At 41.0% G+C, this 288,358-nt stretch overlaps 2 protein-coding genes and 1 non-coding gene across 7 annotated transcripts; all 3 read right to left on the bottom strand.

Moving 5' to 3' along the window:
• Nucleotides 1–53,916: 53,916 nt before the first annotated feature.
• On the bottom strand, nucleotides 53,917–66,670 carry CDCA7 (cell division cycle associated 7). 2 transcript variants are annotated; one of them, XM_059054549.2, is made up of 10 exons: nucleotides 66,540–66,670; nucleotides 63,705–63,830; nucleotides 63,050–63,286; nucleotides 59,960–60,196; nucleotides 59,575–59,652; nucleotides 58,330–58,566; nucleotides 57,790–57,927; nucleotides 56,969–57,118; nucleotides 56,419–56,555; nucleotides 53,917–55,474 (listed from the first exon to the last, which is right to left on the bottom strand). In XM_059054549.2, exons 1-10 carry the CDS (start codon nucleotides 66,558–66,560, stop codon nucleotides 55,444–55,446), a joined length of 1,392 nt encoding a protein of 463 aa, XP_058910532.1. In that variant the 5' UTR covers nucleotides 66,561–66,670; the 3' UTR covers nucleotides 53,917–55,443. The 2 variants fall into 2 exon arrangements, with proteins under 2 accessions (XP_058910532.1, XP_058910534.1); XM_059054551.2 differs by lacking the exon at nucleotides 63,050–63,286 and having other exon boundaries at nucleotides 53,920–55,474.
• Nucleotides 66,671–117,445: 50,775 nt separating this feature from the next.
• On the bottom strand, nucleotides 117,446–287,856 carry MAP3K20 (mitogen-activated protein kinase kinase kinase 20). 4 transcript variants are annotated; one of them, XM_059054547.2, is made up of 20 exons: nucleotides 287,683–287,823; nucleotides 274,728–274,920; nucleotides 206,480–206,567; nucleotides 201,283–201,384; nucleotides 197,240–197,305; nucleotides 192,905–192,933; nucleotides 192,651–192,788; nucleotides 186,690–186,776; nucleotides 181,345–181,419; nucleotides 174,456–174,562; nucleotides 165,308–165,443; nucleotides 153,513–153,557; nucleotides 151,666–151,696; nucleotides 151,430–151,569; nucleotides 147,370–147,432; nucleotides 146,306–146,398; nucleotides 129,177–129,293; nucleotides 126,146–126,220; nucleotides 122,229–122,379; nucleotides 117,446–119,197 (listed from the first exon to the last, which is right to left on the bottom strand). In XM_059054547.2, the coding sequence occupies exons 2-20, from the start codon at nucleotides 274,884–274,886 to the stop codon at nucleotides 118,497–118,499; spliced, it is 2,403 nt and encodes an 800-aa protein (XP_058910530.1). In that variant the 5' UTR covers nucleotides 274,887–274,920; nucleotides 287,683–287,823; the 3' UTR covers nucleotides 117,446–118,496. The 4 variants fall into 4 exon arrangements, with proteins under 4 accessions (XP_058910530.1, XP_058910529.1, XP_058910526.1 ...); XM_059054546.2 differs by lacking the exons at nucleotides 117,446–119,197; nucleotides 122,229–122,379; nucleotides 126,146–126,220; ... (4 more) ...; nucleotides 151,666–151,696; nucleotides 153,513–153,557 and adding an exon at nucleotides 156,126–161,755 and having other exon boundaries at nucleotides 287,683–287,856; XM_059054543.2 differs by lacking the exons at nucleotides 117,446–119,197; nucleotides 122,229–122,379; nucleotides 126,146–126,220; ... (4 more) ...; nucleotides 151,666–151,696; nucleotides 153,513–153,557 and adding an exon at nucleotides 156,126–161,755 and having other exon boundaries at nucleotides 287,486–287,823.
• Nucleotides 249,947–250,019, bottom strand: TRNAA-CGC (transfer RNA alanine (anticodon CGC)). The gene has a single exon. It is a non-coding gene; the product is annotated as a tRNA-Ala (tRNA).
• Nucleotides 287,857–288,358: the final 502 nt, after the last annotated feature.

Genomic DNA, 288,358 nt, shown 5'->3' with positions numbered 1-288,358 from the left:
AGAGGGAGTGTGACAATGAATGCCCAGGGAATGAGAGCCTCAGCCCCTTGCAGAAAGTTTGAGGAGGGAAACCAACACCACCAAATCAGGGAAAGCCAAATCTCTGCTCTACCTAACTTGCCATGGCAAGGTTGCGTATCTCTGTATGTAGATCAGGGTACTTTGCCACCACATAGTGTCCAGCTGGGAGCTCCCCAAGCTGGCCTCCGTAACCCCAAAAAAGGCACTGCTCTCTGCCCTGAGCGAACCAAAGAAACTCAGTCACCAAGTGTCCTGGGCAACCTTGAACCAACTCCTAGCCACCCTGTGGTGACTCCAAAGTAGTGCCAAGGGAGCATCAATTTCCCCAGACCTTCTCAAAACCTCTCCAAAATTCCAGAATTAATTTGGTGCCCAGAGAATCTCTGGACTTTGAAATCTTGATTTAAGACTGCCAGTCAGCGAAACCCACTGAATGATGGTGGTACCTATCCATCTGTCTATCCATTTATTCGTTCAATCAACAAAAATATACTAAGTAACCTAAGTGCCAACTCTGGGAATACAAAAAAGGAGGAGGACCCAATGTCTACCTCCACATAGGACAGATAGGTAAACCAGTAAGTACACTGCGGATTACCAGCACCGTGAGAGAAGAAGAGATGAGAATGAAGAAACAGAGAGCTACGTAGACACAAAGAAGGAAGAGAAGTCCTACCTGGGACAGTCAGAAAAAGCTCCAAAGAAGAAGTAATTCTCCAAAGATGGGTAGGCAGAAGATGTAGGGAAGCTCACCTGAACCCTTTGGGTTTTCCCAAGTATGAGAGTCATACTCCATTGATTCCCAGTGACTGAGACTCAGCCTGACCCAGCTAAGGAGAAAATGGGAATGTACTGGCTTGAGTACCTGAAGGGCAGGAGTGTGGCTGAGATGCCCAGAGTCATGGACTCAGCCCAGCCGGACTCTCTTACCTCTGCCTCCCTCTGTAAATCAGCTTCTTTCTCTCCACCCATTGCCTGGTTTTCTCCACAGAACAGACATGGCTGCTGCAGCGACGGACTCACATCTCCCAGCTTTTCCTCAAAAGAAAAAAAGTTCTCTGCTCCCAGGTTTAGTTACTGAAACCCCAGGAGAGTTTCTGATTGGTTTCTTGAGTCACCCACTGGGGACTCATCACTGTGGCCAGGGCCGTGGCTACTGTGATCACCCAGCTTGGTGAGGGGCCGACCTTTTGACCTATCACTATGCACAGGTAAGAGGGACTATATAAACATATGAATTCCCCATAGGATCCAGGTGGGGTAGAGAGAACAGCTTCCCCAAAGAATGAGGGTGCTATTCCCAGAAGGCAGGAGGAGTAAGTACCAGGAACACAAAAGAATAAATATCCACCCTCCAGGACTCCCCCAAACCAGTCCTAGTTTCCACGTGGGGACAGAATTTCTTGTTCCAGGGTTCACATGACAGCAGTGAGGCTGAAACCGCAAACCAGCTGCGTGAGCTGGCTTCTCACAGGATGTAGGTAGTGCAGGTTGAGGCTGGCTGGTTGAGGCAGAGCCAGATACGTCACCCCTGGAGCAGGGCAGAGAGCAAAACTGCCAGCCCCGAAGGCATGCTGGGCTTCTGCCAGGGAAAACATCTAGAATGCCCATATCTTCAAGGCCATCAGCTGTAGCTGACCCTGAAGTAGATGAGCTAAAAGTAGATGCTCATGGTCACAGAAGCAGTAAGACTCTTGTGGGACTGGGGATGGAGGTGGGGCTGTTGAGAGCAGGGAGTGTCAGAGGTGATGGGAACCGTGCTGGCAGCACGGTTTCTGGGGCAAATATTACCTCCCTAGCCCTTAGTACCCGGCAGAAGGGAGGCTCTCTGCACGCCCCTTTTTGGCACTACTCCTCAAAATCCCTCGTGTGCCCTGCCCCACTTCACAGTTTCTCTTGATCACTCATAACTATCCTTCCTACTATATATTGTCCTTATTTCCCTTGTTTACTCTCTGTGTCCTCCACTAGACTGTAACCTCCACGAGGACAGGGATTTTTGCCTATTTTGTTCACATCTGAATCCCCTAAGACAGTGCCTGCCATATAGCAGGCCCTCAATGGTATTTGTGAGATTGATTTTTGAAGGACTGAATTCCCAAGAAAGAGACACAGTCTCAAAAGGGAGATTGCCATCTGTTAGAGAGAGAACTTCTTCCCCCCTCCATATGTTTTCTTCCAAGTGTAGCAAGCCACCTAGCGTAGCATTCCTGGGCACTCCTCTCCAGTTCACTCGTCCCCTGGGAAGATGGAGTGATGTACTCATCGATGCATTTGGGACAAAGAACGAGACCTCCCGTCACCCTCAGGAGCAAGCTGCCCCCCCAGGAAGCACAATTTCTGCTCTGTTCCTACTTTCCGTGATTTCCAAGGAGCAGGCTTGTGGTCCAGCACCGCGACGGGTAGGAGCACAGACAATGCCCTCTAAATCCTGCAGCTATAGGTTCTATTTCCAATATCAGCTTTCTCAGTAGTAAAGGTGCTATTTTGACTCCACACTTGCCTACTCTTTTCTCTTCCTTCTCTACTGGTTCAAAATTATTTATTGATCCCTGTTGAGGTCTAGCATCACCTAATAATGGCATGATTGGTAAAAATGAACTTATTACAAAGCAGCATATGGCACCACCCAAATTATGCACTGTTGCATATCAGATTCTCTGGGAAACAGACCTTAAGACTCTGAGATTTGCATGCAAGAGGTTTTGGAGACTACCCTCAGAAGCAACCACCTAAGAAGAAGTGATGGACAGGGAGGGAAATTGAACTGCAATACAGTAGCAGCCTAAGACAATTACAGGGAGCTCTAGGGCAGACTTGGGCTGCTGGGCCCATGACCCTCTTCCTCTCCTTGACCAACCATGGGAGGTGCACAGCCTCCAGGCAGTGGGCATAACCATGGCCAGGAGTAATTCCCTAGGAAAAACTCAGCTGGGAGTCATCAGCAGCACATTCTGGGTCCTGGGAGGGGGGGGTCCTTTGTGAGCACCACAGAGTCCATCTCCACACCATCCACTTTGTTGTATGATGCTGAGTGTGACAACAATGGCACATTAGCTACAATATGGAGTGGGGAGGGAGGTTGGGAAGGGAAAGTTTTGAGTTTAAGCCTGTAAAGGGGAAAGTGAGAGACAGAAGACACCACCCAAGTGACATCACGTGCACACAATTTCAGGTGGGTCAAGGAGAATGCTTCTTTCTTCCACCGGCTCAGGAAGTGCAAAGCAAATCCCTTGAGTGGGGTTTCCAGATTCTACCCCCCTCCATCTCCGAAGATGAGTAAAGAAGGATTTGCTGGCTGGCAGGTTCTCCTCACCTCAGAGAGGGTCCAGTTGTCTTCACATATTACAACAACTATTATGGCTTAGTTTCTCCAATGAATGTCATAAAAGTAATACGGTTCTTTCTTTTTTTTTTTTTTTTTAAGTTTTTTATTCTCCTTTTCCCATGCTGCTACAGACTGAATTGTACCCCCTCAAAATTCATACATTGAAGTCCTAACGCCCAGTATCTTAGAAAGTGACTATATTTGAAGACTGGGACCGTTAAAGAGGTAATTAAGGTTAAATAAGGTAATAAGCACAGGACCCTCATCCAGTATAACTGGTGTCCTTATAGGAAGAGGAACACACACCAGGGATACGTGTGTACAAACAAAAGGTCACAGCAAGAAGGTGGCCATCTGCAAGCCAAGGAGAGAGGCCTCAGGAGAAACCAAACCTACTGACATCTTGGTCGTCAACTTCCAGCCTCCAGAACTGCGAGGAAATACATTCCTCTCTTTAAGCCACCTATTCTGTGGCATTTTGTTATGGCAGCTCTAGCAAACTAATACACATACCAATCTAAGGTTTTACTTTCCTGTTTAAACACCAGACTTAATGTGTTCAATATCTGCCTAATTGAATGTTTAGGGAGACAAATGCCATTTGAAAGAGCAGCACTTTGGAGACAGGCCCCACTACCACTCTTCTTGGTCCTATAATCTTCAGCAAGCCTTTTAACTCTTTGGAGCCTCAGTTGCCAGACCTGTCCAATGGGCTTAACACACAACTTTAACACACTGATCTATGTCACAGGAGCAAGAGCTGCACAAGATCAGCTGATTTTACTGATCACTTCTTCAAGTAGAGCTCTTCCTCGCCTTATGATGGGGTTACATCCCAGTAAACCCATCGTAAATTGAAAATATTTTAAGTTCAAAATGCATTTAATACACTTACCTACCGAGCATCAAGCCTAGTCTAGCCTACCTTCAACATGCTCAGAACATTTACATTAGCCTACAGTTGGGCAAATTCATCTAATACAAAGCCTATTTTAAAATAAAGTTTTGAGGGACTTCCCTGGTGGTCCAGTGGTTAAGACTGCACTCCCAATGCAGGGGCCCCGGTTTTGATCTCTGGTCAGGGAACTAGATCCCACATGCCGCAACTAAGAGTTCTTATGCCACAACTAAAGATCCCTCATGCGACAACGAAGATCCTGCATGCTGCAACTAAGACCTGGCACAGCCAAATAAATAAACATATTTGTAAAAAAATAAATAAATTGTTAAAAATCAAAGATAATGGGTACACAAAAAGAAATTGAAAAACATGAATACATAAAACATTAGAGGCAATACCAACAATATCTTAATTTGATAGTTGTGTGGAGATCATAGTTACAAAAAAATCATGACACTGATTTTATTGTGGCTCTTTTTTTCTTTCTTCTGATAGTGAAGACTATTGATGTATGTTAACCAGATTTACAACATTAAATTTAAAAAGACATTTGGATGATTTAGAGGGTTTTTTTTAAGAGGGTTTTCTTAGAAATCTATTTACAAATAATAACAAAGCTTTAAACCAAGGTAATCTATCAAGATGAACTATCTAGAGAGAGAAAGGAGAAGAAAAACAAAATTAATTGAACTTCTTATATTTTCTAGGCCCTATGTTCAGCACATTACATGTAGTATTTTATTTAGTCCTCACAACAATTCAGTTAGCTAGGTATTATTATCCTCATAAGATTAAGCCTATATTAGGGGCTAAATAATTTGTTCATGATCCCCCTTTTCAAAGGAGAAAGAACTAGAGTTCAAAATCAATGTCTTTCAGTTCATGGTCCACGGCTTCTTAGATTTTTTTTAATAAATGGCAATATGGTGATCATGGTCAAAATAAAGATTATGATTTTAACCTCAAGGAATCTGTGACCTCAAATAACCAAACATATATCACCTCAACTTTCTAAGATAGTGTTTCCCAGGCTATATGTAGAACAATAGTCTTTGTTAATTTTCTATGTTTTTAAAAAATTGTTCTATGGTCAACTATGTTTTGGTAAGTGCTGCATTTTACATCCCCTTCTTTTTTTTCTTTGCGGTACGTGGGCCTCTCACTGTTGTGGCCTCTCCCGTTGCGGAGCACAGGCTCCGGACGCGCAGGCTCAGCGGCCATGGCTCACGGGCCCAGCCGCTCCGCGGCATGTGGGATCTTCCCGGACCGGGGCACGAACCCATGTCCCCTGCATCGGCAGGCGGACCCTCAACCACTGCGCCACCAGGGAAGCCCTACATCCCCTTCTTGGAGACTCATGGTGCTCGTCACCATATTAAGGGCTCAGAGAAAGATCTCCTTTTTCATCAGGTAGCTCCAGTATTCCCAGAAACACACTTTGGGAAACCCTGTTCTAAGGCAGTATCTAACAAAGTCCAATTACAGGAATAAGACGGACAGCTCTATTGTTTAGAGGAGGGAAAGACAGATTGTGAGCTAACGGGTTTGGAACTGGGACTTTACCTAGGCCTAAGGGTCTAGACAAGAAGATGATCCAGGAAGTGAAAGACATTCTCCAAATAGCATGAGAAAAGACCTGTTGGTGGCACAGAAGGGCATCAGCTTGGCTGAAGTAAGGATTGTTTCTGGGGAACAGCAAGAGCAAGTGAAGTTAGGTAACCAGAGTTAGAGCATGGATGGCTTTGCAGGCAGGTCAGAGGACACTGGAATTTTCCCTGTAACAGGGTTACCAATGACACCCTATCAGTGCTTAAGGCTCTACAGTTTTCAAGGTGCCCTTTCCTGTCTTATCTCACACACATTATCACAACAAGAGACAGTCGGGGTAGGAGGGAACTGGAGGAGTGGGGCTTTGTATTCAGACTCCCTCCTTCCTATCTCCCCATGTGGAGAAAGGAGTTTATAAGGAGAGAGCCCTTTACCTTTGGTCACTACAAGAACATTCTGCAACTTCAAGAGTAAAGGATCAGTAAATTACACGTTACTTGATTATCTCATTTAATTATTATTTCATTAATTCACTCACTACAGCACTGTGAGGTGTTGGCACTTCACAGATGAGGAGACTGAGATTCAGCGAGTTAAATAAGGTGTTTAGACGCTCCGGAAGCCCAAACCAGGAATCACAATCATGACGAGAGCAGAGGCAAGGAGAGGAGTGACTTACAGGTCTGTGGAATTAAGGGAAGAAATCAGGGGTGAAGAAAAGACTGGAAAAAGCCAAGTAGAAAAGGAGCTAATTGAGTAAAAGGGGTTCTGAGAGGTGCGGGGAGGCTGTGCAAATGAGGGCATAGGTGTGGTGAATGGAGAGTTCCTTGTTTAAGACTGTGAGCAAAAATGAGGGATAATTCGAAGGAATTATCCTGAGATAGAGAGGAGAGTAAATGTGGGAATCTCTGGTTGGCCTCAATCTAACTGGCCAAGGCAGAGGTGAAATAGTCCACTGGGATAGAGGAGGCATCACCAAAAGAGGAACAGGAGATGCTTTGCCTATGAAGCTAAACAGCAGGATACCCTCACTAGCAATGCTCTCCAGTCCAGGATGGATGTAGTGATTAGTGGGTCTTGTTTTCCCAAACTTCCAGAAAAGTAAAAGAGATCTAGGAGTTGGTGAATGATTCTGGGATCTCATAACACCCACCCTAGGCCTGTCTGTATCACTGCATCATTTACACTCTGAACCAATATCCCTGGCTAGACTGATAACTTATCTGGCCTCCACTAGATTAACCTTTTTGGCATCAGGGACCAGTTTCGTGGAAGACAATTTTTCCATGGACGGGAGTTGGAGATGGTTTCAGGATGATTCAGGCACATTACATTTATTGTGCACTTTATTTCTATTACGATTACATTGTAATATATAATGAAATAATTATACAACTCACCATAATGCTGACAGGAGGTGGAGTTCAAGTGGTAATGTGAGCAATGGGGAGCGGCTGTAAATACAGATGAAGCCTCGCTCACTCACCCGACACTCACCTCCTGCTGTGTGGCCCAGTTCCTAACAGGCCACAGACCAGTGGATTGGGGACCCCTGCACTAGATGATAAACTCCTTGAGAAAGGGACCCTGTCTTAGTTGACATGGAAGCCACGATGATTTGTGCTAGGTCTGGAAGATAGGAAGCAAGCAATGAGCATCTAAGGATGGAGTAAAGTCGAAGAAGGAGAGACTGGCTGATCCTGGGGTCAAGACTGGATAAACTATCTGAGCTGCCCAAGAGGGGATTCATCACTGAATGAAAAGAGAAAGCTTGTGGTCCGAAGGGCACTGGAACCAGCTCACACTAGCTCCTAAGAGTAGATTTTGCATCTCTTCCCAACTGCATGTCAGTGAAATCACATTGGCAGCTTAAAATAGGCAGTGGTGTGAGTATTTACACCATGGTAATTGGCAAATGCTACATATCAGGGCTTCTTTTTTCTGAAGAGGTGGCTGTTAAAGAGATATTGGCACACCACTGTATAACATCCAGACTCATCACAGGTGGAACAGTAGAAGTGATGATTAGAGACTGCAAACAGTGAAGGGGGCCTCCACACAAGACAGCAGCCCCAGGTCCCCTCTGCAGAGGACACACATACCAGAAGAGTCACCCAGAACCAATTCTCATGCCTTTGTTTTTAAGGGCAGGGGTCAGAGGAGCTCCTGTCTTGCTATCTCATCTCTTCTGTCTATTATTATGACACTTGGAAAGTGTATGGATGAGGAGGAGGAGTTAAGTAAAGGCAAACAGTATAAAGATGAGTTGGTTTACTATCACCTTTAATTCTCTGGGGAATTGTTTTGGTTTTGGCCTTTAGGTTTTGCAAGGGGACAGAAATAAGAGAATGCTCTTGGGAATGTGCACATGCACAGACCAGAGGAAGGAGGTGATATAGACAAGACTTTAAAGAGACACATCGGATGCCCTCCTGGGCTTAAGTGCTGTAACCCTTTGGCAGGAATGGTTGAAAAGTGTCTACACCTCCTTACCCAATACAGACAATATTCCAAACTTTTTCTCACAACTCACCCAGCTCTATGTAACCCTATCTCAGTCATGCACACTAGCGTGGACTCAGAAATCAAAAGAAATTAGAGCAGAACCAAGAAAAGCTGAGTTGTGGATCATAGAAGGTTTAATGAAAGTTCACAGTCCTTCCCAGGGACCATCTTCAGTCTGATAATTGGGAGCTACTACATGAATGAGTATAAGCTTTACACTGGAACGGCCAAGGCCATTCTGTGAGAAGTTAAAGGATTTTTATGCTTATCAATTGATTGTCAGAGCGAATTCTTGTGCCAGCAGCACACATAGGAACTGAGACCCAGTGACACAGCAGCATGTTTGTGGGCAGGCCTGGCTGCTGGAATTTTTCACTACTGTTGTCCTAGGCACATATTTTATGTGCAGATAATTTTGAGTGAAAAATAAAAGCTCTCTTCAAACAAAAGAATGTTTACGTTCAAGAGTGATAAAAAAAGAAGTTATTAACTGGGAAGTGTACGTTATTAAAACAAGGCAATTTGGCGCATTAACCCAAGAAAAAGTTTGCATATCACAGGTAGTTCACTTATAATAACTCTTGAAACCAACATGGCTATTTCAACTTAAAATGGACAGTCTGAGATTTCTCCTTCACCAATTTAATTTAAATTTTAAAAATGCAATAAATATTTCCAAGGAAAGTATGAAATTGAAGCAAAAATTATACGAGTTAAATTTGACTGTTTAAAAAAAATCAGTGGATAGTTAATAATCTGTGATATTTAGAGTTGAAAATCTGACATTTCTTTATTACTCTTATTACTTTATTATTCTGTTATTTGATTCCTAAGCAATGTATGGTATGTACAAAATGTATTATAATGCCAGAATAGCACACCAAGTTTTAAGTTAATATAATCTAATCTACTCACTCACATTCTCTACCAGTGTTTAAATGTTCATTGAGTTCCTAAGGAAAATTAGGAATAAGTAGAATAGCAATTCTTATTTCTGGACTTTCAGAATGTTTCAAGTAAATAAACGTTAAATTTTGTCTGACAGATGAAAACTCTAGTTAAGTGATATTGACAAGGCTATTCAACAGTTTGGGTAAAAATATTTAGATGCAATGACGAATTAGTGGTCCTGATCTTTATATCCCTACTCAAAACACTAAACTTTTCTTAAGGGGTAGAGTTTGAAGATTAAATTCAAAATGGCACAAATTTGATTCCAATTCCCACCATGTAGTCTAAGAAAATAATTCTAAAAATAGAAGATGCTTCATGCTCATAGATGTTGATCCAGCATTATTTATAATCTAAAAGTTTTAAATGACTAAAACTTCCAGTGATATTTGGGGATGTAATCTTGAATATATCAGCGCTATGGGATGATTTGTGAGGGGTTCTTGCATAACAGAGTCACATAACTGGGAGGTACCAGGCCCCACTGTGAAGATCATGGGATCTGGGTCATTTCTCCAAGGATGCTTAAAAAGGACAAAGACAGTGTATCTTTTCTCTTTTTGAGATAGCAAAAGGTGATATTTTGATGTCTACAGCCACCTCTGATGGATTCCACTTGTTAGTTTTAAAAGTATAATCAAATAAGTCTACATAATTAAGAGAATGCCTGCAACTTTTGCCAAAATGTCAGTGTATTATAGAGCTGACTCTAGATAACCAGAGAAAAGGGAGTACAGAAAGAGGTAGTAAATTTCCCGTTCTCAAATTGTTTATGCTCCTGTTAGGTTAGCACACTAAATTTTTTTTAATGGTAAACATTGGGAAAAAATCATTTCAGGGTACTTTAAAATATAGTATAAATGAAACTCATTAACACTGAGAGGCTTTCGCGTAAAAGGGCTAATCAAAAGCAGGCGGTGTAATCCAGGCCCGCGCACCAGGGCCGGGAAGCAGTCAGGACTGCACAGAGCTCGCTGCTGCCCTGTTTCTGTAAAGTTTTAAGGGATGTGAACAAAGTACAGCCCTCGTCCAGCCAGTGGCATGTTTGCTCGCTTCATAATCTGCTTCCTACATAAGCTGTTACTGAATGGAAACCAAATGGACGCGCGGCAAGTCTGTGAACAGATGGCGCTTCTGTGTGATGAAGAAAAACTGAGAGCCGAGGGACAGCAAGTTTAAAAAGGTGGCTCTGTCCCCTTCCCCCACTGTCGCCTAGCTTCCTCTTCAGCCTCCTCGGGTAGCCCCGTCCATCTCGGCGGCTCCTCCCAAACGTTGTTAGGATAAAAGACGTTACAGGTTAGAGAGAGAGAAGATGATGCTTAATCCTAAATCCCCTTTGTATGTTTCGGTCGGGCTCTTGTCTCCTAAAGTAAAATAAAGAGGCAAAGCCAGCTGGAAAATGGCAGCAAGGCCATACACAAAGAGCACCCGGCATATGGTGCCCTTCCTTTCTCCCAGACTGGTTGGGTCTCCCTGGTCATGCTGGGGGCTTGTTCTTAAATATCATTTGGATGCTATTGTTTGTCTGAGGCCCAGAAAAATGTGACTTGTCTTGCTGAGCTGGAGGGAAGAAGAATCTAAAAAGGGTTTATGGAAATGCCTGGAAATTTTGCCAAAATGTCACTGTGCTAATTGTATGTTGAACTACATCTGAGGCAGCGCCATCTCTACGTATGGGTCTGAAAGTGTGTGTGTACTTTCTTGTTACCCTTTGGTTCTTCTTGCCTTGTTTTGGATTAGGATCCTATAGCATCACGGTAAAAGCGGTGCGGTATGTGTTATAATGAGAACGTTATGCTGGTGACAATAACCACACAAATGACATTTTCCAGGGTAGTTCCTATTTCAAACATTCTGTTTCTGTGCATCTATTTGGGACTCTCACTTGTCAGACCATATGTTGCGCAGGTTTTTTATTCCAAAAATAGATGGTCCCTTGTTTATTATGAAACAAGTATATAGTAGACATGAATAAACATTGTGGAAAGGAAGGGAGGGAGATGTGAATGAGTGAACGACTGAATGAAAGTGCTACACTAGGAGGTGTCAGGAGGCTTAACTAGTTGTGTTAGTGCCTGACCAAGAAAAGTAACCCTCTGTGTCTTTGGTTTCTTCATCCAGAAAATGTCTAGTCAAACCTAATGTATTTCTGAGACCCATCCAGACCCAAAAATCTATATTCTAATAACAAAAGGACTTCATCCAACATTCTTAACCTTTTTTTCTGAGTTCCTGGTCTGATGACTTAATTGTGGCTAATCAGATTTACCAGTCCTCTACACGAACATAGGCAATGACATTTAAGTTTCTTTATCTTATGGTAGGTGGCAAGTCCAAGACTGGAAGCCACTCAAAGAACAATCTATAATGGCAGGGGGATATATGCAGAAACTAGATGATTTAGTCTTACTGTGTTTCTTTAAGGGGAAAACAACTATTAGCTTTAAGGCAGAGGGGATGCCAAGGTGTAGAGGCAAAAATTAAAGGAAACTTAGAAAAAAACTTGAATAGATGATTTAAGAATAATATATTAAGTGAATCGAAAGACATAAAAGTGAAACATGAGCAATTTGGGGCTTGCATGGGACTTCATTCTATAATGAAGACAAGACATCTGAATTTATGGCCAAGGGAAGAATGCCTTGTAGTTAACTGCGTGCACTCAAAATGTGGTCCAAGTTATAAAAAGAAGAATTGAGGGGGTATTTTTGAAAATAATTTTTATTCTAATATTTAATTTTGCTAGAAAGAGTGTTGTAAATCAAATACAGTAGTTAAATAAAAGCTGGTAGATATGTAATGCATTCTTTCAGAGCCCAGGGTCTCTTAAGGGCCCTCCAAGCTGGGGCAGGATGAGAAGCCCCTGGCAAAAGAACCAGCCACTTCTCCCCTCAGCACACCCTTGCCCCCAGCAGGGTGAAGAAGAGCTCTCTGAGGACTAGGAGGAGGAGAAGGAAACCAGAGTGGGAGCAGGGGGGAGAAACCTGGGTCTGTGCACAGTCGGGGAACATCTCCCAGAAAGGCCTCCACAGTACTAGTATATATGCAGCAGAACACCAATATTGAGTACTGTATGCTATTTGCTACATTAGCAACATAATTAACTCTTTAGTTACTTTTTAATTGACTTACTTTTTTTTTTAAGCATTTACTCTTTTTTTTTTAATTTATTAATTTATTTATTTGGCTGCACCGGGTCTTATTTGCAGCACGTGGGATTTTTAGTTTTGGCATGTGGGATCTAGTTCCCTGACCAGGGATGCCCACTGGACCCACCGCCAGACAAATCCCGTAACTTACTCTGTTTTTATTTGACACTTTGTATTGACCAGTTGGAAAACAGATAAGTTTATTCAATGGGATTTTCTTTTTTTAGAACTGATAATTTTTTAAGAGAGAATGAGAAAGAAAGTAAAAGGAAAGAAAGGAGGAGGGAAGAAAGGAGGGAGGAAGAGAAGAAAATGTGCTGCAACCCTTCTGTCCCCCTGTGTTAAAAGCTTCATGTTTTCTAAGTCCAGGCTCAGAGTATGGTTTCTCGCAAAAATCCTGGCCTGTGGCCCTGGCCAGGAGAGTAAACTGCTGGTCACCAGAACATAATTCTGAACTTGTTCTTTAATATCTGTTGAAGTTCACAGGGCAGCATCGAGGGATAAAACAAAACAACCGAGTTTTTGTGTGGCACTGAAGCAAGGCAAGGAAATAGTCCTCTGCTACTCTCTACTCCCCAATTCCTGCCTCCCGGGACCCCCCTCCTTGCTTAGAAAAATTCAACAGAAAGAGAAAATCTTTTTTTTAAAACATAACCCTATGTTAGTCCGCATTAGACTTTGTACAATTTTACTAACTCTGCCATTGATCTAAGTGTCTATTCCATCTAAAATAATAATAATAATATCTATCACGTATTAAGCACTTAACATGTGCCAGGTAGTGTTCTAAGCACTCTACATGCAACTCCATAAGAAAGTTAGCAAATATTAGTCCCATTTTGCAGATGGAGAAATTGAGGCAAATGAGGTGAATGACTTGCCTGGGTCACAAGACCAGGATCAACCATAGGCATTCTGGCTGCAGCGTCTGTTTTCCTAATCAGGGAGGTTGAAAACTTTTTGCAGGAATTAAGCCTCCTATTTTCGCTTATCTTCTTCTTGGTAAACCATACAAAATGCTTCATCTCTTCAATGAAATCTGGAATCAGGTAAATATACAGAGTAGCTCAAAGACATTCAAGTCCAAGAAGGCTCTGGAAGCGCATATTTGTTCATTTTGAAGGACTTTCAGCAAAAAATTGCTAGTGTTTTAATCTCTACTCTCATATGTTTAAAATAAGAAGCTTTTATTAGAGCAGGTCATTCAAGTAAGATACACATTTTTTTAAAAAAGAAAAAAGAAGGAAGGAAGGAAGGCTCTCCTGAATGACCCAGAGCCATTGTCTTGGAAGAAAATGATAACTAGGACTACAGATATAAACAGTTTTTAAAATCTCAAGAGTTTGAATTTAGTTTGGATAGTTTTTTGGGTTTTTTTTTTGTCTGTGTTGGGTCTTCGTTTCGTGCAAGGGCTTTCTCTAGTTGCGGCAAGCGGGGGCCACTCTTCATCGCGGTGCGGGGGCCTCTCACTATCACGGCCTCTCTTATTGCGAGCCACAGGCTCCAGACGAGCAGGCTCAGTAGTTGTGGCTCACGGGCCTAGTTGCTCCGCGGCATGTGGGATCTTCCCAGACCAGGGCTCAAACCTGTGTCCCCTGCATTGGCAGGCAGATTCTCAACCACTGCACCACCAGGGAAGCCCTTGGTTTTTTTTTTTTTAATTTTATTTATTTTTTTATTTATTTCTGGCTGTGTTGGGTCTTTGTTGTTGCCCACAGGCTTCCTCTAGTTGTGGTGAGCAGGGGCTACTCTTCGTTGCGGTGCACAGGTTTCTCATTGTGGTGGCTTCTCTTGTTGCAGAGCACAGGCTCTAGGTGCACGAGCTTCAGTAGTTGTGGCACGCAGGCTCAGTAGTTGTGGCTCGGAGGCTCTAGAGCGCAGGCTCAGTAGTTGTGGCGCACGGGCTTAGTTGCTCCGCGGCATGTGGGATCTTCCCGGACCAGGGCTCGAACCCATGTCCCCGCACTGGCAGGCAGATTCTTAACCAATACACCACCAGAGAAGCCCTAGTTTGGACAGTTTTTACATCTACCTTAAATCAACAAGTATGGTCATTGTTAGCATTTTGGAGCATTTCCTCCAATAAGCATTAATATTTCTAATCACGACCATATTGCTTACATAATTTAACTTCCAGATTATGAGTGGGTTGTTTTTGTTTTGGGGGAGGGTTTTGGAGGATTGTTGTGCCTTATAAATAGCCCCCAGAGCCTTGGGGGAAAGTAATGGTATTAATGTGTCAAAAGAAAGTACCTATAATTCCAAAAAAGCAAAAAGTTCCATGAAGAAGTTAGTTTAACTACCATATGACCCAGCAATACCACTACTGGGCATATACACTGAGAAAACCATAATTCTAAAAGAGTCATGTACCAAAATGTTCATTGCAGCTCTATTTACAATAGCCAGGACATGGAAGCAACCTAAGTGTACACTGACAGATGAATAAAGAAGATGTGGCACATATATACAATGGAATATTACTCAGCCATAAAAAGAAATGAAATTGAGTTATTTGTCATGAGGTGAATAGACCTAGAGTCTGTCATACAGAGTGAAGTAAGTCAGAAGGAGAAAAACAAATACCGTATGCTAACACATATACATGGAATCTAAGGGAAAAAAATGTCATGAAGAACCTAGGAGTAAGACGGGAATAACCACACAGACCTACTAGAGCACGGACTTGAGGATATGGGGAGGGGGAAGGGTAAGCTGTGACGAAGTGAGAGAGTGGCATGGACATGTATACACTACCAAATGTAAAATAGATAGCTAGTGGGAAGCAGCCGCATAGCACAGGGAGATCAGCTTGGTGCTTTGTGACCACCTAGAGGGGTGGGATAGGGAGGGTGGGAGGGAGGGAGATGCAAGAGGGAAGAGATATAGGAACATATGTATATGTATAACCGATTCACTTTGTTATAAAGCAGAAACTAACACACCATTGTAAAGCAGTTATACTCCAATAAAGATGTTAAAAAAAACAAGAAGCCATGAATGAAGGAAAGGGGATGGAGTTAAGAGACTATCAGATAAGTAAAGCAAATTATTATGTCAAAAAAAAAGTGAGTTTTGACTCAAGAATAAGTCCACATTTAATATGGTTTACGTTTCACTGTTTCTCATCCACAGAATGAACATCTGTGGCACCAGAACAATTTGCCAGGCAAATAGCTAGATTCTAGTTATAAAACAAACAAAAATCCAACCAAGTAAGAATTCTGAGATCATGAAATTGAAGAAAAAAAATTAACCATTGGGAAAGTCTAAGTTTTAAACTTTTACCCCAATGTTTGAGCCTGTGGTCAAAGACACAGCTGAATTTGATCATTTCCTTCCTTGAGTTCCTTGAATGGGTTTGGTACAATACAACCACTAGCAGAATATATATAGCTCGACGAACTTATTTAAAACATCTCAAGGTGCTTGTCGAATTGGAATGGAAAAAAGAGGTCAGTACAGTCTGAAATCTCCCTGTGGAATGCCTAAGGCATGGGATGTTCATAGAATGGATTGATAATTGTGTTCAGGGGCATCCACTTCTTTTCTTGTCTGTCCCCCATTACAGATTGCATGATCTTTGTCACCTGGGACCCATGTGATTCAGGTAAATGTATGTGACATCATGAGGTTGTAAGTTGGTGAGTGGTATGATGTAACCCAGTGGTTTCTAACCCTAGCATCTTGGTAGAATTGCTGGGTGAGTTTCTTAAAAATATCGATGCCCTTGGGGGCTTCCCTGGTGGCGCAGTGGTTGGGAATCTGCCTGCCCATGCAGGGGACATGGGTTTGAGCCCTGGTGTGGGAAGATCTCACATGCCGTGGAGCAACTAGGCCCGTGAGCCACAACCACTGAGCCTGAGCGTCTGGAGCCTGTGCTCCGCAACGGGAGAGACCGCAACAGTGAGAGGCCCGCGCACCGCGATGAAGAGTGGCCCCCGCTCGCCGCAACTGGAGAAAGCCCTCGCACAGAAACGAGGACCTAACACAGCCAAAAATAAATTAATTAATTAATTCATTTAGATATATAGATATAGATGCCCTGGCCCCAGTCCAGACCAATTTCTTCAGAATTTCTGGGTGTGGAACAGGAGCACTGGTGTATTTTTAACTCCCAGAGGATAGGATTGTGGAACCCAGTTTGAGGCACACTGATACAGAGAATCCACACAGGCTCTGAAGCCAGCTAGTGCTGGGCACAGAGACTGGCCCTGCCCCTCATTAACTGTGCAAATTTGAATCTTGTTTTCCTGTCTGAAAAAGGGGATGATAAGACCTACTTTATAAAGCCACTGTAACTATTAGATGATAAAATATGTGGAATATGCTTGGTAAATAATAGATACTCATTAATGCCAGGTCTCTTCTTCAAATTTCGTCCTACTCTGAAACAAATCTAATTTTGCTAAATTATTTCAAGAAAGTAGCTCACATAGCCAATGTCTTTTCATTCTGTCCCAAGGAACTGGCTTTTTGAAGCTGTGCAGTCCCTGGCTCAGGAGCTTGTCTGGCGGGACTGTTCAAAAACAAGGCAAGTGTGAACACCATATCCATAGGCAGTAACACTGTCCCATGTCACACCATAGGAGGAACAGAAAGGTCTGCTGTTGACTATATCTCCGCAGATACAATGTGTAGGTTTTCCCCGCTTTAGGAAATGACTCCTTGAAGCAGCCCGGAGGCTCCCTGTTGGATGACTTGCTGAGTCGTAAAGGTTCTGGTGTCCATTTCCAATGATACCCTACAAAACGTGTGAAGCAATGGGAATCTGACACAAGGCATTTTCTTTAAACTAAGATACATAATGTGGTCTTAAGACCACAACAGACCTCCTCTTAATGACCTGGAGATACCCCATGAGCTCTGTAAGGAGGCACAGAGGGAGTGAACGTTTGCAAGTGCGTGCTGCAGCTTCATTCTCCTGGCAGCCCCACCCAAGGGTGTGTGAGCAGGAAAAAGTCACAAGCCCTTCTCCTTAGTGCTGCTCTTTTTCCATCTTCAAGTCTTCAGCAGACTTCTGCCCACTCGACATTCTAGAAAGGACCAGGAATTTTGTTGACTTCTGTGTTCACTTCAGAAAGAGGGGAAGAATTATTCTTATTTTTATTATCATATTTCATTGGCCTAAATTAAATGCTCTCCACTCTACCTTAGTGTTCATTATTTTGCCATGGAACAATGTATGTTTGGGGGTTCAAGTCTGGATTTTCACCAGTTAGAAAAAACTCAGAATGTATCCTTGAGGCAAAGACAAGAAACTTCAGCACAAACAGTGATGGCAACTGCATCAAAAGAAGGCCACTGGATTCTACTTCAAATAAGTCCGCATTTCTCATTACATCTGTGGTGCATTGCAGGACTGAAATCTGCAGCTTTTCAACATAATATGTGTCTAGATCAAACAGTATTAAATAATCATTAAAATCTGCTTTGTCCTTCTTGAAGAGCTGCTCATAGCCTCACATTGTGCTGTGTATTAATGAAACGTTGGATATTATATAAAATGTGAATTGCAACTGTCTTGTGTGGTAGACAGTTTACTAAAGTATTATCCAGAACACATGCTATCTGATTTACTAACTTATTATCCATTAAAAAAATCCCTGGGTAAATAAATGTGTAACTAAAAGAATTGTTACTCTGTATAATCAGATGAATAGATACAAACAGGGAAGATTGCTGTCATTATGTTGTATATTGTGCCAAACAGATGCACATGATTTTTTCAAACAGTGTGCTATATCAAACTGCTTCCTTCCATCTAGGCTTTGCTTTTATCAATAAGACATTTCATATTTCAAATCAATCGTTGTTTTCGGAGAAGGCCATTCCTCCTCCCCTCCTCCTTCTCCCACCCTCCTGCCTTTCCACCCTGCCCCAAACCTTCCAGACAATGGGCTTGGCATGGAAGAGAAATGACTGGAAACGTCGGGTCCATAATGTGTTGTTAGTGCTGGGTCTGCCTTCACCCCAAGGAGCATATCATGCCCCAGAGAACGTTGGAAACTCAACACAAATCACAGTGAGTGGAAACCTAGTCCTTGGAAGTTTGCCAGTTGCCCCAGATAACTGCTCTGACAGAAATGGGCTAAACTGCATCAACAACAGCTGTGTTTTGGATTCCTGGGTAGATGAGAAAGTTGGGGCTGCATGCATCTACCCATCCTGCAGCCATTCTCCCACTGGCGCACATACCTTAGGGGACTGGTAGGACTGCTAAGGCAGTGGTCATGGGCAGAGACGATAACTGGCCCTTTCCCTCTTTCTATCCCATCCAACCATTCCATCCATCCATCCCATCCACGCAAGAAACCTTCTTAGGTACCTAGCGCATCAGGCAGCATGCTAGGAATGCTGAAAGACCCCCAGAGACTTGCTAGTGTGGCACCAAGTAGGATATGGAATAATAAAAGAGATGCTCATGTATGAGATGCTTCTGGAGCACAGAGGAGGAACACCTGACCCAAACTGAGGCCCAACTCCTGCACTAAGAGTTGGAATCAGGGAAGGAGGTAAGCCGTGAACTGAAAGAGTTGAAGATGTCAGGATGAATTCCAGAGCTTGGATTTGGCAAAATGGGTAGAGAGTGTGGCATTTATTAGAATAAACAAGAAGGATATGGTACCTTCAGTGTCCTCAGCCCCTCCTATGGAAAACTACCCACCAAACACTTTTTATTGATCTTTTATTTTATTTATGTATTTTTTAAAACATCTTTATTGGAGTATAATTGCTTTACAATGGTGTGCTAGTTTCTGCTCTATAACAAAGTGAATCAGATATAGGTACACATATATACCCATATCTCCTCCCTCTTGCGTCTCCCTCCCTCCCACCCTCCCTATCCCACCCCTCTAGGTGGTCACAAAGCACCCAGCTGATCTCCCTGTGCTATGCGGCTGCTTCCCACTAGCTATCTATTTTACATTTGGTAGTGTATATATGTCCATGCCACTCTCTCACTTCGTCCCAGCTTACCTTTCCCACTCCCCGCAAACACTTTTTTTTAAAAGCACCTTTATTCAGATATAATTCACGTACCATACAGTTTACCCATTTAAAGTATGCACTTTAAATGATAACTAGATTTATCATGGTGATCATTCTGAAATGTATAGAAATATCAAACCACTATTTTGTATACCAGGAACTAACACAGTGTAATAGGTGAATTATAATTCAAAAACAAAGAAACAAACTCAGAGGGAAAAAAGGTCAGATTTGTGGTTACCAGAGGCAGGGGGTGAGGGGAGGGGGTATTGGATGAAGATGGTCAAAAGGTACAAACTTCCAGTTAGTATAAGATAAATAAGTACTAGGGATGTCATGTACAATGTGATAAATATAATGAACACTGCTGTATGTTGTGTACAAAAGTTGTTAAGAGTAAATCCTGCGTTCTCATCACAAGGAAAAAATTTTTCTGTTTCTTTAATATTATGTCTACATGAGATGATGGATGTTCACTTAAAAAAAAGACTCATAAGCAACTACCATAAAGATATTTTTTAAAACCTTTGAGCTAAAAAAGGTAATAAAAATAAAGTGTACACTTTAACAGCTCTTAGTGCATGCACAGAATTTTGCAACCATCACTACAATCAATTTTAAAACATTTTCATCACCCCAAAAGAAACACCACACCCCTTAACTATCATCTTTCAATTCCTTACCCACCCCCAGCCCTAGGCAACCACTCATCTATTTTCTGTCTCTATAGATTTTTCTATTTTAGACATTTCATAAAAGTGGAATCATACAGTATACGATCCTTTACAACTGGCTTTTTCACTTAGCATGAGAATTTGGGTTGTAGAAACACTCTTGAAGAAAGGCAGCCCAGGGGTCCTACCCTTGGCCACAGCTGACTGGACTGGATCCGACCCAAGTGTAGCAAATCCATATATACTGGTCAATAACCAGTGAGGTGGTCTGGCAAGAAAGGATGTGCTTAGCAATCAGATTCTCTCCAATCTGAACTGCAAAAGTACTGAGAGAGGGCTTTCCTGGTGGCGCAGTGGTTGGGAGTCCGACTGCCGATGCAGGAGACACGGGTTCGTGCCCCGGTCCGGGAAGATCCCACATGCCGCGGAGCGGCTGGGCCCGTGAGCCATGGCCGCTGAGCCTGCGCGTCCGGAGCCTGTGCTCCGCAACGGGAGAGGCCACAACAACGAGAGGCCCGCGTACCGCAAAAAAACAAAAAGTACTGAGAGAACGATTCAGTAAGATTCAGTGGCAACCATCAGGGGGAGCTGAAGATGGCAGGATGCACAGTGCTTCCCTGAGCTACAGCCGGGCTGTGAGGGGTCAAGGCAAGCCAAAGTTATGCAGGAGCAAACTCTATCGTCAAGGTGAGGAAGAGGAAAGTTAACAGAAGCGGCGATGAGGTAAAAAGAAAAAGATGCACAGCATGTAGGGTGGACCAGCCACTCAGTAACAAGTACAGAGTCTGGCAGACCCTGGAGGATAGCTGAGTAAGGTTAGCAAGGGGGACCAGACTAAAAGCACCCCAGCTCCTGCTGTGTATGTTCCCAGAGCTGCTCTGGGATTCTGCTTTTCCCGATCCACTGTGGTTTCTCTTTCCCTGAAGCCTGGTTTTGTTTTTGTTTTTTCAGCTTTAGCAGGTTCTCTCACGTGTGTATTTTTACAATAAAACCATCATTACCTGAGATGATACAAATAAGCTTAAAAAGAAAAGCAGCTAAGCAGGATGAGGGAATAATGAATTCAGTACAAGATGCATTAGGTATGAGGTGTGGGGCTCCAAGCTGAGTGGGTGTTGGGAATATAAGTGCGTAACAGGAAGGTGAACAGAGAAAGAGAAGCCAGAGAGATGGGTGAAGAACCAGAGATGGTGCTTGAGGATCAAAGCCACAACTCTGGCGTCATTATGCTCCAGTATAGATGCCAGCAACCTTTGCAATACGGTTGCTTGGGTCTTCATATATTTCCTCCACCTGCTTAGAAAAGCAAAATGATTTCCTCATTCTCAGCTTTGATTTCCATTTAACTCAATGAACCTTTATTGAGAATCAACTTATACAAAGCACTATACCATACAGACTATCTATCTGGCGGGGGTTAGAGGGTGGGGTGATTAGGTCCCTAGACTCAAGGGAAAGGAGAGAAAGACCTAGTGTTTATTGTGAGCTTACTGTGGGTCAGGCTGGCACCATGCTATTTATCTTATTTAAACCTCTCAACAACCAATACAGAAACTGTAAATAATCACTGGCTAAAAACAGACAAAATATGGCTTTCAATCCTAGCAGCATCAGTAAGTGACCGTGAACCCTTGCTCTAATCTCCACTGTAGAACAGGATGAGAATATAGGCCTCGGGAATTCCCTGGTGGTCCAGTGGTTGGGGCTCCATGCTCTTGCTGCTGAGGGACCAGGTTTGATCACCGGTCGGGATCCTGCAGGCTGCACGGCACAGCCAAAAAAAAAAGAAGATATGCCTCTCGGGCTGTCATGAGTATTAAATGAGTGCTCCATACTAAATGTCTGTGTCCCTCCTAAATTCGTATGTTAAATCCTAATCCCCAATACGATGGTAGTTGGAAGTGGGGCCTTTGGGAGGTGATGAGGTCATGAGGGTAGAGCCTCATGAATGCGATTAGTGCCCTTTAAAAGAGACCCCAGAGAGCTCTCTCCCCGCTTCTGCCATGTGAGGACACAGCGAGAAGGCAGCGGTCTATGAACCAGGAAACAGATACTCTCACCAGACACCGAAGCTGCTAGTGCCCTGATCTTGGACTTCCCAGCCTCCAGAACTGTGAGGAATGAATGTTTGTTGTTGATAAGCCAGCCGGGTATTAGCAGGGTGTTAGCAAGTCTCTGGCATTAGCAGCCCAAATAGACTAAGACAACGAGGTAAAATGTGTACAGTTCCTCGTACATGGTGAGTGCTCAATCACGGGAGCTGTTATTATCATTACTGTCCACTGGTGTGTGAGAGGCAGGCTGACTTTTAGCCCCAGATTTGCAGACTGCATACTTGTCCTCTACATCTTACTACAGGCTCTGAGGATAAGAGACGTATCCGCCAATAACCATAATACAAGGCAAAACACAGGGCAGGGGAGGGTCAGAAGAACCCGGTTCCAGCCCTGCCACCTCTTCCTCCCTCTTTGTGTCAGTCACCTGCCCTCAGCCTCTCCACCACTCCCCTCACTTCACCTGGATGTTCACAGCACAGCTGACTCTGTGCATGGAAGCATTCTGTGGACTCTATAAACTATTGTGCAAAGGTTACAAATTAGGGTAATTGGGAAAGACCAGTCAAGTTAGGCTTTGTGAAAGACTTCTGGATATTCCAGATCGATTTTTCATGCAAGTGCACACTTGGAAGGGACCCCGCTGTAAAGGCTCATCAGCCCCCACCCTACTTAGGCAATAACCCTGCAGCAGGGAACACCTAAATTGGGTTCCAGGGACCTCCCTGGTGGCGCAGTGGTTAAGAATCCACCTGCCAATGCAGGGGACACAGGTTCGAGCCCTGGTCCGGGAAGATCCCATATGCCGTGGAGTAACTAAGCCTGTGCACCATAACTACTGAGCCTGCGCTCTAGAGGCTGCAAGCCACAACTACTGAGCCCACGTGCCACAACTACTGAAGCCCACACGCCTAGAGCCCCTGCTCCACAACAAGAGAAGCCACCGCAATGAGAAGCCCGCACAACACAATGAAGAGTAGCCCCCGCTTGCCTCGACTAGAGGAAGCCCGCGTGCAGCAACGAAGACCCAACACAGCCAAAAATAATTAAATTAAATTTTTTAAAAATTGGGTTCCAGAATAGGTAGAGGGAGTGGCTCCAGAAGATGGGCAGTGATGCCAGGAGGAGAGACGTGTGAAAAGCAGAGACAAACGCCCACAATCGTATTGCTCATCTCCCTGCGGGTCTCTCTGAAGGAGCCCAGACCGCACAGCCCCACAAATCCTCTTCTGGGCCATCTGGAGTGTTGGTGCCATCTGTGGTCATCAAACTGACTGAAACCCTCATAATTAGCCACAAACTAGTAAAACAGAAAGCCAGGGAAAAGACCACATCAGTGGAAGCTGCCTTTGGAGATGAATTCAGACCACCCAGAAAGGCACTTAATTCTGCAGAGTTCAACAAATGTTAGTGCACTACATTATCAACAACCAATACTGAGAAGTAAACCCAAAATCGGACCCTCTATTTCTGAAACTAACAAAAACCCACTGAAACAAAGAGAGTAGGCAAAATAGATAGTTATGAGCACTTAACACGCAACATACACCATTGGCTCAAAAACATGTTTTAATACTCTGAGGTGCAGAGACCTGTTGTCTGAAGGATTCCCCAGATTCTGCTGTGATTTGGTGAGTTGTATTTATAGAGGTACCATGTGCAAGGAGAAGAGTGTTAGGATGTAGTCCCTGCTCTCATGAAGCTTACATCCTAGTTAGGAACTCATATAAAACTACAGCAACTAGGCAGGATATAATGAGTGCTAAGCTGCATGATTCAACTATAACCGTTTAGCATTTGGCAGCTATCAGTGAAGGCGGCAAGTATCAGTGAAGGCTCCAGAAAGGAGCCTGAATTTGTGCCAGAGCTTGGAAGAGAAGACCTTCTACTTGGTGAGAATAAGCACCTGGCACATAGTAGGTGCTCAACCAATATCTGCTGGATTCGTTCAACATTGCTGAACAAGGACTTGCAGATGGGCATGCGCAAGACGGATGTCCAGTAACATATGACAAACCCCCGTGTCCCCATCTTCCTTCTGATTCACCTCACCAATATCCCCAAGGAAAGGCATTCATGGTAATACCATTTCTACTTCCAAGAGAAGGAGAGGCAGGGATCTGGGGAAAGAGCAGAAAGGCCCTTTCATCCCAGAGGACCCGATACTTCAACCACTGTTCCTTACAGCTCTTTTAGCAAAACCTCTGGCTGTATGCTTTCCAACTTGCACTGTTTCATCAACGCCAGTCCCTAACCACCACCAGCAGGCATTCTGGTTCCTGCTGTTGCTCAGAGAAGCCTGTATGTCCTTTCAATCTGTGGAATCCCTGTTAAGATTCCGGATAAATGTCCTCAACAATTAAAATTCATTCATTACGTAAACTAAATCAAAACAAAACCCTTGCAGTTTTGCACATGGAAAGCACAGAAAACCATGCATGCAGCTAATCCATTGATTAAGTAAAGCGGACAGATAAAAACACATAGAAGTAGCCACAGGACTAGTGTGGTTTATAAACCAAATACAAAGAGAAAGGAATATTGCCTCCTCCTGTCGTACGATTTTTGTCAATTTTGTCTATTCATAGACAAAGGTTCACAACTTGCCTTCCACATAAACATGTGATCAATTTCCATCTTCAGAGACACAGGTTTTAGGAGCTCTAAATGTATCTGTGCAGCCAGGATCCCCGTAGATGTGTAGAACTGAAGAATCATCACTTTACGGAAGAGGAAACTGAGGCCCAGAGAGGCTAGATGACTCATCACAAATCATAACAACAGGGAATTCCCTGGCGGTCCAGTGGTTAGGACTCCATGCTTTCAATGCCAAGGGCCATGGGTTCAATCCCTGGTCAGGGAACTAAAATCCCACAAGCCACATGGCATCGCCAAAAAAAAAATCATAACAGTTAAATTCAGAGCCAATCTGCAGAAACACACAAGTTTCTTCACCCCTAGAATGTGGCTCTTTTATGCATACTCAACATTTCTCAAAGTGTGCTCCATAGAACACAAGTGCCCGGGGTATAGGTACTGTCTGGAGAGGGGAAAAAAATATTTCATGGTCAGATCAATTATGGAAATGCTGTATTAAAGAAAATTAAGTTGGTTTCTTCACTTGTTCATTTGAAGTGGTAACAAGCTTTCTTGCCAGGAGAGGTGGGGAAGGGGGGAATGCATGGATAGAGGTACAGCCTTTCTCAAACTCTGTAAGGCAGGAGTTTTTTGTCCCCAAAATACCTGGAAACTCCCTAGGGATACTGTCATGTGGAATACTGACACAGCTTGGAACAAGCCACTGGGAGCCCGGCTGCTTCTCAGATATTTCATGGGCTGGAATGGTTTTTATATTATGTGTCTGCCTTTCGTGGGGCTGCCTTTCTCTCTTTGCAGAGCCTTCTACAACAAGCGCAGAAGACATGGTAAGTGGAGCCTGTTGGCCCTGATATAGTTACAACGCAAGGGTTTTCTGTGTCTCCTGCCTAAAAACAGGGGCCCAGCTGTGACCCAGAGCTGATGGAGGGCATTGAGAAATGCGGTTCATTCCAGCCACTGGCAGCTTGCACATAGCCCGGGAGGTTCCCCCTGCCAAATGTGTCTTTGGAATGTCCCATCAGACCGCGGTCCCGGTCCCCGAGAAACAGAGTTGTGTCCAGGGCCAGAGGAAGGAAAAGAAGGAGAAAGAAGATGCTTTTTCTCTGATGTCTTTGTAAGACTTTGGTCACTGGCTCTTAAAATGCCTCTTTTAGCTCTGTTGCTATAAAGGTATTAACTGCTCTCCTCGTCCAGAGCCCATGCGAAGGGAGACCTCTCTTTCTGGTTCAGTGACGTCACTCGTGGGTCTTCTTACCCACCTCTACGACCACAGAGCTTTCAACTCCTTGGAAAGATCTAGACTCGGTGAAGAGCTTTCCGCGACCACTGACGGGTTTCCGGAGCTAGAGCTCCCCCTGCTGGCAGCCAAGGCGCTTCGTAACGCCGTCCGGCGTTATTTCATTCCTGCAAGTGCTGAAGCCCTGATTGAGTGAGCTTTCTGTCAGCCACTCTATTCTCAGTGGCTCTTTCCAAGGACTTGAGCTGACATCGATGTTCAGCCATTTGTGGTTCTTACTTCCCCTTTTACTGAAAGATACTCCAGTTTGCCCAGCCTGGATCGAATCGGGCTCCTCTGGACCGGGAATTTAGGTTTGGGAAATTTTCCAAATTAAAACAAGGTCCTTGTAAGACAAGTTCCTCACTAATAAAATTACATTTTCAAATATCAGACCCTTTGCATTGCCCATCTAGAGGGAAGAAAGACAAAGAAGGAAAGAAGGAAGGGAGGATGGCAGGGAGGGAAGGAGAGAGAGAGAAAGAACAGCCCTGCTTTAGTATCATGGGGGAAAAGACATGTCTAAAAAAATGTTTCCCTTAATTGCGGCGATCCAGGGGATGAAGGGTGGAAAAATACCTCAAGAAAGTTGCCCTTAGGAGTGAAGTCTGCTGCACAAACTTTGGGAATCTGGTTTCACTCTGCTCGGATTGCTATGCCTTTCCTTGCTATAGGACCCTGTGGGTTTCTGTCGAATAGAAGAATGAACAGTAAACATTCCTCATTTCTAACTTCATCTTCAGAGACCAGACTCTCCAGGATCCCTGGTGGCTGAGTAACTTCATGTCCCTATTTGGCGAATTCCTGCTAGGTAAAGCTTTAATAGACACTATCCTATTTTAAATTGAGAACTCTGTGCATCTTTTAATTTCCCAGATAGAAAGATGAAGGGAAGGGACAGATCTGAGACAGTCTAGAATGGACCTCTGGCTTTATGATATGTGATAGGGGCAAGGTTTTCTGCTGGTTTGTTTTTTTTTTCAATCAGACGATGACTCATTATGATTATTGGCGCAGAATTTGGAGGCTCTTTATGACCTAAGAATCAGAGAGTGTGTTTGCTATGTTTCCTTCCTCTAAAGGTGGAATGTGTGCCCATTTGCGGGCTCATTGAAAATAAGAAATGGAAAGACACCAAATGCAAAAACCTAAATAAAAGCATACCTCCTTCAACCCACTGAATAATTATTCAGATTTACAAAAATGAATAACAAGGGAGCAAATCTTCATTTTACAGAAGGATGCACCGTAGGATTCCTTTACATTTCAAGTTCCCCTGATGCATAAAACATATGATTAGATTTACAAAACTTGATTTACACAGTTTTTTAGGAAAACATCTTTGCAGAAAGATTAGGTGTGATTAGACGCAAGAGCTCTTCTCTCAGGAGGGAAAACAAATGAGCTTAGCTAACAGGCGATGGTAGAGTTAACAACCAAAAACTCTTTATGCCATTTGGGAGGGCTGGTTTCAATTTTGTGGAGTTCTTAGAGATTTCTTAGGCAACTCCAAATGACTGCTTACAGGGATGGGAATAGAGCTCCTCTAATGGCCTGCCTCACACACTGGGTGGGGTTCAACCTTTTCTGATCTCTTGAGTTCTAGAAAAGTCTGAACATGGCAGCTGGGAAATGGTGGCATGGGGCCCCCTGTGAGGCAAAGCACTGCTGGAAGAGAGACAGAGACAGAGAGAAACAGACAGAGAGACCTGCGTGGCATTGAGAGTATTTGGCTGAGGCTAAAAGAAAAATGTGTTATTCTAAATTAATTGGTTTGTTCCAGGGAGGTCTAAGAAGACTCTCAGAGCCTACAGGATACAGCTGGGTTTTCCAGTTGCAATTTCCATTATTTCCAAAGACCTGTCTTCCCATGAAGTCTTGCCATGTACAAGGGCAAACAGTGCAGCCAGGTAGGTGATGGGCAGGATAAGCTCTCATCTAGTTCCCTGGATGGTTAGAACTCACTCCATTATTAAATTCAGATTCAGGATAATTAGCCATTCTAACCTTAAAGGAAAAAACAAGATTCAATTCACATACTCTCTTTTCTAATAAAGAAATACTACCCTGATCCGTTCTGAAGTGTCTAGGAATTTCTGTCACATTGTGGTCTAATCCCTGATCTGCCTTTAGCCTTCTGATCTGAGAAGGAGCCATGAGAATCGATATCCACATTCCTTTCTCTCCCTTTCATTTTCACCACAGTCGCACTTTAGGATGGTTAGGAAAGGGAGCGTTCCCTTTCTTTCTTCTCTCTCTTGGACTCAAAGCCACAATAACATTGAAAACCAGTGCAGACGTCCACTTCCGTTAGCTTCCATCTCTGTTCATGCTACAGTATTTGTTTATGATTTTGCCCCCGTTCTGGTGATGCAGCACATTTACTGCTCATGAATATTTGATACTGAATTAAACCATTTGTCATTTGATTACATAAAGAACATAATTCAGTTCAGAGCAAACCATCTGAAAGAGAACTCATTATTATGATGCCACGATTTGATTTTATTTTATTGGAGCATTTCGATTGTTAAATAGACAATACAGCAGGTCTTTCTTTTAATTTTTTTTTGTGTGTGTCTAAAAGATGAAACCCTGCCTTTTACTTTGCAAACTGCATTACTTGATTTCATTTAAATAGGGAAAAGCTGTTTTCTAAAATATTAAATTGTTTAATTTGGGACAAGTGGAATAATAATGTTTTGCCACAAGACAGAGCTTCAAAAATTAGAAAGGGAACATATGGCCCCCCCACCCCCCGTTTAAAAAAAAAAAAAAAAGGCTAAGTTAGTATTTCATAACAATTCAGCTAAAAGAACCAGCAGCAGCCTGGTTAGAATGTCTGTCAATGAAGAACTTGTAATTGTGTTCTGTGCATATTGTTTTAATGATACAGATTCATTTAGGCACGCACGGACGCATTATAAATGTTGGGCCATTATCAACATGACTGCCACAAGAGAATCGTTGGCTCGTGCATCTGATCAGGGCACCTACTGCGAGCAATGACGACAACTGGGGTTTTGGTAGGTGAGCTGCACAGGCAGCGGGTTCTGGCCCTCCCACCCTGTTTGGTGGCGGCTTCTCGCCAGATTTCCAGAGATGACCTAGATGTACAGATGAAAGACTGCCTCAGGTGGGCCTGACCCTGCATGCTCTGTTCCCTCAGGTAGAGGCTGACTTCTTGACAGTGACACTGAGCAGCTTGTTCTACAGCCTGCGTGCCCATCATTGGTGAGGGGACACCACCGGCAATTAGTAAGTACACACAGAGATGCTGGGGGGGGGGGGGGGAGTCCGTAAACATGCAAAGATGGGAAATTGTTCACAAAAGTGGCAAAGCATTTGTGTTCTTCTGAATGTTCATCGATTTCACTTAACATAGCTATTTTCTTGTTTGATATTTTTCTCTTCCCTTTAATTTGACCAAAGCAAATCAGGAAACGGCCTTACAGTTGTTAAAAAAAAAAAAAAAAAGCCAATAAAATAAATCAAACTAAATAAACCACCCTTTGAAATCATAAAGATATTTTCTTTTATTTTCAATAATTGATAAGACGTAGCCACGTAAGAAATTTTGATTTAGAGAACCAGTTCTCAATATACCATGTCAGTAGCAACCATCCACAAATATTTTCCTTTCTTCATTTTCCTCCCTGTAAGAATATTTTTTGCTTTTTTCCCAAGACACAAATTGCTTTTAAAGGTCCAGCGTAATAGTCTACATGCCCAATATTTGCTGATTCACGTTCTAATATCGAACATTTTTTTTTTCATCAAATGCTTCATTGGGTGTATAATTTAGATGAAACCATCGTCGGATACAACTAGGACAAACAGACCCCTGCATGCTAACCGACTGTATAAGACACCAAAACTATTTCGAATTCCTGTTCTTGCTTACATTTGATAAGTCTACTGTATGATATTCTTTAAAAACTTCCAAAAGCACATGAGCTACATCTGATATTACTTCTAGAGCAAGTGGCTCTCTGTAACTTTGTAGAGGATACAGGCAGTCCTCTGTATCCTCAGGATCCACATCCATGGATTCAACCAACAGAGGACTGACAATATTTTGGAAAAAAAATCCAGAAAGTTCCAAAAAGCATAACTTGAATTTGCTGCACACCAGTAACAATTTACATGGCATTTACACTGTATTTACAAGTATTTACCTGGCATGTACCTTGTATTAGGTGTTATAAGTAATCTAGAGATGATTTAAAGTATATGGGAGGATGTGCATAGGTTATATGCAAACACTACCCCATTTTATATAATGGACTTGTGCATCCAAGGACTTTGGTGTCCCTGCGGGTACCAAGGGATGACTGTAAGGGAAAGACGACACTAGTCAAATTGTGCTCTCTCTTCAATAATCTGTTTCATGTCAAAAGTTACTGTACATGTGTTTGTGATGATTCTTCCTCTTGATTAACTTTCTACAGTAATCTCCTGTGTGCATCTGCATTGATCAAATATAATGCCCAGATCATCACAATTTGTGTTTTCATATTAGTTCCCCATTGTTGACCAAAAGGCAGTGAACTCTATGGTAGATTTTATTTGTTAAAAGATTAATAACAACAAAAAGCTGAAGTCGTGCAGTTGTTTAAGTGAAGTGCCATGTCTGCACAATGGAATTGCATTTTTTGTTTGTTTGTTTTGGTCATTTTTTATCATTTGATGACCCAGTGTCCTTAGCTGTAAAATGAGGACATTGGATTACATGGTATCTAGGTTTCTTACAATTCTGTTTCAACTTAAGGGTTGGTTTATAGAACAAAGCTTGTCATTTTAGGGTAAAATAATTTAGGCTAACTCGTGTGCGGTCTCATCAGCCACCTGGTGTCACTGTCAGATTACCTGGTGGGTGTTGCTGACCTCAGAAATTTGGGGGCAGGACACCATTCTCTGGGTTTTGATGTTGTTATTGTTTGCTTTTGGTTGTTGCCTCTTTTTTTTTGGTTTTCACTAAAGTACTTTGATTTCTTTCCCTGGCCTTCTTACTGTTTGTTCTCTTTCTCTGTTTCTCTAACACACACAGACTCCCTCTCTTTTCCTTTCAGGACCCCTGATTCCCCTTTCTAGCTTGCTTGCCTGCCTTCTTCTCCCCAGTCCTCACAAGAGTTTCCTTCTCCGACTTTCTACTTATTCACCATTTCCCTCAACTACTTGTTTCTAAATCACTTTAGATCCAGGGGTTCCTGAAAGGGTTCTCTAGGGGCTCAAACAGGGCCAAGGGTCCTTCAAACGATAAAGATCAGCCCAGGGAGAAGGAGTCAAGTTTGTCTCCCAGAGGTCTCCTAAATGTGGAAAGACCCAGACCTGTATCTGGTCTCCTCTGTGGGCAGGTGAGGGCTTCCCAATGCTGTTGAAGTCACCAAATTAGTGACTGGCATAACCTGAGCATGTCACTCCCACTGACCAACAGAGACACGCCTTGCTGTTCATTGTAGCCCTCCCATCACCGTGAGTGGACAGATCACCGCAGCCTCCCACCCAGTCATCCTTAAAAGAACAGCTTTCAGGGAAATGTAAACCCCTCAGAGACTAAAGGTTAATCACACCAAGATTCAAACTGCTTTAAGTCTCAGGAGAAAGTACGGCATTTAAAAAATATAGTGAAGTTGGTCATCAAAGGACGTAATGGTAGAGGCCAGCACCCAAAGAGCAGAAAGAAGCACTTTCTAAAAAAATCAGAAAGCCCCCTCCCCCATTGTTATTACTGGTATTTGGTATTGACCATGTTTTCTACCTACACCCAAATGTGGACAGGAAGTGCTATTTCCTACCCTGTTGGTGCTTACATGGCTGACAGTGCACAAAGCCCAGAAGACTTTCCTCTCCACCCCTGCCAGCACCTGGCCTTTCAGATGCATATATAAGAGCCTGTCTTGATTCACTGGGTAACTCCCATCATGAACTCCAAAAGCCAACACTTGTGCATGTAGGAAGCTTTCATGGGTAGGAATCGGTGGCAGAGATCCTTGGACTTGACTGGAGCATATAGCGACCAGGCTTAGTCAGAATCCTCTTCTTGAGACCCATGTTAAACAAAACTCTCCAGAGCCCTCAGCAACTCTGGATCAACCAAGTGCAGCAAGCATTTGTTAAGGACCCACTCCAGGCCCAGACTCTGAGGATGCCTAGAGGGGTGAGCCTGGCCCAAAGCTAAGCTCCTACAGCAAGGTCTTGAGATCTAGAATCACCTCTGCTCAGGCCAGAGGAGCCCCACCACCTACTAGACATGGCCTGGTTTGCCATGGGCAGGAGACTCAGCCAGGAAGGAGCACCTTGGGGACCTAGGAATGTTGTGAGAATGCAGGGTCAGTGAGGAGAAAAGTGACTGCTTCCTGCAGGTGCCGTGTGGACTTCAGCTGTCTGTCAAAGGATTTTCATCTCCATGTGCAACTTGTTCACTGCGTATCAACTCCTGTGTGTTAGCTCGGGAAGCAAGCCTGACAAGATGACCTGAAAACACTTGAAATCGGTGCCATCCCTGCAATTAATGAGGGGTAAAGCATCTCGAGGGGTCAATTTCCTATTTGGATACATCCAAGTTCATCCAGTTAGTTTCAGAATCATAATAAACACCCTCGGTGAATCCACTATACAAACCCCCGTTCCGGTCTATGCCAAATGTAGACCCCACTCTGGATCTTGTGGAGGGAGGAGATCTGCCTAATTCCTTTTTGCTTCACAGTACACTGCGTCTTCTCGTGCAGGCTACCAATGGTCACAGTAAAGCAACTAGAGAAAAGGTACGAAATATTTAAGATTTCTCTTAAAGCTGTTGGCAACACTAGAGAACTTATGCTAAAATTTTTGCAGACGCTTTTGGGGTTCAGACCAGCTTGCCTTCTTAAAATAAACAAGCCTTGGGCTTCCCTGGTGGAGCAGTGGTTAAGAATCCACCTGCCAATGCAGGGGACACGGGTTCGAGCCCTGGTCCAGGAAGATCCCACATGCCGCGAAGCAACTAAGCCCGTGCGCCACAACTACCGAGCCTGCACTCCAGAGCCCACGAGCCACAACTACTGAAGCCCACGCACCTAGAGCCCGTGCTCCACAAGAGAAGCCACCGCAATGAGAAGCCCGCACACTGCAACGAAGAGTAGACCCCGCTCGCCACAACCAGAGAAAGCCTGTGCGCAGCAACAAAGACCCAACGCAGCCAAAAATAATTTTATTTTTAAAAATAGTAATAAATAAAATAGGCCTCATCAATGTGCGAGCTGAGGTTTTCTTTGCACTACACGATTTAGCTACCTTGTGTGTTTTTATGGCAACCTCCCTCCCACCCCTAGCCCCACCCCACCATTTATCACGTCATCTTATCATAGTCTCTTTCTCGGAGACGCAAATAGCACACTAATGTTTCCTTTTGTTAGGGTGAGTTGTCAATCTCTTCAGAAAGGGAACAACTACAGACAGCTCTTTCTTTTGATAATCTTCCTGACACTTGCCTGAGCCCGGCTGATCCATCACAGAGAGCCTGGCTCCGTGGAGAGGCACAGGCCGACAGTCAGTCAGTATAGATGTCACTTTGTGTCCATCAAGAAAATATGTAAAGTGAACTATCTTGTCTTTTGCACTAGTAAATAGCCTTCCCTTTTTAACTAAATCTTGTCTGTTTTTCATAGGCTGACAGTACAAACACAACACACAGAACTCTGCCCTTCTAACATGCAAGTCTGAAAGCCGTCCTCTTTGTGCAGTTTCCGGCTCACCGGGGTACTCTGTTATTTTCCACGACGAGGGAGGGGGACCACAAACATGAAGACTCAGAACGCCGTACTTTGGGCTCAAGAGCACCTGGTTAGACTCAGGAATGCTGGACTTGATGTGAAACTGCTACTACATTACATCAGCAACCATAAACCTTCCAGCCACCGGAAATCCTCTCAGAGACCATAGTTATCAGGTTGTAAATGCAGAACAATCCAGAGAACTTGTAGGAGAAAACTAGGAATATGGAACCAGAAAAATATAATGCAGTCATTTGTCTAAACGAGTTTGATACATCAGCCTAGCTGCTAAGCCCAGAACTTTCTTTTGGAAACTTTTTTCCATGTGGGGGGGAAGAGAGAAAGCGTGTGGGAGGGAAGGAGGTGGGGAGGCTGGGATGGAAGAAGGAAAAAATAGGTTTTATAGTTACATTCGTGTACTGGGTAGGCAGGCCAATCACTGGCTGTGGATTACCCCATTCCTTCTTTTCTGGGAATAGATACGGATAAAAATAACCACCAACTGCCAATTGCGACTGGTTAAGATCTGTGGCTATAATTATAACGGGACCTGTGAGACATCGAGATTCAATATACAGGCTTGTAAATAGAAAAATCTATAGGAAAACCTAGATGTCCATTGACCAAAAATGGTTAAAAAATTATAGGGATTCGTATTATGGAATCTTCTACTGCCATTCTAATGAGGTAGATCTTTGTGTTCTGCCATAGAGATGTGTCCAATACTTGTGGAGTGAAAACAGCTTTTTGCATCATGATATGAATAATGCAATCCCATATTTTATTTCTAAAGCATGATACAAACGCCAACTATTAACAATGGTTACTCCTGAGGTAATGGGACAGAGAGACCACATTTTATTTTTTACATTTCAGACGTTTGCTTGAATTTTTTTTCCCAAACAAGTATTTATTTGCTTGGCTATTTCTTTTAAGCCTATAAGAAAATTTTACTTTCAGTCATACATAATCTGGCCAGGAAGGGTTTTAGGAGAGAAACTTCATGTGGCTCATTGCCTTGGAGAACAGGCTATGTGTATTTTATATATATATTTCCCACTGGTGGGGGGAAATTAGAATGAAAAATCCATGGTTTAAAAACTCCCAGGCAGGGACTTCCCTGGTGGAGCAGTGGTTAAGAATCTGCCTGCCAATACAGGGGACACAGGTTCGAGCCCTGGTCCGGGAAGATCCCACACGCCGCGGAGCAACTAAGCCCGTGTGCCACAACTACTAAACCTGCGCTCTAGAGCCCCTGAGCCACAACTACTGAGCCCACGCACCTAGAGCCCGTGCTCCACAACACGAGAAGCCACCGCAATGAGAAGCCGGTGCACCGCAAGGAAGAGTAGCTAGAGAAAGCCCATGAGCAGCAACAAAGACCCAATGCAGCCAAAAATAAAAAATAAAAAAATTTTTTTAAACTCCCAGACTTTCCTCTCCTTGGCTGAGAAAAATAAGATTTTGGTGTGCTCTGCCAATGTGAGTGAATTGAATTTGTTTAAATGGAAGAGAAACTGGTTCTTCTAGACTTCCCACAAAGATCTAGGGATTCCATGACAAAGAAATAATAATCCCTGTGGCTTCTAGACTAAAAAGAACTCTGTAGAGTCAACATAAACATCCTAATAAAACCTCCTTTTACTTTAAACACATATCTCTGAGAATTATTTTTCCTTGTCCTTTTGACTGAAAATAAAAGATGTTTTTAAAAAATAAATTAAATAACTGACCAGGAAAATGAACCCCTGATTTGAAAATTCAATGAGCATGCCAACCCACAGCACTGGAATTTTGTACAAGACTCTCACTCCTAATAAAGAGAATGGAGTATGTCACAAAAAGTCTGAGGTGGGGGGCTGAGAGACCAGGGCAGTGATACTCACGGATTAGAGCAGAAACAAACTCACTGTGCATATTCATGGAAATGCTTTCTAGTCAAGGGGAAGGGGTGCTGTTACAATAAGGATGGAATCAGAGGACTTGAGCCAGATACCTTTTTTTTTTTTTTTTTTGCCCCTGTAAATAGAATGATCTGTGAAGATGTGAAATCTGATGAGAATTTTTAAATGACTTTTAAAACCTCATGACATGATGTGTGGACCGGAACATAACTTTCTGTCTCCTGCTCCAAGACTGGGCTAGATTGGGACTACTACATTAACAATATCTGAATAAACACACACACACACACACACACACACACACACACACACACACACACACACTCCTTTAGCATGTGCTGAAAGATGAGTACACACTAGAGAAAGAACAAATGTGGAACAAAAGAAATGGATAATATAAAAATGTAGAAGAATGTAAGAAATACTCACACTCAACAGTAAAGGATTACAAAGCCTTTGGAACAAGTTTGCTCATAAATGTTACCCTAATGGCAATTTCTAAATATAATCAAAAGGGAACAATGCTAAACGTCCATCAGTAGGAAAGTAGTTTACAAATTATGCTACACCTAATAATGGGATGCAGCCATCACAGATGATGGTTTAGTTTTAGATTTAACGACATAGAAAGAATATGAAGTGATAATTATGTAAATTATATATTTGTATATTATATAAATGTGAGATTTTATTGGTATTATATAAAATGAATTTATATACTTTCTTATATATAAAGGTAAATTTTTTATTACATAAAGTGAGAAGATTTGATCACAATACTATATGAAGAGTTTGGTTTCTTTTTGTAAAAATGCCTGCTATACATAAGCAAAGCACAAAAAGTGTAATATAGAGAAAACAGTCTAAAATGGGATACATATATGTGCTCAGGAAGGGATGTCTGGTATTGACTAGGAGGGCACACAACAGAGTTTGCTATGGTACAAGGATGTTTTGATGTAAGTGGTGGTGATATGGATATATACTATTTAAAATTTTTTTTAAATGTTGAGGTGTGCATTTATGATTTGTGTACCTTTTCATGTGTATTTCATACCTCAATGTAAAAAAAGAAAGAAAAGCACAGGAAAAAGGTGTTAATGATACTATCTTTGGAAAATATGGTTGATGCTTTTTTTTCTTGGTCTATCTTTCTATTACTTAAATTTTTTTACAACAATCACATACTTCTTTTATGATCTGAAAAAAATAATAAAGCAGTTATTTTGAAAACAAATAAAGCCATAAAGACCATGATCATAGTGATTTTTCAGAATCAAGCTGGAGCATCCCTCTGCTAGATTCATTTCTTTATTTGTGGGAGATACACATTACCCATATCGTGATTTCCATACATTGTACACATTTTCCCCCATCCCAAGGAAATCAAGTTTTCACTTTGTGGTTAAAAGGTGTAAGTAACATGGAGACCTCATCCTCCTGCCTCATTAGGAAAACATCCAACCAAAAAAGGTCAGAAACCAGAGCAGTGTCCAGCCCGGGAGGGAAGTGAATGAGAGAGGAGATGAAGGAAGGCCCGTCTCAGATTCCCGCAGCTCTGGCCTACAAGTTGAAGGGCTCCGTTGAGGTGTGTTGCTGTGTACGTGCCAGGTTATGTTTATTTCATGTTCTGAATGATTCCTTTTTAACCTACCAAGTATTTATAGCCCATAGAAACTCAGAGATGAAAGTTTTTCCAATGTGCAAAAGCCACAAATGACAAAATCTTGTTAGAGTGGCCAAAGCCAGGAGGGCTCTCAAGCCCGCGTGTGTGTCTGTCCGTCTGAAGCCCCGTTCATTACGACTGAGCTTTTCTGGGCTGGTCCTCAGTGGAGAATGGGTGACCCTAGGAGACCATTGCGACCACTGTGTTGTGAGCTGAAGGAGAGCCATTGAACACAACAAAAAGGATGCTTCAAGGACGCACTGCAACACAATCAGAACCATGCCACAGGCTCTGATGGCTAGGAGGTGACAGCAGGAGTGACACAATTAGGGACAGGAGTGGTTCAATTTAGGGGGAAAAAAAGCTCACAGAAGTATGCTGTTTTCGGGACAAAGAGGCCGAGTTCTAAAGTACCCCCAATAAGCAGCTTCCACAAAGGGCTGTCCATGTGCCTGTAGCAGATGGCCTTTAAGCCACACTCAGACCTGGTGCTCTAAAGAGTTCAGGGGCAGCAGGCTTGCAGGCAAGGGAGAGCGGAGCTGCGTGAGGATGCACGGATGCTCCGGGTACCAGAGACAGGCCAGGCCAGACAAAGCTGCCCCTGGCAGGACTGGTGAGTCTCCAGCCTGTGTCTGTTCTCCTCCTGCCTCTTCCCCGTCACCCCCCTCCCCACAACTCCCCACTTTATGCATTCTGAAAGGATAAGCCAGTTGAAAATGCCCACGTCTCATTTGTTCAGGCTCAGGCGTTTGGGCTACAAAGCTCAGTCAACCCATCAGTGAATGCTTTTCCTCTAGACAAAATTCTTGGAAAATAAGAGCTTTATAATCTTCTGGGAGTCCGGGTTGGAAAAAGCTACGTCTTCCCTAGCAGGAATACTAAAGATGCACACAACACCCTCATCAACAATGACTCATATCAAGAAGTAGGGGAAGATGTAGATGAAGACAAAATGGAATAAAATATGTGTTTAACCAAATCGTTTTCCTGGACTGTAGGCCCAGGTTAAACCTTTATAAATATATTCACAACCCACTAATGACAAATGAATCTCAGCCAGCCTTTGACGTGCTCTTGGGATAGGAGCGATGAGGAATCTCTCCAGCACTTCATCTTTTCCATGTTGCTCTTGAGTTTGGGGACGAGGAGTTCAGGGGTGGCAAAGATCCAACTCGACATACTCTAAACACTGACATCTTTGACTTCTGGGAGGGCTCTGGGTACACATTTTTAATTTTTCTTGCAGTTCTTGCAGGTAAGTTTCCTTCTGCAAATATGAGTGTTGGGTGCAATAACATTAGTGAGGGGAATGTACATGCATCTTTTAGAAAAGATAAACCCTGTAAATCCTATCAGTTTTAGGAAGCAGACTTTCTGTACTAGTAGGCACAAGAGCAGTCTGTCTTGGAAAAAATATACACTTCAGACTGACCACTCTTTAGGCATTCAAAGAATGGTGTGTTGGACTCAGGGCTTCTGAGTGCAGTTGTGCAGTTTGAGTACTGAAGAAATCTCAAAGAAACTATAATGTGCAAGCTCATCTACCATACGTGGAGGTGTTGCTTGATGCTAACAAGTAGATGAATGTTTACTTTGGGATACTGTTGTCCTAAGTCAATGTAAGTACTTGCTCTTCTGTTCTCCTCTACGCCCTGACTCAGGTATAATGGCAGTGCTATTATACCCCCCCACCATTCCCCTCCTAACTCCTCATCTTTTGAGTTCTCAGCTCCAATATCACTTCCGCTAAATAAATTAGGTCTTTCCCTCCCCAGCACTTAACACCACACGGACACTGCAGGTTAGTTTGTACCTGTACTTGTTCAATGTCTGCACTGCTCACCGCGGGCCTCACGGGTGCCTGTGCCTGGTACCCGTACTGCTGGGTGCCTGATGCCGAGTGCCGGGCACGCAGGAGGCTTATAAGCATCTGATGAAGGAATGAATGGCCGAGGGCTTAAGCAAGGCAGATAACACTCCTCTTCAAATTGCTTCTAGTTTAGCCACATGCGATTCTAATTGTGATGAAGACTCACAATTGACACTGACTCCTTCCTTCATTTTCTGTCGGGGGCTTCAATCCGTCTCCCTGAGGAGCCCCTGGCTCCCTGCTGACCTGGTCTCCCCACACAACCCTTATCTTGCCCCTCCCCACTATTTCTCCCTCTCCAAAGAGGGCTTCTTGACCTTCCCTGATGATGAAATTCTGGCCTCACGTCCCGCAGGGTAGCATCTACCCTAGGTTCTCTGGTAAGACGCAAGGCTGCTCACGGCTTTTAATGTTAGTGTGACTCAGTCCCACCACTAAGTACAATATTACTCATTAGTTTCGTGTACCATAATCATATTATAGTGATATAATACACTGTGACAATCTTGATACTTTCGTCTGACGAGCCAACAAACCTGACAATCTCATTTTAAGGCATCTGCAATTTAAAGAAAAAAAAATGTACACTCTAATGTCATCGCACCTTCCCCACGAGAGGAGGGGCTGGACCCACTTGGAGTACGACATTCAGAGACGCTGTCAGAATTCTGAAAGTTAAACAAAAATCCTCTTGGTGTTACAAGTGAGAAGACAAAAGCAGCCACCACCTGAATAGATAGTTGTCACTCCAGACGACAGCCTGCCTGCTATTCAGAGACGTTACTTTGGAGACGGACGCCGTGCTGAGGCTTCAGCGGGAGTTTCTACTGGGTACTCGACTCTCCAGCTGCTGGTGGGTGGGAGACCCTCACCCGGCAGGGCTGGTCCCTCATCGGCAGGCCATGGTTCTGTGTCTGGGGAACAAAGGCTACCATGGGGACCTGACATGTAGCCCTGTTATGGGGTAAGGCTAGTATCCATCGTTTATATTAATCCAGAAAACTGCAGTACAAAGCTGTGTTGAACCAGACCTTGTTGGATGTTTAACGTGCCCACTTAACCTTGTTGCTGTATTTTTTTCAAATTGTGCCTACCATCAGATCAATATATTTTCTGGCTTTTTCACATATAGACTTTCAATCAAAATTAATTACTTGCATCCTTTTAAAAAAAATACTTAGCTCCATGCTATAAATAAAGAGCAAAAATTCTATCTAGTTCTGAGCTTTCAGAGGAGGAAGAAACCCCCAGGAGCTTGTAAAAACCATCAGCTGTGTTTGCATTAGAGCAGAGGCTCAGCGGCTGGTTTTGAAAGCGCCAGGCAGAACCTGTACCTCAGCGGTCAGAGTCGAGCCCCCAGACTTGAAGGGCGGCGTGTGTCTGGAATCATTTCCCAGCCTTAATAAGAAGCTCTGTCCTTCCCAGGCACAGATCAGTGCTCCTCTGTGACCCCAGCACGCCGGCAACTCCAAGTCGCTGAGATGATGCTCACCTTTGGGAAAAGAATGCTCTAATCTTGATCCTGTTCCGACAGCTGCAAGAATCCTCCCCCCCCACCCCTACCCGGGTTGCATGTCCTTGGTCTTTTTTCTTGTTTGCTTTTGTGGTCTGGGTACACTGCTCCTCTCCTGCCTGGGTGAGGGAGCAGCGCGGAGCCTGTGGGGCTCCCTCCCTCGCATCCTCATCTGGGTAGCAGGCTTTTTCAACCCCCAGTCCTTCTTCACAGGTAGGAAGCACATCACAACTCATTAGTAATTTACTGCTACAGTAATTTTTATAATTACTGCCAGGAGGCCTCATTAAATTTGATCTAATGAATAAATATTGTATTTTTCGACGTGATTACCAGAACAGCTTAAGCTGAGTGCCATAAACAATTATTTTCCTCACTACTCAGGATGTCGGTGACTAGTGATTTTTATTTCATAAAGAATTTACTGTAGTAATACTAATAGAAATGACTTCAGGAATAGGCAACATCCCCCGTGTCAATTCACAAGCAACATAGAGCCCCAGAAACAGCCAAAGGGGAAGAAGGCTGGGAGTCAGAAGGAAAGAAAAATCTGTCTGGAATATAGAGGTCTGCTGAGTGTTTGTGGCCAGCCGGGGCGAGGTAGGGACAGGTTGCTGCTGCTCTGACTTCTGGTAGTGAATGGAGATCGAGATTCCTGACATGTGGGTAGGGAGCTCCCTGGCTGAGCTATACTGCTGGCAGTTGATTTTTGCATTTTATAAAATAGTCAAAATTCTGCTCAGTTACAAAGTAAAACATGAAAACCAGGCTCTAATGGGGGACAACTCACACCAAACCCTACTTGCTCATTTGTGTTACTTCACTGCCACTGAATATCTTGTGCTTTCCTGCTTTATTTCTTTTTTTTGTTTGTTTTCTCATGTCATGTAATGGAATTTCACACCTTAACTAGTGGGATGGCTATTTCCTTATATCTTCTGCTTTTTATCCCACTTGATACCCCATCCTCTTCGTATCTAAGCTACTATGAAACATTGGGATTCTCTGTTATTTTTATTTCTCTTTCTGTAACCGAAACATGAATTTGCTGCCCCAGGTGACCCTCACCTGTCCTGGCTGGCTCACTGCTCTCGCCACACCTCTCTTCCACACCAGAGCAGTCATCCTCAACCCTGGCTGCACGTTAGAATCATGGAGGAACTTTAAAAATATGCTGGTACCCAGGCCCTACCCCAGAGATTCTGATTGAATTGGTATGGGGTAGGGCATGGCTATAACTCTTCTTTTTTTTGAGCTCACCAGATGATTCTAATGTGTGGCTAGGGTCTAAAACCACCGCCCAGGAAGATAAAGCAGATGAAGGTAGGAGGTAGAGAGTCAGCCAGGAGCCGTAGTTATTATAGGCTGAACTGTGTCTTTCCCAAATTCGTGTGCTGACATTCTAACCCCCAGTACCTCAGAATATTACTGTATTTGAATATAGGGCCTTTCAAGATGTAATTAAGGTAAAATGAGGTCATACATGTAGGCTCTGTCCTTATAAGAAGAGGAGATTAGGACACCGGAGAGCACAAAGGGAAGACCATGTGAAGATACAGGGAAAAGATGGCATCTACAAGCCAAGGAGAGAGGGAGGCTTCAGGAGGAACCAACCCTGCCAACACCTTGATCTTGGACTTGTGAGAAAATATATTTCTATTGTTTAAACCACCCAGTCTGTGGTACTTTGTTATGGCAGCCCTAGCAAACGAATACAGTAGTTTTCACAGATTGTGGAACCTAGTGGCTAAAAGCAGAGATTCTGGAGGTGGAACGAGGCTCAAACCCAAGGTCTGTCACTTACCAGATGTATGGTGCCTTGATGTTTTGGTTATATATTGCTGTGTATGAAATTACCTCAAAGCTTAGTGGCATAAAACTACTCTTTGTCACATTCACCAATTCTGTGGGTCAGGAATGTGGACAGGGCATAAAGGGGGCAATCTGTCTCTGTTCTACAATGTCTGGGGCCTCAGCTGGAAGATTGGAAGGATGAGAGTGACTCATCAGCTGAGGGCTTGTTTTCTCACATGTCTGGTGATTGACGCCAGCTGTTGTGCTGGCTGGACCCTAAGTTGACACTATTAGCCAGATAACCTACATGTGGCTTCTTCATGGAGCCTGGGCTTCCTTACAACATGGTAGTTGGGTTCCAACGGTGAGAATCCACAGGGAGAGAGACATTAAGAAGTGTTCCACCTTTCTGAACCCAGGCAAGTCATGCAGCAGCAATATATCCACAGCATTCTACTCATCAAGTCTGCCACAAAGGCTTGCCCAGGCTTAAGGGGTGAGGAAATAGACTCTAAGGCAATGGGGAAATAAATGCCAGTGTTCTGGAAAAGCAGGTGGGACCAGAAATACTGTTGTGGCCATATTTTGGAAAATGCAATCTGCCACACTTGGACAAGTTTCTACCCCTTTGAACCTCTGTTTCCTTACCATTAAACTAGAATGGTGTAAACTAACTCATTCAGTTGTTGTCAGGATTAAAATGGCAACTTTAGAGCAGAGCCTGGCACACAGTAAGTGCTTAGGAAATTCTAGTGTCTCCTAATATCTGGGCCAATGTGCTTATTCTGGTCAGGCCTTGAGGGATGATGAGGATGTAGGGAAGAGAGGTCAGGAGATCCAATATATTACTGTCTAAAGTTGCTAAATCAGAAACTATCAGGAAAAATATTGAGATACAGAGGTTATTCCTCAAAAGTTACAAAAACTGGAGTTGAAAGTGTTTTCTGGGCTTCCTTGGTGGCGCAGTGGTTGAGAGTCCGCCTGCCGATGCAGGGGACACGGGTTCGTGCCCCGGTCCGGGAAGATCCCACATGCCGCGGAGCGGCTGGGCCCGTAAGCCACAGCCGCTGAGCCTGCGCGTCCGGAGCCTGCGCTCCGCAGTGGGAGAGGCCACAGCAGTGAGAGGCCCGCGTACCACACACATACACACACACAATCTAATTGGTCTGGGGTAGGGCATGGCTATAACCCTTCTTTTTTTTTTTCTCTGCTTAGGTGATTTCCCCCTAGAGAGCAGCACTGGGATTCTGGAGAAGTGGAGAAAGGCACCATTGCTTTCCATTATGAATCCTCCAGAACTATTTGACTGTTTTAACCAAATGCATGTGTTACACTTATTTAAAAAAAAAAAAAAAAAAAGGCCCATGAAAGACATGCCAAAAGTGGCTGTCCAAAATAAATGTAAAGAAATTACTATTACTCTTTATTTTTATAGTGTATTTAAATTGATGTTTTCTAACAGTGAGTCATTATTACAGAATTTAGATATTTTAAAAATAGAACAAAAATTATATGAAGAGTATGATCTTAGAAATATTAACAATACTTATGTTCAGCACCCATGAGTAATCTAATTCTTAACTGTGGTTACCTGTGAGTAGCAGGATTATGGGTGATTTAAATTATGACATTCTAATTTTATATAATAAGTGACTTAAAAATATAAATAAGAATAAATTTTTAAAATATGATGACTATAAGCTTATTGCCCATATCTCTCTTTTTTTCTCCTCCCCAACATATCAGTCAGCATTTTAAAATGTAGTATTATCCATGGTTAATTAAAGAGCAGAAACTTCTTGCTAACAAGACAGTGTTGAAATCCCTATATCAAGATGGATGAAACTAAGAAGGTATTAATATCCTTCAGCATGAAGGTCAGAGAGTAACTGTTAAACCCAAAGAATTAGCACAAGTTATCAAGGATGCACTTGTGAGAAAACAGTTTCCTTAAAAATAATAGTAACTTCAATACACAAAAACGAGTTATATTTCTATATATAAACAATAAACAATCTGAAAATAAAATTAAGAAAATAATTTCAATTATAATAGCATCAAAAAGAATAAAATACTTGGGAATAAATTTAACCAGGGAGATGAAAGACTTGTACACTAGAAACATGGTTGAAAGAAATTTAAAAATACCTAAATAAATGGAAAGACATCCCATGTTCATGGATTAGAAGACTTAATTTTGTTAACATGGCAGTACTCCACAAATCACAGATTCAATGCAATTCTTATCAAAATCTCAACTTCTAATTTTGCAGAAATGGATAACCTGATCCTAAAACTCATATGGAATTGCAAAGGACCCCAAATCATTGAAACAATTTTGAAAAAGAAGAAAGTTGGAGGGATCACATGTCCCAATTTTATAGCTTACTACAAAACTGCAGTAATCAAAACAGTGCAGTCTTGGCATAAGGATAGACATAAAGATCAATGAAATAGAAAGTAAGAGTCCAGAAATAAACCCATACATCTCTGGTTAACTGATTTTCAACAAGAGTGCCAAGATCATTGAACAGGGGGAAAAAAAGTCTTTTCAACAAACTGTGCTTGGACATTGGATATCCACATGCAACAGAATGAAATTGGACACTTACCACACACCATATACAAAAATTAACTCAGAATGGACCATAGACCTAAATGTAAGAGTTAAAAAACATAAAACTCTTAGAAGAAAAACATAGGCATAGATCTTCATGATTCTGGATTTGGCAGTGGATTCTTAGATACAACATCAAAAGCACAAGCACCTAAAGAAAAAAATCAATAAACTGGACCCTATGAAAATGAAAACTTTTGTGCATAATAGAGTACAGTCAAGCAAGTAAAAAGACAAGTCTGGCAGTTACTCAAACTCCATATCCTAGCAATTCCACTCCTAGGTATATAACCAAGAGAATTGAAATCAGGTGTTTAAACAAAACCCTGCAAATGAATGTTCATAGAAGCACTATTCACAACAGCCAAAAGTGAACACAAACAAAATATCCATCAACTGATGGAGAAATTGTGGTATATCTATAAAATGGAATATAATTAGGTCACAAAAAGGAATAAAGTACTGAGAACTACTATAAGGGTGAACCTTGAAAACATGCTAAGTGAAAGAAATCAGACACAAAAAGCCACATATTGTATGTTCCCAAACGTCCAAAATACACATATCCATGAGACAGAAAAGCAGATGGGTTCTTATGGACTGAGGAGACAGAAAAGGGGGAATGTCTGTTTTAGTGACTGGTTTCTTTTGGGGAGTGATGAAAATGTTCTGGAGTTACATAGTGGCAATGGTTGCACAACTTTGTGAATGTACTGGAAGCCACAGAATTGTACACTTTAAAATAGTTAAAATGGTAAATTTTATGTTATGTGAATTTTACTTCAATCTTTTTCTAAAGTTAAGATAAAAGTGACAAAAAGCTAAACACTAGGTGAAGACCCAATGAGCTTGATATTAGGTTGTTTCCAAAACCCAGTTTTCTGGTAAGGCAAACTAAGTTGCAATCAAACCTCTCTCTTACCAGGGCCAGCTCTCTCCAATTCTTCAGAATCCCACATCTCACTTTGTTGAAATCGATTAATAGAGTTCTTGGTGTCTGCCCTAATCATCCTCCTCAACACTGAAAAGTAACATAAATAGAATCTATCTTCATAATTTTACTTAGTCATTTAGTTTGGTAGCATCTGTTTATCATGATTTACAGAAATCTGACTGGCAATGAGAGTTGCAGGGAGCATTTGCATGAAGGAATTTTATTTACATATTTTTCTCCTCAAGCACTAGGTTACTCAAAACGGTCATGTCTTGGAAATTCAGGCAAGCTCCACTGGTCATTACTTTTTTAGAAGACATACTGGAGGGTCTTCAACAAGTGAGAAACATTTATAGCTATACAATTTAGAAGACAAACTTGAGGACCAGTCTATTAAAAAGTGTGTAATCGGGTTTCCCTGGTGGCGCAGTGGTTAAGAGTCCGCCTGCCGATGCAGGGGACACGGGTTCGTGCCCTGGTCCAGGAAGATCCCACATGCCGCGGAGCGGCTAGGCCCGTCAGCCATGGCCGCTGAGCCTGCGCGTCCGGAGCCTGTGCTCCGCAACGGGAGAGGCCACAACAGTGAGAGGTCCGTGTACCGCAAAAAAAAAAAGAAAAAAAAAGTGTGTAATCAAATAAAAATAAAACTGAAATACTGGTTCCTACTGATATGGCTTGCCTACTAAGCATGTGAGAAGAGAGAATTTGACTATCTTAGCACGAGCTCACAGAAGAGTCTGCCCTTCAGTGTTTGAGTAGGAGAGAAAACCACTCTCTACAATATCTTTTTCTCTGAAACCTCAAGGCTTAGTTCCATGTCCATACACATGAGTATATTTCAGAATTCTTTGTATAATAAAATTAATTATGACTCTCTCCCATATGTAATTAAGTAAAAAAGGCAAGATAAAGAAAAGTATGTAGGGAGTAGGATACTATCATTTATCTGAGATGGCAAAAGGAAAGTACAGATATATACCTCACTAAAAACACCTTATTTTCTGAGCTTGACTTTGGAAACATGTAACTGTTTTACAAGACAAAATTAAATCCTAATTTTTTGAAGAGCAGTCTTTAAAAGCAAAAGCAAGGGCTTCCCTGGTGGCACAGTGGTTGAGAATCTGCCTGCCAATGCAGGCGACACAGGTTCGAGCCCTGGTCTGGGAGGATCCCACATGCCGCGGTGCAACTGGGCCCGTGAGCCACAACTACTGAGCCTGTGCGACTGGAGCCTGTGCTCCGCAACAAGAGAGTCCACGACAGTGAGAGGCCCGCGTGCCGCAATGAAGAGTGGCCCCCACTCGCTGCAACTAGAGAAAGCCCTCGCACGGAAATGAAGACCCAACACAACCAAAAATAAATAAATAAATTTATTTATTTATTTTTTTTAAAAAAAGCAAAAGCAGAATAACACAAGTAAACCTAACAATGTATCAAGTTGGTGGCTTAACCACATTAAGAGTTTAAGGGCTTCCCTGGTGGCACAGTGGTTAAGAATCTCCCTGACAATTCAGGGGACATGGGTTCAAGCCCTGGTCCAGGAAGATCCCACTTGCTGTGGAGCAACTAAGCCCATGCGCCACAACTACTGAGCCCGCACTCTAGAGCCCCCAAGCCACAACGACTGAGCCCACGTGCCACAACTACGGAAGCCTGGGCGCCTAGAGCCCGTGCTCTGCAACAAGAGAAGCCAACGCAAGGAGAAGCCCACGCACTGCAACAAAGAGTAGCCCCCGCTCACCACAACTAGAGAAAGCCAGCGCACAGCAACAAAGTCCCAATGCAGCCAAAAATAAATAAATAAATTTCTTTTTTTAAAAAAAGAGTTTAAAATGACTTTAAAAACAGTAATATGTACCAAAGGACTGACACCAAGGATGAAAACAGAAAATTACCTTCAACTGTTTTCAGTAATAATGTTAATACTTAAGTAAAATATTGGTACTATTATTCTGAAAACATATATGTTTATATATAGTGATGTTACTAATATATTTACATATAAATGCTAATATATAATTGCTTATATAGGAGCACATTTACATAAGTTGTGTGTATATATAATACATAGATAGATATGAAAGAAATGTGTTTTGAAAACAAAATACTTTGAAGGAATGGCTGATTCTAGGTTTGGGACAGAAAATGTGTAAGATGAGCCTGGAACATTTTGTCTTACCAGAAAACAAAGGAAACTATCAAAGACCACTGGGGTCACGTCAGAAGGATGCAAGAGCCTATGTGACAAATCTCCCAATGGGCCTAAATTGGGCATCAATAAGAATAATAACTACTATGGACTGAATCACATCAAATATTTGAAAAATCCAAGAGTTCATGTGATACTTAACAAATAAACAAAAACCCTTGGTAGGCGCCATTAGAAGATACTAGAGAACTAATTCTTGATTCTGAAGACTGGTTAAAAAAAATAATCAAGTCCTTAATACACATTTTATGTAATAAAAACTCTACCTTGTGTACTTAGGTACTTGAGGGGAAGTTTCCAGTTGATTAATGAGAGAATTTACAGAAAATGTTTATCAGTGGCCACTAACAGTACAAAAAGGGAGAGAACAGGATAGTAAGAGTCTTCTGACGTCAGTACACAATATAAAGTACTGTTGTTGCATCTGAATCAGATCAAGCTTCTAGATAACAGAGAAGACAGAGGAACATATTAAATGACACCATGGGGTTGCAATTAGTAAAGTGTGGGAAACTCTTTAGGAAAGATGACCTTTTTCAACAAATAAACAGCAAGGGGAATAAAGCGGGGGGAAACCTAATAATTAAAAGACATTAAATATATAAATGAATAAGAGTCGAGTCCTGAATTCAAATAAACCAATTGTATAAATGGAAGGTGAGGGGTGGGATAGTGAAAATTTGAACACTGATTGTATATTTGACATTAAGGAACTCTTGCTAACTTTATGTAGGTGTAATAATGATATTTTATTATGGTTCTAAAAAAAAGTCATTATCTTTTAGAAATATTGAAGTGTGTATGAATGTCATGTAATGTCTGGGCTTTTCTTCAAAATAATTCAGTGGGCTGGGGGTAGTAAAAGAGTACAGATGAAACAGGATGGACCATGCTTTGAAGTTAGTAATGGGCACACACAGTGGGGGGAGGGTCTCTTCTCTCTTAAAAAAAAGTTTAACTTCTATGCACACAATTTTTGCCACCAAAAGTTTTCCCCCAACAAATGGATAACACTTAGAGCTACTATACCTAAAATTATCTTTTTGTAGCTCATTTATAGCTCAATAATACAAATTCTTTACTCAGTAGTATAGAGATAGTCTTTAAAGTTAGTATAATGAAGTAAAATGTGTTTTTCCTATAGAAAAATATATTACTAGAAATACATGATTTTTAATGAATTGACCATTGCAGCTTCATAGAAAGCTAAGCATTATATCACAAAGAAAGGTTACACCTCATAGGGGTTAATGCTGGGATTAACCAACTCTTCAATGTTGGGATCTATCCATTATTTCTCCTCCACCATGACTTTAGTTCCACTCAACTCATCTTTTGATAAATATTTAGTGAACTTTTTATTCTTTTCTTTTCTTTTTTTTTTTTTTTTTTTTTTTTTTTTTTTTTTTTTTGCCATGTGGCTTGCGGAATCTCAGTTCCCTGACCAGGGATTGAACCTGGGCTATGGCAGTGAAAGCCCGGAATCCTAACCAGTAGACCACCAAGGCACTCCCTTAGTAAACATTTGTTGTGTACCTAGTACATGATAAGGGTATTCGGATCAAAGATGGTCTTGCTCTCAATGACTTCACAGTGTTAAGGAGGGGAGAAAGTGAAATAAACACGTAACTATGGGTGGCTGGTATTATATGTTATGATCAAGATATGTAGCCTTTATCAAGTATGTAGCCTGGTCTATCAGAAGTCCTCAGAACAGTGTTTGGTTCTAATATCTCTCTTCTCTGGCTAGAAAAGCAGGCATGGGCTCTTGAGTTTTCATAAGTTACTTAACCTCACTGAGTCTCCTCATCTCTAAAATGCCTGCTATGAAGAGCTATAACGTACATACTGTACTGAGCACTGTGCCTCGTACCTAGGAGGTGGCTCAACTAACTCTATAGTGTTCCTCCTTTGGCAAATATTTATCAATATAATGTTGGATTGAGCATTGCTGCAATCATGTGTTATCGGCAGGTACTTTCATCTGACAATAAACACTCCCAACAAACCTTCAAGGCACAGGATTACGTTAAAAAAAAAAGTTTCCTATTTGGCAGGCTATGCATATTTGCAGTCCTACAGGTTGAGTTCACCTACAACGAGCCATGCCTCCCATTTGGTGTCTAGTCAAGTAGCTTTCCTCCTCTCTCCCCACCCTTGGGCTACACCCAAGTTCACCTAGAACTCTGTGCTACAGTCTAGGGCTACAGACAAGCCCCACACTCTCCAAAATTCTCAGCCTCCTACCTTTCTTCATCCTTGTTAACTAAGAGTTACCACACTTTCTAGAAATCTATTTTAACCAAAGATTTGGGCATAACAATACTAACAATACCATTACTTGTAATATCAAAAAATTGTTAACCACCAAAATACCCTAGTTTGGGGAATTGTTTAAGTAAAATATGGACCATTCACATAAATACTATTATATAGCCATTTTAAATGTTTTGACATTCTTAATGCTATAGAATTTGTATATAGAGTACAAATGCTACCATATAAAACAAAATGTAGGGAAGATTGAAAAAAAAATACGTTAGTGACTTTTAACCTTAAGTGATGTCTGCTGTTTCTTGCTTTTTGCCTCAAACAAGTCTTTCATCACCTGGCTATTATTATGAATAATGGTCTCTACCTGGAGCACACCAATTTCTCTATAGTTGAGTCCATACCTTATACATTCGAAAGCAAAGATCCCCAGCTCCTGGGCTTCCCGGGTGGCGCAGTGGTTGAGAGTCCGCCTGCCAATGCAGGGGACGCGGGTTCGTGCTCCGGTCCGGGAGGATCCCACATGCCGCGGAGCGGCTGGGCCCGTGAGCCATGGCCGCTGAGCCTGCGCGTCCGGAGCCTGTGCTCCGCGGTGGGAGGGGCCACAGCGGTGAGAGGTCAGCGTACCGGAAAAAAAAAAAAATCCCCAGCTCCTTCCCGCCATTCCAAGTGTTAGTCCATCCTCCACTGTCTCATAGCAATGCCTCCTTTGGAAGTTCTCACCCTCTTCTCCTCCTTCCTCAACCTTGTAGTTAAGTAAGGAGTCTTCTAACCACAGGACTTTAATGCCCTGCAGTTAAGAGCCTCACGAGTGAGTTTCTAACATCTATGCTGGATGAGCCAATACCTACCACAGTAAGCAGACCCTTTTTATCCACAGTCTTGCTTTCCTCGGATTCAGTTACCCCAAGGTCAACCTTGTTCCAAAAATACTAAATGGAAAATTCCAGAAACAAACAATTCAGAAGCTTTAAATTGTGTGCCATTCAGAGTAGCACAATGAAGTCTCATGCTGCCCTGCTCTGTCCCACTGGGAGATCCCCAGCCATCCACATCGTCTGCTCCTGACATCCAGGGTCACGGGAAGGAGATGATCAACAGTAGCCTAATGCTACGTCTCAATGCCCACTGTCATTCACCTCACTTCATCTCATCACGTAGAGCATTTTATCCTCTCACGTGGCCATCAGAAGGGTGAGTGCAGTACAATATTATGAAAGAGCGAGTGTGCACATTCACCTTTTATTACACCTTTGTTCTATTGTATTATTAGGTGTTGTTCATCTCTAACTGTGCCTAATTTATAAATTAAACTTTATCATAGGTATGTATGTATAGGAAAAAGTATGGTATACATAGGGTTTGGTACTATCTGTGGTTTCAGGAATCCACTGGGGGTCTTGGAACATATCCCCCAGGGATGAGGGGGGCCTACGGAATCCTACCCCCAACCCCTCCTGACCACAGAAGCCCTCAGCCCCTCCCAGCGCTCCTGTCTCCCCACCAACAGAGTTTCCGCATAAGCCACCTCGGCCGGGACTGCCCCAGCACCCAAGACGCCCTTGTTCTCACTGACACAACCTGATCCACAGCCCTTTTTCTCTGCTCTGACTCCTAAGGCTGCCCGAGTTCTGCTTAGTTACAAAAAAAAAAAAGGCTTCTCCCCGGAATACTCTAGTCAAGCCCAGCCACTTTAGCTACGTGGCATTGGGCACTTTTCTCAGCTTCTCTGGATTTAGCTCATCCTTGAGCTACTACCCCACAAATGTGCAGTTAACATTAACACAAAAGTCACATATGCTCACCTTTTATTCCCCTCAGGACTTGCTATCACTTTCCTGTCAGAACCTAATCCTCTGCAGCCATGCTCTAAATCCCTGAACCCATACATTCCCCTGGCATGCAAATAACTCAACTGTCTACCCGACCTTGAGCCATCAGGAGCTCCCTCTCACTTCTTTTCTGAAAGCAAAATAAAACACAAATAACGCCCTCCTGAAGCACCTTCTAACTACTGCCTTTGCCCCTCCTATGAAACTACTAAAGTTTATTATAGTTGCTATTTCCTTTCTCAACCTTTTAGTAGGTGAAGATAAAGGTGGATACCATCTCCACCTCTGGGAACCCAGGATGGAGAAATACAAAGGCAATTCCTGAAGCATGAATACTCTCACACTACTTTTACATCTAATTGTCCAAACTGGAGTTCTCTCAACTCTAAGGACGGTGTGTGGAGCTTTACAGTGGGGTGCATGGGATAAAGTAGAGGTTCCTATAGTCAAGGCTGAGACAGGACAGCAGACCTGCCCATCAACGCTGTACAACGCCTACTAGTGAGAAAACGCCAATTGCTTTTCCTCTCTTTATTCCTACATAACATTACTTTTAGGTTTTTGTCTTAGTTCTTCCACTAGATTGTAAATCCTTTCAGGGTATAAGACTTCAGCATCTACTGTTGCTAGCAATATTTTTTAATGAAAACCACATAAGTGCCACTTCATAATTTTAAAACATGGTTAACACCAAAAATGTTCCAAGCGATGACCAATGTTGATTAACTCCAAAAATATAAGCCTCCCAATTGCATCCCTAAAAGGGTTGGGTTATAATTGGGCTTCTTAAGATACTAAGAGTTTATGAAAAGAAATGTCAGTTTCTTTTGGACTTGTATAGAATACAGTTACAGTTGTGTAACTTCATTTATCTTGGTCTTCTCGCCAAATGTATGTGGTGTAAACGTGGCTTATCAGATAAGTCTAGAGCAAGAGTCAGCAAACTTACCATAAAGCATTTCTGGCTTTGTGGGCCACTATGTCACATGCTTTTTTAAAAAACTCTCTAAAAATGTAAAAAAAACATACTTAGTTCATGTGTCATATGAATATAGGCTACAGCACAATCTGGTCAGCAGGATGTAGCTTGCCAACCCTGGTCTAAAGAATTGGGATGCAAACTTTTGAACCATGCTCTTTTTGTCTTTTGATTCTCTCAGTTCTGGAACAGGTCTCAAGGCACAGCGTGCCTGTAATAAATATCCAAACGGTTGATAAAAAGCAAGCCAGGTATTGTGAAATCGCTGTTGGTTCTTGGGTTGGCAAATGGTCAAAGAAAACAACATCGTAAAACTTCAGGGGCCCGTATTTTCTATCTGGTGATGTAGCTGATTCTGAGTCACAGCTATCAGGCATATCACCAAGCCAGGCCCTGTTCAAAAGAGCTGGCCCTTGACTGTAAGAAACTTGAGCCAAAGTGGGGGGTGGGGTGGGGGAGTGGGGGGCGGGGGGGGGCCTCTCGAAAATGCAGAAATGGTCTTTTGTTTAAATAGGAGGAAAAAATTAGGACTTGATGCAGTAAGATTGAACATCAAAGATTTTTTAAAAAGCAGACAAGCTAGAACAAAATGTTTTATTATTAAAATAAAAAATTTTGTATAAAAGCATAACAGATCAAATGCTCTATTTACATTTATTGATTCAAGGTCCAATTATGCACCAAACACTGCACGGGCACAGCTACGGGCTGCAGACGCAAAGCAAAATGAACACACACACGCTTAGATTCTACCACTATCAAACGATTTGATTCATGCCGAAACAGGGGGAGGGACAGACGACACATGGACTCTGCCCAGAAACTAAACTGGCAGAGATGTCAAGTTAGCAAACTGTTGAAAGTCACACTTCTCCAAAAAGGCACTTCTCAGTGTTATAAAAGTGCTTCAAACCTGAATGTGAACCCTGTGCCTGGCTTATAATTTCTTCAAGAAAGTAAAAACTGCAAAGAATTGTAGCTGAGTATAAGTATCAATTTTCCATGCAACATAAGCAAGAATTTATTTGAAATACCTTACGTTATGAACTGAAATCAACTTGGCAAACTACAGTTATCCTGAAGTTTTATTCCATGAATTCAAATTGGCCTACTCCTGAAGGCTCCCCGTCCCAATTCCCCAGGATGGCTTTTCTACAATGATTTCAAGCATAGCACTGCCCAAGAACCTTTGGGTCGTGACCGTGTGGGCCAGATGCACTTGGTGGAAGAAATCAGCAGCAACTAAGCCTCAACTGTGACAACTTGAATAATAAGCACAATACCTGGAATATTCTCCTGAGAGGCCTCCACAGTCATATACTCCACTTGCCAACAATCACCTAATTTTTCCACATGGTTTTAAGACTTTTGTGCCTTGATTCTGTTAAAAATGTCAGTGAACACTAAATCAGACCCAGTGTTTTCACATAAGCAAGTTAGAGGGCTAGTCTCTGGAAATCGAGAGATGTAGTTAGTTAACACTACTACTGCGTTTCTAAGTGCTTGGTTTTATGGGTGGATTCCAGGGCTATTTCAACACCAATTAAATCAAACATGCTTTCATAAAATTGTCATTTAAAAAGGATTCTGGGGCTTCCCTGGTGGCGCAGTGGTTGAGAGTCCGCCTGCCGATGCAGGGGACACGGGTTCATGCCCCGGTCCGAGAAGATCCCACATGCCGTGGAGCAGCTGGGCCCATGAGCCATGGCCGCTGAGCCTGTGCGTCCGGAGCCTGTGCTCCGCAACGGGAGAGGCCACAGCAGTGAGAGGCCCCTATACCAACAAAAACAACAACAACAACAAAAAAGGATTCTGAAACTAACTAATGGAAGAGTACCACTGGAGTTAAGAGGGGGATGGCATGGGATGAGGGGTGAGGGGAAATGCAAGGGAGAAACTGCAGGAGGGCAGAGTACAGCTGGCACTACACCCCCGTGACGCCCAGACACGTGTGCATGTCTAATGAGGTTAACCTGATTTGCCTATAAGACAGACTGATCATCAGAATTCTTAAACTCGGGTTTCAATCACATGACAAAATTGAAAACTTCAAAACAAGGAAGATTTGTGAAGTGGAAGGCAGGTAGTGGATCTTCCAATTATTATGCTTGCATTTCAAACTCCTGTTTTAGACTGAAAGAGAAGAGGGAACATGTCAGGATATGGTTTTCGGCCTAAGAATTCTCTTCTGAAAACTAATTCCAAGAGACACACACACCCCAATGTTGATAGCAGCACTATTTACAACAGCCAAGACACAGAAGCAACTTAAGTGTCCACTGACAGAGGAATGGATAAAGATGTGGTACATATATACAATGGAATATTACTCAGCCATTAAAAAGAATGAAATAATGCCATTTGCACCAACAAGGATGGACCTGGAGATTATCATACTAAGTGAAATAAGATAGAGAAAGACAAATACCATATGATATCACTTATATGCGGAGACTAAAATATGATACAAATGAAAACTTATTTACAAAACAAAAACAGACGGACAGACATAGAAAACAAACTTATGGTTACCAAAGGGGAAGGGAGTTGAGGGGATGATAAATCAGAAGTCTGGGATTGACAGATACAAACTACTATATATAAAATAGATAACCAACAAGGTCCTACTGTATAGCACAGGGAACTAAACTCAGTATCTTGTAATAAACCATAATGGAAAAGAATATGAAAAATATATATACATATATGTATAACTGAATCACTTTGCTGTATACCTGAAACACATTGTAAATCAACTATACTTCAATTTTTAAAAAGTTAAAAATAATAATCTTCTGAGAGCCTAATTCACTCTTTTAAACGTTTCTATCGAGTTACAACACATCTTAAGTGTACAGCTTGAATTTTACATACCCACGCCCACGAGGGTCACCACCACCCAGATGAAGATATAAAATGTTTCCAACGCTCCCCGACTCCCCATGTGCCCCTTTCTAGTTAATACCTGCACCCTCCTGCCCTCCATAAGACCACTATTCTGACTTCTACCATCTTTTTATTAAGATACAAAAATGAATGTCAGATTTGGGTGTGGAAGAGGGAAAAACCAGCCCTACCTTTTCAAGTAAGCATGCACGTTCCCGAAGCCGTGGTACTTGGCTAAGTACACGAGCACCCCAGTTGCACACCGCCCATCTCTCTGCCGACAGAAGCTGCAGTTGCAGATCCCGCGACACGGTGGGCAGTGCCAGCTCTGAATAAGCATGAAAAGACACCATTAAGTTAAACCTCACGCCGCCGCTTACTTATCTACTCCTGTTTAACCTTTAAGGTGGGCATGATCTATTGCATTCAGATCTTTTTCTTTTTAATTATTAAAAAACTCAACATGGTTAACATCCGTTAGTCATGCATCACGTTCCCTTAGGAAATCCCACGGAAAAAGTTCCACAGCCACTAGCAGGGCTAAGTGGAGAACAGACTTCCTCGAATGGCCGGGTCAGGAGCACTCCAGAAGGGCTCACAGCTATCCAGCACCAATACTCTGAATTCATCTGCCTTCCCCGAAATGAATGTCCCACGACACTAAGGGCTCAATCTCTTTCTGGCCCTATCAGCTCACGGCAGACTCTGAAGCCCACAGGACCACCCCTTCAAGGCACCTACTGGGTCTAGCAGAGCATCCCTGACTTCTTCACCGTAACGGTTTCGAAGGCAGGGCCCGCAGAACTGGCCTCGAATGCCCCAGCACTCTGGGTTTCTGCAGTTTGTCTTGGTATCCATAGTTTTCTGACGGCACTGATGACAAGTCGATCCCTGCAAATAATAAGCAAATAAGAACCAAAAACAAAAACACTGCTTTTTGTAGACAAAATACTCAAAGAACATCCTTCTTTGGGAATTCACTGGCGATCCAGTGGTTAGGACTCCATGCTTTCACTGCAGAGGGCAAACCGCACAGCCAAAAAAAGGATGAATTTGACTACAAAAAAAAAATTTAAAGAAAAAAAAAAAAAAGAATGTCCTTCTTTGTGGGTAGTCTCATATTTTCTCTTTGAATCCTAGTTCACATCTATATACACATGTATACAAAAGGACATGAAAAGTATCTCAAGCATGGTGATTTCATTCAACTGGCAGACGCAATACCTTATGTTATCAAAACTACATCAAGAAAAGATCTGTTTATCTTTAGCACACCACCATATCCCCAGCACCTATCTATGTAGGCACACGTTAATAGATACTTAGGTTGACTGAATCAATTTCTAAATTAAGAGAAAAGATTTAATGCTACTGAAGACTTACTAAGCAACTACTACTGCCAACTTACTAAGAAAGCTAAATCCCAAGGATGCTACAAAACTCTTTTCTTACATGAAAAAAACATACAGGCACACATCCCATACGCTAAGACTGTTAGAACATTAGCAAAATGTCTCTCTCACAGACGTGTACATTTCCAGACATCACTTAGAGGCTCTGACCAATGAACGGTTATAGATCTTCTCTCGAGAGTTGTTGCAGATGTTGTCCAATTCTTCCTCCGTGATTTCGTCCACTGGGCGAATTACATGGGGAAGGGTCATGGTTCCGGGGCGACGACTTCGGGGCATGTCATCTTCCTGCATAATGAGAAACATGGAACAGAGTGGCCTTCCTGGCTCTCGCCAGCTCTGAATCTCAAGATACTCGCTTTGTCATTTCTTCAGAGAATTCAACCTGGAAATCATTCTTAGAGCTTATGGAGTAGGGGAGAATCCTAAGTTTACTAAGGATCATGGGACAACATCATGGAAATGACTCCTACAATTAAGAAAAAGCCCAAGATAAGTTTGATTCTCTTGCCTGCTACCAAGAACCATCAAAATAAGCTGATGTGACCTTAACCATTCTGGAGTGTTTGAGATGAACATTTAATACGGATCATTAGTGTTGAGGGTGTGTGTGCTCCCGTGCTGTGTCCATGATCCTGGGCCCACAGAACATGACAAACAGAAGAGAAAGCATAAAAGTGGAGAACTCACGTTCACGAAGCCGGCCATGGGCTTCCTCTTTCTCACCAACATGTACTTATCCTCCTCCTCCTCCTCCTCCTCCTCCTCCTCTTCCTCTTCCTCCTCCTCCTCCTCCTCCTCCGTGGGCAGGGCACTGTGTGACCCAAGGACCCGAGACCTTGACCTGGTGAGAGGACGAGCTCTCCGCTCAGGGTTTCTCCTGCAGGCGACACCTGGGAAGGTGCGCCTTCGGGGTGTCTTTGGACGCTGAACAAAACACAGAGGATTGGACCCGTTTATTCCAGAATGAGAAGTGGTACCTTCTCCTGAACCAGGTTCTCCTTTAAGTAGAAGGAGTACTCCACTTTCTAATTTCCTTCATCCTCTCTGTAATGCATGGAAAATGAGCCCAGAAATGATACAGCCGTTGTAATTTGGCTTTTGTTAACACCCAACCTGGTTTCTCTCAAACAGAGGGATGATCTATTTATTCTTTACTCAATAAAGATGTAAGAAAGAATCTCGTTCTCCAAAAATAAACCTTTTCTCCAACATCTCTTGAGCCCTGAAACATAGTCACTGTCCCCAAACTGCCCAAGAGAGAAATGTATGTATGGTTTTCCTTGTTCTATTCCTGCTCACGGAGAGGCGGCAAAGGAAATCTTTCCTTTTGTACCACCACCAGACACACCAGATTCCCGAGTTGCACCAGCTTAGTTTCCTCAGAATATAATCACATATATTAGGCCATGACTTGGTTAACAAATTGTTTTTTCTTTCTTTTTTTTCATCCTCAGATTTTAAAAACATCAATTACCATGTAGGAAGAATCTACCAATGTTCGGGATACAGAAAAAAACATTTTCGATCTTAATTTCCTACCCCTGAGGGTCTTAGGTTTACTTGGGTGGGAGGAAGAGAAACAACCAATCAAAAGAGGTTTGAGGAACTTCCCTGGCGGTCCAGTGGTGAAGACTCCGTGCTTCCACTGCAGGGGGCGCGAGTTCGATCTCTGGTCCAGGAACTAGGATCCCACGTGCCACGTGGGTGGCCAAGGAAAACGGAGGGGGGTGGGGTTTGAGCCCCACAGGAGCTCGGCATCAGGGGGCAAGGGCACCCCTGGCCCAGGTTGCCAGGAAGAGGTCCCAGAGATCTGTCAGAAGCTTTCCTCTATCACCTCTAAGTCTGTCTACAAGACCACATGAAATAACGAAATTGGACTTTAAAATCAGACCTGCCCAAAACAGTACCACACAAACAAGGATTTGTACTTACTGAACTGGAGCATGGCAGGGAACGCCTTCCAGGGAAGGAGCCAGGGAAGCTTTCTAATTCTGACATTAGTTTTGCAAGCTAAAAAGGGAGGAAATTAAACAGAAGTTATTGGTTTAGAATAACTACTGAAAACAAGTAAATTCTGGAAATCACAGTAGCACGTTTCAAAGAGTTTCTGATTTCCCCTATACATCTACCAAGACTTTAATAGATTAAAAAAAGAAAAGTTAGTTTAGGGAAAGAAACACATTTTAAAACATACGTTATGAAAATTTCAGAGCTACATGGAAAATAATTCTTATGACAAAGATATAAGCAACAAGTGGCTTAGAGAAAAGCTGGGAAGGAAGGGTGAGTTCTAATACATTCGAAATCAGATACCTACCATTGCTTTGTTTTGCTTTATATTTAAAGCCCTTTTCTCCAAAAAATTCATGCCACTTTCATCTTCTGAATCAGAATTGCAATCGGTCACAGAATTCTCTGAGGGTTCGGGGGGTGCTGCTCTCTCACTGGCTGCTCCCCTGGTGTTTCGAGTTGGAAACTTCATGGCCACCCGGAGAGGTCCGGAACTTCTGCACTGACTGCGGGTCCGACAGCCTGCGTGGTCTGCCTGCAGCCTCTAGTCAATCAGAATGAGTGAGGCATTAATGACTTGCTGATTGTTGCACAGTCTGCAAGAGTATGACTACAAAATATGCCTTTGGAACAAAAAAAGCTTGCTGTAAATATATTTGCACTGAACACTTTAATTGTCAAGTTTAATTGACAGCTCTGGGTAACAAAATCAGGAATTACAAATAAATACAACAACCTGAGTGTAGTTTAACTCGGGGAGCCTACCTGAGACACATTGTTATAAGCCACCTTCACAGTCCCTAGGCCAGTGGTTCCGAGCCATTTTTTTAATATGAAAATCCCAGCTCCCTTTTTCATTTCTTTAAAAATAGAATCTTTATGCATTTTTAAAAGAATTCCCCTAGGAGTAAATATGTGTGCTCTCATACATATGATTTCAATGCTTATGGCAATACTAAACTTTATTAAAAGATGTCTCAATGCCCTATACTACTTTTTCAAAAAACCAGCAAAATATATGTAACATAACATAAAATGTATCACTTGAACCATTTTTAAGTGTACAGTTCAATGACATTAAATACATTCATTGTTCTGCAACCATCACCACCATCCATCTCCAGAACTTTTTCATCTTCACAAACTGATACTCCATACTCATTAAACAATTACTCCCCACTCGCCTCCCCCTCAACCCCTGGCAACCACCATTCTACTTTCTGTCTCTATGAGACCTGACTACCTCCCTCTCTTATCCACTTTTTGTAAGCCTAAAATTTTTTAAATCTCAGATTCCAAAAGTAATGTTTCCATCATTTAAAAAAAAATGTATGAAAATTAGCCACTGGGGAAATGCAAATCAGAATCACAAGACATCCCTTCCCACCCACTAGTAGAGCCAAATCAATAAGTACGGCAGGGCTTCCCTGGTGGCGCAGTGGTTGAGAATCCGCCTGCCGATGCAGGAGACACGGGTTCGTGCCCTGGTCCGGGAAGATCCCACGTGCCGCGGAGCGACTGAGCCCGTGAGCCATGGCCGCTGAGCCTGCGCGTCCGGAGCCTGTGCTCCGCAACGGGAGAGGCCACAACAGTGAGAGGCCCGCATACCGCAAAAAAATAAATAAATAAATAAATAAATAAAAAATAAAAAAAAAATAAAAAGTACGGCAAGGATGTGGAGAAACTGGAACACACACACACACACACACACACACACACACACACACTCTGGTAGGACTGTAAAATGGTGCCGCCACTTTGGAAAACAGTCTGGTGGTTCCTCAAAAGGTTAACCATACAGACTATATGACTCAGCAATTCTACTCCTACTGAAGAGTATATGTCCATACAAAAAACCTGTTTGCACATGTTCATAGCAGCATCAGTCCTAATAGCCAAGAGGTGCCAACAACCCAAACATCCATCAATTGATGAATGGATAAATAAAATGTGGTATATTCACACAATGGAATATTATTCAGCAATAAAAAGATATGAAGTACTGACACATGGAAGAACCTTGAAAACATTATGCTAAGTGAAAGAAGCCGGTCACAAAAGACCGCATATTGTAGGGTTCCACTTCTAGGAAATGCCCAGAATAGGCAAATCTATGAGAGAAAATAGATGAACTGTTGCCAGGAACTGAGGATATTGGGAAAGGATGCAAAGTGACTGCTGATGGGTACAGGGTTTGTTTTTGGGGTGATGAAAATATTCTGAAATTGACTGTAGTGATGGCTTAAAACAAACAAAAAAAGAGAGGAAAAAAATACCACCCATAAAGTCCCAGAAACGGAAGACCCATTTTTTAACATTCCAAAATCCCCACCGCTTTTTGTAGTCTTCATATATTTTTAGTGTGCATGGGTTGAAAGGTACAAAATGACAAAACTTTTATCAGTTCTTAAGGCTTTTAATCAATTGGCATTTTATCAATCGCAACAAATAGCATCTACAAAGAACTGAAACATTGCCCAGAAATGATTCAGGCTATACACAATGTTGAGTGACATCCAGATTCGCAGATCAGCCCCTGCCAATAACTCCAATACATACTGATGTAGACCAACATCACCTCTTAGAGGAAATATTACATCATCATGAAGTTAGACAGTGATAAACACTTGCTGGTCAGGCATTCTCGCGTATGTCAGTGCCGCTCAAGTGTGGTCCCAAGCAGTGGACCCATGTCAGACCACAATGAGCTAAAGAGCATGCACCTGACTGCAAATCAACAGTTTGTCGAGAAAGTCTTGCTAGCAGAAAAACGTGTGCAGAAGCAACCAGCATGCTCGGGGAGAGTGGGACCGAGGTGCATTAGCGGCAGCAGTGTCCCGAGCAGGACAACAGAGGCTAAAGGTAAGACAGCATGCACAGGAAAAGCCAACAAAGGAGCAAAAATGGAAGCAGGCAGGGCCCTAATTGTCATTACCTGCACTTAAGCTCCTGCATGGGAGTTATCACAGGCTTTCCAGATGCAGGCACAGATCCACTACAGGAACCGACATTTACTGAAGGCCTACTCTATGTCAGGCCCTGGGCTGGGCACTTGAACTTAAATGTGAATATAGCTCATCTTGAGGACACGTGTGCTTCCTCTGATTAGGCTGGATTTCTGTAGCAACAGAAATCTGCAGGCGGGCCAATTCTATCTTACCAGTTTCCAAGATTTTCAGAGACTACAAAAATGGTCAAGCTTTACAAGTAGAACTACATTAGTAAAAAACTGCTTTAAGACATGAAGAAAATACTCTTAAAACTTTTTCAAAGATCAACAAAATCTTCTGGCATGACTAAAACGAAAATCATAAGAGAAAAAAAAACTTTTTAAGCAAGTATGTCATGCCTCTAAATGTACCTTATTTCTTGATATTGGTGAAATTCTCAAACTCACCATTCCATCTTGTATCTCACTCTCTGAGAAACCGCAAAACGATTCATCATCAGAGTCGGCATGAAAAATACTGGCCAGTTCGTTAGTGACATCTGGCCTTGGTTTCTGTAAAAATCCACAATGGTCTAACACATCTTGCACCTCACTTTCTGAAAAGCCGCAGAAAGATTCATTATCAGAGTCCTCATAAAAAACATTTGCCAGTTCTTCACTGATATCTGACCTGAATTTAGGTTTCTGTAAAATAAATAAATAAATGTGGTTGTGCATTTTTTTTTTCCTTTTTCAAGAACCAATTTTCCATAAACCGTGCAGAGAGCAAATCACATTTACAAGTGCACTACAAGAGAATAGCTTTTGTTACAAAGAAAAATGGTTCAGGTTTACAAATGATTTCTGAGTTGTTATGGCAAATCATCAGGCATGTTAGGTTAGGCGACATTTCAAAAGGATAGAATAAGTAGCTAATCTACCTCCAACAATTACTACCTAGAACCACAGCAAAAAGTGAAATGAAATTACAGTGCATACTGTATTTTCATAACGGCTGTATAGAAATGTAGGCAAAAAGCAAGCAGTTTTAATCATGCACAAAGCATTTGAGGCATTTTGAGCACGACAGACTCCATTCTGTTTATTCTCAGGCAGCACTTACTGTGTTTGCAAAATTATCAGAAGCAAAGCTGTCACAACTGTCATCAGAGGATGACGAGGTTTCCATGGAAATCAACTTCACATATCTGAATTTCTTGAAGTTCTTCTTTGCTCTGCGATCCTTTTGCTGCAAACAGAAATGGCAACACTATTAAATGGGTTGCTTACCGCAGAATCTAACCAAAGATATCATTTTTGAGTTGAGTAGGTTCAAACAGCACAGAGAAGATATGTCCATTTCTTATACCCTACACAGAAAAAGGAGGGTTTGCAATTGCTACAAAAATTTTTTCAAAACCAGGTAATATCCTAAAAAGAGATCCCTTTTAAGGAACATTATAATGACAACTATCAACTTATTCAAGTATCTGTAGAGCTATCCCTTTACCTACCTTAAGAGCCCCCAAATCTTAACATTATTATACTGAGCTCCCAAGGCATTAAAAGCTAAACTCCTAAAATCTGCCCTTAAAAAAAAAAATTAAACTGTACTTCAAAAGTACAAAATGGTAGAGTGATTTCTCTCCCTCAGCCAAAATCAAGCTAATGAGATCTTTCTATGTAAGCTTTGGGCTCTGTACTGTGATGCTAATTTCCCAAACTGTATAAACTGGGCAGCACCTCTACTTCGAGATGGCAGGCTTTCAAACAGGCCTGTGCCAATCAGGAGGGGTAGAGTGATTTCAGCACAAGTCCTTACAAATCAAATATATCGACCCAATGAACAAATGTACAGGAGCCAAGTTAAAGGTCAAACAGTCCTCCAAACCCAGGTAGAATGCCTGATTCCACTTCAGGGCTCTGTTATGCTGGCCAGACATTCAGCTCTTTCTGCAGTCCCCTGGCTGCAGTCTTAAATTTTTAGAAGTCCCTTCATAAGACACAAATGGCCTGTGGATATGAAAATGCAGCCTTCATTCATGAACACTGAATAGCCTGGCACTGCTCATCAGAATATGCAACTGGCATCTACCTCATGTAAAAAGATAGCAGTTTCTACCATTTCTTAATATTTAATGAGATTTCTTAAATGTTGTATTAGTAGTTCCTATATTTTTCTCTTCTGAAGTATAGCCATGGAGTAACAGAAGTGACTCCTCACACTGAAAACTTTTGAAAAGGCAAGCTCTGCTAGGGGTCCAACAAAAATAATGCCAAGATGTGAGGTGTCAGGTGAACAGAACATTCTGACCTTCCTTCTACACTTAACATTGTGCATTTCTCTTGCAAATAAAATTATTTTCATGATGATGGGACCCAACCACCCAGTGCTCCTCAACAGACTCCATTCAATCATCTTAGAAGTTTTAGTCTTTTGTCCTTTTAGAAAGGCAGGAAAATGTGATAATAGGTAGAGGTACTACCTATTAAAGGAGACCTCAGAAACTCCCATTTTCCAGATGAGCAAATTAAAGGCTCCAGGGAGGTGAAACAGATTGCCCAAGATCACAGGGTTGGAAGGAGTCTGCAGTCTCCTAAAACAGCAATGCTCCTTGCACTACTGTAGGAATTATCAACATTCACTCATCAATATACCTGCCAGCAGTCAGACGCCCAAGACAGCCTCAAGGGAGGCATTCTATTGGAAGCTCGCAGGGAAATACCTGCTAAGCTTTAAACTAGTCACCACATGCCAAGAGTTAGTTATCAGGCAAATGTATATCTGGAGGGAAAGACCTAGAAAGAAGCAAGGCATATGATCATGGTTGAGATGGACTTTCTTGGCAGATAGGTAATAACTAACACCACTTAAGTGTTCTTTTTGTGCCAGGCACTAAGTATGCTTTCACATTAATTTCTTGCAACAAAGGTGGAAACTGAGGCTCAGAGCGGTGAAAGGAACTATTCAAGTCCCACGATGGCCCAAATTTGAAGCCAGGCATGTCAGGTCAGAGTCCAAGTCCAGCTACACATGTCTTTCTTCAGGCCAAAAGCCAATGCCCAGGTCTATTCAGGAGAGCTGTCTCTGAAACCACGCCCCCAACACGCCCTCTCCCACCCACCCCCAGGGAATCCCAGCCTCCCCACGTGGGTCCCTTACCCAAGATATTTATTTTAAGCGTGTCACTCTCTTCCTTTTCACCCAACCCCCACCCTCTAACCTCTTCTGGGGCAGACCCTCCGCTCCGGTTTCCGTTAGAGCAGAAAGTAACGTTCCCTCAGGGCTACGTCCTGCTGCAGAGAGTACGGTTGGGGGGTGGGGAAGGGAGTGGGAAATGAGCAAACGGTCGGCGAATCGTTCAGACCAAGTCCTTCCGCTGCTCTAAATCACCGCCTGGGACTGGAAATGCCCCCTCAAGTGTGCACAACCCAAGTTCTAAAGAGACCGATTTGCAAGACCTTTAAACTCCAAACCCTCAGTGGTTAGAAGCGCCTGCCGGCATGGTTGATGCAAAAGCGGGCGGAAAGCGCGCCCAAGGACCCCCAGTGCGCGCGGGGCTCTCCGCGCGGGAAAGGGCCTGGAGGCTGCAGGGCGGCGCTCCCCTCCGCGCCCCGCGGGCAGGGCTGCGGACAGCGGACACAATGGGCCGCCCCGGCCAGCCCCCAGCGCACGTGCACCTCGGGCGCACGTGGCCTCGAACTTCCCCGGGCTGCCAACCATCCTGCAAACCTCTCAAATCTCCGGACCGCCGGCGCGCCGGGTGCACACGCCCGTCGGGGACAACCCCTAGTCCCCGAACTACCCCCAAGTGCACAAAATCAGGGGCTTGCCTCAACGGGCGCCGCCCAGGACGGCGACCAGTTGATAAGGGCACTCCGCCGCGGAATTGGAGGGGGTCCGCCCATGCCCAACACCCACCGCGCCCATCCCGCGCCTTCGCCCGTCCAGCCTCACCCGCACGCGGCGAGCGTCCATGCTGGCGGCTGGCGCTCGGAGCGCTGAGAGCTGAGCAGCCGCGCACGCCGCCGTCCCACCACGCAGGAGCCGGAGCTCAAGCCGCGCGGGCCGGCGGGCGGGGCGCTCAGAGCCCCGGTCGGAGGGGCGGGGCGCGGCAGGCTTTCCCGCGTTGGGGCGCAGGTCCTGCCAGCTGTGGTAACGGCCCACCCGAGCGAGAGACCTACGCGGCCCCGGGAAAAAAGCGGTCCCCCCAGATACCCTGAAGTCCTATGATAACCGTGCAGTCCCCTAAAATACTCCTTGGAACTGTGGTGCCTTGGGAGCTCCAAGACCACTCTCTTTACGTAGCTGCACGGTCCCGAGCGAATGGCGCGAAAATGGGTCGTATTGCCCCGGGGTTAGCAGACTGATTTGCATGAATTCCGGGGCTGGGAGAGGAAAAGTGGAGATGGGAGTAGTGGAGAGCTGCGCCGGCCTCCGCATTTAGCACTTTCCCTGCGGTGTGCGGTTTACGTTATATAAAATAAAAATCAAAGAATCAAGCACGAACCCCACCGTTTACCAACCCAGGCACTGTCCCTAGATGTAGCACTTCTTATCTGGTAACCGCACAATTATCTGAAGCAATAAAATGAGTTAAATCCTGATCTTTCTTTCCAGAAAGCACGGGAAGTTGTTTTATATAAGACTTGTGGTTTTGAAATGAGAAAGGGCTACTGTTAGTTAAGACTTATCTATGGGATAATAAAGTCTAGAAATTATAGACGAATGGAAGCTAAAGACTGTATTAATGTGGTTTGGAGTTAACGTTCTTCCGTCAAAATTTAGAATTACCTACATCAGAATGAGGGTGAGATTTTTCATCGCCCTTTGAAACGAACCTGATATTACGACGAAATACAGTGTGAGGCTTAAAAAAAAATTTTTTTGCAGAGAACAGGGGAAAAAGTTGCTTTTAGAAGAGAAAGTAAAATAAATTGTGTTGCTTTAAAAGACCTTAATTATAATCTTACGTTTAAAACAAGTGCTTTAAATGAAGCATTCGCTTTCTCCTTCAAAACTTCTCTTGGGAATATTCCTTCGCAGGGAGAGAGCATGCGTGAACCCACTGCGTTCCTCTCTGGGTATATTGAATGCAAAAACTTGTGAGTAAGCGATGCACGACAACGTGGATTGGAAGAATCCTTAAGGACTTGATCGGAGTCTTCGAGCCTTTCTACTACACGCCTGATCCATGGTCACTGCCACAGAGCGAGGAACAAAGAACTCACGGTCTGGAAGGTAGGCGCCAGGAGAGGTTGTTGGTCTGTCTGGCGAAATTCCTGGCAGTAGCGAGCCCTCAATAAATATTTGTTGAGTAAATAAACGACTGTATGAATGGTGAATGAACTAAAATTGTCGTTAGTGCTGTGTCCTTGGGAATACAATCTTGTGCCACTAAAATTAAACATATGAGAATTTGGAATTGTTACACTACATAAAGTAGGGGAAGATTAAGTCACTTTGCCTATTTATTCTGATAAGAAAAGTATTAGTCTTCCTGGGGCACCAGAATATAGTTTACATATTTTTTAAGGTTAAGATCACTGGTCTATTAGTCTTTTTAGTAATCAGGAAAATGCAAATTAAAACAGAGATACAGTTTCACTCAGACTGGCAAAAAATTTAAAGCCTGTTAAGACCAGGTGTTGGTAAGGATATGAGGAAGTCCCTGAAATGATGTTATTAGTGTAAATGTTTCACTTGGGAGGGCAATTCAGGAATATTTAGCAAAACCACTTCCAGATATATACCCTAAAACAAAGTTTTTCATGCTGCAAGTTAGAACCCATTGGCAAATTGTGAAATCAGTTTAGTGGGTTGCAACTAGCATATTTTCTTCTTTCTTTTTGAAATAGAATTTAAAAAATAAGAGTAGTGTGCGTATTGTTTCCTGAAGCGCTTCTGCCTGTCTATGTGTATGCTGCATAAAATGCGTACTTGCTATTGTGCTTCACCATGAACAAAGTTTCCAAGATACTGTCCTGGAGAAGGTACATTATGAGTCTTATACTGATGCTCTCTCCTATATTCGTTCAGCTGAGGCTTGCCAACACCCATGACAGCAGGCACTATTCTGAGAACTGGGACATAAAGCCCAGGAAGTTTACCTTCTAGTGGAGGAATGGAAGTAAACAGTAAGATAATTTCAGGTGTGATAACTTCCAAGAAGGAAAAAGCAGGATAGAGGGATAGGAAATGAAAGGGGTACCAATTCAGAAAACAGAAACAGGAAAGGAGGTGTTATCTGATCAGGAACCTGAATAAAAGTAAGGGAGGAAGCCATAGGAGGATGAAGGAAGTGCTGGTGTCAGGCAGAGTGCACAGAAGCCCAGTAAAGGACCATACTGGACTACAGAAAGCTAGGGAAAGAGAGGGTGAGGGGACAGATCACATGGGGCTTCCCTGGCCATAGGAAGAGGTTTGGATTTTATATCAGGTATGATAGGAACGATTCTGATGAAGAAAAGACCCAATCAGACTCCATGGGCTATATGAACTATAAACTAAAGGGGGGCAAGAGTGAGACACTTAGGAGCCCCTGGAAGAAAAAATGATGGCTTGGACTAGGGTGATCGTGGGATGGGGGGAAGTGGTCAGATTTTAAGATGTATTATTTTGAAGGTAGAGCTAACAAGACCAGAGGAATGGATGGTTCATTCACAGTAGTATTTGTGTATCATAGTAAAATATTGCCAACAACCTAAATGGCCCTCAGAAGGGAAATGGAGACATGAACAGTGGTGTATTCATACAGTAGAATTTGAAGTGTTCAAAGGAATGGCATAGCTTGCTTGCATCAACGTAGGTAAATCTTAAAGTTGAATGGAAAAGCAGATTGCAAACATTTCTGTAAAGTATACCCCTTATGCAAATTTTAAACACAAAACATACATAAGTTGTGAAAGTATATAAAGACATGTGCAGTTGGAATAGGATAGAGGTTAACTCTGAGGAGGGAAAGATGGAGGAAGGAGGGGAGGGGTCAGGTCTTCAACGTATGAAGCAAAGTCTTCAATGTATGAAGCAAATATGGCAAAATGTTAAATGTGAGTGGTAGATACATAAGTGTCTTTTATATTTTTCACTCTGTGGGATTTTTTTGTGTCTGAAACATTTTATGATAAAAAACTTTTTAGTTTTGAAACATTTGTTATGTCAGTCAAGATATATATTGTAGTGTTAAATATGCAGTCCCTTTATAGGGTCCTATAAATTGGAATACGAGTTAGTCTTGTAATTTTAGCCATCTCATAAAGGTTTTATGTCACTATGTTAATCATATATAGGTAAATATGTTCATTTTGAACGAAAGACACAAAATGAGTAAGAATGGAAATTCAGTGTGCAGAGATGAGGGCGCAGGCCAGAGCAAAGGTAATACGTACATACCTGACATTTCATAAGCACACACCTGACATACACAGACAGGATCTGGTACGAGGACTGTAAATACAGCACATACTCAGTAACTACTTACTACTAGCCAGAATGATTGTAGGAGGAATGTTAAATACATAAAACATTCTAAAATACCAGTCTCCTATTAAAGAGCTTTGAACTCCTCAGGATATTATGAACTTTCAGGATGGTTGTGTGTTGTCCCATAGCTTTTATTCACTTTGCACAAAGAATTCCATTTCTTATTATTAAGTATGATACTTGACCCTGAGATTCTGAGCACTAATAACAAGGTGAGCTGAAGTCAACCTTGACCTCTAGTTGTTTGGTTTTAGGACAAAGAATGCAACAATTAATAACATGTTATCACTTTTAGATGGATTTCAAAACAAAGCTAATGTCCTAGTAGGTGTGCTGCTCTAGTCCCACACACCTTTCCTTCTTTCAGGCAATGTAACTTGAACCCAAGCTGCTCTGTAAACAAGAGACCTTCAATAGCTGCCACACACCCAGGAACAAAGGGCTGGGGAGAGTTGTCATTGTATTTGTGGATACAGGCAGGTTGCAGTCTGTCAGGTGATAAATCTTTATTTTTTTTAATAACCCCCTAATTATCTATTTACATGCCCCCCCAGTGCCCCCCCCACCCCTGCCTGCTTTCAGGATGCACAAAGGCAAGAAACCCCAAAGGTCTAAGTTACCCTTCTGCTGCCAGAAGCCACTCTGCAGGAGCGCCCAGCCCATGACCACCCTGGCTCAGTCAGATCCACAAATCCTACCCCTCCAAGCCATGTTGGTATGTTTGCTTTTAATCATATGTCGACACCATTTTAAGTAGGTCAGTTTGCTGACATCTGACACGTGATGCGAGAATGGAATATGGAAACATGAATGCAAACCTGGCCATTTTTAGGGAGAGGAAATATTTGTTTTTTCATGGATAAGCACTGTCCATTGTGAAATACTTGATTGCTAGTGTTAGAGCACCATTAAACACTGGATGAGATAAAGTCAAGTTTTAATTACTGAATCAGTCGGTTCCAACATTATGGACACTGAATTGTAACTACAACCTAACTCTGCCTACATTTTTATGATCCAGACTCCCCTTTAACTTGCTCTCCTTCCATAAATTTTTTTAAAATTTGCACTTGGCAAGGTTTTTGTTTGTACTCAAGAGTTTTTGGTTTGTTTTTAATTTGATCATCCCCCCACATACACTGGAAACAACTGGAGTGTACCAAAAAGAAAAGGTGAAAAAGAAAAATTTCTGGTTTTTGCTACATAGACAACTTATTGTAAACTGTCCTAGTTGTGAATTTTCCAGATCATTGATTTCTTCTTCAGATCTGTTCTTCTTAAACAACTCTGTGGAAAGAGAATTGCTGTAGAGAGAGGAAGTTTAACTGTTAGCTTAAAGGAGACTTGAGGATTGACTATAGATTGGTTAAAAATTGAAGATACTGGTCAGGGCCCCAAGGAAGAGCCTAAACTGAACATTGATCCATAGAGTTCAAAACCAGTCCACCAGCAGTCCTTAAAAAGTTAAATAGAGAATTACCATATGATCCATCAATTCCACTCCTAGGTATATACCCAAAAGAATTGAAGCAGGGACTCAAAGAGAAACTTGTACACCCATGTTTGTAGCAGTGTTATTAACAATAGCCAGAAGGTGTAAATCATACAAATGTCCATCAACAGATGAATGGATAGAAAAAAAATGTGGTATATACATATAATAGAATGTTAGTCAGCCTTAAAAGGAATGAAATTCTGATACATACTACAATATAGATGTACCTAAAGAGCATTATGTTAACTGAAATAAGCCAGACACAAAAGAACAAATATTATATGAAGTACCTAGAGTAGAAAAATTCAGAAACACAAAGTAGAATAGAGGTTACCAGGGAGTGAAGGGAAAGAGGGAATTAGCGTTTAATGCATGCAGAGTTTATGTTTGGGAAGATGAAAAAGTTCTGGAAATGGATAGTGCTAATGCTTGCACAACACTGTGAATGCACTTAATGCCACTGAACTGTACACTTTTAAATTGTTAAAATGGTAAATTTCATGTACATTTTACCACAATTTTCAAAAAAAATAGCAACAACAGCTCATCAACAATCTGGATTCCACAAGGACTCAGGGGTCAGGTTAAAGGTGCTGGGAGTGAGGAGGAAAACCATGTTCCCATCCCACCCTCTCCCAGATTTCTAGACAGAAGAAATTACTGTGGAAAATGTGATAGAATTATTAATAGTCCAAAAAGTCATCATAAGTCACAGCTCCTTTTTTGCTACAATAGTGCTTCAAGATTGCAATTTTGGGGGACTTCCCTGGCAGCCCATCGGTTAGGACTCGGTGCTTCCACTGCAGGGGGCACAGGTTCGATCCCTGTTTGGGGAACTAAGATCCCACAAGCAGCACAGCGGGGGGGGGGGGGAAGATTGCAATTTTTTTTAAATAAAAATAATTTTAATGATCATGACATATAATATCCATAACTCACAAACATGTCCTCTCTTTATGGGCCACCAGGAAGAAACAAGGAAAAAACACCCAGCACTGTCAGTCTGGCCGGGGTGTACAGAGATCCAGCCTTGGGAGAACCAGCATGCCTATCCCTTGGTGAGTGTCACCCAGTGTTAAAGGAAATGACCCTGACAGATACTCAGGCTAGACTGGGAATCTCCGGGACCTGTGGATTTTTGGCCCAAAGGGATATTTTGGAGTAGGACACAATGATTCCACTCAAATGGTCTTTAAACAGGCTGATAAAACTTGTGCCTCCTGGGGTTGTAACTCAGAATGAACTGCTCCCTTTGGCGTTTATTGAAAGAATTGTAAAAGTAAGAATTGTAAAAGTTGGCGGTGGGACAGGGGGTTCTTTTCCTGTCTCAGCAAGACCAGCATCTGCAACTACAAGTGCCACCAAACATCCTCATTAATGACTGAGGACATGATGAGGATAGCAAGGAGCTTTGCCAAGTAGGACCACCAGGCAGTGGCGCAGAAAACAGGCACCAACAGGTGCAATACAGACGATTTAATGGCAACCAAGGAGATCACAGGAACCCATTGGGCTAGAATTGGAAAGGCCTAAGGAGTTTAGGTTGTATCCTGAAAGCAATAGGGTTTTGAGCAAAGGAACAATATAGTAAAATTTACATTTTAGAAAAATCACTCTGGAAGGATAAAGAATGCACATGAAGGGAACAAGGAAGCTGGATGCTGGGGAAGCTATTCCAGCTATCTAGGACACAGAATGAGGAAGGCCTAAATTAACATTGTTCTGGTGGGATTAGAGGGAGGGGTGAGCATAAAACAGGATGTAAGAGATATTTAGGAGGTCACAGAGAACAAGAATATAACCAGTGGGAGAGGAGCATAAAACGGTTGGATTAAAAAAGAGATTTAGAGTGCTGTCACGAAAAGAAAAAAAAATCTCATTGATGTCCTCGAAAAACAAGCCAATGAACTACATTCATAATGCTCTGTAAATTTGGAGATATATATTGTGTGTGTGTGTGTGTGTGTGTGTGTGTGGTGCACGGACCTTTCACTGTTGTGGCCTCTCCCGTTGTGGAACACAGGCTCCAGACGCACAGGCTCAGCGGCCATGGCTCACGGGCCCAGCCGCTCCGCGGCATGTGGGATCTTCCCGGACCGGGGCACGAACCCGTGTCACCTGCATTGGCAGGGGGACTCTCAACCACTGCGCCACCAGGGAAGCCCTGGAGATATATTTTGAAAGCTATGTGAAAAATCAAAAACCATGATTATAATTCCAATAATTAAATAGCAGTTAGAAGTAAAAGTGCAACATTGGTCCTCCAGTTGAAATTATATAATTACTAGGGTTATAAAAAAGTATAAGAATGATCCCACATTAGTGTACTTTGCTCTGTGTATAGAAATCCACTATGTAGCCGGTGCTTTACTAACATATATTAACGTAAGGCAGGAAAATAGGGGATCTGGTTTTCTTGGGGCAGGGCTCATGGTTAGCTGATCTCATCCCTATAATTACTTTAATTCTTAGAAATTTATTTTTTAAATTTCCTCATTAACTAATAGATACTTATATACTTAAGATACTTACATACTTTAATACTTTCATACACTTTAAAAAGTAAATAATAAATATCTAAATAATATATCAGCAGTGTTGATGGTGTTTAAAGGTACCATTTATTCCATAGGTTATAGAATGGCAAGAAAGAATTGTAGCAGAACTAGAGATGAGATGAAAGTGCCAGGAGGTTGTGAACTTAGACCGAGAAGCACCTTTGATATTGCCCCATGATATTGTCTCTTGATACAGTAGTTATGATTTTAGGAGCTTTATTTTTAAAATTATGAACAGGAATATGAGTTTCTGAATAGAAAAGTGATATTTGAATCATGTTGGTCTGGGGCATCTTTGAAACTACACAATGGGAAAAGTTATGTGCTTGGCAGGCTCAATAATAATAGCTAAAATGTACTGAGCATTTACTATATGCCAGACATGTACTCATTTAATCCTCACACCAATCCTATAAGGCAGGCTTGGTTCATTCTCTCTATTTTATAGATAAAATATAAAAACTGAGAGAGATCAACTTGCTCAAGGTCACAGAACATGTGGTGAATGGCAGAGCTGCTGTTTCAACCCCGACAGAGCCACACTCTACTGTTATATTGTACCTGACAGCATCTGAATACCCAGCCCCACCTGCTTAAGCATCATGTTTGATACCAGGTGATAATGTTCCCCTGCTGCCAGCCACCACAGATTAGACACCTGAGAGAGGGGCCGCTGATCCATAATACCTTAGTGGTCCCATATACATACATTCACATACACAGGTGAATTTAAGCCAGTCACTTTCTTTCTCTCAGCTTAGTTAATACCAAGAGATAACACTGGCCAATGGTGGGATTGAAGGCAAATAAATGATGCTCTGAGTCCATGGCAGACCTTAGGGAAGCGAGAATTTTCCAAAACTCAAAAATTTAGCAACTGTAAAAACTGCCTGTCTTACTTCTAACAAAGATACCACAGACTGGGTGGCTTAAACAACATTTATTTCTCATAGTTCTGGAGGCTGGGAAGTTCACAATCAAGGTGCCAACAGATCTGGTGTCTGGCAAGGGTCTGCTTCCTGATTTGCAGATGGCCCTCTTCTTATATCCTAACAGTGGAGAGCAGAGGTAGAGAAGCAAGCTCTCTCATATCTCTTCTCCTATCTTTTCTTCTAATGGCACTAATCCCATTCATGAGGGCCCCATAACCTAATTCCCTCCCAAAGGCTCCACACCTCTAAATACCATCTCACTGGGGATTAAACATCAACATACAAATTTCAGGGGATGGGGGCCACAAACATTCAATCCATAACATTGGCTTCATAAATTCCTAGTTGGAAATTGGTAAAGCCTGGTTATTCTAGTTACTGTCTTTCAAAGTAAGAGTCTGAAAGATCTAGTCTAGTTTGTAACCAGAGTTGTGATGGCAATCCCATCTCTAGGATAAGAGCTTGGTCAAGCTGGGTCTGTTTGGACTCCTCTTTTTCAGATTAGAGACTGGAAGGCTGGGTGTGGTGTTGTATGGGGATCTTGTGGCTGCTGTAAGAAATTACCACAAACTTTGTGTCTTAAACAACAGTAAGTTATTCTCTCAGTTTTGGAGACCAGAAGTCTGAAATCAAGGTCTCAGCAGGACTGTGCTCCCTCCAGAAGCTCTAGCGGGGATTCTGTTCCTTGCCTCTGTAGCTTCCGATTGCTGTCCTCATTCCCTGGTTTATGGTTGCTCACACTAGTCTCTGCCTCCATCTTTGCATGATCTTCTCTGTGTCTGTGACTCCTCCTCTTGTGTCTCATTGGGTTTTAGGGCCTACTTGGGTAATCCAGGATGAAATTACCTCAAGATCCTTAACTTAATTACATCTGTAAAGACCCTTTTTCCAAATAAGGTAACATTTACAGTGTTTGGGTACTAGGACAAGGACATATCAATATTTGGGGGGAGGGGGAGCACCACTTCTTTTCCTCCTGAGTTTTCTAATTTATGTTTGATGGTTGAAGAAAAAATTATAACATGTCTAATATGGGTCTAAATTTATGTGGTAGAAATATTTAAAACAATTATAAAATGGGAGCATAAAGGGATGTAAAAAGAAATAAATTTTCTATATACTTCACTTGGGGCTTCCCTGGTGGTGCAGTTGTTGAGAATCTGCCTGCTAATGCAGGGGACACGGGTTCGAGCCCTGGTCTGGGAAGATCCCACATGCCGCGGACCAACTAGGCCCATGAGCCACAACTACTGAGCCTACGCATCTGGAGCCTGTGCTCCGCAACAAGAGAGGCCGTGATAATGAGAGTCCCGTGCACCACGATGAAGAGTGGCCCCCACTTGCCACAACTAGAGAAAGCCCTCGCACAGAAACGAAGACGCAACACAGCAAAAATAAATAAATTAATTATATACTTCACTTGAACTGTTGAAATGAAACCACAAGCAGATTGTGACAAATTAGGTATAATAATGTATACCTAGAGCATACAGTACTAAAAATATACAAAGAGATGCACTATAAAATATTGTAAATAAGTCAAAATGGAATTCTAAAATATGTTCAAGTAACATGGGAAAGCAGAAAAAACAAAATGGCAGATTTAAGCCCTGATATATGATTATATTAAATGTAAATGGCTTAAGGGACTTGCCTGGTGGTCCATGGTAAAGAAGCCACCTTCCAATGCAGGGGACACAGGTTGGAACCCTGGTCGGGGAACTAAGATCCCACATGCTGTGCACACCACAACCACTGAGCCCACACACCTCAACTAAAGAGCCCACATGCTGCAAACTATAGAGCCCATGCGCTGTGGAGCCCACATGCCACAACTACAGAGCCCACGCACTCTGGAGCCCACGCGCCACAATGAGACAGAGAAAACCCGCATGCCACAACTAGAGAGAAGCCCACATGCCGCAACTAGAGAAGCCCGCACGCTGCAACGAAGATCCCGCATGCCACAACTAAGACCTGAAGCAGCCAAAAATAATAAATAAATAAATGTAAATGGCTTAAATAAATCAATTAAAAGCCAGATTGGCAGAGTAGATTCTTGAAAAATAACCTAACTCTATGCCATCTATAAGAAACTTACTTATAATAAATTATCAGATGAAAAAAGATACAGCATGCAAACATTAATAAAAGTAGGAGTGGCTATATTCATATCAGATAAAGGAGACTTCAAAGTAAGTAAAATGAACAAAGATGGAGAAGGACATTGTATAATGATAAATAGGTTAATCTACCATTACTACCATTTAGTAATCCTAAATGTGGATGCACACAACAGTAGAGCTGCAAAATATGAGAAACAAAAGATGATAGAAATGGATGGAGAAATAAACCCGTATTATAATTGGAGATTTCAACACTCCTAAATCAATAAGTGATAAAACTAGACAGAAAATCAGCAAGGATATAGAAGAACTCAACACCACCAACCAACAGGACCTAATCAACACTTATATAACACTCCATCCAACAACGGCATAATACACATTCTTTTAAAGTGTCCAGGGACTCCCCTAGTGGTGCAGTGGTTAAGAATCCTCCTGCCAATGCAGGGGACACAGGTTCGAGCCCTGGTCCGGGAAGATCCCACATGCCACGGAGCAACTAAGACCGTGTGCCACAACTACTGAGCCTGCACTCTAGAGCCCACGAGCCACAACTACTTAGCCCACGTGCCACAACTATTAAAGCACACAAGCCTAGAGCCCATACTTCGCAACAAGAGAAGCCACCGCAATGAGAAGCCTGTGCACTACAACAGAGTAGACCCTGCTCGCCACAACTAGAGAAAGCCCGCATGCAGCAACAAAGACCCAGTGCAGCCAAAATTAATTAATTAATTAATAAAAAGTGTCCAGAGGAAGTATTCCAAGACAGACCATATCCTGGGTCATAAAGCAAACCTTAAGAAATTTAAAAGAATGTAAATCACAGAGAGTGTGTTGTATAACCTTGATGGAGTCAAACTAGAATTAAATAACAGAAGGCTAAAAGGAGAATCTCCAAACTCTTGGAGACTAAACACACTTATAAATACGTCATGTATTAAAGAGGAAGTCTCAGAGAAAATCAGAAAATAGATGGAACTTAATGAAAATGGAAATAAAACATATCAAAATTTGAGGGACACAGGTAAAGAAGTGTTGAGAGGGAAATATATAACACTAAATGCATACATTAGAAAAGAGGGAAAGCCTCAAATCAATATTTTATTAATATTTCCACCTCAAGAAAGAAGAACAAATTAAACTCAAAGCAACCAGAAGGAAAGAAATAATAAAAATTAGAGCAAAAATTATAAAACTGAAAACAGAAAAGCAATAGGGAAAAAAAATCAATGAGACAGAGATGGTTCTTTGAAAAAACCAATAAACTTGACAATTCTCTAATAAGGCTGACAAAAAGAGGTTAAACAATTTCCAATGTCAGAAATAAAGCAGAGGATATCACTACAGACCCTGCAGACAACAAAGGGATAATAAGAGAATACTATCAACAACTCTACACACATATATTTGACAACTTAGTTGAAATGACCAGTTTCTCAAAATACCATGACTTGCCCAATATGAAATAGATAATTTGAAGATCTTATAACTCAATGTAATGGAATGTGTAATTTTTTTTTTTACGGTACGCGGGCCTCTCACTGTTGTGGCCTCTCCTGTTGTGGAACACTGGCTCAGCAGCCATGGCTCACTGACCTAGCCACTCCACGGCATGTGGGATCTTCCCAGACCGGGGCATGAACCCATGTCCCCTGCATCAGCAGGCGGACTCTCAACCACTGCGCCACCAGGGAAGCCCTGAATGTGTAATTTTAAAACTCCCACAAAAGACATATCCAAGCCCACATGGTTTCACTGGAGATTCTACCAAATGTTTACAAAATTAAGACAAGCTACAGTTTGGGAGAAAATATTTCCAAACTGTATCTGGGAAAAGACTAGTATCTAAAGTATATAAACAACTCTCAAAACTCAACAGCAAAAAAGCAAACAATCCAGTTTGTGTGTGTACAAAACACATGAAGGGTCATTTCACAGAAAATATATATATATGATAAATAAGCACATAAAAATAGTTTGGTATCATTAGCTATTAGGGAAATGCAAAATAAAACCACAATGAGATTAATACTATATACCTATCAGAAAGGTTGAAATAAAAAATGGTAATACCACCAAATACTGGTGAGGATGGAGAGAAGCTGGATCATATATTCCTAGTGGGAATGTATAATGACATAGACACTCTGGAAAATAGCTTTGACAGTTTCTTAAGAAAACAAAATATGCAGGGGGAGCGGATGTGATGAATTGGGAGATTGCTATTGACATATATACAGCAATATGTATAAAATGGATAACTAATAAGAACCTGCTGTATAAAAATATAAAATTCAATTAAAAAAAAAAAAAAAGAAACAAAATATGCAACTACATAGGACCCAGCAATTGCACTCCTGGGCATTTATTCCAGAGAAATCAAGACTTATGTTCACACAAAAACCTGCTCATGAATTTTCAGAGGAGCTCTATTCATAATAGTAAAAAATTGGAAAAAAATCCAGATGTCCTTTAGTGGCAAAAGTTTATACAAACTATGGTATATCCATACCTTGGAATACTACTCATCAATAAAAAGGAACTACAGATTAATGACAACGTGAATCATGAGAATTATACTGGTGAAAAAAGCCAATCCTAAAAGGTTATAGACTGTATAATTCCATTTTTATAACATTCTTGAAATAATAAAGTTATAGAAATGAAGAACAGATTAGTGGTTGCCAGGGGTTAAGGACGAGGTGAGGGCAAAAAGGAAGTAGGCACAGGTATAAAAAGCCAACACGAGGAATCTCTGTGGTGGCAGAAATATTCTGTGTCTTGACTGTATCAGTGCGAATGTCCTGGTTGTGACATTGTACTATAGTTTTGCAAGATGTTACCATTGGGGGAAACTGGGTAAAGGGTAGATGGCATCTCCGTTATTTTTTATGACTGCATGTGAATCTACAGTTATCTCAAAATAAATAAAATGTTTAATTAAAAGATAAAACTGTTGGGCTTCCCTGGTGGCACAGTGGTTAAGAATCTGCCTGCCAATGCAGGGTACACAGGTTCGAGCCCTGGTCCGGGAAGATCCCACGTGCCGCAGAGCAACTAAGCCCGTGCACCACAACTACTGAGCCTGCGCTCTAGAGCCCATGAGCCACAACTACTGAGCCTGAGTGCCACAACTACTGAAGCCCACGTGCCTAGAGCCCGTGCTCTGCAACAAGAGAAGCCACCGCAATGAGAAGCCCGTGCACCACAATGAGAAGCCCACGCACCGCAAGGAAGAGTAGACCCTGCTTACAGCAACTAGAGAATGCCCACATGCAGCAATGAAGACGCAACGCAGCCAAAAATAAATAAATAAAATTTAAAAATAAATAAAAAATAAAACTGTTAAGCTTAAAAAAATACTGAGTAGTTATCTGTAAAATAAAGGTCTAAAATAAAAATACTGTCCCTAAAGCAGGCCAATTAACTTTTTTGCAAAGACACAGAGACAAATTAAATCAAATATAAGACAAATAAGTGCTTGTGAGGTTCTGCTCCAATAATGGTGTAGAGCTCCTATAGGACAAACACTCTTGGACAAAAATATAAAAATCAGTTGCCCAGAGGCACTGGAGAGTGACCAAAAGCAAACAGGAACTGCAAAGATGTTTATAGTTGGAAAAAGGGAATAGCTCTGTGTGAATTTCCCATTTTTATGTCCTTTTATCTGAAGGCAGTCCTTAGTTAGCACAAGACAGGGTGGCTAAAGCTCCAATAGAATACTGCAGTCTTAATGGTTTGAAGAACCAGAGTTTGAAATGGAAACAGCAACTGGAAACTGAGGGGAAATCTCAAAAAGAAGAGTCATAAAGGGGTTGCCTCAAATTCTGCATGTAAATTCTTCCCAAATCTTTGGCTGATTTCTAAACTACATGTGCATGAGAGATCCAAGAAGTTCATCATCCATGGCTAAAAAAGCTAAACAGAGATTTCAGCTGCTACCACCTGCAAGGGAGTCTGAGTGTGGAGTTTGAAGCAGGCCCAGTTAACCTCCTGTTAAAACAAATAATCAAGACTCTTTGGAAGAACAGAACAGAATCCAAAGTGTCTACAATGATTATTTATAATGTTCTGAATATAACCCAAAATCACTAGACAAGGGGGAAAATATTCATGACTCAGGCAATCAATGCAGACTGACCTCAAGATTCCCCAGATGTTGAAGTTAGCAAAGAAAGATGATATAACAGCTATTATGACTAAGCTCAAGGACATAAAGGAAAATATCTTGTAATAAACAAATAAAAGCTATCAGGAGAGAAATCAAAAGTATACAAATGGAACCAAATGGAAATTCTGGATTTGAAAAATAAAATAGGGAATTTCCTAGTGGTGCAGTGGTTAAGAATCTGCCTGCTAATGCAGGGGACATGGGTTTGAGCCCTGGTCCAGGAAGATCCCACATGCCACAGAGCAACTAAGCCCGTGTGCCACACTGCTGAGCCTGTGCTCTAGAACCCGCGAGCCACAACTACTGAGCCCACGTGCCACAACTACTGAAGCACGCACGCCTAGAGCCCTGCTCCATAACAAGAGAAGCCACCACAATGAGAAGCCCGCTCACAATGAAGAGTAGCCCCTGCTCACTGCAACTAGAGAAAGCCCGCGTGCAGTAACAAAGACCCAACGCAGCCAAAAATAAAAATAAATAAATTTATTTAAAAAAAGAAAGAAAAAAGGAAAAGAAAATAACCTAAATAAAATATCTAATGGATAGACTTAAGATTGGAGATGATGTCAGAATAAGTGAGCATAAAGATAGACGATTAGAAATTATCCAATATAAAGAACAAAGAGGAAGAAAGATTGGGGAGAGAAAAGGGACTTAGTGACCTATAGGAACAATATAAAAAATTCTAATATATGTGTAATCAGAGTCCTAAAAGGAAAGCAGAGAGAGAATGAGGCAGAAAAAAAATAGTTGAAGGACTAATAGCTGAAAATTTCCCAAATTTATAGATTCAAGAAGCTCAGCGAACCCCAAGCAAGATAAATACAAAGCAAACCACATCTGTGATGTCCTTCGTAAATTTTCTGAAAATCAAAGATGAAGAGAAAAATCTTAAAAGCAGTTACAATATATATGATATACAAGAGAACACAAATGACCACTGACTTCTCATCAAAAGTATTTGTATTTCCAAAGTCTGTGTTTTAGCATAATGCAATTTTAGCATAGTACCAGCTAGAAAAGACAGTGTAAGGATCATGTCCATGACATGAGGCCCTTAACAGAATTATCAGGAATTTTTTCTTCAGTCCACCCTTCAAAATAGATCAAAGAACCAGTTACTCCACAGTGAACTGACTAAAACCTACTTACTTAAGAAAATAAAACTGTGCCTTCGTTATATAAATAAATAAATATTAACACCAGGTAGTCATACCAATCCTTAAAAAGCCAGGGTAAAAAGAACTGGTAGCAGAGAGCTTAGAAAAAAGAGAGCTGATTAAATTGGATTATCATCCTGATAGCCCCTTTTCCTATCTCTTTTCAATGCTGCCTCCCTGGGGGTTTATTTTCTTTATCTTCTTCGGATAACAAAAGTGTTACTTTCCAGGTGATATCGACCTGATCTAGGACTCGAGTCAGATGACTTAAAAGAAAATTTATAACCCTCCTCAGGATCAAGATCAATGTAGAAAAAAAAAGAAAGGTAACAATAGATATTTCTGAAATTGAAGTTTCATCAGAGACATTCAAACAAATGAACTTATAGACGTATTTTAAAGCTACCTTCACAATGGTTGGAAATAGAAAGCAAACATCAAATAAAAAACATAAATCAGAAGTGGAATTGAACAGGTTATACTGATTCTTAGAAAATTTAACAACCTATAAGGATAAAAACATCTTAGGGAACCAAAGATAGAAGAACCTCTTAGAATGGCTGTATTCTCAACAACATTTTACATTAAAGTTATAAAACCTGATTCTTACAACGGCACTGGACTGAAGGTCTTAAGCCTTTGAATTCTCTAATCTCTATTTCCTGTCCTGACTTCTCTTCCTAACTCTAAACTTCCATTCACCAGTGTCTCATGGTCACAGGAAGTATGTTACTTTACTGAAGGGCATTTTCCTAACTTCAGTATTCCCAGCACTGTTGTCTTATGTTTTGCCATAACTGTATAATCCTTCTACTGTTACTTCTTATTAGTTTTCTTTACATTGACTCACACTCGTTTTACTTGTATAAAAATTAAAATTATAGCTACAATTGGAAAAACAGTATAGTTGGCCATCAATAAAATGATAGATGGATAAAATATGAAACATGATTATTAAGTTCTAACTAGATTTTATTGTCTTCTAAAGTCTGAGACATGATCTCAAACAAAAAGTGTGATGTTAAATAACAACATCAAACTGAGGCTTTCTCATTGATATAAGAAAGACTTTTAAAGGATTAAAAGAGAACTGAGAGTTATGGTGTTGATAATGGCAGAATAACCAGCACTAGAGTAACTCTCCCACAGCTAAGTCATAAACTGTGGATAAAATGTAATTAACTATTAATTAACTATTTGAAGATACTGGAGAGGGGCTGAAGCAAGCAAAAACTGGAGGGGCCTTCAAGCCTTAAAAGAAGGGAACTATATGGGCCTCCCTAGTGGCGCAGTGGTTGAGAATCCGCCTGCCGATGCAGGGCACACAGGTTCGTGCCCCGGTCCGGGAAGATCCCACATGCCGCGGAGCGGCTGGGCCCGTGAGCCATGGCCGCTGAGCCTGCGCGTCCGGAGCCTGTGCTCCGCAACGGGAGAGGCCACAACAGTGAGAGGCCCGCGTACCACCAAAAAATAAATAAATAAATAAGGGAACTATACTCACTGGATGAGATCCACTCATACAGAATGTTCCCATGTCTAGGGGAGGTAGAACTCAAGCAGAAATCTGCAGTCTTACTGGCTTGTGATATCAGGCTAAAAAGCTAATAGAGGAACTAAACCTGAATAGTAACAAGTATGATTTCCCAAACAGAAGGATGCAAAGGAGAAATAGAGGAACAAAAATTAGCTGAGACAGGTAAAAAAGAAATAGCAAAAATAGTGGAATTGAATTAATCACACCAATAATTACAGCAAATGTAAATGGACCTCACAAACCAACTAAAAGACTGGAATTGTCCAACTGAATAAAAAAGGAAGACCTAACTATGTGCTATCAATGAAAGACACCCTTTATTTTATTTCATTTTTTTTATTTTTGGTTATGCTACATGGCATGCGGGATCTTAGTTCCCCGACCAGGGATTGAACCCATGCCCCCTGCAATGGAAGTGCAGAGTCTTAACCACTGGACCTCCAGGGAAGTCCCCAAAAAGAGACCCACTTTAATACAGGACAAATTAGCTTCGAAACAAAATGTGTTACCAGAAATAAAAAGGAATATTTTATAATGATAAAGGGATTGTTTCACCAGGAAGACATATCATTCCTAAATGTATATGAACCTAATAGCAGAACTTCAAAACACATTAAAAAAATCTGACAAAGCTAAAGGGAGAAATAGAGAAACTCACAATCATAGTTGGAGATTTTAACATCCCATCTCAAAAACTGATAGAATTAGACCAACACACACCCACACACCAAAAAACTAGGATATGGAGAATTTGAAAAACACCATTAAGCAACTTTACCTAATTATATAATTAACATTTATAAAACATTTCATCCACCAACTGTAGAGTAGCAGAATGCATGTTCTTCTCAAGTGCAAATGGAACATTCATCAAGATACACATTATTCTAGGTTATGAAATAAGTCTCAATAAACTTCAAAAGGAATTGCCATTGTACCTAGTCTATTCCCTGACCACAAGATAATTAAATTAGAAATCAACATCAAGACATCTAGAAAAGTCTCACATATTTGGAAATTGAACAGAACAGCACACATCTAAATAATCCATGAGTCAAAGAAGAAATCACAAGGGAAAAAATGTTTTGAACTGGATGATGAAGAAAGTACAATGCAGGTATCCCCTACTTTTCTAAAGTTTACTTTACAACCTCTTCGCTTTTACCTGTTTCCCACACTGGAAAGAAAGCCAAAGAGGATTTTCACTTTTACCAAAAAAAAAAGGTGAAAAACAAAAATAACGTACAGCACTTATTTTGCAGCCAGCCGCCAGCCACCATTATAGAGGTGGCACTGCCAACCTCCTTCCCCGGGAACTACACTCAGCATCTCAGCATCAAAGCCGCCACAGATTTGAACCGTGTCTGTGCTTTATCTCAATTTATTTTGTGCACCAGTTAGCAAGAAGTGTTAAGGTAATTGCTTTTTCACCACACCATTCCGGCTTACCAAACGTTTCATAGAAGCGCTCTACTTTCAGATAGCAGAGGGGAAACCTGTATCACAACAGGTGAAATGAAACAATGGCAATAGAAGTCGGAATGGTGATTACCTGTGAAATGTGGGGATTACCTGAAAGATGGCACCGAGGGATGACATGTTCTTCAATTAGAAAGATGTGACTTTATCAGACTGTTTTTGAGGAACAGTGGTTCCATCATATCCTATGACTCCCAGTGTAATATCTCCAGCCAAGACCTTTCCTCTGAACTCCAAACTCTTATATTAAATCAGCTACTTGATGTCATTTTGAATATAATATGTCATAATAGATCTCCAATTCCCTCCTCAAAAAGCCACTCATCTCCAGATCTTTCTACCCCAGTAAATAGCATCATCATCTACCCAACTGATGAAGCTAAAAACCAAGTATTAGTCAATAGTCCTCTCTATCCCTTGTTTCTCCCTTCTAATGTGTCACCAAATACTGTTGCTTTACTTCCACAAATATATCACAAATCCATCCACTTTTCTCCATCGCCACTGCCATTGTTCTAGTCTATACCACCCAGATCCCTCTGGATACTCCAGTGACTTCCTAAATTATATATCTACACAGAAGCCAAAACAGGTTTTAAGAAAAGTAACTTGGATGGTTCTCCTGTTTAAAAAAATCCTTCATTAGCTTTCCACTGCTCCAGCCCGGCCGAACTCCTCCATCTCATCCTATACCAATGGCCCCCCTTGCTCAACATGATTCAGCCACGGGAACCTCAGACTCATAACCACCTAGAGTTCTTTGCACAGGCTATTCGGTCTGCTTGAAAGGACCTTTGTACTTTGATTCCTTCTCCCACTTCAAGTCAAGTTCAAATGTCACCTCCCCTAGGCCCTGTATTACATACAGAAAGCCCTCCCCTCAACCCTATTATGTTCTGTCAGGACCCTATTGTCTTCACAGCCCCTCTCAGAATCTGAAGTTTTCATGGTTATTTGTTTGCAATCTGTCTCACCCACTACACCCAACACACACACACACATATCCAAAACCTACCTAGAATTTAAACTTTAGGAGAGCAAAGACCCGGTCTTTTTTTTTTTTTTAATTTTATTTATTTTTGTACAGCACGTTCTTATTAGTTATCTATTTTATACATATTAGTGTATATATGTCAATCCCAATCTCCCAATTCATCACACCACCACCCACTGCTTTCCCCCCTTGGTGTCCTTTCGTTTGTTCTCTACACTGTGTCTCTACTTCTCCCTTGCAAACCGGTTCCAGTCTGTCTGATTCATGGTCCTCATCTTAGTACCATGACTGATACAGGGGTTCAGAACATGTCACCCCAAAATATGCCACTCTGGCATTTATTTTGCATTAAAGGTACTGGAGAAACAGCCAGTGCAAGGACACTCTGACTCTCCTTTGTCCCCTGAAAGTAGGAGATAAATCTCCTGTGATAAAAAAAGGACTAAAATAATGCCATTTGCAGCAACATGGATGAAACTAGAGATGATCATACTAAGCTAAGTAAGAAAAAGAAAGACAAATATCATATGATATCACTTATATATGGAATCTAAAAATACAACACAAATGAACATATCTATGAAACAGAAACAGACTCACAGACATAGAGAACAGACTTGTGTTTGCCAAGGGGGAGGGGGAGGGAGAGGGGAGGGCAGGATTGGGAGCTTGGGATTGTTAGCTCAAGTTTGTGTGCCCAACGCAGAGGCCAATGTTGGAGTTTGGAACACAGAAAAAGGTTTATTGCTGAACCATGCAAGGAGACGAGTGGCTCAGCCCAAAAAAAACCCCCCCGAGCTCCCAAACGGTTTCACCAAAGCATTTTTAAAGGCCAGGTGAGGGAGGGGGGTCCCAAGATGTGTGATCAGCACATGTAAAATTCTCTAATTGGCTGATGGTGAGGTAACAGGGCAGTGTCATAGGGGTTAACATTATCTATCCTTAGGCTCCAGGAGGCCTGGGGCTATGTGCTCCTGGTCATCAAGTGGTTAACATCTTCCATTTGGTGGGGGCTTTTCACATCTGTAAAACAGCTCAGGAATGTGCATCAAATACTGTTATCCAGGTACTTCAGAGAGGAGCTAAAGCAGAGGATATGGGGGAAGGCTATCCCATAGGGTCCTGCTCCGTTAGAGGATTAACAGATGCAAACTAGTATATATAGGATGGATAAACAAGGTCCTATTGTAGAGCACAGGGAACTATATTCAATATCCTGGGATAAATCAGAATGGAAAAGAATATATATATATGTACAACTAAGTCACTTTGCTGTACAGCAGAAATTAAAAAAAAAAAAAAAAATCTCCCCTGTGAAAGGTACCTTCCCTGTACCTGGAGGGTAGAAGGCATGTCACCACAAGATACAGGAAATATAGGACCAAAAAGACTAGATAAACAAATCTTGGTACTTCCTCACCATTTACTACTTCTAGCCCAAAACTGTTTGTCTTGTCAGTTCTTCACAAATTTATTGTTTCTTTGTCTAAAAGTTAGAAAAGCTTCCTGCTCTGGTCTAGTCTTTCAGTCTCTTATCTTTGTGGGGCTTTTGTATATAGGAACAGAATTAAATTTTCCTCTTGTTAATCTGTCTTTTTATTACAGGGGAGTCTCATTCAAGAACCTAAGAAGGGTAGAGGCAAAATTATTTTTCCTCCTCTACAGTGATGTATAGTAAATGTTGCATAAATTAAGGTAACACCTGGGGATGCCAGGACAGCTAACCGAGAGTTCCTTTGTTATAGTACTTATAACAAACCTATTCGGACAGTGTCCTTTTTGTTAAAACCTAGCAAGGCTTCTTTCCTTTCAGTGAAAAAGAGGCTACGTTTGTCGCTTTCATTTCTGACAACTGTAAAAAGGAGAAATCACCCCACCTGGGAGGAAAAATAAGTCTCCGGACTAGGATTTTGTAGGCGCCTATAGATAGGGAGGGGAAAAGCGAAAATAAAAGGTGGGCAAAGAATGAAGGAGATGTATGGAGCGGCTGAATCATCTCCCCGCCTCTGATCCTATTGCCAACTGCTTACCCACCCACCCAGATTCTTCCCGGTCAGTGAGCGACTTAAACACACACACAACCACACAGTTCCCCTATTTGCAATACCTCAGTGGCTCTCCATCTGCTACTGGATAAAAATTCAGGAATTTCAGCCCAGCTCACTTACCTATTGGTTTTTATTTGTTTGCCCTTTCCAATGACCGCCTGTTTTTCATTCCTTCTTAAAACTCCCACCATTCCACCATCTACTCTATCACTTGGTGTTCTTTTTTCCCTTTTCCAAGACTTAGCTACATTTCCCCAGGAACCCACGTAGCCATCTTTACAGGCCCTCTTTCTCACTTCCTCTGCCCAAGCTAAAGATGCTGGTGTTCCTGGGGCTTCTTCTAGGTGCCCTCCTCTATCCACACAACTCCCCGTGACCACACCCAACATGCTTGGGTCTTTTCTCTCCTTTCCTCCTCTACTCACCCTTTTTTGGGCCAAGTCTTTAGAGTTAGGGTGTGTCTTTCTCTTTAAAAGAAAGGTGAACAATTTCACAGGCAGAGTGAGGGTTAGTGACACCCAAGAGCAGTATATTTGTCTATACCCTTTCTCCCTACAAGCTGGGCCACCCGAAAATTGGCAAAGCCTCCCCAACCCAGCTACAAATATCTCCCTCTGCTCCCTAGTTTTTTCATTTGGCCCCAGGCTAACTCCTTTTCTCAGAAGGTGGGCCACAAATAGCAGACAATGAGAAACAATAGGTATTCTTTGTCTTAAGTGGTTTATTTGCATTTTGAAAAAACTTCCTTCCTACCTTCCTTCCTTCCTTCCTTCCTCTGTCTCAAAGAGCTTTTGTCTCACCAAGAAATGTCCTCTGAAAGGTCATTTTCTGTCTCACTTTCTAGACTTAGTTAGGCATTCCTTTTCTGAGCCCCCATCAAGACTTGTTTTGTTTCCCACTCTCTCCTCCTCACCACAGCCATTAAGATCCTTGAGAACAGGGACTTAGTGTTCCCAATGTCTAGCACAAGAATGACAAGGGAGTTTCATTTTTGAGCGCAAACTCTAATAAGAGATTGGTAGTGGTTGCCTGGAGCACTGAGAATGACCACGATCCTGGGGGGGTGGGTAGAGAACAGCAGCCGCCCAACTCTAGAGCTTAATAGTAATTGTTGGGGCCCAGGGTAGGCTGCCCCCAAATATGCCTTAGTGGCATATTCATTGTTTTGAGTTAAGTTACTTAAGAAATGGCCAGGGCTTCCCTGGTGGCGCAGTGGTTGAGAATCTGCCTGCCAATACAGGGGACACGGGTTCAAGCCCTGGTCTGGGAAGATCCCACATGCCGCGGAGCAACTAGGCCCGTGAGCCACAACCACTGAGCCTGCGCATCTGGAGCCTGTGTTCCGCAACAAGAGAGGCCACAACAGTGAGAGGCCCGCGCACGGCGATGAAGAGTGGCCCCCGCTTGCTGCAACTAGAGAAAGCTCTCGCACAGAAACGAAGACCCAACACACCCAATAAATAAATAAATAAAATTTGAAAGAAAAAGAAATGGCCAACACAGGAGCGACACTCTGACCCTCCTTTCTTTCTCCCTGAAAGCAGGAAATAAATCTCTCATGTGAAAGGTATACTTCTGATAGGGATTGAGTAAGATAATCAAATAGTCAGCTTAGAAACCCCATTAGGGGATTGCAGATAGAGAGGGAACTTTAGGGGGCTTTGGAAGACCACAGTAAGATGAATGGTCACTCAAGAAAGTAATGGGAAAATCCTGAAACAATGTGGGCTTGCTTGACTCATAAAGCAGAACAAGTCACTTAGCATCAAAGCCAGATTGGCTTGCTTAACAACAAAATCAAGCTAACTTGATTAGCAACAAAATCATGCACCAGAAGCACAAGACATGCCCCCAAACAATAAAACAATGGTGGCATGAGACCTACATCCTGCCCAGGGAGCTCAGTAAGTTAATGACCCTCAAAACATGCTTTGACCCCTAGGACATGCTGTTTGCACAATTCCCTAAAAACAATAAAACAATAGTGAAGAATAAGACTTACACCCTGCCCAGGGGTGTCATCAAGTTAATGATCCCCAGCACATGCTCTGTGCACACAAAAAAACAATCATTTATAGAAAGGTGACGTTTCAAAATGAAAGACCCTCATGGTACTGAGACCTGAAATAATTTTTCCAATGTGCCGTGATAGTCCTGACCTGACCATGTAGGGACAAAACACCCAACCTGGAGGAGGAGCTGATGGTGGAAACGTGATGTCTACTCAAGAAAGATAAAGAAGGTCTTCTCCCCCCTCCTTCCTTTAATTATAAAAATGTAACCCACTAAGTACTCCGGGTGGCGCAAAGCTTGCCTGCCTGCTTGTAAGCCTCACAAGCGTCCTATTCTAATAAATCACTTCTTACCTATCACTTTGCCTCTCGCTGAATTCTTTCTATGCTGAGACATAAAGAACTGGGCTCCTTGGAGCCCACAGAAATGACACCCAACGGTTTCACCCCACCTCTCCCTCCAATTCCACTATCCCACCTTTGGGCTAACTTATTTACCAACCTCCAGGTGACCAAGGGTTTGTCATTATCCTCAGGAATTTTTACACCCGTGCAAACGACCCATCTAACAGTTTACCCTCAGATTTCCTCAATCAGATTCTCTTGATCTCCAAATTCTTCTCACACCTCAGAACAGCTCCGTTCTCAGAATGGTCAGCTCTACTAGCATGACTCAAGACCACTCCAGTCCTCTCTCCAGCTTTCTCACTCCCTTACTTCCACAAGGCCTGCTTTATACTTTATCAAAAGCTGTCATTTGACTCTTTTTCTTTTCTTGCCCTCTGGCAAGTTGGTCAGCACGGATAGAGCTTTCATCACTGGCCTAGACCTCACAGTCAATGCTTCACTCTCTCTCACCACTAGCCCGAGCGCCTCACCCCCTTGGGTGGCTGCCCTTAAGGCCTCCTCTGGCAGCTGAGCACTGTTGTAAAAGATCAAAGGATGATGAAACTAGTCATCATTTTAGATGTATGATGGCTAGTTTAAGCTAGATTTTCAATGCCCTTAGTTAATGCTTCATAGGGTTCCAAGTCAGTTCCTTCATTAAATCCCACCAAGACTTACCCAAACCACTCACTCCGTTTGTCACACCTTTTACTCTACTCTTACCTTCTTTTTTCGCTGAGGATTCCACCTCCTACTTCAGGCAGAAAAAAGATGCAACTTTTCGCCTAGTTTCCACCAACAAACACCTCTGCAGTTTGATCTAGTCTCAGTTTACCTCCATATCTTCTTTTGTTCCAGACTGTTTTTCTGTCTGTGGTTTAGATCAGCGTTCTCTGAGTGTGGCTCCCAACCTGTAGCTTTGGCCAAGGCCTTGGAACTTGTTAAAAATGCAAATTGTGATTGGCCCCGCCCCAGACTTGCTGAATCATTCACTCTGGGGATGGGCCCGGCAGGCTGTTTTAACCAGCCCTCCAGGCTATTCTGAGGCAACTGAAGCTTGATAATTACTTTTTTGTAAACTTGCTCTTTCATATATCTGCATTCTCCTTTTTTCGTGTACTATTTCCTCTGGGCATTTATTCTGTTAAAAAAAAAAGAGACAACAGGCTCCATCCAAATGGAGTCACTTGAGCTAAGGTCCACATCAGCAAACCAAGACTCGGTACCTAACCTAATTGCAGTTTCTGCCTCTCCCAGGAATGTAACCTTTAACTAGCCAGTACGGAATTACTTGATGAGTACTAATGAGGTAATCCACCGGGTAGACCCCTTCCATCCCCCATGGGAAGGTGACCTTGCCTGAAACAGTGGACTCTTTGCTTATCCCTGCCGCTTTCTACCCTTTTGTAAAGCTCCTCGGAGTTCCTCTCTACCTACCTATCGGATGCTGCCCCAATTCATGAATTGTTGAATAAAGCCAATTAGATCTTTACATTTACTCAGCTGAATTTTGTTTTTTAACAGTTCTAAGGAAATCATCTAAAATCGGGTCATGGTTTTATACACACAGATGTTCATTACAGTATTATTCATAACGGGGAAAAATTAGGAACAAGCCCAATGTCCACGATAGTGAAATTATTAAGAAAGGACAATGGGGCTTCCCTGGTGGCGCAGTGGTTGAGAATCCGCCTGCCGATGCAGGGGACACGGGTTCGTGCCCCGGTCTGGGAAGATCCCACATGCCGCGGAGCGGCTGGGCCTGTGAGCCATGGCCGCTGAGCCTACGCGTCCGGAGCCTGTGCTCCGCAACGGGAGAGGCCACAACAGAGGCCCGCGAACCACAAAAAAAAAAAAAGAAAACAGAAAGGACAATGGCATATAAGCAGCAGTTAAATGATGTTTATCGAGTTTTTTTTTTAATTATACAGGGAAATGATTATGCTATAATGTTAAATTTAAAGATTTTCAAGAAAATATGAAGTTGTATATAAAGGCTGGTTTACATGTTGGCTTTAATACCAGCAATGATCCAAGCTCCCTTCCCACACTCCACTAAACCCACAGTAACAGGGGTTGTTGTTTGCTGGTTTTTAAAAAGAGAAAACCACAAGATCAAAGAAATTGGGAGAGGAAACAAAAGCAACAACATTTTACAAACTGGAAAAGAAAGGGTGGAATGGGAACCATCTAAAGAAAATGGATTCCTACAGCAGAAATTAACGCACCATTGTAAAGCAGTTATACTCCAATAAAGATGTTTAAAAAAAAGATTAAAGCAAACAAACAAAAAAAGAAAATGGATTCCTTTTACAGAGCAGAATTCCCAAAAGACTCAGAAATTGGCAGCATGATATACCTTTCTGAAGAGGGATACAGGTGAGCTACAAAAAGGAGAAATGGTTGAAATTCAGTGTAAGGAGCAATTGGAGCCCCCGGCCCCTCCTCCACTGGAACCCCCAGGTGGCTGCCTCTCTCCCGAGACTGAGGTTTATCATCTGCAGAGGTTAATATAAAGCGCTTCTGAAGTGAGGGACTCTTAACTTGAAAAATGGTGATTAATAACCATTCACATGTTGAAGATCAAGGCCCCCAGCTTCTACCCCAACTTGGCTCCCAGACCTCTGGCCACCAGGCATGAACTGCTGTGAAAGGAAAATCAAAATGAAGTTGGTATCATTAAGAGAGCTCTCCAGAATGTAGCTGGGCAACCACTAAGGATGTGTGACTTATGCACATCTCAACCTGAATGGAATCTGACCTTCTGACCTGATGAAGGCATCCAGAACACCTGCCAGAAACTCAAAATACTGTACTTATCAGACCCTTACCCTAAAATAACTCATGACAGTCTAGCTACTTATCAGACCCCTACCCTAAAACAAGCTGTGATTCCTTGAAAGCAAATATATTCTGACTCAAGTCAGAGTCCATCACAATTCTCACAAGGCAACTTTTAACAACGTCATGGCCTTTTCTCTTTATAATCCCTGACTCTTTCTCTTCCTCACAACACTCTTTTGGGGTTACCTGAATCTGTGTGTCCTGAATTGCAATACTTAAAACCCCAAATAAACCATTCTGATTTGCAGCTTGCTGTTTTTGTTTTTTTTTTTAGTTGACACTCTTCATGCAGGGAAAAAGAAAAGTATCTTCTGGGTACTTGTCTAAGAAGTCCAAGAGAGAAGGACTCACCAGGATTCCTCCAGAAAACAGCCCAGCTAGATCACCTCTACTGGTGCTTTTCAACTTATGGTGATAATACTTTACTGCGTTATGAATTTGTTATGGTAGGTTGTGTCCACCGAACAGAAAAGAAAAAATGAGACTGTATCACATATAATAAAGGAAAGTATTGTCAAAGTATTGTGAAGCTTTTAAGACACACACACACATCCACATACACACGGTTATTATGTAAAATGCATTTCTTACTGTTCACTTGGTCAAAACATGTTGAAAACCACTGCACTATGGTGAGATCACAGCTAATAGGCTACACTCAAGTGTTCAGAGCTTCCTATCAGCTTTTCTTACTCTAAAAGATGGTACTGGAGGAAAGCATGTAATATGAAAGAGACAGAAAACAAACAGAAAAATAGAGAATAAGCAACTTGGTGAAAACAGAGACTCTGGGGGGGGAAATAAACATTGGGAAAAAAAGACTATATTAGTATCTGCAGATATGAGAAGATTTTAAACAAGAAAAGATTGCTCTAAAGAGGGAATGTTCAGAGCACAAAAAAAGGAAAGCTTTTCAAAACAAACAAAATTGCAGAAATGAAAACTTTACTATAAGTGTTAGATAGATTTGAGGTGACCTTGTTCACCTTTGCATCCCTTTCTAGCACCATGTTCTGCACAGATCAAATGATAATGAAAGATACGTTAAATGACTGACTCACTGAACTAATCACTGTAAGTGCAGAGACGTTACATGATTTGCTAAGGTCACGTGGGTAATTTGCAGAGCTGGTATTGTAAACCAGGTCACCTGGCTGAAAAAAAAATCTTTTTACCACACCAGAATAATGCAATAAATAGCTAAATACTTAAATATATTTTGTTTCATGAAGCACATGTTTTGTTTGCCTTTTGACATGTGGTAGGAAACAGTAGGCTGAGCTGGTGTGACATTTGAACATTGGTGTTTTTATCCTGAAAAATCATCACTTCCGTCAACTTGATAGTATGAGCTGCTCTGTGCCTGTTATTTTTGTGGAGTTATTGGATGGTCAAAGGATATTATCAATGACCCTGAAGAGGAGAGAGCTACTGTCTAGTGAGAGAAGACCAACCTACAGAAACAATGAGATCATTTTAACACTTTATTATATATTCTGTATTAAAATCAAGTGATTAAAAATATCAAGTGACACAATATAAATGTCAGACTGTAAGTGGTACAGAAATTTTTAGGAAGGAAAATCAAACTCTCTGTGGCCTGGGTACTCAGGGAAGACCGGAAAGTCAGTTGGGAGTTGTCACCTAGCCTGGTACCTCCTACAGAAGAGAGGGAGATGGACACTGGGGCTACCTCTGCAGTCTTTAGATAAAGCATTCCGGCACTTTGCAGCTGAGTCTAACATTGGGCCTACACTCTTTTTTATTAAAAAAAATTTTTTTTTCAATTCTTATTGAAATATAATTTATTTACAATGTTGTATTAGTTTCAAATATGTATAGCAAAGTGATTCAGTTATACATATATATGTATATATATATATATATTCTATTTTAGACTCTTTTCCATTATAGGTTATTACAAGATATTGAGTATAATTCCCTGTGCTATATAGTAGGTCTTTGTTGGTTATCTATTTTATATACAGTAGTGTGTAGATTTTAAGCCCAAACTCCTAATTTATCCCTCCACCTGCCCCACTATCCCCTTTGGTAACCATAAATTCATTTTCTATGTCTGTGAGTCTATTTCTGTTTTGCAAATAAGTTCATTTGTCTTATTTTTTTAGATTCCACATATAAGTGATATCATATGATATTTGTCTTTCTCTGTCTGACTTACTTCACTTAGTATGATAATCTCTAGGTCCATCCATGTTGCTGCAACTGGCATTATTTAATTCTTTTTTGTGGCCGAGTATTCTCTTTTTCCATACCGAATGTTTACACATGGTTAAATATAATCTCCACATACTGTTATTAACTTTAGACGTATGAAACTCCTCCTCTATAACTCCCAATCTGTCACAACCAACAATGTGATTCTCAGAGTTCTGGAAGTTTATTAGTATAAAAAATTGGACAAAAATATTTCCACATTGCATGCAGCCCATCACAAAGTATTTCTGCTGATCTCTAATTTTTTTTTTTTTTTTTTTTTGCGGTACGCGGGCCTCTCACTGCCGTGGCCTCTCCCGTTGCGGAGCACAGGCTCCGGACGCACAGGCCCAGCGGCCATGGCTCACGGGCCCAGTCGCTCCGCGGCATGTGGGATCCTCCCGGACCGGGGCACGAACCCGCGTCCCCTGCATCGGCAGGCGGACTCTCAACCACTGCGCCACCAGGGAAGCCCTCTAAATTTTTAAGGGTAGAGAGCATGGTTATTTTCTTCCAATTTATTGATATGAAATGGCAGGAGGTCTTTTTGGCTCAGGTTTTTTCCTCTCAATTTCCAAATAAAGCAACTTGTTTTTTCTGGCTGGGAGTAATAATAGTAATTAATAGTAATTAGGTCAGAGGGCATGTCACCATGGAAGTAAAAAATTCAAATGAATATCTTTGAAGCACATCCTCAGTATCCTTTGGAGTCGGGTTTGTGGAAAACACAGGCTTAAAAGGCAAAGGTTTGATCCTCAGCAGTATCACTTACACCTGGCAACAGAATCATCAGAGGTACCAGGCAGAGGTCCAGGTTTTGAGTGATTACACACGGGAAGCAGGGGAACTGTTGAGGGAGAAGTAAAGAATATCTGAGAAACTTTGTGCCCTTCCATCAGCTCAGCAAGTTTCTAGATAATGGCCAGGGAATGTTTTTTTGTTTTTTATTAATTTATTTTTTTGGCTGTGTTGGGTCTTTGTTTCTGTGCGAGGGCTTTCTCTAGTTGCCGCAAGCAGGGGCCACTCTTCATCACGGTGCATGGGCCTTTCACTGTCGCAGCCTCTCTTGTTGCCGGGCACTGGCTCCAGACGCGCAGGCTCAGTAGTTGTGGCTCATGGGCCCAGTTGCTCCGCGGCATGTGGGATCTTCCCGGACCAGGGCTCGAACCCATGTCCCCTGCATTGGCAGGCAGATTCTCAACCACTGTGCCACCACGGAATGGTTTAGATGTTTCCCCTGTGGGGTATGCTTCTGCTGGCCTTCCTCAAGGACTTCCCCATGCATGGGGACATCTACTGGGAAAGGCCAGAATAAAGGAGAGGAAACCGGGGATTAAACAAATAATAAGAAACTCAGCGTTCAAACACATCGGAGATGACTGAACTGGACTGGTGGCAGAGCCAGCTAGTTATTACTGTAGTTTATTGGAAACGCCCAAACCAAGTTTCTCCGCAGGAGGGAATAACGCTCTGACACTCAACTTCTAGTAACATGAGTCATGCAGAAATTATTTTAGAGACTGTCTATGTACGCTGCATTCTCTCTGCTGACAATTGTATGCACATTTAATGATTTCTCTGACAAGGTTCATCCTGTCGACTGAAAAAAAAATACACAACCTAAAAGTGAGAGTTTTTTTTAAAAAAGTGAGAGTTATGTTTTATATGGTGGACAAAACTGAGGACTTAAGCCTGGGACACAGCAACTCAAATAACTCTGAGAGATTGCTCTGAAGAGGCAGCCAAAAATTTAATTAATTAATTAATTAATAATTAATTAATTTAAAGCTAAAAAAAGAAAACGGTTTTTAAATAAATTTATTTATTTAAAAAAAGCTTAAAAACTTTTTAAATAAATTTATTTTTTTTAAAGCTCAAAAAAGAAAACTTTAAAAAATAAATTTATTTATTTATTTTATTTTTGGCTGCATTGGGTCTTCTTTGCTGCGTGTAGGCTTTCTCTAGTTGCAGCGAGTGGGGGATACTCTTCGTTGTGGTGCGTGGGCTTCTCATTGCGGTGGCTTCTCTTGTTGTGGAGCATGGGCTCTAGGCCCACGGGCTTCAGTAGCTGTGACATGCAGGCTCAGTAGTTGTGGCTTGCGGGCTCTAGAGCACAGGCTCAGTAGTTGTGGCACACGGGCTTAGTTGCTCCATGGCATGTGGGATCTTCCCGGACCAGGGCTCGAACCCATGTCCCCTGCAGTGGCAGACAGAGTCTTAACCACTGCACCACCAGGGAAGTCCCAAGATAACTGTTTTTACAAAGAGATTTATCAGTCTTGAGGAATCTGAAAATGAACACTGCCCAAGAAATATTTTATCCACTTTATTTAGAGAGGAAGAAAATATTTATGGGGTTGGGTGGTTAATAAATAAGAAGAATAAGCATAATGAAAGCTATTCAAAGATTAGCAGTAACATTTACGATTCGGCAGTCACTCTAAGCAGCTGAATTAAATACAGATTTTAGATATCTTTATATCTATCTTATGTAAAACACATAGATGTACAATATAGAATAGTATTGTCTTAAGAGGTACATGCATCATTTCAACACCAAATAAGTGCAGGCTGGTTTCCTTTCACTGGCAAGGCTGTGTAGAAGGCTCTGCCTCTTGGAGATATTCAAACTTAGGAGATGCTGGAAAGGACAAGGACCACTTGCGGTTTTGTCTACAGAGAATTGTAAGAATGGCTGCCAAGTGTTGAATGCTAGCTCTTGCCAGGCACTCTTTTGGGAGTTTTAACACTCATCCCTAAAAATCACAACACTCCTGTGAAGTCAGGATCCTTGTACCCATTTTATAGATTGGGGATGTGTATCCAACATGATACAGCTCCTAAGTGATGGACTAAAATTCAGGGCTATCTCAATCCCACAGGTGAAACCATCGGCTCACATCTGATGGAACAAGAGCTCAGAGACTGTCTTCAGTAGCAATGGAATCCATCTGTGCTAAGTTTTGTTGATTACCCCTTGAAAATGCTTGGCTGGGGACTCCCCTGGTGGTCAAGTGGCTGGGACTCTGTGCTTCCAATGCAGGGGGCTGGGATTCGATTCCTTGTCAGGGAACTAGGATCCTACATGCCACGCTACATGGCCAAAAAAACCTTTTTTTTAGTGCTTGGCTGGAATTAGGGGTGCAGACAGCAAACTGGTCTCATCATGGATAATTGGTGTGATTCCTTCAGAGCCCAGTGAGATACAAAAAGACCCCACTTGGCTGAGAAGATAGAAAGCTCTCTCTAGTAAGTTTATCTAAAGATATTAGATTATTTATTTATTTTTAATCCATATCTTCCTTTTTTAAAAATAAATTTATTTATTTTATTTCTTTATTTTTGGCTGCGTTGGGTCTTCATTGTGGCATGCGGGCTTTTCGTTGTGGTGGCTTCTCTTGTTGCAGAGCACGGGCTCTAGGCGTGTGGGCTTCGGTAGTTGTGGCACACGGGCTTAGTTGCTCTGAGGCATGTGGGATCTTCCTGGACCAGGGCTCGAACCTGTGTCCCCTGCACTGGCAGGCGGATTCTTAACCACTGTGCCACCAGGGAAGTCCCCATATCCTCCTTTTTTTAATTAATTAATTTTTTAAAATTAAAGTATAGTTGATTTACAGTGTTGTGTTAGTTTTAGGTGTACAGCAAAGTGATTCAGTTATACATATACGTGTGAGTGTATTTTTTTTCAGATTCTTTTCCTATATAGGTTATTACAAAATATTAAGTATAGTTCCCTGTGCTATACAGTAGGTCCTTGTTGTTTACCTATTTTATATATAGTAGTCTATATGTTAAAGATATTAGATTATAATAAGTGCATTTTTAACTAAAAAACTGATACAAGTAATTCACCCTCATTTTTGAGGTATTATACAAATAAGCAAAACAAAGATAAAATACAAAGCACCTGCTATCTAATCACCCAGAGACAAAATTAATATTTTATTGTATATCCTTCCAGATGTTGTCTTTTCTCTCTCTCTCTCTCTCTCTCTCTCTCTCTCTCTCTCTCACACACACACACACACACACACACACACACACACACACACGTGGATTTTTTTACTTGTCTTTTTTAGGTAATAATATTAGATTGGAATAGTGGGGATCCATTAAAAATTTACAGAATTTTGTTCAATGTACTGTCGACTAAAAAAATATTCACAACCTAAAAGTTGAGAGCTATGTTTTATTCAGCTGGAATTTTTAGGACTTCAAGCCCGGGAGGCAACATCTTAAGCAACCCTGAGAGAACTGCTCCAAAGAGCCGAGGTGGGGAGCCAGGAAATATAGGAGTTTTGCAACAAGGGGCAGGTGGTCTGAACATCAAAAGATTACTGTTAATTAAAGAAAACCAGATATGTCAAGTTAAGGAATTTAGTGCTTTTCTATGTATGGGAAGATGCAAGAGTCTGGGTTCACTGAAATCATTCCTTTGATGTGTACCCCAGCTATCAGGAGCCAGTATCCTGTGTTTTCATATCCTGAGTTTCCTCAGAGCTCACCGTGGGGACTGGCTGCAGTCTAATGGCTATTAGCTGGCAGGTATTCTTTTCCTTCCTGAGTTCCCTCAGCGCTTACCAGCTCACCATTGGCTCTGGCTGCAATGCTGATGAACTGTGACATCCTTAGCTTCCTGATGTGGCAGGCAATGTTCCACTTATGGGTACCAAGCCATCATGGTATGTAGTGTTTAGGAACATACAAACTTGTACAACCAAGTCCCAGATATACAACCCTTTAAAACTAGCCAAGGCCTGGAGGCAATAAGTATATTTATTTTGGGGTGGGCAGAAACTGACTAGATTACACAATTTTAAGGAATTGAAAAATTGGCCCACTACTAACCCAGTCTCCTTAAAACAATATAAAAACAAAACAAAGAAAAAGGCTGGGGAGAATGGTTTAAACAAAGAAGATTAATAAAACGACTAAAACAAGTAGCTGGAATATAGTTTTACTGCTTCTTTCTCAGGCCTGGCCATTTTAATTTGAGTTTTAAGATCTAATAAAATACTGCTAACAACAATGGTAACAGCTATAATCTATTGAGCCTTTGGCAGGAGCCAGCTACAAACTGAGCACTTTACATATAGGCCCTTTTGTCTTTTAAAGATACTTATCTCACTCCTATTATGGAGTAGTCAGTGAAATAAGGGCTAAGCACTCTGCTTTCTAAGGTAATGTAGGGGAGGTAAAATAATTTTCCTCTACTCTTCCGAGTTCTTGGCTAAGACCCCTGTCCTCATAATAAAGACAGATTAACAGGAGAAAAATAAAACAATTTTATTAAGCACATTCATACCGGAGACTAAGATTTGAGACTCAAAAGGCAGCCAGACAGTTGAGACTTAAATGCCATCCTGATCTAAGGACAGAGATGGGAGCTGGGGCTTCAAAGGGGGAAGCAATTCAGAGGAAGGTGAGAAGAGGAAGGTTTGGTAAACAAAGTTTGCCCTCCACTGCAGGTAAGCCTTTCAGCTGAAAAGCAGGCCCCCTTTCTAATGTAAATTTCTTTATAAATGAAGATTTCTCTTTACCAAAGGGTAACTGCTACTGTTTTCAGAGCCTTCTTTGCATCTGCAGTTTCTTTAAAATAATTCTTATACCAAAGAGACATATTTTGGGGTGGCACGTTGAAGCTACCCTTTCAGTAAAGAGAAGAAAAAATATTCCCAAAATGACCTCTTAAAAAAAAATCGATTTTCATTTTGTTTGGTTTTAGTATTTACAGTTCTATTTACTTTGGTAAATGAGCCGGTACTTTCAGTTGTGGATCCAACAACCAGATGAGCTAAACTGGGCTCCTCTTTACCCTCAAGCCAGCTTGACTTTGGCAAATTTACAAATTTGCCCAATGTTAAAGGTCAAATCCTGGAAGTGCAGAGAGTGGTGGAATTTATTTTCCACTCTCTAGCCTGTTAATGGTAATGTTTTGGTTTTCAAATGCTGCAATCAGCAAACTCGTGAACGATGATTTGAAAAAGAGAGTGTACTGATAATCATTGCTTTATTTTTTATGTTTTTGTGTTCTTAATCATTTGTTTTTAAACTAGAATCAACGTAAAGTCACTCTTTTCAATCTTGATATAGCATCAGTGCTAGGGAGCTATAGAACAAATACATCTTTTAGATATGCCTAGATTTTGTTGAGTAAAATAACTTGTTAACAATCTGAGATACGCCTCCCATATAACAGAGTGAGTGACAGCGGGGATGGAGGGAATAGCTATCTTCTGAGAAATGCTCTTTTAAGATATGCATAAAATTAAAGAGGGAATTTTCCCCGATACTATAAATTGTATGCTTTTCTCCTGTTAATCTGTCTTTGTTGGTTTAATTTTCAGACCCAGCCAGGGACCCTAAGAGGATCGAGGGAAACTTTTTCCTCCCCTACAATATTCATTCTTTTTATTCTGTAGCTATGATGGCAGTCAGTCTTACAATGACAGTGTTGTGAATGAGACCACAGTAATCTGAATTAAAGACTAAACTTAAGCTCCAATTTGGACAGCACTCTAGATTTTTCTAGATTTCCAGGGAAATCTTTTCACCTCTGTGAACAGAGATAAGGGTGTTCAATGCAGCGGTGTTGCCGGCCTTTGTGGCTTGGCTGTAAAGCATTGCATAAAGGGAAGGCATTGTTACATTTGATACTTTTCCTGTCTGTGTTTGAGAAACCTGTCTATGTAAAAATGATGGATTGAGAGGGAAAGAGGAAGGGTGTTTCTTTCAAGGAACCTAAGGAAGGCAACTCACAGCAGAACACTCTAAAATACAAAGGTTTCCACCAGCACGGAAGCTGTCTTTTATTGAGAACCAAATCACCACAATCATATCCCAAGCAAAATGAACTGTCTCTCTTTAAGGACAACAAAAAGCTCTCGAGATAATGACTGGACAAGTATCATTAATTCATGATTCCTGTAATAGACACAATAAGCCTGATTCAGGTTGAAAGCATCACCCTTCAGGAACACTCAGCAGCCTTTCATCCTGAAAAGCTACCCAGCTAAAGAAACTTATACAAGACAAAGACACGGGAAAAACAAAATGGTAAACAAAACAAAACTGAAGGCAGTTCAAGATTTGAGGAGTCTAATCAAACATTGAACAAGATAATGTTTATAAAGCACTGGGCACAGAGCAAGCTACAGTAAAATTGTGGTTATAATTATTGCTGCTACTACTACTACTACTATTGCTACTACTACTACTGAGAATGGGAGAGAGAAAAAAAGACAGGAAAAAGAAGTTGGAATACTATGGAAAACAATATGGAGTTTCCTCAAAAAAAATAGATTTACCATATAATCTAGCAATTCTACTTCTGGGTATATACCCAAAGGAAATGGAAACAGGCTGTTGAAAAGATATATGCATTCCCATGTTTATTACAACAGTATTCTCATAGCAAAGATATGGAAACAACCTAAGTGTCCATCAACAGCTGAACGGATAAAGAAGATGTGGTGTGTGTGTGTGTGTGTATATATAAATATACACACACACACAATGGAAGAATATTATTCAGCCACGAGAAAGGAGGAAATCCTGCCATTTGCAGTAACCTTGGATGGACCTTGAGGACATCATGCTAAGTGAGATATGTAAGACAGAGATAGAAAAATGCTGTATGATATCACTTATATGTGGATTCCAAAAGAGCCAAATTTGTAAAAACAAAAAATAAAATAGTGGTTAGCAGGGGCTGAAGAGTAGGGAGATATGAGAGTGCTGTTTAAGAGTATAAGCTTGTAACAAGTAGTAAATAAGTCCTACAGATCTAGTGCACAGTACAGTGAATATAGACAACACTATTCTATTATAATCATCAAACTTACTAAGAGACTAGATCTCGATTATTCCAACTACTAAAGAGAAATGATAATTGTGTGACATGATAAAGGTGCTAATTATTATCACAATGGCAATCATATTATAATATATAAATGTATCAAATCAACATGTTGTACACCTTACATTTACAATGTTATATGTCAAATATATTTCAATAAAAAAAAAAAAAAAAAAAAAAAGAAAGTCACAGTTAGGTGATCCAGGTAAGCAAAGAACTGAGAAGCCTCTGAGGGCAGGGAATAGGAAGGAAGACAGGTGTAAAAATCTCATCCTGGCTCTGTCACCATCTTGCTGTGGTCTTTTTTTTTTAGTTCAGTTACAGATAACTAGGGATGTAAGTTCTGTGCACTCAGCATGAATAAGTCACTTCCTGTCTTAAGTAGCTCACAGATTTCTTTAGGTAGATTTCTTTAGGTAGGTACAAGTGCCTTGTACCTACCATCTGAAAATTAGTAGAGTTGACCTAAATCAGTATTCCTCAAACTTGAGTAATGTACGGTATCCTTTTAAACAAAAAGAATTCTTAAATTCTGCCAGTATTACTAAATTATTTTGGTTATAATGTTACTTAAAAATAAACACCACCACCCCAAAAAACTCCTTACCTTATAGCTGTCATTCAACTAACTATACAACCCAAACAAATTTACAAACTAAATATAAATAAAATCAAGATCCACAGACTTAGGAAATAAACTTGTTTACTAAAGGAGAAAGGTGGGGGGAAGGGATAAATTAGGAGGTTGCAATGATTATATATACACACTACTACATATAAAATAGATCACTAATAAGGACCTACTGTATAACACAGGGAACTCTACTCAATACTCAGTAATGACCTTTATGGGAAAAGAATCTAAATAAGAGTAGATATATGTATATGTATAACTGAATCACTTTGCTGTACACCTGAAATTAACACAACATTGTAAATCAACTATACTCCAAAATAAAATTTAAATTAAAAAAAAAAGACATTCTGGGGAATTCCCTGGCAGTCCAGTGGTTAGGACTTGGCACGTTCACTGCTATGACCAGGGTTCAATCCCTGGTCAGGGAACTAAGATCCTGCAAGCTGCAAGGCACGGCCAAAAAAAAAAAAAAAAAGACATTCTATGAAAACAAATAAATAAAATAAACATTTCATTACTTATGAAGAATGATGTTTTTTGAAGTGAAGTTTCTGTCTCCCTCACGAGTACAGTGCCCTCAACTACACAAATTCTGTCATCATCCTCCTCTGTTCAAACAACTGGAAAACCAAACTGTTATGGGAACCACTGACCAAAACTACCAGCCCTGGCCAGGCAAGATAGTAGCCACTTGCATGAGTTATCTTACAACAGGAGGTCCTGATAAGGAACGCAGAACTAACAAGCTACCACCAACGGGGAGAATTCGGGAAAGGTCAAAAGGAGAGACGAGACTCCAGTCCTTGTGTCCTACCAACCTCCTAGAATCCTTCTCGCTGGAATCCATTTTGGCTGAGCGATGCACCGTGCCACCAGGAAGGACCCTGAGTCAGAATGATTGGCCAGAGACCACCCGGAAACTAACCCCATTACCATAAAACCCGAGACTGTGAGCCACGTGGCAGAGCACTTCTCCTGTGTTCCCCTACCCTGTTGCTCTCCACCCCAGCACTCCTCCCCAATAAAGTCTCTTGCTTTGTCAGCACATGTATCTCCTCAGACAATTCATTTCTGAGTGTTAGACAAGCACCCACTCTTGGGCCTTGGATTTCCGCAACAAAACCACTGAATGCAGTGGTTTTGGCATAAATGCAGTTCATTTGCATTATTAAGTTTTCCTTTTATATCATTAGGCCACCAAAATTATGTTAACCTGATTTAGCATCAACAAAAACACAGACTCAAACCCTATGTACAGCAGTACATAGGTTTGAGGAGGCCAAACACGTGATCCAAAATACACTCATATTTTTTTAGATTATTATTGGAATACAAACAGAAAACTTTAAAAAGGTTTTTTTTTTTTTTTTTTTTTTTTTTTTTGCGGTATGCGGGCCTCTCACTGTTGTGGCCTCTCCCGTTGCGGAGCACAGGCTCCGGACGCGCAGGCTCAGCGGTCATGGCTCACGGGCCCAGCCGCTCCGCGGCACGTGGGATCTTCCCGGACCAGGGCACGAACCCGTGTCCCCTGCATCGTCAGGAGGACCCCTAACCACTGCGCCACCAGGGAAGACCCTAAAAAGATTTTTAAAGGATGTGTGACCTTTAGAACACATCTGACTCCAGTCCGTGGGACACTTAGGGATACTAAGTCATCACTAAGTCCTTCCTAGCTCTCAAATTCTACAAACTCTATTTCTACTCTTAAGAAGTTTGTCTGTGACGTTCCTCACAGTAGACGCTCAATTAGATACTGATTTAAATTGATTACCCTTTGGTATATAGAGTTGTCCAGTCTGTAAAATAATAGAAATTATATACATTGGTCTCTGCCCCGGTTCCTGGCCCAGAGCTACTAAAACCCTTTCCTAAGTGATAAGAGCATTAGGAGCATCTTTTGTTCTAATATTTGCCATTTGACTCTGGCTCCTGACACCAAGCTTCTAGATCCTTTGGCATTTTCTGGGTGATGGGAATGCCTTTTGCACTAATGAGATGATTCCTGGTAAGCTCCTGGTTGGGGATGGTCACAAGAAAGACAAAGTCATGATTAGAAGTTTGAGATTTTCAGCCCCACCACTCGTTCTCCAGAGGAGAGATGGGCTGGAAAAGGAGTTAATAATTGATCACGTCTATGTGATGAAGCCTTCATAAAAATCTCAATAGTGGGCTTCCCTGGTGGCACAGTGGTTGAGAATCCGCCTGCCGATGCAGGGGCCCTATACAGCTCTTCCATCTGGACGTTCATCTGTGGCCTTTATCATATCATTTTGTAATTAGCTGGTAAACAATGAGTAGACTGTTTTCCTGAGTTCTGTGAGCTGCTCTAGCAAATTAGTCAAACCCGAGGAGGGGATCATGTGAACCTCTGATTTATAGCCCACTGGTCAGAAGCACAGGTGACAACGTGGACTTGCAATTGACATTCCAAGTTGAGGAGTGTGTGTGGCAGTCTTGTGGGACTGAGCCCTTAACCTGCGGATCTGACAGTGTCTACCTCCAGGTAGACCGTGTCAGAATGGAGTTAAATTGTAGGCCACCCCTGCTGGTGTGGCAGGATTGCTTGGTGAGGGGGAAACAAAGTCACCCATGTGATGTCAGAGGTGTTATGGGTGCGATAGTAATGTGAGAGTAAAGGAGAAACATAGGAGTGGTGTAGGTTTCCTACTCACAAACCAATCCTTTTTTAAATAAATTTATTTATTTTATTTATTTATTTTTGGCTGCATTGGGTCTTCATTGCTGAGCGCGGGCTTTCTCTAGCTGTGGCGAGCAGGGGCTGCTCTTCATTGTAGTGCACAGGCTTCTCATTACAGTGGCTTCTTTTGTTGCAGAGCACGGGCTCTAGGCAGAGGCTTTAGTAGTTGTGGCTCACAGGCTCAGTAGTTGTGGCTCACGGGCTCTAGAGCACAGGCTCAGTAGTTGTGGCGCACGGGCTTAGTTGCTCCGCGGCATGTGGGATCTTCCCGGACCAGGGCTTGAACCCGCGTCCCCTGCATTGGCAGGCGGATTCTCAACCACTGCGCCACCAGGGAAGTCCCCAATCTTTTTTAAAAAGCAGACATTTTTATCCGTATAATTTTCTTGGTACAGTTCTTATAAATTACACATACAAAGACTTAACTAAATTCAGCCAATGTGTTTGGATATGCCCTTCTAGCAAACAGTGTAGATTAGACATTAGAGAATAAAAACGTGCTGGAAGAGTATGCCTATACCCTGTTCTAAGAGACATGATGGCAGCTGCCTACACTTGCAGCCTACATGGCCATGCTTTCTATTGTTTGCCATCTTCACACTTCTCTCTTCACAGGTCACAGGACCAGGGAGGGTACCTGCCCAGCCTAAGGTCAACTGAGCAACCTGGGCCTTCTCTGGTCTGTCTCAAAAATATGATCTGGGCCAAGTCGATTCTCTCTCTTTGGGGACTTTGAGACAAGGACTATGGAAGGAATTTAACAGTTACAGGTGGGAGTTGCAGCTGAAAGTTCAGAAAGTAGCACGAGGGATGGGAAGCCCCCTGTTGGTGCAGGCTGAAATATGGGGGAGCAGCAAATAGCAGATGCTGGTGGCTTGGAAAGCAGCAGTGTGGGGAAACTGAGTCATTGACGGTGGAGCACGCGGCAAGGAGCCAGCAACCCAACCCTGGCCCTTGGAGCCACCTTCCCTCCAGTACCAGCCTTTGTGGGGTCCTAGCCTGGTACAGTGCCACTTCTTTAATTACCTTGGTCAGATAGCTGACTTCTGTGCCTCAATTTTCTCAACTGTTAAATGGAGATAATAATGGAATTGACCTCATAGGTTGAGAAGATTAAAAGCAGGAAGGGCTTAGAACTGGGCTTGACACATCATGCTCCGTCAATAAATGTTAACTCTAATCAAAATGATTTCTTCCATGATATGTTTTATATTACATTACAATAAATTTGTGTTTGAACAAGCTAGCATGGGATGCCGTTTCTTATAGTGAAAACTCAGTAAAATAAGCAGGTGGTGTTATTATCCTTTGAGTCTCCTTGGAACTTCATCTGTGTGGGTAAGAAGTAGGGGATTTCTGAAAACTGACCATCTAGCATTGGATGGCTCATTTTCAGCAAACTCATTTTGATTCTTTGACAGAATGAGACAGTGATTTACTATAGTGGCTTAAATTTAAGGAATGGTCATTATTGAGTGTGTTACATCAAATGGAGGAACTAGTAATTTATAGACTTTTTTTAGACAAAAACAAGCAATTGGGTAAGTTAAGTCCTGGGAACTTCAAGTTCAGAGCCACAGGTCCCCCAGGCAAGGATGAAATGCATACAGTCAGAGGAAGGGGTGGTATATGCAGTAGGAGCCAAAGAACTGTCAAAGGAGCAGGGAAAGAGTTATTCCTGTCTCACAAAATAGAAGCTTGCTCTTTTTCCATTTTATGTTTTGATCTCTTTCTTTCCAAATTTCTAATTTAGTCAATAGGGAAATAATTCCGCCTACTTCTGACACTTGTTTCTGAATTGACAATGGAAATCACAGAGAACGCAGGGCCTGTGCCTAACTCACGAGGACCCCAGCAAACTTTTGCCTGACCGAACTGAGCATTAAAATTCCATAAAACAAATGCTTTCTCTAAACTACCATAAAATCCAGAGGGAACTGACACAGGCCTGATAGAAGAAAGAGAAAATGTAATTGCCTGAATGTTTTGTTTTTAGAAGCATTTAGTCACACCTAATCCATAATGACTCTCCCAATCTCTATGGAGACTTAAGAGGTCCAGCTATACCAAAATAAAATAAGTGTTAACTTACAACTGCTGGACCTTACAAACACCAGTTTCACACATGATTAAACATTTCACAAAGCACTGCTTCCATGAGAACAGGGTAGGGAAGAGCCTAGGCTGGGGACCTTTAGTGCTGCCTTGCCTGTAGCTGGCTGAGTGACTGGGCAGACACTTCACCCTTACAAGCTTTGGTTTCTTCATCTGTAAAATGAGGACATTGAACTTTGGGAGATGGTCTTTAAGATGTCTTCCTGCTCTAACACTCCACGAAATCTGCTCAGGTTCAAAATTTAGGCTGGGAGAAAATATAAAACAAGCAGAAAAGGCAAAGCTCAGGAAAGGAGATATCAATTTATAATTAGGGAGTACAGAGATTTTAATGGTGTCTGTGGTAGCCAACCTGCAAGATGACCCTGTGATTCTCACCTCCTGGTATTCACACTCTTGTGTCATCCCTCCCATATGGAATAGGGTGACCTGTCTAAACAGCAGGATATTACGGGACATGCCTCAGTGTGACGTCTGAGGCTACATCAGAAAAGACACTGTGGCTTTCACTTTACCTTCTTGGATTGTTCTCTCTGGGGGAATCCAGCTACCATGTCATGAGGATACTTAAGCATGTGGAAAGGTCCACACAAGGAGCAACTGAGGTCCTGTGCCAACAACCAGCTGCATGTGAGAGAACCATCTTGGAAGCAGAACCTCCAGCCACAGTCAAGCCTCCAGATGAGTGCAGCTCCAGTGAACATCTTGACTGATGCTTTATCAGAAACCCAATCCAGAACTAGCCAGCTAAGCCATTCCTAAATTCCTGAACTACAGAAACTATGTGAGATAACAAATGTTTTTTCTTATTTCAAGCCACTAAGTTTTGGCGTGATTTGTTACATAGCAATACATAGCTGTTAGAACATCTATAAGAAAAATATAGTTGTTCTTATAGAGTGTTTATATAACATGCACTGGCTAGCTCACCTTCATTTCGTAATTTATTCAGTCATCAGAAAATTTATTCTGTTCCACACACTGTGCAAGGTAGTAGAAATTCAGGAAAAAATGAAGTTTCCTATCTTCAAGAAGCTCATAATTTGGAAAGCTGGGGGTGGCAGGGGACGGTGGTAAATCATAAATGCTTACAACAGATGCCACTTTGATGTCTCTACCTTAATATCACATTTTCTGTTTGTGCCAGAGTTTTGAGTACATACACTTTGGCTGTGACTTCAGGTCAAAGAGAATGCTCATCAGTTACTGCTGCATGATTGTTTTTGGTTTTAATAAATGTGATCAATACCATCAACTCCCGCTTTAAATGCTAATGAATGCTTTAAAACAGCAGATACAGACATACAGTACACTGCAGATTAAAATTAGGCACAAAATTAAATTGCTTACACATAGCAAAGGAACCAGTTTGGACATCTTGATAATCAGCCACAATCAGCTGACAAATCTTGAACTGTCCTTGCCCTAAGGCTAAGCATTCCTTGTCTCAGCCAGGACAGGCATCATCTGGCATCAGGAGTGCACCTGGAGCCTATGGGTATAAGAAATGAAAACTGCCAGGTCAGACTTTCAATAAAACTTCATGTACTTTTAGAAGCAGTCACAGCAGGACTATAGAGGGCACTGGTTTTAGGTACAATTGATATTCATTAAAAAAAAAAAAAAAAAAGAAAGAACTTTGTGGGGAGGTCCCTAGTGGTCTAGTGGTTAGGATTCTGAACTTTCATTGCTGTGGCCTGGGTTCAATCCCTGGTCAGGGAACTGAGATCAGGCAAAAACAAAAACAAAACAAAAAAACCCCAGCAAACTTTGGGTCTCTGGAAAGGAAAGCCATATAGTGAGATTCTATAAATATCTAAAAGGACAATGTCTGTGTGTGAATTTCTTGAACCTATGTAATATTTCTATTCTTTTTTATTCCTGTGACAGACATTTCTTGAGATTTGGTGTTTATAGTGCTATACGAGGTACAGAAATTCAAAATGGAAAATGAGCACAGTTTGGGCTTCCCTGGTGGCACAGTGGTTAAGAATCCGCCTGCCAATGCAGGGGACACGGGTTCAAGCCCTGATCCAGGAAGATCCCACATGCCATGGAGCAACTAAGCTTGTGTGCTACAACTGCTGAGCCCACGTGCCACAACTACTGAGCCCATGTGCCACAACTACTGAAGCCCGTGCGCCTAGAGCCCGAGCTCCCAACAAGAAAAAGCCACCGCAGTGAGAAGCCCATGCACCACAATGAAGAGTAGCCCCCACTCACCACAACTAGAGAAAGCCCGCACGCAGCAATGAAGACCCAACTCAGCCATAAATAAATAAATAAATAATAAAAAAGAAAAGAAAATGAGCAGTTCTATGATCCAAGGGGCTACTTCTTGGGAAAAATAGTCTAGCCTTTCCCTTGGAGGCCTTGGCACACCCAGAATCTGCTCTCAATGATAAGCCCCCCAATTTTTTTTTTTTTTTTTTTTTTTTTTTTTTTTTTTGCCATACTGCATGGCTTGCAGCATATTAGTTCCCAGACCAGGGATTGAACCTGGGCCACAGCAGTGAAAGCACTGAGTCCTAACCACTTGACAACCAGGGAACTCCCAATAAGCCCCTAAATTTAATCAGTGTCTCAGAGTTGTTCTCAGGGGCCAATTCATATTAGCAGAGCTCACAAGAGACTGATGTAAAAATCAGAATGGCAATTTTTTTTGTTGTTGTTGTTGGTACGCGGGCCTCTCACTGTTGTGGCCTCTCCCGTTGTGGAGCACAGGCTCTGGACGTGCAGGCTTAGCGGCCATGGCTCACGGGCCCAGCCGCTCCGCGGCATGTGGGATCTTCCTGGACTGGGGCACAAACCCGTGTCCCCTGCATTGGCAGGTGGACTCTCAACCACTGCACCACCAGGGAAGCCTGGCAATTTTTTTTTAACACTAGAAATGTAACTCTAAAGTGGATTGGAGGGAACTTCCCTGGTGGCACAGTGGATAAGACTCCGTGCTCCCAATGCAGGGGGCCAGGGTTCCATCCCTGGTCAGGGAACTAGTTCCCACATGCATGCCCCAACTAAGAGTTCGCCTGCCACAACTAAGAGTTCGCCTGCCACAACTAAGACCCGCTGCAACCAATAAAAATAAATAAATAAATATTAGAAAAAATAAATAAAGGGGACTGGAGATTCCTGTTAAGGTCACTTAATGAGCATGGGATTAGTATAAGAATTTAGATGATTTGGTGGCTTGTTAGCCTGATTAATATATTAATCAATTAATGCATTCATTCAATAAACAGACTGAGTACCAACTATGTATTGGAGATATACTGATGATCAAGATAGGTGCAGTCCCTGCCTTCATAGAGCTGATGGTCTAGTGAGGAATACAGAGAAGCAGACTTGGGGACAATTTTAACAAAGGGAGATAGATCTGATTAACTACAAGGTCCTATGTGAACAGATGAAGAAGGGCCTGACCCAGGCCTGGGCCTGGGGATCAGGGAGGGCTTCCTGGAGGTAGTGAGGTATTAGCAGAGAGCTAAATGCTGACTTAGCTAGACAATGCAGGGGAAGCTTGGTGGAGAGAGTAGAAGTTTTGAAGACAAGAGAGAACATGGCAGTGTTTCAGTTTGATTGCTGTGGGGAGAGGCAGACAGTGATGTGGAAAAGGTAAGCAGGAGCTCAAGCATATGACCACAACAGGTTTATATTTCCCTAACCAAGTGGATTCTCACTTCTGTTTGGAAAGGGCTCTGCGGACAATATATTGTCCTGCTTACTTGTCTCCAGGATGATTGGGCAGATTATGCCCTGTGTGAAGGCCTGGTGTGGATAGTTTTGCTAACCTTTTCCTTTGTGGATCACCCTATCCTGGCCTTCTAAGGCTGACCGCCTCTGGCTGTCCCCAAACCCACCCCCTAACACTCCCACTGCCTCTAGAAGACTCATGCTCTCTTTGGATGGCCTCATGCTTCCGGTCTGATTTTTAAACACGTTTTTCAGGTCTGGGAGGTATTGCGATGTTTGTGGCCCTTCCGTTGATGAATTCTTGGAGGTTAGTTGTATTTTCCTACCGTCTAGTTCTTGGGCAGCACTGCACTGTCCTCACAGAGCACCTTCAGGGGAGTGGGAACACAAGGGTTAAGCAATGGTGCAAGGGACTATGTGATAAAAGGCCCCCAAGAGGAGTCCAGAATGGGTCAAGTGGCTGGAACTGTGGACAGAGGCCTTTGGGGAAACAGGATGTCAGCTGGACCGTGAGGGCTGAGTGAGATTCATCTAGGTGGTAGGGAAGGAATTCCTTTGGGAGAGTTGAGTAAACTGAACATTGGTTATGGAGAGCAAATCTTGATTTTAGTTTTGAATGAACTAGGAGGTCACAAGTCTACTTCATTCTTTATCTCTCTTGATTTGCTTATGCATTATTTGGCCAGCCAGTGAGTCAAAGGGAAAGGAACATTGAATGAGGAGTCACTGGTGCCTGCTACGCTAAGGCCTTGACAATTTTGACCATGGATCTGGCATTTTTTTCCACCTCCGCAATCTCCTATACCAGTTCCAGGAAGAGCAAATAGACAGAGCTGGGTCCAGATCTTATGCTCTGACTTCCCCAGGCCACCCTGGCTTAACTGCAGCTTCTCAAATCCAAGTGATGGCAAGAGATTTTATGAGCCTCCTCACTACAGAGTCTATAATTTAAAATTTCAATGATGGTGCATCCTGAGCAAGCTGGCACAACCGAATCATGGTTGTAACTGAGCAGTTTCTGAGAGCCAGAGTTTCAGAAGCATGCCGTGTCCACAGCAACTTGTTGAGGTGAAATGCTAAATTATAGAGAAGATACTTAGAAGGCTTATAAATATTTGGTATTTCTGAATTGGAACAGTTGCAGTTAAGTCAGAATTCTCTGAGCTGTGTGCAGGATGTTTTGACCCTGCCATGTTGAATTATTGGACATCCTGATCTTGATGTTTTGACCCTAGGACATTTTGACTCTATATTTACGAGTAAAATGTTGTGATCAGAAACCTATAACTACTGAGAAATGTTTGTCAAGAAAGAATGTCATTATGCCAATTTAATTCCCTGATATTCTATCCAACATAATAAAATTTTCCCATTTTCATATTAATTTTTTTATTGTATTGATCCTCCCCCATGGGATCAGTTCTTTTCAATGTAAATTTTACAATGAAGATTTTGTATATCAATTTTTCTGTTGTTCATACCAAATTTTACCGGTTATCACTTGTGTCACTGTGAGTCTTCTTTTGTAGCAGTTGTTTCTTCATCCAATTATCCCATTTCAGATTTTACTATTCTAAATTTTACTGTGAATACTTTTAAACATGGAAATTTAGGGACTTCCCTGGCGGTCCAGCGGTTAAGACTCCAGGCTTCCAATGCAGGGGGTGTGGGTTCCATCCCTGGTCGGGGAATTAAGATCCCGCAGGCCATGCTGCGCAGCCAAAAAGTAAAACAAAAAACAAACAAAAAAAACCCATGGCTGTTTAATTTGTATTATTTTTATGAACTACATTCGGGAATTGGTTGAAAATAATTACCAGGTTATGTTTATTTCTAAAGTATCCTTGATAAATAATCTCTAGTTCTCCTTTACCTATTTGGGATTATTCAATTATTCAGGTTAGTTCTATAGAATTGCTAGTCTAGTGACTGTGCAAAGAGCAAAACATCCTGCTTTGTCTGGGCAATGCCTGGAGTGATGACTGACTCTCTGGTAGCAACCAGTATAGACTCAGTTGTTCCAGACTTGATCAGAAGAGGCGCCCAACTCAAAGAGACACTTTCTTAATTTATTCCTACTATAATTTTTTTCTCTTAAAATATCCCTGGTACGTTTTTTTGGTGGTGTTTGTTGGTGGTGGTTGTTATAAACTCAGCCTCTTGCAACTGATTTAACTTGATGGAAAAAAAGAGTCCCGTTCATCCTTGCTCTGTCCTTGACTTACATTCATCTTTCAACCTGGCAAGCAATTTGTGGTGAATAAGCATCATTAGAAAAAAAGAATAACATCCATTCTTATGATTTCTTTACAACCAAGAAGCAGACTCCAGATGTTCTTATTTTGGTTTTGGCTGGGAGCATTGAGGTGACAAGTATTTTTTCATGAGATTTTATGTAGTGGTCAGTTTTGTGCACTGTTGGAATAACCTCTTTGTGATCAGCTACTGCACTAACTAGGGATGAGGTCATTAAGTCATTTTACTATCAGGTTGGATTCTCTAACAGATAGCCCAAGAAAGCAAGAAGAGGGGAAACAGCATGAAACAAGCAATCACTGGCATAATACCTTTTAAACCAGAGTCTTAAATAATTCCCCAGACTGCACATTTTGTTTAATAATTAGAGCCATACTTTGTGTTCTCATCAGAGTGACACAGTTAAGAATACATTCAGCTACTTATCCAGAAATTCTTTTTTTTTTTAAAGCAAATTTATTTATTTATTTATGGCTGCGTTGGGTCTTTGTTTATTTCTTTCTTTTTTTTTTTTTTTTTTTTTTTTTGCGGTATGCGGGACTCTCACTGTTGTGGCCTCTCCCGTTGCGGAGCACAGGCTCCGGACACGCAGGCCTAGTGGCCATGGCTCACGGGCTTAGTTGCTCCGCGGCATGTGGGATCCTCCCGGACCAGGGCACGAACCCGTGTCTCCTGCATCGGCAGGCGGATTCTCAACCACTGCGCCACCAGGGAAGCCCTATTTATTTCTTTATTTATTTTTGGCTGCATTGGGTCTTCGTTGCAGCGCGCAGGCTTTCTCTAGTTGCAGTGAGCAGGGACTACTCTTCTTTGCGGTGCACAGGCTTCTCATTGCGGTGGCTTCTCTTGTTGCAGAGCCCGGGCTCTAGGTGCGCGGGCTTCAGTAGTTGTGGTTCGTGGGCTCTAGAGTGCAGGCTCAGTAGTTGTGGTGCATGGGCTTAGTTGCTCCACGGCATGTGGGCTCTTCTCGGACCAGGGCTCAAACCCATGTCCCCTGCATTGGCAGGCGGATTCTTAACCACTGTGCCACCAGGGAAGCCCTATCCAGAAATTCTAATCAAAGAAAATATTTTATTGCTTATTTGGAAGCAGCATGCTATGAAGATAGCATACTTTGTATTAGCTCACTTTAAAAAAATTAAACATGAACAAAGGACAAAGGAAAAAAATAATTGAAAACAGACTGTGGTTGATACAAGCTTCGTGCGAATGGATCACAGTGGAGCTTAAAACCTTAAAGAAGTTGGTTAACCATGGTGGAAAAGAGGACCTCGGTGTCTGATGTCACCATTTCCCATCACTTTTGCTTGTAAATGCTGGTGGCAAGCAATAAGAGTTAGACAACTGTGTTGTTGGATTGATGTTTAGGTCACAGCTTCCCTCGCAAGTAAAGGTCATTTCCTATAACCTAGATTTTAATGCTGCCCAAATGCAGTTTCCACCCCCAGGCCCCAAGCACTGTATTAGAACAGGGCAGCTACTCTGGGAATATACGCACGTACTTGAAGACTGGTTTCTATTAAAAGAGACCTCCCCCCAAAACCCCCCCACCTCTCCATCCCCAGAATTGCCAGTGTGTCATGTGGATTTCTACAGAGCATTGAGAATCCTATCCAGGCCAAAGGACACTTGATATTCAGGGTTAGTGAATGTTGAACAGAATCTCAGAAGGTACTGAAAGTAACAATTATTCAATTGACATATAATATGTTCGTTGCCACCTGACCCTTTGATTTGTAAAAATATGAATTTCCCAAGCTGGATCCCACAATTCCTGTCCTAAACTGCAGGCAGTTTCCGCTCACCCGTACCATTCGCCTCTTTACCCCCAGCTGCTTACAGCTTTCTTGCTACAAGGATGGTATTTACTGTCTTGCTCTAACAGGGTGTTGGTAATTTTAAATTTCTCTGGCTTTTAGCTTGTGATGTTATCATTCCGTTCTGTGTCTGTTTTCTTTTAGATTTTAGAGTGCTGACATCCCAAGAGGACTTTATGGACCGTTGTTTTCCCCTCTTTGCTCCTCCTTTGGCAAAATATAGAAAATGATATTCAAGGGCAGTCCCTGGGAACTTTGGGAAAGAAATAACCACAAATCTCCTAGGCAATTGAGATCTTTGGTTTCTGATGAGTCTTAAGGTATGATATATGGCATCATAATCAACATTAAGTTCAATAACCTTTTTTATTGCCTAAAAATGACAAGTCAAATCAATTTGGCTCTGACCGTGATAAAAACCCAAATATCTTACTAAAATAAATACTAACCAGCAGTGTGGAGATTGGGTAAGGCAAGTGAGGCAGTTGCCTTGGGCACAAGATTTAAGGGGGCATTAAAAAAAAATACCTCAGTAATCAAGATAAATGGTATTTTAATGCAATTTTTTTTTTTTTTTTTTTTTTTTTTTTTTGCGGTACGCGGGCCTCTCACTGTTGTGGCCTCTCCCGTTGAGAAGCACAGGCTCCGGCGGCCATGGCTTACGGACCCAGCCGCTCCGCGGCATGCGGGATCTTCCCGGACCGGGGCACGAACCCGCGTCCCCTGCATCGGCAGGCGGACTCTCAACCACTGCGCCACCAGGGAAGCCCTAATGCAATATTTTTAAAAGAGAAAATCAATGCAAAAATTACGATTAAAAAAAATATCAAAATTCTAAATACAGGATCAGTGACAGTGCCTTGCCAAGCCATATGGGAGCCTTAGACAAAAGGAAAAATCAGTAATACTTATTCTGTCTTTATGTAGAATTTCGATTCTTTATCACAGTTATTTTGCATTAATTTTCATTTATTTAAATATTACACTAGAATATTATTTATCTTGATTACTGAGCTTTTTGATTCCTCCCTTAAATTTTGCACCCAAGATGAGTGCCCCATTTAAGATAAGTTTTTCCATTTAACCTCACCCTAGTCTAGGCCCTGCTAACCAGAACAGCGATGGCTAGGGTAATAAAATGGTATATTCCCTCCTCTAAAGATGTTAATTCAGGGAAATAAAATATGTTTGGCTATTTTTAAGTCTAGTTACTTACATTGGACAACCAACACCCATAATTTGGCCCTGTTTTGGCTACAGTCTCACTTAGAAGGTATTTCCCAAATCCAAAAAATGGAAAGGTTGTCTTTTTGTTAATTCTGCTGGAAGGCAGCACATTAGCAAAATCCATTACATTAAAAAAAAACATGCTAGGCAAAGCTCAACTAGTTCAATTCATCAAAAGTTTCTCCTTCCACGGAAGTTTCCTCTGGGTCTTTCTCTGTTGGTCTTGGCAGGAGAGGGCCTGTGGGGTTTTCTCCGGTATTCCACCCTTGTCCATCCCCCTTCGCTGACTTTGCTTTCCTCTTCATTGGCTCGTGAGTCAGTGTCTGTGCACAAAGGCATCCCTGGGATGGTCCTGGGTTGATGGGAGGCATTTGGGCTTCTCTTAAAGTCAGGTGACTGGTGAGTATTGAGTGCTGACTGAGAAACCCTGCAAAATTTTCCAGAGTATCTTTCTCTTGAAGGTGTGGAATGCTGATTTCTTCCACTGAATCTTCCTCTCGGAGAAGAATTGAGTGATAGGCTAGCTTGATTGTATTTGTTCCTGCTTCTATCTGAGATTTGACCCCTCTCTAAAGAGCTGTCAGTATTAAGACTGGAAAAGCCACTATCCCTGGAGTTGAGATGCAGAGAAGAGAAGTCTTTGGTCAGTCCATACTGAGTAGGAGAGGAGCTTCTGGACTGGTTTATAGGTGTTATCTGTTGGTACTTAATGGGCACCTGGGTCCGTCTCACAGCAGCAGCATAGGAGTCCTGGTCACTGAGGTAGGGGAAGAATTGTGACCCCAGGATGCGGTTGCTCTGGGAGCGCTGTAAGGAGGTGTTGGATGCAATCTGCCGCATCCTCAGAGTATCCAGCCACTGGCAATCAGCACCTGCGGAAGAAAAGGAAATGAACATCTTTGAAGCTACAGTAAATCTGCATGCCTAATTCATAAGCCTGTCTCAGGACACTTCAAGCCTATGTGTGAAGCTCAAAGTTTTACCATTCATAGACATTCTAGGCTAGTTATAAGAACATTTCCTTTATTATTATAAATACTTAAAAAAATGAGAACATTTATACTTACCGAATTTATGCCATATGCTTGGCACTGTTCCAAAGGCTTTTCGTATAGTATCTCATTTAACCCTTCAAAAATCTTCTCAGGTCAACACTAATAATATCATTCTAGAATTGAGGAGACCGAAGCTTGAGAGGTGAAGTCATGGGAACCACGGTCACTCAGTTAATAATCTCAGGTCCGTCTGCATTTAAATCCCAGCTTATTCCCACTTAGCCATGTTGTCATTTCTAGAAATTGCTGTTTAAGTGTCTTTGGATGGCAGAGGTATGTTTAGTAAACACAAGGCTTTTTGCCAACCAGCACTTTTAAATCCTCAAGAACCCTAAATGCAGATAAAAGAAATTGGGTTCTACTGGTTGAAACAGCTAGACATTGTTTGGGAGAAAGACAGTGCATATCTCCAGAGGAGAGATTCCTGAGGTTCAGGAATAAGAAATGCTTTCTGCATGAAAAATGAAGCTTCATGGCAAACAGGAAGAAGTTATGGTAAAAGAAAATGGTTAATTAACAAGAGCCATTTAGTAAGCTATATTTCAGTGAATAAGCAAGTTCCTCACACTTAAGGTCTTCTCTGTCTTCCCAAGGGTCTGAGTTGCCCGCATTCTTGAGTTCCCTGGTGTCCTCACTGAGCTACTCTGGCTGTGCTTGTGCCGACGGAGCTTCTGGAGAGGAACAGAGCATGCTCACCTCACCCTGCCAGGAAGCGGCCTCCCTCACTGCTCTGCACAGGTGACTCAGGCCTCTCAGGTGAGGGACGCATCCAGATACAGGCGACCTCCTGTGTTCAGACACTCCTCACAGGCTTCATTCAACCACCACACACCTTCTTCCCTTCATTTGGACTTCTCCGAAATCCTAGCTTCCAACAGAACCCTGATTTTGTTCAGTGTCCAACCCCCTCCACGGAGCCATGTGCATGGGGGATGCTGACCACATCTGGCTCTAAGGCAGACTTTGATTAGTCCAAGCCAGACATAGCGATGCCATGGTTAGGAATGCACGAGGTGCTCAGCTCTGGCCATAGCAACCTGAAAGGTAGTCTGCAGGGGGTTTCTAAGCAAGTCTTTCTTACTCCAAAACATGAGAACAGGGAAGGGATTGACCTCTCATTTCCTGTGGGTCTTATCATATCTTTATGTGATGACTGAACACTAGAGGAGCTAGGCTGAGGGCAAAGGCAACATATTGAGGATGGCAGAGTGGAAAGAAGGAAAGGTTCATTTCTCATCCTTAACATGGTTGAGCAGCTTATCTTACTGCACCTGGAGCCTCGCCTACCTCTGGACTTCCTGTTATGGAGGACAATAAATTTTATTATAGTTAAAACCCATGTTGTTGGGTTTAGAGTACTGTCCAGGATCCTGGGCCCCCTGGCTGGTGGGCGCTTAAAAACACCTAGTCTGGGGCTTCCCTGGTGGTGCAGTGGTTAAGAATCCGCCTGCCAGTGCAGGGGACACAGGTTCGAGCCCTGGTCCAGGAAGATCCCACGTGCTGCGGAGCAACTAAGCCCGTGCACCACAACTACTGAGCCTGTGCTCTACAGCCTGCAAGCCACAACTACTGAGCCCGCGTGCCTACAGGCCGTGCTCCGCAACAAAAGAAGCCACTTCAATGAGAAGCCCGCGCACCACAATGAAGAGTAGCCCCCGCTCACCGCAACTAGAGAAAGCCGGGGCGCAGCAACGAAGACCCAATGCAGCCAAAAATAAATAAAATAAAATAAATTTAAAAACAACAACAAAAAACACACCTAGTATGCTTGGCAAGTGAGTCCTTATAGTGGAGGACACAGAAGCTAGGCTCTCATAACTCAGGGACACTAGCCATCAGGGTACTTTGTTTTCATGCCACCAAAGAACCTTCTGTTATGGCTTCTCAGGTATATTTTCTTATTGGGAAGAAGAGGCACTGATCAGAAAACATGTGTTTCTGGTTTGTTGGGGAGGTATGTTTCTCACCGTGAAAAGTGATTTGCATGGGGTTTTATGTATCCATCTCCTGCTTTTTTGTTAGCCTGACTCTGGGCTGTATTAGAGTTTCTGGACCTGCAAAGGTGAAGGTCACAACTTCTTCCCTGAAGCTAGCAAATAATGACCAGTTCAACAGCAAGTCAGCCTGCCTTCCTCTGTTATTTCTAAATGGTTTCTTTATAGCATCTGTAATTACTATCACCACTACCCAGCATATGTATTTCATGTTTTCTCTTTCTCTATCCTCCCTTCCTTCCTTCCTTCCTTTTATTTTCCCCCCTCCCCCCCTTCCCTATCATTCTTTTTTTTTTTTTTCTCAGTTTTTGGCCGCACTGCACAGCACGTGGGATCTTAATTCCCTGACTAGGGATCAAACCTACACCCCGTGCAGTGAAAGCTCGGAGTCTTAACCATTGGACCGCCAGGAAAGTCCCATCCCTATCATACTTATGCTTTGACGGATCCATGGTGTTCAGGACTCAAGAGGTTGCCCCAGTGATAGCAGTGATTCTACAGGAAGGTTTGTTGGACATGGAAGATGATTCTTATCTTTATCTACAATTTTGGAAACTAAATATATATGTGTATAAATATACACACATATTTTTATTTACCAATATAAAATAATCACTAATTTTCATCTTTTATGGTAGTTATCCAAATATTGTACTTTATTATAATATGCCCCTATTTCCAAGCCCATAAATACTACTTGCCATATAATCTGTGTATAAAACCAATATTCTAATAAAAAGAAGAAGGAAGTATTATATTAGAAATCTATATCAATTCACAGACTGGCCCTCATCCCCTGGTCTGAAGATCTGACATTTCCACTTTGGAACATGTCTAGTGCACAGCTGACTTACTTGAGTCAGACCTGCTTCCAGGGTTGCCCTCTGAGTTGGGGAGTAACGTCTGGATGGCAAGCTGGACAGCTTTCACTTCATCCTGAGGTTTCATTCTACTCCACTGAATTGAATGGACGTGCTTAGTGCTTTTTGGAGCTCTAACATTGCTCTGTAAAAAAGAAAAAAAAAAAAAGGGAGAGAAACCCACAACCAAATATACACATGTTTATAAAATAGGAAGGAAGGAAAACCAGGTTATCATACCCCTTCAGTGTAACTGCTTAGAACACTATCATAATGCATTAGGTAAAATATTTGCACGGTTTGCCTGAATATGGTAATTGATTAAAAGAAAAATTTTAACCACTTTATTCCTTAGTGGACTATAGTATTAAAAAGGTGGTTGTCTTCTCTAAGAATTTGTTAGTTGGGAAATAAAAACAAAAATAAACAAATGGGATCTAATGAAACTTAAAAGCTTTTGCACAGCAAAGGATACCATAAACAAGACCAAAAGACAACCCTCAGAATGGGAGAAAATATTTGCAAATGAAGCAACTGACAAAGGATTAATATCCAAAATTTATAAGCAACTCATGCAGCTCAATAACAAAAAAACAAACAGCCCAATCCAAAAATGGGCAGAAGAACTAAATAGACATTTCTCCAAAGAAGATATACAGATAGCCAACAAACACATGAAAGAATGCTCAACATCATTAATCATTAGAGAAATGCAAATCAAAACTACAATGAGATATCATCTCACACCGGCCAGATTGGCCATCATCAAAAACTCTAGAAACAATAAATGCTGGAGAGGGTGTGGAGAAAAGGGAACACTCTTGCACTGCTGGTGGGAATGTAAAATGATACAGCCACTATGGAGAACAGTATGGAGGTTCCTTAAAAAACTACAAATAGAACTACCATATGACCCAGCAATCCCACTACTGGGCATATACCCTGAGAAAACCATAATTCAAAAAGAGTCATGTACCAAAATGTTTATTGCAGCTCTATTTACGATAGCCAGGACATGGAAGCAACCTAAGTGTCCATCAACAGATGAATGGATAAGGAAGATGTGGCACATATATACAATGGAATATTACTCAGCCATAAAAAGAAATGAAACTGAGTTATTTGTAATGAGGTGGATAGACCTGGAATCTGTCATACAGAGTGAAGTAAGTCAGAAGGACAAAAACAAATACCGTATGCTAACACATATATATGGAATCTAAAAAAAAAAAAAAAAATGTCATGAAGAGATTAGTGGTAGGAGGGAATAAAACACAGACCTACTAGAGCATGGACTTGAGGATATGGGGAGGGGGAAGGGTAAGCTGTGACGATGTGAGAGAATGGCAGGGACATATACACACTACCAAATGTAAATTAGATAGCTAGTGGGAAGCTACAGCATAGCACAGGGAGTTCACCTCTGTACTTAGTGACCACCTAGAGGGGTGGGATAGGGAGGGTGGGAGGGAGGGTGACAAAAGAGGGAAGAGTTATGGGAACATATGTATATGTATAACTGATTCACTTTGTTGTAAAGGAGAAACTAACCCACTATTGTAAAACAGTTATACTCAAATAAAGATGTTAAAAAAAAAAAAAAAAAAAAAAAAAAGAATTTGTTAGTTGGCAAATCTCAACTTACCTCTTTGTTTAATAAGTAATGATAAACAATGTCTTTTGTTTATAGTAGTTGAATGCAGATATTTTGTTGCATAAATAAAAATCTGACCACTATTTTGCCCAGGACTGCCTGTGATCATTCTGGGTAACTGGGTGAGTGTGGGTAGGTTGGTGGGACTAATCACCCCCATGGGAGGGTACAGGGTAACAAATGCAAAAGTGAAGCAGGATAGAGAATTAAGAATAAGGATTAGAAAAAGGAGAGGACGCTGGATCAAGACACATCACTTTCTTTGTCCTGTGCGCCCCTCATCACCAGGTGTCACAAATCAGACTAGATTGAAGAGCCTCTCAGGATTTGATACGGTTATGAAAATTTTTTTTTCTTGTTCTTTTTTGCCGTAAGCGGGCCTCTCACGGTTGTGGCCTCTCCCGTTCCGGAGCACAGATCCGGACGCGCAGGCTCAGCGGCCATGGCTCACGGGCCCAGCCGCTCCGCGGCATGTGGGATCCTCCCAGACCGGGGCACGAACCCGTGTCCCCTGCATTGGCAGGTGGACTCTCAACCACTGCGCCACCAGGGAAGTCCCCGAAAAAATATTTTTAAAAAAATCCTGAAGTGACTGTTACAGACACAAGTAGCATACCATCACGGAGTCTGAGAAGGAGGAAGAAGGAGGGGAGGAAGAGGCAGGAGAGAGAGGAAGAGAAGGAAAAACTTGGTGAGGTGTATCTCCGGAACTAAGGCAGGTAGAGGTGAAACTTGGCTGTTATGACTGTCCAGTTACTAAAAGAGGGCTTTTCCTTAGTAGTGGGGGGCTGGTCAACAGGCTCTAGAACAGTCCAGATTCCAAGTTCCTCAAACCAGTCAACTTCTTTTATTTAGGTTCTGTGCCCGGCAGGCAATGCTTTGACAATTAATGCCCTTTCTCAGGTGCCTCATCCCTGACAGGCAGTGCACCCTGGCTGATGAGGATAAATCATTGCTGTTGTCCTAATTAGCTTCCAGCATCGGGTCACCCTGGATAAGCGGACTGTCCAGGGTTTGGATTTCTCACGTTAAAAAGCCACACCCTGGCAGCTCAGAAGACCATCCCAATTCCCTCCACCCCGTTCCCCCAAGGTTTCTCTACCTCGTGAAGCAGATTTTCCCACCACCATGAAGACCTTGCTGATTTTAAAAACATAATTAGATCATTTAAAGCAGCAGACTACTTAAAACACCCACTGGCTTCCCATGGTGCTTACAGTAAATCCAAACTCTTCACTGTGGCTCCGGAAGCTCTATGCTCGGCCCTGCCCACCTCTCTAGCCTTGTCACGCCCTCTGTACTTCAGGAACTTGCACTTGCCCTTCCTCTGCTGTTCCTTGTTGCCTCCCCCTCAGAGGAGGGGCCTTCCCTCACCACACAATCTAACGCCCCATGTCTCACTATTTTCTGGTTCTCACTTATCACTCTGAGATTACTTATTTATTATCTATCTCCCCCCACTGGAGTACATATAAGCCTCGAGACAGTAGAGATTTAGTCTATCCTAATCACGGAACGTTACTTGTTGGTAGGTATTTGCTAAATATATGAATTTTAATTTTAATAGCACATTTTTCTAAAGTATACGTTTTTCTATTTTTCCATATATAAAATATGTGGAGTCTGGTTTTTTTTTTTTTTTTTTTTTTTTGTGGTACGCAGGCCTCTCACTGTTGTGGCCTCTCCCGTTGCGGAGCACAGGCTCCGGACGCACAGGCTCAGCGGCCATGGCTCACGGGCCCAGCCGCTCCGCGGCATGTGGGATCCTCCCGGACCGGGGCACGAACCCGTGTCCCCTGCATCGGCAGGCGGATTCTCAACCACTGCGCCACCAGGGAAGCCCTGGAGTCTGGTTTTGATAGTAGAGCCCCCCTTACCCCCAGGTGGTAGTAGAAGGTGCACTCTGAAGACTTGCTGATCTACCTTCACCCCTAGACTCTAAGCACCAAGAAGGCAGAGCTCTGTTTTGGTCACTGTTCCGTATCCCCAGTACCTCACACATGCATACGTGGTATGCAGAAGGTGCTCAATCAGTAACTGATAAATGAATGAATTACTACCTCAATCTCTAGGCAAGGGTATCCCATTCTCAATCCTTCTCAACACTTTGTTAGAATAATTGTATTGATCTTCCCATACTCATGTTGGTTAAGTAGTTTCTCTTCCAATAAACTTTAAGTACTCTGAGGGAGCAAATAAACCCCTAAGGGGAAACTGATGGTGAAGCCAACAGGCACCCACCCCCTGCCAAGCTTACCTCATATGTGACTGTGCATTCTACAGTCTGATTTTCCATTATTCCTATAATCCACTTCTCCATTACAAATGGGGGCTGAAAAAAACAAAAGTTAGGATGGGTGTAGAGCCATCATACAGCCTGCCCTTCGACAGCTCAGGTTTCTTGGAGGCTGGCTGTGCAGTACACAATTGGCAAGGGTGTGATTCAGGTTATCATGAAAGCCATGAGGTCAGATTATTAGGAAATTCATGCTGTTTCACATGTGATTACTCACAACATGCTAATGTCTAATGTTTGGGGGTTTGTTTTCATAAGATATCCTTTCCTATGTTTGTGAACAGCTAATCTTGTCTCCCACAATCTTCTCTTTTCCAATACATCATTCAATCCAATCATTAGGTCATTAACTCAAGCTAATGTCTGGAAGCCTCAGCGGAAAGCTTTCTCACCATTAAGAGAAAGACTTAACAACCTTAGAAGACCCTAAAGTGACTTTTTTGGGTGCAAGCAGTGGCTGGTTTAGCGGCTTCATAACCACCCTGCTTTCTGGCTATATCAGGCTACCCGGCAATGCTGCAGGTGCAAATGAAAATGGGAAGACCTTTCTCCACTATATTAAAATAAATGAGTAATAAAGAAGCCTATGCCTTGGATCCTATTTTAAGTTTGATGAAAATGGTCTTTATTAGAAGTGAATCTCCACTCTCTTCCTACCCCCCAACCCATCATTCCAGGGTTAAGGCTGCAAATGACTGACTGGCCATGAGATAGGCACAAAGCAAATGTGGTAGAGATTTAACTGGGCTTTTTTTTTTTTTTTATCGAGGGAAAAACAAAGAGATGTTTATTAACATGTATACCTCATGTATACACAGGAGATACCCAGGGAAAAATGAGTAACTCAAAGCATTCAGGATTAAATGCCATCTTTACAGAGAAAGGGGAAGAGGGGGATGTAGGCCTCTTGGAGGAGAGTAAATGATTTTTAGGAAAGATGAATGGGCCCTTAGAGGAATAGACAGGAGGTTTGTGACAAAGTTTGTCTGGGTATGGAGTCAACTTCCAGTCTCTCCTGTGACGAGAATCAATCTTCTCTGGTTTTTTTTTTTCTTCCTTAATTAGGATTTTTATTATTTCTGTTGATGTTAAAAAGTTCTACAGATTTTGAACGGCCCGCCCCAATCCTGTTTTTCCCATAAGCCCCGTTAATGTTGCTGCGTGATTGTGCAGCAGATATGGTTCCTCTAGAATGCATATATGGCCTTAGAGCAGAAGTAGCTGTATTCAGTTTTTATTTATTTATTATTTATTTTTTTGAGGTGCGCGGGCCTCTCACTGTTGTGGCCTCTCCCGTTGTGAATCACAGGCTCCGGACGTGCAGGCTCAGCGGCCATGGCTCACGGGCCCAGCCGCTCCGCGGCACGTGGGATCTTCCCGGACCGGGGCACGAACCCGTGTCCCCTGCATCGGCAGGCGGATTCTCAACCACTGCGCCACCAGGGAAGCCCTGTACTCAGTTTTATAACTCCACCCCGTTCTTTTTACTCTGAGTGACTTCCTTCCGTTATCAGGCATTGACTTGCTTCTCAGTGACACTGAAGCCACTAACAACTGGCGGCAACCAGAGATGGCACAGGTGGGGAGGAAAGAGAAAGTGTGTGTCCAGTCTCCAAGATACCAAAACACAGTCTGTCCCAACAGAATAAGGGAAAGGTGAAAGCAGATCGTAACCTTTGTGATAAATAACATAACTTCCATTTACTCAGGGCAGTCCAACAAGGAATATGCATATGCTTCTCAATTAAAAGGACTTGGGTGATTAGCAAACTCATGCCTGGGAAGCAAACACATTCGCAAGTCTAATGCTGTGGCTTTGAAGACTCTTTTCACTTCCCACTTGTGTTTGTACCATGGCTCTTGCTGCCAGCCCCATTTTCCTCACTGAAACCAAATACACAGTCAAGGGTGTACTAGAGGGCTTCCCTGGTGGCGCAGTGGTTGCAAGTCCGCCTGTCGATGCAGGGGACGCGGTTTCGTGCCCCGGTCCGGGAAGATCCCACATGCCGCGGGGCGGTTGGGCCCGTGAGCCATGGCCGCTGAGCCTGCGCGTCCAGAGCCTGTGCTCCGCAACGGGAGAGGCCACAGCAGTGAGAGGCCCGCGTACCGCAAAAAAAAAAAAAAAAAAAAAAAAAAAGAAGAGTGTACTAGAGTTAATGGCTTATATGACGTTTAGGCTGACTGTCCTATTGATTGACTTCATGGTTATTCACCTGAGTTGTTGACCTTCTACAATTGAAGTCTTACAAGTATTTTTTCAGTATTATTGGACAGATTTGAATTTTTTCCATTTTGAAGAGAAGCTAAGCATTTCTCTAAGACTGTCTTCAGTGTTTTCATGGGCGTGCTTGTACCATTGACCCCAAAGTAGTAAGATGCTCTCTGGCCCCTCTGGGAATTCATAGGTGTGAACTCAAGGAAGCCATGAAGACTTCAACATATGCTTCATGAATAATCTCATCTCAGTTCTTCAAGAAATTCAACACCACCAAGAAAGCCTTTCTCCTGACAAGTTTTTAAAAGTTGAAAATGACCCAAAATTCGAGGTAAATATTTACATCATTAGCATTTTCTTTCTTTAATAAATGACAGAATACACATAAAGAAATGTAGAAGAAAGTTAAAAAAAAATTAAACAACACTTTTTTGTAATACTTTTTAGTTCACACAGCATACGTGGAATTTTAACAAAAAACTATTATGATCTCAATCTGCTAAATAAAATGTGCCTTTCAACAGCCAGCTTGAGGCTGAGCTGGTACGAGCATCACAAGCACAAAAGCACACTGCTGGGTTTTATTTTTTCGGTTTTTTTTTTTTTTTTTTGCGGTACGCGGGCCTCTCACCGCTGTGGCCTCTCCCGTTGCGGAGCACAGGCTCCGAACGCGCAGGCTCAGCGGCCGTGGCTCACGGGCCCTGCTGGGGTATTTTAATGTCTTTGTTTGATATCTGTGAGTTCAAAAAAGCTTTTAAGCAGTAAATAGAACTCTACCTTTGTCAGCTTTAAAATCTCTGCATCAGGTAGGTTAGTGTTGAATGTCACATCTTTGATGTAGGTTATTGCAATTTCATCCCCATCCATTTCCATATACATTTTCCACTTACAATCCTGGAATTAAAAGAAAAATTACAGAATTTGAGAAAGTAAAACAATTTTTTTTTGTCTCAATGTTTTATAACACATGACGTACTCTTTTTTTGGGGGGTAAGAAGCGGATTTATTTAGAAACACTCCACAGAGTGTGGGCCACCTCAGAAGGTGACAGAGGCCTCACATGACGTATTCTAAATGAAGTTTTGCTGGAGTGTTTTTTTTTTTTCTTTATCAATAAAAGGACATGAAATTAGATCTCTTTCTATATCTAAATAATCCCCAGGTGGGGCAGTCTTGAGACACCATTTATCAATCTAAATGTTCTATTATAGGAGTTGCAAACTCCACATCCTAAATGAGCAAGGCAGATAAAAATGAATAAAGCCAGGCAGTTTCATTACAGAGCCTTAAATTGTAATCTTTCAAAATAGACCCTCTTAATTTACATGTTAAACATTGTAGGGATATTTTTCCATTGACCCAAAGAAATGTGGTCTTCCCACATTTTTTGAAATATAAGTCCCTCTTGATCTACCTTTCACTTTTCCAGTGTTGGTAACGACATGGGTTCAAGAAATAGCTCCCTTTCTTAACAGGAAATGTGAGGATGTACGGCGGTGCATAACTGGCCTAAGCATTGGGGGAGGGGGATCAGGGGAAGGGTTAAGGGACTCTTGGTATCGAAAAGGCAACTGCCCTAAAGAGACAGCCACCACTCAGCTTCTGTTGATTGTTTCCATGTGGGAATATGAGTCTAGTCTTACTAGGTCATTTAATGATTTATGAAAAGTTGGATATCTGATTCTTGTATGAAACCTCTTGATTTTTTTAAATGATGGTATGTTAATTAAATTTTCAGTAAAACCACGATGTAATGAAAGAGTGCTCTACACCATTAGTCACCAGGGGAATGTAAATTAAAACCACAATGAGATACCACTATATACATACCAGGTGGCTAAGACTGATAACATCAAACGTTGGCTGTGATTTGGAGCTACTGGGTTGTTGGTCACTTTGGGAAAATTTTGGCAATTTATTATAAAACTAAACATATATGTACTCTATGACACAGAAATTCTACTCCTAAGTATTTACCCAAGTAAAATGAAAAAGGACTTGTACAGTATTCTTCTGAGCAGCTTTATCATAATAGCTAAAAAACTGGAAACAGGCCAAGTGTTGATCAACACTTTCATAGAATGGAATATACTCAGCAATACAAAGCAACTAATTATTGATGCATGTAGCAACATGGATAAATCGCAAAAGCATTATAGCGAGTGAAATTTTGTATAAAAAGAAGAAACTAAGGCTTCCATTTACATGAAATTCTAGAACAGACAAAACCAATCTACAGTGGAAAATATTCAGAAAAGTGGTTGCTTCTGCAGATGGGGACTGACTGGGAAGGGGCATGAGGGGACTTTCTGGGGATGCTAATGCTCTATAGGTAGTGGTTTGGGTTATATAGGTATATGCATTTGTTAAAACTCAGCAAATGTATACTTCAGATATGTGCATTTCTTTTCTTTTTTCTTTTTTCTTTTTTTTTTTTTTTTTTTTGCGGTACACGGGCCTCTCACTGTTGTGGTCTCTCCCGTTGCGGAGCACAGGCTCCGGACGCACAGGCTCAGTGGCCATGGCTCACGGGCCAAGCCGCTCTGCGGCATGTGGGGTCTTCCCGGACCGGGGCACAAACCCGTGTCCCCTGCATCAGCAGGCGGACTCTCAACCACTGCGCCACCAGGGAAGCCCCTGTGCATTTCTTACTGAAGTCTAGTATACTGAAGTATTTAGGAGGAAGTGTACTCGTATCTGCAAATTACTTTGAAATGCATCCAAAAATAAAGATTGATAGATGGTTAAGAAGATAAGAGGGATGGACAGATATGTAATAAAGTACATATGAAAGATCCTGATGCTTGAATCTAGGAGTTGAGTATACAAGAATTCCTATAAAATTTTTTCAACTTTGCTGAAAAATTTATATGAAAAATTTAATAGTAAAAATGTTGGGGTATAAACACTGTGTATGCAATTAAAAGGAAAAAGAAACCCATGTCTGTGCACCAAATTTGACCCCTGGATCATAAATTCATCTTCTTTCTTATATTATTTGAAGAATGAACGATTCTGAGATTAAGGATAAAGCACTGAGCACCTTACATGCTGAAACCAGAACATGCTCTCACACAAGCAGACCTGGAATGTTCTCTGAGCAAGCTCGGACACAATTATTATGGAAGAATGCTAACAAAGGGGCTGCTGAAAACCTGTTGGCTTCAATAGGAAGCTGGGAGGGCCCCATGTTTTAGGAAAGCTTCTGGACGAATTGCAGAACCAAGAAGGGCCCAGGTCTGAAGGGAGGGCCCCTCTTTGCCCAGCCATATTCACAAGATGGAGAGCCAATTAGTGAAGGAAAAGGTCTATTCAATAACGTGAAAAACTAGCTCTTGGCTAACACAAGTCAAATTAGTCGCTCAGAATTGACAAATCTCTCAGTATTTCTTTGTTTTGGAGCCACTGCTACCCTGGCAACGTGAGCCCTGAGATAACTGGGCAGGATAATTACTCTTTGGAGTCATGACTGCTCTTCTCTGAAATAGCAAGAGCCTCCTCAAGGCAGTAGCTGGAATAAAAAGCCTTAGAAAAGACAAGTTTACTTAGTTCTGTTTCTTATGCCTGGCAAGTTTTGGAATGAAGTTAGTCAAAAGCACAGTTAAAAGACCTTGAACTGTGGTGCAAATGCCCAATCCCCTCTGCTTCACCTCCGTGACCTCTGGCCCCAATCAGACCCTGCCGAGGACAGGCTCAGGGGAGCTCTGCGTGGAGAAGGGTCTGACTGGAGGGAACCCAGGCTGTGGAGTGCTTACTATGCTTTCGGCATCTTGCTGGGTACTTACACTGTGCTCTTTTACTTGATATCCATAATGACCCTGCAAGTTAGCTTTATTTTCCCATAAGGCAAGTGAGAAAAATGAGGCTTAGACAGATTAAGGAATTTTTCTAGGTTTTCCTAGCCAAGAAGTGGTGGAGGTGGGATTAGAAAAGCACAAGGCTGGGGACTTCCCCGGTGGTCCAGTGGTTAAGAATCCACCTTCCAATGCAGCGGACGCGGGTTCGATCCCTGGTTGGGGAACTAAGATCCCACATGCCACAGGGCAACTAAGCCTGCGCGCCACAATTAGAGAGAAGACCCACCAAAGCCAAAAATAAAATTTTTTTTTAAAAAAGGCACAAGGCTGCTTGGCTCCAAAGTTGGAGGAGATACTAATAGGGAAGGGCAACTGGGAGGGTGGCAGGACAGACTCATTGGATGGTTGACAGAGCTCCAGAATGGGACCAGCTATTAAAGGAGCAGGACCAGAGAAGACTTTGCTAATACAACCAAAAAAGCAAGTGGTCACAGGTCCTCCCCTAAGCCCTAACTTCTTTTGTTTCCTCAAAGTCCAATGTGGAGAAACAGGATCTAGATATAGGATTACAGACCTTTTATTTTTTAAATTATTTTCCTCTTAGCTGAAAGAAAGCCTTTTACCTGAACCATAAAAGAAGCAGTCTTCTACAGAAGCCATAAAACTATAATCAGAGAAGTGATAAGAGGGGCATTATCCATTCATTAAAAAGTAGGCATTGATTGTTACACAGATGGGAGAGAAAGAAAGGAAATATGCAGCGTTCACCCAAATTATTAATTTAATGTGTCAAGGCCCTGATGTAACTCCTGGGTATTTTCAGGGCATGTATGATTTTATTGTTGTCTAGTTAAGAAAAGTAATCTACAAATAAAGTAATGGAATTCTTTATATTCTGCTCAATTTTAAATTACCCTAAGGTATTCCTGGCATTTTTGTTACTCGGTGAGCCAATGGTGTCCAAAAGCATTCTCCACAACTCTCAGGATTTAAACAATTTATTGAATTCCACAGGACCTGACTGCAGACAGGATGCCGCCGCCATGTACCGAGTTCTTAACCAACTGATCATTGGAAAGGTTTTCATATGAATAAGATGAATTAAATCATCAATAATATCACTAAAAATAACAATTGTCCATATTTATGAGCCTAATATAGAATTTTACAAGCACAATTGCTAGCTTTTCAGTGTCTTGGTAGTGATATGGACCAGATAGTGGAAATAGACTCTGATTTAAAAACCATTCACTTTTACCAGGGTGAACTATTGATTTTGGCTTGACGTGAATGACAGAAATGTGGGTATTGATTTTTGAATGGGAAACATTCAAGAGTTACTTTGAACGTCTGCGAACAACTCTTGATCTTGCCAGGCAGAAATCAAAAGCAGACAGCTCTGTATTCTGAGAGAGCCCATGGGGGCCTTGAAGGACTCCTTTTCCAAAACCATTTCACCCCTGGCAGTCTGCAGTAGTTCTGTTATTCACTCATTTGGTTTAAAGTGCTGAGGATTCCTATTAAAATGGAAACAATCTAGGAGAGGATCATCATTGCGTCATTGCTGGGGGAGCAAGACAGGGGTGAGGCGAAAGATCACGAGTTTAAAGTGCAACCACTTGAGCTGGAATCCCAGTTTTGCCACTTTCCCCACAACCTCATCCAAGTTATATAACCTGTCTGAATCTTAGTGTTTCTTTAATGACGAGTGGGTGGTTGTATTTGGACTAAATGAGATAATGTAAATAAAGTACCCAGCACTGTGCCAGAGCCAAATTAGGAGCCCCCAAAGAAGTGATTACTATTGTTACCAATACTGGTCACCAACAGAGCTCCAATCTGTTATTACATTAGACAGCCCATCACCTAGCAGCCATCTAAGAGAATGGGCCAGAAGGTAAGTGAGGCAGGAAGGTTCAAAGAGTGTCTAGAATAGGGACCTGGCCAGAGTGGACAGGCTGGATCAAAGCATCTTCCTTGGGCAGGAGTTTGGGGACCCAGAGGGCACTGACTGACACTGGTGCCGGGGACTGCTCAGTGTTGGAGAAAAGAAGGTGCAGCCAAGTGGCAACACAGCAAAGACTGCCTTTATGAAATAGGTAGAAGGAAGAAACTTACATCTTCTTACATATATGGATTAGATAACACCGATACTGCTTTTCCTGTTTCAACGGATCCTGATGCAGCCCTACCAACAGAAACCAGCAGATGTCCGGAGGGATAATGGCTGTGAAATGTGACTGACAGCCAGAGAGCCTTATCTTGGATGAGGAAACTAAAGCACAGAGGGATGAGGTAATTTGACCAAGATCACACAGAGAGCAAGTGGTAGAGTTCAGAACTAAACCAAGGGGACCCACTGTGCTATGAAGAGCAGGTTTCCCCTCTGTCTTTTCTGAATCCTGAACTTTTCCTGTTATGGGTTAACAAGAGTAAGAATTATAGGGCTTCCCTAGTGGTGCAGTGGTTGAGAGTCCGCCTGCCGATGCAGGGGACACGGGTTCGTGCCCCGGTCCGGGAAGATTCCACATGCCACGGAGCGGCTGGGCCCGTGAGCCATGACCGCTGAGCCTGCGCGTCCGGAGCCTGTGCTCCGCAACGGGAGCGGCCACAACAGTGAGAGGCCCGCGTACCGCAAAAAAAAAGTAAGAATTATAGTACTTTCTACCTTCCAAAGTCAACGAGTAGTCTAAATTATCTTGGTGAGTTCCTTTATAGGACTCCACGGCAGAGATTGAAATACTGAGTCTCTCCAATAAGTCCAACATAGTCAATTTCCCCCTCCTTTATTGAAAAAGATCATTGTTAAAAGTGTATACGGTGCCATTCCACTGTTTGTAAGCTCCTTTTCTTGACTGATTGGGCCAGGATCTGGAATCACAAACACTTCCCTCCAGTCCTGGCTTAGGCTTTGTGGCTAGGCAGGGCGGCCACTCTCCAAAGCAGAAACAACCTTCTCCCATCTGTTTGCACAAGCAGAATCATGGGGCAGGTCCTGACTACCATGTATTTTTTATTTCATAACTAGATTCCCACCCAAGAGGACATTCCCACTTCTCAAATTTGTACCTTGCACATCTCTAGGGAGTGCTAATTACTAATCTATAGGGAAAAGGCAGTGACACAGCAGCCTTTGGGGAAGTTCTTCGCTGAGGCTGAATAGCAAAAAACAGCTATCCAAACCTTTCTACTAGCTAGATAATCTGCCCCTCAGTGCAAATCTATAAGAAACAGATGGGATTCTGTTGGGGAGAGGGGAATTTTTGCATTGGAAACTGATGAAAAAAATGACAATTCTGTTGAATGCCCAGGATATGTACCATTTCAGCTGCTGAAATACCTGGATAATTTTAGGAGCAAGTATGTGGTTAATGGAGGATGAGAAAGCATTCCGTTTGAACTGCTCCAGCATTGCCAATTACGTGAAAATATTTTCTGAATTAAGATTACTGGCCAAGTAAAACAGAAACTCTTACACTGTGAAGTTAACATCCTAAACAACACTCAGTTAATGCTAAATTAAATATCTCTTTGTGAGAAATCACTATTACATTCTCTGCAGGCTGTTTAAAATTCTTTGGAGTTCCAGGCTAATACATGTGATGCCAAACATACACATCCCTTCTCCCTTCCATAAAAAGAAAAAAAAAAGAAGCAAAAAAAAAGGAGGAAGGAAGAAAATAAATTTAAAAAGAACTAATCAAGATAGAGGTAAATTTTCTAAATAGAAAAAGTGATTGAAGTTAGCACAAAAATTATACTTAAATATTATTTTAAGTTCTGGGCAATTCAGAAACAACAACCTCTCTTTCTATTTTTTTTTCCTACCAAAATTTTGTTGCAAATATGAGCATTATAGGTAAACCTTTAAAAATCTAGGGCCAAGATTATTTAGGACATTTGAGAAGGAAACAGACCTCCACATTGGGCTTTCAGGCTCCTATAGATGACCATTACCTGAAAGTTACAGACATTAACATTTTTTAATGTATTTTTTATTGAGGTATAATTTGCACACAATAAAATGTACAGGTTTTTTTTTTTTTTTTTTTTTTTGTGTGTGTGTGTGTGTGTGTGTGTGTGTGTGGCCACACCACTCGGGCATGCAGAACTTCCCCCACCAGGGATCAAACCCACGCCCCCAGCAGTGGAAGCGCAGAGTCTTAACCACTGGACCACCAGGGAAGTCCAGTGTACAGATTTTTAAGTGTACAGCTCAATTAATTTTAACAAATGTGTACACCAATGTAATTACCCAAACAGGTAAGATATTCCACTAGCCTAGAAAATTCCCTCATGCCTTTCCCAGTTGATAACACCTCCACAACCAGGGGCATCCACTGGTCCAATCTCTACCACCCTAGATTAATTTTGCCTGCTCTAGAACTTCACAAAATTGGGATTTTGTAGTATGCGTGTGTACATGTCTGGCTCTTTTCACTAGGCATAATGTTTTCAAGATTCTTATTTAATCCCCACAGGCTTACCCTGTTACAGATAGCACTGCCCCCACGTTACAGACGAGCAGACTGAGGCTCAGAAAGTGTCGAGATTGGCAGCAAGTTAACTTAGCTGCACTGGGCATGCCCAGTCTAATGGAGGGGATACTGGTTTTTAAAATCCCCATCACCACCCTATCCGTTCCCCATGACCAGAGAAAAAGTAAAATCACCAGAGAATGCCCAGGATTCTAGCAAAGAGGCCTTTCCACCTTAAAAATAAATAAATAAAAAATGGCCTGTACTGGGGAAACATTTTAAAATCTAAGATACAGAGGTCAGAATAAACTTTTTAAGATTCAAGAGGGGGGGAAAAGAGGGAAACAGTCTCCTAGCAGGCGACTGACTATTTTGAAATGTAAGGAGTCATACAAGATGAAATAAAAATACGATAGAAATGTTGGTCATGCTGGTATTAAAAGTAGTAAGATGTTGATGATTTAGGCCTCCGAAGGCTCCTTTACATGCGTTGCTATTATCTCGCTCAGCTGCTGAAACCTGCTGTTTTAAAGGCAGGAGAGTGGAACATCCCCAGATAGCACCTGGGTTATTTATCATTATGTATAACCCTGGTACACTCTATTTTATTATGCTGCCTTTAAAAGGAAGATAATGCAAGTATGGTTAATTTGTTTCTCTTCTTTATCTATACAGTGTCGTGACCCATCACGGCTTTGTCCCACGAGATTTGTTTTTCAACCCAAAAGAAATCCACAAGAAACTCTCCCGAAAAATTCCATTAATAACCTCTTTCAGCGCATATAGGTTGCAGGGTCTGGAACTAAGAATGTTTTAATCTCTCCAGCAAAACAATGTCTCATAATGATGTACAGGACTATTGCTGTACTGATGAAGAATCATACATAATTCAGCACCTTTCACTTGGCACCACTGTGATGTCCTCATTAGCCGTGGCTCACAGTGTCTGTCAGATGGTGTCCATGTGAACGCAGGCATTATATTGTCTTTGAGATGTGCAGCTGCTTCCATGACACTGCCAGTATATAAAAACATGACGCCAGTTTGTTTTATTTAGTGCTAAACCTTCCAGTTTGTAAAAACAAGGCTGACACAGAGCCTGACATGAGGCAGTGAAAATAATTAGCTCTCATTTTCTCAGCCTCCTATTTCCTTCTCCCTGCTGTGTTCTCTTTCCACTAAACCACCACATGTCAGTCGAAATGGGAGGCAATTAGTGGGCTCATTTCAGTCCCCACAACTGTGCTGAAAAGAAAGTATTTATGATGGCACAATGAACAGCTGAAAGATTAAATAACATTTGCCTTTTGAAAAGAAAATGACTTCTAGCTAAATGGGCAATTTTTGATTATTCTCAAACAAGCTTAGAGTAGTTGGTTTTTAAAATACAAGAAAGGAAAATGAGTCATTTTTAGGTGAAAGAATCAAATAAAACTTGACACAGTAATGCAAATAACTGATGTTTTATTGCAAAATATGTAAATGCGTTATACCCTTAACAATGGCTTGTGTCTAAGGTCAGGGCAGACTGGTGCCAACTAGACACCAGTGGAGATAAGGTTGTTCTATTGCCTTCTGGGGGGTTGTTATTTGAGTTATGCTTGAAAAAAGGACTTTAGGGATGATGTTAAAATAAAGTGAAACAAATCAAGTGAGATACGCTTTCATATGATGCATTACACACTTGACTACCTGAAATGGTTCAGATGTTAGTTGACATGTTTGGAAAGGGCTTCTTTACTTATTTATTTTTAAACTATATTTGAAATTGGGAGGTACAAGGTATTCAGCTTGGAGAAAAAGAATAGTAGGTCTTCCTCTTGATTTTTGAATAAATAAGAATCTGTTCTATCTCAGACTGGGTTTCTTAACCAATATAGAAAGTGGTCTCACTTACCTAATTACTGCTTAAATGTTTTTAATACTGGGAAATGGGCTGCAAATAAACTTTCACCCAGGACCCTCAAAATACAAAAACAGCTTTTCTACCTACTAAATTCTCCTCCTACCTCCCATGTCTCCAGAAATGACTCTAAGAAATACAAGTTTTGTTTCTTTTTTTTAGAAATAGAGTTTTTGGGAAAAAAAAAAAAAAAAAACCCTAAAGTGTCCTAGTTAGCAGGCATTGTTTATGCTCAATCCAAATCCTAATGTAGATGTGGTTGTCACACATCTTTGCTTCCCTAACATAGTGCTTTTAATTTCATTCCAAATAATCTGTTCTTTTACAGTTGATTATTTCCAAGATCCAATTTTTGGTTCAGAATACACAAGTCAGTATGAGTTATCAATGTCTTCTCTCTGCAGAACTTACAGTGATTCCCAGAGACTTTTCAAAACCTGCTTCTAAAAGCAAAGATCTCTGTTATTATCAGCAACTGCGCCTGTCATCATAAAGTTGCCAGTGATGGCTGTTACAACCGTTTTAAAAGGCAGTCACAAATTTAAGTTCTGTTTCTCTGATTGTATAGTTATATTCTTACTTCCTACAAACTCAAATCCTAACTTGTGATTCATACACTGTGGTCAGTGTAGCTGTATGAGCCAATAGCCACCCAAGGGGATCTAAGCCAACAATGGGTTCATTGGGAGCCTGGAACACTCTCTGAGCTAACTACGCATTTTAATATAGCTGGAAACCAGCAATAATGTGTTTGCAATTTATTTAAACCTATGTTTCGTCAGGTATACTTCCTTGCTACTCATGGTTTTGAAAGGAATTCATAATCTTGATTAAGGAGACTAAGAGTGATCCAATCTGTGCTGGAGCCAGCTCTCATGAGCTGATTGCTTTCATCTCTTCCCAACTTCAAGTTCAGTGATGTCACATTGGCAATTTGAAATTGGCCACGTTAGGAGCATTGAAGACATGGAAAGCTGCAAACACTACAAGTCAGGGCTGTTTCCCCAGTTATTAGACATTTTCTGGCAGGCCATTTCTACACATGACTATCAACCCATCAGCAAGGATGTACTGGACGCCTCTCCCAGTTTTGTTTTAGTTCTATAGGAGGATGCCTGACCTGTTTGACGAAGCACATCGCCATCGCGAATTAGATACCAGCAGCAAGTCATGTAGTCAAATTCTGAACTGCATTTGCTCCTATGCTGTCAATTAAAATTTGTATTTCTTACAGAACCCGACCACTGCAAGCTTATATACTGAGGCACACGAACACATGTGTGTGTACATGTATCTTTCCCCCCAAAAATAGTTGGCCATGGGAAATAAACTTCCCTACACTGAATTTTTCATAAACGTAAGACATATCAAAGTAAGGCAAAGCACTGCCTTTTAGTTCTTCTGAAATGTACAAAAGCTGTTGACTTTTTACTTCCTTACAACATCCTTTGTGCCCTGTTATTTTATTCATGTTTATCTATCCATTTATAAAAACTCCACAATAGGAAAAAAAAAAGCCCTATTTGGCAGTTTTTAATATTTATAGTGCTTTGAGAAAGGGCCTGGAGATTCAATTAAGTTCATTAAATGCCACATTTTATAAGCAATCTAATAAAGACGTAAAAGCATAATAGTAAGTGGGAAGCATTTGTGAAAAGCAGCATTTATAACCTATAGCTGAAACAGCTGGAGAAGCAGAACTATTGACTGCATTTCTTCGGGTGAGGAGTGGGAGAAGGGGGCCAGGTGCTAACAGTGACGGGTGTAAGGAGGGAGGCGACGGGGATGGAAAAGCCTTCTATTCCGATGGGGGCAGTTAGTGCTGTTTCTATCCCTTCCAAATGTCCCTCTTATTTTCTCTACCTGGTTTGCTTGCCCCTTCAAAATGCCTCTCGAAAGGAAATCAGAAGAGATAGTCATCTGGAGGGAGGTGGCTGGAGTCTGGAAGCCAGTCTCTAGTTAAGGGTCCACTGGAGCCAGGGTGTCGTTTCCCAGGCTTCTCCCCTAAGCTCATCTCTTCTCTACAGCTGGTGATCCACTTAGACCCAAGGGAGCCCAGCTTCAATCAGGTTTCCTTGCCTCACTGGGGAGAAAAGGGACTAAGGACACGAGAGAAAAGTCTGCGACTGTCCAGCACACGCAAGGAATGAACGGCTCCTCAGAGAGTTCCCTCCTAACTCTGCTTTTGAATTTTTATGACACAAAGTCTCAAAAGGATCTCAGTGAGAAAACTCCTGCGTGAGTTGATAGTTTATTCCTTGGCAATTTGAGAATCAATGTTCCTGACTGGTGAGCTTATAAGAGATATAATAATAAACTCTATGCAGCTGAATATTTCAATAAAAAAGGGTGGTCGCCACCCTGGAGACTGCATGAAGCTGCCTGAGATTCGGGAAGCTGCTTTCCTTCTGTAGCAAGTCAAAGGCCTTAGGTTACAAAATGCAGGGCACTTTCCACATGAAACAAAAATAGTGGTGGTTTAGTATTAACTGACCAAAAAAAGTGTTTGCCTTTTTATTACCAATACACCTATTTTGGGGGATGATGATACTTTTCAAAAAGAAGCAGTTTGACACCATGGTTGAGCCCTTGGGCTGGACCCGCCCCTAACCAGGTAGGGACTCTGGGGGAGGAACTTTTCCTCTCTCCTCCTCAGTTTCCTCCTGGGCCTGATACAGGGATACTGCTCCCTGTGAGGGTGGATTGTAACAATTACACCAGAAAAATGTTTGCAAAGCACTTGCCACAATGTCTGGCTGAGGTATGAAATAATAATAATTACCATAAGCATTTCCAGCCCTTCGCCCAGGAAACTTGAGCTGAGAAAGACCCAATTTCTGCCAATACCACTGTCAACTTGGAGGCTGCCTCAATGTACATTGTTATTCAAATTAATAATTAACTTTACTCTTTAGAAATGGGTCAGGTAAATGGGTAAAACTCATTCTCAACTTATTAATTTAAATTTTCAGGGAACCCTTTTTTTTCTTTTTTTTCTTTTCTTTTTTTTTTTTTTTTTGGCATTACGCGGGCCTCTCACTGTTGTGGCCTCTCCTGTTGCGGAGCACAGGCTCCGGACACGCAGGCCTAGCGGCCATGGCTCACGGGCTTAGTTGCTCTGCGGCATGTGGGATCTTCCCGAACTGGGGCACGAACCCGTGTCCTCTGCATCGGCAGGCGGACTCTCAACTACTGCGCCACCAGGGAAGCCCATGGATGAATTCTTGAATTCCATATGGTGCTGGTGTCTGGTGAGGGCCTGGGCATCCCAAGGGGCTGGGGGTGGCAGCAGAGACTGAGATCATGGGCAGGGGGTCACGCAGGTGCTCTGGACTACTGGAGCAGGCACAGGTTCCCAGACGTGAAAGCCTTTCCTTGGTCTGGTGAATCAACCTCACTTACGGGCCATAATCCATCTAGTTGTAAAATGAGGCTAAAAAAAGAATTTAATCTGAATTATCTGATCATAAAGGTTGACAGGTCTTTCTTACAAGGAAAGGCTTTATTTTCTACATATATTTGTATATTTGTGGATAAGGTCACATTTCCATTGTTTCCTCTTAGTAGGCCAGTTACTGAAACAGCAAACCAATTTTAAGTGGTAGCTAACTGGTGGTCCTTTTCGAGGCAATGGGAAAACACAGCTACTATTTTCATGATAAAGTCACTGTCATACATTATTCCCAATCGCTGCCGTTAGAATATATCTTTCATTTTAATTGTAAAAGAAAAGGTGAAATAGTCAAGCGAATCTCCCTGATACGCAAACTCAGGTTTGGAGAGAACTTCCAAAACCCCAGTGTTCTCGTGTAACTTATTCTAGTCATGGAGATGGGGTAAAGGCTTCATCTTTTCTGTGAAGATGGGCTTATGGGAACTTAGTTAATTGGGATTTTGAGGATGACCTTTTTTCTTGGGTTCTACCTTGAAGGGTCAAGGTAACAAGGTTTTCATGTGGGGAATTTAAATTTCAATTTAAAGTACATTTGTGAGAAGATATTTCATAATGTTAGGATATAGTCTGACATAATTGGGTAGTTTAGATCTGGACAATAGTTTACTCTAGGATTATTCTGTAGAAGTTTCCAGATGGCTTAAATATCTTGGGCCAGGTATTAGAGCTTAGCACATGTTTAATATATAAGTGATGATGAAGATGTAATTTCTGGTCTCAGCTCCATCCTCTTACCCTAGGCTGGTAACACACTTTCTCTAATCAAGGATGACAATACCATGTGCCTTATGCATCTCACAGAAATGCCAACGGGGATAAATGAGATGACATGTATGAAATAACTTGAGCTCTTCAGAAAGGACTCTCTAAGCATAAGTTTTAAAACATTATATTCAGGGCTTCCCTGGTGGCGCAGTGGTTGAGAATCCGCCTGCCGATGCAGGAGACACGGGTTCGTGCCCCGGTCCGGGAAGATCCCACATGCCGCGGAGCAACTAAGCCCGTGAGCCATGGCCGCTAGGCCTGCGCGTCCGGAGCCTGTGCTCTGCAACGGGAGAGGCCACAACAGTGAGAGGCCCGCATACCGCAAAAAAAAAAAACAAAAACAAAAAAACCCCCATTATATTCAGAAAATTATTTGCAAACGACCATGAGCCTCTGCGAGCTCATATTCAAAACTCATCCCTTCCAAAAAAGCTTTTCCTGGGAATTCCCTGGTGGTCAGGACTCCGCATTTTCACTGCTCAGGGCCCAGGTTCAACCCCTGGTCGGGGAACTACGACCCTGAGAGCCGCGTGGCGTGGCCAAAAACTTTTTAAAAATTTAAAGGAAAAGAAAAGAAAGCTTTTCCTGATTAACCTCACCCATTCCCGTCACTTCTTTATATTTTTAGCACCTTGGCGTTACATCCGCATTGTATGTTTCACTTTTGATCTATTGCATTATAATGTCATCTATCCAGCTGCTCACCCTAGAAACTGGGTGCCATCCTGGCTCCTCCCTATCACCCCAACTCCAGCTAGTGACACTCTCTGATCAGTTCGGTCTGATCAGTTCTGTCTCAGCATCCCTGGACACAGGGCACTTCCATGGCACTGCATAGCCTCAGCTCCTTGTCCCTTTTCACCTGGTTGTCTGCACTGCCCCACGCAGGACTTTATTACTCTATCCCGAGCCCTTTCCAATTCATCCTTCTCTGTGCTTTTGAGAGATCTTTTTAAAACACAAATAGAATCCTCTCTACTCCCTGCTTAAAACTCTTCAAACTCCTTAGCTCAGCACATAAAACAGTTCTTTTTCTGGTCTCCAGCCACCATTCTGGCCTTAACGCTCCCAACACTATTCTACCTGCTGCATGTTGTCACCCCAGAGGGAGCAACGCTTGAGTTGAGTTGTGAGGTCCTATAGAAATCAGTCCAAAGAAGAGCTGCCTGTGTTTTCCTGGCTTCTGAGCTTTTGCACATGCTGTTCCTTTTGCCTTCAATGTCTTCTCCCTACCTAATAATTCCTGATGGTTTTCAAATTTTAGTTCAAGTATCACCTCCACCAAGAAGATGTCAAGATCCTCTTCTGACCCCTTTCTACATCACTTTCAGTGCTCATCCACTGTGCTTTCATTGAATGATGTGCATGAGGTTGTAAAAAATGCATCATTCTGTATTAAAACCATTCATTGATCTTGTCTATTTCTTCCCATAAACTATGGCTTCCTTGCAGGGCAGTACTATACTTTTTTACTTTGCATTCTGGGCATCTAGCATTGAGCCAGACACACAGTATGTCCTCAGTAAATTTCTGCTGAGTGAATGGATGAAATTATTGCTCTGCATGGGTGACCAAGGATCAGCAGATAATCGAAAGTTGCAGTGACTTTAGGCCTTGTGGAAAACCAATGACTCAAGAAGTCTATACCATCATGGTCAAAACCAGACCACTATATTTGGTCTCCAATATCATTTATAGCTTCTGATTTTTTACTAACTATATATGTATATTTCAGTTTTCCACGTTGACAAGTCATTTCTTTGTTAATTGAAAATAATTTTCTTGGTTGAGATTACTCTTGACAAGTCTTTTTCAGGAAAATTCTTCCCTCTTCTTTTACCCCCTCCAAGCCATAAAAATGTTTAAACACAGAGTACTCATAAATAAAGTGCCATAGAGTTGAGCATACCAAAGAAGGCAAATTAAAATGTGCTATTTATTTACCATCAGATGGACCCGGGGTGCCCACAGCTACAGAATCTCAGGATTGGAAGGGCCCTTGCTTATTGTTGGAGAGGAACTTACTCTCCTGCCCCCCTTTCTGGTAGCTGCTTCTAACAACAGGAATGAATAGACAGTGACCCACTCACAGAGGGAAAAGAAAAGTGTTCCTATACCAGACACCTAGAGTCAGAGCAGCTTTCACTCAACCAAGTTCTGTGGCCCAAATAAGGAAGGTTAAGATTTTCATTCAGCAAGAGCATCAATCAATATACCTGCAGTGGTGCAGGTAAAACACTCTGTCCAGTGTCTAGAAAGAGCATCTTTTGAAGCCCCTGGTGAAACTAACCCCTTGCAACAATTTCCAATCATTCCCAAGTGCTGGTTCCAGGAATGACCTGGGGTAAGCATGGTTTAATTAGTGAGGGCCGGTTGTCCAGCTGAGCCCCACCAGCTCTCCCAGAGCAACGGGCTCATGTTGTGAGGAGTTGTTTTTACAAGGTTTCTTTGCAGCATCAAAGGAAAGGTACCAATAATGCAGAGTAGTAAAGAGTTTGGTTCTGGGGTCAGAGAGGCCTGCGTCAGATTCGTCTTCTGCTACTTGCTAGCCATGTAACCCTTGGACAAGTTACTTGGCCTTTCAGAGCCGTAGTCTCCTTATTTGTAAAATGGAGGAAAATAGCACCTACACCTGAGTCCTGTATGCCTGGAACATGAGTGGTCAATCAATAGACATGATCACTATTACTGGCTATTCATAGTAATCCAAAGTAACACAAACCTATTAGGATTCCAATTCATATGACACCTAGCCCACGTAATTTGCCCAGACTCTAAACATAACATAAAGTAGCAGAAGACTGACTGAATGATATTTGGTCAAATGTCCTGCCACCCCATTTAGCGCTGATAATCTGGGTTTCCATTTTGCCTACGGTTCCATTCTTGCTGTTGTTCTACTCTTGATATTATAAAAGTGATTCCCCTTAAAAAACAAAGAAACTGGGCTTCCCTGGTGGCGCAGTGGTTGGGAGTCCGCCTGCTCATGCAGGGGATGCGGGTTCGTGCCCCGGTCCGAGAAGATCCCACATGCCGCGGCTGGGCCCGTGGGCCATAGCTGCTGAGCCTGCGCGTCTGGAGCCTGTGCTCCGCAGCGGGAGAGGCCACAGCGGTGAGGGGCCCGCGTACCGCAATAACAACAACAACAGACAAACAAAAAACAAAGAAACTGGAAGCAGGAAACTGTGACGCCAAGAAGCATAAACAATTACTCTAGTGTCCATGCCCCCGACATTAACACTCCCCACTGCCCACCATGGTTTGCAGTGCGTTTCCTTGAGGGTTTGGGTGGCCTCACACAGGGCTCTTCAGCTGAATGAGAAAGATTCCTAGATTGGCTTACAGAGGCAGCTGGCAGCCTTTCAATTAAATTCTATTTTATAAAGTCTATAAATTTACTCAGAATCATGTTACCAGCTGGTAGGGGGTATATAAAACCACAGAGTTCCAGGAGAGAAAAAGAGTAAATTAGACTGAAATTTATCCAAAGGATTTAAAATATGATTTACCTGTAGGCCAGTCCCTGGTTTCAAGTGAAAACCAAAAACAAGTTCAAGGTTCACTATTTTTTCCTCATTTTCTTCAGGTTCACCTACTGAGTCCTGAAACAGAAAACTAAGCACTGTTTATACTACATAGTGTTTTTACTTTTACTTCTCATATAAAAGAGATGATTTTCCAGCACTAGTTTTTCCATTCTAATCTATTGCTTAATTTTTGGTTATTTTGGATTACACTACAAATTCCAATTACTAAAAGCAAGAGAAATGACATACTAAGCCTTTGAGAACTTTGCCAAATGATTTGTCTCATGCACTACAAACTGAATGTCACCATCTTACATTTTTCACAATGCATCTTGCATTGTGCAATTTTACCCTAGAAATGCACTTCGTCCCTGGAGATGCAGAGACTTCGCCTTGAGAGTTTCACAACACTCAAGATATTTACACCCTATTCCCAAAGAAGAATTATGCAGTTCCTAGAGCATCTGTGGATAGAGGGCCAAGCAGAGGAACAAATGAATCTTCGTGGGCTTAGAGATGGAAAACCAGAGTTGGCAGTGAATGAGAAGAGTTCTGTATATTGTTTGCAAGTATCTACTAATTTTATAACAAACTATGCCATATACCTTTAGACTATATTCAAAATAATATGTTAAATCTACGAATATGTTATTCAAACAATAAAACTCCTACCCCTCAATGCAAGTGGTAATCCAGAGCTTAGCGTGTGAATTCCTTCAGCGGCTTCCATGTCAGACAAAGGTCTTCCGAGCCAGGTGGGAGGCCAGAGGTCCTCACCTACAATGTTAGCACTTATATCCCCTAGCCACTAAGGTGACATGTGTTGTTCTTATCATGACTGTAATGTTAATATTTCAACTTGCAGGGAACAAGGCTGTTCCATTTATGCACATCCTCAGCTTCACTCAAAGGGCCTTTTGTTGGACAGATATGATTAAATTTCACTTCAAACAACGGTTCCCGACACTGGCAAATTTAGGTGTGGATGTGGCTGGTACTTATGTCAATAAAAGTAGCATATTCTCAGTAAGAAAAACCTTCCTTACCTTAATTAGTGGTGGGAAGTGAAACAAGTTTAGGTAATCGTGGGTTAACTTCTCAATGGCTGACTGTAAAAAAAAAACAACACAAGAAACCCACGTGACTTTATTAATGATCCAATAATGCCAAGAAAGGATTAAAATTATTGTGCACATATGAAGGCATTCTTTGTTTACATAGTTCACAAAATATCTTGGGGATGTTAATATCCAACATCTATTGAGAATAAACCTGGTTGTTCGAAGTATTATAGGTAGTTTATAATTATTTAATGGAACAGGAAGATATTTTAATTTTTTTTTTTTTTTTGTGGTATGCGGGCCTCTCACTGTTGTGGCCTCTCCCGCTGCGGAGCACAGACTCCAGACGCACAGGCTCAGCGGCCACGGCTCACGGGCCCAGCCGCTCCACAGCATGTGGGATCTTCCCAGACCGGGGCACGAACCCGTGTCCCCTGCATCGGCAGGCGGACTCTCAACCACTGCGCCACCAGGGAAGCCCAGGAAGATATTTTAAAGATGTTTAATCTCAGAGTAAAAAATAAATAAAACTGTTTTTCAAAAACCAGTAGAGTATAGTAGTGACTAGTTAATATTCTAGTGTACAGAATGCAGTTGTCACCCCGAGGAATTGTGGGAAAAACAACAAAGAACGTGAATATATCACCAGAGGCTCCTCATTAGGGCTGAAATCTAAAGGGTTTGTTGCATTGAAAGGGCTTTTCTGTGGGTTTGTGTCCAAAGCTCCCTCCCCCAGGGGAGGACAAAGAACTCTTAAAGGAAAGGAGGACAATTTAAATTATTATTCTTGTTTATACTCATCAGGTATAATCCAGCTTTTCTGTGAACTGAGCATATCACATAGAGAGTAAAAAAGTACCGATGTAAGAAACATTAGATGCATTTTTTTAAAAAGTGAAATGAAAGCTGTTGACACATCATTCAATAATGAGCACTTATTGGATTTTAGGCTCTATTCCTTCTTCAAGGCTCCTCCACAGAGGGCTTCCAGGCTCAGGTGAGGAGGGGGCCAAGACAGGCTGAAAGGAACAACCAAGTAGCAAAGGGCAGGTGGACAGACCATCCACTTTCCAGTTGTATAATCTACCATCTGTAGGCTGAGAGACTCACTCGTTGAGAAGGTGTACAACAATGCCCTGCCTTCCTCAGTGAGACAGCAGAGAATGGAGGGCACTTTCTCACCCTCAGGATGGGTGTGTGTGTGTGCATGTGAAGTACTGTGACAAGGACCAGGCAGGCTCTTCCAGTCTGGAGGTCCCCTTGCAGCGTCCCATCCCGAATGGCCCATAGCTTGAAGGATTCTTTATCCTCGTTGCCCCATGACCCTTTCCCCTTGCTCTTTCCCTCTCATGTAAGCTTATTTGTCAGAAGTACCCAGGACCCAGCTGAGTTTAAGAGAGTGTCACCTGTGGGCTGAGCCCCCCGACCCCTGCCCACCCCTGGGGTGGCTACTGTAATAGGGCCCTGGCTTTGGCAGAGGTGGAGGGCCCGCACTCCTGACTTTTGAGACCCCCCCACCCCCAGGGACTGACTGTCTTTCTGTACACACACACAGACTCTTCCAGGAGGGAGTCTCTGGTCCCCGCAGATGCTGGCTACGTCCCTCCTTTGGAGCTCAGGACAGACACTCCGCTCCCCAATGCCAAGACTCTGAATTAAGAGAAGTTGTATATACATGTTTTTTTCTGGGATGTAAATTCCTTAAGGGCAGGATTCTTTGTTTCTTCACAGGCCCAGGACTGCATGAGTAGGCATCCACTGGATTTGCTGAACCATTATCAGTAAGTTTGGACATTGCTTGCTCTAATGATACCAACCGGCACAGAGGGGCACTTAGACTGTCCTAGGCTGGGTCTGGGGATATTTAAATCACCGAGGCTGCTGAGGAGCTATCACAACTCGCCACCCCTTTTCCTCCTGACTGCTCCTTAAGGAACGAGTCCTATTTCAAAGGCAGGAGAGGGGAAGGGGAGTTGGGGGCATCTTTTTGGTATCTGCTAAATGGGACAAGATTTACCAAATCTCTCTCTTTGAACCCTGAAACTTCTCTGTACCAGAGAAAAGAATTTTTCCTACTGTAGCCCATCTAAGCCAGCGTTGCTTTTCAGGATGGATTTGCCCACAGCTGGAGGTTGAGATTAAATTATTTGCCATCATTTAAGATGTATATTTATGCATGAGGTTTCCTGCCCATCTTGTGAGACGGAGCAGGTGGTAGGTTAAGGCTAAGCCATCATCTAAAGGGTGCTGAGGGGCTGTAAGGATGTTCCTTATGTGGATCCAGGGCCCATAGGACAGAAGTGGATGTGTTCTCTTTGGACCTAAGGGAGGATTTCCCTGAAAAAGCCTGGTATCAGGAGCTCCAACTGAGGCAAAGGGGAAAGTTGTTGGCAAGTTGGTAGAGCCTTTGTCAAGATATGGATTTGGATAAGAAGTTGCTTTTTCTACATTTCCTTCCCTTTTTAAAAAAAAAAATATTTATTTTATTTATCTATTTATTTTCGCCACGCCGGGTCTTAGTTGCAGCCTGCGGACTGATAGTTGGCGGCATGCATGCGGGATCTAGTTCCCCGACCAGGGATCGAACCCGGGCCCCCTGCATGGGGAGCACGGAGTCTTACCCACTGGACCCACCAGTGAAGTCCCTACATTTCCTTCTTTATTCTATTTCTCTTCTTTCTAACCTGTGCCCACCCTTCCATCTACCCACACTGGGGTTGAGGAGGTTTGGGGCGTAAACTCGATTTCATTGTAAGATCTCTCTTGAAACAGACCTCTGAATAATAACAAGGTGCACCCAGACGCCAGCAAGTGTTATTTGGTTTGAGTAACTAAAAAGCAAAACAAAACAAAGAAACAAAAATACAGAACTGGTTGCTAAACTACAAAAAAAGCAACAACAACAAAAACAGAGGTTTAGCTTTGAAAGTGTTCAAGGGACTTCCCTGGTGGCACAGTAGTTAAGAATCCACCTGCCAATGCAGGGGACACAGGTTCGAGCCCTGGTCTGGGAAGATCCCACATGCCGCGGAGCAACTAAGCCCATGCGCCACAATGACTGAGCCCATGTGTCACAACTACTGAAGCCCGCGTGCCTAGAGCCCGTGCCCAGCAACAAGAGAAGCCACCGCAATGAGAAGCCCGCGCCTGGCAACGAAGAGTAGCCCCTGCTCACGGCAACTAGAGAAAGCCTGCGCGCAGCAACAAAGACCCAGCGCGGCCAAATAGATAAATAAATAGATTTATTAAGAAAAAAAGAAAAGAAAGCTTTCAAGACTGAAGTTCTGGGGGGAAATGTTAGGATTTCCTGAGAAAATGAGGGGTAAGAGTACACATGAGGTGGTGTCCTGGGTAAAATTCGGAAGATTGCAGACTGAACACACATTCCCATGGTTTTAGGTGCCATGGTGGCTCAGGCTTCACTCAGTCCATGGACACGTTCTGGCATCGTTAGGGGTCCCTAATGGATATCCAGCCTCTCTGGCCTCAAAGCAAGTTGCCTCCTGCTATTGCTGGGTGGGCTGGCAGCTCTGCAGGCGCACACGGCCTTAGTGCCACATGACGCTTCTTCCCACACTGAGGCCTCTCCACAGGCAGAGCCCTCCCGCCAGAACACCTCCTCGCCACACCCTTCACCCGCTTACACCTCCTGGCCCTTCGGCTCTCAACTCCATCATAACTTCTGCACAGAAGCCTTCCCTCAGCCCAACCTCAGCTCTCCTTTGTGGCACTTCTTACAGCTGCCACGTTACCATTTTTACATGATTAATGACTGTCTTCTCCACTAGACTAGAGACTTCCTGAGGGCACGGGGGTGCTATGCAGGTGTATCCATGTGACTTCTGCTGGGCCAGGTATTAACTCTTTGTTCTGGGATTATGAAGAGGGAGTAGGGGTCCCATGGGGGCAGCAGCTAATGATCAGCTGGTATGAAGCATTTCCATACTGTGACCACCAGCTCAGCCTCTAACATGACACACGACCTGCTCCACAGTAGGAGCTCAATAAAGATTTGCTGACTGAATGTTCTCCCTTTCTGAGGTACCTTTAAATGGATGATATGCCCCTTGGAGACGATGCCCATGTCTTTCAAGTCTTCTTCCTCGAGAAGAAGCAGTCGCTTTCCTGTAATGTTGTTTTCCTTAAACAAGTTCGCATACACGCTCATCTCCTCTGAAGTGTCACCTGAAGGGAGTGATAGAAGACAGAATAAAATTAGACTCAATCACATCCCAAGCAAAGTTAACTCCATGAATTAAGAAGGAAAGTTTTTCCACTTGCCTTTTCTGACGAGCTGCTGAACCCAAAAATACTGTGGAAGAGAGGACATATATGGTTTTGAAGATTCATTCATGGTCGGTGGCCAGACTTAACAGTAAAACACATAGTTTTTCAATGGATTAAAGTACCTTTAATTCTTGCTCAACCACAAAGGGAAAACAGAAGACTTTCTCTTTACTGTTTTAAAACTTCAAGGTTTCAAATTGGAGACATCCTCCCTTTGGGGGTCTTGGACCCTTGAAGGACCATTGGTTTTCCTCCTTATTTGAAAGATATTTAAAAATCCTTTCAAGAAGATTCTTACTTATAATGCTTTTTCCATTCATGTGCCAGTGGTCCCCTGGGTTGTTGAAGGGCACTGGTTTACCCAGGAATTGTATGAGTAAGAGGGACCACACGGTAGTGGACAGAAAGATGGATAAAATGCGTCCTCTGTTCTAGACCTGGTCATGAAGTAGCTTTGTGGCCCAAGACAAGTTAAAGTGTGGAGCTTCCTACACAGAATGAGGTTGGACCCAGCAACCTCAGTTCTTGAATTTCCCTTGGTGTGTGTTTACCGTAGCCTCTCACACTATCCAGGTGAAGGGAGACAGAATGGGGGGCCACACGCAGGCCCACGAATTCTCTAGGGAGCCCTTGACCCTGGAATTTTATTTAAATGGTTTGAAAACCACTCAACCTCAGAGCAAAGACTAAAAATAGCTTTTAGAACTCAGTGCCTTTTAAAACATTTCTTCTCAAATGAGAAGGGCCAACTTTGCAGCTGGGGATAAAGGGATTATATCCAGCCCAGTGAAGAGGCGAACCTAAGTCCTCTGTCCTTGTTAAGCAGGGCTGGCAGGAAAGTTAGAATCACCAGGACTCAGGGAATGGGAAATAGAGGCAACTGGTGCCAGCGTACTTCCCCTGCAGGAGCCACAGAGATTAGCTTATCTGAAAGCAGTATTACTTCACCAGAAGACCAAGGGCTGGGAGGATATGCCCTGGCCCAGAAACGAGTTGAGTCTGGTAAACCTTCCAGAGACCTGCCCAGGAGTTTCTAATAATGAGTTTGACTTTGGGGTACCTAGTCTATTTCCTGGGGTGTGGGCCTGCTGAGGCTGGCATACAAGCTTTTTTTTTTTTTTTTTTCCTTTTTCATTTAATGAACCTTGAACTTATAAAATGGACCTGGACAGGCATAAACCCCTGAGGTCTCTGACCAAGAATTCTTGGACCTGTTTTTCACTTAAGGAAACAGATACAGAGATATAACAGGCTAAGCAGGATTGTTCCTCAGGGTCTCTACCCAGACTGTAGGGTGTCGTATTTCCTTTGGACTTAGCTAGTCTGTTCACATGTTTGGGGGAGGCCCCAAACATGGGGCTTTCTCCAGCTCCCGCTTCAAGGAATGTCTGGGAGCTCGGGTCTATTCCTTCTTGGGAAGGTCAGAGTAAAGATGGTAAAATGAACAGGGCTAAGGCACTGCCTTTACCGGTTCTTTCCCCACCATGGTTCAAGTGCATCCCTGGTCTTTTGGGAAAACTGAAGATGAATTTTTTTCCAAGTATGTTCATTTAGTATCCTGGATCCCCCCTTTAACTGGTACTCATTACTGTATTCTGGAATACCTTTCAGAGCAAATAGGGAGGTGGAATCCTCTTGTAAGATTTGAAGAGATACTTGCTTTGCTCGAGGCCTTATTTTAAATCATTACTGCATTAAAAATAGAAAGACAGGGAATTTGTCAACTTCTCCTACTTAACACTTTCCTAAGGCCCAAACCCCTCTCCCTGTATTTTTAACTTGTGGACAAATATATGAACTACCTGCCCAGGTTAAATGAGGCATTAAAAGAAGCCGCTTACCACGTCCTCTTCTGTCCAAGCACCAATCTCAAAGGAAGGCAGCAGCTGCATGGGAAATATGAATGAAATGGAAAAAAAGAAGGAATATTATCACTGTCTTTTTGGTTTATCCCCACTTTTCAGTATTTTGGCTCTGGGCTGCTGCTCTGGCTTGGTGCCTCCTGCAGGTGGCATTGGATGGAAACCAGTTTTCCCAACTGTTAAGGAAATTCTCAGGGTTCCAACGATGTTGCCCACAGAAGCCAATCGACCTCTCAGTAACAATTCATTGTGCTTGGTGAACCGTGACAATGGGACTCTGCACATCTTGGGATTTTCCGCTCTTTGTACTTAGCACACTGAGAGTAGTTTTACCTCCCACAAGAAGGCCTTGGCAGTCAAGGAATTTCTGACGTTTGTCAGATACCAGAGCCGTCTTCGGAATTCTCAGACAACACGAAGATCGTTTGATCATTAATGAAAATTCCAAAGCAACCACTTGGTAACCAGATGTTTTACATGCTTATTTTTAGAGGGGAATTTCTAAGTGTTTAACTAAATGTCTCAGTTGCACTATATTTTTAAAACCAAATATTAGAAGGACACGTAAAATTGGAGCCGTCCTAAGGAACCCAGGTTGCAGAGTTGCTCTAACTAAAACTAAACTAAACTAACCTCCCTCCCTGACAAGTATACAAACACGAACGACAACTTTGCAAGAGGACTCCTGCCCATTTTCAGAGCCAAAGGGCTACTCGCTTCAATATATGTTCCATGGCCACAGACTAAATAAATACCTATGTAACGGGAAGAAAATCTGTGTCTTGTGATTTGAATTAGTTTGCTATAGCCATTAGTTTTAACCAACTTAACTTGCCAACATGGTTGGATTGCTCATGAGGCAACACGGCAAAGTGTCTTTCAACCCGTTACAAATAGCATTTTTTGTGCGGGTGAGTTGAAAAAAAAAGAAGTTAGATTTGGTTACTTTTACCATTAGCGTAAAAATCAGAAGGTGGGTGAGTTAATCCTTCTAATCTGCAGGTATTTTAAATTCACATGCTCAAAACCTTGCTAGGAGAGGTATGCCCCTGCCTTCAAGGAGCTTTTAATTTAAGGGGGGGGGGGGTAAAATAGGTATGGATTATACCTTGGGAGGAGTTCAAGGCCACCTTCATTTTAGTTTCCTCAGTGCCCAGCAGAGTGTCTGGCACACAATACCTGGTAAATTTTTGTTGAACAGTTTGTTGAATGAGTAAAACTGAAGGGTGCATTTACTATGATGCTAAATTCTCTGGTATGGAGTTCAATGTCTATGGCTATACCACGGAAAAGGGAGGGTTTCATAGACTAACATGGGGGATGGAAGGCATAGTGGCTTGAGCTGGCACAGCAGGGCTAGAAGAGAGGTGACTCCTGGTGAGAAGCAACAAGGCAAGACACTGGCAGTGGTGGAGGCGGGACAGGAAGGAAGGATGGGCACGGCACGTTTGCCCAACGGGAGCTCCAGATACAGTGTACGCATGTCCAAGGATAAAGGGGAACTGCGGCCAACTCTAGGGGGCCAGGCAGAATTATTTAAAAAACACACTAGTTACAATAAAACTGAATGTATAGAGTTTGAGACGCACAGATAAGTTGCAAGGGTATAAATCGCTACCACTGTATATGTACTCCCCTACCCTCATGTGCTGCGATTCCCACAGGACTGCCCCTTCCCTCCTCTGAAATGCCTGGTGTTTGTAGTCACATGCACTCACCTGCTTTAATAATGCAGAAACGAAAGTGACTTGAGAAATAGGATCTAAAACTGAACTCGATCAAAGAAAATACATGACAAGTTTTTATTTCTTCACGGGGCAGCTGGATACAGCTGCAGAAACGTCATTCGCTTTTCCCATCACAGAATCAAATGTGAAATAAGGAACTTGTTTGATTAGTTTAAGAAACAAGACTGCTTTACAGAACCGTTTAAGGCTGCATCAAGGCTGGCTTTTAGAAGAAGTGAGGGTGTATGGAATGTTTTGATTTGTATATAATTCCCAAATGTTGTGCTGAACAAAATTGATAAGTATTTCTTGAATAAAGGTTGTAAAGGAAACAACGAATCAAAACCAACATCTTTGGTTTTCATGTCAGAAGGAGAGGAGAAGAGTTCACTTGTACTCTGAGGATGGCTCACCAAGATGACGCCAAGGGAAAGGCACTGGATTCAGTGTGAGACTTGCTCCGGCAGGATTCTTGCATGCTGCTTGCAAAGATTAGTGAGAGGAAGGCTGGAGACAGGCACTGCTTCAAGACGGATTGAATTTGGCAGAACAGGGGAGAAGAGTTAATATCTCCAGCCACAGAGTGGCTTCTTATTTCCTCTATGTCTCCTGTACCTTGTTAACATATCAGTGTATCTGCTATAGGGTGAGTTCTAAGCTTTTCTGTCTCTCTTTGGGTATATATAAAAAAAAAATCCACCTTGTGACTGCCCCATCACTTTACAAATTCATTATTTACACTCCAATTGATTTCAGGAGAGAAGCTCACACTCATGGGCATGCGTGTGATAATGATTCCTTCAAAGGATGTTGGGAATCCAATCTAACAAAGCTCTGATATACACAATAACACATAACAAAGGGATTTACTGTCAAAACGTTTATTGCAAAATGGAGTCTTAAAACAAAGGAAAGCAAAGAAAAGTTCACATCAAAACGAAATGTATGACACCGACTTGGATTTCTGAATACATTGTGGACTTTGTGTTGGAATATCAAATTCCAACGATGAAGTCAATAACTGAGTAGTCTTACCACACAAGAGTAAAATTTAATCTTCCATACAAACATGATACAAGATTTTGGCATAGGACTTGCTCAGAATAACATTGCGATAGAATAATTGAGAAAAACGTTTTGTTAAAAAAAAACCAATAAGGTGATAATGCCATCTATTCAAAGCTCACACTCAAAGAATATAAATATTTTCTATCATTTAGTACAAAAAGTTTAAAACAGTGCAAAAGCAATATGTGCAGTGTATTGTATCTGACATTAAAAGATCTATTATTCTGCACACAATATAAAATAGTTCATGTAGGTGCCTGAAACTCTAGCTCTGAAGTAAATAATCACATGCCAGAAAGCTCCTCACAAGCAATAGAGTGCAAACTAAGCTGGAGTCTGAGGAAACATAGCTAGTCCTCCAGATATCCTGGTAGACGCTCATTTCTCATCAGAGAGGCTGCATCTACAGCTATCAGGCTATGTTACAATCAAAAGAACAGAACAGATTCTTCTCTCTGGAAATGCTTAACATCTAAACAGGAGAACAGACTTACCCCAAAGCAGCAAAAGGTACCTGATTATAGAAAAATTATGCTTTATTATGTATGCGGTATAGTAGATTGCTAGTTTCAAAAGGCAGCAAGTCTAGTGTATCAAAAACAAGGATCAAGATTTAACTCAGAGTAAGTTTTAAAATTATCTTTCATGAAATTCTTACCACTCCAATGAAACCTCTGAAAAACAAAGTTGTGTACATCGTAGTGCCATGAGAAATCGTTTTAGATCTCTCCCAAACCTTCTCCCACCCCAATTCCTTGATTTTCATGGGGATCAAGTTTGAATTCCCCAGCTGGTGTTAAAGTCTAACAAATCTAATGCATATGAAAAATCACTGGCTAATAAAAAGAAACAAAATTGAGTTATTTGTAGTGAGGTGGATGGACCTAGAGTGTGTCATACAGAGTGAAGTAAGTCAGAAAGAGAAAAACAAATACTGTATGCTAACACATATATATGGAATCTAAAAAAAAAAAAAAAAAAAAAAGGTTCTGAAGAACCTGGGGGGCAGGACAGGAATAAAGACGCAGATGTAAAGGACTTGAGGACACAGGGAGGGGGAAGGATAAGCTGGAACAATGTGAGAGAGTGGCATGGACATATATACACTACCAAATGTAAAATAGATAGCTAGTGGGAAGCAGCCGCATAGCACAGGGAGATCAGCTTGGTGCTCTGTGTCCACCTAGAGGGGTGGGATAGGGAGGGTGGGAGGGAGATGCAAGAGGGAGGGGATATGGGGGTATATGTATATGTATATGTATTCACTTTGTTACACAGCAGAAACTAACACACCATTGTAAAGCAATTATACTCCAATAAAGATGTTCAAAAACAAAAACAACAACAACAAAAAACTGATCTGAAAAGTGAATTAAAAGCTGTATAATTAACATCTTCATTAGCAATTCTGCATATGGCTAAAAATTTTTCTTTTTAAACTTAATAAGGCTAATAATAGAGTCTAAAGTCTTCTAAATCATCTTCATAGATCAAGTGAAACCACTTTAAGATTCTATTTATATGATTCAGATTTCAGGGATGTTCAAAACCCTAGAAAGACACTGATTTGGAACAGAAAGTAAAATAGCCAGTGCCATATAGTAATTATCTATAGCCCAATTTTAGGTTAGAACATTTCAAGCTAATCACTGAGCTTATCAATTCTGTGGTGTCCAAAATCTCTGCAGTTTCTTGATGGCAGAGTATTGAGCTATGACCATCTCTGGAATTTCTGTGAGGAAAATGGCAGCAGTTGAGAGACTAGAGAAACATTACCTGAATGATGGTAAACCTAGGTCTGGGTTATTACCTTTCTCTTTTGGCCTTATTTGGCTGCTTTTATTAATGCACCAAAACCTTGTGTATAATCATAATAGATCTAATTATTATTATACATTTTTATTTAATGTAAATTTTTTAAAATGTCCATCCCACTCATTTCATACATTCTAAATTTATTTCCGGTTATTCTCAAACGAGAGGTAAGGTTTATACTTTATTTATTTTTTTTTTAAGGTTTACACTCTTACATAAGGTGCCCAGATCCCAAAATCAGCCCACAGAGATTCCATTATGGGTAAGGCCTTTCCTGACCACACTTCAAAGTCCAGAACACTCCCCTATGGGCCTCATCCTTCCCTGCTTCGTTTCCCAGCATGCACTTATCAAATGTTTACTACATGATGCATTTGTTCTCTTTGTTGTCCATCTCCTCTTGCTAGCCTGTAAGCTCCACAAGTGCAGATTTTCATCTAGCTGTTCCCTAGAACGGTACCGGGCGCAAAGGAGGGGCTCAATGAATACTGGTGGGATGGATGACTTTACCTTGGTCTGGGAAGATGTGCAGCGACAGGCTGTGAACTACCTGGTCTCTGGCTCTCCTTTAGGTTACATGGCCACAGAGCGCCAGGGCATGCTGGGAAGTCAAGAGCTGAAAACCATCCCCTCTGCTCCACTCCAAGATCTTCTGCTTGAGTGGCTCGTCTTGAAACAAGGAGGACTCCTCCATGTCTGAGTGCAGACAGGATGCCTGTTTATGTTTGCACCTGTTTGTCACCAGCAGTATACTGTGGTGTGTGTATATCTGTGTCTATGTTTGCATAGACATAGGAAGTGTATCAGATTGGGGATACAATCTGGGGATACAGATTGGGGATGTGGGGAACCCATCTTCTAGGGGAAACGTTTACCTCTTCTTTCTGTGTTTGCCTGGTCTGTGGGTGGTAGCAAAGCCTGCAAACACCTCAGACTAGCTAAACCTTGCCGTGTGCATGGTCTTCAAAGGGCAACAGAGTAGATGGGCTCGTACAGCTTACGTTCTAAAGATGTTCTCTTTACCTTTCCTGAAAACTATTCACTTTAACTTTCATCTCATCCTACTCAACAAATACCACTTGAAATTGATGGTTTCATTTTCCAGGTTACGGAAACCACTTATTTTTCAGTGTCTTTTCACTGACATAGTTAACAGTAGCTAACATTAACTGACCGCTTACCATTGGCCTGGTACTGTGTTAAATGCTTTACATGTATCATTCTATTTAATCCTCACAACAATCCTTTAAGTAAGTACTATTACCATTCTCAAGTTAAAGGTGAGCAGACATACAAGTTAAATAACTTGCCCAAGATGCACAGCGATTTTGAATCACGATCTGACTCCAGATCCTTCAGTTTATCATTATTCTATACATACTGGTCTACATTTCACACCCAGAAAATTTTATTAGTAATTTTTCTCTAAATAAAGCTGGCACAGAGTACTGATCGTTTTGTGGTATTTTTCCACCCTTAATGGGGATTGGAAGCATGTCATGCTTCAAATTCCAGGAGGCTTTTTATGATCAAATATACTTGGAAATAGCATTAGATAATATCTATGATGATATCCTTTCTTAAACCTTCTATGGGCTTCCCTGGTGGTGCAGTGGTTGAGAGTCCGCCTGCCGATGCAGGAGACACGGGTTCGTGGCCCAGTCCGGGAAGATCCCACATGCTGCGGAGCAACTAAGCCTGTGTGCCCCAACTACTGAGCCTGCGCTCTAGAGCCCGCGAGCCACAACTACTGAGCCCACGTGCCACAGCTACTGAAACCCGTGTGCCTAGAGCCCGTGCTCCACAGTGAGAGAAGCCACTGCAGTGAGAGGCCCGCGCACCGCAATGAAGAGTAGCCCCTGCTCGCCTCAACTAGAGAAAGCCCGCGGCGCAGCAACGAAGACCCAATGCAGCCAAAAATAAAATTAAAAAAAAAAAAAAAAAAAAAACCTTCCATAAAAAGAACTACCCAAAGTACTTTGGTTTAATAGTCAAATGAACGGCACTGCTTTCAAATTTAGACTGAAAAAAAAGTCTTTCTTTGTTCATTTGCTTTTCTGTATGTACATAACTACAAATGTTTTGTAGTTTTTTAATAAAGTGTTTTATAGTTTAAACAAGCTTTGACAATTCTGTGATCACATTCTGAGAATATCTCTCTTGCTAGCTAGGTTTTCAGAGCAGCACCTACATTTACTTCTCTTTAACACCAGCATGGCTGAGTCAGGGTTAAAAAAAAGAAATCTGGAAGGCTAGATCTGCTATAAAAAGGACCCTTCATTCTGCACTTTTGCCTAAGTAAGGACAGCTTATCTTTGCTATTCTTTTTATAATATTTAGTTCCGTCTTTAAAATATCTCTACATGTATTTAGAATCCAGGATTCTCATGCCCCGCTGGAAAACACACACACACGCATACACCCCTAACCCCGTATTAACACTCACACTGCCTGGAAGTGTGATCCCTTACCCTCTCTTTCTCTTTGTATAAAGTATAAGCTAAGCCTTAGATGACAGTGTGCTGTTAAGAAGCTTCTAGGGCGAGCACTGGTATGAAAGTGCCACAACATCTGCTGTTGGTTTCAAGTTAGAGTATTTCTCCTGCAAATGTACTACTGAAAACATCTCTTGGGTTTTACTTTCAGTAGTTGTGCTATTAAGTATTAAAAATCCTCAGCACTTAGGTATTTCTGGAGAAGTATTTGTAAGAACCTCCTTTCATTTCAATTTTTTTATTGTTGGATTTTATAGTCACTATCAATGATTTCTGACAGTATGGTGTATTGCCATAAGGGAAAAAAACGTATGTTACAAGAAAATCAAGTGTCAAAGAAGAATTAGGAGTTAAGAGTGCTTGTTCAAAATGTAAGTTTTTTAAAGCAACTGAATAAATCAAATCAAACTATAATGTATTCATTTTTAAAAAGCTATAATGTCATTAGTTAAAAAATGCTATATTACATATAGAATCACAAGTTTCTATAATCAGGCACCACATTTGCTGATTCACTGAATAGACCTTTTTGGCTTAATCCCCTCCCCCCTTTTCTGTAAGCAAAGACAAATCAAAAGTAAAATCGTAAAGAAATGACTGTCATATAAATGTGATTGGCCTAAAAATGTAGTGCTTGGTTTTCTACCTCCTTACTGGTTTTTGTACAGACTGAGATAACAAGTTTCTTTTGTTTACCCGGACATTTTCAATTTTATTACTTTGCTCTCTGCTTTCATTCACTATTGTTATCCATGTCATTATCCTCCTCCTCACCGTCAGCATCACCATCATCATCACCTTCTGACAAGTCAAAATCACTGAACCCCAGGGCCATGTTGACCTTCTTCCCCCTTCTCTTAGATGTAGTTTTGGAAGAATTCTGCTTGGCTTGCATGTTTATCTGCATCCCAGAATGCAGCACAGCTCCTGCTTTGTTCATTGAGAAGATATCCCCAAAGCCCATCAGCATCATGGCCTGCAGACTTTGGTTCATGCCATGGCCCTCCCCGTTACTTGTTGCTGTGATCTGACATGACATCTCTGCACTGTTTGACTCCTCTGTCTTAGATTCAAAGTAAGACTCCTCAGACATTCTTGCAGCAAGAGGCAAGAGAAGCTATCATGAGGGAAGAAAGGACAGAAGTAAAAAGAGAAATTAGGACCAATTTATATCAAGGAAACAGATACCACAAAATTAGTGGGTGCTGCACAGAAGGTAAATGATTAGTGAAATAAATGAATGTAAGGGATTATTTGAGAATTTATTTAATGGCAGGTTTGGCTCCAGCGTGTTTACCATAATTTATAAATGACAGAGTAAATCACAACCAAAGGTTTGCAAAGCACCACAGCAAGCCAAATCTCAAATAGGAAGGAAGTTGTAAGTTTTAAGCCCTCATTTTCCTTAAAACAAAGTAGTTTTTAGAATTTCTCTCAATTTTTCCCAATTTGACTTTCATATGGAAACATTTAGTTAACTATTATAGTAAAAGAGAAATTAAGTAGAGATTAAATCTCGAGTTAAAAATAATAAACAAGAAACCTTGGACCAAAGAAGAAAAGCTTAGAGGAACCATAAAAACAGTTTAGCAGTCAATTGGGAGATTTGGGTCATTAGCTACCTTTTTAGCTAGATTAAGTAATCTATAAACTAATAAACAGTCTAGAATTCACTTGTCTCCCTTTATTATTTATTACAACCAGATATAATACTTGTTATCCAATTTATGAAATAATTCACTTGTAAACAAATTCTAGATTGTCTCTAACATTTAAGTTATAAACAAGTATGTAAATACATGTGAAAACTGGGAGGAAAGGAAACGAGTATTAATTTAGATTGTTACCTTTGTCTCTATTCTCTACAAGTTTCCTTCTTTTAGCAGAATTTTTTTCTAGGAATTCTTCTCAGAGTGGATACAGACATTTATTTTCAATCTTAATCTTAATAATTATTTTAAACAGCCAAACTATTTTCATAAATGTTGTTCATTTCAGGGGTAAAACTGTTAGGATCTCAAAGCGTTACTGCCTCTTCCTTTGAGAAAGAAGCAAATTAAGGCTTATATTTTGATGCTGTTTAAATAAGGGTAAAAAAGTAATATAACTCTGGGATGACCTTCATATTCTGCATGTAAAGGTACTTTTTAGGACCAATTTCCTAATTTTTAAATTAAAGTTAGAATCAAGTTTTTTTAAAAAAAAACTATCTTAACTCCATTAGGAAAAGACCTCTACAGTTATTAGTTCAATCAGAACTTCATATAATTCAACTAAAAAGCAGAAGTTACATGGAAGAAAGAAATTGTTTTAGATCCTTTAACACCGGAAACAGGTTATTACTTTCCTTGCAGTCAAATTTCCCAGCCTCTCAAATTTGTTTTCAATTGTTAGATACTCCCAGGATCTCTTTGCTGCTTATCTATTTTATTATTTCATAGGTCTTTCCTCACATTATGTTAAGATCTCAACAAATGCCTCTCAAATAAGCTATTATTTTTAAAAGAAGTAAAATTTCTACATCAAGCTACAACAATCATTAAAAATAAACATTGTTCATATTTGTGTATGGAAAATTCACCTTCCCAAATATCTTTAACTAATGTTTTAATTTCAGGAAAGAAAGCAGTGTCCTTCCTTGAAATAAATGCAGTAATACAATTTTTTATGACGTTACTTAAAGATTACACTTTTATAATTAAGATGAGGCTACACAGAGAAAACCTCAACCTCCAGTCGCTTCCTTTTAAAAAAGGTCTTTTCTATCAGTCTCTCAGAAACCTCATTTAAAGTCAACTAGAAACTGATGTGAGGATAAAAGAAAATATCTACTTATAAAGTACCTGAGCACAAACCTTTCCTTCAGAAATACCAGCTCTAAGAAGAGACATTAAAAGCAAGTACTGTACAGAAAGAAAACTTAGCCTTCATAGGTAAAAAAAGGGAAGAAAATCTCATTGAGATCGTGCTGCATGCTGTCCATTGTTAGATGGTAGCCTTCAGAGCAGTTCCTTTACAGAAAGTTTTCTGCATTTAAAATGCAAGCATACAACCTACTGTGCACTCAGAGTTTTTCATCATTTATTATACAATTGCGTTACTAATAGCAATAACATGTGCAAGGCAGCCCATAATTTCTTAGCAAAACTAATGCCAGTAAACTAAAGAAAGGTTCTAAAGCATACTTTAATGGGTCCTTTGAAGTTTTTTCTTAAAATGCTACATTTAGAAAGAGTCAAGCCATGCAGTGCTTTATAGCTTAAGATTTCAATGTACTTTAAAAATCCCCACAACTCTCAGACTTCAGAAGATGGCCATATTTTTGCCTCTCATCAGCTCTGGGAGAAGCAGTGTTCCCTTGAAGATCCTTAAAGTAATGCCTTCTGAGTCTGCCTGTTGGTACCAATTCAACCAGAACAGGAAACTTTCCTTAACTTCTTTCTTGAGAGCCAAGTTAAAATTCACTGAACTTATAAGATATGGTACTGTTTTAATGTCCCATGACAGTCTTATGCATAGCAATTCAGTTCTTACTTCGGGATTCCCTGGATAACCAAAGTCATTTTTGAAAAAGTTAAATGTGATAATAAACATTTAACTTCACTGTATTTTCCTTTTTTGGAAATCAGGTTATTTCTCCACATAAATTGGAAAAGGAGGCAAACTATTTTATTCTTTAGACACTGGAAAATACTTTGCAGTTGGGCACTGGCTGCTAAATGGAGATTAAGACTTTTAAAAATAGGAAAGTTTTTTGAAGATCACAAAGTGAAGGGCATTTAAGAATTTTTTTTTTGGTACAATCGCCATAGCAACTATCAAAAATGAATTTAAAGTACACAACAAGTGTACTTTAAATCTTATTACTTGTGATCTTAAAGTGGACATATATTGCACATTAAAAACCCTGGAAAAGCCAATGTTAAATTTATACTTAATTCCTAAAATAAAAAATTATTTAAAATAGGGAAGAATGCTGAAATTTGACTAGACTTTAATATATCATGTTAACATATAAGCTCATGGTAAGTAGCAAAATCCTTACAAAGAATTTTTATCTTAGTCCAAATATAGGACTTGGAAAAAAACCAAGATATTTTTTGGTGGAGTAAATACTGGAAGCTTGTCCTGAGAGAAGTCTTTTTCCGATCTTTTGCTGCCCATGATTGTGACCCTAAATTGAGCAAGGAATAGTAATTCTCGTCATTTATAGGTCATTAAGTTAGCTCTCTTTTAGAAGGAAAACTCGGTTAAGTTCTGACACATCAACGACTTTCTCAGACAGCTAGCTGCCTTGGTATAACATTTATTAATTACCCATGGACTCTAAAGAGTTAATCAGCCTTGAGGCACAGGCTCTGGGGATCTGGCAGATGGTGTGAAAATACACTGAATTTTATTTTTGTAATTCTAATATACAAACACACTGACAGAATAACAGTTCTCAGAGAAAGAGCCAGAAATAGGCTAAGCTTTCCTTCTAAATTTCTGGCATTTTGTTAATTGAAAAGAGATAGGAGCGCTACGGGCATATAAATGTGGACCCTTTAATGTAGAAGCACGAGGCAGGAAGTAAGGAGGCAGCAGGGGAGTGGGGAGGGGTGCCATGCTGCCATGCTCAGCCAGCCTCCTAAGTGCGGGATCAGTGAACCCTGCAGGGAGCACTCACCGGGGTGTTGGACTGTTCCGTCAGTTTTTGCTCCCACATCTTTAGCCGTCTTTCTCGTTCTTTGAGCTCCTGCTCTTTAAAGCTGAGGTCACGTTCTAGTTTCTTCAGCCTCTCAAGAGTTGCTTCAATTTCACACCTGCACAGGGATATAACTGGTTTAAGTCTCAACTTTGCTGAAGAGGTGTTACATGCTGAGGGGTCCATCACAATGCTTAATCAAAGGAAAAGGCTAAACCTGTGCTTTGAAACCAAAGAGTAAACGAGCAGAGAATAGGAACTCTTTCATATCCTTCAAAATCAACAGGCAGTGAAGAACCACTGGGTGGGGCCTGAGCTATGGAGCTGGTGTCTTGGTTTAGCCATTTAATAAATGCTTATGGTCAGGAATTCCCTGGCAGTCCAGTGGTTAAGACTTGGGCTTTTGGGACTTCCCTGGTGGCGCAGTGGTTAAGAATCCACCTGCCAATGCAGGGGACACGGGTTCGAGCCCTGGTCCGGGAAGATCCCACATGCCGCAGAGCAACTAAGCCCGTGAGCCACAACTACTGAGCCTGCGCTCTAGAGCCCATGAGCCACAACTACTGAAGCCCGCACGCCTAGAACCTGTGCTCCGCAACAAGAGAAGCCACCGCAACGAGAAGCCCGTGCACTGCAACCAAGAGTAGCCCCTGCTCGCCACAATCAGAGAAAGCCAGCGTGCAGCAACGAAGGCCCAATGCAGCCAAAAATAAATAAGTAAGTAAGAATAAATTTATGAAAAAGAAAAAAGAAAGAAGACTTGGGCTTTCACTGCCGTGGACCCAGGTTTGATCCCTGGTCAGGGAACTAAGATCCCAGAAGCCGCACGGTACAGCCAAAAAAAAAAAAAAAAAAAAAAAAAAAGCTTACGGTCATCTGGCTCTATTATATATTATCTCATCTTATTCTCATTACAGCCCCAAGAAACAGGTAGTAATCTCACAAAGAGAGAGATGGGAAAATGACACTCCAGTTAGATGATCACTGTTACACCACTAGTAAGTTCACCTTAGCCTATTTGCTGAGTAGCTCAAGTAATTGACTGATTAACTTGACTCAGTCTCCTCAGTTGTACGGGGTGGTAGTTATCTTCTACCAGGGCTCCACAACTTGCCTGATCCTAATAATTACCTGGGCAAAACATACAACAAAACATAGATTCCTAGGACCCTTCCTCAGAGCTCAGGATTCAGGAGGGCTGGGTAGGGCTTAGGAATCTCCATTATCTGATAAAAGAGCCAGGTCGTTTTTTGACAATCAGGCAAGTGTGGGAATCCTGGGCCAGATGAACTCTAAGGTTCCTTTTAACTCTAATAATTTTAAAAGCAAGTTAGTTCCCTCCTTAGTCTCTACGGGCTGACCATCTTCACCACCTGGAGCGATATGTCCAGTTACAGAGACCTGTCCTTTATAGAAACTGAAATTGGTAAGATGGCTCAGGGCAGGTTTTTCTCTCCTTCAGGGCTGTCATCATGTTTAAGTCAAAATTTATGCTCTGAGAGTTGGAAGTTCTTCCCCTTCAGTTTATGAAGAGCCTGTGAGAAAAGCAACAGTAATGAGAGACTGAGAGAAAGAAGGAGAGACTGAGAGGGAGGGAGGGAAGAAGAGGGAAAGGAGGAGAGGAAACAGAGCAAAGGGGGGAAGGAAGGGTTAGCGAAGGTGCAGAGAGAAGGACGCAGAACAAGGAAGGCACTGGAAAGAGGAACCAGTTGGAGATTAGCTGCTGAGCCAACAGCTGCTCCCATGTGCCCCTGGGACACACCTACACGTCCGACTGTGCGATCCTGGTTGGCACTTTGACTACAGAAGGTAGATGCCCCCAGATCTAAGTTGATGACTGTATGTGGCCAAAGTCTGCCTTTTTATGTCCAGGGAAAATCAGAATAAGTGGACAGCTTAATCCCAATGCCCTTGTAGATGAGAAGCAGATAAAGGAAAACAAAAAGGTTCTGGGTATTAATTGGCAAAACCCGACTCCGAGAACAGCTACTGAGGTGTTTCTGGACTTGGGCTCCACGTTTTACTTCCCTGGCTGTCTGCAAAGTACCTCAGAGCAAGGGAGGTGGGAAAAGTAAGTGGAAAAGCCTCTGCTGTCAACCCCATCCCTTTTATTGGTGCCATCTGAAAATTATAAAGCCAGGTAAGTCAAGTCACACCAGAGTCCCTAAGGAAAGGCAGTAAATCAGCCATCTTTCAAAATGATGACTGTATCATAAAATCCAAATTTTATCCCTGATATTTCAGACAAAAGATTATGCCCATTTATAAATAAGTGTTTTCATTTTTCAAATGGAGGATTAAGGAAAAAACACAGTGTAGAAAACCTTAGGTTAAAACTTTTGTAGCAGGGCTTCCCTGGTGGCGCAGCGGTTGAGAGTCCGCCTGCTGATGCAGGAGACGCGGGTTCGTGCCCTGGTCCGGGAGGATCCCACATGCCGCAGAGCAGCTGGGCCCGTGAGCCATGGCCGCTGGGCCTGCGCGTCCGGAGCCTGTGCTCCGCAGCGGGAGAGGCCACAGCAGTGAGAGGCCCGCATACCGCAAACAAAACAAAACAAAACAAACTTTTGTAACAAAAAGGAAAGAAAGAATGAGCCATCTTCAATAAATGAGAGGGTGAGAAAAGGAGGCAGCAGAGCTGGGCACACTCAGTGGGATATGGCAGGGGCCTGGGCTGCTACCCACGTGGTGCTTCCACCAAGCCCAGTCCCAACTCTTCTGCCAGGAAGACTGAGCTCACTGGTGTTCTTTTTGATCAGGGTAAATGGCCAACACATTCAATCTCACTTGTAATTTAAACCAAGGATTCATCTCAAGTTCCAGCTCTGGGAGCCCACTCTGATTTTGAGCCCTTCTGGAAAATACATCAACAGTTACGTAAGCTAAGTAAGCTGAGAGCTGTCGCAGAAAAACAAAAACTGACTGAGTAAATATGCTCCCCAACGAGGCTTTTCCAGACGCCCTGGGATCTTGACAGCAGTGGTCAAGGTCCTATGCCACGAGAGATGTAACCCAAACCTGGAGGGCAACACAAAGACAGTTGCTCCCCTGGCTGTTCCCTCTGTTTTTCTTGATGCACTGTTTTGCATCAAATGCATTGGCTGATGCACTTATATAACCCTCCTGTTCTAAAAATATAGTTTAATATGTTTTTTTAATATGTATAACTGATTCACTTTGCCATAGAGCAGAAACTAACACATCACTGCAAAGCAACTACACTCCAACAAAGATGTTAAAAAAAAAAAAAAAAAAAGAGTAGATGCGATCTCCACGGTGGCTTTCAGAGGTCATGATTGCTAAGACATCGCCACTGTGCTCTTTCTTACTGTAACCTTGGTGCTTTGTATATTCTGTGTTGCTTAACGTAACCCTTTACCAAAAGAATGTCACTTTTACGTAAGTATGCCTCCCTCCTCCTTATAGTGATATGCCACAGCGAGGCTGATCCAAATCCCAGAGGTGAGTCTGCTTGGTCTAAGGGTAATTCATCCCCTTGGTACTCTGGTTCAGGAATGGCTGGTGATGTAACTCTGCTCAGTGAGACATGAAGAGAAGATTGCAGAAGGATTTCTGAGGAAAGTGTCCTCACTCATAAGACAAAGCCATCAGTAAAGGTATCTCCTTTTCTTCCTTGGAAAGTTGCTTGACTCCTTGCAGCCATCAAGTTTCCAGCCTTAGGATGGAAGTTGATATTATGAATGGCAGAAGAAAGAGATGGATAAAAGCTGAGTCCTTAGCTGAATCAAACAATCACCAAGACTTCTCTGCCTCAGTACTTCTGACCCAGTCCTTTGGCTGAGACTGAAAAAACCCTCAGGTGTGAGTTAGTTAAGCATCTGCCCTGGGATGCATGTGGGACTTAGAGGTATCTCTCCAGACCGCAGTGTGACGTTCCCCAAATATAAATGCAGTACCCCCAACAGGAAATACAGGCTGAGGGAGTTAGACTCCATGTCCTCTTCACATGGATTCAGGGCAACATCAGCCTCCCTGGATATCAGTGTGCTCACCAACCGGGAAGTGTTTTCACTGGGGTCTAATATGTTTTAAGTTGATGAAAATTTTCCCTATGTCAAAAATAGGCAATGAACTATAATTGTCTTCTTTTACTAGACAGAAACTTACTTTGAAATGAAAGATTAATTCATATAAACAGTTATATATATATTACATGAGAAATAGATAATATATATATTACATTTAGTGTTATATATTAAATGATTTGTGCTAAAATCCAAATTGCAAAGATTAGTTTTTTAAATCTCTGTGTTTTGTTTTTAAGAAGGCGTGCCAGAGTAAGAATATTTTGATCACCAAGGAAGAATGCAACCAGCAGAGCGTTTTACCAAGAGACAGAGACCCTGAATGCGCTATCACAGCGACATGAGGCTCATTCAGTGCAGGTGACCACAGGCGTGCAGACAATCACCAAGGGCAATGAGAACTGAAAACACGACCAAGAGGACTACACATTTTCTGTTCTTAATGCTCGTGGCCACTATTGTTAATAAGTCAATAGGAGGAGAAACAAGGTGAAGATGTGATGAACAAGGAAAGGTCTGACACTAGATTTCTTGCCTATCACCTATTAGGTAAAAGGAAAGGACATAGTTCATGTGGGTTTTTTTTTTTTTTTTTTTGCGGTACATGGGCCTCTCACTGTTGTGGCCTCTCCCGTTGCAGAGCACAGGCTCCAGACATGCAGGCTCAGCGGCCATGGCTCACAGGCCCAGCTGCTCCGCGGCATGTGGGATCCTCCCAGACCGGGGCACGAACCCGTGTCCCCTGCATCGGCAGGCAGACTCTCAACCACTGCGCCACCAGGGAAGCCCCTCACGTGGTTTTTAATAACCTAGTTTTAAAAAGAATTTTCAGAATAATCATTTAAGTTTCTAAGACTAGATGTTCCATCTGGTTTATGTGTAGAGGAAGCTCCACCAGCAAACAAGCATTTGCCAGAAACACCAGAGCAGGACGGGAGTCCGACTTCACTGATACTTGTTAACTTCCTACACATACTTTGGACCCTAGACGCACGGTTTCACACACCAGATAAAAGTCAGGGGAAAGAGAGGAGTGGTCTGAATGTGCTGTCCTTTGAAATATCCAGATGACCTGACAAAACATTTCCTTCTTTTGGACACTTGGCACATTGAGTGGGATAGCTGTTTTGCCCTAATCATCACTTAAAACCATCATGCCCCTGTGACGCTTCTCATTGCTAAAAGGGAATCCAGTGGAAGGCATGACACAGGCCACAAATTCAGGGACAGCACCGCACAGCGTGTGTGCCACAGCAGGCCCGCGGGATCATACCACCTGGGTGCCAGCACTGGTTCTGTTTCACATGGTATAATCTTGGTTGTCCAAACTGTCCAGGTCTCAGTTCTTGCTCCTGTGGTGTATATACTAGGGTTGCCATGTGGATTAAAAAAGATAATCCAAATAAAGTAGAAGCATCTGGTTAAGAATGTGATAAATGACAGCTGTGTTCGTTATTGTTACTCTAATTAATATTATTATTATTCCCCACGTTTTTAACCAATTGCCAAATTCAATTAAAACAGCTCTGCTGCGTCTCAAACTGTGGTTTAGTTCTTCAGGTAAAGAGACATATTCTTTCTCCAGCTCTCAGGATTAACGAATTCCTGAAAGACAGCCAATGAGGAAGCCCCCCAAGGCAACTGTTTGCCTTTTACTAAAATACATTAATGTATTTTATTTCTCTCATCTTTTCAGCTTGAAGAATTAAAAAAAATAAATTTGTTATTCAACTAATCCAGGTTTATTATACAAAATAAAGCTATACACATAGAAAACACTTTCCCATAATCTCATTACCCAATGATATGTAACACTGACCTTTTTATACTTTTCTCTATGTGCACATACATGTACACATAAATACGTGTTTATTTTAGAATAAATGGAATCATTCTGAACATTCTGGACCGTAGCATCCATTTCTGAATCGTTTATCAGATCTGTACTATCATGAAAGGCTCCATACTATTTTGTGTGGGGGGATATCATAATTTTTGAAATCATAAAAACCACAAAAAAACCAAATCAATCTTTTATTTCACTTTAAGCTCATTTCCAGTTTTATAATTCTAAAGGATATGATAAACAAATGTCCATACATTCTTGTACAACCTTCCCGTTTATTTTCTTAGGAATGAAATGGCAGTAGGAGAGGTGTCTGACCTATATAGCCAAACTGGCCTCCAAAAGGTAGTATTTTCCCACCAGCGAAGTCTGAGGAAGTGTATAACACTGGATATTTTCATGATATAATTTTTTGCCAATCTGATGAATAAATTATGTTCCCTTTGATTTGATTGCTAAATGAGGTTGAATACTTTTCACATGTTTATTGGTCATTTGACTTCTTTTTTCTGTGAAATGCCATTTCAGGCCCTTTAATATGATATTTTAATTAAAATGTTATTTTAAAGACAGAAGTGGTGGTTTTAGAGTGTGATCTGGGGACTCATGAGAGCTTTTCAAAGGTGAAATTGGTTTTCAGTGTAACATTAAGACATGATTTACCTTTTCTACTCTCATTCTCTCACAAGTGTACAGACTTTTCCACAGGCTTCATGACGTGGGATAGTACCATAGGCTGAACGCAGAAGCAGGATTTATTATTGTCTTTTAAATGAATCAATAACTACATATTTAAATTTTTTTCTCAGTTCTAATTCTGAATGTGGTAAATACTGACAGATGTAACTCATTTAAACAAAAGCCCTTTGGAGTCCTCAATAATTTTTCAGAGTGTAATGGAGTCCTGAGACTAGAAACTTTTAGAACAGATGATCTATCATATAGGAAAAGAGTTGTAACAGTATGGCATTTGTCTTATAAATGTATTGATGGTGGGTATTGCTTTTGGTCTTATGGAGGCTTTACATTTTTATATAGAAAACTTACCAACTGTCCCCCTATTTTCTGATTTTGTTGACATACTTCAAAGACTCCCTATCTCATGGGTATTAATAGTAGTATTAAAATCCTACTAATCCTTTGGCCAACAGATCAAACAGCAGTTCCTCAGAGAATCCCTTTATTAAACCCTCAGACTAGATTAGATTTCACAGTTATATACACTCAGACGTCCAGTAATGTTCTGTCATAATACTTATCAAAATGGTAATGAAAGTTATTCGTATATTTGTGTTTAGTAATCCAATACTGACACTCCATGTGCACTGGGGCAGTTCTGCTCATCACCAGAGCCCAATACCTAAAGGACACTTTCCCCAGCAGAGGTTTAATGAATATCTGAATGAATGAATGTAAGAAGCACATTTGTCAAAGCAAACAAATTAACTTACATATTTCTATTCTCTTGTGTAATATTGTGATGTCTTTTAATATTATTACCACCGTGGTATTTCCTTCTCCAAATATTTGTTGACCAACTGCGGTATTCAAGATATGTTCTAGAGGCTGCAGTTACAGCGAGGAACAAGAGATGATCCGACCCTCTTACATTTTAGCCAGTGAGACACACATTATTAAACAACAGACTGTAGAACTACTTATTAATTTCAACTGCAGTAGAAGCTATGAAGGAGATGCTCTCAGGGCACATAAAGTGGAACCTCAGCTGGTCTGGGGTCAGGAAACACCTCCTTAAAGGAGTGCATTTTTCTTTTTTTTTTTGCGTTACTCGGGCCTCTCTGTTGTGGCTTCTCCCGTTGCGGAGCAACAGGCTCCGGACGCGCAGGCTCAGCGGCCATGGCTCACAGGCCCAGCTGCTCCGTGGGACGTGGGATCTTCCCGGACCGGGGCACAAACCTGCGTCCCCTGCATTGGCAGGCGGATTCTCAACCACTGCGCCACCAGGGAAGCCCTAAAGGAGTGCTTTTTTCAGCTACTATCTGAAGTAGTAGGAGTAGGAGCTAAGTTGGGTTTGGGCATCAGAGCTGGTGTGCCACTGAAATGGGATGAATTTTATACAGAAGAAACTGCATTTGCAAGGTATGAGGGAGAAATATGCATGTGTTGAGGGACCAACGTCAAAAATTAAGGGGTAGAATGATGCTTTTAAGATGAGGCTGCTGAGGCAAGAGCACAGAGGGTGTCATGAATCTTAAGTATTTTGGCCTTTGTCCTACAGTAACGGGAGCTCCTTATACTGATTTAAAAGGGGAGTGATCTGATTAGATTTGTGCTGATCTCTTACTGTAGGAAACAAATATTACTTACATGTTTTGTTTTAATTATTTTAGCCCAGAACAAAGTCCCTCATACACACCTAGACTCCATCAAACAGTATTACTTTTGTATCACTAAGTAAAAATTCATTTTAACTCACTGGTCCTAGAGATTCCCAAAGAATAAAAAATAAAGAAGGTTACTGTAAAACACCAAACAGAAAGCCCAAAGAAATGTGTAATCACAGGAGTAAACGATTGTCGTTTTTTAAGTGCCTGCAGTATTCATTTGGCATCGGCAGGTGGCGCCAGGCGTCACGTTACTGCCATAGCTAACAGGAGCAGAGATGAGTTACTTAAATCTCTGCTGAGTCAGGGAGGAATTATGTCAGCTTCCAAACATGCTATTTATATTCGTGCATCATGTGACCCGGCTCAAATGTCTCATCTCGGGCTTACTTCTTCCACTCACACAATACAATTCTCTCATTACTAAGTTTGTTTACACCTGAAAAAATTTAATAGGATTTATAACATCAAAAGCTTTCTTTTAAAAGTGCTTTTACAGTCTCCTTATCTCTTCCATCAACAGATACAGTGCTCTGCATATTTCCAAGCAGACAGTATTTTTATTTCTCACTGGACAGAGGCCAAAGTTTCCTAACACAGAGTGTATACAGAGGAATGTCAGGTAACCATCTTTTAACTCAGAAGATACTGTTTTAATATTCTTTCTAAATACTTAGACATATGATAAAGCAACAAGCTTAGAGGAACACTCTTTGCTTACATATGAGATGGAGGGCTTATTCAATCTCCAAAATTTTCTAACACAAAAAACACACAAAAAAGCCCCAATTTCTAAGGAATCAGGACTGTCATCAAGTTTCCAGGTTCTCTTCCTGGCTGAAGCTAGTCAAGATCCCTTAAAGTCAGATGATGTGACTCAGATGTGAGGCACCTACCTCCACTCTGCCTTATTGTGCAGGAATGAGTTACACTGGTCAGGAAGGTTCGTGTCGTGTGACATGGACTCCAGGATTGAAATGATTTGCTTGAAAGATGGCCGTTTCTGAAGGAGAAAAAATAATCACTTGTTGGGACATAAGAAAGTAAAGTAGATCTTTAAGAGAAAATCCACAGGTATAGTAATAAGGTCAAGTCACCTTATTACTATATAAAACAAAATAAAATATGATGTGATGTCCTGATTTAGTTATTTTACAACTGTCAGACTGCTCAGGTTTAGGGAACCATACTTCTTATTTTCAATCAGTTATTCATAATAGACTCAGATGTCATTTTTCTATTGTGTGGCCTACGGTTGGAATGATTATAGTATTTTTCCAGGTAAGGAAAGTAACTAACTAATTCTCTCTTTTGGGTATGATTCAGGACTCCTAAAAGGAAAAAGTTAAGTCTTTTAAAAATCTATGCGATAGGACTTCCCTGATGGCGCAGTGGTTAAGAATACGCCAGCCAGTGCAGGGGACACAGGTTCGAGCCCTGGTCTGGAAAGATCCCACATGCCGCGGAGCAACTAAGCCTGTGAGCCACAACTACTGAGCCTGTGCTCTAGGGCCCGCAAGCCGCAACTACTGAGCCTGCATGCCACAACTACGGAAGCCCGCGTGCCTAGAGCCTGTGCTCTGCAACAAGAGAAGCCATCACAATGAGAAGCTTGTGCATTGCAATGAAAAGTAGCCCTCACTCACCGCAACTAGAGAAAGCCCACGTGCAGCAACGAAGACCCGATGAAGCCAAAAAAAGAAATCTATGTGATAGGAGCTTCCCTGGTGGTGCTGTGGTTAAGAATCCACCTGCCAATGCAGGGGACACGGGTTCGAGCCCTGGTCCGGGGAGATCCCACATGCCGCGGAGCAACTAAGCCCGTGCACCACAACTACTGAGCCTACGCTCTAGAGCCCGCAAGCCACAACTACTGAAGCTCACACGCCTAGAGCCCATGCTCTGCAACAAGAGAAGCCACCACAATGAGAAGCCTGCACACCGCAAGTAGCCTCCCACTCACTGCAACTAGAGAAAACCCGCGTGCAGAAACGAAGACCCAACACAGTCAAAAATAAACAAATAAATAAATAAATTTATTTTAAAAAAATCTATGTGATAAAGCAAGTATAGTAAAGGTTAACAGTAGAGTCTGGGCGATGGGCATACCAGTGTTTGCTGCAAAATTCTTTCAACTTTTCCATATGTTTGAAAATTTTTATAATAAAATGTTGGGGGAAATCTACATATTAATCTAGCAGAACGTATAAAATTTCCTAAACCAGTTGCTCAGGGAAAAATTCCCCAATTTTAAAGCCATCATAACTTCACTATTCTCAATGTTTATTCCACATTAAAACTAGTTTTGATGCTGGGAAACTCTCAGGTACTGTTTACTAGAAATTGAAAAAGGAGTGGTTAGATGTATTTCTTTAGCTAGCAAAAACTACCCTAGTCTATCTCTTTAGACTCTAGCCAAGATTGAGACAAAAGGTTTAAACAAAAATGGAGAAAGATAATAAAAGGATGATGTACATTCTCTCTTCATCACACCTCATAATTATACCATTTCTGAACAAATCACCGTTGCAGCAATTAAAACATGCATTTTAATTTAGGAGCACAAAAACAAGGAAGAATGTTGAGGCGGCTTGCTCTCAGGACTTGAGTGCTTCCTACATTAAGAAAAGCAATTTTTTTAGGAATATAAAACTGGGATATTTATTCTGAGTTCTCCCATTATTGTTCTCTTTCAAGGGTGTGTGTGTATGTGTGGGTGTGTTTTAAAAGAGAGCTTAAGTAGCTAAATGTCACTGATTGTACATTAAGTCTTGTAATAAGCAAAGAGAAAAGTGCCTTAAGTAGGAAATTTGAAAAAATTCTGTTTGTCTTCTTTGAATTTGTTCCCATTTTAATTTCTCCCACCATGTGTCAAGGTGGCAAAAGGAAAAATGTTTTAATTGTTTGTACAGGAACTAATTATATAATAGATATAGGATTTTCATTTTTCATGGAAGGAGCTGACAAATTGTCAAAGAATAATATTTTCCCTGCACTTAATCATTCCTGAGATAAGGTAAAACTTTTTGTAATTGGATGGCAAGTATCCCTGAAAAAAATCTTAATTTTATAGTTAGAATATGCTCTTAGATGGAAATTATCAAAGTAAACATTTAGAAGGTAGCAACAATGTAGAATTTTGTGTTACTATTTAATGAGTATTCTGGTTACAGAATACAGCATTTGGTCTAGGATCTTCCTCAGAAGCGGTTTAGGTTCCTTTTATGTATTATGTAGGCTTTGGTTACTTAAAAAGGCACAACCAGAACAATTTATTAGGCATCTGTATACATTATTTGTTATTTTTGTTTTATAGATATGGAAGATCAGTCTCAGATAAGTATGAATTGCCCAGTATCACACAGGAAGCAAGTTACAGAACCAGGGTCTATGCTCTTAAACACTTCAAAATGTTTTATCACATGAGGGTAAGACATTACTTCCTATCAAACTCAGGGCTTTAACTATTATTTTTTTCTCCTTTAGAAGTATCATTTTAGAACTTGAGCCAATACCCACCTTTACTTCCTTCTTTTTTTTTTTTTTTTTTTTTGCAGTACGTGGGCCTCTCACCGCTGCGGTCTCTTACGTTGCGGAGCACAGGCTCTGGACGCGCAGGCCCAGCAGCCATGGCTCACGGGCCCAGCAGCTCCACGGCATGTGGGATCTTCCCGGACCGGAGCACGAACCCGTGTCCCCTGAATCGGCAGGCGGACTCTCAACTACTGCGCCACCAGGGGAGCCCGACTTCCTTCTTTTCTTCAAAAAAAATTTTTTGAACACCTGGTGGAAGCCACTGGAATGATCTAACATTTATCTACCTAATAGCAGCTTTCTCTTGTATACATTTCTACCTCCTCATTGCAAAAGAATATATTTCTATAGGTGAGCTGAATATTTTAATCTATGTGTTAATACTCCAGAGTCTAAGGACTGAAAAAAAAAGAAAATATATTTTAACCAAACTCTATCTATGGGCATAGGACTGGCACCAACTTCTGGCTGAATTGCTATATACTTCTAGCCAGAGAACTAAAATGTGCCTCTCAGGAAATAAACCTTGGTCTGGCCACTTGAGTCAACAAAAAACTGTGCATCTACTTACTAAATTTACGGAAGATGCTATAGGGAAACAGAGAACAGCTAGCTCTATTCCCTCATGGAGCCTGTAATCCATATAGGAAGAAAAGATATTTTAAAAAATGCAACAGCACAAGATGAGGCAGTAGCCCAGACTATGGTTTTGGAAAAGAAGTAGTATGGACGGGGATAAACAGAATAACCAGGGAAGGCTTGATGATGAAGTAATCAGGGGAGAAAAGAAAAGAAGGAAAAGAACATGTTCAGGGAATAAAGAAGGTGTGTAAGGTGTGTCTAGAGGAGAGAGTTAGAAATGTGAGCTGGATGCATAATCAAATCAAATATAGAGGGCATATATTATTTATATCAGAATAAAATGCCATGAATTTAGGAAATAAAAATTGATCTCAAACATTCTTCATACTTCACAGGGCTAGAACAGAAGACTCCTCTGACCCTAAAAAAGGGTCAGCTTACTGCATGTTAAATAGAGACATGCCAACTTCATGGCATCAACTCTGGACCTAATGTCCTTGTTGTGTAGGTGTTTACACTATCATTTAATTAATACACCATAAATGTATATTCTTAGAATTTTAATTAACACAGTACAGAGTTTCTGATTAAGAAACTCAAAACCTGCTTTGCATACTGAAATATAATTAAAATTACAGAGATCTAGTTGCATTCATCTAATTCAGCACACATAACTTCAGATGAAATTTCTACTTGAGTATCAGAGAGAAAAATACTACAAAAATTACTGGGCTACAATGGATGTATAAGTGGTAGAGTATGAAAAGGGTAGTATTTTAATGGTATAAAATAAATGTTCTACAGAAAGCTTGCAAATAGCCACTTACAGTTTACACTGGATTAGTTGCAAAGTGCAGCATTTCTCTTATTGCTTAAAAATCCCCATATTGTAAAAAATCACACACTAAAATAAGGCCTATACAGGGACAGGACAGACCATTCAAAACCTATCAACTTTGTCATAGAAAAACTAATGAGGGCTTCCCGAGGGCTTCCCTGGTGGCGCAGTGGTTGGGAGTCCGCCTGCCGATGCGGGGGACACGGGTTCGTGCCCCGGTCCGGGAGGATCCCACATGCCGCGGAGCGGCTGGGCCCGTGAGCCATGGCTGCTGAGCCTGCGCGTCCGGAGCCTGTGCTCCGCAACGGGAGAGGCCACAACAGTGAGAGGCCCGCGTACCGCAAAAACAAACAAAAAACCCAAATGAAACAGTAATAAACCTAAATAAAAATACTAACAGTTTAAAAACTGTTAAATTCCTTAATAAAAAACAATACTAAGTAAATATAGGGCTCTTTAAAAAAGGGTGAGGGTAGTTTGATGAACAGGAGTGAAAGCAGATGGAGGCTGCTGGTTCACCAGGCCAAAGGTGAAACGCACAAGGCTGGGGAGAACCAGCAACAAACTCTTCCAAGACAAAGCACCGCTCATCCCAGCCAACAGGGAGCACGTGGGGCGGAGGGACCTCTTGGGTCCATGTCCCTTGCTGTGCTACTGGCTGCGCTACTGTGCTTGGTGTTCAGCTGCTCTTGCTTGTGGTGTGGAACAGTGTGCTGAAAACCACTACTCATGATTCAACATGAATTCTGTGTGATACTAACACAATCCCAATACTCACCGAGTGTTACAAGTTCCTCCCGCTAGACAAAACGCAGGTTTCCGTATTGGTGAATTCAATCAACCCAAGTTCGAACAGGCTATTGAACCCGAGGATGGTCGGGGGGGTTCCTGACTCAACTACGCCATTTGATATGCGGAACTTGAGCATCTGTGGATTCCACTGGAGTCCTGGAACCAACGACGCCCCCCCACCCCCCACCCCATACCGAGGAACTGCTGTATATGTTATCATCATTCATTCTTCTTGGGGGTCATACAGGAACTGCATTTAAATTAAGGGAGAAATTCCATTCTTAAGTCTTTCTTTTTAGATCTCTATTTAAAAGGTCAGTTTGTAATACACCTGTTTCCATGAAAAATTGGACAAATTTGAACTATAAAATTTTAGTTCCTTTCTTGAGCGTACCTCTTTTATTATTATTATGTTAATTAATTAATTAATTATTTGGGGGCTGCGTTGGGTCTTTGTTGCTGCATGCGGGCTTTCTCTAGATGCGGTGAGAGGGGGCTACTCTTCATTGCGGTGCACAGGCTTCTCATTGCAGTGGCTTCTCTCGTTGCAGAACATGGGCTCTAGGAGCACGGGTTTCAGTAGTTGTGGCACGTGGGCTCAGTAGTTGTGGCTTGCAGGCTCTAGAGTGCAGCCTCAGTAGTTGTGGCGCAAGGGCTTAGTTGCTCCGCAGCATGTGGGATCTTCCTGGATTAGGGCTTGAACCCATGTCCCCTGCATTTGCAGGCAGATTCTTAACCACCGCACCACCAGGGAAGCCCCCTATTATTATTATTTTAAAATATTTATTTATTTATTTATTTTTGGCTACACCGGGTCTTGGTTGTGGCACGAGGGATCTTTGCTGCAGCATGTAGGATCCTTAGTTGCGGCATGCAGGATCTTTTAGTTGTGGCATGCGGACTCTTAGTTGCGGCACACATGCGGGATCTAGTTCCCCGACCAGAGATCAAACCCCGGCACCCTGCATTGGGCACGCAGTGTCTTACCCAATGGACTACCAGGGAAGTCCCTTGAGTGTATCTCTCTTATTCCAATATTTAATCTGTGAGTATCTTTTTTATTTTTTATCTTTTTATTATGGAAAATTCCAAACATACGAGAAAATAGAACAATAGAATGACCCTCCATATACCTATCACTTCAAAAATTATCATGGATGACGGTATTTAATCTATACCGTCATCCATTTCCTGTCACTTTATTTTGAAGCAAATCCAAGACTCGCCTATCATTTTACCTATAAACATTTCTGTATGTATGTAAGAGTCTTTTAAACAGATCTTTGCAGGGAAAGGAAATGAATCATTCATGCTCGAATGGGATAACCACATGAAAGCCTTAATTTTTGGAATTTCTCCAACTCTATTGTGATAGCTTAAAAAACATCACTGAAACTCCACAGGGAGTGCTATCAAGATTCTCTAGAAGTGCTACCTTTGCCTGGTGCTTGGTTAGAAAGGCAATATGGTGTAGTGGTTAAGCACAGGGACTCATGTCAGCTGGCTTGGGTTCATCCTCCAGCTCCACCACTTACTAGCTGTGTGGTCTTGAGCTCACTAATTAACCTCTGTGTTCATATGTAAAATGAGGATAATAACACTACCTAGTACACGGAGATATTCTGAGGAATAAATGAGTTAACGTACATAAAGTGCTTGGAACAGTTCCTGGCTTACAATAAGCACTGTTTGCTAGCATCTGTATAACATGAAGGTGCAACAGTTACTATTAAAGATTAAAAACAAGGTAACAAAATTCTTTTTTATTGACTCAAAAATGCCAGAGTGCTGTAAGAAAGACCCAGTAATGATTTCTAGGGATCAAGACAAGTAGATGTCAACAGAAAGCCTTCACAGTCAATCTGGGGCTCGGAAGAACAGCAACCCAGCTTCGCTTTGTAATGAATTTTATTACCCCAAGTTTTAAAAAGTCAAAGCCAAACAAACAAGTGAAATTTCAGAACAACAACAACAACAACAAATATATGTGTGTGTGTGTGTGTGTGTGTGTGTGTGTGTGTGTGTGTGTGTGTGTGTACCTTGGCATCAGCTTCCCAACACTGATGTAACAGTTCAGCAAAACTCTTGGGGCAACTGCTTGGAATGGTTAATCTCTGTAACAGGGAAAGAAAAAATAAATCAAACCAAAACAAAACAAAACACAAGGATTTTCTCATTAAAGGAAGGAAATTCTAATTGAAAGGTATAAAGGAGTTAATTTAGTAGCATAAAAAAGACATAAAACTTGCATTGATTAATATGTGACTGGCGAGAATTTACATTTAGGTTCATAGCATCTAATCTCTAAAGACACTTTACCGTTTTCCTCCAAAGAGGAATCACAGTGGATGAAGAAATAGGGTTCAGCACAACAAGTACAACAAAATATAGAATCAAGTCTAAAAGAAACTGCAGTACGAGAGGGGCAAGTTGGAACTTAAATAGTAAATCTAAACCACACATCTATCACTGTATTTTTATAGGCAACTATGAGATATGCAAACAGGCCAGGTAACTAGGAAAACAGTTCAACTTTGGCAATAGGTGTACAACTTCTGAAAACATCTTGAGCACAGAGATAATTTTAAAGAAGTGTGCATTCTCTCAGCAGCAAATGAGACATTCTGAATGGATGACTCATTATGGCTTAGTTTTGGTCAAATGCATAAACTATAAGGACTTGATAGAACAAAAATTATAATGTGAGGATCAGTCTTGTTCTAACATTGTACAGCAGTGGTTTTCATAGGACATGTAATGCCCCCAGGGGCAGTTTACAGATCTACAGAGACATTTTTGTTTTAAAGTCTGGAGGGTTGCACCTGGAGCAGGTCAAGAATGCTGGCCATCTTTCAATATATCCTAAAGCCCTGATTAAAAATTCTCCTGCATTCCACCAAACTTCAAATGCCCCGTGTGCATTCATGTGAATAAAATAAGAAACCAATGAGGCTTATAATTTTCTGAGCCTTAGAATCTGATTTATAAATAGAGTATTTAAAAAAATATTTTTAAAATACACTGAACATTCTATGAATGCAACTACTAAATAAAATAAATCAAGGGCAGATTGATTTTTGCATTATTCATAACCTTACCAAGATTTGGGGAAAATGTTGCCTAAAACAGTGTTGCTCATGGTACTGGAATCATTAATACAACCCATTTCTATTTTGCATTTTAGCTGTTGAATTCTATTTATCCATAGGTGGAAGCATCTAAAACTTCCATTATCACCTCTACCATTGTTATACCTGAGCATTTATACATTGCAATACATATTTACTTCTTCCTTATATTACATTTAGAGCATCATGTTGACTTAAAATACAATGTTGTACTACCTCTGAATTTCATTTCAGGGAAGAAGATGAAGCATTAACATAGTTGTTATAAAGAGAGCATTGGGTGTGATAGAGCTGACAGCCTCTGTACTAAGATTTATTTTACAGTATTTTTTGCCAAGAAGTTTTGCAAATAAAAAACTGAAAACAATTTAGTTGGATTTGGGGGAGGCTACGTATAAAACTAGAAAAACAGTTGCCTTGGCAAGAAAACAGACAATCTATATTTGGAATTAAAATAAAAATAAACCAAAATAAATAAAACTTTAAAGCAAAGTTAAAAAAAAAAAACAACTCTCCAACTTAGAGGCTACACTAAGCATTTTTAAACTTCTGGTCTTGTGATTTCATAGAATAGAGCAAGATGTAGTAAATGGTACTATTATTTTACTGTAATGCAAACTGGAAACCTTTTGATGAAGGTCAAAAGGAAAATCAAGTGTTTACTTAAAAATAAAAGTAAGATGGTTGGGGATGGCAACTAATAAAAACAGACAGTGACTGCAATTATGTGACTGAATGTACTCCATGTGTAATGAAAAATAAGTTTTCATAAAAGGTAACATTTTCAACATAACTTTAGCACATTTTCCCAAGAACTGAAATGTGAACTGGCTGAATATGGATGTTGATCTTTTCTTACTGACAAACTTTTTAGATACTACATGTAAGACATTATAAAAGGAGACATAATTATTTTAAATTATCTGAGATGGTCAAATATCAGTTAAATCTAGACTCAGACACTTCATGTAACGGATTACTTTGGTACACTAAAAAGTACTTTAAAAGAGAATCTAAAATATTTAAGTCCTGATTATGTAACTGTGGGCATTCCTAATTCATTAAAACATCCTGAAATAACCAGATATTAGCACCAGGTTTGCAACACTACTTAAAACTTAAATATTTTAAAATAAAACCGTTTCAAATTTAAAATTAAAATATTTCCTAATCACTAAATTAGGCATGATATTTTTTAAAAAGATCATATTCTTTTTTGTACCATTTTCAACATAAGATGCAATAATTATTTTTTAAGCCAAGTTCATTATCTTTTTTTAAAGTGTAGTCAAGAACAATGGATTAAGTTTCTGAGGATTTCTATGTTAACAAAGAATAGTAATTTTGCTACTTAGAATAAAACACATTTAAGCATTTATAAAGATAGAAATTATAATGCCAGAACATTCTGAATGACTACTAATTGAGTTTTATGGAAATTACAAAGGCAGATAGATATATCTGTAAGATTTTAAAAATTTATTAGTAATACCCTCTTAATTTCACGCTTTCTATGAGTTCACTGTTTGCTTTGTAAAGTTTAACAGTGCTTTACAGATTCTAGTTTCAATAGGATTTAATAATAGAAAAATGATTGTTTGAAGACCTTATTTCATTATTAAGGGTTTGGAATCAAAGGTCTTCAGATATAATTTTTAGAAAGTATTGCTCTTCCTATAGATGCAAAAAGCAATCCTAAATGGTGAAACCAAATAAGGTCTACAGTCTGGTTAACAGTAATGCATCAGTGTCAATTTTCTGGTTTTGATACTATACTATACCTATGTCTCACCAATGGGAGAAGCAGGGTGAAGGGTACGCAGAATTCTTTGTAATATTTTTGCAGCTTCCTATGAGTCTAGGATGACTAGCATTCTAGTGTGACTAGCTCACATTTAAAATGTCTCTCTGAAAGTTTAAACATGTCATCCTTTATTTCAATGAGGCCTCTTAAATAAAAACTATAGCTTTCTCTTTTCAACTCAATAGCCCAAGGTATTCCAGAGTAAAAATAACTAAAATAAAATAACTGGAATTTGAAGGGATTTTTATAAATTGTATTTAAGTCAAAGTCTCAATTTTATTATAAAATAAAATAAATCCTTGGGAATTATTTTAATGCTATCTCAACAGAATTTGTTTTGGTAATAAGTGCCTCCATTTATGAGGTAGAATGAAGACATTTTCTTGAATGATGACAATGGAAACTACATTTGAACTTAATTTCCATATTCTGATAAATGAAATAAATATGCAGAATGAGAACAGACAAACAAATATCCTTGTAATACCCAATTTTCATTAGGTTCATTAGAAAGTTGAGAGAAATTATTTCACTGTGTAGGTTTCTTTCAAATGACTATTTCATTTAATAAATATAGTATGCGAGGCATTTGAAGAGTCTCCATCTGTTATTAGCTGATCATGAGATCACACGATGGAAACTCTACTTCAGGGGATTCCTGGGAAGAAAGGGGGAGATGGCCTCCTCATGTAGCCTGCTGAGGAGATTCTGAAGGTTATTTATGGGGGACTCTCAATCCTCAAGTCAGCTACTCAAAGGCAGCTTCTAAATTCATTTTTCTCTTTGTTTTTAGTGCTTTAGATTCACACCTTTTCTGCCCTCCTTTAAAGGAAATATTTAAAAATATTAATTACTCTGTCTTATACATATTTGGAGGGTCCAGTCAGCTTTTAAAAAAATTTCCTCCTAGTTTATCTTGAAATGATACAGAGGGAAAAAATGACATTGAGTGTTCTGCTCCAAAGTCAACAGAAGGTCAATAATCTTCTTCACTCTTTTTGTCAACCCAGAACTAAACCTCTAATCATCTCACTGGCAAAAGAAACTGAACAGAATCAAGTGGGTTCTCATACCATGAGATAATCAGTTACCCTGTGTGTGAGGTCTGATTTAATAGCTCACCAGGAATAACCATCCCATTTAATTAAAACAGAAGAGCCTCTGTGAAACAATGAGTAAGACACATTCTTGAATATAACACCTTTTTATTTTTCTTAAATTGGCAGCTCTCTCCCATCAAGTTCAGCTATCATGAGCATTTCATCCACTCTCAGTGGCTCAGGAGGACAAATTAATAAGGTAACCAATGAATTATGTGATCTAAAATATGGAAACTTGGTTTCTCTCAGTCAATAGCAGCTTTTTGATTGATCTAGTTTGCTCCTGCACTCACGTGGGGAGCGGATCAATCTAATTCTTTTAAAGCGTTAAAAAGGGAATATTGTTACATATTCACCGCTTTGCAAATTATTTTACCCTAAGCCTGCACCCTTCCCTTTTGTGAAGGGCATAGATAAGATGTGGGAATGAAGAAGTTTTGTGAGATAAAGTTGTTTTGCAGCGTTGCAAAGACAACTGCATGCTTCCATTACTTGATCTAAGTTCTCATAATACCTTGATAATGGATGCTTCATCCTTATGCTGAGAATTTCCATGGCTGTGCGTTTCAGTCACAATTTTAAACCTTTCAAAATGTATTTGCTGTCTTTGATATGAATGTACCATGTTCTCTGATGTTGGCTCATAGGTCCAACTAACGGAAAGCCTCAATTTGTGGGAAGAAGAAAAGCGAGGCTGGGGACACAGCACAAACGGTGTTTACGCCACTGAAGTTCTTTTGAAATGGAAAGGCTCTGCATGAAGAAGGGAACAGTTATGCCACTGCCTCGCCAATTCCAGTGAGGAGCTCATCTTCAATGTAGTGTTCAACGTAGGTGGCAAAACTGTAATTTTTCCCTTTTTTGAAACTATTTTTTCTTCTTTTATTTTTGAAATTCTCATCTAAGCGACAGTTTCTTGTACTATAGTGACTCCTGCTGGGAGAGGTAAGTTGAAGTAGCTGAAGGTCTCTTACAGATATATCAACTCCCGGACAGTAAAAAAGATGTCCTAAACGCAGGAGATGGAGTTAAAACTGTTCCCCTACCTTGGACGCAATGGCTTCTTTCATCACTAAGAACAAACCCCTAGGTTTTACAATTGAGACTGAGAAACTAGTACAGTACTTGTACAATTTTTGATCTACAGCATCACGACGTGAAGCTGCAACAATTAGATGTAAAGGGTCCATTCATGAGGAATAACATCACTTTGACCCTTTGTGTTAGCTCCTACTGCTAATCTTTCCATAAGCGTGAACTTACTTTCAATTTGAAGAAGATGAAAAAGTCTTTTGCAAAACCCCAATACTGTTTTCTGATCTATGTACCTGAATGGAGAATCGCAGTCTTACCTCGTTTTTTTCCACTACAAGCCAAGCTACTTGTAATCCTTCCAGACCTTTAAAGGGGGCCTCCCTTGTTAGCATCTCCCAGAGAACCTGGAACAAAAAGAAAATGGAATTTTTATTCTTGTACTTCATATTTTTGGTATATTACTGAAACTTTAACATTTAACTGTATCCAGTTACCAGGCACAACCGACTCCATCTGTAGAAACTTGGGCAAAATGTATATAGTCATGCAGAGGACTTCTTCCATATATTTTATATATATATATATTTTAGTTGTTGTTGTTACTGTTCCCTTTTTATATTAAAAACAAAAAATCTGGTTTAGGAATTAGAATATCTAGAGCCAGGCTTAAAAGTTTGTGAAAGCAGTGGGCCTCAGTGATTTAACTTTATCTTGTAAATTAACAGAATTCTCATGTTTCACCACAAACTAGATTTTATATTTTGTTGGTCAAAACTCTTTGCAACTTCAATCTCTGATAAATTGCTCTATAAGAGAATAACTGGGAATTCAACCATATTTTCAAAGGTTCAATAATGGTCTCATAAAAAAAAAAAAATCGAGCGCCAAATCCAAATCACTGGCTAAACCACTTACTCCACAATGGTAGGTACTCGCCAAACTGTAACATTTAGATTTTGTGCTTTGGCGAAATCTCTCTCAAAATGAGTCAGTCTAAGGGATTCATTTCCCTCCACCTACCACATAATTTATTATACTATATTCTAAAATGTAATGAACGCCTTATATACATACATATATATAGGCTGTGTATGCGTGCGTGTTCATGTGTGTGCAAATTTATGTTTGTGTTATCTCTCTGCAATCCTCGCGATTAGCAGGATTAATAAATCTGTACTGGAATGCCCAAACAAAGCAAACTGATGCTGGAAATGCTGAAAACAGTCAATGATTTTGTATTCTCTTTAAACTCTGAGTAATAGAGATTTTTACATTCAGTTTCTTTCTCTATTTATACAAATGAGTATTAAGATTTGAATCTACCAATATTTTTGTGATGTGCAAAAGCAATTATAATTTTATCAATAATAATCGTAATAATAACAACCGCTATCATTTATTGAGTGATTATGTTCCAGTTACTCTGTTAAACCCTTTTGGTATGTTAACATGATTCATCTCAATCCCATCAGAGAGGTATCATTCTCATTGTATAGATGAGGAAACTAAGGCTTAAGGAAGTTAAATAAACTTGCCCAAAGGCACTGAGTAATCAGGTGGCAGAGCTAGAATATGAATTTGCTGTCTCACCCCTGAAGGTCAAGGTCTTGAACACATGTAATTGTAGAGAGGGAAGAGCTACAGTATAAGAGAATGCAGTGGGCTCTAGTTTCGGTATGGAGCCATGGCAGAAACGAATTCAGCACCTCTGATTTACACTTCTGTTGTTCTAAAGACAAAAACCCATTTCTAAATAAGAATGTAGATTGAGGATATATACACTGTTCAAGGGAATCCAATATCCACTATTTCCTCAGCCAGCGCTGGGTCTTACTGGAGCCATAACATGTTAAATGAATTCTGGCTAATACAAAGATAATTAGCAGCAAAATCAGGGAAATTGGCAGATGCTGCTCAAGCAGGAGGAAAAGAAATTCACAGAAGCCTCTTTGGGCTTTTAATCAAGTGTGTCAGGTACTTCTTTAGAAGAGCTACTGAATAATTCTATTTGAGTCACACAAGTGCTTAGGAAAAGGTAAGGGGCATCCCAGAAGGGGATGGATGATTCCAGCAAACACTGAAAGTAAAGAGAGGGTGAGAACTACAACAGGTGTGTGGTAACCTGACACAGGGCGGCGGCACGGGGGTGGGGTGGGGGACAGAGGCAGCAAGAAGGCTGAGCAGGAAATGAAGCCCCTCAGTTTGTTGCAATCACCACCCTCCCGGTGGTGGGACTGGGGAGGGGAAGGGTACAGAGGGCAAGTAAATGAATGGATTTGGCATTCCTAAGGAGGATGGGAAGAATGACTGCCTCAATAAATCTGATGCCCTGGACCCCAAAACGTCTGGATAAGCAGCCTTGCACCCCTCCTTCTGGAGTCTGGCTTGTCTGCACAATACACTGCACGTGCGCACACATACACAAAGGCTGCCTGGGTTTTGTGGGGTAAGATGCAGAACCAAGAGCCTGGGGAGTGACACCAGAAAAAGATTTGTGTCGTTCTTTCTCCCAAAATATTCAGTTGGAAAGTGTCCCAAAATCTAATAAGACCCGAGTTATATCTCTCCGAGGGTTCTAATCCTGGAAAAAATAGGATAGTTTCATTCTACTCCCTCTCTGTGTCTCTAAAGAGCTACCACAGCTGAGGGAGCCACTTGATGGATGTGAAACTGGCAAGGATGGCGGGGATGGTGTCCTTAACCACTGGGTCCTGAAGCCCAAATGAGTGAGGTCTTTAGTTTAATTCCAGGATCAGCACATCTCAAGATTTCCTATTATTTATTCACCATTCAGAAATGCATCAAAAAAAGTAGGTGCTATGAGACAGGACAACAGCTTTTTCTACTGAACAAAATGACATTTGGCACAAAAAATGTAACTTTGTTGAGGAAGTCACTTAGAGGTCAAAAAGTATATTAAACTATGACTGAAAATATCAGTTATGGAAAATGCAGGCCAAACATTATTGTGATCTTTCACCTTAGAAATATTTTCCAACTCATTTTATATTGAGACATCCCCATGTTTAAACTGGGTTCACAAGGGAAATTTCTATTTTCCGTTTACAGAAGAGAAACTTGGACAAGGCTGTGTACTTTTCCTGCCTTTTCTTTTACAAACAATGGAAAGCCATTACCTGAGCTGGGCTGGTTCTGGAACAGGGCTCAGAGACAAGTGAAGCAGTGATGCTCCCTCATAAGCCACTCTATTTTCAAAGCTGGTTTTGGCCGAGAAGCTTCTGAGAGGGTAATCCTTTCTGCATTGTCATTAGGAGAGCTTTGTTTTTAAAGAGTGGCTATGTCTTGAGTTCTCAGAAGGCTAATTCTTCAATGATTTTGGCTCTCCTGAAATCTTTTCTTTTTCGTGGATAATATCCTAAACACTCCTGGTTTAGTCCTTCAAGAGAAGTCACCAGAAGGGGGTAGAAAAAAAATCTACTTACTGCCTTATAAAAGAGAAACAATTGCCTGCCTGGCGAAGCTTACCAGAGCAGAAGCAAGGATCACAAGATCCATTTCTGGCATTTCACCAGCACATTTATTTCAGGGCTATTCAAGGCTGGCTAGTCTCCTCATGTGTTAAGAAGAAACAGAGGTTAATTAAACTGGGAAGGGCTAGGGACTTTGAGACTATGAAGGGCTAAATTCTTACAGCAAGTCTGAGAAAGAAAAATAAAAAGCAAACATATATTGGGGTTTTGGGGATGGGTTTCAAAAAAGGGACAACTGTTTTTTATGTTCTTATTCATCTGCCTGTGACTGCTCTGTGGGTGGGAGCTCAATTAATGGAACAGGTTTTTTAATGAACCCTGGTATGTTTTCTGCAAACAGATGCACCTACTGACAAAGGAGTTCTGGTTACTCACCTGTTTTGAAAGGACATCAAAAATTCTATATCCCCGCATTGCTCTCCTAGATAGATATCATTTTCAAGGTTTATGCACTATAATCTTCTACAGCTAACATGGCCCTTAATAACTGTCATCTACTGCTCTTTTAGGGAGTACCTACTGTGGACATTTAACGCTATTTTCATTTAAAAAAAAACAACTGTGATTGTTTAAACAAAAAGGCTCAGTAAAGCATGCCTTGTACTTTTTCTTTCACTAATGGTGTTAATTGACAGTACTATGGGAAGGGGTCAGAATTAAATAAAATCCTGATTTGTCATTTATAACTAAATGAGCACATGTGCACTTTTCTGAATGGAATTCTGCTGATGCAGCTATGGGGTAAGAATAACCAGCATTCCGAGTAAACCCCTCTCTTTAAGATAGCAAAAGAGTAGCCCGTTTTAAAACTAACATGCAATGGGAAGGAGTGAGAATTGTGGTCCCTTATCAAAATACTAGGAACCGTTCTTCAGCCATGTGGCTTGTCTTCCAATCTGGAATAAGAGGGTTCCACAGGGGTCTCAAATGTCAGTCTGCTACAGATGGCAGAGTGGTTTTACCGGTTTTAAAGAGTTGTAAAAAACAAAAGAATATGCAACAGAGACTGTAGGTGGCCCTCATAGTCTAAAATATTTACTATCTGGCCTTTATAGAAAAAGTTTGCTGGCTCCTGTTTCCACAGGATAAAATGAGACACTGGTCTCAAGGAGCAGGCAAAGTAAAATTTAAAATGCCCTAAGTTGGTGTCTAGCGCAGTGCCTGACACAATAAATAGATTTTTGCTTAAAAATGAGGAACATAACTTCATTAAGAGGAAATAATCTCACAAAAAGTATTAAATCGCAACAAATTTCCCCATTTTCAGACTCCCCAGCAGATGATTTTTAGGATGGTTAGAATGTAGTTATTTTTGACATACAGGACAAGCTTTAGAATATATTTCTTCAGGAACTTTTGTTTTTTTTCCCTTTCTTTTGAGAAGAATTATTTGATCACTGTCTAAAATAGGTTATAGCCTTCATTCTCAGAAGCACACAGAATTAAGGAAAATTAGGTATTTAACCTGATGCTACTACTGTCTTCCAACTTTTACAATTCTAGCCTTTCATCAAAAACATATATTTCATTCATGAAATGATTTTTTTCAATAGCCAACAAAACTGATATTATATTAATTTGGTATACATAAGATGTAGTAATGATTTAGAAAAAGCTAGCTCAATGAAACCAGCCCAGAACTTACTGAGGCTAGCAGTAATTACCTAGAGACTGATGAACTCTAAAGAAAAAGGAATGGGTTTGACAGTGTTGGTCTCCTCCAGTGCTATCAGCTATCACCTTCAGTGGAAAATACAGAAGTTCAGGAAGAAGAGGCATGTTGATTTGGTCTAACGTTAGACTGCTCTTCCCCCATTGTTATGAAAGTCTCCTTTTAAGAAGTTATAAAATAGAGAGGCAATATGATCAGGAGATGAGAGGCGAAGACAGGGGGTTCCAAACACTATTTAGGACTTTTTAAAGGAAATACAGCATTTTTAGGGATAAAAAACTTATCCTCAAAAAAGGGCAACAAACAAATTCCTTTGTCCACCAAGGAACCTCCCTGCCCACTCTCCCCTCCCCGCCTCTCCTCCCCCATTGCCCCCACTTCCTTCTCTCTGCTAATTCAGATACAACTTATTCTTCAAGAATGATCCATCTCAAAACTCCTCCTTCTAGCAGCTTCTTCTCCCTCACTGATTCATTCCTGTGGTCTCTATCCCTTGAGCATCCCACCTCCCGACCTCCACATTATTCTGTTCTTGTAACTATGTTGCTCTGCTGGTATTCTTATGTGAGACCTTAGATTCATGCTTCAGATAGCCATTGCAGCAGACATGGGCAAGGCTATGTGCTAGATGATAAGCACATTTTCTTCTGTATTCTCCAGAAATTCACTAATCAGTTTAATGGTTGACATTTCCTGTTAATTAACTCATTTGGCAGCTCCATTGGTGGTTTTTGAGCAACACATGACAATGAAGTCCTGTTCCACATTGTATCCACTGACTTACAGAGATATTCTACAGACATATGTCCACCCAGGAAGGCACTCTCCGTAGGAGGGCATCAGGCCCAACACTATTTTAGGTTCCATCTAAATTTGCTTCTTGCAGATGGCACTGGCTTCTTCTCAACACAGGACAAAACAACTCAGGTGCATAAAAATGATCAAAGTAAACCTTCAAGTAATTAGAAAATATTCTCTCTGTTGCCACTGCTCTGGGCATTCCACCAGAAACAGCATCATTGTTTTAAAACTGTGTTAAATTGTATACCCTGCTTCTGTAAGTTGTCTGCTTTTTGCATGTCCTTTAGCAACAAAAAAATGAGAAATGAACTCACCACACCATAGGAATATGTATCACAAGTTTCAGACACAGGGAGACTCTGGATAACTTCTGGAGCCATCCACGGGAAAGTTCCAACCAAGGACATGTGCGTTGTGTGGTTGTGGAACCGAGAGGCACCAAAATCACAGATCTGTGAAAAGAGAAACGAGTATCAACTTTTTACTCACGGACTAATAAAAGAATTACCAGTCACAAAACCTACATCTGAAATTAACAAAATTTTTAAAAATTAAAATAGAGTCCTACCTTCAACACCCCATCAGCAGCAATAACAACTAAAAGAAAAAAAAAAGATAAATTATGAAACATCTAATTTGAGTTATACTGAAAAAAATTATAAACTTCTATTTCTATCTTCCATATGGCATTATGAAAGGTAAAATCAAAGTATTTACTGCACTGAAGATTTTGTAAAAAGGAGCTGACATTAAAATAAAAATACAAAACTAATTCTATGAGGTGGTGATTTAAAAAGGCTTCAAAACACTGGTTTAAATTAAATGAAGTAGTGTCCAGCAAAAATGGCATAGATTGGGCTCCCCTGGTGGTGCAGTGGTTGAGAGTCCACCTGCCGATGCAGGGAACACGGGTTCGTGCCCCAGGCCGGGAAGATCCCACATGCCATGGAGCTGCTGGGCCCGTGAGCCATGGCCGCTGGGCCTGCGCGTCCGGAGCCTGTGCTCCGCAGCGGGGGAGGCCACAACAGTGAGAGGCCCGCGTACCGCAAAAAAAAAGGCATAGATTAGTAGTAGTCAAGAGAACCAAATTTTTACTTGGGTTCTGCCACTAGACTGTCAACATGATACTGAGGAATAATTAGCATTATTACTTCATGGTATATATGGTTTTTCCTCCCAGTTGAAGAGTAATTTTCTTGAAGGCAGAGATAATACTCATTTATTTACTTATTCATACATTCATTCATTTAACAAATATTTGTTGAGCATATACTATGGGCAAGGCAATGTACTATGTTCTAGCAGAGAAAGGTGAGCAAGACTGGCATTGTCTCAGCTCTGGTGGAGATTACAGTCTAATGGTAAAGACAGTTAAACATCTATAATAAAGTGGGATAAGTTCCATGATGAGAGGCATGGAGACTGCCATAGGACCAAAGAGCAGTCTAAGAAGTCAAAGTGTAAGGAGGTTGAAGTTTCCTGGAAGAAATGATGCTATGCTAACCAGAAAGATGAGACCTGGGGAAGGAAAGCAGTTTTCTAAGCAGAAGAGTGAGCTTGTGCAAAAGGTCAGGAGCAGAGGAAAAGGCATGCGATTTTGGAGAGCACAGGCCAGGTGCAGAAGAGCCTTTGTGAGAAATGGAAAGGCAATGAATGATTATAAGTGGAGGAATGAAATGGTCAAATGTGCAGAAGGGAACAGAACACAGGTAAGGAGATCACTGTGTGCACCAGTGTTGTAGTGCAAGAGAGATGACGATGCCTGCACTAAGGCTGTGGCAAAGGACAGGAGAGAAGTGGACCGAGTCAAGAAACAGCTAGGAAGCAGAATCAACTGGGCTTGGATAATTGGATATGGGGGAGGAGGAGGAGAACTCAAAGAGGAAATAAAATAGAGGCAATACAGCATAATGATTAGAACAGGAACTCTGCAATCGAACTGTAATTCCTTTTTTTTGATTATTGGATTAGGCAACTGGTACTGTCACTCACTGAGAAGGGAATGAAGGAATAATTTTTTTGGGGGTAGGCAGAAGATGAAAAGATCAACTTGGACACAATACATTTTAGGATCACACAAGATACATATGTGAATATGTTCAATAAGCAGATAGATATACAGTTTTGAAGCTGAGATCTATTTGAGAGTGTTAAGATGTAGTTGGGGCTTTTATGGGAGTGGGCAAATAAGAGCATAAGAAGGGAGGAGGCCAAGGGCAGAATCCTGAAGAAATGTTTCTAGCCTTTCCTTTGTAAGCCACACAGTGCCTTGAACATGGTAGTTTAGCAATACTAATAGTTTAGCTGTTACTAATGACCTTGATAAGTGGAGAAAATAACCTTTGCATGATCCAATACACAGAAATAGCCTAAGGGTAAATTTGATACTATATATAATAAGCTATACATTTTTTCAAATAAAAATATAAATATTGTTAATACTATATTCAGTTATTTAAAAAATACTTCTACTACTTTTTTTGATTATAAGATTAATAAGTGTTCATTAAAAAAAGTCTAACATTATAAATCTGTGTAACTTAGGGCTTCCCTGGTGGCGCAGTGGTTGAGAATCCTCCTGCCAGTGCAGGGGACACGGGTTCAAGCCTTGGTCCGTGAAGATCCCACATGCCACGGAGCAACTAAGCCCGTGTGCCACAACTAACTGAGCCTGCACTCTAGAGCCCATGCTCCACAGCAAGAGAAGCCACCGCAATGAGAAGCCCACGCACCGCAAAGAGGAGTAGTCGCCGCTCACCACAACTAGAGAAAGCCCGTGCACAGCAACAAAGACCCAACACAGACAAAAATAAATAAATATAATAAATAAATTAAAAATATATAAATCAATAAATCTATATAACTTAGAAAATTAAAGTCCTACTATTCTGTTTCCACCCCCCCAAACTGTTAAAAGTTTGATCTATATTGTTTCAATGTGTATATGTTTTCCCATCAAGTAACTACACAAACTGTAATTTTTTTTTTGGCTGCGTTGGGTCTTTGTTGCTGTGTGTGGGCTTTCTCTAGTTGCAGCAAGCAGGGCTACTCACCATTGCAGTGCACAGGCTTCCCATTGCGGTGGCTTCTCTTGTTGCGGAGCACGGGCTCTAGGCGTGCAGGCTTCCGTAGTTGTGGCACACAGGCCCAGTAGTTGTGGCTCACAGGCTCTAGAGCACAGGCTCAGCAGTTGTGGAGCACGGGCTTAGTTGCTCCGTGGCATGTGGGATCGTCCCGGACCAGGGCTCATACCCGTGTCCCCTGCACTGGCAGGCAGATTCTTAACCACTGCGCCACCAGGGAAGCCCGCAAACTTTAATTTTAAAAAATGGGAACATTCTCCATTGTTAGTCTTCATAATGACATCTTGGATAATTTAACCATTCTCCTCTCACTGGATATTTAGGATATACTGATAAACTAGATTAAAAGGAGAGATGTTAAACAACTTATTTAGATTGAAATTCTTTCTGAGCAAGAACTGAAAACGTACAAAGTCATAAGACTCTGATACTTCCTACTAGATTCTGTATTATTTCCTAATGACCTCCTGCTAGCCAATATATATTTAAAGTGTTTAGCTCCAGGAAGCTTATGTCTAAGAAAAGCCAAAGGATAAATGATGAAACCTAGAAAAGGGCAAGAACAATCAGCCAGAGTGAACTGTCAGGGTCAGGGTGCTGGTCCAACCTGGACTGCTGAGGAGTGGCAGCTGCCGACAACTTCCCCTTCTCCACCCCCACAAGCATCAAGGTCCTGGGCAGCTGGTTGGATTCCTGAGTTCTCTTCCTCTGCTGACCACGACTACTCATTCTAAGGATCACACTATTAGTAATTACCCATTTTAACTGCAGTGATTTAAAGATTTTCTAAAAATAAACTGTTTTCCTCCTCCTCCATACTTAGAAGAATCACTTAGAAAGCAAGTAAAAAATTAAAGCATGTGAATGAATTGATAGCAAGATTTTTTTGCGGTACGCGGGCCTCTCACTGTTGCGGCCTCTCCCGTTGCGGAGCACAGGCTCCGGACGCGCAGGCTCAGCGGCCATGGCTCACGGGCCTGGCTGCTCCGCGGCATGTGGGATCTTCCCGTACCGGGGCACGAACCCGCGTCCCCTGCATCGGCAGGCGGACTCTGAACCACTGCGCCACTAGGGAAGACCAGATTTTTTGTTTTTAAGTAGCAAACTCTGAGTGCTGGCTAGCTAAATAATGCCACTGCCTTTTTCCATTAATTTTCAAGTGATGTAATGGACAAAGCATTCTATTACCACTCCTACTTGAAGGTAACATCTAATCCTGCCATTTAAAAGTGCTCACTCTCCGAATTATAAAATACAGGATCATAAATAAACTTTAGGAAGTAGAGAAGAAGAAAAAGAAAGCTCTTACTTTCCAAACCTGTGCTGATCATTTTGGGGCGCTCCTTCAGGTAATGTGAGTGACATAAAAAATTTACACAAAATCACTCAGGAGTAACAAGAACAAAACTCCAAACTGCTAGTACAGAGAGCCATCTAAAAATAGAAGACTAGAAATACACAACTATGTGCTTTGACCAGCAATACCTGTTTTAGAAAATGATTCCAGAGAAATAATTAGGGATGTGTTGAAAATGTCTACTGAGAAGTATTAACTTCAACATTTCTTATCATAGAAAAAATAATGTAAACAACCCAAATGTCCATATTCTGTGCTACTTATACAGTGGAATACTATGCAGCTTCTTGAAATAATGTGGAGGATTTTAATATTTATTAATAGAGGAAAGATTTTCACAGTATCAGCAGTGAGTCAAAACAGCAGGTTACAAAAGATATGGAAAGCAAGATGCCTATTTCTATACAACGGTGCATGTATTTTATAATAAAATAGGTAAAATAAAAACATATGACTACATTACCATTTCTTGACTTGAGATCTCTGTGAATCACCTTGACAGGAGCCTCCATATGTAAATAGTGCATTCCTTTTTGTACAAAAAGGAAGAAAGTCCTATTAATATAATTTTTCAACATTGCATCAGTATTACCTTTCTATTTTAAACATCAGTATTACTTTCCATATTTTTGCAAAGGATTTAATAGCAAAAACTAAATTCATGTGCTCTGTTCTTCCATGATGGATAAAATAGGGACAGGATATGCCCACATTAAGAAAATTTATATGCTAAGAAAAACTTATGTGCTTTAACCTCTTAGAAGTTGGAATTTGATTGTGGATAAAGCTAGCTTCTTATAATACCCAATAAGGACACCTTAATTTTCTGGAGTCTGCACGAAAATAGCACAGATACCACTGGAAGAAATGCTCTAATGACTAAGGTATTCTATACTACCAACTGCCTTCTAAATCAGCCAAAGTTCTGACCAAAAATTTCAGTTTTCATTTGCATGTCTGCAGTTACCCAGTGCAGCTTGGTTTCTCAGTACTCATTCCAGTAAGACCCTGGGAGGGGAGGTGGGGTAGGGGTGGGGAGAACTGGTTGGATTCATTAGTTGTGGTTGGTAAAGGATTTGGGGATCCTCAGATAGAAAGATATACAGTAGTTACAAAATATTTTATTCTTCTTACAAGGATAAGTCTTCGAGATAATCTATATTTAAATGTACTCTAAAATTCTCTACAACATATTGAAAATCAGGTTACTTCAGTAAATTGGATGTATATAAAGTAGAGTTTTATTATTTTGAATTAAAAATGACTCTTTCCCAGTATTTATATAGTCTATCCCCTTAGAATAAAGAATAAGAGCATTTTCTACTGAAACATTTCCTCTCTTTATTTCTCAAGTTGTCTTTTCTAAACAATGGAATAGCCCCTCACCCCAATCAAACAGGTTCCTTTGGTTAATGAACTATCTATTGAACAATAATTTAATAACTAGGCCTTGGTTCTTTTTATCAGTATATAGAAAATTTCAGTTTTATAAAGGCTAATTTAAAAAATAATCTATTATTTTCTACTAGTCTGATTATTATATAGTGAAGAATCATGAAAGAACAAAGAAGAATTTCAAAAAATTTAAACTCTTGCCATATAAAGATATTACTGAGGAGTCAACAAAAGTATTAGTAATTCAAATGATCTTAAATAAGATATAACTGGAATAAAAGAAATATTTCTTCTAATATTAAGTTCTACATATTCTAAGCTGTGAAAATTCAAAAGCTACAACTCAGGTAACTTTTAATAATTTTTATGACAGAATTTTATAGTTATTTCTCTTTTTCTTTAAGAATCGAATTCCTGAATAATTTTTCAGGTAGAAACTATTTAATTACTATTAGAGGTAGACCTAGATCATTTCTACATTTGCTGACAATAAAGAATTTCAAAAAATGCTCAAGCACAAAAGCTTTAAATACAGGCATTTTTCTTCCTCATGGCAGATATTATGAGAAAAAGTATTGTAAATTATTTGTGTATAACATATAGTATACATTTATAGACTATTTAGTGTACATAAACAGTTGTAATCAAAATCATATAAAATTCCATTTAATGTGTTTTTATAGAGCTATCTACAATTCTGTCTGCCTTATTTTTATTGCAAAAAAATAGGAATGCTGAAAAATACTTTCATCAATTTTAAGATTCAGAGTTTCCTAAAAAGAAGATTTCACAGGAGTCACTGGGGAGATTTGGAATCAATGATGACCATTTGGAGATTGGATCCTGGTTTATTTGCTTTAATTGTTCCTTTTACCCATTGTTGACTGACTTGTAGCAATTTCAGATATACTGGCTGGTCTGCCCTCCATCCATCTTCCCACCCAGAAAGAAGAGAATCTTTTTTTTTGCCTTTCAGGAGGTTTTCTCTCTGCAGTGATGTTAAGCAATGCCTATTTCAAAATGCACGAATCCACTCTTATTTGAAATGAATTATTCATCCTTTGATTTCTCAACATCTTGTTGCTTCAGTGACTTTAGTCATGGTCAAACTGAAGGGCACAGCTGAATTCAAAATGGAATCAACAAAAATCAAGCCTTCCTATTTCATCTCCAAGTTCTACACATAGCTTTATCAGAGAGGGTAGAAGTCGTTCTGAAAGCATTGATTTCTTCTTCCTTTCATAGGCCATTTTAAGTATTAAGTATTACTTGTGACTACACATAAACAAGTCTTTTCTCTGCCTCACGCTTCTCACCTGAGTCCAAACACATTGGAACTTGCCTTTCAGATTAATTCATCAGCCACCAAAAAGTGATTTTATTACCGTGTGGTTCTGAACACTCCCATTTTCTCCATCCCTATTTTTTACCTCTAGTTCCAGTGTGCTATTTAGTCCTGTTCCTTCTCTTCCTTGTCCTTCTGATACAGAGTGCCAGGGCTCTTGAGAAACCACAGGAATGACTGAGCTGATCTGGAGCCAAAGGACTTGCCCTACAGACAGGGACTGTTGCAGGGGAAGGGACCAGGAGGGATGAGGTTTACAGGCTGGGGGCCAGAGAAGCTTAAGTGGAGGGTGTACAGCTGGAAGCTGAGTGACTGGTGTCGGTTGATTTGTTTTCGGTCTATCCATCCTAAGTGCCATTAAGTAATAAGATGGGTGTAATTGGCTGAGCACCCTAAATGCAAATGTCTGTAAGGTGAAGTGTTTTAAGTCAAGGACTGCATGTATATGTATTTACATTTCTGTAAGTGTATTTCCACAATGCTTCAGGCAGTTTCCAATAATAGCACATTACCCTGCTTACAAACAGGTGGCCTACTGATATGCAGAGAAGTGGCTATGATGTTACATGAAAGTGTCTTGAAGAATGTGAAATTTTAAGGCTGATTTGAGATGTCTGATGCATGAATACACAATTAAGTTAATTAACACAGCCAAAGCCTTAGGTATACCATCCTAAACATAGAGCTTATTATTCTTATAAGGTAATGAAGTATCACTCAAGCAGCAGCATTTAGCATGAAACTTTTTAAAAAAAATTTTCACTTTCTCCATTTGAAGAATTTGGCAGGTGTTGATGAAACTTAAAGCAGACAAGATAATTCCCCAAAGGAAAGGCTATTACTTTTGGAAGTCCCTGTGTGACTTCCCAGTGCAAGCAAAGTATGAGTTGCCTTCCTTATTGGATGCTAAATATTCCTTTATTTGCTTTGTAAAGAGATGTTGGTAGAGATTGGAGCAGCAAAATGCAAAGGAGTTAATTGCTCCAGTAAAATTTGGAAAGACTTGCTTTCTAGGGGTTGCTAGAATACAAACGTAACCATCAGCATTCATTATTTAGATTAAGTTGTTTCCAAAGCAACTTTGACAGTTATAAATAAAACTCAGAAACATTCAGTTAGGAAAATGGAAAATAAAAAGATAAAAATAAACGGAATTTAAATTGCTTTAGAAAGCATTTGTCTATGCAGGAATTTTTAAGGGAAAAAGAACTAGGCACCTTGTTTAGGCATATTGTGTATTAAAAATATTTCATTTCCAAGGGTGATTTCCAAGTTTACATTAAATATAAAATAAAATCTGAATTGCTTTTGCATGGCAGGATAAATAAAAATTTTTTTTGCAAGTGGTTACTATTTTTAGCATATTATTATGTATCCGAAATGAGTAGAACTAATCCTACAGTAAGGCATGTTTTCTGGATACTGCATCTAAGTAGAGACTTGCAGCACAACAGAATTATAATCTTTCCATTTAATGTATCAAACAAGCTGGTCAATTACAATGTCACAAAATAGGGCAAAAATGCTGCCTTGGAGCCACTGATTTTGTTGGAACTTGGTTTTTGGTAAAAAAGGAAGGAGAGAAAAGGAATGCAGGAGTAGAAAGGCAATGATCTAAAATATTATGTGCATAGTAAGTTGCAGAATTCTTGCTATTTTTGGTCTGAAAAAAGAACATCTTAAGATACAGAATAAGAAATCCTCTGACTAAAGTCACCATGTCAGGATGCTCTCCATCAATTCTGTAAGAATACACGAAGCATTACCTTTGGCTACATCAGTGGCCCACGTCATAATGTGATCCATGTCCATCTCTTCACTTCTGTTACTGTTAATGTAATCATAGAGTGATCCCAGAGAAGCATATTCTATTTTCAAAGGAAACATAAGCATATAATTAAAACCAAGGCACATTTCAGAAATAAGACTTCATAGTTTCATTGGGAAAATGTGTTAAATAATTTAACAAAAGGCATTAAAAGTTTATAAAAACTGTTCCATGCTGTTTCTAAAAGTTAATATCATCCTGGTAAGAAATCTGTCAAAGACAAGACCACAAACAGAATGAATAATAAAACTTGAGCTGACAATGAAATCCAAAGACATTCAGATGGAATTCAGAAACACAAGGATGTTGCAAGAATGTATTTGAAACAAAGGCAGGCATGAATATAGGTATTTCTTCAAAAATTTGTTATTCTTATGAGATAAATAAGATTAAACACATAAGTCAGAGGGTTTATGTGACAATGCAAACAAATCAGTATTTGTTGCATCAGGATTTAGAAGAGCCCTCAAATTTTAAGCACAAAAGGCCAAGAAAGTGAGAAAATTCCTTTAAAAATGGCTTTGAGATATAAATTCTCTATCTTAAAATTCACATACTATAAGTGTACAATTTGATAATTTCTATGATCCATTTTCAGTTTACTTTTGCACATGGTTTGAGGTGAGGGTCTAAGACTTTTTTTTTTTGCATGTGGATTTTTAATTTTCCCAGCACAGTTTGTTGAGAAGACTATCCTTTACCCATTTAATAGTCTTGACACCTTTGTTGAAAATCAATTGACTATCAATGTAAGGTTTTTTTCCCCTAAATTCTTAATTTTGCTCCATTGCTCTATATGCCTGTCCTTGTGCCAATACTGCACTATGCTAATTACTGCAGATTTATAATAAGTTTTTTTTTAACATCTTTATATAATAAGTTTTGAAATGCGGCAAAGACCTTAAACTTAGATCTTTCTTAAAACTGGTTTGGCTATTCCAGTCTTTTGTATTTCTATGTGAATTTTAGGATCACCATGTCAATTTCTTACAAAAAGTCTGTTGATATTTAGATAGGAATTGTTTTGAATTTGTAGATCAGTTTGGGAGAATTGCCGTCATAACAATACTGAGTCTTCCAAGGCACGAACATGTAATCTTTCCATTTACTTAGATCTTTATTTTCTCTCAGCAATGTTTTGTACTTTTCATTGCACAAGTCTTAATACTTCTTATGTTAAATTTATACCCAAATACTATTAAATTTATACCAAAGTACTATTTTTTTTGATAGTACTGTGAATGGAATGTTTTTTTAATTTCATTTTTAGACTGTTCATTCCCAGTATATAGAAATACAATTAATTTTTGTATATTAATCTTGGATCCTTGTGACCTTGCTTACCCTGTTTATTAGTTTTGGTAGTTTTTCATGGATTCCTGGGGTTTCCTGAGTCTTAGAGAATCATGTCACATAAGACAGTTTTACCTCTCCCTTTCCAACCTGGATGCCTTTTATTTTCTTTTTCTTGCCTCATTAAACTGACTAGAACCTCCAGTACAATGTTGACTAGATGTGACAAGAGCAGAACCTCACTTCCTTGTTCCCAGCCTTAAGGGAAAAACATTCAATTTTTCACCTTTAAGTATGATCTTAGCTGTGGGTTTTAATAGATGCTATTTATCGGGCTGAGAAAATTGACTTCTATTTTTAGCCTGTTGAGATTTCTTAGTGTAAATGGGTGTTGTAGAATGCCAAATGGTTTTTGTCTTTTATTCTATTATCTATTATGATGCTTTATATTAATTGATTTCAGATGTTAAATCAATCTTACATTTCTGGGATAAATTCCACTTGGTTGTGGTGTATAATCATTTTTATTGGTGGCTGGATTCAGTTTGCTAATACATAGTCAAGGATTTTTGCATTTATGTTCAGGAGGGACAGTGGTCTGAAGTTTTCTTATTATGTTTTTATCTGGCTTTGATATTAGGATAATACTGGCCTTATAGAATGAGTTGGTAAGTGTTCCTTCTGTTTTCAGAAAGAGTATGGGAAGGACTGGTGTTATTTTTTTCTATAAACATGTGATAGAATTCACCAGCGAAATCATCTGGGTCTGGCGTTTCATTATGAAGATATTTTAAATTATCAATTTAAATTTATTTACTTATAGTTCTAGTCAGATTTTCTGTTTCTTCTTGACTCAGTTTTGAAATTTTTTATCTTTTCAGGGACTTGTTCATTGCAACTAAATTGTCTAAGTTGTTGGCATAAAGTTGGTCATAACATTCCCTTATAATCCTTTTCAATTTCTGTAGGGACTGTAGTGCTATCCTCTCCTTCATTCCTGGTTTTGCTAATTTGTATTTTCTTTTTTGTTGGTTAGTCCAGCTAAAGGTTTGTCAGTTTTACTGATCTTTGCAAAGACCAAACTTTTAGTTTCATGGATTTTCTCCATTATTTTTCTGTTTTCTATGTTATTGCATTCTGCTCTAATCCTTATTATTTCCTTTCATTGGGCTTGCTTTGGGTTTATTCTGTTATTTTTGTAATTTGTTAAGGTTGGAGCTTAATGATCAATTTCAGACCTTGTTTTTTAAACATAGATGTTTAAAGCTATAAATTCCCCCCCTAAGTATTACTTTATCTGCCACCTATAATTTTGATATGCTACATTTTCCTTTTCTTTCTGTCCAAAATATTTAAAAATCCATTGTAGTTTCTTGACTCACTGGGTATTTAGAAATATGCTGTTTAAATTTCCAAATATTTGGGAATTTTCCAGGTTTCTTTCCTGCATTAATTTCTAACTTAATCTTATTGTAGTTGGAGAACTTTTCAGTCCTTTTAGATATATTGAGATTTATTTCATGGCCTAACTTATGTATGCTAAAGAATGTTCCATGTGCCCTTGAAAAGAATATGTATTCTTTGTTGGGTGGTGTATTCTATGTATGTGAGTTAGGTAGAGTTGGTTGAGAACGTTTGTCAAGTCTTCTATATCCTTGCTGATTTTCTATCTAGTTGTTCTCTCAGTTACTGAGAGTGGGGTAATGAAATCCATTATTGTTGATCTGACTATTTATCCTTTAAAGTCTGTCAATTTTTGCTTCATGTACTTTGAGAACCTGTTGTTAGCTGTATATACATTTACAATCGCTGTATCTTCCTGATATGCTGATCCTTTTATCATTATGAAATGACCAATTTATCTCTAGTAATATTTCTTTTCTTAAGCCTATTTTGTCTGAAATTATGATAGTTACTCCAGTTCATGGTTATTGCTTGCACAGTAGTACAGAATTAAGGTTTCCAAAGATCAAAGAAAAGATGGTCCACTATTGTATCTTTTCTTTTGACTTTGGAGATTGAGATTCTAGTCACCCCATTTCTTTGTAGATCTGGGAGAAAGATGTTCACTTCCCTAACAAGGGAAATAAAATGGCAGCTGCCTCTTGGACTCTGTTCCAGGTCTTATAAGCAAATTTTAGAAAGTCTTCTCTGTGATGAGAAGTTTCAGCAAACACATATGCACAGGTGCACACATACATACACACTCTCACCCAGAAATCATCAATTCTAGTCCCTTCATTCACGTATGAGAAAACTGAGACATAGATCATCAGTGACCCACCTATGCAGCTTTGGCAGAATCAAGACAAGATTTCATCTCTCAATTCCTATTCTGGTGCTCATTCCATTCCATCGCTCTGATAAATTATTCTTTCAAGTCCTCAGTATGAGTGACAACAGCTGCCTGCTGCAATAACCTTTTCTATTAACAAGTACACTCAAGTTGGAATAGATTCAAGCCATTCAGGATTCCCCCCATCAGAACCCCAACATCTGAGAAAGACAATGAGGTTCTAAAGAGGGGCAGCTAGCTAGGCCGAGTGATCAAGGTCTGTGTGCCTGTCTCTCTTTCTGCCTTAACCTTCCTGTACTAAGACTTATTTGTGTTCATTTCAAGAGGCAGGGCAAGTGCTATCATCCCCTACCCATCTGATCTTCCACACTTGACTCAGTTCACGTACGTATGTCATCCCTCAGCATCTGTGGGGGGTTGGTACCAGGACCCCTTGCAGATACCAAAATCCACAGATACTCAAGTCCCTTATATAAAATGGAGCAGTACAGTCGGCCCTCCACATCCGTTGGATCTACAGTGTGCTCATAGGCTTCTTGCATACAAGAAGAGGAGATTCTGTATAAAATCAAATGGAGAAATGTATACCACTGTGGTTCTACCATTAGCTGGGTAACCTTGGGAAAGTACTTAAGTTAGAGTTTTAGTTTCTTATGTGAAATAAAATTACTTTATCTATCTCATAGGGTTATTCTAACTATTAGATGAGATAATTTATAAGGAAGTACCTAATCCAGTCCTCTTTTACTGAGGGTGTTTTGTTATTTTATATAAAGACAATCCAAGTCCTTAACACTACAGTAGAAGAAGAGAGGGCTAATCTTTTAAGGTTTTCTTGTTTGCTTTGTTTTGATCAAAGAACTGTCATGATAAAGAATCTGGTCAAAGTTACGTATTGTAAAATTGAGCACTATACCTGAAGTTGCTCATTGGATTATACAAATATAAGTATAAAATATTAAAAATATGTGCCTTTCTGTGTTTTTATACAGCAAAATTTTCTGTGTGCTCCTTTTTGGAAAGGGTGTTTCCATCAGTTATAAACTGCTCCTCCAAATTATGTGATAATTTAGATCAAGGTCATTACCAACCCAGATGACCAAATCTGAAAAATATTCTCATGTCAGAGGCCTTGAAGAAAGAATGCTCTAACGGTATTAAAATGCCTTGCAAAGAATTATAACATGAATAGCTCAAGAAATCTTAATTTGTAAAAGGTCACAGAGTTACAAAAAACATCGCTCATTTCAACTAATTAAATGAAATTTTAGTTAAACGGCACCTTTAAATATTGGTACTGCAGCTGCGAGTGCATTTAAATAGCATTTACGCAGATATAATTAGCACAATTAAACATGGGTAGAAGTGGAAACACCATTCTTAATTATATTGATATAATCAGTTTTATTAATGCTTTATAGCAACAAAAGTGACATCTGACAGTAGCACACAATTCATGACAGAACCTAATATTAAGCATTTTAACATATTAAAGAATCTAAAGCTAGGTAATTGGGGAAAAAAAAAAGTCAAATAGAGTTCTTACCTGTGACGATACCATAGTTGGGAGGTTCAAGAATTACTCCATAAAACTGGATGATGTTTCTGTGACTGAGGACACTGAGTATTTCTGCCTATACAAAAATCAAATACAAAACTGCATAAAATTTCACATTTATAAAAGTCTCATATAATAGGTTTCCTATTCAATTTTCTTTTACATACATTTACAAAGATGTATATGTACTCAACAAGTATGTGATGCTGATAAAACTCTGTCTTTGGCAGCACTCTTGACAGATTAAGAATTTATATCTTGAAGCTTTCTGAAAAATTTAAAAAAGAAGTGGGGTTGAACTGGCAGCAGAAGAGGTGCTTACTAGCAAGCTGGCATGACTGACAGTGGAAGGGGATGACTAAAGAGGGGAGATGCCATATTTATTAACAGTAAAAGCCCTCTTCCTAAAAGTCAAATACATTTTTTCCTGCATAATATTTCTTTTGGGAGACTGCAACAAGACTGAACTATCGGTTGGATGAGTGAGTAGTCATGACAAAGTTACGGCACGGTTTCTTAACTATTACTGGAATAGATTCAGGTAATACCTATTTATATTTTTTATCTAACCATTTATTTAAAATATATTATTGCTCTCGTACCGTATGCAAAGTACTGTAAAGGACAGACACGTGGATTCTTGACCTTCAGTGGCGATTTGATAGGGAAGGCATACTTTACACTGTGAAATGTGTTAATTATTAGAAAACTCTACTACAGAGTGTCATGGTAAAAAATAGTTTATTAAACTTAATTGTTTTAAATTAATTAATTAATTTATTTTTGGCTGCATTGGGTCTTCATTGCTGTGCATGGGCTTTCTCTAGATGCTGCAAGTGGGCGCTACTCTTTCGTTGGGGTGCACAGGCTTCTCTTTAAGGTGGCTTCTCTTGTTGTGGAGCACGGGCTCTAGGCCCACGGGCTTCAGTAGTTGTGGAATGTGGGCTCAGCAGTTGTGGCTCACGGGCTCTAGAGTGCAGGCTCAGTAGTTGTAGCACACGGGCTTAGTTGCTCCGTGGCATGTGGGATCTTCCCGGACCAGGGCTTGAACCCGTGTCCCCTGAATCAGCAGGTGGATTCTTAACCACTGCACCACCAGGGAAGCCCTAAACTTAATTTTTTAAATGAAAAGAAAAAGAGGTACCACAGTGTATATCTGCTAATGTCTATAGGAGGATGTTCTCTAGATTAAGTAAATCACATGTAGTCATTAAAATTTTATTGCTTTTGTGGAGTTATAATATGGCTAATCAAGAGTTTAAAGTACAGTTAAAGAAAGTCAGGAATAAATAAAAATGGAGAAGCCTTGGTCATAACGGAGACTCCCCTTTGGGAATTTGCACATTTGTTATACATTTTTCTTTTCATAGTAGGAGTTGAGTTTTCATTTAAAATGCTGTGAAACTTGTTTTGAAGGTGGTGTGACTAGATAGAAAACAGAAGGTTGAGGGTTGACAAGGGGTGAATGTGGGAACAAGAGAAAGGAACATTATTCGTGATTGGATGAGACATTTATCAAGGTTGATTTGACAGTTTTTTCTTTTAGTAATATAGCTGTTGAAGGGAGCCATCAAAACGATTCCTTAACATTCACTGAATGTCCACTGTGTGTAGAGGTTCTGTATTCATCAAACAACCTTCTCATAGTTTAGTTTTCCAAGTAGAAAGAAAATGCATTAATTGAGTAATAAATACAATTATTCATCCATATGACAATTCTATTTCTCATTAAATAATCATAAATGACCTTGTTTGTAAAAATAGAATTCATGTTATGTTTGGACATCATAAGCTCTCTATTTTTTTTTAAATTTATTTAATTTATTTATTTTTGGCTGCATTGGGTCTTCATTGCTGCGCGGGCTTTCTCTAGTTGCGGCAAGTGGGGGCTACTCTTCGCTGCGGTGCGCAGGCTTCTCATTGCAGTGGCTTCTCTTGTTGCGGAGCACGGGCTCTAGGCACGCGGGCTTCAGTAGTTGTAACACGTGGGCTCAGTAGTGGTGGCTCGCGGGCTCTAGAGCACAGGCTCAGCAGTTGCGGCGCACGGGCTTAGTTGCTCCGCGGCACGTGGGATCTTCCCGGACCAGGGCTCGACCCCGTGTTTCCTGCATTGGCAGGCGGATTCTTAACCACTGCGCCACCAGGGAAGCCCTAGACGACCACTTTTATAATTTAGCACGACATGGGATTTTCAGTGTTCCAGCTAGTTTTCATGCTTACGTTTAAGATATTGACAAATTATATCTTGGAGAGAGAATTTATCTTTTCAGGTATTGGTAAGCATGTCTAACAGCTCTTGAGTAGGCATATGCTAATGACAAAACAACAACTATTATCTTGTGTCCCTTTGTTGTGCTCATATTTTAATTTTTTTACAGTTATAAAAAACTCTTGCAGGGTCTTCCCTGGTGGCACAGTGGTTGAGAGTCCGCCTGCCGATGCAGGGGACGCGGGTTCGTGCCCCGGTATGGGAAGATCCCACATGCCACGGAGCAGCTAGGCCCGTGAGCCATGGCTGCTGAGCCTGTGCGTCCGGAGCCTGTGCTCCACAACTGAAGAGGCCACAGCAGTGAGAGGCCTGCATACCACAAAAAAAAACCCCCAAAACCAAAAAAAAACCAAAACAACAACAAAAAAACTCTTGCAGTATGATTTGCAAGTAAAGACATTTTTATGAAATAAGACTTTAGGTTCCAATTTAATAAACTAAGAATTTGATTTAACATCTTGAAAACAACATGCTATTTTAGAGTGCTGTACTAGTTTCATGGAAATGGGCTAATAATAAGCAGAGGTAGATTAAATAAATAAGTGGTATTTGCAATAAACGAACGTCAAGTGACACCATGTTAGCAATTCAAACAAGTTCCAACAGAAATACCTGGGATTAACTGAATTACTAAAACCTGTACTTGTAGCAGCCAGTAACTGATAGCAAGCGTATGTATTATGTAGATTTGCCTTTATAGGCACCTGCTTGCCAACAGTTCATTAATGGAAATTGCTGAAGTAAATATGCAGCAAATAATTTTTCCTTAGATTGTTGTCTTCCAGATTTAAATTCTGGGATACTCTAGCGAATGGCCTGCACATCAAAATAATGGATTACTGGTTTTAAAAAGTTCACTATTAAAAAGGAAACATGGGCTTCCCTGGTGGCGCAGTGGTTGAGAGTCCGCCTGCCAATGCAGGGGACACGGGTTCGCGCCCCGGTCCGGGAAGATCCCACGTGCCGCGAAGCGGCTGGGCCCGTGAGCCATGGCCGCTGAGCCTGCGCGTCCGGAGCCTGTGCTCCGCAACGGGAGAGGCCGCAACAGTGAGAGGCCCACGTAACGCAAAAAAAAAAAAAAAAAAAAAAACCACACAAAAAAAGGAAACATAACAATGAGGAAGGCTAAAATAATGCTCCATTGTACCGAAAAAGGTAAATATCTTTTTACACTATTAAAACTAACAAAAGAATTGTTTTTAGTACATATAATTTGATGAAAGTTGTTTATTTCTCTTGTATTGATTTTATAGTTGCCTTTTTATTTAACTGAAAAATTGATTTTGATTTTATGAGCTATACACAATAAAGAGTTAATTCTTAGGTTTATGTTTATGTTTACTCAAGTTACACTGAAATAATAATTTTAGTCAACACTGGAAGTCCATATGACTTCATTTTTCTACACAATGAATTTACATTTCTGTTTGCCAAATGCTATTGTAAGAACTCTAACAGATACTTGTATGCCGACTCACAGCATTATTCACAACAGCCAAAAGGCAGAAGCCACCCAAGCATTCATCAAGTGATGAGCAGATAAATAAAACGTAGTATATAAATACAATGAGTATTATTAGGCCGCAAAAAGGAATTAAGTTCTGATACTTGCCACAACATGGATGAACTTTGAAAGCATTAGGCTAAGTGAATAAGCCAGGCACAAAAGGGCAAACATTGGATGATTCCACTTATATGACATATCTTGAAGCTGGCAAATTCACAGGTTAGAAAGAGTGTAGGTTAGAGGTTACCAGGGACTGGAAGAGGAAGAAATGGGGAGTTATCACTTAACATGTAGAATTTCTGTTTGGAGTAATGAAAAATTTTGGAAATAGATAGTGGCGATAGTTGATTACAACACTGTGATTATAGTTAATGCCACTGAACTGTACACTTAAATGTGGTTAAAATGAAAAATATTATGCTGTATGTATTTTACTAAAATAAACATTTTAAATATTTTTAAAATGTTATTCTAGGGCTTCCCTGGTGGCGCAGTGGTTGAGAGTCCGCCTGTCGATGCAGGGGACACGGGTTCGTGCCCCGGTCCGGGAGGATCCCACATGCCGCGGAGTGGCTGGGCCCGTGAGCCATGGCCGCTGAGCCTGCGCGTCCGGAGCCTGCGCTCCGCAATGGGAGAGGCCACAACAGTGAGAGGCCCGCGTACCGCAAAAAAAAAAAAAAAAAAAAAAAGTTATTCTAGACTTTTGCAGAGATGAATGATCATAATCTATTTATTAATCATCCAAGAGTTACACAACCCAAGGTCTAAAGATCTTTGGGGTAAATAAGTAGTTTTCCAGATTAGGATGTGAGGATTTAAGGAAAGACTGGGACAGACTACAGCAATTTAAACTCACGCTCAAAGATTCTCCATAAAATAAAGGATCCCAATGTGACAGACAAGTGGAGTAACCACAAGTTTATTCATAAAAATGTCTAGTAGTAATGTCCTTATCAGAGCACACAGATGTCTAACAGCTATTGTGTTTGCAGTAAGATATGTGACTGCTCCCACTGTTTCCAATCGGGGCTGGTTTCATCTTCCTTCTCTCCCTCCTTCTTTCTTCATAAGAAAACTTATCAGGGATTTGGGGAGGAGGTGGGCACTCTGTTAATTTTCTTTCAACTGGCATTTCTAAGCATTTATGTGGGGAGATGACCCATTAGCTCAGTTGGCCATGTTTCCAGAACTTGACCAGCAGGTTCCAAATGGCTGATCCAATCAGAGAGAATAAGAGAATCTAAATATCATAATTTAACTAAATTTACTAAGCATCATAATTTAACTAAATTTAAGTTTAGGGGGTGGTTAAGTTTTAACATCCTTCCTTTAAAGTACTTTCAACAGTTTTTTTTTTTTTTTTTTCTGTGGTACTAGGGCCTCTCACTGTTGTGGCCTCTCCCGTTGCAGAGCACAGGCTCCGGACGCGCAGGCTCAGCGGCCATGGCTCACGGCCCAGCCTCTCTGCGGCATGTGGGATCTTCCCGGGCCGGGGCACGAACCTGTGTTCCCTGCCTCAACCACTGCGCCACCAGGGAAGCCCGAACCCACTTTTTTTAAAAAATAAAAATTACACATATAAGAAGAGAGATGGGGGAGAAATAAAATAACATATTGATTGTGGTTATCTGTAGGTGGTGAAAAGAATCATAAATGATTTAAAATTTTTATATATTTCCCAAATTCTTTTCAATAAGCCTCTATACATGCATGTTATATGTAATATATATGACTAGAGCATATAAATATAAAATTAAAAATGTTGATTTGCATGGAAATTCTGATTTTTCCCTAGGATTGGGTCAGGAAGAGATAAAACTCTTTCCTTACTTCCCCAGAACTACCCTAGGTATATAAAAACTAGTTTAGTTAACCTCTGAGCTAGGAGTTTCTCTTGATATGGCTCCAGAGCAAACTAGTGTTTGCCTGGGTTATTCATGAAGAAGGCCATGGGCTCTGAGAGGCCATGAGACAAAGGTGCTGGACACTGAGTGCACCTATTCAGAGTCTGGCTCAGTGCTTTATTAAATGATCGTCCTTCCTCTCCCTTCTGACATTTGCTCCTGTGGCCCAGTGCTCTTGAGGGAAGCCTTCCCTACGTTGCTCATCTTGCACCATGTCTAGTATAATACCACATGAGGGAGAAAGGTCAGATGCTTTATATACCAGAAGTACTCAATAATATCAAAGGGTGGATGAACAAATAATATTTGATGATTATAATATTAAATGTGTTTAAGTAATTGCCATGGTAAGAGTTCATGTTAGGTAAATGTTTACTCTGAATAGGACAGTAAGAAGATTAAAATGCCTGTGGGTGTGGCTTTGCTTTAATATTCATTCTGTTCTTTTACATGCATAAGGGTTACTTAAGGGTATTATTTTATAAGAATGACAGTCAATCAATTATACAACCATAGTAGAAGCCACATGGAAATTTATGTTCACCAGCTCATTATTGATTTGAACTTTCAGAATGAAGACTTGGATGGCTACAAGTTGCCTCTTGCAGGCTCTGCCATCCACGACAATCAAACAGGCAAAATTTCTTGACCACCCTTCCCTGTTTGGCTATTCTCCAAGCATGCCCTCATTGCACTTTTTCAGATTCAGAATGCAGAGGCTTGCTTAGTCTTAAACCTTCCAGTTCCAGTTTTCTACCCAATGCATTTTACCATTTATATTTCCAAAAATCACCTCTGCAAGTAAGCCAGCTTCTTATCAAATCCACACTTTCCATACTCACTGTAGCAGACACTCCTCTACCACACACTGAAAAATGGAGCCCTGATTCTCAGGAGTGGGGCTACATTTCATGAAGCCTTCTTTCTGTAGACTGAATGTGTTCCCCTAAAATTCATATGTTGAAACCTAACCCCCAATGTGATGGTATTTGAAGGTGGGGCCTGTGGGAGGTGATTAGGTCATGAGGGTGAAGCCCTCATGAATGAGATTAGTGCCCTTATAAAGGTGACCCAAGAATTCTCTCACCCCTTCCTTCTGCCCTGTGAGAATACGGCCATCTGTGAACCAGGAAGCGGGTTCTCACCAGAAACTGAATCTGCTAACAACTTGATCTCAGATTTCCCAGCCTCCAGAACTGTGATGAATAAATGTTTGTTGTTTATAAGCCATCTCACCTTCAGTATTCTGTTACTGTAGCCTGAATGGACTAAGACAGCCCTCTTCATAGGCTTGGCCCAGTATCACAAAACTCTACAACAACTGAACCAGGCCTCTTATGAACAGGAGGGGTTCAAAAAGACAATGCCACTGGTCTTCTCAGAACAGCATACCTCTTATCATTATCCCCACAGAGCCCAGAACTATCGGACTTAGCAGTGGAATGTAAGGGAAAAGGGGAAATTCTTGATTTAAAAACTCCTAAAACAGTAGTATGTTTACAAGTCTATAAGGTCAAAATACCTCGCTCTTTCAGGCAAGAAGTGGGTAGACTTTCCCTTCCCTTTTAACTCTTTCAGGCTCTGATTATAAAAAGATAACTGAGCAGAACGTTCAGTTACTCTCAATAATCAGAAGATTTACGTATCAGATCACAAGAACCAGGGTCAAGAAAAAGTTGTTTAATTCATTGCATTTTTACTCCAAGAGTATCATGGCTAGAGGCATTTTCCTAAAATAAAAATTTGATTCTTACATGTATGGCAAGATGGAAAACCAGCCCCCATTCCTCCTAAAAACTCAGTGCTATAGAACAACTTTAAAAGTAGGCTTGGATGATTTTCAATCCTGTATTTAATCACCAGAGTCATACCCAGGTCATGCTCTTTGAGTCATTTTAGGCTTAATGAGACTCATTCAATAACATGACAAGCAGCAAACCTCTCAGTTCTGTACGTTCTCTTTCAAATGCTGCCCTTTAGGTATTCAAGGAAATAAAGAAGGATAAATGAACTGAATTCAGGTTCCATAATATAATACAGCCTATATTCCTCATGACATTTGATGTCATGAAAACTTTTCTTTGGAAGAAAAATGGCTAGAAATACTAAGAAGGAAAAATAAACAAGTCATTCTGCTCACTCTTCATGAACAGTCAAGACGGAGCCATGTGGGATGCATTGCAAATGTCACCGGTACTGGGAAGTCCAAATTGCTCAATGGTTTTCCTGGTGGGTTGCAGCAGACTCACCAAATGCAACTGCTTGGACAGCAGCCTAGGCTCCCCTCCAGGGATCAGGCTGCTCTCTAGTTAAGTACATACCCAACTAAGGGCAGACTAACCTGGCAAGATGGAAGGGTGGCTAAAACTGAATGAAATAAATAGTGAAGATTTAAGGATAGGGATTTAAGAGATATCTCCAAGGCACAAAAAGGCTAAGAGACTTTAGATTCTTCATGCTCACAACAGAATGTCACTGTGATGACATGAAAAAGTAAAATATATTATAAACAACCTGTATTCAGTTTGGGTGACAAAAGCACATTCAAGCACCTACCTTTCCACTAAACAACTTATGTAACTTGCTCAAAGAGATCACTTGGGGCTAAAATAACACAGAAAACCTCCCCAAAGAAAGCCCTCGAATAAGACTTGAAGTATGAACTAATGAAGGATTAGGCTTTTTTTTTTAATGAAAAGCAATATAATTTAATAAAAAACTAGATTAGGCGATTGGAAATTTAAATTCTAATTACAAAATAGATGGCCCTGGAGCCACCTGGTCACTCTGGACTTTGTTTTCTTCCTAGAAAACTACTTGGTTGGACAAAATTACCTTCCAGGTTCCTTCATGCTCTAAATTTCTTTCCATTTCTATAAAAAAAATTGATGCATTATTAACAGTACTTTATTCAGAGTGGGTGCTCAATAGATATTTGCTAAACTGAACTGAGGTAATTAACTGTGGTGTGTTAGGACATCCTTTGGAGTCAAACAGGCTGAAGCATGAGTCTTGGCTATGCCACCAATAAGCTGGGTGACTTAAAGGAAGTTATTTAACCTCTCTGGGCCCGTCTCCTTAAGGGAGAACAGAAATCCTACGCCAGTGTCTAGCAAATACTAGGTGCTTAACCAATGCTAATTCCTTTCTCTGAAGGCTTTCCCCTTCCTTTTTAATCAGTTCATCATTCAGAGTCAAGTCACACTTACGAGCAAAGATCAGATCTCTTCCAGCAGTGGATTACACTTTCATAATTGGTTTATATTAGTTAGCTTCATGTATTTATTATATTTGACTTTATGTTTATCTGTGTTTTTACCTAAATATAGCACTTTAACATTTCCAAAGCACTTATGTTATTTGACTCTCACAAATAAGTTAGATATTTTTATCATATTTTAGACTTAAGAAAACTGGGTCATTGATTTGATTTGTGCAGGCTCATTTTTTTTCCAAGGAGCCTAGGAAACTTCAGTAATAAAGTTTGCAACTAGGTCTTCTACTTCTGCCTCTTTTTATAAATTTCCACCCCCCTTTAAAAAAAGTCCAATAAAATATGAGTCTTTTCATCTAAATATATATATTTTTAAATTTATTTATTTATTTGTTTTTATTTTTGGCTGTGCTGGGTCTTTGCTGCTGTGTGTGGGCTTTCTCTAGTTGCGGTGAGCAGGGGCTACTCTTCATTGTGGTGCATGGGTTTCTCATTGTGGTGGCTTCTCTTGTTGCGGAGCACGGGCTCTAAGCGCACGGGCTTCAATAGCGGTGGCACGTGGGCTCTAGAGCACAGGCTAGTAGTTATGGCGCATGGGCTTAGTTGCTCCGCAGCATGTGGGATCTTCCTGGACCAGGGTCGAACCCGTGTCCCCTGCATTGGCAGGCGGATTCTTAACCACTGCACCACCAGGAAAGCCCTCTAAATATTTTTTATTAAAAGCTGCCCTTGTTCAAAGAGATTCCAGTTTGCAGACTCCTGAATAATAACAGGTAGGATGTACTAAGTGCCTAGTATGTCAAGCACTTTATGTAGACTGCTTTTGTTTTTTAATGTTTCCATTTTTTTAAACATCTTTATTGGAATATAATTGCTTTACAATGGTGTGTTAGTTTCTGCTTTATAACAAAGTGAATCAGCTATACACATACATATATCCCCATATCTCCTTTTTCTTGTGTCTCCCACCCACCCTCCCTATCCCACACCTCTAGGTGGTCACAAAGCACCGAGCTGATCTCCCTGTGCTATGCGGCTGCTTCCCACTAGCTATCTGTTTTACATTTGGTAGTGTATATATGTCCATGCCACTCTGTCACTTCGTCCCAGCTTCCCCTTCCCCCTCCTCTTCCATTTGTTTTTATTTCAGTTTGTGATCTTCTTCTTTTATTTTGAAATGTTTTATATTTGCTGTGAATACATTTGCTAATGCTATTTAATGACTTCAATCAATCTAGAGAACTAAAACATAATATAAATGTAATTTTAAAACGCATACTTTTTTTTGAGCAGAGGTACTTATTTATCTTTATTTTGAATGTATGTAGTATGAAGAAATTAAAGGAAGAAATGGAAGGGGTAGTTAAAGAACTTAATGACAATAGTCATATTTTAGAAAGGTGAGTAATGCAAAAAATCATTCTGCCTGGTGATTACATATGCAATTGGTAGACTAACCTTTTAAATCCTCACAGCAAACCATGAGCGAGGGCCCTTCACTATCACCCTTCACTAGGCACAGAGAAGTTTTAAAACTTGCCTAATGGCACAGAAAATGGCAAAGCCAGGTTTTTAACACAGATTGTCTTATGTCAAAGCTCTGCTTATAATCACTAAACCATCCCACTTTACTTTACAAATCTAACCTGAATGCAGAATGGAACATTAGTTTATAGAACATCTGAAAATTACAATAGGCCTAGAAAATTTAGAAGTGTGAGAAACAACTCCTCATCAACTCCCCCTTAGGGCCTTGGCCACTGCCCCCACTGCAAGATTTCCATACCTTCCTGACACTCAACTGTGCAGGATCAAGTCAAGAACCAAGATCTAATTCCCACAGGCACTAGGCCGTCAGGCCAGCCAGGAAGGACCAAATTGATAGCTAATAAAACCAGTTAATTGCACAGCATGAAGCTCCCTCTCTCTACGCAAAAATTACATGGTTAGGAATTTTGAGCGACTCTCGCAATCTGATTAGCTAAGTGCTTTATAATATTACTCTACAGTGCAACAGAGTTTGATTATTTACATCCCATAAGAGAAATGTTTGCTACATTTATTATGGAAATCTGAAAAATCATTTAGAAGAATTCAGGCAAATTTAATTTTTAAATAGTCTTGAAAAGTCCTTTCACATCTTGTAGACTCCAATTAGACAGTATCTTTAATACCTGGATTCTTCAGCTAAATTAATGATTTCACTATTTTTGGACTCTGTCAGCATACTCAAACAATAACTAATGACAAAGGCATGTGTGTGATATCTGCCAGACTACTGAGTGAAAAAAAAAGGAAGAAATCCCAACAAATATATAGTAAAAATAATCTGGAATCATAGGCTCTTAAGATCATTTCTCCCCTAAAGGTGTGATGAAGAGATAGCCTCCACTTAAGCAAACCCTCCAATACTAATAACTATCACCACCTACCATGACAATCTTTCCTTCCACTAACCTTCATGTTGAAATCTAAGTCTTTCTTGTGTTCAATAGGGATGGTGAAAGATAACATCTGAAAGCTAATTTTTATATTACATTATATATTTTCCTATGCCTAAAAATTTTAATTCTTATCAATTTCTTGGTATATCTTATTTTTCAATTTTGGTGGGTTATCTTTACCTAAGTTTATGCAAAGACATCAGTGATTCTGAAAACATATTTAAATAATTGGTATTAGGTACAGCCATCTGACTGAATGTATTTACTTTTCAGCCCAATATTGGGATATGTTGTAAACTTGGTTACCGTGGCTCTCCTCAAAACCATCTGTATATTCCTCCCATCTAAAAGAAAATTTTTGATGTTCTTTTTAGTTCAATCATATAAAGTTGTAATTTAAGTATAATGGTCTTAGTAAAAGGAATATTTGTGATTTTCCTGAACTGGTTTGTTTTTATCCCATTGCTCAACCATCTATCATGTTACATTTTTCAAGTTGATTGCTAAAAAGCTTAGACACAAATCTGTTGCCTACATCTAGAAAGTACAAAGAACCTCATGAGTGTGTTTTTATCATACTAACTTCATTCCTGTTTTCATTTTGTTTTTCTACCATATTTTCCATTTGCCCCATTTTCCTACTTTAATTTTTTTACATCTCACAATTTGTATTTTTATTAGCTGCCTTAAATCGTTTTGACAACAAGGTCATACAATAAAATAGTATTCTTCAGTGTATCTCAAATTGGAGTCCTCGATAAGATTCCGGGGTACACAGATAGATCCTTGGCAGCCCATCAAGTGAAAACTCAAAGAAACACTGGTCTAGTCGAAGGGTTACCTCTTGGTTACCTATCTGTGCACACAGATACTATTTCCTTAGCTTTTTCTACTCCAGCAGGCTTCACCAGCATTCTGCTTTAGCAATTTATGACAACCCCTTAGATCCTCCCATTACCCACCCATCTCAAACTTAGAAGCCCCTCCTTGACCTTAATCTTTTAGCCTTATTCCCCTTAAACCTGCTCTTCAGTTGATCACATTGAGGTCTCTAGTCCCTTAATTCCTTTCAGTTTTTCCTTTCTAATCAACTGGGTTCTATTGAGAGAAACAGAGATCCAAAATAGCAGTAGTCTAAAGAAGTAGTTTATATTGTCTCAAAACATGAAGGCTGCACGAAGTCCAATATGGCAGCCCCACCATTACCTCTGGCCCACCATCCTCCCTTAGCACTGGTTGGCATCCTGAAGGTTACGTGATGGTCACAATACAACCGCTGAGGTTCCAAGCCATTATATTTACATTCCATGAAGCAGGAAGGAGGAAAGTGCATAAGGGCATCCTCTTAGGTCAGCCTCCTTTAAAGAGCTTTCTCAGTAATCTCATCCAATGAGTTCTGTTTACAACTCCAATTACTGAAAGCTAAAAAACTGTAGCAGTAATTTTGAGTATCTCCAGTTTGCTCCCTTTTTTCTGGCTGCACCAGGCAGAAGGCAGGATCTTCCCCAACCAGGGATCGAACCCGTGGCCCCCACATTGGCAGTGCGGAGTCTTAACCACTGCGCCACCAGGGAAGTCCCAGCTCCCTTTTTCATTCTCTGTTCACCCAACAAATATTTACTGAGTGTCTATGTGCCAGGCACTATTTTTTTGGTGCTGAGGATAGTGATGAACAAGATAGCAAAACCCTTGCCTTCATGGAGCTGACAGTCTAGTAGGGGAAGACAGACAATAATATCAAGTAGTAAACAAGATAACCTTTATGAATCAGCTACAGTAAACCTTGACTATTTTCATGTCCTTTAGCTACTCTTTCCTTTTTCAGTCTCAGATTACTATGACTACTCTACACTGGGGAAACAGGCATAACTGCCTTCAGTATTCCTTCCTTATGCTTCCTGCCTCTGAGAAAAAGGTATCCTTCCTCCCTCAGACCTTACCCTGACACCTATGCTCTTTATATCTCCCCTTCTTCCCTCAGGACGATCCATCAATTATATCCTTCCCAGAGCCTTTAATCTCTTTCTAGTTCTATCTTCTAGGCCAAAAAAATGCTTGAGTTTCATCTCTCCAAGAAACAAACAACTTTCCTTGACCCTCTCTCCTTTTCAAACTACTTTCCTAAACATCAAAATGTCTTGAAATAATACTTTACACTAAGTTCTGTTTCCTTGCTTTCTATTCACTTCTTAATCCAATTATATTTGGCTGGATTTTTATTCTGTTGTTCAAGTTCCCCTAACTAACTCTGAATTCTGATCTTTTCTTTTAAATACCCTTTATAGGTTCTGTTTTGAGTTTTTAAGTTAAATATAACCTCCCCTTAACAGTCTGATACTGTCCTAGGCGTCTATACCTGTGCTATATCCTGGTATGAATGAAAACAAGGATGAGACACAGGCATTGTAAGTTATATGAAAATAAAATAAACCCCTAACATCAAGACTTACACAATATCAGGGGAACAATAAAAGTGCATAAAAACAAGATGCAACACAACCACTGTAAGAAGTACAAAGTGTTGTGGAGGACCCATGTGGAGATTAGGTGAAGCTGGGGGATAATGGAAAGCTTCAACTAGACAATGCAGAATGAATTCAGTTTTGATTTATAGCTGGTGAAGGCTTGGAATTCCAAGCAAAGGGAATAGCAAGAGCTTTGGTAGAGACACAGCATGGGGCAGCATATTTGAGAGACAGAAGCACTTTTGTTTGGTTGGAACATGGAGTATATGCAGAACACAGATAGGTAATGGACCTGCAAACCTACAGCAACATGACAATACATTCTAAGCTGAGTTTCAGGTTGAATTTCAGTAGGAGAGACTCCTAAAAAGTAAGAAAACATATTAATGTTTAAACAGACCTTCCAGCCTGGCCTGCAGAGGTAAGAGAATTATTAATTTACCACTAGTTGGAATTTAAAGGTCATCTGCTCCAACTGTCCCTCTAATGAAGTAATTCCCTTAGTAATATTTTAAGAAATAGGCATTCCACCTCTGATTGAACACTCCTAAGGACAAGTTAACACCAGGAAAGCAGTGATGTATTGCTGGGAATTTGGAAATGACTGACTTAAACAGGTGAAAGCAGAGATATGCCAAGTCCCTCTAAAGTGAAAAGATCCTTTTAGGCCAGCAGCGTGGGAGATAACTTGATTGAAAGTATTAACATACTTAAAGTTCATGTGTGTGCATGTGTGTACACATGTATATATTTGTGTAGTTAGTGGTAGTTAGGGATGGTCAGCCATAATGGCCTAGAAAAAAGTTAGAGATAATAAACACTGGCAGGGAAGTTTGTAAGGCATAATAACTTCCCCAATGAGGCGGGTCCTGTTGGAGGGTAGATAAATCAGATTATCAGCAGAATGTAGTAGTAGAATATATTCAAATCCCATTACTAACTCCTCTTGTTCTGAGTCCACACTCACAAAGCAATGTCTCACCTATGAATGGAAAATTTTAAAATTAGTAAGTTGACTTTATTCCTCAGTTGCAGTCAAATATGTTAGCATGATTTAGCACTGAGTCTACTCAACTCTGAAATTTCTGATCACATAAAGCAGAAGCTACCTGAGACTTCCCTGGTGGTCCAATGGTTAAGACTCCGTGCTTCCACTGCAGGGATTGCGGTTCGATCCCTGGTCGGGGAACTAAGTTCCCACAAGCCACGTGGTGCAGCCAAAAAAAACGAAAAAAAAAAAAGAAAAGCAGAAGCTACCTTACTAGTGAGCTCTTTGGGCAGCTACCAGCTTTCCCTAGAAGTTGCCTTCCCTATATCCTTGGGAGCCTTTGATCTCTTCTAGTAGGAAACTACTTTTCAAGATAGCCTATTCTGTTGTCTCAAATTACTTGAGTTGACCTATGTAACTTCCTGTGCTCATTGAATTTGCTTGCTCAGATTTTTATGTCATTTCCAAACACCATCACACCCCCAATTCTGATTTCCTCTTTGCTTGAAGAGTCAGTTGTTGTCCTTAATCTGACTGCGGCTCTATTTAATACCTTAACATTGATACCTCTGAGCAGAAAGAAAAAGAGTCCCTTTTTCTTGGCATTTGATAATGGTACTTAATGATACTGTAACATTCTTCCCACGCCTGTTGACTGAAGCAGTGTTTGTGTAACAGGATTCCTTTTATTTCATGCAACAATGCTTAGAACCCTGGAAAGATCAGAGACAAGCCTCAGTTTATATTCTGAGTGCCCTAGGTGGAACTCTTCTCATGCAACAAACCATTATCATCACTAAAAGTCTCAGAGAAAATAATTCAAGATTTTCTGTATAATTATGCTTATCAACGGCATATGACCCTCAAAAGACAAGAATCATTTTGCACGTAAACAAATATAAACCTGAGGTCCAACAGTGAACCCAGAGATAAAGAAGAAAATAAACCAAAACTAGAAAATAAACCAGAACATCAGCATGTTTTCCGAAGGAGTTGGAGAGGAGATTGTGGCTTATGAAGCATGAGAACATAGACCTTGTTAAAGGCTTAAAGAAAGCTATACAATTTTCTTTAAGGCTGGGAGAAAGGGACTTGATACAGATGAACCAGCTCCCATAAATACTATCATTTTATAATTCTTTTGCAATCAATGAATGTAATAACTTTTGAGTTTCAGCAGTTGAAAGCTGAATACACCATCACTCACACACTACTCTACCTAATACTCATGCAGGGCTTCCTGTGTATTAACACTGTCTCATCACTTTACAGACATTAATGCATTTAATCCACAAAGTAAATACTATTATTACCCCCAGTTTATCTCTAAGAAACTAAAGAACAGGAGGCTACGTATCTTGCTCATGGTCAGATAACTGAGAAGCAGTGAAGCCAAGATTCAAACCAGGCAGTCTGGCTATAATAGCCTATGATTTAGACCATGACACAGTACTGCCTCTCTCACAAATGAATGTCGATAGATGTACATGCTCTATACATGTACACAGATGTGCATGGACACACATTTCTATATATTTCATATAAATGGACAAACTCACCTGTGACAATACATATGCCTAATATACTAAATACTCTAAGATATTTATTTGATTTGGGTATGGAAAGAACTCTAGAATCAGAATCAAGAGACCCATGTTTAGTCTTGGTTCTGACACTTGATGGCTATGTGATTTGGGGGTCTCAGCTCACCGAATGATAAAAATGTCAAAATGTGGAGGTAAAACGGGCTTCCCTGGTGGCGCAGTGGTTGAGAGTCCGCCTGCCAATGCAGGGGACACAGGTTCGTGCCCCGGTCCGGGAAGATCCCACATGCCGCGGAGCGGCTGGGCCCGTGAGCCATGGCCGCTGAGCCTGAGCGTCCGGAGCCTGGGCTCCACAACGGGAGAGGCCACGACAGTGAGAGTCCCGCGTACCGCAAAAAAAAAAAAAAAAAAATGTGGAGGTAAAAAGGACAGAATGAATGATCTAAAGTCCCTTCAACTCTAACATGCTGACTCAAGTCGGATTTAATTGGTATGGGGTGGGACCCAGGCATGGGTGTGTCTTAGAAGCTTCCCAGGTGAGTCTAATGTACACTGGCTGAGAGTGGTTTCTGTGGAAGCTACACTGTAGCCTTGTTACTTTCCAGTCGGAAACCCTGGGGCTGAATTTCAACTTTCTCATGTGTGAGCTGTGTGGCCTTGAGAGTCTCTTAATGTCACTGAGCTTGTTCTCCATCTGTAAAATAAAGTGCCAAGCTGAAGGAAAGTGAACATAACTTCTCTTTTCCACACACGGAGGAAGGAATCCAGCTTACCATCATTAGCCTCACAATTACTGCATTTGCAGAACGAAATGTGAATTTGGTGGGGCAGGTCTTGTGTTTCTATCTTCTGCCTATTCTCAGAGCTCTGTGTCAGAGGTCACAGAAGAGCACACAATATACCATTATTTGTTTTCAAAACAGCTGCCTATGGCCCTGGCTGTCATTCATCATAATGAGGTTTCTGTTGTGTTAGTTTAATCAAATGAGCCCAGTATATGTAACTGTATTCTCCATTCAAATATGGAAGGACTATTGGCACAAAGGCAATGGGGAAAATATTTTTCAGTTATTTTTCCAGGAGTGAACACGGTTCACAATGATCTATTATCTGTAAAATGAGGATATTATCTCTCAGCTCTCTAAAAGCTATTGGGAGGATGGCCCAGAGAGCAGTGCATTCTTGCTGCGGCAGCACAGAGAGGAATACAGGTGCGGCATCAGGAATGCAAGGACTTGGGTTTTCGGTTCTGGTTTTTCACTAACTCCCCTGTGTGCCATACAGCAAGTTACTTGGCCTTTCAAACACTAGAAATCTGTGGAATGGGGGATAATAAAAACTTTAAACTTTGGGAATAATTTTTAGATTCAGAGAAAAGCTGTGCTTTGGATTCCATTTAGAGTCAGAGAAAAAAACAGAGGCCCTGTAGAGCCCTCGCCCAGTTAATATCGTACATTACTACAGTACATTACTATTAACCAAAACTCCAGACTTTGTTTGGATTTCACCTGTTTCTCCATGAATGTCCTCTTTGTGGTCTAGGACACACTCCAGGGTACCACATCACATTTAGCTGTTAGGTCTCCCTAGTCTTCTCTGGCCTCCTATCACAGGCTTTTTTTTTTTGTAGTAAGTGGGCCTCTCACTGTTGTGGCCTCTCCCGTTGCAGAGCACAGGCTCCAGACGCACAGGTTCAGTGGCCATCACTGTGGCCCAGCCGCTCCGCGGCATGTGGGATCTTCCCGGACCGGGACATGAACCCACGTCCCCTGCATCGGCAGGCGGACCCTCAACCACTGCGCCACCAGGGAAGCCCAACAGGCTTTTAATAAGAATCAAATAATTGTGAAAACACTTCATAAAATGAAAAGGAGTATTAGAATACATTTTACTACTGTTAGGCATTAAATGAGTCCATGCATATAAAGCACCAAGAAAACTGGGATGTATTAAGCTCCCAATATGGGTTATTAGCGTTATCATTATAAATATTTATACATATCCTACAATGTGGCCAGTTCTACATGTCTTCAACAGCTGCTTGGGGTTCAGAATTCCTCTACAATTACAGATCTTTCTCCGTAAGAAGCCAGCTTTATAGAGATAGCCCTTGACCAAATCTTCAAAAACACCTTGCTCTAACCAAGTGAGTTACCAAAAGCAGCTCAATCTAGCAGAGCAGGAAAGACAAGAGACAGAGTGAAGGCAGGGGAGGCATCAGTGGAACCTCAGAAGCCACGCAGGTTTCACTTCATCATCAATCTTAGTCCTAGAGCTACACAGCCAAAGAAGCCATGAAGTTCAAGAGGGACCATTCCATAGAGATCAGCTAAGCAACCAACACATACATTTCCTGTTAAACAATCTGCACAGTTTCCAAGCACCATTAGGAAGTAAGAAAAGATGACTGGTGAGGGGGAGGCAGGAGAGTGAAGCTTTCTTCACCCGTCAGTGCACTGAGCTTGCTAACTTGCCTGGGAGAAAGCTCAGCCAGAGTCCATGTTACTCACATAACTGATCTCAACAATATCAGGAAATAGTGAATAAATTCCAAGTTGCTTTAGAAGAATAAAACAAAGGAAACGTTCTGGAGTTGAACATGTACTGAAAGCCACTAAACATCCTGACTCTCAATGCATAACATATTACTAAGCAGTGTTCAGAAATTTTTACAACCCAAGAACCAGGGAGGTACTATGACCTGTTTTTTAGCAGAGAGGCCAACATGTCCTTAAGGATATGTTTGTCAAACGTATTAATATAATGTAATGTTAGCAAGCAAAAACTACAGTGTGTGTGTTGTGTGTGTTTGTGTGTGTGTGTGTGTGTGTGTGTGTGTGTGTGTGTGTGAGAGAGAGAGACAGAGAGTGATGGTGGGCAAATAGTTGAGTGGAGGCATAAAGAAGAGTGAAATAAATACTTTAATTGTAATAAATAGCATTTCTTTTCAGCTTTCCACATTACCTTCTGGAAAACCATGTTAACAAATATAATCCAGGAAACTTTTTTAAAAGTCTTGTTTGAAGCCAGTTATAGAATGCCTCTTGATCAAATTCATATTTCAGAAAGATTAGGATAATTCTTCATGAAATTTGGTGGTACACTATTTTGGGTGAAAAGTAAAAACTGGCAGTTGCTGCTGGTTGCATTCTATTTTGTTTAGGGTAGCAATGTCCCCAACCAGAACTTTCATCCCCCAAGCCCCCTTATAGCTAATGTGACCTTATAACAAAATTCTAATAAGATGTAAGAAGATTTTATTCATGCACACAAAAAAATGAAGTTGGACCCCTTCCTCATATCGTACAGAAAGATTAACTCAAAATGGATCACAGACAAAAATGATGAGCTAACACTATCAAGCTCTTAGAAGAAAATATAGGAGTAAGTCTTCATGACCTTGGGTAAGGCAGAGCTGTCTTAGATATGATACCAAAAGTACAAGCAACAAAATAGATAAATTGGACTTTATCAAAATTAAAAACATTTCTGCTTCAATGAAAAGACACTCATAGAATGGGAGAATGTAACCATAAATCATATATCTGATAAAGGGCTTATATCTAGAATATATACAAACTCTTATTGCTTAATAATAGAAAGACAACCCCGTTAAAAAATGGGCAAAGGGGCTTCCCTGGTGGCACAGTGGTTAAGAATCTGCCTGTCAATGCAGGGGACACGGGTTCGAGCCCTGGTCTGGGAAGATCCCACATGCCGCGGAGCAACTAAGCCCGTGCGCCACAACTACTGAGCCTGTGCTCTAGAGTCTGTGAGCCACAACTACTGAAGCCTGCGTACCACAACTACTGAAGCCCACGTGCCTAGAGCCCGTGCTCCGCAACTTGAGAAGCCACTGCAATGAGAAGTCTGCAGATCGCAACGAAGAGTAGCCCCCACTCGCCACAACTACAGAAAAGCCCGCGCACAGCAACAGACACCCAACGTAGCCAAAAATACATAAATTAATTTTTAAAAAATGGGCAAAGAATCTAAACAGCAGTTCTCCAAAAAAGAAAAAAATGGTCAATAAGCATATAAAAAATGTTTAACATCATTATTCATTAGAAAAATGCAAATCAAAACCACAATGAGGGACTTCCCTGGTGGTGCAGTGGTTAAGAATCTGCCTGCCAATGCAGGGGACAAGGGTTCAATCCCTGGTCCGGGAAGATCCCACATGCCACAGAGCAACTAAGCCCGTGTCTCACAACTACTGAGTATGCACTCTAGAACCCATGAGCCACAACTACTGAGCCTTCATGCCACAACTACTGAAGCCCGCATGCCTAAAGCCTATGCTCCGCAATAAGAGAAGCCACCTCAATGAGAAGCCTGCATGCTGCAATGAAGAAATGTGGAAATTCCACATCCCTTCCCACATACTTTGCCCTTTGTTCTTATTTCCCTAGAGAGGGATGTTTAAAATTTACAAATATAATGATAGATTTGTGTATTTCTGTCTTTAGTTCTGGTAGTTTTGTTTCATGTACTTTGAAGCTTAGTCATTATTTACATATTCAATTATGATTGTTATATCTTTTAAGGAATTGACCCTTTGGTCATTATTAAATCAATATCCTTATCTCTGGTAATATTTTTCGTTCCTGAACCACAGCACCTTTATTATGCTTTCCAGGTGTGTAAGATATCTTCAAGTTTTTACTTTCAACAGATCTTTAATATTTAAAATACATTTCTTGAATATAGTTTACAGTTGGGTCTTGCTTTTTTTAATCCAGTTTGACAATCTCTGACATTTAACTGGGGTGCTTAATTCTTTTATACATAATGTTATTATATATGTTGATCGCTTTAAGTTTACTATACTGTTATATTTTCCATTTGTTCCATTTGTTTTTTGGTCCTCTTTTTCTCCTTCCGTCTTCATTGTGATTAATAATTTTTTTTTTTTGGTATTTCATTTTAATTTCTCCATTGGCTTTTACACAATACCCTGTGTGTGAGTGTGTGTGTGTGTGTGTGTGTGTGTGTGGTTGCTCTAGGAATTCAATCTGTACCTTTATCACAGTCTACTAGATTTAATTTTGTGCTACACGTAAACTGTAAGTAATTTTCTTATGCCCCCACCCTTTGTGTTATTTGTATTATGTAATTTAAAGTACATACATTATAAAATCCATAATATGAGAGAACAACTCTTCCTCTAAACAGCTGTCTTTTGAAGAAATTAACAAAATAAAAAGATTGTCTTTTATATTTATCCTCATATTAAAAATTACCATTTCTTGTAGTGCAGATCTGCTGGCAACTAACTGTCTCAGTTTTCGTTTATCTAAAAATGTGTCTAAGGCTTCCCTGGTGGCACAGTGGTTGAGCGTCCACCTCCTGATGCAGGGGACACGGGTTCGTGCCCCGGTCCGGGAAGATCCCACATGCCGCAGAGCGGCTGGGCCCGTGAGCCATGGCCACTGAGCCTGCGCGTCCGGACCCTGTGCTCCGCAACGGGAGAGGCCACAACAGTGAGAGGCCCACGTACCGCAAAAAAAAAAAAAAAAAAAAAAAAAAGTGTCTACTTCACCTTCAGTTTTAAAGAATACTTTAACTGGATATAGAAATTCTGTTGACAGTTCTTTTTTTCACCAAGCACTTTAAAAATGCCTCTGGCCTCCATTGTTTCTGAGGAGAAATTTGTATTATTTTTCTTCTTTATGTATGTGTCATCTTTCTCTGGCTGTTTTTGCTATTTTTCTTTTACCTTTGATTTTTATCAGTTTAGCTATGATGTGACTAGGTGTAGTGTTGGTTTTGATTTTTGTTTTTAATTTATCCTGCTTGGGGTTTGCTGAGCTTTTTTTTTTTTAAAAAAATAGGGGCTTCCCTGGTGGCACAGTGGTTGAGGGTCCGCCTGCAGATGCAGGGGACGCGGGTTCGTGCCCCGGTCCGGGAGGATCCCGCGTGCCGCGGAGCGGCTGGGCCCGTGAGCCATGGCCGCTGGGCCTGCGCGTCCGGAGCCTGTGCTCTGCGACGGGAGAGGCCCGCGTACCGCAAAAAAAAAAAAAAAAGCCTTAAAAAATAAATAAATTTATTTATTTTATTTATCTATTTTATTTATTTATTTTTGGCTGCATTGGGTCTTTGCTGCTGCACGTGGGCTTTCTGTAGCTGTGGCGAGTGGGGGCTACTCTTCGTTGTGGTGCGCAGGCTTCTCATTGTGGTGGCTTCTCTTGTTGCGGAACACAGGATCTAGGCATGCGGGCTTTAGTTGTGGCATGCGGGCTCTAGAGTGCAGGCTCAATAGTTGTAGCGTGTGGGCTTAGTTGTCCTGAGGCATGTGGGATCTTCCCAGATCAGGGCTCAAACCCATGTCCCCTGCACTGGCAGGAGGATTCTTAACCACTGTGCCACCAGGGAAGCCCTTGCTGAGCTTTTTGGAGCTATAAGTGTATGTTTTTTACCAAAGTTGGAGAACTTTAAGTCATCATTTCTTCCAATTTTTTTCTGTTCATCCTCCTTTTTTTCCCCCCTGGAATTCCAACTCCATGTATATTAGATTGATTGATATTGTCTCATATTACTGAGTGTTCAATTTTTTCAGTCTTTTTTTCTTATGTCCTTCAGATTTGATAAACCCTATTAATCTGTTTTTACATATACTAACACTTCCTTTTCATTTCCTAATCTACTGTTAAGCCCCATCTAGTAAAATTTACATTTCAGAAAATGCAGTTTTGCAGGTCTAGAATTTTTAGTTTCCATTTCTCTGCTGAATTTCCCACTCTATTCTCTCATTAGGGCCATGGTTTCCTCTAAGTTCTTGAATATGTTTATAAAAGCTGCTTTAAAGTCTTTGTTTGCTAATTACAACATCTGGGTCAGCTCATAGTTTGTTTCTTTTGAAACATTTTCATGTTTCTTCACATGTTTAGTAAATTTTTATTGTACATTGGCCAAGAATATAATTTAGTATAATAAAGAAAAGGTAAACAAATGAATACTATTTAAACACAAAGTATAAATGTTATTAAAAGGAATGAGGTAGCTCTATATATAGTCACATGGTACCTCAATATACAAAGTTAAAAATTCAAGTTGCAAGTTAGTATATATATAACAGCATGATCCAATTTTTTAACTTTTTATTTTGAGATAATTGTAGATTCAGAGAGCTCAGCTCGGTGTTCTGTGGTGACCTAGATGGGTGGGATGGGGGTGGCGTGTGAAGGGATGTCCAAGAGGGAGGGGATATAGGTATACATATAGCTGATTTGCTTCATTGTATAGTAGAAACTAACACAACATTGTAAAGCAACTATACTCAATAAAAATAATAATACAGAGAGATCCCATATACTCTTTACACAGTGTACCCTAATGGTAACAATTTGCATAACTACAGTACAAAAACATAACCAGGAAATTGACATTGATACAATCCACAGACCTTATTCAGATTTCACCAGTTTTATATGCACTTGTGTGTGTGTGTGTGTGTGTTTAGTTCTACACAATTTTATCATACATGTATTCAACTGATCTCCACAAAAGTCAAGATACAGGCAGTTCCATCACAAATTTCCCACATGATTCTCTTTTTTGGATGATCTACTTTTTTATGAGGTGGAGACAGTATTAGCACAGTTATAAATGCAGAGAAAAAATCAATTTGTTAAGTCATTCATAAATTGAGAAGTTTTAGAGAATAGGACTGTAGGGAGAAATTTTTTGCCTTTTTTGCTTTCTACTCTACCGTAATGTTTGATTTTATTTTGTTTTACAATGAACACGTATCACTTTTTTTTTTTGCATTGGGTCTTCGTTGCTGCATGCGAGCTTTCCCTAGTTGCAGTGAGCAGGGGCTACTCTTCGTTGCGGTGCGTGGGCTTCTCATTGCAGTGGCTTCTCTTGTTGCAGAGCATGGGTTCTAGGCACACAGACTTCAGCAGTTGCAGTATGCGGGCTTCAGTAGTTGTGGCTTGCAGGCTCAATAGTTGTGGCTTGTGGGCTCTAGAGTGCAGGCTCAGTAGTTGTGGCACACGGACTTAGTTGCTCCGTGGCATGTAGGATCTTCCTGGACCAGGGCTCGAACCTGTGTCCCCTGCATTGGCAGGCAGATTCTTAACCACTGTGCCACCAGGGAAGTCCAAGTATAAACTTTAAAAAGACGCATGATACTGAAGTGTATAAAATATAGTATTTAGGACTCTACTTTTCTATTATTATTATACGATACCCAATTGGTTTCTTCACTTAAGTATGAACTAGTCACTTTAATACTAGAAAGAGATTCCAAAAAACAAGAAAAATTTTAAAAAATTGACAGAAAACTAAAAAGCTACCATAAATGAAGCTATATTACTTAAAATTAAAAATTAGGGGACAATCAAGTACTTAATAAATGTCATTTGGTAAGAGTTTTCTGAGGAGTAAAATTTTAATGTTGTTTTCTAAAATCACATTACAGCATTACATTATTCCTTTTATTATTGGCCAAAGATGTACTGTTAGCACTTGGTATAGACTCAGAATAACTCAGAGAAGAACTCTGTGATGGTCACAGTTTTCCAAAGGTGAAGTAGATTGTCCCAGAAGGTCAGTGAATTCTCCATCTAGTAATCATAATTCAAACAGATGCTAAATGCCCATTCGTGGCAGAATTTTGAAGCGGAGAGCCAGGCATCAGAAATATGGTCAATTAAGGTCTTTTCCAAAGCTGAGATTCTATCATGGGTAAAGAGTATTGGATCCATACCCAAAAAACCTAAGATTAAGTTCTGGTTTCTAAGGTATAATTTTGGGAGCCACACTGAACCTGCTTCATCATTTTGTAAATGGAATGATATAATATAACAGTGCTTTGTAAATGGTAAAAGCACTATCTGAATAATATTATTTATAATCATTTGAGGATAATGCAAGGGATATTGAGTTAAAACCTTAACAAAAGTTATTTACGCCAGCCATTAAGCAGACTTCTGAATGGTAAGGATTACTGAACCAGTTTTCCAGAGAGGTGGTGGAATTTTAACATGACATATAATTCTCAGTCTCTGGGATGATTTAGATACAGTCTTGATTGTGAACAAGAAGCTGAACTGTGATTTATGTGGCACTATTTCTTAGTTGCTAGAAATACTAGGAAGAAGAAGAGCAAAATGACCTTTTACTGCTAATGTTAAAGTGTTATCAAACACTTATCATTCAAGCATATTTAACCTTCTCTCTCATAACAAGCATAGTGTAGTCAGTTTAACATCATTTGAAAAATAACAGATGCAGTAGGAACTTGAGAGTGTGCTCCTGACAAGAGCTCCAAAGAGGCAAACCAAAGGCTTGGGCCCTACAGCTGAATTTATTGCTACCCAATATAACAGTTCTTAACTTCAAATTACTGATTTTTAAAAATGGGGGTTGGGGACTGTTGGACTAAAATAGCTATTAAAATTTCAGTTTGAGGGACTTCCCTGGTGGCCCAGTGGTTAAGAATCCATCTTGCAATGCAGGGAACACCGGTTCAATCACTGGTCAGGGAACTAAGATCACCTGCAGCTAAGCCCGCATGGCAACTAAGCCCGCGTGCTGCAACTACTGAGCCCGCATGCCACAACTAGAGAGACCGTGCACTGCAACTACTGAGCGCATGCACTCTGGAGCCCATGCACCACAACTAGAGAGAAGCCTGCATGCCTCAACGAAAGATCCCACATGCTGCAACTAAGAGCCAACAGAGCCAATAAATAAATTTTTTTTAAAAATTTCATTTTGAATATTATATTAGGTTTCTGAGATAACAGACCTTTCACAATTATGTGAAAACCCACCTATTAAGCAAAACCCCTACCACAGTATCAATCCTTCGTCATCCTTCAAATCTCCTTTCTCTTATTATACTGATGAGACTATCTACAAAACAGCCAAATCTTTATCCATCCATAATTAGTTCACAACACACAAAAAAAGAAAAAAGTCCCATAGTTCAAAGTCATGCACACTCTCAGATTTTAAATATTCTCTCTAAAATGACAAATACTTATCCATCTATGTATCTTTTCAAATAAGCTATTTCTCTGAAATAAATGAGGATTCTTAAAGTACAAAGAAATTGCTATGTAATTGTTTAAATAGATTTTTGTAGGTTGGTTGGTTGAAGGGCACTTTAATTCTTTTACTTAAACCTCGCTGCCGAAGAGCCAACAGTCCTAGTGTCAGGACATTTTATGTGGGTTACAATTTAAGTCAGTATTTTATGGAGGAATTTTTTAAAAAATTTATTTATTGTAGGGCTTCCCTGGTGGTGCAGTGGTTGGGAGTCTGCCTGCCGGTGCAGGGGACGCGGGCTCGTGCCCTGGTCCGGGAGGATCCCACGTGCCGCGGAGCAGCTGGGCCCATGACCTATGGCCGCTGAGCCTGCGCGTCCGGAGCCTGTGCTCCGCAGCGGGAGAGGCCGCAACAGTGAGAGGCCCGCGTATCGCAAAAAAAACCCCCAAAAAAACCCAACAATAAAAATTTATTTATTGTATTTAATTTTGGCTGCATTGGGTCTTCGTTGCTGTGCGCGGGCTTTCTCTAGTTGCGGCGAGCGGGGGCCACTCTTCGTTGCGGTGCATGGGTTTCTTATCGCGGTGGCTTCTCTTGTTGTGTAGCACGAGCTCTAGGCACACAGGATTCAGTAGTTGTGGCTTGCAGGCTCTAGAGCGCAGGCTCAGTAGTTGTGGCGCACAGGCTCTGCGACATGTGTGATCTTCCCAGAACAGGGCTCAAACCCGTGTCCCCTGCATTGGCAGGTGGATTCTTAACCACTGCACCACCAGGGAAGCTATCAAGCTGACATTTTAATTAAGATGGATGCTTCTGTCTTCGGGTGCCTTCATACTGATGCTTGCCTCCCCAAACAGAGAACTCAGGATATCTGTAATTCTCTTCTTTACACACCTGTACCACCCTGTATGCCTCAATAACAAGGTGACTATCAAAATACAAAAGATTTAATACAGCTATAATCACTATTCTTTAGGCCAAGTGTTTTGGCAGATTTCTAGATTCTGAGAGTAAATGGGGAAATTTACATATAAATTTTATGGTAAATGATTAAATTTAAAATATTAAAATGAAGAGCTTAATAAAATCTAACACCTTAACACGACCCAGCAGCCAACCCAGGAAATCACGTTTTCCCATGCAAAGTTCACAAACACAGCTATGGATCCATTTCAGGTTGAGAGAGAAATTGGGAAGACCAATCTTCTGAATATTTTCACAGCTACTGCTCCTGAAATGTGGTGCTCCTTGTACGAAAAGGATAGAACAAAGATCTTAATGTTGCAGGTCTGAAAGACATCCACATCAAAACCAGGTATAGTGGTCCCAACCCGAGCAGCTGGCAAACTGCAGGATGGATGTGGGCACTCTTCTGCCTAATAAAATCTGAATCAAACACTTTGCATCTGATTCTCCATGTGAGCTTTTTATGCAAACTTCTAAAGTGCAAGGAATCCTGGGGTGGAAGAGCTATTCTGAGAGATTTCACATAGTTCATGTAATTAGGGAAACCACTTCCTTTGATTTTAAGTGTTCAAAACAGCTGAATTTCTCCTTTCAAAGGCACTCTGTGATTTGGGTCACCTCTTTTACTTTCTCTTTCATGTTTCTCAGGATGAGAGGTGAAGCTGAAGAGCACATTATTTAGGGGAAAAAAAGATCGTGCTTTTTGTTTTAGAGATTGAACTTACACTATTCAAAAGACTGTCATTTAGACTCTCCCTTTCTTTCTCACCCTCTGTCTCTTTCCTTCCCTATCGAGGCTCTCTGGTAGCTACAGAGAACACAAAACAAAATGTCAATGAAAGGCAGATGGAAAACTGTCATATTGTGTGTAAAAGGATTCTAATGTTCATGTTTGGGTTTAAAATATAATTAGAAAGAACTGTAATCTGCAGGCTCTTCATCTCCATATTATGTATTTTTGTTGTTCTAACAGTTGAAGGAGAGACAGAGAAAGAATGGAGAAAAGGAGACCATTCCCACCTCCCAAAAAGGCACAAGCCACCAGTAGCAAAGAGTGTAAAAGAAACTACCACCTTGTTATTTTCCTATATTCCTGGAGTATCCTTTTCCCCAAAAAGTAGAACACTGGCTATGCAATGAGGTAGTTCATACTGCTTTTGCTATACCTAATCTTAGCCCTGGATGCCGTTGAGGCTTTCAGTACAACTTTATTCTAAAATACCTTGGTCAGTTTAATGCACAGTTACATTTGCCAGTCAAAATACAAATTAAGGGCTTCCCTGGTGGCGCAGTGGTTGAGAGTCCGCCTGACAATGCAGGGGACGCGGGTTCGTGCACCGGTCCGGGAAGATCCCACATGCCGCGGAGCGGCTGGGCCCGTGAGCCATGGCCGCTGAGCCTGCGCGTCCGGAGCCTGTGCTCCGCAACCGGAGAGGCCACAACATTGAGAGGCCCGCGTACCGCAAAAAAAAAAAAAAAAAAAAAAAAAAAAAAAAACACCAAAATACAAATTAAAAGAGGTAAAAAATAATTCACCATTTACCAACAACTTTGATGTCCATATTTCTACTGAATGCAAAACAAGACAATAAAGTATACGGCACAATCTTTAAGATTCTAGTTATTTAAATTTTAGTTAATTAAAATTCCAGATGGTTAATAAAACTAGTAATATTGTCAGTCATATCAAGGAAAGAGGCTTTTTGGTTTTTTTTTTTTTTTTTTTTTTTTTTTGCGGTACGCGGGCCTCTCACTGTTGTGGCCTCTCCCTTTGCGGAGCACAGGCTCCGGACGCGCAGGCTCAGCGGCCATGGCTCACGGGCCCAGCCGCTCCGCGGCATGTGGGATCTTCCCGGACCAGGGCACGAACCCGCGTCCCCTGCATCAGCAGGTAGACTCACAACCACTGCGCCACCAGGGAAGCCTCGGAAAGAGGGTTTTGAACCATATGAATAAAATGTGACAAAATTCTCTAAAGTGACAGCAGTCCCACTTGTATTCATTATATTTGATCTTTACAATTCAAAGGAAATACAACTAAGCCGGAGTTATCCCCATACTATAGGTGAAGAAACTAAGTTCCAGGGAAGTTAGCTGACTTGCCCAACATCTCAGTTAATAAGAGCAAAGTAAGAACAGATCTAGAACTTTAAACAGAGAATAGGGCACGATCTTCAATTGTTCAGGATCCTAAATTTCTCTTATCACGGTTTGAAAATCACATTAACTTTTCTGGCAAATATATCACATTTTAACTCATAATAAACCAAATCTAAAATATCCTTCCCTTAAGCCATATCTTCCTCACCTTCTGCCTACACTTAGCTCTCCACAGTCTAGGTATAAAATTTTTCATTTCCATCTGTTGGCCCATTGAAATCTTTTCAGGTTCTTGTTCTTACCAAGCCTTTTAACATGTCAACTACTTTTCCTATCATACTAACTGAATCAGATGCTACCTAAATTATTAAAGTAAATGTTAAGAAGGATGTGAGTAAATGTATTTAATTCCACGAGGACTAAATGCTCTTTATGTCTCTATGTACGTGTAAAACCATGTACAAATTCACCTAATTTGAACATGGAAACTTTAATTCAATATTTTTATTTCAGTACCAGATAAACTTTGCCTTCCAAGTTGTAATCCATCCTCTTTGTTCCTATCAATATTATTGCCCTTAGCTTATTTTTTATCCAAAATGTATTGAACACTTATTGTATGCCAAGCATTGTACTGAAAACCTTTAATTCCCTCAAAGGTACTCTGCGATAGGTCATATTAGTATTCTCACCCTAGAATGAGGAAATCAGGGCACAAAAAGCTTGTTGAAAGGCTAAGCTAGTCAAGTGGTTGAACTAGGGATTCCAAGAAGAGTCTGACTCCAGAACCCACACTTCACACCACTGCCTCTGTACTGAAGGTATCTATTTACAAGTTCATCTCTCCTAGTTCAAATGTAAGATCCCCATGGGTTCTCCAACTTCCAGCACAGTTCTGGCATATACTAAGTCCTTAATATATGGCTATATGGCTTCTGAATTAAGTTGAAGCCATAGCACACTGAGGATGGAGAGGGTTCTACAGCCTAAATAAAAGAAGGTTTTTAAAAGGGCATCATAACTGTCTCCAAATATCTGAAGGCTGCAGATGGCAGAGGTGTCAAACCCAATTTATATGGCTCTAGCAGACAGTACTAGAACCAATGGGCAGAGTTAAAAGGTAGAAAATTCTAACTAAAACCAACAAAGGCCTTTAAAAGTAGGCAGTGCAAAAGAAGAAAGGGTGTCTTAGTGTAAGTTCCACTTACCAGAGGTATTTAAAGCATCCAGATAACCAGATGATGGAGCAAATCATCCCATGAGAATCTCTGGTTAGGGGAGATCAGTGCTTTCTAAATGCCAATGTCAGTCCACTGACCTGTTACATCAGGGATAATTATTTAAACACACACACACACACACACACACACACACACACACACACACACACACATGCGTGCACCTAGGTTCTATCCTGGAACTACTAAATCAGAATTCTTGGAAGTAGGGTCAAGCTATGTGTATGTTAACAAGCCCACCAGGTCACTCTGATGTGCAGACAAAATTAGGAAAACGGGACTTGTGAGATCCTTTTCAACTTTTAAGTTTCTTTAATTTTATGAAGGTATGCTCTCAACTGTCTCTTCATTTTATGACCGTATTTAACATTCTCAAGCCCTACAGATGCTATAGTCGCCAAATGCCCTCACTCTGCATCAAACTCTAACCTTGTCTCTCCTTCCACTAAGTCCTTTCTGTTACAGTTATTGTGAGAGAGCTTCTTCCAGGAAGTTAGTGTCAATTTGGAGTTTCCAAATTGTGCGTCATCTCTCTACATGTTACCCAATCTGTTTTCAGATCGTATCCACTTTTATTACTGTGGATAAAAATAATGACATCAGCTCTATGGATAAAGGACTTAAAAGTTTTCATTGCTTTACTACTATAGAGTCTTCTAAAATTCAGGATTTACATGTAAATTAACTTGCCCTCTTAAAATAGTCAGATATTTAGGTAAAGCATTTCAAAATATTGCTCCCTAAATTTTATATATCTCCATCACTTGCTTAATAGAGAAACAGTTACTGAGGACTCTATAGAAACGAGCCATGGTTTTTTGGGTTTTCCTGGTAGCTCAGCGGTTGAGACTTCTCCTGCCAATGCAGGGGACATGGGTTTGAGCCCTGGTCCTGGAAGATCCCACATGCCACGGAGCAACTAAGCCTGTGAGCCACAACTACTGAGTCTGCGTGCCACAGCTACTGAAGCCTGCGTGCCTAGGGCCCATGCTCCACAACAACAGAAGACACCACAATGAGAAGAAGCTTGTGCACCACAACGAAGAGTAGACCTCGATCACCGCAACTAGAGAAAGCCCGTGTGCAGCAACGAAGACCCAACGCAGCCCCCCCCAAAAAAAAGAGCCACGGTTTTGAATCAATAAATATTTTTGAGTACCGACTATAAATAAAGTACTACTGGGAGCTCGGAGATGGAAGAGATAAAAAGAGACACAGTGTATATTTCTAACATTTGTTTAATGCTTACTGTGTGCTAGGCACTGGGTTAAATGCTTCTTGTGTTATCTAACTCCTTAAACGAGCCTGTGAGACAGCTACCCATGTTATGTTATCTACAGTTTCTAATAGAGTGAGATTTAGTGGTTAATTAACTTGCCCTGGGTCACAAAGCTAATAAGTAGAACAGCTGAGATAGATTCAAACGCAGGACGACCACCTCCAAGCTGTACTTCCAGCCACCGCAGGACGCTGAGCCTGTACTTCTAACCACTATGCTACACATCCTGATGGGGTAGAGGAAAGTCTTACAAAAGCAACCTAAGTGCTCAGTAGAGGTGTAAACAAACTTCTGTGAAAACAGAGGGACATTTTAGCTCCCCTGGGAGGAGGGGAGGAGAGGAATAAGAGCTTTGAAGGAGGGGTATTTTAAGGACAACAGGCCTCTGACAGGCTGGGAGCAGGCAGACATGCATTTCAGCTGGAGGCAGGAAAGCTCATTGCCCATTTGGAGAACGTCCTGTCCTCTCATGAAGCTGATATACAGCCTGCATGAGTGGAAAGTAGCATAAGAGGTTGAAGAGTTTTACTGGGGCTGAACTTTCTTAAAGGAGGCTAATGTTATATATTTTTTTTAAATGTGCACTTAAAAAAAAATTTTATTCCTTGTATTATTTACTTATTTAGGCTGAGGGGCTTGTGGGATCTTAATTCCCCAACCAGGGATCGAACCCAGGCCCCCTGCAGTGGAAGCTGGAGTCCTAACCACTGGACTGCTAGGGAATTCCCTAATGTCATATTAAGGAGTTAGAATTTATTCTATAAGTAATGGAGAACTATCAAAAGTGTCTGGTGCAGAAATGACATGATCTGACCTGGTGAGGTTTTTTTTTTTGGTTTGTTTGTTTTGGTATCCATATGGTAGATGGATTAGAAAGGGAAAATAGATACTGGAAGGAGAGGGAATAGTGACTTGTATTAAGGGAAGCAGAGATGGAATAAGGGAGCACCAATTCCAAAAAATCTTTCTATTGTCAACAAAATGTACATGGTTGAGAACTCAGCTAGATGAACACCCATTTCCTTAGGAGCCCTGTCCTTCCATTCCAGGGAACTTGTTTTGGAATCTATTCGATTAGAGATGAGAATTCCACTGGGTAGTGTTGGGGGTGAGATCAGGGATACCTCCAGGAAACCGGAGAATTAGAATCAGTCCTGGTTGCAAACTGCTCTTAGACACAGAGAAGGACATGAAATCATATCAAACTAGTTAGCTGCCATCCTTACCACTGCTTCTGTTCCATCTTATTAATTCTTAAAACTTGTTCCTTGGAGGCTTCCCTGGTGGCGCAGTGGTTGAGGGTCTGCCTGCCGATGCAGGGGACGTGGGTTCGTGCCCCGGTCTGGGAGGATCCCACGTGCCGCGGAGTGGCTGGGCCCGTGAGCCATGGCTGCTGAGCCTGTGCTCCGCGGCGGGGGAGGCCACGGCAGTGAGAGGCCAGCGTACCGCAAAAAAAAAAACCAAAAAACAAAACCTTGTTCCTTTCCCAAATCTTTGCTTTGTAATCAATCCAAAGGCTACCTGAGGGTTCACAGTACTGAGTGCATCTGAGCAGACCCTCGGAGAGAACTTGCCTCCTACTAGCCTCCTGCCACCTTTCTGTATTTCTACATTTGATTTTTTTGTTTTATTCTTCTTTGATTAAAATATTTTCTCTTAAGCATATCTATATGCCACACAATTTCCTAGCTGAAATGAAGAATTCTGCCTAGCTTTTTGGCTTACAAAACAACAGACAATATAAATTAACTGTCATTAATCGATACTCATTTTGAAAGACTGATGATTTTGAAAACAAGTATTTGTATATACGAACAACTAGTTTAATGGTTTCTATCTCTAAACAGTTTATTTTTCACTTCACCTCAAAATGAAATCATCGAATTCCTAAGCAACTCTTTCCCTACCTCTATCACATTGGGTATCCATGGCAACATGTCCTGAAAAATTGGTACACTGTGACATTTCATTGTTTAATGGAGCACTTAATGTCAATTACTATACATGCAACTTTACATGTGTATGTATTATTCAATCTCCTTTAGATTCTATGAGACATATACGATAGTCTCTGAATTCCCTGGAGACAATGCATTATCTCCTCTGGGGTAAAAGCCAGAGTAGAAAAACAAAATGAGTATATGCACAAGAATGATTTGAGACTTTTGGGCTGCTGCTGGTTCTGCTATTTCCACCAAGTTAGAACACACAGCCAAGGATTTGATCTAGGCAGACAAAAACTCTGCACAAATGCCACTACCATGTGAAGTAATTATCATCCCTAAGAAATTGCATGCACATTGTTTTCAAAGGTGCTGATAGACAAGTCAAATTCTGTTTCTGACAGTATCTTATTTGTTTTAGACATATCCACATGTTTCAGTAGAGTTTTGGCAGGTTCTAAAATCTTGTCAAACTCTGAATCCCGGTGCACTTAAAGTTTTTGTTTTACCCTGATGTGATGATACTCCAGCAGCAGTAACAATCATCAGCCTTTTTCTCTCATTGACAATTTCATTTTATCTCCTAGATAGGCAGTGGCAGTGAACAGAAATGCAAAGCCCATTGCACTTGCCTAGCAATGCACTCAGCACTGTCCTAGCCCCATCATACCTGAACTTGGTACCGCGGTTAACTAGCATGCTCTGGATGGGGTCCAACACATTCTTGTGTCGTATTTAATTCTCTTTAGTGAGTGTGCATTTAAATTTTAGAACTGGAAAGATTCTAATAATTCTATTTTTTAACCTTCTCTTTTACAGAGGAGGGAACCAGAAAGGTGAAGGGACTCATTTCAGAGTCTAGGATAAAAATATGAATTCCACTCTCTCCTTGACAGCATTAAAATATCGATGTAGCTTCATAACCCTTTTTTTTTGTGTGTGTGTGTGATAGTGATGGAAATTCAGTGGATATCATCTCAAAGCAGTTCTTCATTAGGCAAATATATATTGTCTATAAGCTGCTTTATTTTTCCATGTCAGTAATTATGGATTGAGATCATCGTTTTCCATAGCAGCTTAATTTTCACTGAATGGGAATACCAGAATTCATTTACCCAGTTCTCTATTGTTGAACATTTAGATTGTTTCTAATTTTTCATGACTATAAAAACATCACTGTATATTTATCAGATGTACTTGTTTGCTGATAAGCTCAGCACATATTCTTAGTTGGGAAATGCCTGGGTCAAAAAGTATGCCCATTTTGATACAGAATAATAGACAGATGCAATTTAGAAATATGTCAGTTTAAGCTTCCAATAATTTAAGAGAGTATCCATTTCTCCAGCCCCCTCAATAGTGAAAATTTACATATGTTTTAATCATCATCAACAGTAAATAGTCTATTTTTGGTGAAATGTCTCTTCATGTCCTTTTTATACTAGTGTGTTTGGCCCTGCTTTAATTCTTTACCATGTTAGTTATGTGGGTTTCAATTCTAATTTCTGATTATATATAAATTTTGAAAAGGCAATTTCAACTTAATTTTTTTTGTTTTTATTTATTTACTTTTGGCTGCATTGGGTCTTTGTTGCTGCACGCAGGCTTTCTCTAGTTGCAGTGAGCTCGGGCTCTAGAGTGCAGGCTCAGTAGTTGTGGCACACAGGCTTAGCTGCTCCATGGCATGTGGGATCTTCCTGGACCAGGGCTCAAACTCGTGTCCCCTGCATTGGCAGGCAGATTCTTAACCACTGAGCCACCAGGGAAGCCCCTCAACTTAATTTTAGTAACTCAAATATAGATAAATCATCCAGTAAATTGGATCAGTCCCAGATCCCTTAATGAAAGCACTTGTGAGAGCACAAGTGTAACAGTTTGAACATAAAACATATAGTCAGAGCCCTGGGCTCTGATTCTAGCAGGTTACCTATAAACCAGATGATCTCAGGAAAGTTATTTATTTATTTATTTAAATTATTTATTTTTGGCTGCATTGGTTCCTCATTGCTGCGCGGGCTTTCCCTGGTTGCGGCGAGCAGGGGCTACTCTTTGTTGCAGTGTGTGGGCTTCTCATTGTGGTGGCTTCTCTTGTTGCAGAGAACGAGCTCTAGGCATGCGGGCTTCAGTAGTTGTGGCCCGTGGGCTCAGTAGTTGTGCCTTATGGACTCTAGAGCGCAGGCTCAGTAGTTGTGGCACAAGGGCTTAGTTGCTCCGTGGCATGTGGGATCTTACCGGACCAGGGCTCGAACCTGTGTCTCCTGCACTGGCAGGGGGATTCTTACCCACTGCGCCACCAGGGAAGCCCCTCAGGCAAGTTATTTAATTCTCTGTCTCAGTTTCCTCATATGTAAAACTGATACTGACGTATTTCATGGATTCTAAGATGTACATTTATTTCTTCAGATATCACTGAAATCAAGGTTGTATTGCAGCTGGAGGTCATCTTGCAGTTTTCATTGGCAGCATTCTTAGTGGTGCATAAAATAATGGCTCATTTTAAACTGAAGGCATTTTAGATTTGATGAGATGTGGTAGTGCCTACCTCACAGAGTTGTGGTGAGAATGAAATGAAATAACAAATGTATGAGCTTACCCTCCCTAGTAAACACTCCAGAAATGTTACTATTTATTGACATAGTGTCACATATTTCTGTAATTCTGTTTTCAATGTTTAAGATTTCTAAAATTGAGTTGAAGAATGTTTACAGTTCCCTGAAGCATATTCTATTATAAAACAGTTGAAAATTTTTCATTTTAAAATTATCACAGATAAAACAGGTTCTTCTTTAATGGAATTTGAAGGAAACTCTATTTGAGCAGGAAATGATCTATCATTTTGAACTTTCAGGAAAGAATCAGCCCACTAAGATCCTAAAATCATGATCTTAAACAGAGTCTACAAATAGCTGTGGGAGAAATAATGCAAAGAACAGCATGAAAACTTTTAATTAAAGTCAATGTAACCATAATGTTTTCCATCTGCTACTCTGTCAAAGGATCTTTTGCAGATGCATAAACCCAAACCAAGCTGCTTTTTGGGAGCTGCAATTAGAAAACTACCATGAGAAGAAACACTGGAGAGGGCATCAAGGAGGTGTGTGAGATAAACGTAGTATCAGAGGAAAAAATAAAACTTTCCCTTGTTATTTCAATAGTTTTCATAAAATTTTTGCCTCTAAATTAATTCATTGTATTTCTCTTGTTAGAATCAAAAAGAAATGTGTAACTAGGTGTGGGAGGTCTTCAACTAGGTACGCTTCAGTTAAGAGAGGTCCAGTTGCCTATGCGTATGGTGGAAGCCAGGAAGGTATGGATTCAAATTCGAGTTCTACCACTTACTATGTGTCTTGGGGCATATAAATCCACTTCTCTCCATTGCTTCACCTGTGTATTGGTTGTAACCCCTAACTCAACAGGGGTGTTACCTATGCACACAGAGTGCTGGTATAAGGGAAGAGTTCAATAAAGGATTGCACATATTATTATTAGTTGATCTGTATAAATTATGGGGCTTCTGACTTCATCTTAATGCCTTTGTCCTAATTTAGGATAAACTTTACTAACATTATATTCCAAACTAACATATACATTTCTGTATCCCTGTCCCCATGGCCATCTCATTTAGGAATTAGGCATTTTTTTTAAAAAAGCTTCCCCCGGGGCTTCCCTGGTGGCGCAGTGGTTGGGAGTCCGCCTGCCGATGCAGGGGACACCGGTTCGTGCCTCGTTCCGGGAGGATCCCACGTGCCGCGGAGCAACTAAGCCCGTGAGCCATGGCCGCTGAGCCTGCGCGTCCGGAGCCTGTGCTCCGCAACGGAAGAGGCCACAACAGTGAGAGGCCCGTGTGCCGCAAATAAATAAATAAATAGCTGCTTCTTATATTCATACCAGTTCCCATCACCTTTCTTCCCCACCACTCTCCAAAATGTAAACATGCTTGTTTTCTGCTGGGATCCTAAATTTGAAAGATGCTACGAATTCTTTTTTAAAGGTCACCTTTTTAACAGAATCCTCAGAAAAGCAAAATTTCTGTTTATAAATAGTTATCAAAGTATTTTTCTTCTCTTTCCCCCATTGTGAATAGCAGAGCAAGTCTTAAGAAAAAGGGTGAGAGTAGCAAGTCATTATTTGAATTATTTAAATATCAACAGAATGTTTAAATGAGGGAGGAAATGGAATGAGGAAAAGGGAATCCAACCTCCATCCATCCATCTCTTCCTTCTTTCTTAGACTCGCTGAGGTAATTAGAAGGAAATAACCACTGGGTGGTCCTCTGCAGTGGAAATCTGCTTTCTTATTCCTTGTTTCATTCATTTCGTGATCAAAATCCTGATGTTTACTGAGTGGTCATACTGCTAATCCCTATTTCCTGGTACATGTCCAAAGAAAACCACAAAACCAACCCAGATAGGATTGTGGTTTGACGAGAAAATACATGCCCATTCCAAAACCACCGGGTTGTCACATAAGTGAAGGATCCTGGTAGGCTCTTATTTCATTTTCTAAAATTCAGAAAGCACAAACCTCCTACTTGTTGCAGTGGCCACCACCAGAGTTGAACATGTGGATGCTGCCTATCAATATTTACCCTGTTTTTCTAAGGAAACCCTACTGCCCAAAATCATCTGCGAGAGCATCTGCAATCCGAGCACTTCTTATTCTCCTTCCTTCTGGACTGACAGTAAGAACAGGAAATGAGTACTCTCTTTGTAAAGAAGCTTGCTTTGTTACTTTGGACCCTCACCGCTGGAATATTACAACATTATCTCTTTCTTGCCCATGCCCGTCATTCTTTTCCCTGCCCCAACTATAAAGTATAAACCCCCAAATTCTATACCCTAATTTATATATGCCCTATATAAGTGCCACAAGGCTCTTTTTTTTTTTTTTTTTTTTTTTGGCGGTACGCGGGCCTCTCACTGTCGTGGCCTCTCCCGTTGCGGAGCACAGGCTCCGGACGCGCAGGCTCAGCGGCCATGGCTCACGGGCCCAGCCGCTCCGCGGCATGTGGGATCTTCCCAGACCGGGGCACGAACCCGCGTCCCCTGCATCGGCAGGCGGACTCTCAACCACTGCACCAGCGGGGAAGCCCACGAGGCTCTTCTAAACAATATATATTTAGAGACAATGCCTCATTCTTTGGATTAAACATATTAAAATTCCATAAAGGTAATTATACTGCTTCCAAGCATTTGCTTTTAATCATTCTTTGAGGTATAATTTTCTGTTCATTTATAATGTACAGATTACTGCAAAACAGAAATGGAAAGCAAACATCCCTCAATCTAGACAATTAAAAGGAAATAAAGAAAAGAAAGCTTTCTGAGAAAACTCCTCTCTGGAATGAAATGCATCCTCTCTTCCACTCCCCAGTGTACTGACATTTTTAGTGTTAGGCAAGAAATACTAGTATATAAAGTTCTATTTTCAAAGAACATATATGAAATGTAACTTTGTTTCCTATTCAAACTATGAGGTAAAAACTTCTAAGCAGAAAAACACAAGTGAAGTTGCTATAAAGGTAATCTGAGATCCTTGTATTGCTGTGATGAGAGCTCTCACCAAGCTAAAAAGCCATAAAACAATCTATGTTCTTTAGTTGTGGTCTCAGGACTCATGGATGTAAGGCTGACATACACGGGCAAGAATTTATTGCACTGAGAATGTTCTTTCTCTTAGGAGGTAATATACGAGAGATTCTACAAGGGATATATTTAAAGGCAGATTAAAATATACATCTTCCACAAAACATGTAAACTAAAGACTAGGCAGTTGATTTTCAATACAGGAAGAAAAAATGGTACCATTTCTTCTCAGACTGACCTAGCTCTTATAAATAGGTGCCAGTTATGAATTGCCTCTCAATTAATTCTGCACCCACACTTTGCCCTCCTTTGTAATACTTGAGCTGACCCCCATAACCATTTCTCCTTAATCGGTGGGTGTGTTTTCAGGCTTTGTGAATGGAGGCTCTGGAGGGTCAATGCAGGCACAGCAGAGGAAGGGGCATCTCTTTCTTGCTCCTCGGCGCTTCGTCTCCCTCTTTCAGCACGAATCTGGGGGCACTCACCCTTCAGCAGGCTTCTCTGGCACCCCAGCAGCTGGCTTCTTGTAACAAGCTCTGGAAGCCACACCCTAATGGGCAGCTTCCTGCCTGCCAGCTCTGGAACCCAACCTGGTGGCTTTATGTTGACCAGCTCTGGCCCACAGATAACCCAAAGAGGGGCTGCGTGTGGAAGGACTCCAACCCAGGGCGCTACATGCAACGTCACCAGCACCCCCGGAGGTGGCTTCCTGTGAACCAGCTCTAGTCCGTGGAACCACCATGAGCTCCCCTATCACCCATGCACAGCTACAGCCCCGCCCACGGGTCTCAACCATAGTGTGATGGATGGGACCTCTTCCAAGTCTGCTCCTTCCTTGAAGACTCTCCCTCAGCTCCAGAGTTAGTGGCTGCTCCCTGTGTTCGTTATTTCTGTACTCCTGAGTCTGTTTTACCCCGCTGGGTGGTTATCCACCTTTTACTAGTCAATAATTCTCTATATTAACGTTTCTGACTGACAAAGAGCTGGTACTGCATGTGGTCCTAGGTTACAGACCCTGAAAAATAAGTTCTTAGGGTGAGCTTGGTCACGAACGTGGACTGCAGTGCAGTGCCAAGTTCCCTGTCAATGGGAAAGAGGATGTTATAATCCATGGCATAAAGAGGCAGCAACATTAATCATGTTATCACCTGTGGTTAATTGAGGTGAAGCGCCAATTGAAACAAGGCCTGGAAGCCAAAGCGTCTGCTGTCCTTGACCATCATGGCAGTAATGATGAACATAAGGACTGTAGGGTAGGATGGGTTCTTTTGAGGGCAATGAGGTAGTTACCAAGAGAAAATGATGAGCCAGGCCAGGTCTTTTTTCTTTTTTTTTTTTTTTGTGGTACGCGGGCCTCTCACTGTTGTGGCCTCCCCCGCTGCGGCGGAGCACAGGCTCCGGACGCGCAGGCTCAGCGGCCATGGCTCACGGGCCCAGCCGCTCCGCGGCATGTGGAATCTTTCCAGACCGGGGCACGAACCCGTGTCCCCTGCATCGGCAGGCGGACTCTCAACCACTGCGCCACCAGGGAAGCCCGAGCCAGGTCCTTTAATCCCCAGCGCAAGTCATGGTCTAACAACCGAAGAGCTTCCATAGCAGCTCTAAAAGGATGTTTTATTTCCAGCAGCCACAGGACTACTATTTCCAGAAGTTAAAACCAAAGTCTATTGTGTATGTTGCTGAATTACAACATCAGTTGATTTCACAACCTCACCAAGTTCCTCATGTGAAAGTTAGTGTATTGATTGGGAAAGAACTGGACCTGAAGCCTGGAAAGGGGTACATCTGATTCGATTCAAGACGAAACCGACCATTTTAAACCCCAAAGACACTCTGAGGCTCCCTTACCTATAGAAGTAGCTTGCCCTCCTATGTCTCAAGAGACAAGCCTTCTTTTGCTGGAGAGCCTCACCTACAGTACATGCCTTACAGGGGGATGCTCAAGGTTCTCAAGATTGACCAAAACCACTCATTGTCCCCAAATCTCAACACGCTCCAGGTGGTCAGGTACACAGTATCATCCAGAAGTAAATATGTTACAGGCCATAAAAACCTGTAAGATTTTTGTTTATATATGGGAAAAGCCCAGGGAATGTGTATAGGAGTAAATATCAAAGGTGTTAGAGGACGGTGGGAATATATAGATCAGGCTGATTTCAGAGATATGGATGCATTTACTAGAGATTCCAGACTTAATATGTTAGCCCATGAAGCTGGAAATGTCTCTAATAGTTTACTTGATTGGTTGACTAAAACTTGAACCCCGTGGTAGCCTACATGTAATGAGGTTGAGATGCTAGAACTTCCCTGGCGTGATGTGGAAGACGGAATCCAAAGGCTTAGGAAGAAAAGAATGTTGGAGTTGATTACTACAGGCAAACTGCACACACACCCACCCTAACCAGATCTCCTGAGGAGGACCAGAGATACCTCCTTTCACTAACACATTGAAAAATACATTGGTGAAAGGAGCACTGCATCGCTGAAAAACTCTGTAGCCTACTCTCATTTGTAGACCAGGTATGACCGCAGGTATGACCTGTCTCACCATTGAGACAGGCTTTCTGATTTCCATGGTGATGAAGAAATAAAGCGGTTAGCAGAGGCCAAGCAGCAAGCACTTAATGCCAAAGATAAGACTGCTGCATTTACCATAAAAGGCAGCAGGGATGTATTGATGAGCAAAATGCTTAGGGATACTGGGTGTCGCTACGAATGAAATCAGCGTGGAATCTACTAGAATATTACATGATCTATTAAACAGAAAAATCTCTAGGTCTGGCAGCCACTAAGTCACCACCAGGGAGTCAAACATCACACCCAGTTTCTAGGCCTAGGCCGGTTTTCAGACCAGAGCCCTCTGATTGAAGGCAAGTCCAGGTGTCCCTGAGGAAGAGCCCTGCTGGTATTGTCACAGGCATAGAAAACCCTCCTCTGAGCATTCACCAAAGGGACCTGCTGCCATTTACTACACGGACAGCGCACTGGGGAAAAGGAAATGCCCAGCAGTTTCAGAGATTACGAAATACTAGCTCTGAATCAATACTAAGTTCCCTATAGCAGGCTGACTGAGAAAGAAAATACATGAGCTCAATTTATAAATGTTTCTGTGTGATAACGTAAGTACCAACTAAAAGTAGATGTCTGCAGCCCCAAGCAGGGATAATCCCCAAGGAACAGCTTTTAAGGAAAATCCTCCCAGTGGGCAGAACCTGGGTGGTACATCTAGCGACCCACTTTGCCTGGGATGAGAGATGGCCCGAAGTGTGAATTTATACTAACTCATGGGTGATTGCTTACAGTTTGTCTGAATGATCAGGGACTTGAAAGGAACAGGATTGATGTCTGTACCGAAAAAAAAACCAAAAAACAAATAACAAAAAAGAATGCCACTTGGCTATTTTAGGTTTCTTATGCCACTGAACCAAAAAGTAGAAAAAGAAGTTCCTCTACTGATGGGAGTGATTGATCCTAACTACCAAAGAAAAAACTTAGGTTGCTGCTCAACAGTGGGAGAAAAGAACTCTATGTTTGAAACCCAGGGGATTCTATGAGGTGACCCCCTAATACGTCTATGCTCAATAACAAGAGTTAATGAAACACAACGATAACCAGTAACAGGCAGGACTACTGAGGACTCAGAACCTTCAGAAATGAAAGTTCAGGTCACCCCACCAAGTAAAGAACCCTGAACAGCTGAGGTTTTGGCTGAGGGAAAAAGGAAATCTGGAACGAGCAGAGGAGGAAGGAAGCCAGAAATCATGACTAGTTACAGAAATGAGGATGGGAGGAGCTCTGTGTATTTTTCCCTTTGCTTGATATCTATATAATTATATCTATATCTGTATAATATATGTACACTTATTTGCATATATTAACTATTTCTTATCTCTTTTTCTTATTTTTCTCTAGCTTATGGAGGTGCGATTGACAAATAAGAATTGTATATATTTAAGGTGTACAACATTTTTTTTTTTTTTGGCTGCGCCATGCAGCGTGCCGGATCTTAGTTCCCTGACCAGGGATCGAACCCATGCTCCCTGCATTGCGAGTGCAGAGTCTTAACCACTGGACCACCAGGGAAGTCCCCAACATGATGTTTTGACAAAAGTATATGTTATAAAATGACTACCACAATCATGCTAATTAACATATTTATCAGCTCACATAGTTACCTTTTGTGTTGTATGATGAGGACACTTGAGATCTACTCTCCTAGCAAACTTCACATTATTATTAATAGTCACCATGCTGTACTTTAGGTCTCCAGGACCTAATTCATCTTATGACTGAAAGTTTGTACCTTACACACAACTTCTTTATCCATTCATCCATCAATGGACACTTGGGTTGCTTCCATATCTCAGCTTCTGTGAATAATGCTGCAATGAACATGGGAGTGCAGATATCTCTTTGAGACAGTGATTTTATTTCCTTTGGATATATACCCAGAGGTAGGACAGCTGAATCATATGGTAGTTCTATTTTTAACTTTTTGAGGATCCCTCCCCTATAACTGTTTTCCATAGTGGCTGCACCCATTTATATTCCCACCAACACTGTACGAGGGTTCCCTTTTCTCCACATCCTCACCAGCACTTGTTATCTTTTGACTTTTTGCTATCAGTCATCCTAACAGGTGTGAGATTATATATTTCATTGTGGTTTTGATTTGCATTTCCCTGATGATTAGTGATGTTGAGCATCTTTTCATACACCTGCTGGCTATTTGTATGTCTTCTTGGAAAAATGTCTATTTCCCCCATGTTTTATATGCAAGTTGTTAGGGGTTAACTTTATGACTTAGTCTTTAGGTAACAGAGTATTCAGTGAGACTACGATGGACTTTGAGGAGGGATTAATAAGGTCAGCAATGGATACAATGACATTTGGGAGTGTGTGTCTCCTTATTTTCAGGGAAGGGTGAAAACTTCTTCACTTGTACAAAGGACAGGTGCTCTTGATTGGTAAAAGCACAGAGTTGTTTCATTATTATATGGAAGTTCAAATGTGCATAGAGGTTGTACACAGAAGCTGAGTAGCCAACGGGGTGAACTGTGCCAGTTACCAATCAGTTCCTTCTCCGCACCATACCTGTTGTTTTGTCCTGCCTTATGATGCTGGAGACAGACCCTATAAACATTTTTCTTTTGCCAGCTGGCACAATGTTAGGCTGTCAATAAAGGGCACTGGAGAGCTAACTGCAAGACATGACAGAGGAGGGGCCTTCCCTTCCTGTTTCCTGTGTGATTTTTTTCCAGTGGCTACGGTTGCCAGCAGCACATGAGACACCCAATGTTACCCTCAAGTGTTTTATTGGCACCTCAGTCGACCAGCCTCAGCCTGCCAGCTCCCCAGCAGGTGGCTTCCTACACACCAGCCGTGGTACCCCTGAGAACCATCACTGGAACCCCAGCAGATGGCTTCTTGTGAACCAGCTCCAGACTGTGACACCACAGCAAAACCCTCCACCACCCAGAAGCAGATACATGCTCTCCAATGAGGTCTAAATTTCTCTCCCAAGTCTGTTCCTTCCTTTGGTATTCTTCCTAGGTTCAGAGGGAGTGGCTGCTCCCTACCTTTGCTATTCCGATATTCTTTAGAGACTTTTACTAGTTAATAGTAGTTGACCTTTTGCTAGTTAGTAATTTTAATATTGAGTTTTCACTGTTCAAATTACTGGTGTAGTTTCTGTTGCCTGATTGGACCCTGACTGATATAATCTACTGTTTTGTACTGAGGCACCTCTTATATCATGGTATTACCCACTGGATAGGACATACTAACCTTACAAATGGTACGTTTTTCAAACTTAATTACCATTATCTTATAATATTTTAAGTAAATAACAGGAAGAAGCTGCAATTTCTTTTTTTTCTTCTCTCTCTCTCTTTTTTTTTTTTTGCAGTACGCGGGCCTCTCACTGTCATGGCCTCTCCCGTTGCGGAGCACAGGCTCTGGATGCACAGGCCCAGCGGCCACGGCCCACAGGCCCAGCCGCTTCATGGCATGTGGGATCCTCCCGGACCGGGGCATAAACCCGCGTCCCCTGCATCGGCAGGCGGACTCCCAACCACTGCACCACCAGGGAAGCCCTGCAATTTCCTGAATAAAGACAGTTTGAAATCAAGCCCTACATATATGATGATGTAGATGCAAAAAATGATGGTGAACAGACGTAACTACTACCAACTTCTAAGTCAGGCCTTGCCATTAAGGACTTCCTCCCTTTTAAGGAACCTAGTCTCTGTCAAACACAATCTCCATTTCCTGCTTTATTCTGTAAAATCACTGATTCCAGAACAAGGTCTTGTGAAAATCTAAGGGAGAAAGTGTGTGGGTGTGTCTGTGTGGGTGTATGTTTGTGGCTCCTGAGTATTCACAGACACAGAGATCAAAATTAGACACACAGTCAACCCAAGGAACCAACACATAAAATATTTATAGGTTACTTTTTTTACTTGCTGCTTTTCTAAATTGCTTCTCCACCACAAGCCCCTAACACGGAGCCAAGAATCTGGAAATAATTTCAAAAAACTAACAGGTCCATAAAACTCTGTGGTCTCCCCGAACCAGACTCATTAATGTTACTAACTAATATCAGATCTCATTCTTTTGGGCACATCTATTTAAAGAAAGATTTTTATCTCCTTAAATGTAAACAATTCAATAAACTAAGAAATATTCTGACTTGATTGGAATAAAATAGAATTACAAAGAGAAAAGAGATGAAACATAATTAATCTTAAGGTCTACTATTATACATGGCTAGATTTCTCCATCTGTAAAACAACGGGAGCAAAAATAGCTAGCTTCGGGCTTCCCTGGTGGCGCAGTGGTTGAGAGTCCGCCTGCCGATTCAGGGGACACGAGTTCGTGCCCCGGTCGGGGAGGATCCCACATGCCGCGGAGCGGCTGAGCCCGTGAGCCATGGCCGCTGAGCCTGCGTGTCCGGAGTCTGTGCTCCGCAACGGGAGAGGCCACAGCAGTGAGAGGCCCGCGTACCGAAAAAAAAAAAAAAATAGCTGGCTTCAGATAATATGTTTTAAGGTCCCAAATTTTCTGATTCTAATTGTATAAAGAACAGAAAGCCCCTTGGGGTGAATCTCCTGCTGTACCAGAGATTTATTTTATTTTATTGAAAATTTTTTTTTTAATTTATTTTTTGGCTGCATTGGGTCTTCGTTGCTGCACGCAGGCTTTCTCTAGTTGCTTCTCTTGTTGCAGAGCACGGGCTCTAGGTGCACGGACTTCAGTAGTTGTGGCTCATAGGCTCTAGAGCGCAGGCTCAGTAGTTATGGCGCAAGGGCTCAGTTGTTCCGTGGCATGTGGGATCTTCGCAGACCAGTGATCAACCCCGTGTGCCCTGCACTGGCAGGCGGATTCTTAACCACTGCACCATAAGGGAAGTCCCCCTTACCATAGATTTAGATACCCTACTCTTGTTACATCTCTCCACTGACCACTCCCTCAAGCATCCACCACCCTATTCCCACCCTCTTTACCTTGACAAATGGCAGGTACTTCACTCTAATTGAACAGAGAAGGCCTTTATATATATATAACTTAGATGTTTTCCTAACATACCTCAGGGTAGAGTGTCTCTGGTATTAGATGCCACAAGAGATTAACAAAAATTTCCATAGCCAAAAATGATTTATGACTGTTGCCCCACTCAGAGACATTTTCTAGATGAGCACTCCTTTAAGCTACCCTAACATCTGTCCTATCCTGTATTGTGTAATCTTGGAAATCATTAACCAATTCTTGTGCAATTAAGGATATTGAGGTTACAATTTTATTGTAAAAAACAAAATTTTATTAAGAAAATAAATAGCAAAATAGTTGAGGCATATAAGAACCTTGGTATTATTTTCATTTATGGGTAAATCATCAAGGGGCCAATTCATATAAAATTTTATCTTTTTATTGCTACAAACATCATCATTTTAAAAAAAACTCATCAATGAAACAAAAAATTAAATATATCAATGCACTTAACACTCCTCATATTTGGGGAAAAACTTCCAAAAGAGGCAGAAGCCTTTAAATGGAATGGAAATGTCTGCAAATATAATACTCTACTATGCATAAAATGTTACGTTTTATTTCTTTCACTATCATAGAAGCAAATCAGTAAAAACAAGAGTAATATGCACAGTCTGATCGTTCCAGAATATTCAAAGGAAGATTTGTTTTTTCAGAGTAGCTTTCCTTACAGAGATAACTGAGGACAGGAGAGAGAGCTTCATGTGGAAAAAGAAAATGGAAAAGAGACAGTGATCTTTTCATTATCACTGTTCTTGGTTTTCGTCTCATTCCTTTATTTCCACATAGGACAGAAACCAAAGAGTCACTCCATAACACTTTGCCACATAAAAATATAATCCATGTCTATAGTTTGGGAAAATGAACGGAGATAAGGAAGGTACTGCTATCAAATCAGAAATAATTCAGGAAATATGATATTTGTAGTTTGCAAAGCTGCTTCTTGCTTAAAGATACATTTCAGCTCATGACTTTTACATTTTGTGTTTTTGTATTGGTACTTTACATTTCTGTGCTAAAAGTCCATTCCAAGAACAGAGTTCAGTATGTTTTATTAGGGAAAAAAATCAGTGAGGAAGTTTAAAAGTTTACCAAGAACATATCCCTTCTTCATAAGAGGCACTCTTGGCATTCTTAAGAGATTCAGATTAACATTCCTTAGTCCTTCAGATATACTTCACAGATAATTTTTTTAACAGACTAATTCTTCTTTTTAAAAAAAATTTATTTATTTTTTATTTTTGGCTGTGTTGGGTCTTCGTTTCTGTGTGAGGGTTTTTTCTAGTTGCGGCAAGCGGGGGCCACTCTTCACCATGGTGCGCGGGCCTTTCACTGCCGTGGCCTCTCCTGTTGCGGGGCACAGGCTCCAGACGCGCAGCCGCAGTAGTTGTGGCGCACGGGCTTAGTTGCTCCGCAGCATGTGGGATCTTCCCAGACCAGGGCTCGATCCCGTGTCCCCTGCATTGGCAGGCAGATTCTCAACCACTGTGCCACCAGGGAAGCCCTAATTCTTCTTTTTATTTTATTGATTGCATTGTTAAATACTAATGAAAATTGCATCTTACTAAATGAGGCATAATTATAAAATTATAGTACTGATCTTTACTAAATCTTTTAGAATTAATACTCCCAAATGAGCCTTGCCCTCATCAAACAAGTCATCAGTGTCACCACTCAACAACAGGACCCAGTTTGCTTCTTTTTCAAGGAAGCTAGAAATCTGGATTTTCATATAAAATCAACTAAATTTTAAATGTTGACAATGAACTTTTTAAAATTAAAATACTGTGTGGACCAAACACAAAATACCTGTACGACAGAAATACCCATGAACTACCAGTTGGTACCAAGTTTAACAGTGACAACCCTGATGGACGAGCACACAGCTGTACACAGTGGAGCTGCCCTTTCTACCTCCCCCCAGTTCCCTCCACTTCCCATTGTGCTGACTTTACTCCTTTGGATTACCGTATGTAGACTCTGCAGTTTGCAGCCCTGATTTAAAACTACAGGCCCTGCAATTCCATTAGCTGGGTTCCTGAGTGTTACATTTGTCCTCTGATGGCAGGTTTAATTTTTGACACAGTCAAAAGTGATTAAAACTAAACCTGTGAATACATATGTTAATGTCATTTGCCCATTAAGAAAACAGTGAATACTGAGCAAGGTGATGCACAGATGCACAAAGCCATTGTCTTTGTCTTCAAGGAATAGGTCAAGGAGGTAAGAACAAAGGGATTTAACAGGATTAAAGAGGTGAACACTGAAATAAGTGCATGGTGGGAAACCTGCAGGCCTGGAGGCAAATGAATCCAAAAGGGAGTGCTGAGGTTGGAGAATAAAGGCTAGATGCCGTGATAAGGATGAAGAAAAGCAGAGCTGCTGAAGACTGGGTAAAATAAATTATGGGCAGAGAAGGGAAGCTCAGGGTTGCTGTTTTGAAGGCAGAGCAGTTCTAAGCTATGAGGTTTTTACCCATAAGTGGCTGAAGGGAAGTGGAACTAAAAGCCATGCAAATGGTAGTGACAGAAGTCTGCAGTCGGTTCAAGGGTCCTTAAAGTGGATGCCAAATTCACTCAGGATGGTTGATGGTCAAAGACAGGACAGAAACAATAACTGAGGCAGGTACTGAAATCAAGGAAGACAGGAATGTGTGCAACATGAAGTGGTTTAAATAAGTTGTATGGAGAGAGAGTCCATGAAGAGGGATGGTAGCAAATGAGAAAGCAGGCTGATTTTCTTATACAGCTTATGGACTGATTCAGTCAACGAGGACACCACTTACTTTGATTTATAAATTGTATAAAAAAAGGGCTTTGTTTCTTTTTAAAGTTAAAAGGTTATTGGACTTCCCTGGTGGCACAGTGGTTAAGAATCCACCTGGCAAGGCAGGGGACCCGGGTTCAAGCTCTGGTCCCGGAAGATCCCACATGCCGCGGACCAACTAAGCCCATGTGCCACAACTACTGAGCCTGCACCCTAGAGCCCGCGAGCCACAACTACTGAGCCTGCACGCCTAGAGCCCGTGCTGTGCACCAAGAGAAGCCCACGCACCTCAACACAGGGTGGCCCCCGCTCACCGCAACGAGAGAAAGCCCGCGTGCAGCAACAAAGACCCAACGCAGCCAAAAATAAATAAATAAATAAATTTATTTTTTTTTAAGTTAAAAGGTTATTAATTTTACTTATGCCTCACTTATTATTGAATCAAATTAATATCTTAAAAGGAAGAGGATTATCAAACATTCCTTTAGAGGAGATAAATATATCACACCCCACCCACCCTACCCCACCCCACAACTAGATTTCCTAATATATGAGGATAAAAGAGACATTTACTGTATCAAATGAGGACCAAAACTGAAAGGTAGTTTTCATTAAAGAAAAAAACTCCAAAGTGTATTTCTGGAAATGTATTCTAGAATTATCTTACGAACTCAGACAATTCAGCTAGGTGAGTTGAAAGAACTGTACAGAGGGGCTCAAAAAGAGAAATAAGAAATGTAGGAAAGGTTTTTGTTTGTAGGAACAAATGGCGGGCCCCTCCAGCTGGCTGTGAGTGGTCTTACTCAAGGCTGATAAGGTCACAGTCTGCTCTGTCTCTTTTCTAAACTCCTCTCTGAAGTGAAGAGTTAATGGAGAATCTGCCTCTCCTTCTCTGCAGGCCGTGCTAAGATAAACAGGTGTGAAAGGTTTTTCTCTGTTTATATGCAGTTCTTAAAAAGAAAAATTTCTTCCTAACTCATCCTGACGAATGGCTGTGGGTAAACATTCCAGAACCTTTATGAATTTGCTAAAACAAAAAGAAAAAAAATCCACCATAATAAAGGAAAAAACACATTTCAAATACCACCCAAGTACTGGTTATGTGTTCTTTACAAGTTTTCACCTACAGAATGAATACAGATTTCTCCCCCTTATAATTACCAAATCTGGAGCAAGCTAGAAACAAAGGCAAAATTCTAAAGCCCTGTTGGTTAGTAATCAAATGTTCTATTTGTCTTCCTAAAGAATACTACAAGATTAAGATGTCAAACCCAAAGAAATGTACAATATTTTTAACTTAAAATGCCTGCAGTGTTTCTTCAGCTATCAACTCATACCCGGAGAGACTCTTAAGTAGAATTCATGTTTACTTTATACCACGTGTAGGCAGAACTTCATGACAGCAAAGAAATTAAGGGGAAAAAGTTAAGATAAACAAGGAGATTAAAAGTGCGGGCCATGGGTAATTTCCCTGGTGGTCTAGTGGTTAAGACTGCGCTTTCACTGCTGAGGGCCCGGTTTGATCCCTGGTCAGGGAAATAATCCCACAAACCGTGTGGCATGAAAAAAAAAAAAAATTGGATGCCATCAATGATAATCTAGGGGAGGTGAAGCAGAAAATACCAAAAGCATATGAGTATATTTTCAAGGTACTTTCAGATTTAAAACTAAACAGGGGGCGAATTGCCCATGTGTACAAAACTGACAAATCATAAAGATGTTTCTCCCATCTCCATGCTATAAGATTCCATGCATTTGGTTAGTTTTGTTTTTTTTTTTAGCTTTGTTTTTTTTTCTTATTATAAAAGTAGCATATGCTCACTGTTTCCCATTTTATGGCCATAAACAACTCTTAACACATACGCACGTGCCCTTTTCCAATTATTTCCTTAGAACAAGTTCTTAAAAGTTAGAGTGATGGATCAAATAGCACTTCATTTTAAGACTTCTGTCAGTCTCCAAAACTGCCCTCCAGCAGGCTATGCCATTTTACACTTCTGCCAAAAGTCTAAACTTCCCTAGACCTTCCCTCATCTTCTGACAGGAGCTGGCTCTCCTCTGCAGCTCTCCCGATGACAGCTAGTCTGTCTCTTTCAGCACTTGCTCCCTGGGGCCTGGAGGGGAACAAGGTGTCCTCCTGGCTCCTCATAACCATTTCCAGACGGCTCTCTCTCCCCTCCCTAAAAGCTGAATCTATGTCATTAGATTGCATCATCCATTATCCTTTACAGTTGCCAACATATACCAGTTCCAGAGAGCTCCCTTTCATTGCTTGATGATTTCAGCTCCTAGCTTACTGCCATTTTCTCCAGTTACAATTTTTGTCACATAGTGTAGGAATGTTTACATGCACATAAATGAGCCTCAGACACTTGTCCTCTCAAGTCCTTCAACTCTGCTGCAACAATCTAATCCTTCAACACACCTCAGTAGCACATTCTTTTGGTCACACCCTAGACCCTGCATGACCAGCAACTGCACCGTCCATAATCCAAAATCCACCCATCTCACTTCTTATATTTCCTACTCCCTCCTTCTAGTACCTGGACCCCAGCAATCCCTCGCCCTACAATCACCAGTTCCTATATCTTTTCATGCCACTCCATTCCCGGATGTCTTCCTTCCCCTCTTCCCCTCACTTAAATTCCATGGCAATTCATAGAATCCTTCCCTTAAATCCATCCGCAACTCTTCTGTCCTGCTTTTACTTCACTTTACTCAGGAAAACCACAACCGTGAATAAATCCGATGTTCTATCTACTCCACTCCTGCACCTGTTGAGCTGAATATGCCTGGAGAAAACACACACCCTTATCGGTACTCAGCAACCAACTACATTTCCCTATTCCAGTGGTTCTGAAATTTTTGGCATATAGACACTAATTGTTCCAGCACCATTTATTGAAAATATGATCCTTTATTCATCTTTTCATCCTCATCTGAACTGCCTTGGGACCTCTGTCAAAAATCTATTGACCAAATATGTGTGGGTCTATGTCTAGACTCTCTGTTCTGTTCCACTGTTCTATCCATACATCTTGACACCAACCACACAATGTGGAAAACTGTAGCTTTATAGTAAGTACTGATATAAGGCAGTAGCATAAGTTCTCCAACATTGCTCTCTTTTCCAAAATTCTTTTGGCTATTCCAGGTCCTTCGCATTTCCATATATGTTTTATGATCTGCTTATCAATTTCTACCAAAAGCTGGCTGGTGTTATGGTTGTGATTGTATTGAATATACAAATCAATTTCAGGAGAACTGACATCCTGACATATATTCTGACCTATAAACATAGCATATCTCTCCGTTTATTATGTCTTCTTTCATTTCTCTCAGCAATGTTTTATATTTTTCAGTGTAAAGATAGTGCACAATTCTTTTGTTAAATGTATCCCTCAGTATTTCATTTTTTTCTGAAATAGAACTTTATATTTTAGCTGTGCTACATAATACATAACGTACCATTTTAACCATTTTTTTTTTTTTTTTTTTTTTTTTTTTTTGCGGTACGCGGGCCTCTCACTGTTGTGTCCTCTCCTGTTGCAGAGCACAGGCTCCAGACGCACAGGTTCAACGGCCATGGCTCACGGGCCCAGCCGCTCCACGGCATGTGGGATCCTCCCGGACCGGGGCATGAACCCGCACCCCCTGCATCGGCAGGCGGACTCTCAACCACCGTGCCACCAGGAAAGCCCCTATTTTAACCATTTTAAGTGTACAATGTATTAAGTGCATTCACACTGTTGTGCAACCATCACCACTAATCTATTTCCAAAATTTGTTCACCATCCCAAACAGAAACTTTATACCAATTAAACAATTCCCCATTCCCCACAGCCCCTAGTAATCACTATTCTACTTTCTGTACCTGAATTTGCCTATTTTAGGTATCTCATATAAGTAAAATCATACAATATTTGTCCTTTTGTGTTTCGCTTATTTCTCTAAGCATAATGTTTTCATGATTCATCCACATTGTAGCATGTATAAGAATTACACTCCTTTTAAAGGAATGAATACTATTTAATTGCATACATACACCATATTTTGTTTATCCATGCATCTGGTGATGGACATTTGGGTTATTTCCAATTATTTCATATTTTTGTTGCATTGTACATGGTATTTTTTAGATGGCTAATTCCTTCCTTGGTTCATTGCCTGTATCAAAAATGAACTCTTGGGCTTCCCTGGTGGCGCAGTGGTTGAGAATCCGCCTGCCGATGCAGGGGACGTGGGTTCGTGCCCCGGTCTGGGAAGATCCCACATGCCGCGGAGCTGCTGGGCCCGTGAGCCACGGCTGCTGAGCCTGTGCGTCCGGAGCCTGTGCTCCGCAACGGGAGAGGCCACAACAGTGAGAGGCCCGCATACCGAAAAAAAAAAAAAAAAATGAACTCTTGATCTGCTCTCACAAACCTGCTCCACCCATGATTTCCCCCTGTCCCATGATGGCAGATACATCCTTCCACGTCCTCAGTGCAAAACCTTTGAGACTTCCTTGACTCTACTTTCACACAGCACGTCCAGTGAGCAAATCTGGTTAGATCTATCTTTAAAATATACCCCAAATTCAACCGCTTCTGACTGCCACCAGTGCAACCTTCCTGGGCCTAGCCACAAACACCTCTTTGTCTGGATTATAATTTAACTGGTCTTTCTGCCCCTGCCCCATATGGTCTTTTCTCAGCAGAGTAACCAGAGTAGTCATATTAAAACATAAGTCATTTCACTTCTCTACTCCAAAGCATTGAACTGCTCACCATTTCCTCCTGACTTGAATCAAAAGCTCTTGCAATTGCCTACAGGCCCTATCCCATTTGGCCTTGTTACCTCTCTGGCCCCATTTCCTGTCTCTACCCGCCCTCACTCACTCCACTCCAGCCACAACGGCCTCCCTGCTCTTCCCCAACACACCAGGCATGCTCCCACCTGGCATCTGCATGTTCCCTGTGCGTGGACTGTTTTACCCCTGTGTAGGCAGATGGCTCCATCGTTTACTCCAAGCATTTACTCAAATACCACCTTCTCAACGAGGCCTACCTAGACCAACCCATGTAAACCGGCAACACTAGCCCCATACTAGCGCTCCTGATGCCCTGTACTCTGCTCTATGTTTTTCCTCACTTTTTTAATATAAACTTTTTATTATGGAATAATTTTAGATTTACAGAAAAGTTGGAAAGATAATGCAGATCATTCCTCTCACCCTGCTTCCCTTAATTTTAACATCACCAGGGTACATGTATCAGATTTAAGAAACCATTATTGGTACATTACTATTAACTAAACTCCAGACTTTATCTGGATTTCACCATTTTTAACACCGATGTCTTTTTTTTTTTTTTTTTTTCTGTTCTAGAATCCAGTGCAAGATACTACATTATGTTTCGTCATCATGCTTCAATCTCTTCTGGACTGTGACATTTTCTCAGTCTTTCTTTAAGACCTTAATAACCTTGAGGAGTACTGGCCAGGTATTTTGTAGAATGTCCATCATTTTTGGTTTATCTCACGACTATTTTCCTCACGACTAGAATGGGGTTATGGGTTTTGGGGGAAGAGGACCACAGAGATGAAGTGGTTTTCTCATCACATCATATTGGAGTTATGGGCTAGCAGCATGGCTTAACACTAATGATATTAACCCATGTCACTTGGTTAAGGTAGTGTTTGCCAGCTTTGTCGATTGTAAAGTTACTAATTTTTTCTTTTCTATACTCTAATTTTTGGAAGTGAGTCACTAAGTTCAGCCCATATTTAAGAGGCATAAGGATCTTTATAATGTTTTAATATACCCTTTAGTTAGTTGTTTCATTTCCCACATTTGAAGATAAAGCTCTATAAGGACATGAATTTTTGTCTATTTATTACTGATGTGGCTCCAGTATCTAGAATAGTGCCTGGCATGTAATAAATATCCAATATTTTTTGGATGACAGAATACAGAAAAGAAGATCTCCTACTAATCTGTGTAGGTCATAGTCTCCTACAGCATCGATTGTGCATCTGCCCACCTAGAAAGGTATGTCCCAGGAAAAAATATCACATATGTCATTTACTCTGAGGTGTTACAAAGATGTTTCTTTTCTCAGTGGTATTTGCAGTTTTATTAGGGTAAACAATCTTAAAGAATGAAATTACAATGCTAAAATTTGAGGCATTAGCAATAGGATTGAATAGAGGCTGTCAATAACAGGAACTCAGGAAATGTTAATTTGCTTATATTTCCTTACCCTACATTCAGGTCTGGGAGATTTGGGGGGTATAGAGGGTCTTCCTTGTAATCTCAAAAACATGCTTATTCTACCTGCTAATAATCTTAAATAGTTTTTGAAAAAAGGCAGAGTATGAATTTTTAATGCTCCACACCCCCAAACCCAGTTAATATTAATGTCTTGATCTCTTACTAGATTTGTTCTTGGTCTGCTCTGCACTTACAGTAAGTCTAACTGGAATCAGAATTTCCCACATATCCTCCCTGTTCTGAAACCAGTACCCTGGCCTTAGCCACAGTTCCCAAGTTTTTCCCAAAGAAGAATGTAGGTTACACTTAGAGGCCTTATTGTGAGGTTAAGAAACTATCCTGAGTTTTTTTTTTTTTTTAATTTATTTGGTTGCACCCAGTCTTAGTTGCAGCAGGTGGGCTCCTTAGTTGTGGCTCGCCGGCTCCTTAGTTGCAGCTTGCCGGCTCCCTAGTTGTGGCATGTGAACTCTTAGTTGCAGCATGCACGTGGGATCCAATTCCCCGAACAGGGATTGAACCTGGGTCCCCAGCATTGGGAGATCGGAGTCGTAACTACTGTGTCACCAGGGAAGTCCCTATCCTGAGATTTTTAAGGGAAAAAAGTTCTCCACTTTCACAACTTTAAAGATTTGGTCAGGCTTCCCTGGTGGCGCAGTGGTTGAGAGTCCGCCTGCCGATGAAGGGGACGCGGGTTCGTGCCCCGGTCTGGGAGGATCCCACGTGCCGCGGAGCGGCTAGGTCCATGAGCCATGGCCGCTGGGCCTGCGTGTCCGGAGCCTGTGCTCCACAGCGGGAGAGGCCACGGCGGTGGGAGGCCCGAGTACCGCAAAAAAAAAAAAAAAAAATTTGGTCAGCAGCTAATTAGTTTAGGAGAAGTTAGTTTAGATGTTAATCAAACTATGTATTATATTTTAAAATACCCATACAACGATTAAAATAAAATGAATACATACTTAAGATAGGTTCTACGACTATAGTTCGAATAACAGAAGCAATTGTTTCCCACTAAAGGATGCACTATTTTGCATGTTTTTAAAATGTAGTGAGTTAAATGGATTTTGTTCATTAATTGCTTAATATAATTTGTCTTCAAAAGCAGATCGGCCGTTTAGTCCCCTCCTTCTTGAGCAGAGCTGCACAAACACTCACCAGACATTTCCATCCTTAACAGTGTAGCTGCTGTAATGTAGCTAATTTTACCAAGCGCTGTTCTCCTAAAGAATAGTATCAGGGGTAGAAGTCATATTTTCAAGTCATTAAGACTCCAACGGTCTCATTTCATTTCGGACAACTTAATTTTTCTCAGGTCATGAATCATGAACATCAGATATTAACACTGCTAGAAAAAGCATCTTGGATTTCTTTCTTGGAAACATGTTAAAAAAAAAAAAAACAAACCAAACCAGATAAGAACCATGGCCAGGAAAATCCTGCCTAACAGCCATAGAACAGAACCTTTCATTCAAAGACAAACTGATTTGTTAAGAGCTCAAAAGATCAGCCAAACACGGAAAAGGCTAGGAATGAAGTAGACTAGGAATGCAGGCTGTTCTTTTCTATAGATTCAGGAAGAGCAAAACCTTCCTGGAAAATCTTACAAAAGAAGAGAAAGTTGAGATATGATTACTAGGTTTATTATTTTATTTACTCCCTATGCATTTATTGATTGCTTATGGTGGGCTGGGCACAATGCAGAGCTTAGAAAAAAAGATCAAACAGATACACATCTTGTGTTCAAGAAGCAGACATATGGAAGGAAGAGGGTAAGATTTGTTCTGTATGGCCCCAGAAAAAGAGACCAGTGTCCATGGCTGGAACATTATAAAGAACTTTCTAAGAATTAAACTGTTGCAAAATTGAACAGCCTGCAACTCACATGTCATCAATGGCAGCCTTCAAACAGAAACTGGTTGTCCTAACCAGGAGCAGGAATCAAGCATCAGTGAAAAAAAAAATTGATAAGATGGTCTCTGTCTTAAGTACTTTCATGAGAGTGACTTCCTGTCTTCACTAGAAAGCAGAGAAGAAAATTCTACACACCTTTTTAATACCCAAGTGACGTAATTCTATTCTGAAGACTGAGAATTAATCATATCTACTTTAAAATTATCTGAAATACTCACAGGTAGCTCTTCCTCTCCTCCAATTTTTCAGTTTTTTAATTGTTCTCTCTATATTAGGCTTTGTGTTTCTTAAAAATCCAATTCGTGCTTCATACTATTTTTCTTCTAGCAGCCAGAGACTAGCTTTGTATAACACCAGTTAGTCAGGATATAACAGCTTTACTGGAATACATTCATTGGTTTGATTTCAGCACAATATTTAGAGGATGGCTGGAAAAAAGTTATTAACTAAGTGAAATGTTTATTGCCTAATATACTGAGATCAATAATAACTTTAATGAAAAGCTGAAATAACTGTTGTAATATGTAATGCTACATATGGCAAATTGAAAAAACCTCCACATGCAAGTAAATATGTAATCTAACAAAGTTTTGAAAGGATTAAAAAAAATTTTAATGACTGAGAAGCAAAAATAAGAAGGATAGGGGCTTTTTCTTGAAAATAAAACACTTTTACAGCGCATAAGTGATCTGAAAATATCCTAGAATGATGTTTGTCTTAATGTAATTGCATTTCACATAACATAAGAAAATTATTTATAATTCAGGTAATTTTCTAAATTCCTCTTGGTCCCAGGGAAAGCCATTCCTACAGCTTCTCCTCAGTGTAAAGTTACCTCTCTACAAGGTTTGTGTCACCTTCAGATATATCAGTAGTATATGTTTACTCGTGTAATTTGCATATTTGTTCAATATGTGTTCAATTTTCTTTTTAAAAATTATTATTTGTTTATTTATTTATTTATTTTTGACTGCAATGGGTCTTCGTTGCTGTGTGTGCACAGGCTTTCTCTAGTTGCAGCGAGCAGGGGCTACTCTTTGTTGCAGTGTGCGGGCTTCTCTTTGCGGTGGCTTATCTTGGTGTGGAGCACAGGCTCTAGGCGCGAGGGCTTCAGTAGTTGTGGCACAGGGGCTCAGTAGTTGTGGTGCACGGGCATGTGGGATCTTCCCAGACCAGGGATCAAACCCGTGTCCCCTGCCCTGGCAGGCAGATTCTCAACCACTGCGTCACAAGGGAAGTCCCTGTCCAATTTTCTCTATCTCTTAATAGCAGTTCACTTTGGGGTGTCTTATAAGCTCCCAGTAACAGAAATGTCTCATAGAAAAGAGCTGAGTGATGGATAGCTGTTTTATATATATATACCTTTGAAGTGGTGACTACATTAATGATCAAATAAAATGACTGGGCTTCCCTGGTGGCGCAGTGGTTGAGAGTCTGCCTGCCGATGCAGGGGACACGGGTTTGTGCCCCGGTCCGGGAAGATCCCACATGCTGTGGAGCGGCTGGGCCCGTGAGCCATGGCCGCTGAGCCTGCGTGTCTGGAGCCTGTGCTCCACGACAGGAGAGGCCACAACAGTGAGAGGCCCGCGTACCGCAAAAAAAAAGAAAAAAAAATGATTTATTATTTCATTATTTTAAACTGCTTATTCTCTAATTCAAAGTGATGATTTATGTATGTAGTACAAAATCAAAGCATGGCATAGTGAAATGCTTAAAATTCCTTAAGTGGAAATGGCATACCAGTCTAAAAAAGGTACAAAAGCAAAGGAATTTATAAAAATCAAACCAATAACTAAGAATACTATTTTGTTTTAATTATTTAATTTATTTTTGGCTGTGTTGGGTCTTCTCTGCTGCATGCGGGCTTTCTCTAGCTGTGGTGAGTGGGGGCTACTCTTTGTTGCTGTGCGTGGTTTTCTCATTGCGGTGGCTTCTATTTGTTGTGGAGCAGGGGCTCTAGGCACGTGGGTTTCAGTAGTTGTGGCATGCAGGCTCGGCAGTTACGGCTCATGGGTTCTAGAACACAGGCTCAGTAGTTGTGGTGCACGGGCTTAGTTGCTCCACGGCATGTGGGATCTTCCTGGACCAGGGCTCGAACGCGTGTTCCCTGCATTGGCAGGTGGATTCTTAACCACTTCGCCACCAGGGAAGCCACTATGTAGCTGAATGCAAGTGGTACAGTGACACAGTTGACACAGTAAAGACAGATGTGCTCTATCCTCTTCATAGCTCAAAGAGAGTAAATGAAGAAAATGTAGATACATCCATACAGGATATCTTTTCTGGATGAGAATGAGAGGGACATCTACAGCGATATGATCCCAAGAACAAATACTTGACTCTGAGCAAGGTACAGTGCTAGGTGCTGTGAAACAGGTAAGAAGGGTGCTGTTTATATTAGCCAGGTTACTTAACCTCTCTGAGCCTTAATTTCTGATCCATCAAATGAAGATTATAATCTTGTAACACAACTGTGAAGAGGAAGAGGGCAAGGACGGAAAGCCTCTAACCAAGTGATCAATTCACCGTGGTAGTTGTACTTCGTACAGTGATGATGACCAGGATGGTGACAGCATCAGCAACAAAGGCAATGGCTAATGGCTGTTCTTGCCCTCAGAGAGTTCTCACCAGGGATGCTGTATACACTTGCGTATACATGCTTGCCCTTCTGCATCCATGCTGAACCTTGCCATGGATTTTTCCTGCAGACTGTAAATGTGACCTCTGACCCCTTCTCAACATAGGTTCTAGGAATCAACAAATTGAAGTTTTCACAAAAACATGACACTTATCTGCTATCCTGACTTTAAAGCATGGTTGTGAAAATATAAGCGACAGTTAACAGTCACCCAAGTCTTCCTCTGTGTCAAGCACTCTTCTAGATATTTTATACGTGTTAAGTTCTCTAATCCTCTCGACAACCCTGTGATGGAAGTACTGTTATTAGCCCCACTTTTCGGATGAGAAGACGTGGCTTGTTCACGTGAAAAGTTAAGTGGCTATCCCTTACAGTAATCCTAGAGCCAGAAGGCAGTTTTAATCACATGTCAAATTAGTTGTATGGGTGCTAACTGGTGTAAATTCAAAAGAAAAAGAGAAAAATTATGCTTGTGTGATCTGAGAACGTTTCACAGAGAAGGAAGAAATTAAAGCTGAAGAATGAGTAGGACCTGCTCAGGCAGAGAAGACAAAGATATTACAGGTGAAGGAAAGAATGTGGACAAGGCTACAGAAATGGGAAAGCAGGATGGAAGAACAACTGGACCGGGTTGGGGAGAGGGGGAGAAGGGAAGGTGGTTTCAGGTCAGAAAATGAAAGACAAAGCTAGAAAGTCAGGTGAGAACCCCAGGGGAGAAGGTTTGGAATCTCAGGGCATCTGTCTGAGGTTTCCCGTCTGTCGGCCATTCCTAAGTCTGCCTTGAGTTCATTATGCCCAATGACATTGCCAAGCAGGGCCTGCGCACAGGTGGTCACCTGAGCACGGTGAATTTAAGGGTCTCGAAAGCCTCTAACAACAACAATCTCTCCACTACCAGTTTCACTAAGTACCTGAAATTCCAAACTGGAGTTAGCATACTGGTCTGTATTTGACAGGATTGGCTAGGTACAACCTAAAGCTCCACTGGGCATCAGAAACACCTGGGAAGCCTGTTACAGCACAGATTGCCAAGCCCCACACCCCAGAGTTTCCGACTCAGCAGGGGTGGGGTGAGGCCCAAGAATTTGCATTTCTAACAAATTTCCCAGTGATGCTTGATGCTACTGGTCCAGGGGCCACACACTGAGAACCACTGACCTGAAAGAATAGACTGCAGAATGGGTAAATTCTGATTGTGGACAGAAAAATTCTGCATGGGGTTATCTTAGATAATAACTCGCATTCCTACCGTTAAAGCAAAGGCAATAATTCATTAATAAAAAGTCAGCTACAGAACTGCAAAGAAGAGGAAAAAGGGTCTCTCAAGAGTTAATAAAATGACAACAATATTAACTAGTCTTCTAGTGAAGCACTAATTGCTGTCATGTTGAAAAAGTCTGTATAATAAAAGCTCTTATTTTTAGGTTTGAGTTCTGTGTCAATTTCAAGATTGTATTTTCTATCTCACACGGGTATCTCTCCCTTTACATAAAAAGTTACTGAGAGTTCCTGTTCTTATGATCAGTTTTGATATTCTCTCTTTACCTATAAATATTTATACTGTGGGAAAGTTTTGAAACTTGAATTTATCTGGCTTTCAACATTTCTACAACAATCAAATTTGGTAGGAAAAAATATTTTTTTAAATAAAGGGAGTGGGGCCTTGCAAAAGTCAAGGCAATTGAAGAAAGGGCCTCATATTTCACCTTTTGAGGATTCTGCTTCCTTTTCATTCTTTTGGGGAAATAAAAAGGAATCATGTTTCCTTCATATCTCATACTTAAATCCGGTTTCCTACTATCAGTTAAATATCAACAGATTTCAAGTTAACACAAATGCTTGCAGGTTTCCATCTCTCCGACAGAAAAAAGTACCAGGTACAGACATGCCTGGTTCATGCTGCAAAGCTGATGAACCACTCGTGTGGGGACTGCTCTCCGTTGGGTACATGGTTAGAAAGAAGACACTGGGATCCACAGTGTCTTCCTCTGCCCTCGCCACTCCCTTCTTCAATTTCTGCCTAAGCAGTCTGGTTTGATCTCAGGTCATCTGGAATTTACCAAAAAGATACAATAATGGCTTCTTTTCTTACCTTTGGTATATGCCTTTAAGACCATATTATTTTTTTCCTGTTGAAAACTTTTTTTGGTAACCAAAAAAAAATAGTGCTCTGTAAGTAAACCTGCAACCAACAAAAACAAGCTAAATTACCACTGAAAAACCTGTAGCACTGCTATGAGAAAGCAATGTAGAAGTAAACATTGAATATTTTGAAAGCACATATTGAGACTGAAAAATTTGTGATTTGTGACATACTAAAGAGGTTTATAAAACTTAATTCGGGCTTCCCTGGTGGCGCAGTGGTTGAGAGTCCGCCTGCCGATGTGGGGGACACGGGTTCGTGTCCCGGTCCGGGAAGATCCCACATGCCGCGGAGAGGCTGGGCCCATGAGTCATGGCCGCTGAGCCTGCGCGTCCGGAGCCTGTGCTCCGCAATGGGAGAGGCCACAACAGTGAGAGGCCCGCTTACCGCAAAAAAAAAACAAAACAAAAAACAACTTAATTCACTTGAACATCCTTAGAAAGTGACAAAGGTTGTCAGAGCTATGATTTATTTTGAGTTTTTTTCCTGTAAATATATGGGTTACACTGTGTTTACATTTGTCAAAACTTAGTGATACGTGTATTTCATTGTATGTAAATTTTACCTTAAAAGAAAACAGAACTGCAAACACAAAATGAACTCTGGTAATGATATGCATACTGAAGTATTTAACGGGAAACTATTGACACCTGCAGCTTATCTTGCAATGAATCAAAATGGATTGATGGATGGAAGAATACATAGACATACATGTGATAAAGCAAGTATTTACATTAATAACAGATCCTCGATGGCAGACATACAGATGTTCATTTTTACCCTTTCAACTTTTCTTCATGTTTGAAAATTTTCATAATAAAGTGTTATGTTCTTAGAAAAGAAATATGAGCTCATCATAGAAAAATATGACAAACAACGGAAAGTATAAGAAAAAGAAAAACACCACACAGACACCTGGGATGATATTATATACCTTATTTTGTAACTTTTTTACCAGACTCTTTTTTAAAAGAGTCTACAAGAAGCAAACCTAGTACCCAAATCTTGGTTTCTAAATATCATACTCCCAAATCAGGTACCCTGAATCAGGGCTTCCTGAAGAAATACCTGACTCCAGGAATGGAACTAATTGAGACTGGAACATCTTTTTGTGCCAGGGAGTATGAAAAGGCTAAAAAAATGATGAATAAGTATCAAAAAGACATAGGAGCCAAATTTAAGGGACTCCTACTTGCTAAATCGGGAACAATTTAAGCATGCAAGTGAATAACGATAGTAATGAACTATAACATTTTGAATTTGAAAAAGAATCCGTTAAGCCTACAATGAAGCAATAAATGAATGAATGAATGAATGAATAAGTGAAAAGTAAGGAAACAAGGAAGAAAGCCTCTCATTTATGCTAGAACCTTTTGCTTACTACACAGTAACTGTCATAATAATATTTGATTCGAACAAGAATCGCCAATGGATGCTAAAAACATTGGGTAGTGTTTGTTGAGGGAAGATATTTACATAACCTCAAAGTATCTACTGGGGAGATATTGAGTGAGTCCCTCTTAATCAAGGGTTCAAAATTAATGTCACCTATAATGGGACAAACTGACATTGGAGGTCTTCCTTTAAAACATGCCAGGGGCACATGTCCTATATAACATTCCTACCAAAACTACATAACTTTAAACTAGGCAAGAGGGAGGGAAAATCAGATAAAGTCCAAATGAGGGATATTCTACAAAACTTTCCAGCACACTTCAAAAATGTCAAAGTGTAAAAGACAAAGAAAGGCAGAGAATCTGTTACAGATTAAAACAGACTAAGTAGATATATCACTAAATGCAGTATGTCAGCGGTCCCCAACCTTTTTGGCACCAGGGACCAGTTTCGTGGAAGACAATTTTTCCACAGACTGGGGGTGGGGGGGTGGTTTCGGGATGATTCAAGTGCACTACATTTACTGTGCACTTTATTTCTATTATTATTATATCAGCTCCATCTCAGACCATCAGGCATTAGATCCTGGAGGTTGGGGACCCCCCTGAAGTATGTGATCCTGGACTAGAACCTGGGTTGGGGAAAAAAATGCCATAAAAAGCCATTACTGGGACAATTGGCAAAATCTGAAAATAGACTCGTACAATAGGTAAAAGATTTGATAGTTGTATTACAGTTGTGTTCTTGGGAGAAGCTGAAGTATTTAGGGATAAAGGAACATAGCATCTGCAATTTACTCTCATGTTCAGTAAAATCTAAAATATGTATGAATATATAGAAATCAATAATATATAAAGAGAAAGCAAATGTTGCAAAATGTTAATTAGTTATGATTCTAGGGGAAGGATATGCTAGAGTTCATAGTACTATCCTTGTAGTTTTTCACTAGGTGTAAAAGTTTTTTAAAAAAGAAGTTTTACGGGCTTCCCTAGTGGCGCAGTGGTTGAGAATCCGCCTGCCGATGCAGGAGACACGGGTTCGTGCCCTGGTCCGGGAAGATCCCACATGCCGCGGAGCAACTGAGCCCGTGAGCCATGGCCGCTGGGCCTGCGCGTCCGGAGCCTGTGCTCCGCAACGGGAGAGGCCACAACAGTGAGAGGCCCGCATACCGCAAAAAAAAAAAAAAAAAAAAAAAAAAAAAAAAGAAGTTTTACAAGATATGGAAGCAACCTAAGTGTCCATCAACAGATGAATGGATAAAGAAGATGTGGTATGGGCTTCCCTGGTGGCACAGTGGTTGAGAATCTGCCTGCCAATGCAGGGGACACGGGTTCGAGCCCTGGTCTGGGAAGATCCCACATGCCGCAGAGCAACTAGGCCCGTGAGCCACAAATACTGAGCCTGTGCGTCTGGAGCCTGTGCTCCGCAACAAGAGAGGCCGCAACAGTGAGAGGCCCGCGCACCGCGATGAAGAGTGGCCCCCGCTTGCCGCAACTAGAAAAAGCCCTTGCACAGAAACGAAGACCCAACACAGCCATAAATAAATAAATAAATAAATAAATAAATAAATAATAAAAATAAAGGAATTCCCTTAAAAAAAAAGATGTGGTATATGTACACAATGAAATACAACAACATGGATGGTCCTAGAGGGTATTATGCTTAGTGAAATAAGTCAGAGAAATCTGACTTATATATACTGTTGCTATATACTGTTGCTATCACTAATATGTGGAATCTAAAAAATAAAACAAATGGATGAATATTTTAAAAATTAAGTTTTAAAGAGCTACCAAGATTTTAAGTAAATGCCATTTTTCTTTCTTTTTTTCTAAATCAGAAAAGTAACATATACTCACTAAACTAGAGGTCTACGAATAAAGCAAAATAAATAGCATTCCTCTATACTCTCACATAAGCAGAGTTAGAGTTTTGAAGATATTTTCTCCACCTTTCACAAAACATATATTTAATCAGATATTAGGTCATTCCTAAAGCGTTCCATGAGTGAGCTACAAACATATTAGTAAATGTTCCATCACTTCTAAAAGTCATTGGCAAAAATGACCAAGTGACACAGGACTGAATCTATAAATTGGAAAAAAATCCAGAGCTTATTACCTTTATCTTTTCACTGAGAAAACATCTAGCCACCAAGGCAATACATAGTTGATAAAGTATAACAAACATTTACATAAGAAATGCATATTTCCTTTCCAATAACTGCCAACCCCTAGCCAAAATTATTCACATCTTAAACATATGTTAAGTCAGTAAGTGTGGGGATGCTTTGCAATAACTTACCATGTCTCTTTATCACTGACAGTCACTGATTAAATCAAGCCCCAAAGCTGAAACTGAGTTAATGTTTTTCCTACTTAGAAGTTTATGAGGTATGCTCCTGCAGTTTACTGTAATCAACTCCAGTTCTGAATGATACTCAGGTTAAATATCTACACAAGAGCAGGACTTGGCAGTTTCCAGTTCCTGCTTTCACCCCTGTGCTTTCCTATGTCATTTTCCTGGCTTTGTCAAAGACAGTAAAAAAAGGTAATGGGCATGGATGGGGGTGGAGTGAATGGGTTGCACTTATTGTCTTCCTATCAAAATCTATTTCATGTCTCATAAAGTCTTTCTCACATCCAACAATCACACAAGAACATGTTCATTGTACTGAAGTTGCATGATGCTTAAAAATATTAGCATACTTATACACTTCTTTTAATATAAATTTGATGGAACTGGTTTATTTTCTGTTCTTAGCTGGTCAACTAGAGGTTTCAGAGTTAAAAACTGGAGAACAGGGGGTCTGATCTGGATTTCACCTGCCCCTACTGGGGCAGCTTAACATGTTTCTCAAAGCTCTATTTCCCAACCTACAGAATGGGTACAATAATGCTTGCCTGTAAAGGGCTTAAGAGTTCACTAGATAAAAAAAGCTAGGTTCAAGTCCAGAGTAAGAAATGGTTTTATTATTTGGCTACTATTTTAAAAATCTGTTGATCAAGAAATGAGGGGAAGGAAACTTTTTCTACATAGTGCCCTTCGGTTTGGGGGCACACATTGGCTTTAAAAGCTATCACTTCTTAATGCTTTCCACAACCTACAGATGCCCCAAGGCAGAGATATCTTAGTCCTTCTGACTTGGCTTCAATAATCGGAAACACAGATGGTGATCACAGAGTCACACAGCAGTGCTGGGATGAAATGCCACATAGTGCTTTCCATTTGGGTTTCCATGTCCAATCAATTGCTATGGTTCACTGGCAGTAGTTAATGAAGAAAATGAAATCATTCAGGGAGATTAAAAGATATTTAAGGAAAAGTTCACTTCAAAAAGATACTGAAAAGAACAATAATAAGCCAAAACAGGACATAAATAGAAATGACCAAAGCAAACTCCAGAGGGTAACTGTTAAAAGTTATCAATGCCCTGAGCCCCTGCAGGGCAGCTCCACAACTAGCTTTATTGTGGAGTTTAGGTACCAAACTGAATGTGGGGATGATGTGTCACTTTCCTAAGAAAGATAAAGGGCCTGTATATAAGTTTTGGGCTTGACTAGGACCAGCACAAATCCCAGACTCTGAAAGTTAAAACCTTTCTCCCATTTGCCAGCTCTCTGTCTAGTATCTTTATTAAACAAAGTCCATCACTTTGGGCTTCAAGTAGAGGTGAAATGTAAGAAGCTGGTATTGCTTACATTTCAGCAGAAAAATAATGCTTTTTGTTTTTCAAAAGACAACTCCTGAGGACCACAAATTAATGGACAGAAAATGGAAAGGGGATGAAAACTTTACACACTACTCTTTACTGACCCCTCTTGGCTGACCCAGGGAAAAGCCTGAAGCCTGGGAAGGCCTGAAAGCTCACCTCCCCTGGACGAGAGCTCAGAGAACATTCGGTCTTTCACGCCATGGAAAGAAATCCTCTCAGTTCAGATGACCCCTAGTAAAATTCAACCCTACAGCACATGTGGCATTGATTGCTATTTATGGAGCTCCCAGAATGGAAACTGGGAAACGGCCTCATGGATCAACCCCAAAGGTTCTGCTAGGTCCCTGGCAGCCTGTGACCTCTGACTCTAGGTTGAAAAGCTTACGTTAAGTGCTATCGTGACCAATTCTGATAGCAGGAAAAGACCTTACCTCTTTCTCTATCTTGAGTAGCTTCTTTACAGCCACCTCCTTGTCCTGTGATATCCATTTGGCTCGATAGACACTCCCAAAACTTCCTCCACCGCAGTTTTCGAAAAACTGCAAGTCATCAAATTTAATTTGCACAAAGGAGGTACCGAGAGACGACATCTCATAATGACAAAGTATTATACTTCCACAAAATCTACAGAGGGAAAGGAAAAGAAAGTTGGATTAGAAACATATTAGAATGAAACCTCTGTATTCCACTTTAGCTAATGTATACCAAGTCCTGCCGCACTTCCGGAAAGGGCCTGATGACTTAGGAGGAAGAAAAACAAGAGTATAAGCAAATCAACATGAAAACACTTACCCTGGCAGCTCATGCAAAATTCAACAGCAACTTGTCCAGACTCTGAAACACAGCTGTCTGCAGAGAAATGGCTCAGATTCCCACCCCCACCACCGACAAAGCCTGCAGCACCACTTCCTGCACATCCCAAGCAGCTCTGCCTAAAGGCTACTGTGTCACCAGGTCTCCTACCCCAAAGCCCCAACAAACGGGAAGCACGCCCTCAGCAGCAGGCTTGCACAGCTCTTCTGGCATCTGAGGCACGCCATCTCCTCGTGTTGTACTCACTTCACACAAAATATACATAACCTAAGCATCTGAGCATGCTGGCACAGGAGGGCCCAGATGCTGCAAACTGAACGCGCATTCAGTGTTGGGATTCCAAAAGCAAGCGGTCAGCTTCGGGATGGGAGAAGAGCTGGCCAAGTGTTTTGCAGAAGTGGCTCCCTGGATTGTATCCTGGAGCAGAACTTAATTAAAGAGCAGAAAATTTGCCCTTGATTACAAAATATATTAAGTTATCCAGAGAACTCTGCCAAGAATGTTTTAAAAAAAATATTATGCTTGCTTCCAGAGGAACTGATTACCTCTCCCAGAGATTATTACAGTGATATTTTCTGCAGTCTGAGGAGTTTTACTATTCTCCAGGTAAGGGGTCATTCTTCACACTCTATACCAAACCACAGATTAGCAGGAAAAACAAAACAAAAACATACAAACAAGAAAACGAAGGTCTAAAATTTTGAAACTTCATGAAAAGAAGATGGATAAAAAAGTTTGTATACATATCCTTCCCAAACTGTAAATCAGAATCTTATAATGAGGGAGCAAAAAGACGAATCCATATGTACAGGACATTCTACAAAACAACTCCCCTGGGGTCCTCATAATTATCAATGTCATGAAAGATTAAAAAAAAAAGCAGAGAAACTTACAGCACAGAGAGGACTTAAATATGATGACTAAATGCAATGCATAATCACTGACTAGATTCTGGATCCCCCCCCCAAAAAACTACAGAAGTTATTAAGATTTTAGGGAAATCTGAATATTAACTACATATTAGATAATATTATTTTATCCATGGCAAATAATGGTATTTTGTATAATGGTTTTGTAGAAGGATGTCCTTGCTCTTGAAAGATATACTGGGTGATGTATTAAAGTATGATATCTCCAATTTAATTTAAAATGGTTCAATTTCCCCTCACCCTCCGAAAAAAGTGAATGGGTAAAGAAAGGGAGGAAGCAAATGTTAAGAACTGATGAATCTAGGTGAAAGTTATATGGGCATTTTACTACTCTTTCCATTTTTCTGTGGAGTTTGATTATTTTCCAAAGAAAAGGGTGGAGGGAGGCAGTTTGCACCTACACAGATTGACAAAATTTCTTCTTCAACAACTTGCAGCTTTGCAGAGTGATGTACACAGTCAGCTCAGAGATCTTAACGTGCAGCTGATTAGCCGTCCCATTTTAGGAACATCAGGTCACTGAACAATGCTGATTTCTTAAGAGAAGCCAAACTCAGCTCTACTTTGGGAAGAAGGCAAGAGAGAGGATTGTTTATCCTCTACAGTTTAAAAGATAGCTTAGAATCTACATAAATATAGTATCCAGATACAGTCTGTACCTATCTGAGTCAACAACTTACCTTACTTTTGCTTCAATTCATATTTAGCTAATTACAGAAAAGAAGAAGCCAAAAAAAAAAAAGATAAAATTTAATAATGTGCCAAAGGTGGGTACACAGAACATGCAAATTTGTTCTTATCTGCAAAAAGTTTGTTCAACAAAGTAGAGAACAAATGTACGGATACCAAGGGGGGGGGGTAGGAGGAATTGGGAGATTGGGACTGACATATATACACTATTGATATTATGTATAAAATAGATAACTAAACAGGGAACTACTTAGTGCTCTGTGGTGACCTAAATGGGAAGGAAATCCAAAAAAGAGGGGATATATGTATACGTATAGATGATTCACTTTTCTGTACAGTAGAAACTAACAACATTGTAAAGCAACCATACTCCAATAAAAATTTTTTTAAAGTCATTAAAAATTAAAAATAAAGATAAAAGTTTGTTCAACAAAATGCAAAACACCACTTGCAAGAGTTCCTCAGTGTTAAGTATTATAGACACTATATTTTTATTATTCACTTTTATTTTTATCAAAAAAATAGAACTCTCCTTTCCCCCTGCTCCCACACCCAATTCTCTCTTCAGAGGGAACTAATTTCAACTCGCTTAGGGTTTTATTCTGATATTTATATTTCATATGATATTTTTATATCTATATTTCTAAAAATGTCTTTATATTGCTAATTCCTGATTGTCCCATTTTAGTTATTACCTATTAACTTCTCCCTGTGGAAGATAAGGATTTAGTTCTCATATCCCATCCTTTACCCCCTTACATACAAATATGTCACACTTGCCCAGTCCTCTCAGCATCCAACTCTACTGTAACGTTTGGTTAAGTCAATATTCACTGTTTACAGTAGTCTGACAAAGTAAACATTATTCCCAAGAGTGCTGACCAGGACTCAATTAATTTTCCTTTCTTGGGTAATTTTTTCTTTTTCCCAGAGTTACTAGTTGTTCTGCTTTTGTTTTCATTGTTTGCTTAGCTTTATTTTATTTATTTATTTTTTTTTGGCGTCACGCGGGTCCCCCACTGCCGCGGCCTCTGCCGCCGCGGAGCACAGGCTCTGGACGCACAAGCTCAGCAGCCATGGCTCACGGGCCCAGCCGCTCCACGGCATGTGGGATCCTCCCACACCGGGGCACGAACCCGCGCCCCCTGCATCGGCAGGCGGACTCCCAACCACTGCGCCACCAGGGAAGCCATGCTTAGCTTTTTATACACCTAAAACGTATTAACCTCATCAAACTCTCCCAAGAACTGCAAAACTCCTCTCAATAAAGTAAAAACATCGGGTAATTTGGCAGGGGTGAGGTGTTCTACTTTCTCTTGGAGACATTCCTGCTATACCCTTCAACTTCAGTCAATCTAGCTGGAATAGGTGCTCTAGGCCAGACTTGACTGGGACTTCCCTTCCCTATCATTCTCAGCATTTCCTTCATCTTTTCCTCTGTGGGAACGCCTGTCCTTGGATCTCCTGGCTTCTCTTTCGTGGTTTATTCCCTTACTTTGACAGTGTACCATCTCCCATTAGCTACCTGAACAGAGTGCCCAGGATGCAATTTTTTGGGAGAATTTGTGTGTCTTAAAATGTTTTGATTGGTAGTATGGAATTACAGATAGGAAATAATCTCCTTATAATTTCAAAAGTACAATATTACCTCATACCCATCTAGTTTCTAATGTGTCTGTAGAGCAGCCTGAAGCTGCTCTGGTTATTAATTCTTTTTCCATTATTTTTTCCTTTTTGAAAGCTTTTAGGACCTTGTAGTCATTCCTGGAATCCTGAAATTAATAGGATATGCTTAGAGGGGAGTCTTCTTCATTCACTGGTGGGATACTCAGTATACTCTCCGTCTGTGACTCATGTCTTTTAATTCTAGGAAATTTCCTTGTGATCTTCCTTCACCACTTATAGCCGCTTTAACTTCTTGTCTCTCCCCAGACACACAGGAGGACCGATTTGCAGTTCCCAGTACACGCTTTCACGTCTCCACACCTCTGCATGGGCTAGTGTCTCTGCTTAGAATGCCTTTCCCTGCCCAGTGATGTCCCTGACCACCTCTTCTGGGCCTCACGAGCAGAGTTAATTCTCCTTCTGTACCACAGCCCCTCTCTTTATCCGTTCATCATTCCCACTTACTTCCCACCAGACTTCACATTCTTTAAAGGCAAGACACATTTCTATTTACATCTGGATCTTCAGCACCTATTACGCAGCTACGTGCATCACACCTTTTCCATTAAAAAGTATTGAATGAATGAATGAATAAATAAACAAATAATTTCTGGCTATTCCTGTTATGCCTTTTGCAGCTAGAAAGATTCCAATCAGATTAAGTAAAATCTGAGAACTATAGTTTTTATAAGCGCCCCCCGGAGGATTCTGAAGCAAATCCGGATTTGGAAACAGCTGCCTAGGCTTCTTGGGAGACTGAGAAGAGTATATTTGGGCTCTTCAGGATTAGGTGTCTCTGAGTCTAGAGAAGGGAAGAAATCCTTCCAGAACAAACAGATCTGAACCAGGATGAGATCAATATGAATAAGTCTGAACCCTCTGGTGCAGAGCAAGTCCAGGGAATGTGGATGAACTGAGGCAGGATCAGTCCCACTTGAAACTGACCCAGGGGTGCCAGAGGGAGGCTGACCTCTGAGAAGCATAGTTCTCCAGGATCTTTACCCTGAGGTGAGGCAACCAGTCAGCTCTTCCCAGAATCACTGTTACTCATTTTGTGATACATCCTGCCTTTTGGAAACTGGCTATGTATGAACGGAACTATATAATTACTTGAGTGTTTTACTGAGACCATAAAAAATTAGGTCCCATCTGATTACCAAAGAGACTAACAATTCTGGGGTTTATGAATACAGGTTTTAACTCCAGTGAGTTTGGCAAAGCATCATGGACATAGCTGAAAAACCTGACTGATATTCCCATTGCCATCTATGTGACTGTCTGACCACATATATTTACTTTTCCCTTTAAGCTTTCTCTCCTTTAAAAATTATTATTCTAAGAGGATCAACTTATGACCAGAAGAATGGATAAACTGAGTTGCTGATTAATCATACTTAGAGCATCTTGGGGAAGCCTGCTAACTGATGAAACTATGTTCTAATTTTTCAGATGTATTCTCCAATGAATAGACTAGAATTTAATAAGAGTCATCCATATAAATGTATTTACATAGTATACCCAATCAAATGATGTTTTCATCCCACCATGTTAAAACAATTGCTTTTACACAAGAAAGGCAATTTTTCTCCATGCAATAATTCCCAGTCCTCATTTTGTAGCATCCTAACTTTGGTTTCATAAACTCTCAAAGCTGTTTTAAATTTTAATGATAAGTATCTATCACAGAGCACTGAAGGGTAAGTTAGAACAGGGATATCACAAAAATGTATACGAGGGTGTCAGAACTCTGAAAATATTGAAAATTACTAACTCAGTGGTTGAATCCAATCATTTGAGTACTTGAGTAGTAAGACTAATTTTTTTTTTTTAATTTTTAAAGATTTCCTTAGGAAACTGCCCGGCTGTCCAGTGGTTAGGACTCCTCACTTTCACTGCCCGGGCCCTGGGTTCAATCCCTGGTCGGAGAACTAACATCCTGCAAGCCACAGGGCGTGGCCAAAAAAAAAAAAAAATTTTTTTTTCCTTACATTAAAATTTTAAAATATTTTTAAACTATTAATTGCTGAAAGCATATATAGTACTATCAGGTAATTATCAAAAGTGGAACTATAGGGAGGAAGAAAACCTTATAGGGAGTATTATTTTACTTTTTAAAGTTTTCAGCCTTCCAATCCAAAAAAATGGACTTTTGCCCTGGATTTTAAAAAAAGAAAAAAAAAAACCCCACAAATTTGGAATTAGATAGATATGAGTTAGAACTCTGCCTCCACCTCTCAGTAACCTTGAATCAGTCACTCTTCTCAGACCATGGCATTTCCAGACCCAATAAATGAAATATCCATTCTGTTACCATGTGTCTCAAAATTGATAGTCCAAAAGCTATCAAGTTTGAACAGTATTATTCGACTTCTTTGATTTAAGTCTCACTTCCAAGTAACAGATATTTCAACACGGACACAGCATGATCCAGGGGAAAGACCCCAGTTCGATAGCTCTAGTAGCAAATCTGAACTGACTACCTGCCAGGCCTTGGGCAGGGCACTGAGCCTCTCCAGCCTCAGCTTTCTCACTGGCAGTAATACCCATTCTGTGTAGTTGTTGAGAAGTGGGAGATGCTGTGAAAGGACCTGCACAGTGCCGAGCACCCAGTATATAATACTCAATAAATGGAAACTATGGTTCTTTAATTATTTTAAGAAATCTTGATATCATATTTAACCATCTATTTTTTTCAGCCTTTGTAGTTAGGTATGCTTTCCTCAGTAGTTTTCCTCTCCCTGTTTTCAGAATTGTTCTATATTATATCTTCATTAGTTTTGCAGAACAACTATAAAGAATGTACTGTTGATTCTTAAATCCCTATTTTGTGAGCTTCTTTGTGTACATTTTTTTTTTTTCCTCACTCCTCTAGTTGCTGCTGTTGGTTTTGGCCATTTTTGCAAGATCTATCTTCTTAGTAATATAATTTTCTTTAAAACATTTTTTTTTCATAAGGAGAATATTTAAGTTATTAAAAGACAATACTTTTATTTTTTGGCACTTTTTAGATACTAGAGTTTCTGGGACCTATTTAGTCAATTATAGCCCTCACTTTGGAAGGGTCTTAGAGTATACATTTCTGTGGTGGCCATTATCTTCTTTCAGATCTTATCTACTGCATATCAAATAGACTCAAGATACTTGCAAATCTTAATTTTAAAAAAATTAAATCTACTTATAAAAGGATTAGCTTTATTAGAAAAGAACTTTGGACTTTTTCTGGATTTTTCTACCTTTTAGGTTTATACGGGCCTATTATTTCTCAACTCAGATCCTTTTCTACCCCTAATTTACACTACTCTTCTTCCTCTCTTCACAAAAGTTAAAAGTCTATTTTCTGATGCAATATAAAAAAAAAATTCATTTGCTTTGTCATGACCTGAATATGACCAAAAAAAAAAAACCCCCTCAGTAAATTCCTTTGCCAAGCTCACTGCCCTAATATTTATTTATGCTAGTATTATTTCAGCCTCCTTAACACAGATTAGTAAATAAACTAATAAAAATGTGCTTCATCACCATGTACATAAAAACAATACCACTTGGATTACAGGTCTGCAATTATTTTTTTTTTCTGCAAGTCTTATCTTCAAAAAAATAGGGAAAGCTCTGGTTTGATGTATTTGTTTATAACACCAAGGTCAAAGATTCAAAGATTCTGTTCCTGAGCAGGACTGCTGTTCTGCTATGATAGATAAGATCTTTAAGACTAGCTAGAGACTAGGTATGAATAGAACTAACTAGTATTGTGTCTACTGTAGCTACGTCCTTCCTTCCTCCAAGGCTGCTACCAGAAAGCAGACTATCTTGTCTAGAATAGGTTGCTGGGCTCAGTGAAGACGAACTTCAGTCATGGATATCTGAGAGAAGCCAACTTTAAGAGTTTAAAAAAACAGAAAAGCTATTGTTTCACTTTTTTTTTTCCCCTCTCTCCTTTATCACATAAATAACATAGAACTCTCTAGTTAAAGCCCAGGTTAAAATTAAAATGAACTAGTTAAATGAGACATTATTTGTACTTTAATACTTCAGTTAATGAAAAGAGGCTTCCATGACATACTTTTCTTGCCAGAAATGTTGTTATGAGAAGCAAAATACAGGAGGAACAGGAATGTAGGGGGCAGGGGCACTTATGCCACAGAAATGCAGTGTGTAAATGTGTCTGTGCTCAAACAGAAGCCCAACTAGAAAACTCGAAGTAGGTACAATCCAGGACATGGGTCACTGCAGGGGCTTCTCGTGTTGAATGATTAGAAGCTTCCAGCGTTGAATGATTGGAGGGATGAGGAAGAGAATGGGGCCAGAGTGTGACTGAAGCAAAGGAGCATGGAGAGGGCACATTTCTATGGGCTGGATGGAAGAGGAATACACAGGTAAGTTTGGGGATATGGGTGAGGGTAGGGGAGAAAGCCTGGTGAGTAAACACGGCTTATTCAGTCAGCAGGCCCATCCATCCCTACATCCTGCTGCTACTTAGCTCTTATTTCTACTCTACAACAGTTTTCTGTCAAACAGAAAGTATCTCACCTTCCTGGCTGCTAACAAACAGTACAATTTTGGACAAACCTAGAAAGAAGGTTCCCTGAGAAAGGGAAATACGAGAGTTAAAAACTGGTAACCTTGACGTAACATGAAAAAAAAAAAATGGAGACATTAAAACTAGATAAGACCAAAGGAAGACTCTGCAGTATGTATCACCGAGCCAGAGGCAACGCTACCTGTGGACAAAAGTTACAGAAAGAATTCTGGATTATCAGAGCTGCCTAACAAGGAAATATGCCACCCTGTTTAGTAGTGAGTCCTCCATCACTGAGAGTGATGGACTAGTTTCACAAAGATCCACTCCAACCCTATGAGTACACCATGACTAACTGACCTCTCCCTTCCATTCTGAGGGATTCAGTCATGAACCTGACACTGAGAGCCCCCTCCCTTGTGGAGGAACACAGTGATCAATATCAGCCATGGCACTAATGGAGATGACTGGGCATCCTCCTAAATTTCTCCTCCCAAACTGGCTGAGAAGGTGAGAGCCATATTTCAGACTTCTATCCTACAACTATCCTCCCCCATCCTCTCGACTTCCAAAGCAAAGAGCTCTGCTGACCTCAAAAGCCACAGTATGACCACAGGAAAAAAAAAACCTCTTTGGATGATGATCTACTCCTATTCTTTTCTCAGCATAATGGAATTGCATTACCCTGTGTGGCGGGCCTGCCTATGAAGCAGAATGGTACAGTACCATTTACCAGAACCAGGACTATACTCCTCAAATGTGGGTTATTCCACAAGTGGAGTACCCAGTTCTGAGGAGAAGATGTACGAATAAACACACGTCTTACATCAGCGATTTTACTTTAAGATTTTACTTTTAAGATTTGGAGGAATAAACTTGCTTAATGTTGGTTTGTATTGGTTTGTTCCATAAAGTCAAACAGTACAGAAGACAATGCCAAAGTCACATGAATTTTTAAGATTAAATGCAAGATTTGAAAAAAAGTGCTTGCTTACACTGGGGGTATTTATGGCTATACCTACAGATCACTGAAGGAATACATTCTTCCCCACTTTTGGTAGAAAAGTTTAATAAGCAAAGATTTACTCCATGACCCTTAGGCAGTGATCCTTGCCTTCTCTTTTTGGTTTTCCTCTATGGAAGTCCAGAGATGAGTCCACAAAGAAGAATGTTGGTCCCTGAAGGCAATCTGTGCTCAAAATCAGCTGTAAGAATGGTTCCAATGTTGGTCTTCCAGGTCATAATCGTCCACCATTCCTACAGCTCCCAAACTGTTCAAATATAAATGCACTAATTTTCAGATTCTCCCCCCAATTATATTACAAAGCTGTGTATAAACACGGAGGTACGCACAGAGCTGCTTTAGAAATCCTTATGTGCAAAGCAGGAGAATAGCTATGGAAACCTCCTAGCCCTACATACACACGTAAGTATGATTTGGGAACAGGGCAGGCTACCAAGGGCAAGCCTTAGCTGGGAACAGGTGAGACAGGCAGCCTTCTCTGTGTATAACTCGAGAGTGTGGAAAACCCCTTCTCTACCACTCAATGATGATGGCTAAAGTTCCTGGAACTGGCTCAAGCATTTCCATGTGCTGCCTCATATCCTTCTGCTTATGAAGCAGGGATTGCTGTCCTCAGTTTGCATGTGAGGAAACTGAGGATCAACGGTGTAAAAGTTGCCCAAGCCAACTACCTAACTTAAAGTGACACAACTGAAATTCAAATTCAGGTCTGACTTCAAAGTCATATCATTTTTTCCACCATACATGTTTTTTTCCCACTATATCATTCTGCCTCCTCCTTCTAATTTGCCTTTTTTTTCTTTAAACAAACTCTTTTCTTATTATAGTAATTACTAGACTGCTTACCATCCACCTAAAGTTCAATTTGAGGCTTTAATGTGATGCTGGGGTTAGGGTGTCAAATGCGTGGCTGCTTTTTTCTCACAGAATCTTCTACTGTGTTGGGATTACTTAACTGCTATTAGGGCATAATCGATGGTTCAGCTGTCTGTAGGAGGGTCTGACATAAAAGCACCCAGGTATCAGTCAAACCAATCTAAGCTCTAGCATTTATAGCTCTCTTTCCTTAACAGGTACAGTTTTTTGGTCACAGCTGGAAGTCTGCTTATCTGTGTGTAGTGGGGCAAGGTTAATAGCCACAAAAGAAGTAGCCTAAATCTTCCCTGCAGTAAGACCAAAAGGTGTCTTAGCTGTTCCTATTACATGTAGATAGACAAGACACCCTCCCTGTCAATCTGTCCTGGGTAGAATAAAATGGAAAACAAATGATCCAAATTCTTTTTTTTTTTTTTTTTTTTTTTTGCAGTACGGGGGCCTCTCACTGTTGTGGCCTCTCCCGTTGCGGAGCACAGGCTCCCGACGCACCAGGCTCAGCGGCCATGGCTCACGGGCCCAGCCGCTCCGCGGCATGCGGGATCCTCCCGGACCGGTGAACGAACCCGTATCCCTTGCATCGGCAGGCGGACTCTCAACCACTGTGCCACCAGGGAAGCTCCCATATTGATTTTTATTTACAACATCTCTGGATACAGATATAAGGCTATCTTATTCCAAGAAGGCCTATATCACCACAAACATCCTTTCTGGTTTAAAAAAAAAAATCATTGATTCTCTCCTTTCTTTTCTCTGAATCCACCAATTTCTAAAATCAACTGTCCACTTTTCTCTTTCACTCCACACTAATAGTTTCACTCCATGTCTGACCCCTTTTCATGAAACATCACTGTAATTTCTCCAGTGTTTTCTCTGATGACTAGATTATTCACTCCATGTCCCTGTTAACTCCTGTTCATAATTTTGTAGCCCTATCAGTTTCACTGCTCATTCCAGATAGGCACTCAGCCAATATACTGCCAATAACACTCACTCTTGTGCTAACTTAAAATACACAGCTTAGCCTGCCAAGTTTCCTTATTTGGCAAGAAGGTCCCTGAGTTCCCAAGATCTTTGACCATCCATTTTTAGATCCAAATCCTCAGTGCTTAATATTTGGATATTTCTCTCTCTCTCTTTAATTTGTCCTTATGTGTTCCCTAAAAGAATAAGAAAAAGAGATCAATCATCTGTTTGCTTTCCTAGACAAGAAAAAAATGTCCTTGCCATTATGGTCATTTATGCTGGAATTACTACCACTAAAACTTTTGATATGAACAATATTTTCCAGTTTAAAAATATTCCCATAATAATCTCAAAAGTTATAATAAAAATTAAATTCTGAAAGATTAAAATAAACAGTACACAGTGCTCTAAAAGACCATGTTTCTTTATCTTAATTCTCTCTTTCCAAACAAACTAAATTCACATTCACTTACAATCTCCCAAATCTCTCACTATTGTAGCAGGAACGTAAAACAAAGGCTCCACAAATGACTAAAACTATAATTAAAATGCAGCCATCCCATATTGTTTGAAAATAAAAAAACGACATGAAATTTCATTGTGGAGATGGGCCTACTACAAAGAAGACAGTAACTGTCTTGGATTGCTTGTTTCTTTTTTGTCTAAATGTGTCTGTAGGTTTGGTTCCACTGAATCCTAGCTATTCACTTCAATGGAGGTCAGGAAAGCAAGAAGGCTCTCCTAAAACAGCTTTAAGGTTAAAATATGAATATACTTTAACAACCACCGTAGCTCAAAAATCATAGAATTAATTCTGTAAGTCCATTCTAATACACTATCATATACATAAGAAGCTGTTTATTGTAATATCACTGGAATAGGAGACTAAATGGTGTTGCTTTCATTATTAAAGAAACTAACAAAAATAGTAATTAAGTTTCCCCATAAACACTGCTTATCCAAGACCCAGAGGCACATCAGAAACATACATTTTCAACAATCTAACGATTGCCCCATTTTGTAGGAAATTCAATGTCCTCCGGCCAGTTTTGGATTAAAGTTTGTCTGCAAGCTGTAAGGAGCAAGCGAGGCGTGGCGGCCACCTCAGCCTTCACCTCTGGCCTGGTGCAGGACTCCGAGCCCAGGAACCCGGAGACGCCACCGGGTCGGCAAAGCGGCCACCCCGACGCCCGCGGAAGGCACGAGCTCCAAGCTGCCCAGGGCTGTGAAGGCGCCGCCGCTCTGGGAGGGAGGCGAGCTCCCGGGCCGGCCGGCAGGAAAGCAGAAGTTAGTGGCCTCTCCTCGCACGCAAGCACCTCTGCCGGGAAGCGGCCTGCACCCTGCGCTGATTTGAGAGATTCGCGCCTCGCCTCCCGAGAGACGCCCGGGTCACCCCCGGCGAGGCCGGCGCTCCACGTCCGGGCAGGGGAGCGGCGGCCGGGAGGCGCCGCCCGCCCGGGCCGAGACCACCGAAGTCTCTCCGGCTGCGCCCCGCTCTTCCGGCGCCAACTTCTGCCTGGGACCCATGCGAACTTCCCGATCCGCTCCCGGCCGCGCAAGGGCGCGGGAACCGGGGACGCCAGCTCCGGGTCGGGCAGGGGTGCTCCGTGGAGGCCCTGACCCCTGCAGGGCCTGGGCCCGCGACTCTGAGTCGCGATCGCGGCGGGCCTGCTCCGCACCCTCACCCCCGCAGCCTCCGGCCTGGCCCCTTACCTGGCTCCCGGGCCGGGCGCGAGCAGCAGCCGGGGGCGCCGAGACCCCGCGCGCGGCGAGGGCGGGGGCAGCGGTCGGGGTTCGAGAGGACTGCGGCCGGCGCGGCTTCCACGCTTTCCGCCCGAATCAGGAGTTGAACATTCCGCCTCTCCGCCCGCGCCAATGAGGAAGACAGTCACGGCAACAGCACCACCTACCTCCGAGCGCGGAACGGCCGGGCCTCCCTGTCCGCGCCCCACACGCCCGCCGGCCCGGCCGCAGCGCAGAAGCACCAGACAGCGAGGCGGGGGCGGGCGCTCGGGCTCCCAGGCTGCACCCCGAGGGCACCATGCGCCCCGCGCCCTGGGACGCTCCCAGGCCGCCGCACCCCATACCGCGGGGGCGCGGGGAGAGGGGGTGTGCTTCTGCCTCCCTTTGTGCCTTCCCATCTTTTTAACAAGTTAACACCACGTATTCCCTCAACTCATCAGCAAACATTTACTATGAAAAAGGCGCTGGGATACAAAGACACTGGAGGCTCCTTCGTGCCGTACAGATATTAATTATCTGCTTGGGAAGGGGACCGACCAACGTGTACAGATATTTCGGGGGAGGTAGGGCTGAAGGTGGAACCATCAGTAGGTACCTACGGAATTTTGAGGAGGGGTCATGGTCTGCTGCCCTGGTTGATGACTTTAGCAAAAACGAGTTCAGATGAGACTAGAATCCGCTTCAGGTGTGAGCAAAAGGTGGCAGTCAGTACTAGGGAGAGAAATTATGGTCAGTGGGGAGGACAGTTCTGTGGAGGAAACAGGAGACAAGGTTCTAAAAGTATGGGAGGGGAAGGGTAAGCTCGGACGAAGTGAGAGAGTGGCATGGACATATATACACTAC

This window comes from Kogia breviceps, chromosome 2 (genome assembly GCF_026419965.1).
Source record: "Kogia breviceps isolate mKogBre1 chromosome 2, mKogBre1 haplotype 1, whole genome shotgun sequence".
NCBI classification, from domain to species: domain Eukaryota; kingdom Metazoa; phylum Chordata; class Mammalia; order Artiodactyla; family Physeteridae; genus Kogia; species Kogia breviceps.
The sequence above is the reverse complement of the archived record's forward strand: the minus strand, read 5'-3'. Positions and strand labels throughout refer to the sequence as shown.

What these genes read in the sequence shown, in the direction of transcription:
- MAP3K20 (XM_059054547.2), bottom strand. Translation starts at nt 274,886, where the DNA reads ATGTCGTCTCTCGGTACCTCCTTTGTGCAAATTAAATTTGATGACTTG. An exon ending in TACTCAAGATAGAGAAAGAG is followed by an intron (nt 206,568 to 274,727) that starts GTAAGGTCTTTT and finishes ATTTTTGTATAG; the next exon opens with GCAGAAATACTCAGTGTCCT. An exon ending in CGGAACAGTCCAACACCCCG is followed by an intron (nt 153,558 to 165,307) that starts GTGAGTGCTCCC and finishes TTTCCCATGCAG; the next exon opens with CTGCTGCCTTCCTTTGAGAT.
- CDCA7 (XM_059054549.2), bottom strand. Translation starts at nt 66,560, where the DNA reads ATGGACGCTCGCCGCGTGCGG. An exon ending in TAAAGCAAAACAAAGCAATG is followed by an intron (nt 59,653 to 59,959) that starts GTAGGTATCTGA and finishes CTCCCTTTTTAG; the next exon opens with CTTGCAAAACTAATGTCAGA. An exon ending in AGATCTATAACCGTTCATTG is followed by an intron (nt 57,119 to 57,789) that starts GTCAGAGCCTCT and finishes TATTATTTGCAG; the next exon opens with GGATCGACTTGTCATCAGTG.